The sequence below is a fragment of the Schistocerca piceifrons genome, chromosome 10 (assembly GCF_021461385.2).
Source record: "Schistocerca piceifrons isolate TAMUIC-IGC-003096 chromosome 10, iqSchPice1.1, whole genome shotgun sequence".
In the NCBI taxonomy this organism is placed as follows: Eukaryota; Metazoa; Arthropoda; class Insecta; order Orthoptera; family Acrididae; genus Schistocerca; species Schistocerca piceifrons.
The window spans coordinates 75606339-75894696 of record NC_060147.1 but is presented as its reverse complement, the minus strand read 5'-3'; the positions used below and the strand labels follow the sequence as shown (position 1 = coordinate 75894696).

At 43.6% G+C, this 288358-nt stretch overlaps 1 protein-coding gene, 3 non-coding genes and 2 pseudogenes across 4 annotated transcripts; 3 read left to right on the top strand and 3 right to left on the bottom strand.

Moving 5' to 3' along the window:
- Positions 1-2670: 2670 nt before the first annotated feature.
- On the top strand, positions 2671-2745 carry Trnas-cga. The gene has a single exon. It is a non-coding gene; the product is annotated as a tRNA-Ser (tRNA).
- Positions 2746-69015: 66270 nt separating this feature from the next.
- On the bottom strand, positions 69016-283916 carry LOC124718703 (leucine-rich repeat-containing protein 15-like). The gene is made up of 9 exons (XM_047244324.1): positions 283729-283916; positions 254012-254602; positions 153529-153960; positions 136051-136258; positions 125647-125889; positions 116234-116427; positions 103695-103853; positions 74537-74700; positions 69016-69484 (listed from the first exon to the last, which is right to left on the bottom strand). The coding sequence occupies exons 1-9, from the start codon at positions 283914-283916 to the stop codon at positions 69312-69314; spliced, it is 2352 nt and encodes a 783-aa protein (XP_047100280.1). The 3' UTR covers positions 69016-69311.
- On the bottom strand, positions 112053-112127 carry Trnas-cga. The gene has a single exon. It is a non-coding gene; the product is annotated as a tRNA-Ser (tRNA).
- LOC124719332 lies at positions 123223-123340 on the bottom strand (annotated as a pseudogene).
- Positions 201860-201934, top strand: Trnas-cga. The gene has a single exon. It is a non-coding gene; the product is annotated as a tRNA-Ser (tRNA).
- LOC124719324 lies at positions 236659-236776 on the top strand (annotated as a pseudogene).
- Positions 283917-288358: the final 4442 nt, after the last annotated feature.

Genomic DNA, 288358 nt, shown 5'->3' with positions numbered 1-288358 from the left:
GATGGAATTCATGTCGGGCGATCTGAAATTGTCCAGAATGTTCTTCATACCAATCGAAAACAACAGTGGCCTGTTGACATGGTGCATTTCCATGTATATAAATTCCATCGTTGTTTGGAAATAAGAAGTACATGAATGGCTGCAGATGCCCTCCAGAAAGTCGAACACAACCAATTCCTGTCCATGATCGGTTCAGTTGAACCAGAGGATCCAGTCCAATCCTTACAAACGCAGCCCACACCATTGTGGAGCCACCACCAGGTTTCCCAGACCTTGGCTACATGGTGCATCAGGAAGCCTGTTCAGTCACATTGCCACTAGATAGTAGCCAAGCTGTAAGAAAAAGGAAAGCAGTTACACTTTACCTTGGATCGCAGAGAAGCATAGACAGAGAAACATGTACCTGTCAAAGGGATTTAAAAATATAAAACTGCGCTTTCTCAATATTAATGGTGCAGCCACTCTCGCTGAATACCAAAACATGCATTTCTATGACTGTAAGAACACGACAAGTGCCAGATTTCCCAAAAAACTTCGCTCAGTGGAAGAGAGGTCACAATAATAGAACACTTGTCTCGGCTTATCTGTAGATATTCGACCGTATCTGAGGAAACGACGTCAAAGTTTGAGGGGTACTTTACCAGGTGTACCGGTATGAAATGAGCGTTTTTTTGTGAAAATGAAACACTAATTTTGAATTGAAAAGTAAAAACATTTTACTCAAATTACTGACCATTGCTTTCTATACATTTTGACTACCCTTCTGGTAATTTGTGGACACCACGCCAATAGAAATGTTCGTCTTTTGAAGCAAACCAGACACCCAATTTTCGACTTCTTCGTAGGAATCGAAGTGTTCCTCAGCCAATGCGTGTCCCATTGGTGAAAACAAATGGTAGTCGGAAGGGGCCAAGTCTGGTGAATACGGCGGGTGGGGTAGCAGCTCCCAGCCAAGTGTTTCGATTGTATCCTGAACCAGTTTTGCTTTGTGTGCAGGTGCGTTGTCGTGTAAAAAATTACTTTGTCATGTCTTCTGGCCCATTCTGGTCTTTTTTCGATCAATGCATAGTTCAAATTGATCATTTGTTGTCTGTAGCGATTAGTATTCACAGTTTCACCGGGTTTTAGAAGCTCATGATACACCACACCTTTATGATCCCACCAAACACAGAGCATTGTCTTCTTGCCGAATAGATCTGGTTATGCAGTCGATGTTGATGGTTGTCTCGGATTAACCCATGATTTTTCCCGTTTAGGATTATTAAAATAAATCCATTTTTCATCGTCAGTAACAATTCGATGCAAAATTGATTTTCTTTCATGTCTTTGAAGCAAAATTTGACAAATGGTTTTTCGGTTTTCCATCTGACTTTCATTCAGTTCATGTGGCACCCTTTTTCCACACTTTTGGACCTTTCCCATAGCTTTCAAACGGTAAGAAATTGTTTGTTGTGCAACATTTAGCATTGCTGCCATTTGCTTCTGACTCACAGTATCATCTTCATCCAATATTGTTTGCAATTCGGCGTCTCCGAACTTTTTTGGTGGTCTTCCACGTTCTTCATTTCTTACATCAAAATCATTATTTCTGAACCGTTGAAACCATCTTTTGCACGTTGCTTCTGATAGAGCATAATCACCATATGCCTCGACAAGCATTCGATGCGACTCTGCAGCACTTTTTTTTCAAATGAAAACAAAAAATTAATACTTTCCTCAAATCATCATTGTTAACACAATGAAAACATATGATGTTGTTTGCTCCATGAGTTGATGTATACTAAATATCTTTGACGGATGTCATACCAACCAAACAAAAAAAAAATAAGGCTCGTTCGCAACAAATGTTCCCTATCGACACATTTGTATCTTAACGCTCATTTCATACCAGTACACCTGGTATGTGTATTTTACCGCGCGATGTCGTCAGAAGAAATGGTGGCACAATGGATACCGTCACAGTAGGTCAGCGTATTCCGTCTGAGTAATAAAAAATCTGGGTGAAGTATTCAATGATGAACTTGAGGTGGTTATAATGTGACGTCCGCCCAGATCAAATTACGAGAGCTATGACGAACAAAACGAGAAAAAAGATTTCACCTTCGCGACTTCTTAATTTTTGCGCCCCATGTTCGAAATAAGTTTATTACTTTTATTTTTGTTTTTCGTTTATTTCCCAATGTCTGTAGAAAATTACTGCACGAACGTTTTCCAGTGTAACCTGATATGACGTTGTCCTTATGGTGTCAATAGTCTGCCAGCAGCGCCAAATTTCAGGATTTACCTCTTACCTCAGACAACGCCGTGGCCGTCGGTATTCACTTAACGACCGAGGGCAGCAGCGTTTGGGTAGAGTTGTCAGTGCTATCAGACACGCAACACTGCCTGAAGTAACGGCAGAAATCAGTGTGGGACGTACTAGGAACGTATCCGTAAGGACAGTGCGACGAAATTTGGCGTTAATATGTTATGGCAGCAGTCAACTGATGCGAGTGCCTTTGCTAACAGTACGACATCGCCTGCATCGCATATCTTGGGCTCGCGACCATATCGGTTGGATCCCAGATGATTGGAAAACCGTGACCTGATCACGATGTCAGTCGATAAAGTTTGGAAAGTAGGAGACGAGGTACTGGCAGAAGTAAAGCTGTGAGTACGGGGCGTGAGTCGTGCTTGGGTAGCTCAGTTGGTAGAGCACTTGCCTGCGAAAGGCAAAGGTCCCGAGTTCGAGTCTCGGTCCGGCATACAGTTTTAATCTGCCAGGAAGTTTCATATCAGCGCACACTCCGCTGCAGAGTGAAAATCTCATTCTGGAAACATCCGCCAGGCTGTGGCTAAGCCATGCTTTCAGGAGTGCTAGTTCTGCAAGGTTCGCAGGAGAGCTTCTGTAAAACTTACTGGCAGATTAAAACTGTGGGCCCGACCGAGACTCGAACTCGGGACCTTTACCTTTCGCGGGCAAGTGCTCTACCATCTGAGCTACCGAAGCACGACTCATGCCCGGTACTCACAGCTTTACTTCTGCCAGTACCTCGTCTCCTACCTTCCAAACTTTACAGAAGCTCTCCTGCGAACCTTGCAGAACTAGCACTCCTGAAATAAAGGATATTGCGGAGACATGGCTTAGCCACAGCCTGGGGTATGTTTCCAGAATGAGATTTTCACTCTGCAGCGGAGTGTGCGCTGATATGAAACTTCCTGGCAGATTAAAACTGTGTGCCCAAACGAGACTCGAACTCGGGACCTTTGCCTTTCGCGGGCAAGTGCTCTAGTAGGAGACGAGGTACTGGCAGAAGTAAAGCTGTGAGTACCGGGCGTCAGTCGTGCTTCGGTAGCTCAGCTGGTAGAGGACTTGCCCGCGAAAGGCAAAGGTCCCGAGTTCGAGTCTCGGTCGGGCACACAGATTTAATCTACCAGGAAGTTTCATATCGGCGCACACTCCACTGCAGAGTGAAAATCTCATTCTGGAGCTTCTGTAAAGTTTGGAAAGTAGGAGACGAGGTACTGGCAGAAGTAAAGTTGTGAGGCCAGGGCGTGAGTCGTCCTTGGGTAGCTCAGTTGGAAGTGCACTTGCCCGCGAAAGGCAAAGGTCCCGAGCTCGAGTCTCGTCCGGCATACAGTTTTAATCTGCCAGGAAGTTTCAGGCAATAAAAACTTTGATGTTTGCCGATGACATTGTAATTCAGTCAGAGACAGCAAAGGACTTGGAAGAGCAGTTGAACGGAATGCACAGTGTCTTGAAATGAACATATAAGATGAACATCAATAAAAGCAAAACGAGGATAATCGAATGTAGTCGAATTAAGTAGGGTGATGCTGGGGGAATTAGATTAGGAAATGAGACACTTAAAGTAGTAAAGGATTTTTGCTATTTCGGGAGAAAAATAACTGATGGTGGTCGAAGTAGAGAATAAATAAAATGTAGGTGGGCAATGGCAAGGAAAGCATTTCTGAAGGAGAGAAATTTGTTAACATAGAGTATAGATCTAAATGTAAGGAAGTCGTTTCTGAAAGTATTTGTATGGAGTGTAGCCTTGTATGGAAGTGAAACATGGACGATAAATTGTTTGAACAAGAAGAGAATAGAAGCTTTCGAAATGTGGTGCTACAGAAGAATGCTGGAGATTAGATGGGTAGATAACATAACTAATGAGGAGGTATTGAACAGAATTGGGGAAAAGAGGAGTTTGTGGCACAACTTGACTAGAAGAAGGGATCGGTTGGTAGGACATGTTCTGAGGCATCAAGGGATCACCAATTTCGTATTGGAGGGCAGCGCAGAGGGTAAAAATCGTAGAGGGAGACCAAGAGATGAATACACTAAACAGATTCAGAAGGATGTAGGTAGCAGTAGGTACTGGGAAATGAAGAAGCTTGCACAGGATAGAATAGCATGGACAGCAGCATCAAACCAGTTTCTGGATTGAAGACCACAACAACAACTACAACATGAGCTGATGGCAGGGTTCGAGAGTGGTGCAGAATCTAATAAGCCACGGAACCAAGTAGTCAACAAGGCACTGTGCTAGATGGTGGTGGTTCCATAATGGTCAGGGTAATGGTTACATGGAATCGACTGGGTCCTCGTTGTGTTCAATTACTTGCAGACCACTTTCAGCCATTCTTGGACTTCATGTTCCCAAACAACGATGGCATTTTTATGGTTGATTATGGGCCATGTCAGTGGGCCAAAGGTGTTAGCGATTGGCACGAAGAACATCGTGGACAATTCGAGCGAATGACTTGGCGACGCAGATCACCCGATATGAGTCGCATCGAACATTTATGGGCATAATCGAGAGGTCAGTTCGTGCAACGAAGTTCTGCGCCGGCAACACGTTTGCAATTGTGGACGGATGTTGAGCAGGATGGCTCAGTATTTCTGCAGGGGACTTCCAACGACTTGTTGAGTCCTCGTCACGTCGAGTTGCTGCGTTACGTCGAACAAAAGGAGGTCCGACACGATATTAGGAGGTATGCCATAACTTTTGTCACCTCAGTAAGATGCGGTAGGTCATTCCACAGTCGGGTTCCTGGTATTGAGAAGGACTTCTAAGAAGTGGCTGAGTGATAGAGTGGGACAGAAAAGATTTTGCTTTGTCTGTGGGTGTCTATGCCATGTTGTTCAGATAAGAGCGTTGAGGTCGAAAACAGATGTGAGAGACATAAAAAAACGCTTAGTGTACAGTATCGGCTGACGAGGACATGTAGTCAGTGGACAGAGCGATACACTCTCTTCTTTCGATTGGTGTTGTGAAAACGTACCAACATGTACATTATGGACGCTTTATATTGTGATCAAGAAATGGGAAGGTTGAAGCGACATCGTTCTGGATTATGCTGTGATGATTGCTTGCTTGTGTTGGTTTCGCTAGTGTTGCTCAGTGGAACATCGGATTTATTTACACTAAATACAATATGCCAGCGGCCTTGTCGCAGTGGTAACACCGGTTCCCGTCAGATAGCAGCAGTTAAGCGCTGTCGGGGTGACCATCCGTACTGCCGAGCGCTATTATAAAGCGGGGTGCACTAAGCCCTTGTGAGGCAATTCTGAGGAGCTACTTGATTGAGAAGTAGTGAGAAGTAGCGACTCCGGTCTCGGAAACTGACATACGGCTGGGAGAGCGGTGTGCTAACCACATGCCCCTCCGTAACCGCATCTAGTAACGCCTGTGGGCTGAGGACGATGCGGCAGCCGGTCGGTACCTTTGAGCCTTCATGGCCTGTTTGGGAGGAGTTTAGTTTAGATGTTTTAGTTGTCTTCAACACGGGATGTATCAGTTCTTTGTTCAGGTTTATAGTTTTCTTAGAGAGCAGTCAGTCCTTCAGACCTATACGCTCCATGTCTCATTGCTTTCCCACTCATTAAATAATATATCACAGGCGTTTATATGCATATATGGTGACTTTTCATCTCTTTTGCACATGTATCGTCATGTAAAGTCACATACTACGTGGAAGAGCACTTTATGGTGAAAGATAAGATTTTTTATTCATTTTCTAAACAATATATGTTAATGACTATAGTAATTGCGAACTTATTTTTCACTCCAGTGATTTTTATTCCACTCTTTACGTTCGTTCACCTCAGAAGTACATTCTTGAACACACTGCGTTACGCTTTCACGGTATTTCAAGGACAGAGAGAGAATGAGTTGTGTTCTACAGTGATGGCACTTCCTTGTTTATCATTTCTTTCACAGGCAACCAGGTAAGTTCATGTTCCAGCAGCACTTCAAGGCACGTAGCTGCAGCGGCAGAAACTTTGATGTCTTGCTATTACAGAAGCTCACATCTTTTCAAATTATTATGCATTGTAACATGTAGAGTACAAACACATCAAATTGCACGAATTACATCTGTAAGATGTATTTCGTAGAGACAGAGAGCCCACCCAAAACTTTCGAGAACCTCTGCGAAGAATGCCTACCAAATTTGAAGAACGGAAGTTCTTGCAAAACAGCCTTAATCCGTACGTGTAATACAAAGTCCAGTCTGAGTATCTGTGAGGAAATTAGATGATTTGAGTTAAACGCATCTCGAGCCTTGATTTCTGTTGATCCTTTACACATTTAAAATGGAAAATTCATTACACAGTCAAAAAGAAGATTTAAGATAGGGCTGCATTCAGTTCCTAATAAGCTACACGCATTTCGGATGTCGATTTTGTGTTAGAGTCAGAATAAAGGCAAATACCCAATCTCCATAGACAACGGCATTTTTACGTGTGTTACCAGAGATTCCGCGACAGCAGTGGTACTCTACAACTAAATGTTCCCGAAAACAGTCTGTTATATGTAGTCTTAATTGCGGTTATTATAACCAACATTTGTTTCAAACACATGTGATGGTACGTCAAATTATGCTTCGATTTGGTCAACAGGAATCAGTAAATTCTTCAAATTCAATCGTAAGCTTATCTTGTGAACTACCAACAAGTCCAAAGACGTAAAAGGTTACAGAGAAACTTGGAAAGCTTCCTGTTCGAATGAAGTTCGATTCTCTTGCACCGATATTTTTGAAAATCGAGTTTATCCTTGTGATTTTTCTCCAGTTCATACTATGTTCAGCTTCGATTAGTCGAGGCCGCCTCTTTCAGCAAACTTTTTTTTTTTTTGTCTCCGAAATATGGTGGAGATTTGGAGTGCTGGTTTTGCCTTTAGCCAATAGGAAACATTATCGGAGTCGAGACACAAGCGATATATTTCGATGTTCTGCAGTTAGAGTGCTGTAATTTTGGAGATAGTGGATGGGATTTTTATAAATTTTCGTGGCGGCTAATAGACGACGTCTAAATTAACTTCAGCGTTGCGTTCTTTTTATTCTCTCACTTATCTTACCATAATTCCACGTAAGGAACTTGCGTTGACTTAAAACGTAAAATGTTATCACTGCAAGTGGTGACACAAAGGCTCATAGACTGCCCGTTTTTCATGGGAAAGAAGTGTGTTGTAGATTTCACTAATATCTTTTCAATCCTTTGTGTGTTCTACATTGAAACTTATCATCCTCTCCTGCGTTATAAGTGGATTATTACCTGGATGGAACTCGTATATTGAGACAGTGTAATTTCGTTACCTTTTTTGAGTCTTACTTCATATTATTTTCACTGAGAACCCGCGTGGTCTGCACTGTCTTGAGATCAATACAAAAATTGTTCATATATTTCTGCGAAATATTTTGCTCAACTTAAGTCATTTCTTTTCTCTTGTTGTTGTTGCTGTTGCCGTTATTGTTGCTGATGCTGTCTTCCGTCGGAAGATGCTTGATGCAGCTTCCCAGTCTATTCTATAGTGGGCAAGCCTCGTCATCTCCGAATAACTGCTGCAACCTACATCCTCCTGAATCTGCTTACTTTATTCATCTCTTCAAGTTTTAGACCCCACACTTCCCTCTAGCATTAAACTGCTGATCCCTTAATGTTTTAGAATGTATTCTATCAGCCGATCCCTTATTTCAGTCAGGTTTCCCCACATATTTTCCTTCTCCCTTATCCTATTCAGCACCTTCTCACTAGATACATAATCTATCCATCCAATCCTCAGCGTTCATCTGTAGCACCAAATATCAGAAGCCTCTATTCTCTTCGTGTCTAAACTGCGTATGTCCAAGTTTCACCTCCATACAAGGCTACACTTCTGATAAATAGGTTCCGAAAAGGCTTTCTAACACTTCATATTCATGTAAGTTGGCCCGGGTCGGTTTCCGCTATGGCTCACGAGCGGCTTCGTCTGTACACGATGTCATTATTTACTCGCCGCAGCCGAGATAGCTGTTTTTCTCAGTACCATTGGGAATTCAGCACCGGTCCAGACTAGTATGTCGCTCAGTGATGTCCCGTAATTATATGATTATTGATGAATCTTACAACATCCATTGCACTTGATATTTCCAAGATATGTGCCTTACAGAACGTTCCGAGACCGTATTGGTTTAATGGCTTAATGTAATGCAGTCAAATTGCCCTGAAGATATGGTTCATTACCGCGAAACAGCTTGTACCTTGATGTCACAATAAATGAGGAGGTACAAGCGGACTCTATATTTTTTAGAAGATTTTATCACAGTCTCTTTTAAGTTTTTTTAACTAATGTATATTCCGTGTTAACAAACTTCTCTTCTTCAGAAACGCTCTCCCTGTCCCCATTCTACATTTTATATCCTCTCTACTTGGACATCATCAATTATTTTTCTCTCAAACAGCAAAACCCAGTTAATACCTTTAGTGCCACGCTTCCTAATCTAGTTCCTCACCATCGGCTGATTTGCTTCCACTATATTCCATTACCTTTTCTTTGCTTTTGTTGATTCTTGTCTTACATCCTCCTTTCAAGACACTGTCCATTTTATTCAAGTACTGTGCCAAATTCTTTGCTGCCTCTGACAGAATTGCACTATCGTAGGCAAACCCAAAGTATTAATTTCTTATTCCTGAACTTTAATATCTTCTCCAAATTTTTCTTTGCTTTTCTGTACTGCTTGCTTAGTGTATTTGTTAAATAATATCGTGGATAGACTATAACGGTATCCCACTACCTTCTCAACCACTGCGTCCCTTTTCTGTTATCACAGTGAAACTAGTGCTGGGTTGGTGCTTCATAATCTTGTCCAGACGTGTTGCTACAGCATTCGTCATATCAGTGAACAATCATGTTGTGAATAGTTAAATGATTCAGCCCTAGACTACTACGGCAGTCCATTATAATACTCCGTTCTGTGCATGGGTACGATTACAGGTGGAGAAATATGGGTTACTGGAAGCTGTCCTGCAATAATCATGATTTTTCAATGACTACATATTGTTTTTTCGTAGACGGTGAAATGTTTCATGGAACACATGCTATGAGAAGCTCCTTATTTTCAATCATATACCGACATTCTGTTATGATTTCGGTGAGTTAAATAAGGGGTTGGGTAGTTATTCTTTTCAACCTGAAATTCAGTGATTACAGATACGAAGAAAGCCTCATTGCTTGACTTCGACTGTAAGCTGAGAACATGCACATAATACAACTTTTAGAGAGAGCCTTGATGAGTGATTACCTCCTATTTGACGTTCGGATACACAGCTATGGATATTCATTTCCGTAGCTCCTATAGCAAGTAAAGCTGTGTGTTCTGTGATTGTTATTATTATTTTTTTTTTCATTCGTTGTCAGAACGTTGTTGTAAGTGTGTAAAGGAGCACGCATATGCAAATACCATAACATAACTTAACAGTTAAGTGCAGTACTACACTACTCATGACGTAATGAAAGAACGTGCTGTGACTGAGACATACAACAAAATAGCATACGATGAAATACGAATCTGAACAACAACACGCATATTTGTTTATGAGGGTTTAGTAATGAAAGTTGTAAACAATTTGAGTGTTGCTCTAGACTTTGTATTCAACGTGAAACAAACGCAAATACATTTCACGGCCTGCTCCAGAGGAAAACTATTTTTGACGGAAGCCTGTCTGACATATTATGCTTTTCAAACGCTTCAAACTAAAAGCTGTATACAAAGTAAACGTTGTAGTATTCGGTCATCCACATCGAATAGTTATAAGTAAAGTTGCACATTGTAATATTTCTGGCTTGTTCAGCCATCATATTAGGCTCCAGGAAGCTATTCCCAGGGCAGTGGAGATGCAAGAAGCATAGAGATGACGCAATCTGGGATGAGGTACCGGTGACAGATGTTAGATTCGGTACCATTCCCGTGAGGAAGACCGCCAGCATGGTGCTGCCTGCTCCGTGATTGTCTGCTGTGTTCGGCGGTAGGGCGCCAAAACGTTAGACTTTAGTTGATATTATTAATTAAACCTGTCATCCAAATTACTTCATTTTTTTAAATAAACGTCTCCCAACAGCCAGCTATCAATCAGTCATTTCAAAATTATTAAAATCAAAGTATTACTAAAATAAAAGACTGACGATATTACTGCCGATGCACTTCGGTGGCGTTCGGATCACGCCTAGCTGGCTGACTTGGAGCGCGAAGTGTCTCGGGCAGTCTGGCTCTCCAGTTCTGACCGTTCCAGTAGACAGACATGTTGTTTGTTACAGCAGTATTTGTTTCATGCAATTTTATTTACTACAGTTATGACGGTTCCAGTAGACAGACATGTTGTCTGTGGCACGATGTATTTCATGTTATTTTAGCCAGATACAATGACTGTGGAAAGATATGTTCAATACGTTGTGATCAAGAATAGTTTCTCGTGTCTATATCAATAAAACGCGAGTGCCATCCCAAATGAGTTATAGTTTATTCGTAGCAGCAGTTCCTTGCGAAGTTAATTTCAGCCTCAAGAAAAAGAATCCACGACCTGCCTGCTGTTTTCTGCGCTGGGGACATCATCATCATCATCATCATCAAGACAGCAGGTTAGTGAAGTGTACAAGAACTTATGTATTCCACACAGGGCAGTAGAAACAACTAGGCACCTCACGTGTACTGCATGCACAGTACAAACGTGCTCAGTGACACGTCGTCTGCAGTAATGCAGAGGAGGTAAAGAAGGATGAAAGTATTAACACTATCTCACTTTTATTCCTTTTTTCTTGCCGTAACATCCACCGAAGTAACAGTGCCGAACAAATAATGTCTTCCATGTCACTTTATGCCGTTGTCCGCTTCAAAACGAACCAACACAACCCTTTTTCTTAGCAGCAAGTTGAAGTTAACAGAGTTTTCAGCACCACATAGCTGCACGAGATGGGAATTTTTCTATAAACTTTACGAAGGCTTTGGTTTACATGCCTTGTTTTTGCTTCTTAAGCGTTTTCACTCTACATCTTCTAAGGTACCACACCAAATATTTTTACGAATAAGTGAAAAATAAAATAAAAATGTAGGAAGTACATGCTAATATGGTCACTGCCTCCACAACAGCATCCAGTTTGGTTGTTCTGTATTCCAGACGTACTATCTAGGCATCTTGATGCCCTAGTATCTGAAATAGTACACTGCGATGGTAGCAGTCGGTTTTCAATTGGATTTTTGTATTAGGTCAAATATAACAGAACAGAAACAAATTGAAACACTGTAAGTTAATTAATTCAAAATCGTCACAAGGGCATAGAATGTGGGGTGATAGCTTCGCATAAAAAATTATTGAGATGTTAGTATCATCTGTAGTATTATCCGTGACATATGGAAGACTATGTTCTTGAGGCAAACACATTGGCCACTTTTCCCGACGATTAGCGTGGCCTCTGTTCCCAGTCCCATATCATTTCGGCTTTAGAGCCTCACAGACGAAGCTATCAAACGTCGAGAAACAACAAAGAACTACATTTCTAGGCCAAAAGATGATGTTTAAACATCGATATGTTTAAAAAGGTATTACTATACGAATGAAACAGATAAAATGAGAAACATAAAAACCTCACCTTACACCAGACGATCTAAAATCAGAAAAGTTTTTACTAAAGAAAAACGGAGTAAGCTTTCTCTGTCAAACTCACTGACAACAAAATGTTCAAAGGTGTTTGAATTCCTGTGAGACCAAACTGCTGAAGTCATCGTTCCCTAGACTTACACACTACTTGAACTAACTTACGCTGAAGACAACACACACACCCATCCCCGATGGAAGTCTCGAACCTCCGGCGGGAGTGGCCTCCCGATTCGTGACGTGGCGCCTCTAACCGCGCGGCTACTCCGCGCGGCCCATTGATAACAATAATAGTGTCTATTAGAAATAGCTTTACCGCTTCGAGGGAGACAGCAGCAGTGTTCAGAGCGAAGAAAAGGTAGCGGCTACTTTTCGCACCCTGGCTGTCTTACCTCACCTTCCCTCACATACACTATGTGATCAAAAGTATCCGGACACCTGGCTGAAAATGACTTAGAATTTCGTGGCGCCCTCCATCGGTAATGCTGGAATTCAGTATGGTGTTGGCCCACCATTAGCCTTGATGACAGCTTCCTCTCTCGCAGGCATACGTTCAATCAGGTGCTGGAAGGTTTCTTGGGGAATGGATGACCATTGCTCACGAAGTGCTGTACTGAGCAGAGGTATCGATGTCGGTCGGAGAGGGCTGGCACGAAGTCGGCGTTCCAAAACATGAATCTGGTCAGGACTCTGTGCAGGCCAGCCGTTTAGAGGAATGTTATTGTCGTGTAACCACTCCGCCACAGGCCGTGCATTATGAACAGGGCTCGGTCGTATTAAAAGATGCAATCGCCATTCCCGATTTGCTCTTCAACAGTGGGATGCAAGAAGGTGCTTAAAACATATATGTAGGCCTGAGCTGTTACAGTGCCACGCAAAACAACAAGGGTTGCAAGCCCCCTCCATGAAAACCACGACCACCCGATAACACTACCTCCTCCGAATTTTACTGTTGGTACTAGACACGCTGGCAGATGACGTTCACCGGGCATTCTCCATGCCCAAACCCTGTTATCGGAACGCCACATTGTGTACCGTGATTCGTCACTCCACACAACGTTTTTTCACTGTTCAATCGTCCAGTGTTTCCACTTCACTATCACATCGGAAACAGTGGACCTATGGATGTTTAGGAGTGTGGAAATCTTGCATACAGAAGTATGACACTGGTGAAACCCAATCACCTGACCACGTTCAAAGTCCGTGAGTTCCACGGAGAGTCCCATTCTGCTCTATGCTCTCTGATATGAAGTACACGGCAGTACGTGGCAGCACACTGCACCTATAATGAAATAAACGTATGTTTTTAGGAGTGTCCGTATACGTTTGATCACACAATGTATATATGCCTATACCACTTCTGATACTACTTCTAAATTTAGATCTCATTATCCTTCCGTTCTGGGCTGGCCTTGGTGAAACGTACTGCCCGTAGTACACTGTTTCTTTGGAATGTTCTGTTTTCTAAACTAATCCCAGTGGTCACGTACGACACTGTTGCATTCTAGTCACGCGTTCCAGGTAGACTCCCAGATTCTTACTTTCATGTTATGCCTATAAGCGATAATTACACACTGAAGTGCCAAAGAAACTGGTGTAGGTAGGCGTATTCAAATACGGAGATACTTTAACAGGCAGAATATTGTGCTGCGGTCTGCAACTCTTATACAAGACAACAAGTGTATGATCGGTTACTGCTGCTGCAATGGCAGATAATCAAGATTTAAGTCCGTTTCAACGTGGTGTTACAGTCAGCGCACGAGTGATGGGACACAGCATCTCCGAGGTAGCAATGAAGTGGGGATTTTCCCGTACGACCATTTCATAAGTGTACCGATAATATGAGGAATCGTGTAAAACTTCAAATATCCGACATTGCTTGGGCCGGAAAAAGATCCTGCATGAATGGGACCAACGATGACTGAAGAGAATCATTCAATGTGACAAAACTGCAACCCTTCCCCAAATTACTCAAGATTTCAATGCTGAGCCATCAACAAGTGTCAGCGTGCGAACCATTCAACGAAATATCATCGATATAGGCTTTCGCTGCCGAAGGCCCACGCGTGTATCTTTGATGACTGCACAACACAAAGCTTTACGCATCGCCTTCGCCCGTCAGCACCGAGAGGTTTGGGCAATTCCAGCGGGACAACGCGACACCCGATAGGTCCAAAATAACTACAGAGTGGCTCCAAGAACACTCTTCTGAGCTTAAAGACTTCTGCCACTCACCAAACTCCCCTTACATGAACATAATTGAGCATATCTGGGATGCCTGGCAACGTGCTATTCAGGAGGGATCTCCACCGCCTCGTACTCTTACGGGTTTATGGCCAGCCCTGCAGGATTCTTGGTGTCAGTTCCCTCCTGCATTACTTCAGACGTCAGTCGAGTCCATCCCACGTCGCGTTGCGGAACTTCTTCGTGCTGGCGGGATCCCTTCAGGTTATTAGTCCGGTGTACCAGTTTCTTTGCTTTTCAGTGTACATGGTAAGTATACAGAGCTTATTGCATACCAATTAAGTCTGCCTGCAATAACAGTAATAGCATATCATTTCCATTTATAAACTATAATATCAAATATAAAAGGAGAGTGGAAACAAATGTCAAACTCGTGTGTTCAATATTGGCGTATTAGACACCTATAACCGTGTTTAAAGAGGTATGAAAATGTAGCTGATGCAACCGAGAAGTTCCTGGCGTTTCAGCTCTTTGTCTTCCCTCCTGCTGCCGATCTTACTAGTTGTGTGTCAGACATGTGGTTAGTAATTTTATTTATTGATACCCTGGAACCAAGATTTTTTAGTTAACAGCCAAGATCCACTCTGTAACGGTGTAGTGTTTGTGCAGAATGCGACGATGACACCATATCCCTCAATGGCATAACAATTTTTGTGTAATCTCTTTAAATGATTGTGTAAATGAGAAATTCCTTCAAATGTGGCGTCGTTACGTCCACGTAAGTCACCTACTGGTTGTTTCTGGTCTTTTTCTCTTCCAAACCACTGTCATAAATCGGATCTCTGGTTTGACATATATAAGCAAATATTAATTATTTGATTTAAAATGTGGTAATATGCTTCCACAACGCAGCTATGCAAGAACAATTCGCGGTACGCTATAAAGTTCTACATACTTACTTCTCTGTATGCGACACAAAATATAAATATACCACAAGATACACAGTATCAATACTTGTCCAGTCTCTCTCGGCGGTTACACGTTTCCTCGCATCCATCTCTGACAAAATACTGGAGGTAACCATATCAGATGGAAGCTCCGATTTAGTCGCAGGCTAAAAGGAACGTCTAACGAACCTGTAAGATACGTGCTGCTCAACACCTACAGAACTTCTAATTAAGTGTGACGCGTTGTAAGATTACCCAAAATTCCATTAGTACGAGGTGCAGAAAATCAGTCGCAGTTTGTATTAAGGGAATTACATTTTCGCCGAGTACTGTTACGACCACTACCATTGCATCACAAAGTTGTTGGGCCTGCTGGTGTAGTGGCAGCATGTGTGCCTGAAAAGTGGAAGGTCACGAAATCGAATCCAAGTGCGACCACTAAATTTTCTGTCCACCTTTAAAATCTCAAGAAAGTTTTGACAGGAGCGACACGTGGTTCAGAATCCAAGTTAAACTTCTGCCCATTCCCCAGGTCGACTGGGGACTTACAAGCCTCCAGAACCAAAGACTTCAGATTGCCACCAGGCCATTGAGTATTATCATTACTGTTATTATTACTTATTATTATTACTATTACTAATGTTACCATTAGTGTTATTATTATTATTATGAAAATTTTTGTGACTGACCATTTCAGATTCTTTTTCTCTCTGTTAGGCCAATTAAGTTACTCATTCGTCTGTTAGCTACGTTTTATTCCGGTCTTCTGATCACATCCGACCAGATCATTATTATTGTCATCATTTTCACTTTCCTAACTAGGAAACCTACTATATTTCGTAATCGTTCTCTATACCCTTTTCTGTCCGTTGTTTCTTTAGCTTTAATATTTTTCTTTTCTAAATATGTTTTTACTTTGCTAATCCAGCTTGTTGTTGACTTCTTATCCTACAAATATTCGAAGTATTTTTGGTTAGTCTACCGCCCTGGATTTGATATAGATGTTCAAAAAATACTAGTCTTATTTTACTCATTCCTTTGATTTGTTTTCCGATAAATTTCACCTGTTACTTGGCACAATATCCAGTTTTCATAGTTTCTCGAGAGGCTGATATTTTCCTTATTGACTTCGCCTTTCTAGTACTTCTTATTTATCTAAACTATTTGTTTAATGGTAGAGACTTTGCTCTATACGGACATTTTATCTTCACTACTCTGTTGTAATGTCTTGTTTTTCCTTTTTTTAGAAAGGCCTAAAGAGGCTTTATTTATACCATAAGCCTTTTGTACTGGGTATTTTTTCGGAGGAAGTAGCAATGCGCTACGCTCGCAGGTTCGAATCCTGCCTCGGGCATGGATGTGTGTGATGTCCTTAGGTTAATTAGGTTTAAGTCATTCTAAGTTCTAGGGGACTGATGACCTCAGAAGATAAGCCCCATAGTGCTCAGAGTCATTTGAACCATTTGAAGTAGCAATGACTTGGAGTGCGTTCATCGACGGACACGTGAACGCACCCTAATAGCTTCCACTGCCACATCCTTCGGTCGTTACCGAAGTCGTCAGCTTCTCCGACGAAAACATTCTTGCCTCTCCTTATTGTGCCTGTGCTCCCTGCCGGATGCAGACTTGCGGCTGCGGGACGTCTGCATCAACTTGAAGGTAAGATCTCCCCGTTTACTGAACATACGGTGCTGCCTGTGCTGGCTGTGCTCGCTACTGTATGCTAAATGTATTGAATTACAAAATCACTCCTCACACAATACAATAATCTGTATTTGTGAGTAATGAGCAGTTGCTGGACCCTAGATTCATCTGTTGGTGACAACTCACACGTATTAGTAGGCAGCACATCTGCTGTGAACAGATGGCGGAACCCTTTAATAATAGTGCCGTTAGTTCATGCAACACAACTTAATTATCCATTAAAGCTCATAGAGTAATTTCTGTTGAAACTCCCGAGCTCAGATACCGTCGTCGAAGTGTGAATCTACTTACTCGTGTGTTGCGAGAGGCATCTGAACTCTTTAGCGAGCGCGCTGGGGTATTGAATGCACCATTCATGTGCGTCTACGTCATACTCCGAAAGCAACTTATTTGTGTGTGGTGGAGGGTACTTTTTGTACCACTAACTGAGCCCTCCAACCCTGTTTCACTCGCGAATAGCGCGTTGGAAGAATGATTGTCGGTAAGCCTCTGTATTGACTCTAATTTCCCGGATTTTCTCGTCCTGTTCATTACGCGACACGTATGTAGGGGTAAATACTATGTTGTCCGACTCTTCCTGGAAAGTGCTCTCTCGAAATTTCAGTAATAAATCTGAACGTGCTGTACAACGCCTCTCTTGTAACGTTTGCCAACAGAGTCTGTTGAGCATGCCTGTAACGCTCTCCCGCCGGCGAAACGAGTCCGTGACGAAACGCACCGCTCTTCTTTGGATCTTCTTTATCTCTTCTATTAGTCCTATCTGGTATGGATGCCAGAGATATGAGCAATACTCAAGAATCGTGAGTCAAGAAACACGGCATCAATGCGAGGACCATTGCGGAATTTCGTAGTGGTGTAGCGTAACGCAGACCCTTCCGATGTGGTGGTAGCTCTTAGTATTTTTTCATCTGACTCTTCTTCCAACCCTCCTTTCCTCTACCCTCCCTCTTCGACTCAGAACTTCAGTATTGCATCGTTTCACAAGAAAAAAGTGGTGAAACACTTCGTACCCCGCGCACCTGTTCGCGCTATACTTGTATCTTTCTCCATTTTCAAATTATCTACTAAATCCGTACAGGAAATGAAAGAGGAAGTGAGGAAGAAAGAAGTTCAGAAAACGACATTCCCTTAAAAAAAGACAGAGTTTCAAAACCTGCTTCTAAAACAAAACGCTAGGCAAAAAGGTGTTATAAAAGTTTATCCGGTCTCACAAGCTATTCACGCAATATTTCTAATGAAACTGGTACGTTTTACAAGCTTTCTGAATCTGGTATTATACATGTGTTAGTACCTCATACTAATCAAAATACTATCTTAAAACAAACTACAAATGTAGAAGTGACTGCAAAGTTACAGATAGATGTGAAATTATTGCACTATTCGGCGTTTTATTTTTTATAGGTATTAACAAAGATCAACATGTAAATATAAAAGAACATTGTTAGCTAGATGCTACAGGTGTGAGCATCCTGAGGCCCACAGTGAGGTATGAAAGATTTCTGTCTGCATTGCGTTGTATAAATATAAATATTTAGCAGGTTGCTAAAGAAATTGTAACTCATGCCTACTCACGCAAAAAAATAAATTAAAATAAAAAAATTAAAAAATAAAAATAGGTGCTCCCGCTCGAAGGTTAAGAGATAAAACTGCTAATTGCATCGAAAGCTGAGGGGTGCTAAACTTACAGATGCATCATGGCCGATACAGATGACACCGGCGTTTCTCACCTGATTCCGAGAGCAAAAATATCTCTTCCAAGTGAGACCAACCCTGTTTAATTGTAATCCATCGTTATAATTACACTCTTCATGCCAATTCGGCATCCATATTTTATTTTACTCGCCCGCCTAGACTGTATTGTCTGCACAGACTCTTTTTTGTTTTTAATTAAACGAATTTTTGTGTTGTTCACAAATTACTGCACCTTCTAAACATTTTACGCTAATGAAGGCCCCAGAAGAACGATGTTTCCCGACTGTATTTCTGACAAAAACGCGATTATGGTAGCTGGAATCGGAAGTCTTTATTACTACTGCCTTTTGCGTTCTTGTGGTGATATTTCCATAGAAACTTTCATCCCCTAACAAATATCTCTTTATATCTAAACGACAAGTGAAATACAAACTGTGATAGACTTAGTTTTTTATAACACAACGAAATATTTTCATAAAAATTTTCAACCCCCCGCCCCTTGGCGGTTGAATTTCCGGAAACAGTGAAACACGTTTCTTTTTTTTTCTAACAGAGGAGGTAAACACAAATTTTCGTACATTTAACTTTAAAAATATATAGCTAAATATTTTCATAAAACAGTTCATAACCTATTTCATCCCCTTAGGGGTTAAATTTCCAAGAACACTGAAATATGTATTTCTTATTTGTAATCGAGAATTCAAGTATCAATTCTCATACATGCAACTTTAAAAATGGTTTTGTGTTTCTTTAACAATGATTCATTGCCAAGAACAACTTCCACCCCCACAGGGATAAATTTCCAAAAATGATGAAACATGTACTTTTTTATTTCTGATCAAGAAACCAAACGCCAATTTCCATAGGTCTAGCCTCAAAATTTCCCTAACAGCGACATTTTGTCAAAAAAACCTTTCATCCTATTTCCCATCGATAGGGATGGAATTTTTTTAAAAATCTCTTTCTTAAACAACTCCTATTGTATACCCCCAACAACCTCTGAAAATTTCAAGTTTCTATCCTTAGTGGTTTGAGCTGGGTGATGATGAGACAGTGAGTGAATCCGTCAATCAGGACATTGCGTTGTATGTGCAGAGATTATGCAACTCTCTCTTCCTCTTAGTAACGTTTTCTCAAATTTCTGTGGCCACTCTACACAAAGGAGCATGATAAAGCGTTATGATGGCTAAAAATCTAGAATCATTAAATTTTGTTTCATTCTCTCTCCAGTTTTTAAAGCAACTTCTGCTACGGTTGACTGATCAAATCGGTCGGAGAGACAGTTTTTCTTATAATACGAATGTTAATACTTCTTTTCGTGGTGCCAGCGTGTGCTTAGCCACAATTACACGCTGTTTTATACACATCGCTTTTAGCCGCTCTTGAAACTTTAATTTGTTTCTTTCGTTGCGTTTTAGATCCACATGTCTAACTGCAGAGGATAAAGACTGCGTCTCTCCAAAGCTCTATTTCCGTCTTTTTTGATACTTCATTGTTCAATCACTCAGTAATGGTTAAAATTCACTCTCGCCTTACGTAGGATTATGTTGTAATTCTTAGGGTATTTGTTCCATTTCATCGCAGGTTCACTTGCTGTGTTGCATGACTTACACTTAGCAGTCACTGTTCAGTCCCCACAACGGCTTGGAGAGCGTACCAAGGGGCCCCCACTTCTAACTGCAAACTTGACAGATATTGAAATCGTTATTCCCGATTCTTAAAGTACTTGTTATATATCTACGTTATTTTAATGATAATTGAAGCCTACCCAGCTAGCTTCTGCTTGTAAAAACTTAAACTCAACAGAAAAGTATTTTAGCGACTGCCAGAAATGTCACTGTCCCCCACTGAGTAGATTTTCTACCAAAATGCTGGTCTCACTTCCTGTCAGGGGTAATCGTAACGCACATACACACACAAGCACACACATTACGCAATGGCTCGTGACAGCAGACAGCTATAAGAATTAATTCTGTATGGCTTTCAGTATGTGGCAGTACGAGGTGCATTGAAGTTCTAAGGTCTCCAATTTTTTTTTCTAATTAACTACTCACCCGAAATCGATGAAACTGGCGTTACCTCTCGACGTAATCGCCCTGCAGACGTACACATTTTTCACAACGCTGACGCCATGATACCATGGCAGCGGCGAAGGCTTCTTTAGGAGTCTGTTTTGACCACTGGAAAATCGCTGAGGCAATAGCAGCACGGCTGGTGAATGTGCGGCCACGGAGAGTGTCTTTCATTGTTTGAAAAAGCCAAAAGTCACTAGTAGCCAGGTCAGGTGAGTAGGGAGCATGAGGAATCACTTCAAAGTTGTTATCACGAAGAAACTGTTGCGTAACGTTAGCTCGATGTGCGGGTGCGTTGTCTCGGTGAAACAGCACAAGCCCAGCCCTTCCCGGACGTTTTTGTTGCAGTGCAGGAAGGAATTTGTTCTTCAAAACATTTTCGTAGGATGCAAAAAAAAAAAAAAAAATGATTCAAATGGCTCTGAGCACTATGCGACTTAACTTCTAAGGTCATCAGTCACCTAGAACGTAGAACTAATTAAACTTAACTAACCTAAGGACGTCACACACATCCATGCCCGAGGCAGGATTCGAACCTGCGACCGAAGCGGTCGCTCGGCTCCAGACTGTAGCGCCTAGAACCGCACGGCCACTCCGGCCGACGTAGGATGCACCTTTGGAACGCAATGGGTAAGGATTACGCCCTCGCTGTCCCAGAACATGGACACCTTCATTTTTTCAGCACTGAAGGTTACCCGAAATTTTGTTGGTGGTTGTGAATCTGTGTGCTTCCATTGAGCTGACTGGCGCTTTGTTTCTGGATTGAAAAATGGCATCCACGTCTCATCCATTGTCACAACCGATGAAAAGAAAATCCCATTCATGCTGTTGTTGCGCGTCAACATTGGTCGTCCGTCAGCATTCGTGGCACCCCCCTGGATGACACTTTTCGCATTTTCAGGTCGTCATGCAGGATTGTGTGCACAGAACCCACAGAAATGCCAACTCTGGAGGCGATCTGTACAACAGTCATACGGCGATCCCCCAAAACAATTCTCTCCACTTTCTCGATCATGTCGTCAGACCGGCTTGTGTGAGCCCGAGGTTGTTTCGGTTTGTTGTCACACGATGTTCTGCCTTCATTAAACTGTCGCACCCACGAACGCACTTTCAACACATCCATAACTCCATCACCGCATGTCTCCTTCAATTGTCGATGAATTTCAATTGGTTTCACACCACGCAAATTCAGAAAACGAATGATTGCACGCTGTTCAAGTAAGGAAAACGTCGCCATTTTAAGTATTTAAAACAGTTTTCATTCTCGCCGCTGGGGGTAAAACTCCATCTGCCGTATGGTACTGCCATCTCTGGGACGTATTGACAATGAATGCGGCCTCATTTTCAAACAATGCGCATGTTTGTATTTCATTTCATGTCGGAGAAAAAAAAGTCGGAGGCCTTAGAACTTGAATGCACCTCGTACAGAACTGCTTGCTAAACGTGTATATGTAATACTGAATTATGTGGCAATTATATCCAGTTTCAATGGTTTTCGCTAATGTGGCAGTCAAATACTTCGCTCTCTGTAGGTTGATTGTACGCACTAAGTAACTCTCTACAGTCAAAGAGTTATTTTTATATGTTTAACTGCAAATAAGCTCTCTGCCAAAAGTCATAAAATTTTTACTGTTTTACTAGTTTTAATACTGATTCAACTTTAGTATCCGTAAAGATCGTCCTCTTAAATTAAAGTTGACTTACGAACTTTAAGAATTGCACCACCTTTTCCTGTCACATTGACTTTCGTCAGAGTGGTCATATCGGAGGATGTTCAAAAAAGACATTCCAATCTTTGCCGCATTCGAGCAATGAAAGAATTCACTGGTGACCTACAAAAATGTGTACCGTAGGTGGGATTCGAACCCAGGTCTCCTACTTGATAGGCAGGTGCATTAATCATCTAGGCCATCTTGTCACCTTATCTCTGCTTTTTTCGGTGTTGTTCGTTGCATTAAGTCCATTAAGTCGTGGTGGACGCCACATGACGTGCGTTGAAGTTCATTGTTGATCCCTTCACTCAGTCTCTTTTTTTTCTTTTTTTTTTCTTTTTTAATATTCTGACCAAACTCGCTGAGCTATCGGCATCACCTTGACACAGTGGTAAAACCCCATGCTGCCCGTAATCGCGATGTGATTGACATGCGTAATCACACTTCCATACTTATCAAGAGGTCCGAAACGAATAATACGGTCTGCTGCCATCCTGCTGCGATTACGGGCAGCATGGGGTTCACGCCTGAGCCTCAGGACGTGCGCTAGCAGCGCATGTCGGGTGTTTCAAGCGTCAACTTCGCGTCTCAATATCTCGGGATGCAGTGGGAATATTGCGATGCAATCAATGCCATTGTGTATGTGCAGTGTCACGGTATGGATTGCTGAAGAAAAAATATAGGAGGTCCATTTAAAAAAACATAAGTTTGTGTTAAAAAACACATATGCTTTCGTTTTAGAATGTTTCCAAATATGTACATTCATGTGCCCCAGCCCTACATTGATAACGGTGAAAGTCGTTTTCCAATAGCTGTTATTGTTCCAGAGATATTTTGGGTGGACGAGATAGCTGGGGCACCCTGTATATACATATATTTGCCGGTACCCAGAGGAGCAGACAGAACTCATACCTAAGTAACGCCCGTAAATTCTTTTATGCAAAACACTTAAGGGACGCTACTTTGGTATGAGTGGTGTCTGTTCTTTCGCATACCACTCATGTAGCTACATCTCTCGAGATGAAGTAGCGTCGTTGATGCTGTAATGAAATCTGTAAACGCCGCTACGCCACGAAATAGGGCGCATCTGCAATGTAACCAGTAGATAAAAAGTGGTGTCGTGGAGTATGGGGTCTTGTGCTCGACGTGCACCATTGGGTGGTTTGCGAGATTGTTGAAAGACTCAACAGTCAAAGATGAATGTTAGGATCTTAAAAATGGATAAGACTGTGCTGTCTGTAATAATGTTGTTTTCTTTTCGGTTCTGAACCATCAACAACGGCAGCTGTACAACATACAAAAGTGGACAATGCGACAAAGCAAAACGAAATAAGAAAGAACGTTAAATCGATCAAAATACTCACGAAAATTATCACAGATGTTTCAGACGTTATACATGCTTTACCGTAAGTTACCAGGTCACCATAATTGGTAAAGCAATATAAAATCAAAAACTGTAACAAGATAAAAATATGATGGCACAATGACAGAAGGATAAGAAGTGCTGTACAGCAATACAAGCCAAAGAAGTTCAAAGATAGCCTCGATCGAATCCAAAGAAGTTGCCGTTAAATAATTATGTGATAATCAGATTAAAAAACTTTAATATTAACAGTTCTACACTTGATTTAATGTTTTTTTCTGTATTGTCACATTGCCCATCTTCGTATGTGTTGTACAGCTGCCATAATGATGGTTCAAAAGCGAAACTGGAAGCAAAATAACATAACATTATTATAGACAGCACAGTGTTACGCAGTTTTCAAAATTTGAACATGTTGTTGACCATCACCTAAGCAAGCAGAATGTTAAGGTAGGAGTTTGAGGCCCAATTAAAGCATAACGCGGTTAATACAGTCAACAGTACATGCCCGGCCAATGTTTATTTCATCAGAGCGAGCAAATTTAATTTAGTTCACGTACAGAACACGTAATGCGTCTGAGCTGCCCATACTGTAGGACAGGATCTGTATATTATATCTTTCGCTGATGGCTTAAAATGTTAGTCTCTTCCTCATATGGCGCTGAAGATCAGATCACAGTTCGGTACACCTCATCTAACTAATGCAGGTCACAGCTGTCACTTATTAAACTTCCACCTCCCCTACAGTTCAAATTCACGAGCACGATCTTTAAATAAATCGGGTCTAAAACACAGCGGAAACCTCCATTGTCCTAATACTGCGGGGTAACAAACAGCTACTCTGTGGCAGCCACGTCGTTTTGACATCGCCAAATTTAACCGTAGGGTCCCTGCGGAACCCACTTCGGAAATTACTCATAGACATTAGCAAAATGCCTCACAATGAAATTACAGTATCTACATATCGGATGTTCAACACTCGTATGTGTCCTCCATTTGATCCTACAACTCACATTGTCCTATTTCAACAACAAAATCTCCTCATTCTTGACAACAATTTACAGCGTCGTTGCCTCTAGATCGCGAGGATCCAGTTTCGATTACAGGCAGGGTCGGATACTTTCTTCGATCGAGGACTGAGCGTTTGTGTCGCCTCAATCATGTCATCTTACCATCATCACAAAGACGTGCAAATCGCTGAGGTGGCGTGAAATAGGAAGACTAGCACCAGGTGGCTGAACAGCCCCATACCTGATCTCGTAGGCAATAATACCATACCATCATTTCATTTCATATATAAGGTTACGTCCCTAACAGGGCAATCGCATTACCTTAAATACTTAATAATATTCCCAGATCAAATTACAGTCACAACCTAAGCAATATTTGCACAAGTGAGATACAGGAAAAATTCTACAATTCGTCAATAAACATACATTAACAGCATAAGCGGTATTTCACATAGTACAGTTGGAGAATGAATAAGTGATTACGCATAGAAGTGTACTTGTTACTATAAAAATCGGTAAAGCAGATGCCAGACTGAGATTCATTGGAAGAATCGTAAGGAAATGCGGTCCGAAAACACAGGAAGTAGGTTACAGTACACATGTACGCCCACGGCTTGAATACTGCTCAACGCTGTGGGATCTGTGCCAGACAAGGTTGATAGAAGAGATAGAGAAGATCCAACGGAGAGCAGCGCCCTTCGTTACCGGATCATTTACTAATCGCGAAAGCGTTACGGAGATGATAGATAAACTCCAGTGGAAGACTCTGCAAGAGAGAAGCTCAGTAGCTCGGTACAGGCTTTTTTTGAAGTTTCGAGAACGTACCTTCACCGAGGAGTCAAACGTTATATTGCTCCCTCCTACGTATATCTCGCGAAGAGACCATGAGGATAAAATCAGAGAGATTAGAGCCCACACAGAGGCATACCGACAATCTTTCTTTTCACGAACAATCCGAAACTGGAGTACAAGGGAGAACCGATAGAGGTACTCAAGGTACCCTCCGCCACACACCGTCAGGTGGCTTGTGGAGTATGGATGTAGATGTAGATGTAGAAATCCGTTCCAGGACGATCAAGCATTTTGTGCAAGGATGTTTTTCGATCTGTAGGCTAGTATATCGAATCTCAAAGACAGTGACGACAAGCACTAACTGACGCTTCTACATACATGCTTGCACAATAGGCTTGATCAACCATTCTTGTCAAGCTTCCACATACGCGTGTAGACAACTTTTAGTTGTTTTGACCAGTACTAGTGTTTTTGTTAAGTCTTAAAAGGTGGACATTTATAGGTGGACTGGCCACTTATTTGCGGGTAGTTTCAGAATGCATCGAAGTTTCATGATACAAGAGCGAAGCAGTCGCGCGTGACATCTGTGGAACAGTCGACTTGCGGCAGTGGCAGAAGTATCTCTGAACTTGTGTATCTTTGGCTCAGTTGTAGAGCGGAGAGTAGTCAAGTATTGGACATGGAGTAAGCTGGCAGAACTTTGAGCGTAGTGCATTTTGTAGAAGGACTTTGCTGAAGGAAATTGTTGGGAATTATTAACCTAATGGAAGGACTTCCAGACACAGCATCTATGGAAGAGAGAGAATCGATTTGCATTATGGATATGTTTTTAACGTAATTTTTTTTTTTTTTTGATGGTGTGTATTGACAATGTCAGCGATTTTTTCAACAGAACAGTCCACTCCCCCATCCCAGTTTACGTAATTTCAGTTAAATCCATTTCAATTTACATAATTGTAAAAGCATTGCCTTGTAAGACTTTTGTAAAGAAAGTAAAGGTTTTGGTATCCTGTGAGTTTTATGTTCTTTTGAAAAAAGATTTCGAACACAGCATTGTCATTATAATGAACGGATTACTATTTTCGTTTCAAGTAAGTTTTAGTACGAGTAAATCAACCCAATCTTTCCCCCCAGTGGTTTAGTTATACTTTAGTGTATTTCAGCTGGCGCGATTTCTTCATGCTGTGCTGTTGCTGCCGATTTTGCTGCACTTTTTCAGGTGAGATTTATTTCATACTTTGTTGGTTGTTTCGTTTCTCACCTTACGTTTACGCGTGCAAATTCTAAGCGTTTTCTTTGTAATTCAGATTTTTGATGGGCCAGTGAACAGTATATTTTCACAGTGTTATTATGTAACTTCAGTTTTTCAATTTTTTTGTGCAGTGTACAGTTTGATTTCGAAAGTGGTTTCTGAATAACAGTTTGATTTAATTAGCAGCCCAGTGCATCCCAGTTAGATTTGTCTTTATGTAAATGTGTGCAATGAGACACGCTGTTCGCAATAGTAATTTCACTTCAACCTTTTTATAACAGGGGGCAGTACATCCAGTTTTGAATAAAAAACAGGCACACCTTTTAGCGCTCATGAACGAACGATCGTGTCAGAGCAAATAAATTTCAGTCTTGCCGCCATTATCAAGCCCAACATCCGAAATGGCTCTCTGTTGCCTTTGCTTTGCCTAACGCCAAACTGAACATCTAACAGCTCCCCAATCTTTCCCCATCCCAATACAATAAGTGTATGTTCTGTATTTTTTTTCCATTTCCATAGCTAACTGTTGTTGAACAGTTGATATTTCCACAATTAGTGGGGTTGAAGCTCTTTTTTCCATGTTTGCTTTAACAATACGTATGTTTTTGCATAGGGTCCGCCTTCAGCAAAACACAATTTGGTTTTTTAACCCAAACATGTTTCACTGCGGTGCAGCATCTTCAGTGGGCTTTTATTTTCATCTGTCAAAGATAAACATTGTTCTATACTGTTTGTATAAATGTAACTATTAGATTTTAAATCGTAATTACAGATATTTGAAAAACACATAAATTATTAAATTCACACCTTTTTGCCACATGGTGTGGTTTTTCTGATGTGTTGTATTCCTACAGTGACTGTTTTGCTCCACAGTTTGTCATCTGCAACCGCTAATACCTTAAAGGAGATAAATTGTTTAGACCAAAAATTACTATTTGAAAATTGTTATTTCTATGCCCAAAATTATTTAATTCTATGTGTGTGTGTGTGTGTGTGTGTGTGTGTGTGTGTGTGTGTATGTGTGCGTCTATTTACTTAATGTTTCACTACATTTTCTTTTTCTTCATCACTCTCAAACACTATATATTGAGTTGCCACTGTCACGGTCACTGTTAGTGTTTCACTGTTTACGAGCTGTAAAAACAAACATGGTGGGCAGTGGAACAGTTGAAGGTGCAAAAACACACACACACACACACAAACAGACAAAAAAAGAAATAAAAAGAAAAAAAACTTAAAACCTCCTGTCACTCTCTCTCCTCTTCCTTTTCACACACACACACACACACACACACACACACACACACACACAAACACACTCACTCAGACACACACCAAAAAAAGAAAAAAACATAGACACCTCTGAAAGATTCAGAACAACCGCCAGGAACACCTTCAACTGTTCCACTGTCAGCCATTTTGTTTTTACACTTTCAACTGTTCCACTGCCCACCATGTTTGGTTTTACAGCTGGTTAACAGCGACAATTGTAACTCAATATATAGTGTTGAGAGTGATGAAGATGAAGAAAAAGAAAATGTAAGTGAAACATTATGTAAATAGACACACACACACACACACACACACACACACACACACACACACACACACAGAATTAAATAATTTCAGGTTTTCAAATCGTAATTTTTGGCCTAAACAGTTTATCTACTCTAAGGTAAAAGTGGTTGCAAATGACAAACTGTGAAGCAAAACAGTCTCTGTAGAAACTAAACACATCAGAATAACCACACCATGTGGTAAAAAGGCATGAATTTCATAATTTATGTGTTATTCAAATATCTGTAACTACGATTCAAAAACTAATAGTTACATTTATACAAACAGTATAGAACAATGGCTGTGAGCACTATGGGACTTAACATCTGAGGTCATCAGTCCCCTAGAACTTAGAACTACTTAAACCTAACTAACCTAAGGACATCACACACATCCATGCCCGAGGCAGGATTCGAACCTGCGACCGTAGCTGTCGCGCGGTTCCAAACTGAAGCGCCTAGAACCGCTCGGCCACACCGGCCTGCCAGTATAGAACAATGTTTATCATTAATAGATGAAAAATAAAAAAAGCCCACTGAAGATGCTGTACCGCAGTGAAACATGTTGGGGTTAAAAAACAAAACTGTGTTTTGCTAAAGGCGGACCCTATCCAAAAACATATGTAGTGCTTTGGAAGCTCGCCGTTGAGACTCATTTTCATGGACTGTGCTAAACATTTTCGTGGTCCGTGCCCACAGATGCGGACCCCAGTCACCTTGCTGTGTCTGCTAGCGCTCCCGCTGGTGGCAGCTATCGGGGGCCTAAAGTTGAGGGTTCCAGAGGACGAAAAGTGCCCTTGTAAGCTGGAGGGATCCACGGCCGACTGCACCAACAAGTGAGTCTCGACACTCGCCTGAATCGTAAACTATTGTCACTGAACAATGCCCCTACCTCATAGCAGCAATAAGGAACCTTTCGTCATTGGTAAAGTATCCTACATCTTTCCGTCGGGCTACGAATATATTGGGACTGGTCAGTGAAAGGCATCTGTGGAAGGGGAGGCTACAACATACACTACTGATCATTGATATTGTTACTCCATGAAGAAATGCAGATGATAAACGGGTATTCATTGGACAAACATATTATAATAGAAATTACATGTGGTTACTTTTTCACGCAATTTGGGTGCATAGGTTCTGAGAAATCAGTAGGACTTCCCAGAACAACCACCTCTGGTCGTAATAACGGCCTTGATACGCCTGGGCGTTGAGTCAAACAGAGCCTGGATGGCGTGTACAGGTGCAGTTGCCCATACAGCATCAACACGATACCACAGTTCATCAGGAGTAGTGACTGGCGTATTGTGAATAGCCAGTTGCGAGGCCACCATTGACCAGACGTTTTCAGTTGGTGACGGATCTGGAGAGTGTGCTGCCCAGGGCAGCAGTCGAACATTTTCTGTTTCCAGAAAGACCCGTACAGGACCTGAAACACGCGGTCGTGCATTATCCTGCTGAAATGTAGGGTTTTCCATTGATCGAATGAAATGTAGAGCCACGGGTCGTAACACATCTGAAATGTAACGTCCACTGTTCAAAGTGCCGTCAATGCGAACAAGAGGTGACCGAGACGTATAACCAATGGCAACCCATTGCAGACGTCGTCGAACTGTTCGTGCAGATGGTTGTTGTCTTGCAAACGTCCCCATCTGTTGACTCAGGGATCGAGACGTGGCTGCACGATCCGTTACAGCCAAGTGGATAAGATGCCTGTCATCTAGACTGCTAGTGATTCAAGGCCGTTGGGATCCAGCACGGCGTTCCGTATTACCCTCCTGAACCCACCGATTCTATATTCTGCTAACAGTCATTGGATCTGGAACAATGCGAGCAGCAATGTCGCGATACGATAAACCGCAATCGCGACGGGCTACAATCCGACCTTTATCAAAGTCGGAAACGTAATGGTACGCATTTCTCCTCCTTACACGAGGCATCACAACAACGTTTCACCAGTCAACGCCGGTCAACTGCTGTTTGTGTAAGAGAAATCGGTTGGAAACTTTCCTCATGTCAGCACGTTGTAGGTGTCGCCACCGGCGCCAACCTTGTGTGAATGCTCTGAAAACCTAATCATGCATATCACAGCATCTTCTTCCTATCGGTTAAATTTCGCGTCTGTAGCACGTCATCGTCGTGGTGTAGCAATTTTAATGGCCAGTAGTGTATATTCACTCGCGTAACTTACACGACATATTACACAGCAATATTTTTAAAAAAGAAGGACATTTCCTGAGCCACTTTATTATGGCCAGCAAATATTTTCACAAATATTCAGGAAGATTCTGCACAACGTAACTTATAATCGCTTATGATACGTAAACATTTTCAGTAGCATAGGGTTTGGATTTTACAAATGACCGTAGTCTGTTATTATCTTTTCAATGTACTAAAATCAGTAAGTGAGAAATTATCATTATTGATGTTTTTAACTTAGGTAAGTCTTTTGGTTGTGTGAACCACGATATCGTGCTATCTAATGAGCATTAACGAAGTTCGCTTTCTTTTATCAGAACACGTAAAATCTGACCTTTTGAGAATGATAAGGCTATAGAAATGAAAGCAGCGCCAAATAATTTTAAAAACGCATCCAACGAAGTATATATTTAAGGTAAACGGACTGTCATTACTTTTTCACATTGGCAAATGGAAATCACTACACCGCAGACAACCCAAAGGAGCATGAAATACAAACAAAGGCCTCCTTGTTGTCTTACTGAGGTCTTCACTCAAACGAATGCTTTCATACAGCTCCAGACGCTATTTTATCCCGTGCAAGCCTCTTCATCTCTAGGTAACTACTGCAACTTACGTCCATTTGAACCTGCTTGCTTTATTACCTTGTAACGATTCATGATGAATGTTACTCAACTTAAGTTTCTTCTGCCTTGATGAATGAATGCTAAAGTTTCATGCTTCAAAAAATTTATTCACATGAATTGACATCCGAACCGCACACTCGTAATGTAAACAAAACACGGACACACTTCACTGATCTCTTTGACTTCCAAAAGTAACTTCAAAACTGACTTGTCGCAGCATCGCAGCATCGCTTTATATTGAATTTTAACAATAGCTTCCAAAATAAAGCATTATTAATTTTGTACAATTTTGATGTTACAATTAAAATTTACAAAACATAAAGAAACTGATGATACAGCCGAATAAGGTATAAAATACAATATTGAATGACAATGTTTTATAGTAAAATCTTTAGTTTTCCATAAGAAAATCATTCTGAACTTAAATTACAATAATGTCTCTCGTATTCTTTTAGTTACGTAATTAATTACAGTTGGGATTTGGCCACTAATATTCAGTGGTAGTACTGAGCTCGTGCTTTATCCAATTACATACATAAAATGCAGAAATAAGGCTTCAAATTCTGGAAATTGGAAAATTGTGAGATGTTAACAACTGGAGAGTTAATTACAAACGTAATTACAAAGAATATTATTTACAGAGGAAGACATAAAAAAATAACAGATGAAAATACATCATACTTGGTAATAACTTTAAAGCTGTTACTCAAGATAGTGAGGTCTTCCGTTACTGGATTTATAGATTACCGTTTTGTTAATTAGAAGCATTGATTTTTCATGCTAACATCTCTGCAGTCACTAGTTATTTATTTCTAATGACTTACTACTTCAATTTCTTGATTAGTTACTTAATTTAGTATATGTACATAATTTTATCAATGACCACAATCCACCGATAATTATGACAATGGACGTCCTTCCAGAACATTCCACACGACTTCGCAATGAATATCAAGTTTTTGTTATCAAATAGGACAGAATGATACATGCAAAGACACACATACAAGGCCTTAGGAAGCACTGAATTGTCCGATAACTATCCGGAGGTATATATATATATATATATATATATATATATATATATATATATATATATATATATATATATATATATATATATGGACGTCCTTCCAGAACATTCCACACGACTTCGCAATGAATATCAAGTATTTGTTATCAAATAGGACAGAATGATACATGCAAAGACACACATACAAGGCCTTAGGAAGCACTGAATTGTCCGATAACTATCCGGAGGTATATATATACCTCCGGATAGTTATCGGACAATTCAGTGCTTCCTAAGGCCTTGTATGTGTGTCTTTGCATGTATCATTCTGTCCTATTTGATAACAAAAACTTGATATTCATTGCGAAGTCGTGTGGAATGTTCTGGAAGGACGTCCATTGTCATAATTATCGGACTATCCGGAGGTATATATATATATATATGAAAATTTCGATACCACCCTTATATATATATATATATATATATATATATATATATATATATATATATAAAGGGTGGTATCGAAATTTTCATATGAGTTCTGGGGGTGGCTGCACCATTATAACCTCTTGCTCTCACTGTGCAGTTGTTATCCCTACACTTTCCTCCGTCTGTCTACTACTCAACTGACGAGTCCTTCATGTCACAGAATATGTGCTACTTTGAATCTCATATTTTAATCAAGTTTCTTTTTTCGCAGTTGGATATACAATCGCCTCACTAATTATCCGGTGTACCCATTAATCTTCAGCCTTATTCCGTAGCACCACACTTCAAAGCTTCTATTCTCTTCTAGTCTGAATTGCGTATCCTCCATGTTCACATCCGCACAAGATTACACTCCAGACAGATACGTGTATTTCCGGAAAAGATTTCCTAACACTAAAATTTCTACTAGTTGTCAACAAATTTTTCTTATGCTTTACTTGTTTTCTTGCTATTGCTTATGTTAAATTTACGTTCCCAGTACTTTTACTATCGTCAGCTATTTTGCTGCTCAAATCGCAAAACTTATCTACTGCTTTTACTGTCTCTCATCGTAACCTGTTTCTCTCAGCGTTATGAACCAAAAAAATAACCTGAGATGCCGTTGAAAGCAATTTTGCTGCAAATACTTGTACACTTCGTGGCTACGCAACGGAGGTAGCGTTGTACGAAATCTGATAGAACTGGGGCTCGTTTAATTAACATTAATTCACACCAGGTTATCTATGTATCACTGAACTTCCGTATGGTAAACGAGTAAGTAAAGGATGCGAAACTTTATGAACTGGAGTAGCCACTGATATCTTTAACATCGATTTTATGTAAACGGATAACATTCACTGGTACATCAGCTGAAGAAGACGAGACGGTGCACTGGGTAATCTAATATGAATCACAGCAGTAAACTTCATTTGCTTTTCTGGCACTCGCTACATCGTGGGAACAGTTAGCCTATGCGAAGGGGTCGAGTCTACGCTCTTTATGAATGAAGGACGGTGAGTCAGTGATCACAAAGAATGGACTTTTATTGTGTCTAAACACATAGATTCCCACCCATCTTCACAAAAAGGTAAATAAAAATGGCTTCAGCCAATAAACTCAGCTAACGAGTAAAATGGCACAGACTTAATTACATTGTACCCTGAAATATTTAATAATGCTGTATGGCTATCAGGCCAAAAGTTAAAAATTTCGGAATGAAATTAATTAATACTACAATTTAGAGATAGATATATTAAAGACCTATGGGTGTTCAGTTACTACAATTAAACCGACAGGACTAAAAGCAGAGTGAGTAAGTACGGGTATGTTACAGGTCGGATCCCGAACGGATGAAAATCACCTTAAATTCTATAAATACGAAAAGAGGAGAAATTCGTTAGTCATGTCGGCAGTCAAATGGTTCAAATGGCTCTGAGCACTACGTTACTTAACTTCTGAGGTCATCAGCCCCCTAGAACTTAGAACTACCTAAACCTAACTAACCTAAGGACATCACACCCATCGATGCCAGAGACAGGATTCGAACCTGCGACCGTAGCGGTCGCGCGGTTCCTGACTGTAGCGCCTAGAACCGCTCGGCCACCCCGGCCGGCTGTCGGTAGTCATTGAGATAGTAATTTTACGTACGATAATATGTAGCACAACACTGCGTATGGAATTCAAGATAAAGGACATATGGCAGGTTCTGCCTATGAATACTGTGTTCAGCATCGGATTAAATTCTCTTAACTCAGATCTAAATGTTCTACGAGAGGGGGCCGCGAAATGTCAAAATGCAATCACTCAAAGGCGATGATACACTCATTTAATCACTTCAAGACGACCTTTGGTTGACCAAATTGCCAACGTGTCATGGTTGCCAACAACTGGCCAAGCACCAATGAAAGACTTGAAAAGTTTCATGAACAAACTAGAGTTTGAATTTGGAAATAGACAAAAGAATGTGGCACTAAGCTCACTGATCTTTAAGTACACGTGGGAGCATCTTTCTACTGACGAAGGCTAGCTCACCGAAACCTGAAAACTGTTTAAATGTAACGGGAAAGGTAACTACTGAGTTCTACCATTAAATGAATACCAACCGAAACTTGCTACAAGATGAAATGGCAGAACGATGCTTGAGTCCAAACTGTATTGGTAAACGCAGTGTAGATGCAGTACCATTCTCTCAAGGTGCCAACCATAAGGAAAGTTAGGGTTTTTCTGCAGTCTTCCTTGCGCCCGTCGTCGTTATTACTGCCAGAGATGGTTGTTCTGGCTACTGATTTCTCAGGATCTATGCACCCAAATTGCGTGAAAAAGTAATCACATGTAAGTTCTAGTATAATATATTTGTCCAATGAATACCCGTTTATCTCCAGCATTTCTTCTTGGTGTAGCAATTTTAATGGCCAGTAGTGTACTAAAGCCTTCCTACTTTATTAGATGATGTAGGCCCTAAGCAGGAATGACCCACCTCCCTGGCGAACCTGTGGGACAGCATACTTAAGACATGGATTGTTTCCTTGTCACCTACACATTCTTTTACAACGACCGTCATCCGTCAGATTAATCCCACATTACTAGCTGAAACAAGCTGTCGCCACTGAGGCATATTCGGTCTTCCGTGCTGGGGACAGGTTTGTCTCAATGATCCTAATGGACTCCTAGAGGCTACGTGAATCATTTGTGGATCGTTTCTTACTGTCTAAGTTGAAACAGACTTCGAAAAATGAGGCTAGCAGTTCTGTTGTGTAGGCTTTAGGGCGCCTACATCATTCTATAAATAAAGAATGTTGCCTTACAAATGAGAAAGAGTTTGTGTTTTTATTTTGTGTGTATACACAGTACGATTCTATGTAACAGAGTAAAACAGGACTATTACGCTTGTTCTTGCATCACTCCTAACGCCTATTTTTTTTTTCCTTTTCCGATCTATTTTCATTAGTAACGCATTAACTATGAGTATACAAAATTATCACACCTCTTATTCAAGCAGCACTTCATTAAAATTCGTTACTGATAGTATGGTTTACTGGTAGCTGATGACAACAGTGTAAATAGTTTCTACGAAAACTTCTTTTTTTGAAGAAATATTTATGATTTACAGTACCTGCAAATCAAGTGAAAGTCGAAATTCAAAGAAGCTGAAAATTTATTGTTTCTAGATTCAGATAGCTTATTCGTAAGCCTTCATTCTCCTCTTTCAAATAAGAATCTTACTTTTTCTATAAACCTAATACTTCATAAGTTATTCTTATTTGCAATTTTTGGGTTCTGAAATATTTCAGTCTCAAAATAATTTTATTTCTTAACTTCAGTGCCAAAGTTTTGCAGCCCCGAGTTTTCTGTTTCCACACTCCGACAAATATAGTTTGTTAGCTTGTTAATTATTCAAATTATATGACGTCACTTTCTCGACAATTCTTATCAAACTTGGCGAATCCCTGTGCAAATTAAAATTTCACTTTCTATAGTAGTACCTGTTTTATTCTAATTATGGAGAATTTAGTCCAACAAACTCATTTCAAATCCTTTTCTATGTTTGTGCAATGCACCTGTCTTTTATAGTAATGTCTTGGAATCGATTACAAAGCCACTACCAGACTGGCACTGAACCAGTTCAGATACTACAATATTCGTTTAGTCAGTGCTAGTTATTCAAAACTTATTGAGTTAGTTGTGATTGGGCAGGCTGTGTTGTGGACTTCATACAATAACAATTCATCATAAACAACAGAATATTAAAGCAGAAATTGCATCAGATTTGTGAGGCAAAGGTATATGGACCAGGTCGGTAAGTAACAATTAGGCATCATGCAAGATGACAAGTACCTGATGTGTAATGCAAGATGTAATGAGAAACAGACGACATAGAGGCAGTATGTTGTAATTAGCATAATTTGTTTAGCTCATTCAATGGTTCAGATGGCTTGGGACTTAACTGCTGAGGTCATCAGTTCCCTAGAACTTAGAACTACTTAAACCTAACTAACCTCAGGACATCACACACATCCATGCCCGAGGCAGGATTCGAACCTGAGACTGTAGCAATCGCGCAGTTCCAGACTGTAGCGCCTAGAACCGCTCGGCCACTCCGGCCGGCTTAGCTGATTCTATCCCAACTGGACATATCAAGCACTTACATGATCAGTTGGGAGGTATTGTACATAAGCATTTATATTAGATATAGCTCTAAGTCCCATAGGTGTTTGAATCGTACTGATGTTGATGCAGGTCGCTGGTGTCTGTTCCCCCATGCCTGCTGCCACAGACACCGACCCTGAGGAGCAAGATGGCGTCACCACAGGCAGTCATCACCGACCTCGACCTGTCAGCCAACCAGCTGCGACTGCTGCTTGAGCCATGGCTCACCAGACTGCCCCAGCTGATCCACCTGGACGTGTCCCACAACCGGCTCGTCGCACTGCCATACGATGCATTCCGTGGCACACCCCAGTTGAGATTCTTAGATCTCAGCAACAACAACCTCACCACACTTGGACCTTTCCAGTTTGCACTCGTCCCGACGCTCTCAATGCTGCGAGTGCGCTCCAACCAGCTGGCCGACATCAGTGTCGACTGCTTCAGGTTAGTATGTGAATCCAAAGATGTACTGTATAACCGTCAGCTGCTAAGGAAACTTTATCGTTGCTGTCTTGGATGACGTTAGTTTTAATGGGTTAAAAACCATGTTCTGGAGGTATCTAGCATCTCCTCCTCCACTATTAGAGCAGTGCCCAGTCCAGGTATAGCAGCCGCCATGCACATCATAGACGCTTTTGTAAGGGTGGAATGGGTATAAGTGCCAATATATGTATTGGCGATTGAGGACAGTGTACTGAACTACATTAAATATTTACCTCATTTGCAGACTAATAATTATAGCTACAGCAAGTCAAATGTTTTTAGGTTGATCATGATACCTTATGATACCTTATGATACCTTCAAATACGTGTAGCAAGAGCAAGCCATTAATGCAAATTTCACCCTGAGCAGCAGGTGAGGCATTGAAGTGTGGACACATGGACGCGAAATGGTTAGCATATGCTGACAGTTGGGAATTCATTGCTTGTTATTGGTAGGCAGATACAGATGTGAAGTGGTTAAGATATGGTGCAGCATACAGCCATCCTCCATTGTGCTGGTCAGGTGTTGTTGAGCAGAACCCTGACGATGGAGATGCATGCCCTCAAGTTTCCATGCAGTCCAACACCAGACCACAGTCTCATCCTAATGCCCTATAAATCTTTATATTGCACGATTCGACCACCAAGCCATATGTAGACCTACATCGACGCTTCTCTCTAACTCAGTTGCTAATAACACTACTTCAGTAGAAACGCGGCATCTCTGTGACTAGCCATCATTCAGTATCTGAGACTGTCCACTCCTCTTACGTACCACATCAGGCTAGGTAACAACACAATGACACTAATGCACTCGACTGGCAGTTCTATCTGTCACAGAGAACTGCATCTGCAGTCATTTACATACCTGTCAATGGTTTGCACATGTATGAAGTTACATTGCCATCCAATCATGTCTTCTGGATGGTTTCTATTTCTTTCTCAGACTGTGTAAATACCGGCTGTGACGTCATTGTCAACACTTTTGATTATTATGAGTCATCACCTGACACAAAAATTTTCTAGTCACATTATTGCGTGGGTATGCATGTCACGATCAGTTACAGTCCCCATGAATTCAAAAATGGGTACTTAACATCAGAACTTGCGACATAAAATCTAAATGTTTTTCAGAAATTTCAGTGTTAACAATAATAAAACAATATAAAGCATGAAACTTCGCATTAAGACGCTTACATCTTGAGTGAGTCTTACACATTATAAATATTTGAAGATGGGCGTCAATGCCCGATACTAGTTCAGCAAATCTCGAAATAACTATCGATCTTACGCCGTTTCAGTGTACATCATTAGACCAAAAATGACCTTCATTCAACAAAAACGAGCTGCAAAATATCAGTGTCTTAAAGATATATCCTTTATACTCGTATAAAGACTCTGGTGCGCAGTCGTATTTTCATTTTCTCTACACAAGACGTTTCAGCAGCTGACCTGCCTGGATAAACGAGCACGCCAACATGCCCGCTTCTTGGACACAAGGAGACGAGCCAGTCCTTGCGGATTAACGATGAATGGTGGTGAGCCAACCGCCACATGAGTGGTATTTAGGTGGTTTCCCACAATCAACTAGGTGAATACCATGCTGGTACCTCTGTCCCGTCTCAGATAGACACTACACGACCAGAACACGGCATCAGAATTTCTTCTGATATCTCCATTAGGTGCAGATAGTTGGGGTACACTGATTCCTTCCCTGAGGGAGTGGTGACGTCAGGAAGAGCACCTAACCTCAAACACTGTCAAATATAACAATGCCAAGATCATAAAGTAACGGGAAAATTCAATACGAAAACAAGAAGAAAAATACGATATTTTCAGAATATCCCTAGTTGTCATCATAGGTATGGAGTACACCTTTCATTACTTGTTATTTGGATTCCAACAAACCAATACAGTGCTCCACATCCAAGGACGACAACTCCAGAATTTGTTGAAATATCACGTGCAGAGAAAATTACAACCCTATTGCAAACTCATACCATCTCCTTCGCTGAGAAAACCTTGTGGCTGACATTGCCTCCCAGATCTCTACTGAACAGACAGAATCACTGAAGTGTTCTGTGCATGATCATGTCACTTCACCACATGACAGAACAGCTTGAGTAAGACATGGATTGAACAGTAACACCTGTCAGTAGGGAATGCATGTTGCAGATACAACAGTGCGCTCACGTCGTTGGACCTGGGAGACAACCAGCTGACACATCTTCCAGAGGAGCTGTTCCAGATGACCAAGTCCCTGAGGGAGGTGCGGCTGGACAGCAACAGGTTGCGCTGTCTCGGGCAGCAGGCTTTCCAGCACACTCCAGACCTGGAGATGGTGGATCTCAGTGGAAACCGCATAGGAGAGGTGGCAGCTTCTACCTTCTCCAGCACACCTCTGCTCAAGGACCTCAGCTTGGCTCACAACAGGCTAGGCTTCCTCTACAATGACACCTTCAGGTAAGACTAAGTTACATGACTTCCCAGCCACTATATTTAATGATTTTTTAAAATATATCTGTTGTTCCCCAAAAGGCCCCCATACACAGGCCAACCAGTCAACTGAGCCATCTTGCCAAGTCGCTCCGCGCGAACCTGTTCACCTTTGCATGGAAGACTTTGTAGTGGACAGGTCTGTAGTCTGGGTGTGTTGGTTTGCTGGTGGACCTCTACCTGCTTTTCCTAACCACTACCTGCATCAGTGCAGGTAGGTAGGATGTGTAATTCAGTCAGGTGGGTCAGCGACATGCTCAGTGGGAGGAGGGTGGGGTGGGAGGTCGGCTAATCAGTCAAGGTGTGCGTGGGCAGCTTAAGGTAGAAGTTCCAAAGCCGCCACATACGACACAGGCACTATGGGGCACCCCTCATCTCATTCATGGGCGGACGTAGGTAGTATACGCAACCCCACTGCATTCTGCGTAAGTACTAACAACATGGCCTACCCCATCCAAATGCGCTCAGCTGGTGCAGAGCTGTTATATCAGCTCCGGCCTGTCTGCTTGACTTCTCATGCATCAGCCTTTTGCCTGTCCCTCTACACCTGTGTATGTGGGCGTTTGACTACTCGCTGAAGGGTATGAGGGCTAAAACAGTCTATCCTAGGGGCTCAGACTGGAAATGGCCACATTATCATTGTTCAACCTACAACGAAAACATTTAAAAACAAGATGTTTCAAGTACGACACAAGCGTTGTCTCCCAAATTCAGCCCATAAGTAGGCAACCATGATCAGGATATAATGTACTGGCCTGTTGCTTGGACACTGTGGCAGGTGGAGTATTAACAGCGTATCACGGGGGTTGCTGTATCTCAGTGTTGATTGAGTGTTCTTGAGTACACTATTGGTCAGGAATATGTGATTAACCAATAAGTTCATTACTTTCAACTTGGGTAATGACATTGCCATGTTAACTTCAATAACACGATCTACAAAACTACTATATACAATTTTTGGGAGGTAAGTATAACGAGAAAATAACTTTTTCTTTTAAAAATTGTTATTCTCTGATGAAATCACTTTTCATGCTCTGAAAACTTACGACAGTACTCGGATACTACGCGGAGAAAATACTGCTTCCTCTGATCGCTCGTAGGTGAATTATTTATTGTTGTCTTCTATGAACTTGAGGCATCTAAACTTTAGGTTTGGTAACTAGAGCTGACGAAATTATCATTGTCATGCCACCGCAAAGGATTTTTCAAGGAACTTGTCTCTCCAAACAAATATGGCAAAAATTCCCTAGTTTTAAAAGCAACCAACAGTTCAGTCACACCACTGACAATTTTTGGAATGTCGTCGGTTACTGCCAGAACTGTCATCACTGAATGAACTACTCAGTCGCGTAGTGCAATAATGAACCTCTCGATGGGGCCAGTAATGAGACTGGCAACTTCGCTTAGTTGGGGCAGTTCCAGACACATCCAGGACTGTACGTGTCATTGTTCGTAACAGTAGTGACATCCTGGCAAGTGGAAGAAGTAGAACGTAATAAAGGTTTTTCTTCTCTGACACCCAAGTGTACAGTGCTCCATGCATAAACGAAAAGACATTTACTTATATCCTTTTACTGAATTTGTGTAATGTAGCAACTTACAGCTTCTAGCTCCGGTGACAGTTGCTTCTATCTGTACGATGAAACCTGTAAGGGGAAGGGGCCTAAACTGTCCACATGACATCATTAATAGCACACATGACTAAAATGTAGAACATCTGCATATGTTTACTGACAAGTGTAGTGCCCAGAACAAGTGTTCAAAGATCTTTGAACACAATTACTCGTGCACTCTCTGTCCCAAATCAGAACGTTCTACTCATTGAATGCAAGTTTGGGTTAGCTGGAAAGGAAAGAAGGAAACATGTGCGTTGTGTCTACCAAATGTCTAGAAAAAACTCGTTAAAAATACATGCAAAACGTTCACTGCGGTTAATGTTACGCATGATGTATTTTTAAATTGCTCATGCCACCTAAAAAAGAGGATTCGCTCTAGCATTAAGAGTAATAATAATAAAAAGTTTACTATTTCAAATTACAGGTTGTTTAAATATTCGATAGAACACAAGTATGTAGGTCGCTGTAGTGCATCATTATCACAACTTAACTATCATGATTTTGTCACTCAGAAAGCCTCAGCTACAATGAGTTTCACTTAGAAAAGAACTTTACAAAAAGCCTCTGCCACTTGAATGTGAAATATGTAGAGACGGTATTAAGATTGGCAGGAAGTAAGTGCCATTCTCAGACTTGGAATTTTGTAAGAAGTCGATCTACCACAGAACTATTGTGGAGGCTACATTCACTTCACCAAAAGGAGATTCAGAAAGAACTTATTGACCTATGACAGCTATAAATTTTATTGGGGGATATATATTTTTGTCATTTTCAGACGCCTCATAATATTCAGTAAACTGTACAGTGCAAATAGTTGTTGTTTCTTTAGTTCCTTGTGTATTCATTTGACATCATAGTCGAATAACAAAGTTTTTTGGTGCAAGAGAGAGACAAGTCCCGTTTTTCAGCATTCTATAAATATCATAGCAAGTGTCGATCAGATATATTGGTTGGTTGGTTGGTTGGTTGGTTGTTTTGGGGAGGAGATCAGATAGTGAGGTCATCGGTCTCGTCGGATTAGAGAAGGACAGGGAAGGAAGTCGGCCGTGTCCTTTCAAAGGAATCATCCCGGCATTTGCCTGGAGCGATTTAGGAAAATCACGGAAAACCTAAATCAGGATGGCCGGACGCGGGATTGAACCGTCGTCCTCCCGAATGCGAGATCAGATATATTATATGCTGTTATGGTGTGCTGATAGCTTAAATAGAGATTGGGGAAGGTAATACAGCTTAAAAATGTTTTCGCGTTCGTGGACAGATTTTCGTGTTTTACTCGAATTATGTAAACGTGAGTTTTACAGTTATTGTACCAGAGTCTTCAATGGAGAGCGGTTGCTTTCCACCGCGAAGGCATTGTCCGACTGCAACATAAATCGGTAGATGCAGTGTACATGAACAGACAAATAAATGATTACAATTTCAGAAAGAAATTGATGATTTGTTCGAAAGAAAGTGCGTCAGAAATTGAGCAAGTCAGTAATGCGTTGGTCCACCACTGGCCGTTGTGCAAGCAGCTATTCGGCTTGGCGCTGATGGATAGAGTTTTTGGATGTCCTGAGGGATATCGTGCCTAATTCTGTCCAATTGGCGCCTCAGATCATCTAAATCCGGAGCTCGTTGGAGGGCCTTCCCATAATGCTCTCAAGTGTGGTTATCCGACAACCTTGATAGCTGAGGTAGGGTTTGGAAACCACGAAGACAAGTTGTAGAAACAGGTGTACAGGTGGGCGTTATCTTGCTGAAATGTAAGCCCAGTATGGGTTGCTATGATGAGCAACACAACAGTGCATAGAATATCGTCGACGTATCGGTGTGCGTAAGAGCGATGCTGATGACAATTAAACAGGTGCTGCTACGAAAGAAAATAGCACTCCCGATCAGGACAGCTGGCTGTCGCGGCGTATGATGGAGGGACAGTCACTTTGGTGTCCCACTACTTTTTCCTCGCTTGTCTTCCAGCTTGCGAAACACTACCTTCTCCAGGCTGTCGCGGCGTATGATGGGGGACAATCACGTTGGTGTCCCACTACCTTTTATTCGCTTGTCCTCCAGCTTGCAAAACACTACCTTCTCCAGGCTGTCACGGCGTATGATAGGGGACAGTCACGTTGGTGTCCCACAACTTTTTCTTCGCTTGTCTTCCAGCTTGCGAAACACTACTTTCTCCTGGCTGACGCGGCGTATGATGGAGGACAGTCTCCTTGGTGTCCCACTACTTTTTATTCGCGACCTGTGATGGGGGACAGTCACGTTGGTGTCCCAGTACTTTTTCTTCGCTTGTCTTCGAGCTTGCGAAACACTAATTTCTCCAGGCTGTCACGACCTATGAGGGGGGACAGTCACGTTGGTGTCGCACTACTTTTTCTTCGCTTGTCTTCCAGCTTGCGAAACACTACCATCTTCTGGAAAATCGCCTAATCTCTTCCCAGCATTATGTGCTCCAGCCATCTAGGATTTTACACGATCTAAAGCGCCAGTTGGACAGGATTTGGTACGATATTCCTCAACAGGACAGCAGATAACTCTATCGATCAACGACAACCAGGTAACAGCTTGCATAAGGTAGAGAGATGGGCCATCACGTTACTGACTTCTTCCATCTGTGAAGATCTTTCTCTTGAATAAATCATCCAATTTTTCTAAAACTGTATTCATTTCTTTGTCTGTAAATGTACACCTCATTTATCCAATTCCACCCCATCCGGATAATTTATTCGTGACATGTCGCTTTTTTCTATCTTAAAGTGTATTATCTCCTGCAAACAAAATGAAAACGAAAACATCGAACGTGCTGTGACTGCTACATTCGCCGGAAATTGGGGGATTGATGTGGAGTGGAACCTAATTGTATGTAAATAGGTGGAAGGGGGAGAAAGGAAAGGAAAGGGATTACTGATGTCAGCTGCATTGGGACATTACGCGGAATCAGCGGTGATGAACCGGCCGCTGTGACCGAGCGGTTCTAAGCGCTTCAGTCCGGAACGACGCTGCTGCTATGATCGCAGGTTCAAATCCTGCCTCGGGCATGGATGTGTGTGATGTCCTTAGGTTAGTTAGGTTGAAGTAGTTTTAAGTTCTAGGGGACTGATGACCTCAGATGTTAAGTCCCATAGTGCTTGCAGCCATTTGAACAATTTTTTCAGCGGCGATGAGTGGCCCCGCGTAATGTCCCGATGCGACTTACATCAATAATACCTTCCCCGTTCCTTTCTCCTCCCCTCCACCTTCAATTTACATATAATGCGTCACAGCTGCGAATGCCGTGTGGTGTCTGTTCATTCGGACGTGTCAGAAATAACAAATACCACTCATTCACATAAATTTAACCTGATTTCCTAGACTTTCGGCAGCCGCAATCAGTTTCCATAAATATCTACTAGTTGTACAGGGATGGGCAAATAAGTGACCCAGAGAACAGAGTTCCAGGGTACAAAGACAGCAAAGGAAATATAGTACTAACCCGACTACAGCAGATGTTGAGAGTGACTATTATTCATCTCTTGGCACTTCTGTGTCCTGGTCAGCAAGTTAATAGCTGACAGGAAATGGCGTACCTATATGGTCTGTCTTTAGGTCTTTGACCCACCCATTTCGCTTGACCAACGTGATCAGTGAAATGCGAACGTATTTAGTTAAGGAAAATGAGGTAAACAACTGGCCCATAATAGGTAATAAACGTCTTTATCATGCAGAAACAACATTTTATCAAGTTGATAATTTTATTTTTTTTCAAATTATTCCAACATCGAAGGACCAGAGACAGATCCTCCTCCTTATGTTACTGAGCACAAATTTCGCACATCTCATTTTTGTATCTAATGTAAACAGTGTAGGAGTAGACCAAGAAATAAATTTTAAAAAATGCTTCATGTAAGAACCTCTCTCATGCACTATTACTTGTCAAGGAAGTGCCCAGAGCTCCAGCGCCTCAACCTGGAGGGCAACCTGCTGCGCCAGGTGGGGGCTCCACTGGTGGCGGCCAACCCCAACCTGGAGGTGCTCGCCTTCGCCAACAACGAGCTCTCTAGGGTAGAAGATGGCGCCTTCGTCGCCAACTCCAGGCTCAGGGTCCTCACTCTAGGGTGAGTCTCAGTGATCACGACATCGAATTTTTTCGTTACATCGTTACTAAACTGAAGAATTTCCTTGTGAATCACTCCTAATCAGTTGGGTATAAGTGCAGATATCTTTATATGTGGTATCCCAATGTGTACACATATCGGTGCGTTGGTTGTTTATTGTCTATGTCAAACAGTCTCCCTGCAGATGCTCACAATCTTTACGATCTGATGTTTTCTGCATGGCTGTAATAACAGCACTACTAAGAGAATTCCAATCCCAAAGAAATCAGGTGTTGACAGATGTGAAAATTACTGAACTATCAGTTTAATAAGTCACAGCTGCAAAATACTAAAGCGAATTCTTTACAGACGAATGGAAAAACTGGTAGAAGCCGACCTCGTGGAAGATCAGTTAGGATTCCGTAGAAATATTGGAATACGTGAGGCAATACTGACCTTACGACTTATCTTAGAAGAAAGATTAAGGAAAGGCAAACCTACGTTGCTAGCATTTGTAGACTTAGAGAAATCTTTTGACAATGTTGACTGGAATACTCTCTTTCAAATCCTGAAGATGTCAGGGGTAAAATACAGGGACCGAAAGGCTATTTACAATTTGTACAGAAACCAGATGGCAGTTATAAGAGTCGAGGGGCATGAAAGGGAAGCAGTGGTTGGGAAGGGAGTGAGACAGGGTTGTAGCCTCTTCCCGATGTTATTCAATCTGTATATTGAGCAAGCAGTAAAGGAAACAAAAGAAAAATTCGGAGTAGGTATTAAAATCCATGGAGAAGAAATAAAAACTTTGAGGTTCGCCGATGACATTGTAATTCTGTCAAAGACAGCAAAGGACTTGGAAGAGCAGTTGAACGGGATGGACAGTGTCTTGAAAGCAGGGTATAAGATAAACACCAACAAAAGCAAAACGAGGATAATGGAATGTAGTCGAATTAAGTCGGGTGATGCTGAGGGAATTAGATTAGGAAATGAGACACTTAAAGTAGTAAAGGAGTTTTGCTATTCGGGAAGCAAAATAACTGATGATCGTCGAAGTAGAGAGGATATGAAATGTAGACTGGCAATGGCAAGGAAATTGTTTCTGAAGAAGAGAACTTTGTTAACATCGAGTATAGATTTAAGTGTCAGGAAGTCGTTTCTGAAGGTATTTGTATGGAGTGCAGCCATGTATGGAAGTGAAACGTGGACGATAAATAGTTTGGACAAGAAGAGAATAGAAGCTTTCGAAATGAGGTGTTACAGAAGAATGCTGAAGATTAGATGCGTAGATCATATAACTAATGAGGAGGTATTGAATAGGATTGGGGAGAAGAGAAGTTTGTGGCAGAACTTGACAAGAAGAAGGGACAGGTTGGTAGGACATGTTCTGGGGCATCAAGAGATCACAAATTTAGCATTGGAATGCAGTGTGGAGGGTAAAAATCGTAGAGGGAGACCAAGAGATGAATTCACTAAACAGATTCAGAAGGATGTAGGTTGCAGGAAGTACTGGGAGATGAAGAAGCTTGCAGAGGATAGAGTAGCATGAAGAGCTGCATCAAACCAGTCTCGGGACTGAAGACCACAACAACAACAACAACAAGAGATTTAAGCCTGCCAGTATAATTTTGTGTCCATGTGTCTCCACTTCAACTCCTCTACATCTGCCCAGAAGAAAGTAAGCATTAATGGCTTGCTCTTGTCACATTTACTTGGAGGGACAAACCGACCTAAAAACATACAGCTTATAATAGCTATAATCATTAATCTGCAAATGAAGTAAATACTGAGGTAATATTGTTCAGTTCACCATCCTCAGTCATCAATAGAAATGTCTATGCTTACACCCATTACAACCCAGTTAATACTTCAAAATGTATGGGAAGTTACTATATACATACACCAATCTGTTGTTTTTTTTTTTTTTTCGCTGCATCGGACAAGCTTCCCACAAACACCTCACATACTTCACGAACCGTTGTTTTCTGCATTGTCATACTGTCCCACTAAGTGGACTACACCTATCAGTATAGACTAACTATTTTGCATCCACTTATCCCTCAACAGTTCCACACCTGACATGGTGCCCATGAGGAAAGGAACATTATTTAGTTGCTCTTACCACTGGAGGTATTAACTAATCTAAAATCGTACAGCTTCTAAAAGTTTTAATTATTAGTCTGCAAATAACGTAAATATTTATGTAATGACCTTTGTCATGTTAACTTCATGTACTTGCTCCATAGTTTGGTCCTCCATAGCTAGACGTTTAAGACAGAATAAATCAAATCTTCCTGTTTTTATCACGTGTGAGCTATATCATATTTCGGGAATGAAAAAATACTCAACAGTGTGCAATTTGTTGGAGAGTGAAATATTTATGTTTGGAAATAATCGTCTAGACTGTGGCTAGGTCATCTTCTGTGACATAATTTCTTCCAGAAGTGCTACTCCTGCAAGATATGCGTGAAATCTTCTGTTAAGTTTGGAAGGTAGGAGATGTCTGAAGCAAAGCTGTGAGGTCAGTTCGTGAGTTGTGCTTGGACAGCTGGATGCCGAAAGTCACAATGGAGGTCTCTCCCAAATTATCCAAAATGTGTTTAAATTGAGTCAACATAGCTCCAACTATCATGCATAAAATGGAACAAAATGAAGACCCACTATAATTACATTTCAAGATATTTCATCTTTCAGAAAGTGTTTTATTTTTGAAGAAGGTCTTTAGTTTTCAAGGAGATTGTAATTTCCAAGTGGATTTGTCAGTACCCAAAAGGCACATATTTTCTGTTTTCAGGAGAACTTATTTCTAATTTCCTTATACATATAAGGTGTCATAGTTTTTATGAAGCTTTTTTTTTACCTTCCTTTAGGGTTTATTAGATTGCAAGAGGATTTTTAGCGTCTATAAAAATTTCTGCTTTCCAGAAATATTTGTTTGGAAGAGGAATTTCAGTATGTGAGAGTACATTAACTTTTCAAGAGGATTTTCTATGTCTCAAAACAATTATTATTTATTCATGAGACTTTTTAATTTTTCAGGAGAATATTTCATTATACAACAATTTTTGAAATGGGTTCCACATTTTTAAAGATAACTTTCAATTTTTCAAGATAATTTCTCAGTTTTTATTAAAGTATTTATATCTCCATAGGATATTTAATTTTAAAGTGAATCTTTTATTTATTAAGAGGAATATTAATTGTCAAAGAGAATTGTGAATTTCACGATGAGTTTCGCGTTCCATCAAGAATTCTAAACTTCAAAAATAATTTGGCCTTCATGTCTTCCACTTTATGGGAAGACAGTAAACTTCGCCAGATGCTAACGCCGCCGAAGACCACAGCAATCTAGACTGGAATTAGGGGATGGAACCCTCTCTCCCGCCCCATAAAAAATACTTTAGTGCATAGCAACACTGCCCACGAATGACGACATTCTCGGTTCGAGTCGTAGCATGGCATCCAGTTTCGATCTGCCATGATGTTCGACTTCGTCAGGAAGAATTGCCTAAAATCATGCTGCCAGAGACAGAGTCGATATCTGTGTAGCCAGTTCCACCCGACAGAACGTAAAGCGATTCAAAGCATTGCTCTGCAGTCTTTCAGTTACACGCACTATCAAGATGAAATAGCCCACCAAAAATTTCTATTCCTTTATCTTTTACTAGAACGTGATCAATGTTGGCGGCTCGACCAGTCTGTATACTGCAAGGCGATGCGCACTGATGTATATATAAGCGTGCATTTCTTCAACCACTCAATCTAGAAGAGCTCTCTAGTAAAACGTCGGGACACAGAGTTATATCTCTTTCTGAGCAGGACCACTTGCATTCGGAGCTAAAACAACAGATGCCCGTGTTCCGAAGGAATGGCTGAGTGGACCGAGAAATTAAGTTAGCAGTCAGTATGAAACGTAAATGTGCAGATGTTCAACGATCAGAAGACTATCTGTCTATCCAATTCCTTCCCATCTGTGGAGCTAAATCTACCAAAATTGGTAAGGTCCTAGCCAGTGATTGGATAAGAGAAATTTTCAGACTGCCCATCGAGATCAAAGACAGTACAGCTAAAGGCAGTATTGGCCTCATGGAACCTTTTATTTGCGGCATCCACTATCTGTCTGAAAGTAGCTATATAGATCAGTCAACTAGCACAGTTTCTAAATATCAAACAAACACCAATGACAAATTAAAAAATTGTGATGTAGAAGAATGTATGACAGATGAGCACAGCTTCACAAATGAACGAAACATTATATAATGTGAAACAAAACTCTTGTCCTTTGCTTTCATCTAAAATCCATATGTATTAACAAATGGAAATGTTATGAAACATGTATTGAACTTTAATTATTTAAAGAAGTAATGTACTTAATTTAAATTACCATTTGCATTATAATGCAATGTTTTTCAGTAAATTTGAATTAGTACAAATCATCATATATATATATATATATATATATATATATATATATATATATAAAATTGCCGTTCAGGATGATTATTAATTAAAAATTAAAAGCTATCACTTTTGTTAAAAGAAATATGATTCAATAATTTCAATTAACATTTCTATTTGTTAATAAATGTGAGATTTAAATGAATGCACAAAAAGAGGTGTTACCAGCGAAATTCCCCATGACTAAGAATCTATTATGCTACGCAGTTTTCTTACCTTAGATGTCTGATAAGAATGGCGGAAATCGAAGAGGGTTGTTCCAAATGTCCTCTCGTTAGAATAAACACAGAGGCTACAAGAAGCAAATTAGGAAAGAACAGTAGAAAGAGCTAGAAATGCAATAGCGAAAACGGATGATAAAAGTATTAGGGAGAGAGGAGAAAGAATAGAAAACTAATCTGAAGAATCTGATATAGTTTGTAAGTGTTGACCCAAAAACGTCTGCATGTTCAGCCCAAAGTAGCATAGATGAAGTTGAAGAGGACGATTCCACTAATTCATCAGGGTATGAGAAATCATATTCTGTTGACTGGTAAAGGCTGCTGCGGTTTAAGGTGTGTGAAATGCTCCGTTAATGAAAGCACTGAGTGATACATTTGTTACAAATGCTGAGCTGCCCTCGTAACATCTTAGTAAAATCAAGAGTACGTACCTGACGGCTTTCACTCTTTATTTAAATTACTCCAAAGAAATTGATAAAAACCAACAATATTTTGTGATACTTTTCACTGTGAAATTAAATCTTTATATTGTTCAAGATATCACCAAAAATCCACTAGTACAAAATTTCACACTGTGTTATCCAACAGTCAGGAACCGCTTACCCGTCTTACCTTTTCAGAGAAACAATGTGAAACTCTGTTTGCAGGCACAACAAGCTGGAGTCACTCAACCCGTCCATGTTCGGCAAAGATGCAGCACTGGAGGAGTTCCACGTGGAGGCTAACCAGCTGCCCTCATTGCCAGGGCAGCTGATGGGAAACCTCACAAACCTCACCATCCTAAATGTCAGCAACAACAGGTCTGTACTCAACTACCACACTATTTTCAACAGATTAAACATCAGCTATTTACCTTTGTGAGTCTGGACAATGCCGTCACAATAGGACACACGGTATGCCTACTAATACTGAATCTACCGATACCGTCCCTCTATTGTCACTCGTGATGTCATCTACAAGACAGACGTAAATGGCTCATCGAAATCCATTATAAGTACATACGACAACAACGGTTTTGTTTTCTTGACGTCACTTTCGTTGGCATCGACAACTAATAACCTGTTTAATCAATGGTTTTAGGTACAATTCAAGGCAATCTGTCACCACTACCTAAATTGCAAATTATAACACAGAAGGAAAAAGAAAGTTTGGTTTGATAAGCATGTAAACAACACAAAGAGGCTCATTCACATCCACTGGTAGGTATTGCATGATATATAATCTACATGCCGAAAAGTATGTTCCAAGAAGATTGAAGTAACATACAACTTTCTGCTACATGCGCAGCATTGTAAATTACATCGTTGGCTTGTTAGCCTTCCGTGATTTTTAACAAACTTGTGAATTCCGTGAGTTTACTAATGACTTTTTTCTGATGACTTGACTAACTAAAGACGTATTTTCAAAGAAGGTGTACTTCTGTTGTTAGAAAAAGAAACGACATCCGCCATTGCAGTGATATGTAAGAAAATATTAATTTTTGTCAGTATACGCTCTTGCAATAAGATAAACATATACTGTAATAGTTGAGCACTGAGAAGAAGTTTTTTATGAAGTAATAGTTGTTATCTTGAAAGGCAAAATTTATCTCATTTCTGAAATAAATTTTATGCTCACCTTTACTCTCCTAGTGATTACGATACAAAGTGCAAGCAAGCAGGAGACTCAGTAGTTTGAATGCTAGGTAGTACAGTGCGATCCCTGTTTAACGCCACGTTCTTTTGGAATGAACAGATTCTCTTTTATGAAAAGCGAAAATTTGTGGAACTTGCCCTACCGACACAGGGTATCGTAGTTGTTCAGAATCATATCCGTTTGACTTGTTCTTCAATAACAGCGTCAATAATTTGAAAAGCTTTTTCTTGCACTGGCCGGTAACAAGAACGTTCACCTCGGGTGCGCTCGATTGCACTCCGGAGACGCCACGAATTACTGGAAAATTAATAATTTACTCTTTTTCAGTCAAGAAGACAGTAATTAAGATCCACAACACTAAATATTTTATTTTTGATGAAAAAGTGAATTTCAATTTTCATATTCAAAAGTAACGCCAAAGGACAGATTTATGTAAAACATTTAATACTAAGAAGGAAAGAGGACCTGTTAAGAGTAGGGAACAGTAGTTACAATAAATTTTGCTGCGGAAAGTTTCAAGGCTGCCTGTCTGTTCTTCTTCCTCTTATCAGGAATACTTATTAATTTTTCTAGTGGCCAAGGGAGGGTCATTAGACAAGTTTTGTGCAGAAATAATTATCTTAATGACACTCCTGACTTCTCGAGAGGTTATGTCACAAATTTCTTTTTTCCCGAATTCCATTCAATACCTCCTCATTAGTTACATGCTTTATCCAACTAACATTAAGTGATCTGTAGTGCCAAGTTTCTAAAGCTGCTATTCTCTTCTTATCTTAACTGCCTATCGTCCGTGTTTCACTTCCATACACGGCTACACTCCATACAAATACTTTCAGGAAAGGGTTTCTAACCCTTAAATCTATATTCGATGTTAACAAAGCTCTCTTCTTCAGAAACACCTTTTTTGCCGTTCTATATCTTATCTCCTCTCTACTTCGGCCATCATCACGTGTTTTGCTGTCCAAAGCAGCAGAACTCATTACTACTTAACGTGTTTCGATTACTAATATACATTCCCGCAACATCACCTGATTTTAATCGACTACATTCCGTTATTGTTGTTTTCCTTTTGTTGAGGTTCTTTTGTTGATGTTCATCTTACATCTCCCTTTCAAGACACTGTCCATTCTATTCAAGTGCACCTTCAAGTCCTTTGCTGTCTCTGACAGAATTAAAATGTCATCGGCAAACATAAGATTTTTTTTATTTCTTCTGAACTTCAATTCCTACGCCAAATTATTCGTTGGTGTCCTTTAGTGTTTGCCCATTGCACAGACTGAGTAACATCGAGGGCACAGTATAACCCTCTCTCACTCCATTCTCAACCGTTGCTTCCCTTTCAAGACCCTCGACTCATCTAACTGGCATCTAGTTTCTGTACAAGTTGTAAATAGCCTTCCGCTCCCTGTATTTTACCTCTGCTGCCCTCAGAATCAATACCGTCAAAAGCTTTCTCTAAGTCTACAAATGGTACAAACGTAGGTTTGCCTTTCCTTAACCTATCTCCTAATGTATAGTCAGTATTGATTTGCGTGTTCCTGCATTTCTCTGAAATCCAAACTGATCTTCCCCGACGTTGGCTTCTACCAGTTTTTCCATTCTTCTGTAAAGAATTCGTCTTAGTATTTTGCAGCCATGTCTTATTAAACCGATAGTTGGGTAATTTTCACACAAGTCTACACCTTGGAATTGCAACTATTACTGTCTCGTAAGTTTGAGGGTATTTCAACCATCTCATGCATCATGGACATCAGATGGAATAATTTTCTCACGACTGGTTCTCCCAAGGCTATCAGTATTTCTGACAGAATGTCGCCAACCACCGGGGCCTTATTTCGAACTAGGTCTTTCAGTGCTCTGTCAAATTCTTCACTCAGTATCGTATGATTGCCTTAAAGGAATTAAATATTTTTTTGCAGAACTAAACCACACACTGGTCAGTTTGATACCCCATTTGTCCATTTCCCTCCATCCGTTTAGCTACGAAAATTCGGAAAATTTTTTCCCTCAGATCAGTAATTAAGTTTTTCTTAATTTCAAGGAGATAAATCAAAAAAATGTTCAAATGTGCGTGAAATCTTATGGGACTTAACTGCTAAGGTCATCAGTCCCTAAGCTTACACACTACTTAACCTAAATTATCCTAAGGACAAACACACACACCCATGCCCGAGGGAGGACTCGAACCTCCGCCGGGACCAGCCGCACAGTCCATGACTGCAGCGCCTCAGACCGCTCGGCTAATCCCGCGCGGCCAAGGAGATAATAAATTTTTTTTTTATTTTTTCAGAAATAGACCTTAGGCTGATTCATTTGATGCCTCATTAGTCCACTTCTCACTGTTCCTTCTGACAAAAAGGAATGCAATTTATAGGGAGTCTTTTTTTCGCTCCACTCACACGTTTGACCAAAAGCAGCAGTCTCAGATTTCCTCGGCAGGTCCGTATTTTTCACTAAACACAACCGTTCAGCTTGCTATGAGTCTCCACAGTCCAATTTGAGGTCGCTGCTTGTTGAGTATCTGTACAGTCGCCAACCGGTAACGTCCGCTTCGAAAGCCAGAATGATTCCACACGAAATGCAACGCTGTCGGCCGGAACGCGTTCGTTTCTTTCAGTTTTCTGTTCTGCAGGAAACAAGACGGTTGATCACGAGAGGTCGTCTTTCCCCCATTTTCTGAAATTATGCTATGAAAACACTCTCTCCACACTTTAGGGAACATGGTTTCCACATATCAAAATGCTGCCTTCTGTCTCCCCAGATATGTGAATTTCAACTCACTGCAAGAAATTATTTAAAGTCTAGGCCTACCAACCCGCCCGCATAAGCTTCCCGTCAGGACGCTTCGAATATTCTCCGCAAAGCATTCTGATAAACGCTGGCTGTCAGGCGGAAAACGCTCGACCTTGAGGCAGTGTGTGCATCGACCACTACCAATTTAAGCAATTTAAGAAGCCTAGGGAAAGACTGACAGATTTACAGGATTAAGAAAGCCTTCTTTGACCCGCTCTCCCCCCTCCCCACTCCCTCCTCTCACCTTTCCCCTCCCCCCCCCCCTCCATCCTCACCGCCCCCCACCCCACCCCCAGAACGCACCCTGTAATAGACAACAGCCACAGGAGAAGCACAGATGTGCACAGGAAATAATATGTTACCGTATGTTTCCACGGTTTTTTAACTGAGCATCTCCGATTCAGATTTTTCCTTAGGAATACATTTGTGGTCCCACGTTACAGGATGGAGACGCTACCTGAAGGACTGCTTTCGAAGCTGTCGCGGCTGGAGACCTTGGTGGTCACTGGAAACCAGATCTCGTCCCTGGAGTCCGGTTCATTCCAGGGACTCTCCAGGCTGCGCACCCTCATGCTGGGCAGCAACGCGCTGAGCTTCCTACCTTACGACATCTTCAACAGCTGCCAGATGCTCGAGACGCTACTACTGGAGGGAAACCAGCTGAATAACTTGGATCCTGCTATTTTCGGAAGCACCAGGTATCAAAAGCGCATTTTACCAACGCACTCAGCTGCTGAGGCAACTCTGTGTTCTGTGCCAGCGTTTGCTTTCATTCTACTTGACACTTATGATTACTTGAGGTATACCAGTCTTCTTGGTCGTCTGTAGGCCCTCCTTTTCAGTTTCTGATATGTTGGTCTTAACAAGACCAAGAGCATTGGATCCTTGCAGATCACAGCCGATTAGGTACTGTCAGTTTGCTAGGGTGATTTGGGGGAGGAACCAACAGCGAAGTCATCAGTCCTATCGGATTAGGGAAGGTTTGGGAAGGAAGTTGACCGTACCCTTTCAAAGACACCATACCGGCATTTGCCTGAAGCGATTTAGGTGAATCACCGAAAACCTCTCTGCTCCTGGTAGCTGAGTGGTCAGCGCGACGAAATGTCATACCTAACGGCCCGGGTTCGATTCCCGGCTGGGTCGGAGATTTTCTCCGCTCAGGGGCTGGATGCTGTGTTGTCCTTATCATCATCATTTCAACCCCATCGACACGCAAGTCACCGACGTTGCGTCAACTCGAAAGACTTGCACCAGGCATACGGTCTACCCGACAGGAGACCCTAGCCACACGGCATTTCCATTTACTGAAAACCTAAATCAGGTTGTTATGTATATGTCTTTTATCATTAATCATGTACGGGACAACGCACATATGTGTGTTGTGGGTGGACTATATGAGGGACTTGTAACCTCCACTGCATTTATGTTACTAACTAAGAAAAGTGGTAACTTATATAAACAGTATTAGAGTCTTACAAAACTCTGATAACAGTAACGATGTTTTGAAAATAATTTGGTTTTGTGACTGAAACAGAATCTATTCGTTTAGTTTTTACCCTTCAGAAAATTTCATTTTAACGCTCAGGGGGTAGTTAGCAGCGGGAAACCACTGCTCTAAAGATAGTATAGTTTTGTGTTAGGGCCTTGGGCAAACGAAGGAACTTTGAAAATGAGTAAGAAAATAAAACTTCCTGGCAATTAAAACTGTGTGCCGGTCCGAGACTCGAATTCGGGACCTTTGCCTTTCGCATGCAAATGCTCTACCGTCTGAGCTACCCAAGCAAGACTCAGGCCGCGCCCTCACAGGTTTACTTCTGCCAGTACCTCGTCTCCTACCTTCCTAACTTAACAGAAGCTCTACTCTGAAACTTGCATAACTAGCACTCCTGGAAGAAAGGATATTGCGGAGACATGGCTTAGCCACAGCCTGGGGGATGTTTCCAGAATGAGATCTTCACTCTGCAGCGGAGCGTGCGCTGATATGGAACTGCCTGAATGCCGAACCGAGACTCGAAATCAAGTCACATAAGCGCACACTCCGCTGAAGAGTGAAATTCTCATTCTAGAAAGAAAATAAGTGATTATTACTCTATGTCTTAGTAATTGAAATTTTTCGAACTAGCAAAAAAGTGTCTTTTTGGCTCTTTACTTACGGAAGTAATACGAGAGTGAGTCAAATGAAAACAAATATGTTTTAAAATATTATTTACTAAGCGGAAGTGGAACAAAGCTGTATCACTTTTCAACAGAAGCTCCCCTAGCGCAATGCAAGTCCTCAAGCGCTTACAAAGTGCATAAATTCCTTTAGGAAAAAATTCTTTTTGTAGTCCGCGCAACCACTAATGCACCGCGTGGCGTACCTCTTCATCAGAACGTAACTTCTTTCCTCCTATTGCGTCTTTGAGTGGTCCAAACATGGAAATCACTTGGGGCAAGGTCTGGTGAGTGTGGTGGATGAGGAAGACACTCGAAATGCAGGTCTGTGATTATTGCAACTGTTGTACGGGCAGTGTAGGGCCTTGCATTGTCATGTTGCAAAAGGACACCTGCTGACAGCAATCCACGTCGCTCTGTTTTGATTGCAGGCCGCAGATGATTTTTTAGGAGACCTGTGTACGATGCACTGGTGACAGTGGTCCCTCTAGGCATGTAATGCTCCAAAGTGAAGCATTTTCGTCCCAAAAGAGAGTCAGCATAACCTTCCCTGCTGGTGGTTCTGTCCGAAACTTCTTTGGTTTTGGTGATGAGGAATGGCGCCATTCCTTGCTCGCTCTCTTCGTTTCCGATTGGTGGAAGTGAACGCAGGTTTCGTCCCCAGTAACGATCCTTACATGGAAGCCATTACCTTCTCGTTCAGATCGCCGAAGAAGTTCTTCACAAGCATCAACACGTCGTTCTCTCATTTCAGGAGTCAGCTGCCGTGGCACCCATCTTGCAGACACTTTGTGAAACTGGAGTACATAATGCACATTGTGGTGCTGACCCATGGCTAATCTGTAAACATGCTGCAGCGTCATCCAGTGTCACTCGGCTGTTTTCCTTCACTATGGCTTCAACTGCTGCAATGTTCTGTGGAGTCAAAACTCGTTGTGCCTGACCTGGAAGAGGAGCATCTTCCACGGAAGTCGCACCATTTGCGAATTTCCTGCTCCATTCGTAGACTTGCTGCTGTGACAAACATGCATCAGCGTACTGAAACTTCATTCGTCGATGAATTTCAATAGGTTTCACACCTTCACGACGCAAAAACCGAATAAAACAACGCTGTTCTTCTATATAGAAAGATCCCTTATCATTTAGCTATAATATAGCAGGTCAGCAACTGGAAGCAGTTAATTCCACAAATTATCTGGGAGTAGGCATTAGGAGTGATTTAAAATGGAATGATCATATAAGGTTGATCGTCGGTAAAGCAGATGCCAGAATGAGATTCATTGGAAGAATCCTAAGGAAATGCAATCCGAAAACAAAGGAAGTAGGGTACAGTACGCTTGTTCGCCCACTGCTTGAATACTGCTCAGCAGTGTGGGAAGGTAGAGAAGATCCAACGGAGAGCAGCGCGCTTCGTTACAGGATCATTTACTAATCGCGAAAGCGTCACGGAGATGATAGATAAACTCCAGTGGAAGACTCTGCTGGAGAGACGCTCAGTAGCTCGGTATGGGCTTTTGTTGAAGTTTCGAGAACGTACCTTCACCGAGGAGTCAAGCAGTATATCGCTCCCTCCTACGTATATCACGCGAAGAGACAATGAGGATAAAATCGGAGAGATTAGAGCCCACACAGAGGCATACCGACAATCTTTCTTTCCACGAACAGTGCCGGACTGGAATAGAAATGAGAATCGATAGAGGTACTCAAGGTACCCTCCACCACACGCCGTCAGGTGGCTTGCGGAGTATGGATGCAGATGTAGATGGTGCAAGTCGTAAGTGGGCGGCCATCTTTATACCGATACTGCGACGGTATGTGTGCACCTGCACTATGCTGCCACCTAGAGGCTATTCTGCACGCTGTTTGTAGCACGCTTACCAACTTACAGGATAACGGCGAGAATTTCGATTTGTTATTACAAATTTAATGTTTTCATTTGACTCACCCTCGTAGTAACCAGCTGGAGTGTGAAATCTTCACTTAAAACTTCCGGGCTAATAGGCCGTGGTCGAAGTATAAAACTCTCTCCCTGACGTTTCGTCTCTGACTGTGGGAGACATCCTCGGAGGTAAAGCGGGGAAGAGGCAGTTCACCGCTTTACCTCCGAGGATGTCTCCCGCAGTCGGAGACGAAACGTCAGGAGAGAATTTTATACTTCGACTACGGCCTATCAGCCCGGAAGTCTGAACTGTAACATTTTTCCAAAAATTAACCGTGATGTCTTGAATGATTTCCCTGTTACTCTGACAATCGCACCTGTCTTTAGTGGTGTCTGATTCTCTCCTCTGCTGCAGCCAACTTCGGTACTTGGACCTGTCCCACAACCGCTTCTCCCGGCTGGACCCTCGCGTGTTGGAGAAGCTGTCGAACCTGACGACGGTGGCACTGGACGGAAACCCGTGGCAGTGCGACTGCCTCTTCGCCGACGTGCTGGGCAGGATCCGCGACCGGCAGACCACGGTCGGCCAGCGGCCCCTGCTCTGCCAGGATCCAGAAGACTGGCGGGACAAGGCGGCCCAGGACGTCATCAGCAGGCTCTCCTGCGGCACAGCTAGGTCCAGCTGATGGACGTCTCAGGCGTCGAGTTGCCTTTCACAGACACCTTGCTACAACTCTCAAGAGTGTCGTCCATTTCAAGTTAATAGCCCTAGGAACCCACACATTCTTCCATGTACGGCGTACGTGTCGAAGTCTGCTGCTGGATAAGTATTCAGCAACTCGCCCATGATGATGCTACAGGATGTGGACAAAGTAACTTAGACACCAGCCACATACAACATGGGTTCACTGTAGGCCTCAAGCCAGTCTGACCTAACCTGTAATCTAGGCTACGTAAAATCTTAATGATAGATAGTGGAAAAATGATGGAAGCTGAGGAAATGAATTAAAATTTGTGACATGTCGGACGCTTGTACCAAGGTCTCTTTGTTTACTGGGGAAGTATGCCAGTTTCTTTTTTTTAATTATCGCAGTGACTTCTTACTATCGTGAAACTTCAGTAGATCATCATGTAATACCAGCTGCAAATGCGAGTAATAATTAATTATGATAACAAAAGCCGACAAACCACCACTAAGCTCTCATGATATGTATAAACAATATATATATATATATATATACGCAGTAGATATCCGTTTGACCTATGACAGCGCCATCTAGCGCGCCAACCATAGCGCCATCTGGTTTCCCCCTTCAAGCTAGACGAGTTTCGTTGTTATATATATATATATATATATATATATATATATATATATATAGGGTGGTCCATTGATCGTCACCGGGCCAAATATCTCACGTTATAAGAGTCAAACTACAAACAACGAAACTTGTCTAGCTTGAAGGGGGAAACCAGATGGCACTATGGCTGGCCCGCTAGATGGCGCTGCCATAGGTCAAACGGGTATATATATATATATATATAGGGTGGTCCATTGATCGTCACCGGGCCAAATATCTCACGTTATAAGAGTCAAACTACAAACAACGAAACTTGTCTAGCTTGAAGGGGGAAACCAGATGGCACTATGGCTGGCCCGCTAGATGGCGCTGCCATAGGTCAAACGGATATCAACTGCGTTTTCTAAAATAGGAACCCCCATTTTTATTACATATTCGTGTAGTACGTAAAGAAATATGACTGTTTTAGTTGGACCATTTTTTCGCTTTGTGATAGATGGCACTGTAATAGTCACAAACATATGGCTCACAACTTTAGACGAACAGTTGGTAACAGTTAGGTTTTTTTAAATTAAAATACAGAACGTAGGTAAGTTTGAGCATTGTATTTCGGTTGTTCCAATGTGATACATGTACTTTTGTGAACTTATCATTTCTGAGAACGCATGTTGTAACACCGTCATTACCTGTGAATAAAACATTAATACAATAAATGCTGAAAATGATGTCCGTCAACCTCAATGCATTTGGCAATACGTGTAACGACATTCCTCTCTACAGTTACTAGTTCGCCTTCCGTAATGTTCGGACATGCATTGACAATGCGCTGACGCATGTTGTCAGACGTTGTCGGTGGATCGCGATAGCAAATATCCTTCAACTTTCCCCACAGAAAGAAATCTGGGGACGTCAGATCCGGTGAACGTGAGGGCCATGGTATGGTGTTCCGACGACAAATCCACCTGTCATGAAATATGCTATTCAATACCGCTTCAACCGCACGCTAGCTATGTGCCGGACATCCATCATGTTGGAAGTACATCGCCATTCAGTCATGCAGTGAAACATCTTGTAGTAACATCGGTAGAACATTACGTAGGAAATCAGCATACATTGCACCATTTAGATTGCCATCGATAAAATGGGGGTCAATTATCCTTCCTCCCATAGTACCGCACCATACATTAACCATCCAAGGTCGCTGATGTTCCACTTGTCGCAGCCATCGTGGATTTTCCGTTGCCCATTGGCGCATATTACGCCGGTTTACGTTTACGCTGTTGGTGAATGACGCTTCGTCGCCAAATAGAACGCGTGCAAAAAATCTGTCATCGTCCTGTTATTTCTCTTGTGCCCAGTGGCAGAACTGTACACGACGTTCAGAGTCGTCGTCACGCGGTTCCTGGTGCATAGAAATATGGTACGGGTGCAATCGATGTTCATGTAGCATTCTCCACACCGACGTATTTGAGATCCCGATTCTCGCGCAATTTGTCTGCTGCTGATGTGCGGATTAGCTGCGACAGCACCTAAAACACCTACTGGAGCATCATCATTTGTTGCAGGTTGTGGTTGACGTTTCAAATGTGGCTGAACACTTCCTGTTTCCTTAAATAACGCAATTATCTGGCGAACGGTCCGGACACTTGGATGATGTCGTCCAAGATACCGAGCAGCATACATAGCACACACCCGTTGGGCATTTTGATCACAATAGCCATACATCAACACGATATCGACCTTTTCCGCAATTGGTAAACGGTTCATTTTAACACGGGTAATGCGGAATGTTACGTGATACCACGTACTTATACGTTTGTGACTGTTACAGCGCCATCTATCACAAAGCGAAAAAAGTGGGCCAACTAAAACATTCATATTTCTTTGCGTACTACACGCATATATTATAAAAATGAGGGTTACTATTTTATAAAGCGCAGTTGATATCCGTGTGACCTATGGCAGCGCCATCTAGCGAGCCAACCACAGCGCCATCTGGTTTCCCCCTTCAAGATAGACGAGTTTCGTTCTTTGTAGTATTTTCGTTTGATGCTTATTTCGCGAGATATTTGGCCCGGTCACTGTCAATGGATCACCCTGTATAGGAAAAGTTTCTTGTTTCTTTTTAAGGTACCTTCCCTAACTCTTGACACCCTGTATATTTTATTTTAAATGCCCGAACTTCATACATCAACTTTTTGGGATGAATATATAGATAGCACTTTAATCGGATAGGTGAGCTCAGTTGAAGTCAGTAAATGACAGAAATGCTTTGCTAAATTCATTTTGCCATACCTGCATATGTCTGCCCAGATGGATGTTTCGGGTATATTATATTCGCACCATTACAACTAGCCATGTTGTGGAATCGTTACAGATTTTTAAGTATGAAACAGGTACCTTCTACTGTAAGAACTCTTCTGCCCACATCTTGGGAGGAGGTACTACGGACCAAAGCAAGAAAAAAAGGGCCATAAATACGGTGTGTAAAACGCATACTTTAAGTGCTATGAACACTTGTTCACCTTCGCTAGTGTCAAATATCTCTTCTACTTAAGAACTGCTAATAGCTCTTAACGTGTTCATTTTAGAGTCCGAGATTACTGTATTTTGTCTTGTTTTGTTGCAAGAAACATTTCCCTAAAGCTTCTCTCTCTCTCTCTCTCTCTCTCTCTCTCTCTCTCTCTCTCTTTTTTACTAGACACGTGACGGTTTAGACATTGTGTCACAGTAAGCCAGTCCCTTATTTGTTTGCATCATCACTGACCATAATGATTTAATTGGATCAGAGGAACAAAGAGCTTACGATGTCAAATCTAATTGAAACTATAGCACTAAAAGATCTGGTTTTTTTTTCGTATGCCATACGATATTGTTATATAAATAATTTTTTTGTAATAAAAATACCTCTTCCTTCTATTCAAAGCAATATGCAGTATTTATGTCACATTTTCATACACTAATTCTACACCTGTTCACGGTTGTACATGGCATACTACATTGTCTGCAACAACTTATATTGTGATATGCGAAAGAAAGCCTATATTAAGATATAACAAACAAACTGAGCAATGTGTACTACAAAAGCTTAGCATTCACGAATCAATGATGTATATTAGCAGCTAAATTCATCCAAATCCATTTAAAGGTTGTCTAACAGCTTCCAGTGCCAACAAAAATTTTACTTAGACATTCATTATAATTATTGACCTAATTTAAAAACTTAAGATGCTTTCGTAATCTACTCAGTTGGTGGTATAATCTTTTGTGAAATGTTCAACACAGAAAGCGAACTATTAAGGTTAGAATCTGTATATACATGTCATGAGGCATCGTAATTCATAACGCGCAAATTATCCAGAATATATCTGTCTAGTATTTGAGAATGCGAACACTTAGGGACTCGTAAGGAACTTTACACACCATTACAAACCTTTTAGAAACTTGCTACTCTTTGACATCCTCTACGAAATAATGAATGGAAAAAAAAAGTTTATCGCTTACGACATTTTCGTTGCCCCTGTAGTAAAGTTTTAATAACAGGCTTGGCGTTTCCATTTATTTCTTCTTTTCTACATACTCTTCCACAAATGCGTTTTGCAGACAATATCAACATATACCACTGAATGGACCTGCAAAATTATATGGTTGGGCAATACGAATTTAAGGAGATAGGCCACTACTACCAATCACATGTGTGAAAAATTAACTTTTCTTAAATCGAAGCGGAAATGTTTGATGCTTTTTAGAGTCGGGAGTAGGGCAGGGGGATGGGTTACTGATCAAGATTACTACAGAGTGATTCAAAAAGAAAGAACAGATTTCAATTGTTTATTATAGACAAAGTATGAAAGTGTGTGAAATCTTATGGGACTTAACTGCTAAGGTCATCAGTCCCTAAGCTTACACACTACTTAACCTAAATTATCCTATGGAAAAACACATACACCCATGCCCGAGGGAGGACTCGAACCTCCGCTGGAACCAGCTGCACAGTCCATGACTGCAGCGCTTTAGCAAAGAATGAAAGACAGGATCACACTGCCCATGTTACTGTACAGAGGAACGCTAAAAGTCTTATGTTCGCATAGGCATCATATACGATTCACGCAACATGAGGTCCGTGCGTTGTTCGAGAAACATCGAAACGGTAGGCTGGGTCATTTTGCGCACGAATCAACAGATGCGGGGATTCATTTTTTTTTGTTTTTTGAATCGACAGCTTCAAAAATTCAACTTCTCAGATCTTAAAGAGTAGGTGCCGTATGTGGAGTAAAGACTGTCTTTTATGTACCCCCCCCCCCCTCCTCCACACACACACAGAAAAAAATCTGGAAGTGTGAGGTCTGGTGACATGGGAGACCAAAAGTAATGAACAAGATTTTGTTGTCCACCCCTTACAGTCCAGTGTTGTGGGATGGTGCTGTTAATATAACGCCGCACCTCAAGGTGAAAGTCAGGCTGGGTGCCGTCATGCGTAAAAGTGAAATCATTGGAATCTTCGAGTAGTTGAGAAAACAACCAATTTTGCAGCTTGTTCAGGTAGGACATTCCCGTCGCAGTTTCCTCCGCAAAAAATAAGGGTTCATAAAGTTTGCGAACAGAGAACACATTCAGTTTCCGTGAGCTTCTTTCAAGTCAACGACGACGTCATGATTTTGTGACCCTGATTCATGCATTATGGAGGTTTACTTTACCGGACAGACGAAACGTTGATTCTTCCGCAAAGATGGGCCGTTTGGAAAAAGTGTCCTCTGGTATATCCCGGAGAAATGAAATGCAAAATTTGCATTATTTTTCATGGTCGCCGAGACGCAATTTCTGCAGTAACTGCAAGTTTTAAGGCTGTATGCAGGCCCCGGTCCAGAACACCCTTCGTTGAAGTCTGAGGGAGTTGAAGCTCCTGCCCTGCATGCCTTGTGGACTTCCGAGGGCTCCGTGTGAACGCATCTCGTGTAAGTGCGACATTTCCATCAGAGGAGCGTGGCCCACCAGGGCTCTTTCCACTGTATATGCAACCAACTTCCAATAATTTTGTGTGCCAGTCATAAATCTGTCAATGGCTTTGCCGCAGCGGCAACACCTGTTCCAGTAAGATCATCGCAGTTAAGCGCTGTCGGGCTGGGCTAGCACTTGGATGGGTGACCGTCAGGTCTGCCGAGCTCTGTTAGCAATCGGGATGTACTCAGCCCTTGAGAGGCAAACTGAGGAGCTACTTGATCGAGAAGTAGCGGCTCCGATCTCGTAAACTAACATACGGCCGGGTGAGCGGTGTGTTGACCAGGTGCCCCTCCATATCCGCATCCAATGGCGCCTGTGGGCTGAGGATGACACGGTGGTCGGTCGGTATCAGTGGGCCTCCACGGCCTACTCGGGTGGAGTTTAGCTTTTAGTCATAAATCTACTTGTGCAGAGGCGACATCTTCTTGAATCTACGACGGAATGCACGTTACGCTTGAGCAATGAACTGACTTTACGTAAATTCCAACACACGTAGTGATTTCTCCTGTGACGTAGTCGCCAAGTTTCTACAAACTATAAACAGGACAGCTATGTCGAAACTTTGAACCTTTCTCTTTCCTGTGACCTGGACAGTGTGTTTCTATCTTCTACAGTTTGTCTGTAATGAACAACCGTAAACACCCGGTATAGAAATACCAAATTAAGATCAGCCTGAATATGCCTAAATAAGGTGATACACGTAGTTCATAAATAAAAAAACTAAAATTGTAACCAAGACCGTTTTCAACTAATATCACCCGGTATAGTACAGCCTGTCAAACGGACAGAGTTGACGCACAATACTCCTTTTCTCAACTGCAACACTTTTAAAAAAATTTAATAGAAAAATTGTGTCGAGGTTCATGACCATGGTTCACATTGGAGCAGTTTTCACATTTGGGAACACCCTACTTTTGCAGACCAATTGTAGTAATTTCAGAAAAATACTGCAGCACACATAAAGTGAATGGTGCCAATTCAAAATGGAATAATGAAATACATTAATCTTCTATTACGTGACTGGTTAGAGATAAAACTCTGAAAAGCTTGCCATGTACAGTACTCTCCCGTAAACCCAAAGCACAATATCGGAAGCGTTGTTATCAATGGAATCAACAAGCTATGATCAATTTTATGCTATTTGTAATGAATATATTTTACATATAAGCAAAATATCTAATACACATGGTATAAATTCTGGCTAGTGCCAAAGAATTTCTTGCTAGGTGTCATTAATCAATTTTGCGTCTATAGTCGATTATGAAGTAATGTCACGAACTATATGCACCCTCATCGGCTTTGTGTATTTTCTAGTTTCTTCTACCCGCCTTGTATTAGGTCTTCAATCGTGTCTTTCATTGTAAAGTACCATAATGCGGTACAACGGTTTATTATGAAATGTTCTCGTTTCCTGTATACACAGTATTTTAATCCAGTCGATGATTAATTTTATTGTATTCCACACAAATACCCAGCATCTCTTTTACCATTATGGGACATGATGAACGCTTCACTTATCAAAGGTAAGTCCATTTACTATACTGCGCATTGTATATTGTCTTTGTATTCTATCAAGTAAATGTGCAAGGGTTGTTCCTGTTTGTATTTTAACAATGTAGTATCTCTTAGGTATTTCATTTGAAAGTAGCTACACAGCTGAAATTTAGCATTAATGAGGGAAAACATTTGATCCATTCCATGACAGTGGTCTGAAAACCATGGAATCGATGACATGAGTTGTACGAGATACTATGGTATCAAACGGCACTGGTCGAGTATACAAGAAAGAAAATTTTTGTCAGGATTCGAAGCTTGGCCTCCTATTTTACGAAACCAGTTGCGTTTGGATGAGGTCTAGAAGAGTGTCCACGCAACCAAATGGCTGTGCGTTTGCTCAAGATAAGCACCAGGAACTCCTGATTCGTGTCCTAGTGTGACTCAAATTTTCAGTTTGTCTCCACACATTCAACAGCGGATGAAAGTACTCGTAAATGTGACAACCTCAAAATGTTATGCTCCCATCTCACCTATCTTACTTTAATATAGGTCAAACAGAAACTAGGATACGTTAGAAGTCTCAGATAAATACACACCAAATATATTAGATTTATGTTGCTTTATTTACAAATACATATAAATAAATAACCTTCACATTTTATCTTACAATACACAAGTCAGTCAATAATTACACTCACTGTAACAAAACAATGGGAAATAATTACACGAGCACCGTGTATACAACATGTACGCTGAATACTGTCCAAATCACTGTGTTTCTTTACCTAAAATCTTATTCACCTATGAAACACGGAGAATATGCAGCGGTGTAAAATATTTGGTATGTGGCGCGTAGTAATGAGCTCGAAATGAGGTAATGCAAGGAAAGTAATTGTATACAGGGTATAACAGATTAACGTTTTAAGAAACTGAGAGATTGTAGAGGAGGAAATTTTGAGCCTTTTGATATATAAAGACCCTGAAGGTAGAAATAAATTTTCTACCGCCACCAATGGGCTGCAGAAAGTTCATGCACTACCTGTACGAGAAGTTACCAGGTGAGGTTCTCAGTGAATACTTGGGCTGTGATTCTTGGAGAACGCATTATTGGACTACACATCTTAGTAGATTGTTTTGAATAGTACACCGTATTTGAACTTTCAAAACAATGCCTCGCCTGAACTTCTGGAGGACGTTCCCTTCCAACTGCTCACTACTTTGTGGTTTCAGAATGAAGGTTCTCCACTACACTTTTTATAGTTAGACCATGGCGTAACTCACATAAAACTTCAGACAGAGAGTATTTGTAACCGAATGTTCAGTCCCTTCGTCTGTGAACTACCCTGACATCACCCCTCTTTATTTTCGGGGCTATGTAAAGTCTCTTGTGTACACAACACCAGCAGGAACGGTATCTGAGCTTACTAAGCGCATGTTAACCCATTTGCTGACACAGCCGGCTCACAGTCAATCACATGTTTGAAGTCCCTTATTACTCTACTGACTACAGCTTCTCTCGTTTCTACTTCTCTGTTAATAGATGGCATGGCATGTTATTTATCTCTGGAAAGCTGAGAAACCGTTCTATTTAGTGGTGTATAACATTATTTCTTTCCATATTTTGCGAGTTATACTCAATCCCTGAGGGCATTTTCATTCTGCAGCTGCAACTACAAGAAAATGCGTGTGTTTTTCAAAAGACGCGTTTCGCTTCATTGAGGTAAAGCATCATCAGTGGTGGTGATTTCCGCTTGGTCTCTCGCCCACCAATGACGGTATTTCCAGATGTAGGTGAGAAATCAAGTTGAAACCACCACCACTGATGAAAGCGAAATGCGTCTAGCGGAAAAAAATTCTTGTATTTGCAACAACAGAACAAAAATAACCTCTGTAACTGTAAAGCAACTATGGATAATAGGGCCACACAAACGAAAACTTTATAAACAATCGTTTTCAGATTTTGTTAGTTTTATCGCCCCCCCCCCTCCTCCTCCCCCCCACCAACGATTCCCATCAAAGAAAGGCGCACCAGAAATTGTGCAGTGTGGAAAGCAAGGGAGAAGAGAAGTGGTGCATGGTGTGAGTGTGATAAATGTTGAGTGCCGCTGCACATGCCTATATTTTTTCGGGTGTAGCACGCCTACGAAATATTCTGAAACAATAACATCTTCACTCATCATCACTTCAACAAATGATAAGCATAGATTTATAAAGAATTGTTGTAAAAAAATTATATATATTTGAGGTAAGCGTGTAGGACAAAATATGATGATTTTCGTAAACTTAAATAGTAAATATAGGGTCGGCTATGGTTAAAAATATTGGTAAGTGAATGGGTTGATACCCTCAGACGGGAGTGCAGAATTCTATAGAGAATTAGGGGGAACATGGTTCGTCTTTCCACATTATGTAGGGGGATTGACTGTCATCACATTGAACGTTTAGGCTACGGTAGTGAAGGCATTGATATCATTTACAGTATTTGACTTCATTTCATATCAAGAGGTTTTACACACACAGTATTCTGATGTTTCATTTAGCCTTGGGAGGGGGGAGGGAAGTGCATAGTGCTGCAGAAACTTAACTTCACTTTTCCAGTTAGAGGAACCTCACCTCAAAACGTTCAAAACTTCGTCCTCTCCAATCCCCCAAGTTTCTAAAACAACACAAACATCATAGTTTTACACTATATATATATATATTATATAACAATTATATATATAGTGTAAAACAATTATATATATATATATATATATATATATATATATATATATATGACAGTCATTTCCATGCAGTGAATAGTGTTTTGTGATGCAGAACTGTATGTATAGTATGGTATGTATACTTACATATGATGTAATACAATATACAATGGTACATGCTACATAGAAAAGTTGATTCTGTGCAGTTGGTAGTGTAAGGTGTACTGCTATACCTAGTATAATAATGCGTACTATATGCAACAGTCGCTTGAGTGGAGCTGGTAGTGTGGTGTTGTGTAGTGGAGTGGAGTGGCGTGGAGTGTGGTGTGTTGTGGAGATGAATTACAGGCAGTTCCCTCGCTCTGCGCCCAGCCTGCGTTGTTGGCGCCGGTACCACTTCAGCCGCACTGCAGCTCGCCCACCACCTTGAGGACCTCCTTGCCCTTAAGGTCCAGAGGGCTGGCGCAGATGGCAGGGTCGGCCCTGACCACGATGCCGTGCTTGCGGATCTTGGTGAAGAGCGGCTCCAGCGCGCAGTCGCACGTCCACGGATTGCCCTCCAGAGTCAGCCCTGGAACACAGCGTTCCTCCAGTCACCATGCGGAAAACAGCAACATAGAATGAGATTTTCACTCTGCAGAACTTTCTTTCAGGGGTGCTAATTCTGCAAGGTTCGCAGGAGAGCTTCTGTAAAGTTTGGAAGGTAGGAGACGAGGTACTGGCAGAAGTAAAGCTGTGAGGACGGGGCGTGAGTCGTGCTTGGGTAGCTCAGTTGGTAGAGCACTTGCCCGCGAAAGGCAAAAGTCCCGAGTTCGAGTCTCGGTCCGGCACACAGTTTTAATCTGCCAGGACGTTTCAACAGTTAACATATTTATAGCCAAGCATGTGGGGCCTGGCGTGAAACATCTTCCTACGTAGATCTACTCATTTGTCGGAATTCGACTACCTGCTGTTAATTGCGAAACGGGGTAGTTTGCAGACAACCGGTATTGTGCGACATATGATGAGAGGGAAATCCCTGGTAATCCATCAAGTCCGACTGCAGCCAGACACGGAGGGTACGGAATCCAGTTAATTGTGGTCCGCTGCATAGGATTCTGTTCATTGCACATGAAAACTGATGTGGATGGCAGTTTACGTTCGGAGCCTAAGATGACACTTGTGATGTCGAAACTGGTAGCATGTTTGAAAAAGAAAAAACGACATAAGATTCAAATACATCATCATTCAAGTACAGAGGAAAGTCTTGTCTACAACATTGTTGTTGTTGTTGTGGTCTTCAGTCAGAGACTGGTTTGATGCCGTTCTTCGTGCTACTCTATCCTGTGCAAGGATCTTCATCTTCCAGTACCGACTGCAACCTACATTCTTCGGAATCTGTTTAATGTATTCATCGCTTGGTCTCCCTCTGCGGTTTTTACCTTCCACGCTGCCATCCAGTACTAAATTGGTGATCCCTTGATGCCTCAGAATATGCCCTACGAACCGATCCATTCTTCTAGTCAAGTTGTGCCATAAATTCCTCTTCCCCCCAATTCTGTTCAATTCCTCCTCATTAGCTATGTGATCTACCCATCTAATCTTCAGAATTCTTCTGTAGCACCAAATTTCGAAAGCTTATATTCTCTTTTTGTCTAAGCTATTTATCGTCCATGTTTCACTTCCATACATGGCTACACTCCACAAAAATACTTTCAGAACGACTTCCTGACACTTAAATCTATACTCGATGTTAACAATTTTCTCTTCTTCTCGTCTTCAACAACATTATGAGAATAGAATTACAGCGCTAACATTCTGGTTGGCGTTATTGTGGCACTATACTCACGAAGTCAATACATATTCTTCCAAGGACTGTAATGAAGATGATTACCAATATTATTACACAATCTCTTTCGGAATATATGTCATTCTCAAGCTTGTTCTACAATTAGACATACATATACGAATATTTAAAAATAAATTTCCCGCAATTTCATTCACCCAGAATAATATTAAATTTCATGATATGCCTTGGTACGCTACAAAATCGAATTAGATTAAGATAAAATTTCCAATTGGTGTAATGAATAGTAGATAGCCCTAAATGTGGAAAATTGAAAGTTAATGCGTATGAGTAGGAAGAACAAACCTGTAATGTTCGGACACAATATTGCTAGTGTACTACTTGATACTTAAATCGATTAAACATCTGGGCATAACGTTGCAAAGCGGTGTGAGGTGGAAGGAGCATGTGAGAACTATGCTAGGGAAGGTGAATGGTCGACTTCGGCTTAATGGGAGAGTTTTACGGAAGTGCGGTTCACCTGTAAAGGAGACCGCATATAGGAAGCTGGTGCGACCTACTCTTGAGTACTGCTCGAGTGATTGGGATACGTACCAAGTCGGATTGAAGGAAGACATGGAAGCAATGCAGAGGCGGACTGTTAGATTCGTTACCGGTAGGTCTGAACAACTCTTAAGTGTTACGGAAATGCTACGGGAACTCAAATTGGAATACCTGGAGGGAAGGCTACGTTCTCTTCGAGAGACACTGTTGAGAAAATTTAGAGAACCGGCATTAGAAGCTGACTGCCGAACGATTCTAGTGCCGCCAACATACATTTCACGTAAGGACCACGAAGATAAGGTACGAGAGATACGGCTCATACGGAGGAGGCAGACAGATAGCGGTTTTTGCCTCACCCTACTTGCGGCTGGAACAAGAAAGGAAGTGAGCAGTAATGGTATAGGGTACCCTCCGCAAGGCACCGTAAGGTGGCTCGTGGAGTATCGACGTAGATGCAGAAAATCCAAAGCAAAATTTAATTATTAAATGACGCAATATCACAGAATGAGTCGCCCATCATAGTGGCGCTAATTATAATACTATTCTCTTTTGAATGCATTTCACTTTCTTAGATTCAAATTAGAATGTACAGATATATTTAATTTTGTGAAAGCTCCGTTTTCTTTTTATTATCTGCACGCTCTAACCCAATGTGTAGAACCGGCTCAGATTCAGTCCTTTTAGAACATTCCGCTGTATGCATAAAGGATGTGTATAAAAAAGAAGTGAATAACGTTAAGACGCGAGAACAACGTGTAATCATTACACTTACACGTCACCAAACCAGCGTACAAACAGGGTGGTGAAATTACCATAAACTGGTGAATCTTCGCCTGCAACGTTGTGCGTACTGCCGTTATATCGGGTGATCAAAAAGTCAGTATAAATTTGAAAACTGAATAAATCACGGAATAATGTAAATTGAGAGGTACAAATTGACACACATGCTTGGAATGCCATGGGGTTTTATTAGAACCAAAAAAATGCAAAAGCTCAAAAAACGTCCGACAGATGGCGCTGCATCTGAGCAGAATAGTAATAATTAGCATAAGAAAGTAAGGCAAAGCAAAGATGATGTTCTTTACACGAAATGCTCAATATGTCCACCATCATTCCTCAACAATAGCTGTAATCGAGGAATAATGTTGTGAACAGCACTGCAAAGCATGTCCGGAGTTATGGTGAGGCATTGGCGTCGGATGTTGTCTTTCAGCATTCCTAGAGATGTCGGTCGATCACGATACCATTGCGACTTCAGGTAACCCCAAAGCCAATAATCGCACGGACTGAGGTCTGGGGACCTGGGAGGCCAAGCATGACGAAAGTGGCGGCTGATCACACGATCATCATCAAACGACGCGCGCAAGAGATCTTTCACGCGTCTAGCAATATGGGGTGGAGCGCCATCCTAATAAAACCCCATGTTATTCCAAGCTTGTGTGTCAGTTTTTACCTCTCTATCTACATTATTCCGTGGTTTATTAAGTTTTCAAATTTATACTGACTTTTTGATCACCCCTTAAATCCAACCACCACGTACGTGATAAGTAAGTGGCAAGATGTTCGAGTTGTCATGTATTATTCAACCATCTACGAGATGATACGTGCATCCCTTCGTATGAGGTAAGGAATGGCCAAATTCTTTATTCTGTATCGAGTGCGGAGAAATATATGTAAAAAGATAAAATAACGCAAAAGTACCATGGAAACAGTTACAAAAACTGGGGCAAATACGTATCTTTCCTCGAAGAAGTAATACTACAAGTCGCACGAACCTGTGACCTTTCGTGCTCCTTTTCTTTCTGTATATTTAATATGCCTTGTTATTCCTACATAGTACAGGTCTCACACGCTGAGCAGTATTCTAGAATGGACTGCGTGCTTTATAACAAATCTTCTTTGGAGGCTGGTTATAATGCCTCAGTATTCTACCAACGAACCTGAGTCTGCCAAAAGTTTTAGCTTCGACTGAACCCTTGCGATCGTTACGTCACATACCTCTACAGACTGTTAGAACCAGGTGTTTCCATTAGTTCACTGATCGAAATTGTGAGTCGTTCGTATTTCAGCCGTTCGATATTACATTCTTCTCTCTGTGAAGTAAACAGTTTTACATTTCTGAACATCGGAACTATGTTGGCAAACTCATTAACATTAAGTCTGGCTTAAGAGTGCAGGTCCTTTCCAAGGAACAGTGACGGAGAAAAGAAGGGTTCATAAGTGGGATTAACATTCATGATGAAATTATATCAGAGGTAGTATTCCCTGATACTTTGCTGTCAACAATGAAACTGAGGAAGAATTACAGAACCAGTAGAATGGAACTAATAATATAACAATCTCAGAGTATGGACTGAGAGTGAACATATGAAAGGCGAAAGTAATGAGTAGTAGAGGACAGGAAAGCAGTGATAAACTTATTTGCAAAATTGGGGTTTACAAGTAGACAAAGTGAAAGGAATTCTAATACGTTGGAAGCAAAACAATACTTTACAAGTGACGAAGAGGGGTCATAAGAAACAGACTAAAGTTGACAAAGAGAGTACTCCTGGCCAAAGGAGGTCTATTAGAATCAAATATAGGCCTTAATGGAAGGAAGAAATTTCTAAGAATGTACATGTGGATGTGATAGTGGAAAGGAGGAAAACCATAAAAGAAAAGAATCGAGCAGTATGATACATTGTGTTAGAGAAGGATGATCAAGATTAGGTGCGTTCATACGATGAGGAAAGAGGAGGTTCTACAAAGAATAGGCGATGAAATGAATATGTGAAAAACGCTAAATGAAGGAACAGATTGATAGGATACGTATTAAGAAAGCAGGAAACGAGCTTTAGTGGACAAAAACTGTAGTGAAAGACATAGAATATACATAACAAACATTTGAGGGCATTGGGTCTAAGTGCTTTTCTGAGATGAAGACGGTGACACAAGAGAGGGAGTTATGGTATGCTGTATCAAAACACTCAGGACACAGGATAAATCGCTCTTCAGTTTGTGGAGATGGAGAGTGCATAATACCACATGTATATTGAGAGCTGAATAAACGGATGTATGGGCTGAAGAGGAATTGGAAAGTATAACATATGGATGGTGTCTGTAGGAAACGAATGTTAGAAGAAGATACAAAGTAAAGGAAGGCAAAGAAAGACTGAACGGTAGCAATTATTATTTACAAGATTAGATAGACAAATAAATGTAAGATTAAATGGTTGAAAGCATTGGGAACACAGAACAAAGTGACATTTAGCCCAGTGGCAGCTCGATGTAAGCAAAGTGCGTGAAGGAACTCACCCTTGAGCCAGACAAGCGGCTCTATGACGGAGACGTCCATGGTTTGCAGTAGGTTGTGATCCAGCTCCAGGTACTGGAGGCGGGAGTTGTTGCGGAAGGTGCCGGGCTGAACCAGGGATAGCCGGTTGATACGCAGCCGCACTTCCTGCAGGTTCGGGTTGCGGCTGGAAACACAAATAAAACATCTCGGTCAAAATCATTTGCCCTCAACCTCCGTATTTCTCTTTCTACAACACACAACATATACTCTTCACAAATGTTGTACAAAGTGTACAACTTTGCTTCCGCCGTTTGCCGATAGGTGGCGACAACGGTAAATAACGGTCGAAAGAAACAAATCGCAGACGTCAGGCAGTTAGCTTGGACCTCGGTCAACATAACTTCATTCAAACATTAGTCGATTAGTGTCTGCATCAAAAGTTGTTCTTGATTGCAAATGTCTGTTTACGAGCCTAATTCTCATCGTTTGCGAGAGGAGTTGTTACAGTTTTATTTTAGGCCGGTCGTAGTGGCCGAGCGGTACTAGGCGCTACAGTCTGGAACCGCGCGACCGTTATGGTCGCAGGTTCGAATCCTGCCTCGGACATGGATGTGTGTTGTGGTGTCCTTAGGTTAGTTAGGTTTAAGTAGTAGGGGACTGATGACCTCATAAGTTAAGTCCCATAGTGCTCAGAGCCATTTGAAGCCATTTTATTTCAGTGTGAAGAAAATAGCGGCTGAGTCTCATAGAATGCTCTCAAGTACGTATGGTAAGGACTCTATTAGTGAAAGAACGTGTCGTGAGTGGTTTCAACGCTTCAAGAACGGTGATTTTAACGTCGTAGACCGGCATGCTGGTTGAAGAGAGAATGTTTTTTAAGATGCAGAATTGGAGACATTGGTGAATGAAGACTCGCGTCAACCGCAAGAAGACTTGGCACGATTAGTGGGAGTGACACAGCAAGCCATTTCAAAACGTCTCAAGGCTATGGGCGTGATTCAGAAAGAAGGAACTTGGGTCCCGTGTGAGCTGAAACCAAGAGACGTTGGACGATGTTTATGAAGAGCTGCTTCAGAGGCTAAAACGGAAGAGATTTCTGCATCACATTGTGACCGGGGACGAAAAATTGGTTCATTACGATAAAAGTAAACACAAAAAATAATGGGGATATCCCGGCCATGCTTCCACGTCGAAGACCAAACCGAATATTTACGGTTCCAAGATCACGCTCTGCATTTGGTGGGACCAGCTCGGCGTCGTGTACTATGAGGTGTTAAAACCAAGTGAAACAATCACAGGTGCTCGTTATCGAACGCAATTATTGCGTTTGAGCAGAGCATTAAAAGACAAACGGCCGCAATACAGCGAGTGGCACGATAAAGTGATTTTTCAGCACGACAACGCTCGACCACACGTTGCAAAATAAGTCAAAAAGTACTTGGAAACGTTAAAATGGCAAGTCCTACCCCACCCGCCGTATTCTCCCTCGACATTGCTCACTCTGACTATCGCCTGTTTGGATCAATGGCGCATGGCCTGGCTGACCAACACTTTCGATCTCATGAATAAGCCTCAAATTGGTTCGATTCGAGGATCGCTTCAAAAGATGAACAATTTTTTCGACGCGGGATTAATAGACTGCCCGAAAGATGGGAGAAAGTAGTGGCCAGCGATGGAAAATACTTTGAATGATACATGTGTAAATAATTTGTTTCATTAAAGCCTCAAATGTTGGGGAAAAAAGGGTGGAAGCAAAGTGGTACACCTTATACATTACCCATCTTTCCCTGTACCTTTGTCCACATGTTAAAAATAATGACACTGCCTAAAATACAACAAGAAGAAGTATAAAAGAAAGAAGATGAAGACAGGCTTGTGGTAGCCTATACAGAAAAAAATGCTAATTGCTGTCAAGAAATACTTCAAAGTTTTTAAAGTGGTCCTTGGCGTGAATGTGTCTGTATCACGTTGATAAGTTGTGCAGTTGCTATTACTACGTTATTTCTGGAAACTAACACCTATTTTTATGAAGCTCTAGAACATCTGCCCCCCGTTTTGCATTATCGAACGTTTTTTCTAAGTCGACAATTCCAATGAAGGAAGAGTCTTTCTTGCTTGTATTATGAAGCGCAACGCACCAGAGTTGCCCGGAAAGTAATGCACCGCAACTTTTTTCTCAGCCGCAAACAGTGCTACGAATGCGAAACGTTATGTACAGTACTGGCCATTAAACAGCTACACCACGTATATGACGTGCTGCAGATGCGAAATTTTACCGACACGAAGAAGATGCTGTGATAAGCTAATGATTAGCTTTTTAGAGCATTCACACAATGTTGGCGCCGGTGACGACACCTACAACGTGCTGACATGAGGAAAGTTTCCAAGCGATTTCTCATACGCAAACAGCAGTTGACTGGCGTTGCCTGGTGAAAGGTAGTTGTAATGCCACGTGTAAGAAAATGCGAACCATCACGTTTCCGACTTTGATAATGGTCGGATTGTAGACTATCGCGATTGCGGTTTATCGTAGCGCAACATTGCTGCTCGCGTTGGTCGAGATCCAATGACTGTTAGCAGAATATGGAATCGGTGGGTTCAGAAGGGTAATACGGAACGCCGTGCTGGATCCCAACAGCCTCGTATAACTAGCAGTCGAGATGACAGGCATCTTATCCGCATGGCTGTAACGGATCGTGCAGCCACGTCACGATCCGTGAGACAACAACCATCTGCACGAACAGTTCGACGACGTTTGCAGCAGCGTGGACTATGAGCTCGGAGACCATGTCTGCGGTAACCCTTGACGCTGCATCACAGACAGGAGCGCCTGCGATGATGTACTCAACGACGAACCTATCATTCGATCCCTGCGAAAATCTACATTATAGCAGGATAATGCACGACCGCATGTTGCAGGTCCTGTACGGGCCTTTCCGAATACAGAACATGTTCGACTGCTGCCCTGGCCAGCACATTCTCCAGGTCTCTCACCAATTGAAAACGTCTGGTCAATGGTGGCCGAGCAACTGGCTCGTCACAATACGCCAGTCACTACTCTTGATGAACTGTAGTATCGTGTTGAAGCTGCATGGGGAGCTGTACCTGCACGCGCCATCCAAGCTCTGTTTGACTCAATGCCCAGGCGTATCAAGGCCGGTATTACGGCCAGAGGTGATTGTTCTGGGTACTGGTTTCTCAGAATCTATGCACCTAAATTGCGTGAAAATGTAAACACATGTGTGTTCTAGTATAATATGTTCGTCCAATGAATACCCGTTTATCATCTGCATTTCTTCTTGTTGTGGCAATTTTAATGTCCCGTAATGTATTATTTGAAGCCTCCCGAGTGAGCGCGCCAAGTTTCCGTCACTTCCGACAGATAGCGTAGCTGCAGGACAGTTTGAAAGATGGCGTCTGTAGGTGATGTACGTTACAAGCAATGTGCCGTCATTGAATTTCTCACTGCAGAGAGAGAAACTGTGGGGAATATTCACAAACGCTTGTGGAAAGTCTGTGGAGCATCTGCTGTCGACAGAAGTACAGTTACTAGCTGGGCACGGAGGGTGAGGTCATCAGAAAACGGTTAGGCGGTGCTCCACGATTTGCAGCGGTCGGGGAGACCATCCACGGCTGTCTCACCTGACATATTGCTGCAAGCTTACTCTTGTTTCGGCCATTAAAGGATACCATTCGCGGAAGATATTTTGAAGACGATGAGAAGGTGATTAACACAGTAAAGCTCTGGCTCCGCCATAAGGTCATGGATTGCTACCGACAGGACATACACGCCCTTGTTACGCGCTGGAGGTAGGCCATAGATTTGGGATAGAGATTACGTGGAAAAATAGGGTGTGTAGATAACGTTCTTTCGTGTGCCTAATTCTCATTATGTTCAATAAATAATTATTGAAGAAAAAATATGTGGTGCGTTATTTTCTGGACGGCCTTGCCGCAGTGGATACACCGGTTCCCGTGAGATCACCGATGTTAAGCGCTGTCGTGCGTGGTCGGCACTTGGATGGGTGACCATCCAGGCCGCCATGCGCTGTTGCCATTTTTCGGGGTGCACTCAGCCTCGTGATGCCTACTCAGGACCTACTCGACCGAATAGTTGCGGCTTCGGTCAAGAATACCATCATAACGACCGGGAGAGCGGTGTGCTGACCCCACGCCCCTCCTATCCGCATCCTCCAGTGAGGATGACACGACGGTCGGATGGTCCCGATAGGCCACTCGTGGCCTGAGGACGGAGTTACTTTCTGGGAAACCCTCTTAGGAACTACCTCTCTGGGGGCTTATTGTCGTCTAACAGATCCTCAATTTTGTTTTCCATTTCGCTGTATATTATTCTTATCAGCGGATTAGATGCACGAGATGTTGTGCTGAGTGTGAGATAGTTCTCGCACTTACCTGTTCCTGCTGTCTTCAGAACTGTGTGAACGATTTGCGTACTAAAACCGGATGGTATAATATTTGTACCGAATATTCAGAGTATTGTGCAGTGTGCCGCAAGATATACAGCCCGGGCAGAAGGACGCATGAAGCGGCAATTTGCTGACATGGCATGGCGTCACCCATCTGAGAACAACGTCCAGCTTGTTACTGAAGAAGCAAGGCAGCATGTTTCAGAATTACACCGACAAACTTCAAGAGGATGTAGAAGTTGTCTTGAGAAACAAAATGACGATAGGAACCCATGTCTGTAAACGTCATCCAGCACCACTGCAGAGCGTCGAAGCTACCGGCGGCGGCGCTTGTATATGTTTGGGTACATTGGGTGATTCCGAGATGATTTTACCAACTTTCGAGAATGATGGGGAAGGATAAATGTATCAATTTGAGGTAAGGGTCCCTGGTCCAGAAACAAACGTATCGAAAGCTGTAAGCGAAAACCGTTCTGATACCTCTGACAGTACGAGTATTGGTGTTGCTAAGATAGCATGAGTAGGCAACTTTAGCAGGTGGTGGTATGGAGCAAAACAGAAATAAGGTGTCTAGTAAACATGAGCTTTGAGAAGCACACCTGAAGACCTATGAGGACTCATCTTCTCTACTGTGAAACACATACACTTCATTGAACAAGTGCTCATGTTCCTTAAGGCACGCATTTTACAGTCCATTTTTACTCGACTTCTGTACTGTTTAGATCTATACTGCCACCCCTGAAAGTTGTCTCCCCTACAGTATTAGCAACAACATGTCCAGTACATACACTACTGGCCATTAAAATTGCTACACCAATAAGAAATGCAGATGAAAAACGGGTATTCATTGGACAAATATATTATACTAGAACTGACATGTGATTACATTAGCACCCAATTTGGATGCATAGATCCTGAGAAATCAGTACCCAGAACAACCACCTCTGGTCGTAATAACGGCCTTGATACGCTTGGGCACTACGTCAAACAGAGCTTGGATGGCGTGTACCGGTACAGCTGCCCATGCAGCTTCAACACGATACCACAGTTCATCACGAGTAGTGACTGGCGCATTGTGACGAGCCAGTTGCTCGGCCACCATTGACCAGACGTTTTCAGTTGGTGAGGGATCTGGAGAATGTGCTGGCCAGGGCAGCAGTCGAACATTTTCTGTATCCAGAAAGGCCCGTACAGGACCTGCAACATGCGGTCGTGCATTATCCTCCTTAAATGTAGGGTTTCGTAGGGGTCGAATGAAGGGTAGAGCCACGGGACATAACACGTCTGAAATGTAAGATCCACTGTTCAAAGTGCCGTCAATGCGAACTAGAGGTGACCGAGACGTGTAACCAGTGGCACCCCATACCATCACGCCGGGTGATACGCCAGTATGGCGGTGACGAACACACCCCTCCAAATTGCGTTCACCGCGATGTCGCCAGACACGGCTGCGACCATCATGACGCTGTAAACAGAGCCTGTATTCATCCGAAAAACTGACGTTTTCCCATTCGTGCACCCAGGTTACTTGTTGAGTGCACCATCGCAGGCGCTCCTGTCTGTGATGCAGCGTCAAGGGTAACCGCAGCCATGGTCTCCGAGCCGATAGTCCATGCTGCTGCAAACGTCGTCGAACTGTTCGTGCAGATGTTTGTTGTCCCTGTTGACTCTGGGATCTAGACGCGGCTGCACGATTCGTTACAGCCATGCGGATAAGATGTCTGTCATCTCGACTGCTGGTGATACGAGGCCGTTGGGCTCCGTTCTGAACCCACCGATTCCATATACGATGAACCGCAATCACGATAGGCTACAATTCGACCTTTATCAAAGGCGGAAACGTGATGGTACGCATTTCTCCTCCTTACACGAGACGTCACAACAACGTTTCACCAGGCAACGCAGGTCAACTGCTGTTTGTGTATGAGAAATCGGTTGGAAAGTTTCCCCATGTCAGCACGTTGTAGGTGTCGCCACCGGCGCCAACTTTGTGTGAATGCTCTGAAAAGCTAATCATTTGCATATCACAGCATCTTCTTCCCGTAGGTTAAATTTCGCGTCTGCAGCACGTCATCTTCGTGGTGTAGCAATTTTAATGGCCAGTTGTGTATATACCACTATCAGAGGTATCAGAACGGTTTTCCCTTATACCTATTTATGAACACTTGTTCGTTAGAGGAGTAGTGTTTCAAAGTAGCGAAGACCAGCAAGTGCTCATAGTTGTTTAGGTATGCGTTTCAGAGCGCATGCGTACTGGACATTTTTGTCTTGTTTAGGTCCACACTACCTCTTCACAAAATATGGAAAGCAAAGAGCTTGCAGTAAAAGTGATTTGTTTCACAGTATCGAAGATACTGCTCATAGATCTTAATGTATGAGTTTTACAGCCATGGTTACTTGACTTTTTTGGTTCGAATGATCATTCTTGTCATATCCACGAATATTGACCATCACTTCTGAAACACCCTGTATGTGCTTGCATATCCAGGCGCCGCCGCCTGTAACTTCGGACATTGGATTACGTTTCTGGAGAAAGTTCCTATCCGCATTTTTTGCTGAAGACTTCTTCTACATCCCCTCGAAGTTTCTCGGTGTAATTTTGAAAAACCCTGTATGTATAGTAGCATGGAAATTCCTTTCCTTTGACTGGCTAAAACAGTCGAGGCAGAAACTCGCTTGTATTAGCAGAGGGCAGTTAGCTGGAAGTGGCCAGAGTGTACTGTAGCGGCTACTCAGGTACAGAATAATTTGTTATGCAATACTGATGACCCGTGTGTAGCTCGTGTTCCCGCCATCATGTATTTTACAACCAGTTTTTAACGTACTTCCAACTCAGTACGTTAATTTAAATTACTACTGTCACTGAGTTGCTGCTTTGCCCGACCGTGAGCGGCGCTAGCAGCGCGTATCGATATATCCCCTCTCGTCCTGTCTTTGCACGGCTGCTGTTACTTCCTGGTCGTTGTCTGTCGTAAGCCAGTTCGGGTCGCGAGTTCGGGCTGCCAGTGAGTTGGAACGCGTCGGGAGTGCAGTCCGGACCTGCCAGTCGGGGATTTGCAATGCGGTACTAGTGCAGTCGGGTTGCAGGTGTGACGCATCCGTCGACAAGGCTCTCCCGACCATTGCCGCCACGCATCACTTGAGCCGGGCAGCGGTCTTGGTGGATCGTCGGTCGGTCGTCCTACCGGACGAAGCGGTTTGGCTCGCCGATCGTCCATGAGTCGACTGTGGTGTGTGTGTGTGTGTGTGTGTGTGTGTGTGTGTGTGTGTGTGTGTGTGCGTGCATCGACTCCCGATTTGCCTCCGTGCGTACTTAGCTACTGTTGGGTATCGTTCAGTTCTTCGTGCAAGTGTTTGTCAGGTTGTGTGTGTATTGTTGTTGTTGTTGTGGTCTTCAGTCCTGAGACTGGTTTGATGCAGCTCTCCATGCTACTCTATCCTGTGCAAGCCTCTTCATCTCCCAGTACCTACTGCAACCTACATCCTTCTGAATCTGCTTAGTGTATTCATCTCTTGGTCTCCCTCTACGATTTTTACCCTCCACGCTGCCCTCCAATACTAAATTTGTGATCCCTTGATGCCTCAGAACATGTCCTACCAACCGATCCCTTCTTCTGGTCAAGTTGTGCCACAAACTTCTCTTCCCCACAATCCTATTCAATACTTCCTCATTAGTTATGTGATCTACCCATCTGATCTTCAGCATTCTTCTGTAGCACCACATTTCGAAAGCTTCTATTCTCTTCTTGTCCAAACTATTTATCGTCCATGTTTCACTTCCATACATGGCTACACTCCATACAAATACTTTCAGAAATGACTTCCTGACACTTAAATCTATACTCGATGTTAACAAATTTCTCTTCTTCAGAAACGCTTTCCTTGCCATTGCCAGTCTACATTTTATATCCTATCTACTTCGACCATCATCAGTTATTTTGCTCCCCAAATACTAAAACTCCTTTACTACTTTAAGTGTCTCATTTCCTAATCTAATTCCCTCAGCATCACCCAACTTAATTCGACTACATTCCATTATCCTCGTTTTGCTTTTGTTGATGTTCATCTTATATCCTCCTTTCAAGACACTGTCCATTGCATTCAACTTCTCTTCCAAGTCCTGCGCTGTCTCTGACAGAATTACAATGTCATCGGCGAACCTCAAAGTTTTTATTTCTTCTCCATGGATTTTAGTACCTACTCCGAATTTTTCTTTTGTTTCCTTTACTGCTTGCTCAATATACAGATTGAATAACATCGGGGAGAGGCTACAACCCTGTCTTACTCCCTTCCCAACCACTGCTTCCCTTTCATGTCCCTCGACTCTTATAACTGCCATTTGGTTTCTGTACAAATTGTAAATAGCCTTTCGCTCCCTGTATTTTACCCTTGCCACCTTTAGAATTTGAAAGAGTATTCCAGTCAACATTGTCAAAAGCTTTCTCTAAGTCTACAAAAGCTAGAAACGTAGGTTTTCCTTTCCTTAATCTTTGTTCTAAGATAAGTCGTAAGGTCAGTATTGCCTCACGTGTTTCAGTGTTTCTACGGAATCCAAACTGATCTTCCCCGAGGTCAGCTTCTACTAGTTTTTCCATTCGTCTGTAAAGAATTCGTGTTAGTATTTTACAGCTGTGGCTTATTAAACTGTGTGTGTAGTTGGCGTTATTTCCTCTGACGACCATTTTAGATGTTGTCCGCTTTCTGAGGGTAGTCGGTCGGTTGGTGCGGACCAGGGAGGATATCTCCGCGCGGTGCAGTCGGCTGGGTCCGCTGGCGGTCCCTGCGCAGTGTCTGAGCGTGTGTGGGGCTGACCGATCGTGGCTCACCGACCCAGGACGTCAAAGTTGTGTGGTGTTTTAAGTACCCAAGCCACGTCCGTTCATGTTGTGTCGTTCGTTTCGGTGGTTCGCTGTTGGGGAGCTTTTCTTGTGAGCAACACCGAGTGGTTGTAGTGGTGAAATCGAGCCGCCGTGCGGTGGAGTTAACTATATTGGTTGACTACAACTCAAGTGCACCAGCGGAATTATCTGCGTTGTGGCCGCTTGTGTTCTGGTTACCTGCCTAGGCCACTGATGTAATTTCAGGCAGTGTCCTTTCCTCACCTCTTGTCGCTGTCCAACACGGTGTATAGTTTTGACAGCTTAAGACATTCTTCATTGTGGATAATCACGTCTGTAGCAGTTTGGTCTTTCAGTTTTCACGTTCCGATTGGCGGCTAGCAAGTAGTTTGGTCGGTCGGTCCGAGACTGTCTCTTGGTTGGGTTATCGACGGATCAAGTGTAGTTGGGCCCACCACCTGTCTCACTTAAGTGAACGTTAACGTTTCGAGGGCGCTGGCACGGTAGCTCAGCGTGTTCGGCCAGAGGGCTAGCTGCCCTCTGTAATAAAAAAAAAAAAAAACTGAGTAATGGATCAACAACGAACTGAATCGGGTGTCTTTCGACGTCCGCCCAGAGCAGATACTACAAACGAAAACGAACAAAATTAGATTAAAAAAAAAAAAAGAAAGAGGGCAGCTCCCCCCCTCCCCTGGAGGTGTCTGAGTGCTGTTGTCTATACTGTCCTTTTCATGGGTGTTTAATGGTCTGTTGCTAATCTATTGTAGCCAATGCTTTAAAAAATTTTTTTTGTGTTTTATGTAAATCAAGGGCCTTAAGCCCATATAAGTAAGTTTGAATTCTGGCAAGTGGATATTTTGTCGAAAGTTACTGTTGTAGTACCGTCTTTTCATTTAGTGCGCTTACAGCCACTTAAAACTCAGAGGTTCAAGGTATTTTGAATTTTTGGTAAAATCAATTGTTGGCCTTCATCTGCTTAAAACCATATTCTTAAATTTAGTTACTTTCGTTGCGTTGCTTTTTTATTTAGTATGATTTCGGCCAATTAAAGGTTTAAGGTATTTTTGAATTTCTGGGAAATCAACCGTGGGCCTTCAGCTGCTTAAAGTCTTAAAATTTCCCCTTAAGCAAAAATATTGTTGCCTTCTGCCTTAAAAGATTATGCTAATATATTGTAAAATTTTGAAATTTAATTGTGGCCTTTAGCCGTTTGTATTGCACCTTGTTCATGTTTGTTCTATCCACTTTTGCCTTGATGCTTTCAGCCTAGCTGTGCTGTGATATATATATATATATATATATATATATATATATATATATATATATATATATATATATATACACACACTCCTGGAAATGGAAAAAAGAACACATTGACACCGGTGTGTCAGACCCACCATACTTGCTCCGGACACTCCGAGAGGGCTGTACAAGCAATGATCACACGCACGGCACAGCGGACACACCAGGAACCGCGGTGTTGGCCGTCGAATGGCGCTAGCTGCGCAGCATTTGTGCACCGCCGCCGTCAGTGTCAGCCAGTTTGCCGTGGCATACGGAGCTCCATCGCAGTCTTTAACACTGGTAGCATGCCGCGACAGCGTGGACGTGAACCGTATGTGCAGTTGACGGACTTTGAGCGAGGGCGTATAGTGGGCATGCGGGAGGCCGGGTGGACGTACTGCCGAATTGCTCAACACGTGGGGCGTGAGGTCTCCACAGTACATCGATGTTGTCGCTAGTGGTCGGCGGAAGGTGCACGTGCCCGTCGACCTGGGACCGGACCGCAGCAACGCACGGATGCACGCCAAGACCGTAGGATCCTACGCAGTGCCGTAGGGGACAGCACCGCCACTTCCCAGCAAATTAGGGACACTGTTGCTCCTGGGGTATCGGCGAGGACCATTCGCAACCGTCTCCATGAAGCTGGGCTACGGTCCCGCACACCGTTAGGCCGTCTTCCGCTCACGCCCCAACATCGTGCAGCCCGCCTCCAGTGGTGTCGCGATAGGCGTGAATGGAGGGACGAATGGAGTGTCGTCTTCAGCGATGAGAGTCGCTTCTGCCTTGGTGCCAATGATGGTCGTATGCGTGTTTGGCGCCGTGCAGGTGAGCGCCACAATCAGGACTGCATACGACCGAGGCACACAGGGCCAACACCCGGCATCATGGTGTGGGGAGCGATCTCCTACACTGGCCGTACACCACTGGTGATCGTCGAGGGGACACTGAATAGTGCACGGTACATCCAAACCGTCATCGAACCCATCGTTCTACCATTCCTAGACCGGAAAGGGAACTTGCTGTTCCAACAGGACAATGCACGTCCGCATGTATCCCGTGCCACCCAACGTGCTCTAGAAGGTGTAAGTCAACTACCCTGGCCAGCAAGATCTCCGGATATGTCCTCCATTGAGCAGGTTTGGGACTGGATGAAGCGCCGTCTCACGCGGTCTGCACGTCCAGCACGAACGCTGGTCCAACTGAGGCGCCAGGTGGAAATGGCATGGCAAGCCGTTCCACAGGACTACATCCAGCATCTCTACGATCGTCTCCATGGGAGAATAGCAGCCTGCATTGCTGCGAAAGGTGGATATACACTGTACTAGTGCCGACATTGTGCATGCTATGTTGCCTGTGTCTATGTGCCTGTGGTTCTGTCAGTGTGATCATGTGATGTATCTGACCCCAGGAATGTGTCAATAAAGTTTCCCCTTCCTGGGACAATGAATTCACGGTGTTCTTATTTCTATTTCCAGGAGTATATATATATATATATATATATATATATATATATATATATATATATCACAGCTAGGCTGAAAGCATCAAGGCAAAAGTGGATATATATATATATATATACTCCTGGAAATAGAAATAAGAACACCGTGAATTCATTGTCCCAGGAAGGGGAAAGCATCAAGGCAAAAGTGGATATATATATATATATATATATATATATATATATATATATATATATGGATTTTGATAGCTAGCTGTGCTATATATGGATTTTGAAACTCGTAGTCGTAAAGGGTCAGCTATGTGCCGTTTTGGTTTAAATGTGTTATTAAATTACAATAAATTACAATTTTGAAGTGAAACTGACCGCCACCTTATTTCTCCCTTTCCACAGTCCTAATCAGCTGTTCCGCCCTGCGGGTTTAGCGGGAGTTTCAACTGATAAGAACTTATTGCAAGGACTTAGTTGCGGAATGGTGATTACTACGTTCGTGGAGATGAGGTAGAAGTAATTAAAGATTTTATCTGAGAGTGATTTCAGAATCTCAGGAGCTAACGATGTGCTGTGCAATGCACACAGGAATTAAGAAAAGGTATCTCTTGGAAAAGAAGAACTATGTGCTTCTTATTGCAAAGCTGTTAAGTGTTTACTCCGATTATGACAATTGCAGTGCTACTTATATACGAGGCCATGACTGAGAGTTTCCAGTGAAGGGAAGGGATAGCTTTAAAAGAAACAAGGTTTACAGAGAACAGTCAATAGACGTGACGGACTTTTCCAAATGACAACCCTCATGTGTACTTACCCCCAGTTACCACCCACGTCATGTTAACATAACGGGAGTGTTATGATGCTACACATTCTGCATCGTTTGTCCTTTGGTTATCACTTACTGCAGTGATTTGAGAATTTCCTCTATTTCTTATGAAATACTCTCCGAGTACCTGGTTATGTCGATTTCCTGCTATTGTCGTTTCCATCTGCTCCTCCCCACCCTCTGTCTGTTCATCTATTCCTCCCCCTCCCCCTCACTCCGCTGATATTCTGCTTCTACTCCTATTTCTGTCCATCGCATCCTTCCTGTCTCAAAGTCCTTCTACTTGGAACCTCTTTAAGCTCATCCTCCCATCTCTATTTCCTCCTCGCCCTCAACTTTCACCTCCTCCTCCCACTCCCCTTTCATCTCCTCCTTCCACTGTCTTATCATCTCCCCCTCTCCTTTCATCGCCCCTCCCTCTTTCTTTTCATCTCTCCTTCCCCTCTCTTCTCATCGCCTCCCCCAATCTTTTCATCATTCCTCCCCTTTTCATCTCTTCCTCACTATCACCAAGTTATCACCCCTATTACAATAGCAGGCGGGACAGTCTTACCTCCACAATAATTATTTCCAGATAGTAAGTACTATGTGTACGAAGTTTGGTTGAAATTGTTCCAGGGATTTAAGAGGAGGTTTTTTCCAGCAACTTTGCCGTAGTACGCAGATGTGACGTATATTTCCGCTACATTTAACATGTATCACACATATCTATACATATATTTCATCTGTATCTATTGCGAATACCACCATCCACTTCTCCTTTTCACGAATGTCAATGTTTATGATGTCATATCTTCTGAAGAATATGTTGTAGAATATTACAATTTCGCAGGAGAATTCAATGTCTCATTTTGATACTGTCTGAAGAACTTTTTGCGACTAGAACTGGTACTGAAGACGTAATAAATCAAAACGTCGTGCATGATGCGGCTGTTTTCTACGACCTGAGTGTCTATGACGCTATACCTGATGGAGTATGTATCGTACAACAAAATGATTTTGCCTGGGCATTCAGTGGCATTCTTGAATACTGTATGCAAAATGTACCGTGAATAAATTTAGTAGTAGCACAAAAGCAGAGAATTGGCATTTCATCCCTGATGCGGCAGTTTTACCGCATGACCAGCGAAAATGCAGTTGGCGACAAAGTTTTTTCCTTTCATCATCAATGGGGGCAGTGAGCGCTAAACAGTGTCGGAAAGATGTGAAATTGTCTGTAAAGTTTGTTGCAAGTCACTACGTACTCTTTTTACGTAAAAAGAAGAAAGGTTGACTAAAGTGTGAATATTCGCGCATGGTAACCTACGCTTGTTTTTCGCCTCATCCGAGCCCCTTTGATAGGTTCGTGGTCCTTTCCCCTACGTAAGCTAATTGCTCTATGCGTATAACCTTCGCGCAAGTGGAAGTAGTAAGTAAGCGAAGTCTCATCGCAATGGAATGAACGCTATAGCAGCGCATAAAATACGAACAAACGATGAAAAAACAAACGTTGATTTTTATAAACTGAAGAGCCAAAGAAACTGGTACACCTGCCTAATATCATTTAGCGCCCCCGCGAGCACCCAGTAGTGCCACAACAGGATGTGGCATGGACTCGACTAATGTCTGAAGTAGTTCTGGAGGGAACTTACAGCATGAATCCTGGAGGGCTGTACACAAATCCGTAAGAGTACGAGGGAGTGAAGATCTCTTCTGAACAGCACTTTGCAAGGTATCCCAGAATGCTCAATAATGTTCATGTAGGGGGCTTTTACGGCCAGCGGAAGTGTTCAAACTCAGAAGAGAGTTCCTAGAGCCACTCTTTAGCACTTCAGGTCGTGTGGGGTGTCGCATTGTCCTCCTGGAATTGCCCAAGTCCGTCAGAGTGCACAATGGACATGAACGGATGCAAGTGATCAAACAGGATGCTTACGTAAGTGTCATCTGTTACAGTCGTATCTAGATGTATCAGGCGTCCCATATCACTCCAACTGCACACGCCCGACACCATCACAGAGCCTCCACCAGCTTGAACAGTCCCCAGCTGACAGGTAGGGTTCCATGGATCGGTTGTCTCCATACCTGTGCACGTCAGCCCGCTCGATACCATTTGAAATGAGACTCGTCCGACCAAGCAATATGCTTCCAGTCATCAACAGCGAAATGTCGGTGTTTGACGGGCCCAGGCGAGGCGTAAAACTTTGTGTCGTGCAGCCGTGAAGGCCCATATTGATGTTTCATTCAACGGTTCGCACGCTGACACTTGTTGATGGCCCGGCCCAGTACTGAAATCTGCAGCCATTTTCGGAAGGGTGGCACTTCTGTCACGTTGAACGATTCTCTTCAGTCGTCGCTGGTCCCGTTCCTGTAGGCTCTTTTTCCGGTCGCAGCGAAGTTGGAGATTTGATGTCTAAGCGGATCCCTGATATTCACGAAACACTCGTCAAATGGTCTTACGGGAAAATCCTCACTTCGTCACTATCTCGGAGATGCTGTGGCCCATCGCTCGTGCGCCGACTGTAACACCACGTTCAAACTCACTTATATCTTGATGACCTGCTATTGTAGCAGCACTAACCGATCTGGCAACTGCGCCAGACACTTTGTGTGTTAAGTCCCTTTTACATCATAGATTTTATTGTCTCAATTGATTACTCGAAACAAGTGAGTGTACTGCAGCGCCCCTGGCGCTTTATTCCTGTGCTGAAACTCGATCTGTTTCGAGTGGTCATTTTCGTTTACACACCAGAGCAAAATTTGCGTGTGTTCTGAGAGCTGTCTGCTGTGTAGTTTGGTGGTGAACGTGAGGTTATGAGAGACTAACCTTTCTAGGAAAAAGTAAAAATATAAAACCTAAATATTGAAACAAGAGTAATAATAAAGTTTATCAATGTCCACAGCAGAATTCATAGGGGAAGTTCTCGTCAAGGAATCTACCTGTATACATTTATATCCTCGAGAAAATATATACTTGCAAAGTACAATAGCCGGCTACGGTCTCAGGTTCGAATCCTGCCTCGGGCATGGATGTTTGTGACGTACTTAGGTTAGCTAGGTTTACGTAGTTCTAAGTTCTAGGGGACTGATGACCTCAGAAGCTAAGTCCCATAGTGCTCAGAGCCATTCCAACCAACGTACAATGACTTGAATGCAGTAAATGGCGTCTTTTGGCTTTATCCTTTATATCTCGTTTTCTTGCAAAGTGCCAAATAACATCGAAAATTATGTATCTCGTAGCCGGCCGAAGTGGTCGTGCGGTTAAAGGCGTGCAGTCTTGAACCACAAGACCGCTACGGTCGCAGGTTCGAATCCTGCCTCGGGCATGGATGTTTGTGATGTCCTTAGGTTAGTTAGGTTTAACTAGTTCTAAAGTTCTAGGGGACTAATGACCTCAGCAGTTGAGTCCCATAGTGCTCAGAGCCATTTATGTATCTCGTCAGATAAGTCTGACCTTTCCACGGTTGAAATAATTTTCATTAAAGCACATTATCTACTTACGTCCTTATTTGTGCATAGTGTATGCTTTTTCTCTCTAATATACTTCGTCTATCTTGTACGAGAAGACTAGGAGGAAAAAATCTCAGGACCTTGTGTGACTTTTCAGTGTGCCACGAAAACAAAGCAAACCACCCAATAAGGATTAAGGAGGCACGAAAGCACTCTCATCGTGGTTGCTTTCTGATTTACATGCAGCCACAAAAGGTACACGCACTTTGAGTAGTCGAATTTGACCAGAAAGTCGCTCGTGTAGATCGGGCTTTATAGAGGCGTTGCCGACCGCAGCGGAGTATTCTGCCTGTTTACGTGTCCCTGTATTTGAATACGCATGCCTACACCAGTTTCTTTGGCGCTTCAGCGTACATGGTGGCGCACGAAATGTGTTCCCAATTGTTTCTTTCACAATTTACGACGCACATTGAATATCCCGCTGGGATCTCTACAGCAGTACCAGCAGAGCTTGGAAACTCAAATGAGTTACGAAATGACGTGTGATTCACGATACTGTCGCTAGGAGACTTGTAAACTGCAATGACTAACAATGGAAGACTGACGACACAGCAACGATCGGCAATTGTGTTACTTTTTCATGAAACGAAAAGCCTTATTGTGACTCAGAGGCGTTTTCGACAACAGTTTAACACACGATGGGTCCCTTGCAAGAAGACCATCCACAGGTTGTACGATAAATTTGTACAGGAAGGAACAGTATTGGAAGCGAAGCGACCTCGGCCTAAGCCTGTTTGTTCGCCGGAGAATATTGAAGCGGTACGAGTTGCTGTACAGGGAAGTTCCGGGAAATCGTGTAGAAAGGCAGCAGTGCAACTGGGAATATCCAGACGCTCCGTTCAACGCATTCTTAAAAGTGACCTACATATGTACCCACACAAGATGACCTGTGCACAGAAGCTCACTGAAGAACACAAGCAGCAGAGACTACTGTTTGCTCTGTGGGCGGAGGATAGGGAAGAAACTCTCATCAACGTTTTGGTTTTCAGAAGACGCGCATTTTCATTTAGACGGTGTGGTTAACAAACAAAATGTACGCTTTTGGGCGACTGAAAACCCACAAGTGCTTCATGAACGACAACATTATGCTCCGAGGATTATAGTGTGGGCAGCAATTTCCGGTCACCGACGTATTCGATACTTTTTCTTTGAAAAAACTGTGAACAAAGAGAGTTATTTGAGCATGCTTCGGAATAGCTTCATTCCACAGCTTCTTGCTACTGTCTTGCCCTTCAACACGCAGTGGTTCATGCAAGATGGGGCAAGGCCACATACTGCAAACACTGTGTTGGAGTTTTTACACGAGCATTTCGACATGCGGATCATTTTACTCAGGTTTCCAGGTCGCTTCAATGACGGACAAAACTGCCCCCCCCCCCCCCCTCCCACAATAGTCCATGTGACTTCTTTTCTTTGGAGGTACCTAAAGGAAAAAAAAAATTGCGGAAATGTCCACATGATTTAATGGAGCTCAGAAGATTTATTCTTCAAGCTTGTAGTGAAATTACGGAAGACATGTGCCGTAGGTTAATCACTAACTTCAGTGTTCGTTTGAAGGAAGTTAGGAAACGAAATGGTGGACGTCTTGAGAATGTGTTGAGTTAGAACAAATCTCCATGGACGGCTCTTCATTGTAGTGTATGTTCCTTTCAGATTGTGTTGACAACCTATATTCGTAAACAAAGTGGTAACACATTTCGTGCGCCACCCTGTATATGAGATTTTGTCGAGGTGTATGCAAAAGGCTTGTTAAGCGCCTGGAATGGAGCACCGATCATGCCCGATACGAGAGAGGTGGCGAATGAGCTCAACGGGCAAACAGTGCCGCTGACTCGCGCTCGCCGCGCGGGTGCAGTGCTCTGACCTAGACCCTTTGACTGGGAAGTAATTTCGTTGGTTGACCACAGCGTCAGCGTCTCCGGAGTCCCTCTGGCAGAGGTCACGAGCAGGCAGGGCCCGCGTCCTTGGTTCGCCGCGGCCGCAGGAAGCCGCCGACATTGTGCTGCAGGGGGGCCGTCTCGCCTCGGCTGGTCCGCCGCCTTGCGCAACCTCGGAACGTAATTAGCCGTCTGCTGTGTGCCGAGGATCCCGTGGGCTGCTCCCACACCGGCGACACCCAGAGAGACCCGGCCAAGGAAAAGGTCGCTTCTACAGGCGGCCCATCTCCTGCCTCTAAGCCGAGCGTCAGCACTGCGATGAATGCCATTGTGGATATGCAGCGTGTTCAAACCGGCCGAGCGGTTCTAGGCGCATCAGTCTGGAACCACGCGACCGCTACGGTCGCAGGTTCGAATCCTGCCTCGAGCATGGATGTGTGTGAAGTCCTTAGGGTAGTTAGGTTTAAGTAGTTCCAAGTTCTAGGGGACTGATGACCTCAGATGTTGAGTCCCATAGTGCTCAGAGCCATTTGAATCATTTTTTGTCTCAAACCTTTCGGGTCAAACTGAAACAGTCGATACTGGGTCCACAACCGATAGTACCGAGGCAGGTATGCAATGGTATTGTGGATATACGCAGCGTGCACCGGATATAGCAAGTTATCCAGAATGAGATTTTCACTCTGCAGCGGAGCGTGCGATGATATGAAACTTACTGGCAGATTAAAACTGTGTGCCGGACCGAGACTCGAACTCGGGATCTTTGCCTTTCGCGGGCAAGTGCTCTACCATCTGAGCTACCCCAAAACGACTCACGTCCCGACGGTTCGAAGTTCGAGTCTCGGTCCGGCACACAGTTTTAATCTGCCAGGAAGTTTTATAGCAAGGTAGTTAGTTACAAGTTCCATGGATCAATTTGCACGATACATCATAATAACGTGGAAAGAGTTATTTACATCCATATCATACATTAATTTGTCTATGAGGTTACATTAATAACATTTCTACGTTCTTTATTTTTTGTAAGTATCTTTTTTCGCGTTTTTAAGTATAAAAATAAAAAAAAAACACACAGATGTGAGCTTGTAACTTCCACCACCGTGTTGTTGTTGTGGCCTTCAATCCAGAGACTGGTTTGATGCAGCTCTCCTTGCTACTCTATCCTGTGCAAGCTTCTTCATCTCTTAGTACCTACTGCAACCTACATCCTGTGTATTCATCTCTTGGTCTCCCTCTACGATTTTTACCCGCCGCGCTACCCTCCAATACTAAATTGGTGATCCCTTGATGTCTCAGATTATGTCCTACCAACCGATCCCTTATTCTAGTCAAGTTGCACCACAAATTTCTCTTCTCCCTAATTCTATTCAATACCTCCTCATTAGTTATGTGATCTACCCATCTAATCTTGAGCATTCTTCTGTAATACATCATTTCGAAAGCTTCTATTCTCTTCTTTTTCAAAATTTTTGTCTTCCATGGTTCACTCCCATACATGACTACACTCCAAACAAATTCTTTCAGAAAAGGCTTCCTGACACTTAAATATATACTCGATGTTAATAAATTTCTCTTCTTTAGAAACGATTTCCTTTGCCATTGCCAGTCTACAGTTTGTATGCTCTCTAATTCGACCGTCATCAGTTATTTTGTTCCCCAAATAGGAAAACTCATCTACTGCTCTAAGTGTCTCATTTCATAACCTGATTTTCTCAGCATCACCTGATTTAATTCGACTACATTCCATTATCCTCGCTTTTGTTGCTGTTCATCTTCTATCGTTCTTTCAAGACACTGTCCATTACCTCCAACCGCTCTTCCAGGTCCTTTGCTGTCTCTGATAGAATTACAATGTCAACCACCTTTTGCCGGCCGGTGTGGCCGTGCGGTTAAAGGCGCTTCAGTCTGGAACCGCGTGACCGCTACGGTCGCAGGTTCGAATCCTGCCTCGGGCATGGATGTGTGTGATGTCCTTAGGTTTGTTAGGTTTAATTAATTCTAAGTTCTAGGCGACGGATGACCTCAGAAGTTAAGTCGCATAGTGCTCAGAGCCATTTGAACCATTTTTTCAACCACCTTTTACAGATTATTATAATTGTTCATGTATGGGTCCAATAGATCCACGCGAGGTATAATCCATCAGCGTTACTTTTGACGGTTGGTCCTCCTTTGTGTCCAAATTTATTCCATCCTTTCATAATGAAGGATGGAATAAATATCTTTTGCCTAGACGTTTTTCGATCTGTAACATCCGCCTGAGCTATCTATACCTCCTGCTTCAAGATCTTCTTTAATCGCAGTGATGCATTTAATTGGCTCAGTTTAGAACTTATTTCTGTTTTCGTAGACTCCTACTATTTGTTTTGTCGACCTAGTGGGTGCCATTCTCTTAATCTGCCCACGAAATTTCTCAGCCTATAAGTTTCTTTGTCAGTAATTTTGTGGTTTTATATTTTCCTAATAATCTTTCTTTCTTTCTTTTGAATTTCTTCAATATATGCATGCAAACAGAGTCGTCGCCCCTAAGAGTTCCATTCTTGCTCGTAGGCCTAACACTAGTTTCTCCGAAAGGGTCAACGTCATCCATCGCATAGTCACTACAAATTTTGTGCAATGGTAAGTCCAAATCATCACCCGATGAAGAATCAAAAGAAAGATTCCGTCGACATTTCTTTGTTTCAAATTTTTGAGGTCTTATCTTTGAAGCAAACTTTCTGAACTTGCTTTTTGTCTTAGGCTTTAGCACTTATTTTCTTTCTCTACTTATTAATTTTGCTTTTTTGCTCTCTGCTGCTTTTTGTGAACTAGCTTTGTTAGGAGTCAAAGTAAAAATTGAGGAATGATGTTGTCTGGCAATTTTCTTCAGTTTAAGAGGTCCTGGTAAGGGAGAATTTTCTTTGGATTGTAGCCCAACTTCGGGCCCAACTTCTGAAGCATTTCCTACTATCATCCTCATAAAGTTCTCCACAAAATTAATGTACAAGGCCAATCCTCTCATCTGTCAAATAGCAAAGCTAGCGTCTCCTCTCTTGCTCCTGAGATGCCTTCCCCTCCATCTATCTCTATTAGCCACGCAATCTTCTTTTCCTTTATATTTCCTTAATTATGTTTCATCATGTCTCTCTATTCTTCTCCTCCCTTCACCATGAGTCTCCCTCATATTCCCTGCTGCCAGCACTCCTATCTAAAATCTGTCTCTTCAATAATGTCTAATTATAACAGTACTTATGATCTACGAATATAAACTCTATATGTATGTATTTTTCCAGGTGTACCTTTCTAATTGTTTATTTCACTTTTTGTACTAGATGTAGTTAAACATGCATACTGAAACATATGAATGTAAAATAAGTAGAATGCCTCGTTAGATGTAAGAGAGGGCCTGATGGGCCTAATCTTGCCAGGTTAAATAAATCAGTAAATAAATAAAAATAAATAAATATATCTCTTTTTACTTATAATTAAAATTTCTGCTCCATAAATACATTCAGGTTTGATTACTACTGTATTGCCGAAGTTTATTGAATTTAGATACAGATTTTTTTATTATGACCATGTGTTAATGTGAATGCAGTTGCCATTTTTTTTGACAGCAAACTTTGTTTGCAGCTTTTTCCCGACCATTTTCTTGTGTTATGCCCCCAAATATTTATACTGAGTAACTCTTTTTATTTCACCATGTTATGTGTTCAAAAATTTTGGTGCTTGTTTCTTACATGCCATATGTTCGGTTTTTCCAAATGATATTTGTAGTCCTACTTTTACCGCTACTTATTTAAGGATTTCAATTTGTTTTAAAGTTGTGTTAATACACCTAGTGAAAATTGCCAGATCATCTGTAAAGGCGAGGCAATCTCCTCTAATATTACTTCTGCCTAACTTGATTGTTTGATCTGTATTTTGATTCGACTTTTGCTCTCGCCATCGTGTAATCACCTTTTACAAAACAAAGTTAAACAGAGAGTTCATCTCCCTGTATAATACCAGTCTTTCTGTCAAATTGTTCAGAAATTTCTCCCGCGACTTTAAGTTTAGAGCTAGTGTCAGTTAACGTTTCCTCAGTCGGTGTTACAGTTTTATTATCTAGCCCATGTTCCTTTAAAATTTGGAAAAGCGTTCATTATCAACTGAGTCGTAGGCTCTTTTAAAATCCACAAATGTACATACAATAGTGATACCAGAAATTTTTTCGTGCCTAAGGATTAGCTTTAAATTAAGAATCTGCTCTGGACAGGATCTGTTTGATATAAAGCCTGCTTGGTATTCACCAATTATAAGTTCCAACTGTTCTTGGGTTCTACCAAGTAAACATTGGGAGAAAATTTTGTATGGGGAGAAGGGAGATTCCTCCGTAATTATTGACATCCGTTATGTCCCTTATTTAATACAATGTATAAATTAGGACAGTTTTCAAGTCCTCAGGTATTTTCTTAATTTGCCAAATATGTCTTATTAGTTGACCATCTATTTTATAGCGAACTGATTTTAGTAGTTCTGCAATTACGCCATCCTCTCCGGATACTTTATTGTTTTTATGTATCTTAATTTGCTTCATTATTTCGATAATGTCAGGTTCTCTGGAGGTATGGTTGGTATTATTAGTCTGTTGTGGTTGGAATTTATTCGCTGGTTTTGTACAGTGCAATAGTTTTTCAAAATAATTAGCAAGTACCTTACAGTTTTCCTGGTTATTAAGAGCCCAACAGCCATTTTCATTTTGAAGCAGAGACATTGAGCTTGGTAACCGGTTAGTTTTGTTTTGAATGTTTTATAAAAGTTTTTTTTTTGTTCTTTTGGAAGTAGGTATTCCCGATTTCTGAGAGTTGGGCATTTTCGAAGTTCTTTCAGTCTGTCAGATTAATTTAGGTATTTCTTTTCTTACAGTTAGAAATGTGTTGTGGTATTTTCAGTTTTGTTATTATTCCAATTTTCATCCCTCATGCATAGACTTAACTGCTGTTTCACAGTTCGCATTCCATCAAGCGTGTTTTTGTTTCTTTCGAAGCGGAACTAAATTTTGTGCTGTTGTGATGAACTTTTATTTTAGACTTTGAAAATTGTTGGCTTGTTTTTTGTCAAGTTCGCTTGTTAGATTTGGTGTTATTTTAGGAGTGTCAAATTTTGGGACAACACTTTTTGTTTTGAAGAATTTTTGAGGTTGAAGTTTTACTTTTATTCGCGTTAAGTAATGGTCAAATTCAGTATTCGCCCCTTTCCTACCTTGGACGTTTAAAATTTCTTTGTATTTATGGTATGAAGTTGTTACATGATCTATTTGATATTTCCCAATAAGTATATTGAGTGCCCGCCAAGTTTTTTGTTTAGAAGGTTTTTTTTTTTTTTTGAAATGTGTTGACATGATTTTAAGGTTAAAATTTTTGCGCGTTTCGACAAGTCTCTGACCATTTTGGTTTGTCCATTTGTGCGCAGGAAATCCACTCGCCGTTTTCTTATGGTTTTTTCTCTTTACCTAATTGAGCATTAAAATTACCCACTAAAATTTTAACATGGGTGAGGGAATTTTCGAGATGATGCTTTCTAACGTTTCCCAATTTTCATTAACTTTCTTCAGGAATTTTACAGTTATCCTCATTAACTGGTATATGCCCATTAATTAAAGTGTATGCCTCATTTGCTCATTTAAAACAAATTGTCATTAGTCTATTATTAATGGGTCTTACCTCCATAATTGAATTAAAAATATTTTTGGAGACTGAAAGAGAAACTCCGGGACGTAATGTATTATTAAGTATTCTTTTATCTGGTTTACTTTTAAAAAGACGATAATTGCCGAAATCCATGTTGTTATTGTCTGTCATTCGTGTTTTTGAAGTGGCAAAATTTGAATCTTCTGATCTTTTTTAATGATCTCCCAATTTTTGAAGTTTACCTGGTTGCAAAAGTGTTTGTATGTTAAGTGTTGCAAAAAATGTATTTGTTTTGGTTTTAAGTTGGCCAGAGGACTCAGACTTTCTCTGTTGAATCACGCTGAATTTCAACCTTGCCGCTTCAGGATCCGGAAGACCAGTTGCGGCAGTAATAGTGGAGGTGGATTGATTATCAAAATGCTCCATGATGATTGTACCTGGAATCAGGTGGGGATGAGTAGACTCATTGAGTGATCTCGGAATGAAATTAAAATGAAATGAATATCCCTAGCTGCATACAGGCCTTGATATACGTCAACGCGGACGGTTGAAAATGTGTGCGCCGCCCGGGACTCGAGCCCAGGATCTCCTGCTTAGCAGACACTCTATCCTTCTGAGCCACCGAGGACACAGAGGATAGTACGGCTGCACGGACTTATCTCTGGCACGCCTCCCGTGAGACCCACATTCCAAACTTACTGTTCCGTACTATATTCATAGTGCCCCTGCCCATCGGAACAAAAAGTTTCGCTTCCATACATGGCTACAACCCATACAAATACTTTCAGAAAAGACTTCCTGACACTTAAATCTATACTCGACGTTAACAAATTTCTCTTCTTCAGAAACGCTTTCCTTGCCATTGCCAGTCTACATTTTATCGTCTCTACTTCGACCATCATCAGTTATTTTGCTCCCCAAATAGCAAAACTCATTTACTGCTTTAAGTGTCTCATTTCCTAATCTAATTCCCTCACCATCACCCGATTCAATTTGACTACATTCCTTTATCCTCGTTTTGCTTTTGTTGATGTTCATCTTATATCCATAGAAATTAACAAAATTAATAATATGAATGCAGCGTCTAGTCACAAGGTGGGACGAAGGCACTTTGTCAATAACATAACACATATGCTTGAGATCTCAGAAAAAGTTTTGCTTGCCACACATTGATTAAACATTATCGAAGCAGCACTGAAAAATTTAAATAAACCAAGTTATAACAAACGTGATACGTGATATGATGTCTAATTACGGCAGTAATAGTTTATGGAGATGAAGCTTTCTTATTGAAGGACGTACACATTGTAGAGTAATATTGGACCACTTAATAACAAGGAGTATTATTTACCCAAAACAGAGCAGTGAACAAACTTGCAGTTGTAACATATGCTTTAGTTAAGTATGTATGTATAAATATAGGCTTCCGCGACTATTCTCACAGTCAACAAAATTTTTCTGGGTTCGTGATCGCATTGTCATTATGTAAACCTACCGACGTTTCGGTCACTGTTACAAGTGACCTTCTTCAGCGTGTTTTTGTTTCATATGATGCTGAGCGCGTAGGATCAGACTATTCGTCGCTCTGAATTGGGCAGACATCACTGTTGTTAATTCATACTACGTTACAATTGCATCTCCGTTCACTGCTCTGTGTTGGGTACATAACGCCTGTTGTTATGAAGTAGTGCAACGTTACTGTACAGCGTGAATGACACTATTACAATTTTCAATAAAAAAAGCTTTATCTTCGTATACTTACAGTGGTGTAATGATACACTATGTCGCATTTGCTATTACCTGGTTCATTTTCGTTTCGAGATATTTCTTACGTAATGTTTCATCGATTTCTACCATTATAACTTCTCCAGTTTCCTATTTCGTGCACAGGAATGTGTTATACTTTTTATTAAATTGTAGATATTTGTCTTCATTTACCTCCTTCTAAATTTTCCAGTATATTTTACACTATTTTCCCAATTTTCTGTATTACACTACTGGCCATTAAAATTGCTACACCACGAAGATAACGTGCTACAGACGCGAAATTTATCCGACAGGAAGAAGATGCTGTGATATGCAAATGGTTAGTTTTTCAGAGCATTCACACAAGGTTGGCGCCGTAGGCAACACCTACAACGTGCTGACATGACGAAAGTTTTCAACCGATTTCTCATACACAAACAGCAGTTGACCGGCGTTGCCTGCTGAAACGTTGTTGTGATGCCTCGTGTAAGGAGGAGAAATGCGTACAATCACGTTTCCGACTTTGACAAGGGTCTGATTGTAGCCTATCGCGATTGCGGTTTATTGTATCGCAACATTGCTGCTCGCGTTGGTCGAGATCCAGTGACTGTTAGCAGAATATGGAATCGGTGGATTCATGAGGGTAATACGGAACCCCGTGCTGGATCCCAACGGCCTTGTATCACTAGCAGTCGAGATGACAGGCATCTTATCCGCATGGCTGTAACGGATCGTGCAGCCACGTCTCGATCCCTGAGTCAACAGATGGGGACGTTTGCAAGACAACAACCATCTGGACGAACAGTTCGACGACGTTTGCAGCAGCATGGACTATCAGCTCGGAGATCATAGGTGCGGTTACCCTTGACGCTGCATCTCAGACAGGAGCGCCTGCGATGGTGTACTCAACGACGAACCTGGGTGCACGAATGGCAAAACATCATTCTTTCGGATGACTCCAGGTTCTGTTTACAGCATCATGATGGTCGCATCCGTGTTCGGTGACTTAGCGGTGAACGCACATTGGAGGCGTGTATTTGTCATCACCATACTGGCGTATCAGCCGGCGTGATGGTATGGGGTGCCATTGGTTACACGTCTTGCTCACCTCTTGTTCACGTTGACGGCACTTTGAACAGTGGACGTTACATTTCAGATGTGTTACGACCCGTGGCTCTACTCTTCATCCGATCCCTGCGAAACCCTACATTTCTGTAGGATAATGCACGACCGCATGTTGCAGATCCTGTACGGACCTTTCTGGATACGGAAAATGATCGATTGCTTGCCTGGCCAGCTCATTCTCCAGATCTCTCACTAACTGAAGACGTCTGGTCAATAGTGGCCGAGCAACTGGCTCGTCACAATATGCCAGTCACTACTCTTGATGAACTGTGGTATCGTGTTGAACCTGCATGCGCAGCAGTACCTGTACACGCCATCCAAGCTGTGTTTGACTCAATGCCCAGGCGTACCAAGGCCGTTATTACGGCCAGAGGTGGTTGTTCAGGGTACTGATTTCTCAGGATCTATGCACCCAAATTGCGTGAAAATGTAATCACACGTCAGTTCTTGTATAATATATTTGTCCAATGAATACCTGTTTATCATTTGGTTTTTTTCATTGTGTAGCAATTTTAATGGCCAGTAGTGTATTTCAGATCTGATGGTGGATGATGACTCGGCCGAGATTAGTGGTCAATGATTGGCACTATAGTTAGTGATTGGCTGGTGTGCCATTTATTTTGGTATCAGGGCCCCTTTGGTTGTCACCCAAGTCACGATTACAGCAAAGAAGCACGTCGACGATATTCTACGCCCCCTTTAGTTGCCCTTCACGTAACACCAGCCCAGGCTTACATTAAAGCAAAGTGCCGCCCACCCGAGCACTGAGATTTTCTACCGCTTGTCATCATGGTTGGCAAATCCTACCTTGGCCAGCTAGGTCGCGGGATCTCTCCCCAGCTGAGAACATTTCGAGCATCATAGTCAGGGCCCTACAGTCACCTCGGGATTTCGACGCTCTAGCACGTCACTGGGACAGAATTTCGTACGATGTCCCTGAGGAGGACAAGCATCAACTGTCAAACAATGCCAAGCCCGACAAATGCTTGCATAAGGGTCACAGGGGGACGAACGCTAAACTTGCTACAATTCTGCAGCTCTGTCTCTTGAATAAATCTTCCAATTTTTCTAAAGCCTACGGCCTTATTGCAGTGGTAAAACCGGTTTCCGTCGGATCACCGAAGTTAGGCGCTGTCGGGCTGGGTTAGCACTTGGATGGGTGACCATCCGGTCTGCCGAGCGCTGGTGGCAAGCGGGGTGCTCTCAGACCTTGTGAGGCAAACTGAGGAGCTACTTGATTGAGAAGTAGCGGCTCCAGTCTCGGAAATTGACATACGGCTGGGAGAGGGGTGTGCTGACCACACGCCCCTCCATATCCGCATCCAGTGAAGCCTATAGGCTGAGGATGACACGGCGGCCGGTCGGTACGTCGGTCCTTCAAGGCCTGTTCGGGAGAAGTTTCGTTTAGTTTACTTTAGTAATTTTTCTAAAATGGAAACTATTCGTTTGTCTGGACCTGTGGATGACATCTACCAATTTCCGTCCAATTCGGACAATTCCTTTGTGAGGCCTTGTTTTACTGTCGTAGAACGGACAAAAGCAGTCAACAGTTCAGCATAATGACTAGGGAATTGCGACAACAGTAGATATACTCAAAACGTGAACAGCAATCTGGAGATCAGACTAATTACTGGATACCGGTGACGACAATATTTGAAGAAACAATTAGCATTGTTAACAGTCAAACATTTTGGGAAAGAACGTTCTTGTAAGCTATATAAAATCTATGACAAAACAGTCTAGATCGCGATTTCTTCTTTTTTTTTCGGGTTTCGACGTAGTCTTAGGCCATCTCCAGACAGCACCATCAGCTGAAGTTGACGATGCGTAGAAATTGACCTCAGTAGCTGAAATTGCAAAACCCGTCATCACGATATGGACTGTTTTTGAGCGATTTTATATTGTTAATAGTGGTTGCTTGTTGTTTCCTTCTGTGGAAGAATCGACTTTTATTCTTCGCTATACTCCCATTTACTCCCATTTTACCTCTCCACTAACTTACCTCTGCGTCATTATCTCCCAGGTAAACAATTCCTTGAAGCGACAGAAGAGGCTGCTGCTCTATGGCTGGCGTATGGCTGTTCAGCAGACTCGTAAGACTATGGACCGCGATATCTCGAAAATTTTGAAAATTTCTCGGGTATTCAGCCAGGTAGCGTCGTCCTAAAGGCGCGATATTTCGGCAAGCCGACTGCTTGCCATATTCAGGCGTTCTTGGTGTCTGATTGATCTCTGATGGATGCCGACTTCCACCGGAGATCAGACACCAAGAACACCTGAAGATGGCAAGAAGTCGGCTTGCCGAAACATCGCGCCTTTTGGACGACTCTACCTGGCTGAATACCCGAGAAATTTTCGGGATTTCTGTGCGCCGGAAAAACCTCAGACCACATCTCGAAAATTGCTTGAGAAGCGCATCGTACCAGAGCACCACCTGCTTTCTGAAGACGTTATGCCGGGCAGCAACTCACCTGAAGAGGTCAGCGGGCAGCCGCTCGATGGCGTTTCCGATGATGCTGAGCACGGAGAGCAGCGGGTTGTCCCAGAAGGTGTCGCGGTCGACGCTCGTCACGCGGTTGTCGTTCACGATCAGCGTCGAGAGCCGCGGCAGGCGGGTGAACATGGTCCGGCTGCAGCGGGCAACCAGAACAACCCACAGTCAAATCCGGCCGCACTCCAAACATGGTTGGATACATTAACACTGCCAGGAGGGAAGGGCGTAGTGGAGAAATGAATCAAACACTGACCTCCAGATGCCAGACACTCAGATCGGTATTTGGTGGTAAGTTCCTATGGGACCAAACTGCTGAGGTCATCGGTCCATAGGCTTACACACTACCTAATCTAACTTAAAGTAATCTACGCTAAGGACAACACACAAACACACACACACATACATACACACTCCCATGATCGAGGGAAGACACGACCCTCCGACAGAGGGGCTGATTGGGGGGGGGGGGGGGGGGTGCGAACCGTGGCAAGGCGCCTAAGACCGCGCTGCTACACCGCGCGGCAGACAGATCGGTACCAGACGTTGTATGTAGATACAGTATCACCCAAAACCTCGATTTAGTTCGTGCTGTGTACTGTTATCCAGTAGAACATGCACAAACGGTAATTAAAAGTGACACGAGATTTATGGAGCACAGAAGAGCATAAGTGTGAGTAGCTGACAAGTTTGTATCCCGTGGGAAGACACACACACACACACATGCTCGAGGGAGGACAAGACCCTCCGACACGGGGGGGGGGAGGAAGGGGGGGCGAACCGTGACAAGGTGACCAAGACCGCGAGGCTACCCCGCGCGCGCGTCACTCAGACCGGTACCAGACGTTGTATGTGGATAATCAGCCAAAACTCCGATTTAGTTCGTGCTGTGTACTGTCGTCCAGTAGAACATGCACGAATGGTAATTAAAAGTAGCACGACATTTACAGAGCACAGAAGAGCATAAGTTTGAGTAGTTGACAAGTTTGTATCCTGTGGGAAGTTTCTAGAGCGTTGGATCCTCGCACGGAGGGCCACTGTCTTCCAAACCCAGTGACGACATTATTTCACTGTATTATGCTTGGAAGTGCTATATGCGGAAACATGTTTTTGACATGGAAAAGGGGTGTTTGGAGTTTACAACAATGTTTTCTTGGCAGTCTGCTTTCGCTTCACTTCTTCGAAAGTGCTAAATCTATAGAGCACATCTGCACATCACAGAATTTGCAATCAAAAGAGAACAATAAGGAAGCAATTGCAAAAAATGGTTCAAATGGCTCGGAGCGCTGTAAGACTTAACATCTGAGGTCATCAATCCCCTACGCTTAGAACTACTTAAACGTAACTAACCTAAGGACATCCCACACATCCATGCACGAGGCAGGATTCGAACCTGTACTTTTGCTCATTCCGAAGCCATACTGTTCCTCTAGGCGTCTATTCATTTTACTTGCTGCAAAGCTAGTAAACTCACTAAAGTTTCATTGCGTTAGAAACTCTGTTATTACTAGTACTTAGCACAGAGTACATTATTATTAAGCACAATTTTTCCTGCACTGAAAAAATTCGAAAAAGATAGAAGCGTTACTTTGACGCCGAATTAGGTTGTATGGAGTCATGCATTTTAGAGACTAAATTTAAGGATGTCTAGAGTTTTACTTCCCATCGACTGTCTAGTCATCAGAGAGAGAAAAAGCTCGGTTTGGGGATGGAAAATGGTTGTTTTTCGAATGAAGCACCCCAGCATTTGCTTGAACGATATAGGGAAATCACGGAAGATCTAAATATGGATGGGTTAACACATATTTTAATCACCGTCCACCGGAATATGAGCCCAGTGTCTCACCAGTGACCCACCTGAGATCGTTTCAGGCTAAAATAGTGTAGCAATAATAATCAATAGTGTAGCAATAATAGTCAATAGTGTAGCAATAATAATCAAAATAATAAGATCAATGACACGTACATAACGTTCAGCCAACGAAGCGAAAGGAGAGTGCCAAAAGAATATTGCTCCAAATTCCTAAAAGTTGTTTTACAGGACAGGAAAATATTCTCCCAAGTACAGTCCCACGCGTAAAAAATTAAAAAAATAAATTCAGCTGTTGGTATTGAACTGGGGGACCATTGATTCGACGACCGCACGTTCCAGCATCTCACCCACGCTGGTTTTACGGAAAACATACTGACAGGTACGGTTTTCTTGTGCTTTTTAGTTCTGGGTTAGTTTTAATTACCGTTTATGCATTTCTACTGGACCACTGCACACAGCACGAACTAAATCGGTGTTCTGGTTGATGCTCTATCGACATACGACGTCTAGTACAGATCTGAGTACCTGACATCTGGAGTTTTGTGTGTTCGCGAGTGAAGTATCCAGTGCAGTGAAGCACGTGCTCTTATGATAATTAATGCACAAATTAATGAAGAACTAATGAGAGACCCAGAGATGCTGCAGAGATGAAACTGGTCCCGCATTGTGGGATACGGCAGTTGAAATTCCCATTTGGACATCGTGATTTAGGTTTTCTGTAATTAGCCCAAATCACGTAGAGGAGATTATTAGGATGGTTTCTTTGAAAAGAAATAGTCAGTTTTCTTCTGTATCCTTCCCAAATCCGAGCTCCTACCTCGTTCTAAAGACTACATCGCCGACGGGTCATTAAACCCTGATCTCGACTGCTTACAATTGCTGATGTGTCAGGTCCACCAACATGGCTACTCAGCAGACCACACTTAAGCGCCTCACGAGGAGTTTATCGAACCACTTTCACAACAACTCTCTACTATTCTACTGTGGAACACTACGCGGAAAAAACCAGCACCTATATCGTTCCTTCCGAGCTCTGATTTCCCTTATTTCATTTTAATGATCATTTCTCCCTATGTCGGTCGGCGTCAACAAAGTATTTTCGCATTCGGAAGAGAAAGATGATGATTGAAATTTCTTGTGAAAATCCCGATGCAATGTCAAACGCCTTTGTTTTAATGATGTCCACGATAAATACTGTATAATTTCTGTGACACTCTCTCCCCTATTTCGCGATAATACAAAAGGTTCTGCCCTTCTTTGAAGTCTCTCGATGTACTCCGTTAATCAGATCTCGAAAGGATCCCACACCGTGCACCAGTACTCCAAAAGAGGTCGGATAAGCGTAGTGTAGACTGTCTCTTTAGTATATCTGTTGTATCTCCTAAGTGCTCTGCCAATGAAACGCAGTCTTAGGTTCGCCTTCCTCACAGCATTTGTTACGTGTTCTTTCTGATTTAAGTTGCTCGTGGTTGTAATTCCTAGCTATTTGGTTGAATTTACGACCTTTATATTGTTGTAACGGAAGTTTAACGGACTCCTTTTAGCACTCACGTGGACGACGTCATACTTTTCATTGTTAAGAGTCGATGGCCAATTTTGGCACAATACAGATACCTCTTCTAAATCGTTTTGCAGTTTGTTTTGATCTTTTGATGAGTTAAATAGACTATAGACGACAGCGTCGTCTGCAGACTACCTAAGATGGCTCCTCAGATTGTCTCCTAAACCGTTTATGTAGATGGATAGTAGACGGGCTACAACACTACCTCGGTGTACGCCAAAAATCACTTCCGTTTCACTCGATAACTTTCCGTCAGTTACTGCGAACTGTGGCTTCTCTGACAGGAAATCACGAATCTTGTCACATAACTGAGCAGATATACGGTATGCACGCAATCTGATTACAAGTCGCTTGTGATGTACGGTGTCAAAAGCCTTCTGGAAATCCAGAAATACGGAATCAATCAGAAGTGCCTTCTCAATAGCACTCAACACTTCGTGTGAGTAAAGAGCTAGTTGTACTTCACAAGAACGATGCTTTCTAAATCCGTGGTGACTGTGTGTCAATAGACCGTTCTCTTCAACGTAATTCGTAATGTTCGAACACAATATATGTTCCAAGATTCTTGGGCTTCTAATTTAGAGGATTACTCCTACTGCCTTTCTTGAGTATTGCTGTCGTTGGGTGCGGATCTTTCGTCGAGCGACCGGCAGTATATAATTGTTAAGTATGGAGCTACTGTATCAGCATACTCTGAAAGAAACCTGGTTAGTACACAAACTAGACCGGAAAACTTCCTTTTATTAAGTGATTTAAGTTGCTTCACTACTCCGATGATATCAACTCCTAAGTTAATCATGTTGCCAGCTGTTCTTGACACGAATTCTGGAATATTTATTTCGTCTTCTTTGGTGAAGGGATTTGGGAAGGCTGTGTTTATTCTGCTTTAGGAGCACTGTCGTCGGTAGTATTTCCATTGCTATGGCGCAGAGATGGCATTTATTGTGTCTTGCCGCTAGCATACTTTACATATGACCAGTATCTCTTTGGATTTTCTGCCAGGTTTCGAGATAAAGTTTCGTCGTAGATACTATCATAAACATCTTGCGTTGAAGTCCGCGCTAAATTTCGGGCTTCTGTTACATATAGTGTGGTGTAAAGTGCACAGTATTTCCGTAAGACAGCCGCACCTGAACTTTAGGTGCTTACTGACGCACTGCTATTTTATACTTATATGGATATGGTGTCTGTTCCTTTGGACATGTCCTAAAGAACAGACTCCAGTAATGACCTACAGCCGTCTACAACGAAATTAGAATTATATATCAATACCTTCAGCTACTGACAGGCGTTGATATATATATATATATATATATATATATATATATATATATATATATACGTGAACAGGTGAAAATATGTAACCCGACTGGGACTCGAACCCGGGATCTCCTGCTTACATAGCAGACGCTCTGTCTATAAATATATATATTTTTTTCGTTATTGATCGTTGTGTTTGGTCGTCGCGGACGTCGCAAGACATCCTGTTCAAGTTCGGTGGGTGATCCTTCCACTCAAGTTTTTTATTACAGAGGGCCAACCGATCTATCTGAGCCACGGAGGGACTATGACACGCACGCCTCCAGCGAGACCCACATTCCCACCTTGTATGTCCACACACTACATTCGTAGTGTCACCACCCAACACACTCATTACTCGTTGAAGACATTCTAACCAAGTCCCGTAAGTGTTCGGGTAATACGTGCGCATCCGCACAGAAGAAGAAGGTCATGGCCGTTATTGCCAGAACTATATACTTATATCGATATGGTGTCTGTTCTTTCGGACGCCCGAAAGAACAGACACTATATCTGAGCCTCGGCTGGCTCGTGTTATGCATTGGATTAAACCTTGGTTGCTATTCTGTGATTAGTCTCCCGCGGTTATCGCGGTTATGCTGTTATCCTCTTTCTCTGCATGTCGCAGCAGCAGCGTGTATCGATATTCGCACCCTTGTACTATCTTTGCCCTGGCGCTTATAGTTTCCGGCTGTGCCGTGTGCGGGCAGTTGGTCGGTTGGCGTGGAGCAGCGAGGAAGTCTCCGTGGCGCGTGTCCACGCGCGGTCGGAGTGTGACGTGCTGTTCCCATTGCTACGAGGTCCGTGGCTCACCGATCCCTGACACGAAAGTTGAGTCTTAACTTAATCTACCAGCCAGCCCCAACTGTTCACATAGTGTCGCTTGAACAATGTGTGTTTTCAAGGTTGCGAAATTCTAGCTGCCTTCCTGTGAACTTGATTATTTTTTAATTGAAGTGCAGTAGCGTAATCTTCTGCCTTGTGGCCGTTAACGTTCCGGTTACCTGCCCTGGCCGTTGACGTAAATTCAGGCAGTGTATTTTCCTCGTCGTTTTGTGGCTGTGCAGCACGGCGTGTAGTTTGACAGCTCAATCTGTAATTCGTTGAGGACTCCGATACCTTCTGCGTTGTTCCATTGAACTCCCTGTTGCCTGCTGGTCGGGTGGAGCGGAAGTTAGCCTGTCGCTTGGTCCGTTGACTGTCTGTCGGTTGGGTTGCCGTCGGATTGAGAATTGCTGGGCCGACTGCATGTCTCACCTAAGCAAGCGTTAGTGTTTGAATTTAGGCCGACCCTTGGAAACTTCTGAGCGCCGTTTGATATGCTGCCTTTTCTTTACTGTCCTTGTTGTTTGTTTGTGTATGGCTTCTAGCTGATTTTAAATTAAAGTTGTTTTGCCCTTAAGGCGTGAGATTGTCTGAGACTTCAGCCTGATTTAAAAAAATTTTAAGACAAGGCCTTATGCCTTTTAAAATTCAAATTCTTGTTTTTGAGTCTTATGTGATTGGGCTTCAGCCGGTTTTTAAATTAAAGTTTTTCTGCCCTTGAGGCGTGAGATTGAATGGCGCATTTAGCCGGGAATTAAGTTCTAAAATCCTACATCTACATCCATACTCCGCAAGCCACCTCACAGTGTGTGGCGGAGGGTACCTTGAGTACCTCTATCGGTTCTCCCTTCTATTCCAGTCTCGTATTCTTCGTGCACATAAGGATTGTCGGTATGCCTCTGTGTGGGCTCTAATCTCTCTGATTTTATCCTCATGGTCTCTTCGCGAGATATACGTAGGAGGGAGCAATATACCGCTTGACTCCTCGGTGGGAGTAGGTTCTCGAAACTTCAACGAAAGACCGTACCGAGCTACTGAGCGTCTCTCGTGCAGACTCTTCCACTGGAGTTTATATATCATCTCCGTAACGCTTTCGCGATTAGTAAATAATCCTCTAACGAAGCGCGCTGCTCTCCGTTGGATCTCCTCTATCTCTTCTGTCAACCCTATCTGGTACGGATCCCACACTGCTGAGCAGTATTCAAGCAGTGGGCCAACAAGCGTACTGTAACCTACTTCCTTTGTTTTCGGATTGGATTTCCTTAGGATTCTTCCAATGAATTTGTCTGGCATCTGCTTTACCGACGATCAACTTTATATGGTCATTCCATTTTAAATCATTCCTAATGCTTACTCTCAGATAATTTATCGAATTAACTGCATCCAGTTACTGACCTGCTATTTTGTAGCTAAATGATAATGGATCTTTCTTTCTATGTATTCGCAGCACATTACACTTGTCTACATTGAGATTCAATTGCCATTCCCTGCACCATGCGTCAATTCGCTGCAGATCCTCCTGCATTTCAGTACAATTTTCCATTGTTACAACCTATGGATATACCACAGCATCATCCGCAAAAAGCCTCAGTGAACTTCCGATGTCATCCACAAGGTCATTTATGTATATTGTGAATAGCAAAGGTCCTACGACACTCTCCTGCGGCACACCTGAAATCACTCTTACTTCGGAAGAGTTCTTTCCATTCAGAATGACATGCTGCGTTCTGTTATCTAGGAACTCTTCAATCCAATTACGCAATTGGTCTAATAGTCCATATGCTCTTACTTTGTTCATTAAACGGCTTTGGGGAACTGTATCGAACGCCTTGCGGAAGTCAAGAAACACGGCATCTACCTGGGAACCCGTGTCTGTGGCCCTCTGAGTCTCGTGGAGAATAGCACGAGCTGGGTTTCGCACAATCGTCTTTTTCGAAACCCATGCTGATTCCTACAGAGTAGATTTCTAGTCTCCAGAAAAGTCATTATACTCGAACATAATACGTGTTCCAAAATTCTACAACTGATCGACGTTAGAGATATAGGTCTATAGTTCTGCACATCTGTTCGACGTCCCTTCTTGAAAACGGGGATGACCTGTGCCCTTTACCAATCTTTTGGAACGCTGCGCTCTTATAGAGATCTATGGTACACGTCTGCAAGAAGGGGGGCAAGTTCCTTCGCGTACTCTGTGTAAAATCGAGCTGGTATCCCATCGGGTCCAGTGGCCTTTCCTCTTTTGAGCGATTTTAATTGTTTCTCTATCCCTCTGTCGTCTGATATCTACAATTTTGTCATCTGTGCTACAATCTAGAGAAGGAACTACAGTGCAGTCTTCCTCTGTGAAACAGCTTTGGAAAAAGACATTTAGTATTTAGGCCTTTAGTCTGTCACCCTCTGTTTCAGTACCATTTTGGTCACAGTGTCTGGACATTTTGTTTTGATCCACCTACCGCTTTGACATAAGACCAAAATTTCTTAGGATTTTCTGCCAAGTCAGTACATAGAACTTGGCTTGGTCTGTTTTTAATGTTTTCCTTACTCTTGTGATGTTTGTCAAATGAATGAAGTACTATGTTCGAGTGCAACTGACAGCCGCTCGGCCGGCCGCGGTGGTCTAGTGGTTCTAGGCGCGCAGTCCGGAACCGCGGGACCGCTACGGTCGCAGGTTCGAATCGTGCCTCGGGCATGGATGTGTGTGATGTCCTAGGAGACTGATGACCTCAGATGTTAAGTCCCATAGTGCTCAGAGGCATTTGAACCATTTTTGAACTAGAATGAGATTTTCACTCTGCAGCGGAGTGTGTGCTGATATGAAACTTCCTGGCAGATTAAAACTGTGTGTCCGACCGAGACTCGAACTCGGGACCTTTGCCTTTCGCGGGCAAGTGCTCTACCAACTGAGCTACCGAAGCACGACTCACGCCCGGTACTCACAGCTTTACTTCTGCCAGTACCTCGTCTCCTACCTTCCAAACTTTACAGAAGCTCTCCTGCGAACCTTGCAGAACTAGCACTCCTGAAAGAAAGGATATTGCGGAGACGTGGCTTAGCCACAGCCTGGGGGATGTTTCCAGAATGAGATTTTCACTCTGCTCAGTTGGTAGAGCACTTGCCCGCGAAAGGTAAAGGTCCCGAGTTCGAGTCTCGGTCGGGCACACAGTTTTAATCTGCCAGGAAGTTTCATTTTTGAACTAGTCGGGCACGTCTGCAAGGTGTGATAAATAGGCTGTTTCTTTTCAGTTGAAACTCATTCATTATTTACTGCAAAAATGACCAAAAGCATGCGACTAAATTACATTTCTGTTTTGAACGCCCGCCATGTTCCGAAAATATTTGCTATTACGTGTGCAATACCTTATACATTAAGAAAAGTGTTTTCTGATTTCAGCTACGATTTGCACATTGCATGACTTCCGTCGTGGGCACGTCTCATTTTGGACAGAGCGAGTTTAACTCCTCGGATTGGTAGCTAAATGATGACAGAATTTCTTAAAAGAATCAGAGAAAGATGTACAATTATGAATAAACACTGTGCAAAGAGATCTACTTTGAAGGTTTCATTAGATTTTTCAAGCAACACTTGTAAAAATCGATTATTTTATACGGAGTGTCAAATCAAACACTTTTCAGCCGTCTAGTTTCCAATGTTATTTTATTAGTCTCAGTTTCGGTGATACCTTTACACCATCTTCAGATCCCCTGACCGACACGTAGGTTCCGTTTAGAATCTTCCTACACGCCGGTAAAGGCGCCTGAAGATAGCGTAATGGGAGGGTTGGAACTCTAATAGTGGCAACTATTTATTTACAGCTCGTACAAAATAGATACGTATTTCAAAGTTTTACTGACCTGCAGAGTACTCACCAGCATTGTGTGTAACCCGTTGCCAGCGATGTGGAAGTCGTAGGATACTCTTAGCAGTACCAGTTGTGTTGACAGTGCAAGCGGCCGGGCGGTGTGGCCGAGCGGTTCTAGGCGCTGGCAACGGCAAAGGTTTATACACAATGCTGGTGACTATTTTGGTCAGTAAAACTTTGGAATACGTGTCTATTTGGTACGAGCTGTAAATAAATAGTTGCCACTATTAAAGTTCCAATCCTCGTATATCCTCGGAACTGGTAGGCCAATAAAATAACGGTTTGAAAATTAGACGGTTGAAAGGTGTTTGAGTTGATGTTCTGTATTGATCAGCCGTGTCCGGCAAGCATCTCTGAAAAGATGGACATAAAGAAGCTTATTTATAGGCTGAGTGAGGAGAATTGACCCTTACCAAGTTCAACAAAAACAGGCTGTCTGTGGAAAATGTTTCCCCTGGGTTTGGAGTGATACAGTCTCCAGTTCCAGTGACGTTAGGCACACCCAGAGTAAGTAGGCTGTTTAGGTTTTTATGTTCGTAAAGGCACGTAGCGTTCTGTATTAAAATCGCTGACTGCGCTGTGTGATGTCTGTGGATGGTTGAACACGTTGTTGGAAGTTATTCGCCAATGTAGTGTTGGGCAGTTGGATGTGAACAGCCCGTAGCGTTGAGCAGTTGGAGGTGAGCCGCCAACTGAGGTGGATGTGGGGAGAGAGATGCCAGAGTTTTGAGATGTTAACATGAGCAGACGATCTGGACGAGTGTCCGTCAGAAAAAGGAAATTTGTTGAACTGAATGTCACGAATTTATATATTGATGACTTTTGAACACTATTAAGGTAAATACGTTGTTTGTTCTCTATCAAAATCTTTCATTTGCTAAGTATGCCTATCAGTAGTTAGTGCCTTCAGTAGTTAGAATCCTTTATTTAGCTGGCAGTATTGGCGCTCGTTGTATTGCAGTAGTTCGAGTAACGAAGATTTGTGTGAGGTAAGTGATTCATGAAGTTTATAGATTATTGTTAGTCGGGCTATTCTTTTGCAGGGATTATTAAAAGCCAGACTGCGTTGCACTAAAATATTGTGTGTCAGTTTAGAAATGTTGAGAATAAGTGTTGTGGTTAGCAGGAGAGCCAACACCGTGTTACTAGAGGAGGCCGAAACGCACGTGTTTTAGCTCACGTAGGGTGGCGTGAGGTCTGGAACAGGACAAGGAAATTAGAATTTACAAAAAAACGGACGTAGCTGGTGGAATACTTAACTTCAATCCATTAGTGATGAACGTCGGTCTTGACGGTACATGATTCACAATATCAATAGTAACTGAATATGGCGCCTTGCTAGGTCGTAGCAAATGACGTAGCTGAAGGCTATGCTAAACTATCGTCTCGGCAAATGAGAGCGTATTTCGTCAGTGATCCATCGCTAGCAAAGTCGGTTGTACAACTGGGGCGAGTGCTAGGAAGTCTCTCTAGACCTGCCGTGTGGCGGCGCTCGGTCTGCAATCACTGATAGTGGCGACACGCGGGTCTGACGTATACTACCGGACCGCGGCCGATTTAAAGGCTACCACCTAGCAAGTGTGATGTCTGGCGGTGACACCTCAATAGGGAAAGAGAAAACAGTCTCAGTACGTTCAGTTTGAAAATCAAGTAACGTAGAAGTTTTACCAGCACAGTCATTCTTTACATTCAAAGGGGAAGTAGCCATTACATATGCCATTCCGCATCTGAAGGAATGATTTTTGTCTAGACTGAATTTTGGATGAGGATCAACCTTTATTACAGGCCGTCGCTGGCATGGAGTACCTAGAGCAGGGCTTAACAACTGGCCGGTTTTGAGCACGAGTACTCGCGTCTGCTCAGGCGCGTGCTCGCGAGCAGGTGCAAGGTCGCGGAGTAGGGAGGGAGGGGAGGGAGGGGAAATGCGCGCGCACGTTTGAATGTGATCTCGCGTTCATAGCAGATTTAACTAGCCGTCTGAATGCTTTGAACATTTTACTACAAGGTAAAGATCTGCTACTTACTCATTTCATAGATCGCATACGAGCTTTAAAAAAAAAATGGCTCTGAGCACTATGGGACTTAACATCGATGGTCATCAGTCCCCTAGAACTTAGAACTACTTAAACCTAACTAACCTAAGGACATCACACAACACCCATTCATCACGAGGCAGAGAAAATCCCTGACCTTTTAAAAAGAAATTGACACTTTGGGTGAGTCAGCTGGAAACAGGAAACCTAGCTCATTTCCCTAAATTATCATCCATGCAAGATGTTCACAAAGACTGTGAACGTTATTCACATAGTTTAGTTGATCAGCGCTTTCAAGATCTGACAGCACTAGACAGTGATTTTGACCTGTTCTCTCCATTTTCAGCGAATATTTAAGAGATTCGTCCTGAGCTGCAGCAAGAAATTATTGACCTGCAGTGTGACAGAGAATACAGAGACAAATTTCAGAACAAGAAAAACATTTTGGAATTCTACAGACACTTCCCTCAGGATAGATTTCCTCGTTTGCACAAACTGGCGGCTACAATAATATTAATGTTCGGTTCCACGTATGTTTGTGAACAACTGTTCTCTGCAATGAAATGTAACAAGACGCGCCTGAGAAATGCATTGTCTGATCGAAATTTAAACTGCACGCTGCGCCTAAAATGCACAAGAACAATTACTCCGAACATAGACGCAATGGTAAAGGGCAAAAAGTACAAGATAACCGAGGATCCCACACTTCAGTGACACGTTTTATTGTGTAACAGTTCACAAGTTAATGCGAATGTAGAGGCATACACTAAGCTAATAAAATTATGTGGCATGTGTACATTCTCCATTATTTGTTTCATTTGTCGCAGTAATAATTCGTGAGTGATATCCCTGCAGGTGGCCGCGGATTTACATCGACTGGCGGCAGCTGTTGTGTGCCCCACGTGACTCTCCCGACTCCCCGCTCTGGTCCGGTAGTGGGGGTAGCGTGCTCTGCTCGCGCTGCTCCGTGCTCGCGCCTTGCTGCTCACAGCTTGCTCTGCGAGCACGTGTGTTGTGAAGTCCTGACCCAGAGCATCTGTTTACTATTTTTCGGTCAATGTGACGGTGATGCGACATTTTCCATTTCTGACAGTGTACTGGACACGGAATCAAGCGGTTTGTACCTACCGGAGAGTGGTGAGTCGGTTTCCGCTGAGCACGAGGAAAGCCAGCTCGCCCTGGTGGTCGAACGTGCCCACCTCGATGTCGGTCAGGTGGTTGTTGTCCAGGTAGAGGGACGCCAAGCGCCCGTTGAAGCGGAAGGTGCCCGGGGCGACGCGAGCCAACGAGTTGTTGCGCAGCTGCAGGGACCGTAGGCTCGTCTGCAAGGATAAGCTCAACGTCACTACGAGGCACCTACCTCCCGCAGAGGAGGCTGAGTCAAACATTATGTGTAAGTGCTTGAAAGAAATACGTTTTCCGCGTCATCCCCATTTCATAATGAAGAGCCAAAGAAAATGGTTGTTGTTGCTGTGATCTTCAGTCCTGAGACTGGTTTCATGCAGCTCTCCATGCTAATCTATCCAGTGCAAGCTCCTTCATCTCCTAGTACCTACTGCAGCCTACATCCTTCTGAATCTGCTTAGTGTATTCATCTCTTGGTCTCCCTCTGCGATTTTTACCCTCCACGCTGCCCTCCAATGCTAAATTTGTGATCCCTTGATGCCTCAGGACATGTCCTACCAACCGATCTCTTCTTCTAGTCAAGTCGTGCCACAAACTTCTCTTCTCCCCAATCCTATTTAACACCTCCTAATTAGTTATGTGATCTACCCATCTAATCTTCAAGCATCCTTCTGTAGCACCACATTTCGAAGGCTTCTATTCTCTTCTTGTCCAAACTATTTATCCTCCATGTTTCACTTCCATACATGGCTACACTCCATACAAATACTTTCAGAAACGACTTCCTGACACTTAAATCTATACTCGATGTTAACAAATTTGTCTCCATGAGGTATGCTTTCCTTGCCATTGCCGGTCTACATTTTATACCGTCTCTACTTCGACCATTATCAGTTATTTTGGTCTTCAAATAGCCAACGTCATTAACTACTTTAAGTGTCTCATTTCCTAATCTAATTCCCTCAGCATCACCCGACTTAATTCGACTACATTCCATTATCCTTATTTTGCTTTTGTTGATGTTCATCTTATATCCTCCTTTCAAGACACTGCCCATTCCATTCAACTGCTCTTCCAAGTCCTTTGCTGTCTCTGACAGAATTACAATGTCGTCGGCGAACCTCAAAGTTTTTATTTCTTCTCCCTGGATTGCTGGTACACCTGCCTAATATCGTGTAGGGCCTCCATGAGCATGCAGAAGTGCAGCAACACGATATGGCGTGGACTCGATTATTGTCTGAAGTAGTACTGGAGGCAACTGACACCTTGAATCCTGCAGGGCTATCCATAAATTCGTAAGAGTAAGACGGGGTGGAGATCTCTTCTGAAAAGCACTTTGCAAGGCGTCCCAGATATGCACAATAATGTTCATATCTGGGGAGTCTGATGGCCAGCGGAAGTGTTTAAACTTCAGAACCTGTAACAGGTTTCCACCCAGCATATGCATGAAGTATGAAGGAGAGCAGATAGAAGAGATTGACAGTCTTAAATTCCTGGGATTACAAGTTGATAATAAATTCAGTTGGAAGGAGCACACCACAGAACTGCAGAAAAGCCTTAAGGGGGGGTAGGACGTCAAACGGTCGGACTTGGAGCAGGAGAGGCACCACAGGACATTTCAATTTGCACTGGCTATACTTTTACAAATAAATTCATAAAACTTTGTCAGCATGACCTGTAAGGATTCAGAATTGATACTCTTAGCAGTGGAAGTGGTAAAACATAACGAAATAATTTTTTTACATGTGAAATTTCATCATTTTTTCACTTACTAATGGCCGCATTTGTTGCTATAGGTACACTTTTCTTCATAAGTAGAAGAGATTCTTCGCTGAATTTTGCACAGCATACAAACCATACTTAAAGGTGCATGGAACTCTAGAATTTTCCAAATCTATTAAAAACTGTGGTAAAAATTGAGGTAATTAACTAAAAAACTGGTGTTTCTTCAAAACATGTTGTTTAAAGTACAACAGCTCACTCGTTTTTTCATAAATTAAATAAATTCTAGAGTTTCGTACACCTGTAAGTATGGTATGTATGCTGTGCAAAATTCATCGAAAAATCTCTCTAACTTATGAAGAAAAGTGTACCTATAGCAACGAATGCAGCCAATAGTAAGTGAAAAAATGATGACATTTCACAAGTAAAACAAATTAGTTCGTTACGTTTTCGAACTTCCACTGCTAAGAGTGTGAATCATGAATCCTTCCTGGTCATGCTGACAAAGTTTTATGAATTTATTTTTAAAAGTATAGACAGTGCAAATTAAAATGTCCTGTGATGCCTCTCCTGCTCCAAGTCGGCCCGTTAGACGTCCTACCCCCCTTAACAAATCTGTATTTACAATTCGAGTGTTAGCAGACATAGGCGACATAAAAATGAAAAAGCTTGCATACTTTGCCTACTTTCATTCCATACTGTCATATGCTATAATATTTTGGGGTAACTCTTCAAGTCAAACAAAAGCTTTCAGAGTCCAAAAGCGTGTAATACGTATTATTTCTGGAGTAAATTCACGGACGTCTTGTAGCAACCTCTTCAAAGAACTGGGTATACTAACTACTGCCTTTCAGTATATTTACTCCTTAATGAAATTTGTCCTAAATAATATATCTCTTTTTCCAACAAACTGCTGAGTTCATACATACAATACCAGGAACAAAAATGATCTGCACAAGGCCTTAAAAGCACTTACTTCAAAAAGGGATCCACTACTCAGGAACACTCATCTTCAATGACTTGCCATCAAACATAAAAAATTTAGTTGCTAATAAAGATCAGTTTAAAAGGAGCCAACTCCTTCTACTCCACTGACGAATTTTTTAATAGAAACAAATGATGTGTTGTATATACTCATACTATTAGTATCGTTATTTCAGCTTAAAAAAAGATGTATTGTATATACTCATACTATTAGTATTATTACAGCTTAAAAAAATGATGTATTATATAAACTCATACTATTAGTATTGTCATTTCAGCTTAAAAAAAAGAAAGATTGACATGTTCCACATCCACGAGGATCTACTCAGCACGGATCTATGGAACGAAAAACTAATCTGATCGTCTAATCTAATGTAAACTCGGAAGAGTGCTCCTGGAGCCACACTGTAGCAATTTTGGACATGTGAGGTGTGGCATTGTCCTGTTGGAATTACCCGTCGGAATGAGCAATGGACATGAATGGTTACAGGCGATCAGAGAGGACGCTTACTTATGTGTCAGTTGTCAGAGTCGTATCTAGACGTATCAGGGGTGCCATATCACACCAACTGCACTCCTGCACACAATTGCAGAGCCTCCACCAGCTTGAACAGTCCCCTGCCATGGATTCATGAGGTTGTCTCCATACCCGTACACGTCCGTCCGACCAGGTAACAACTTTCCAGTCATCAACAGTCCAATGTCGGTGTTGACGGGTCCAGGCGAGGCGTAAAGTCTTATGTTCTGCAGCCATCAAGGTTACACGAGTGGGCCTTCGACCCCGAAAGCCCATATCGATGATGTTTCGTTGAATGGTTCCCACGCTGACAGTTGTCAATGGCGCAGCATTGAAATCTGCATAAATCTGCGGAGGGATTGCACTTCTGTCACGTTGAATGATTCTTTTAAGTCGTCGTTGGTCCCGTTCTTGCAGGATCTTTTTCCGGTCGCAGCGATGTCGGGGATTTGATGTCTTACCGGATTCCTGGTATTCACGGAACACTCGTGAAATGGCCGTACGGGAAAATCTCAACTTCGTCGCTACCTCGGAGATGCTGTGTCCCATCGCTCGTGCGCCGACTGTAATACCACGTTCAAATTCGCTTAAGTCATGATAAACTGCCATGGTAGCTGCAGTAACGGATCTGACAACAGCGCCAGACACTTATGGTCTTATATAGGCGTTGACGACCGTAGCACCCTATTCTGGCTGTTTACATATTTTTGTTATTGTATACGCATGCCTATACCAGTTCTTTGGCGCTTCAGTGTACTTTTGTGTAGTATGATGTTTCGGCTATGTAGCCAGTCAAGCATCGACATTCACACAGAATATAACAAATGGTTGTGGTCAACTTTCAGGAAGCATCCCTCTCATATAGAGGAATGAAATGTGTTGTAAGGACATAGGTCCGGAAACACTTTACTGCCATATTATAGCTCATTTTGTGCTTCACATAAAAATCATGTTATCTTGGGCAACACATACCAACAGAACGTATCATTGTTAGAGGGAATATTCGTAATAACCTGTACGTTACATTTGGTGATAAGTATATATATATATATATATATATATATATATATATATATATATAAAGCCATCGAAATATACAAACATGGAGATAATTTTAACAGAAAAGAAGCAGCTAGCTACAGAAACGATGAGAAGTTTTTATCTTTGCCGTAGTACGATCGATAGTTATATTTAATCTTTGACAAGGTTTATCTCTGCTATCACGTGAAATCCAGACCACGCCCACTTTCCACGGTATTTAGGCCGTTCTTCGACGTCCTACTAGTTGGTCGGCAAGACTCAGCACAACTAGGAGCACCTCCGAAGATGTCCAACGTAGCTTTGGACGAAACGTCATGGATAGAAGAGTACCATGGACCACGGCCATACAACCAAGAAGAATTCTCGGCAGACCTTTGTCAGTTCTGGCACGATGTTCACGTCGGGCGCATCTTCCCATAAGGTCCGTGTTGAGTGGTTACTGACCAGCGGGTGTACTAACAAGTCAGATGTAGTACATGACTGACGAAAACGTCTTGGTACAGTGTGTGGTGAACGACATTGTTGAGCAACTAGTCCATGAAATCTGCCAGACTGTCCAGGTTGGGCACATCGTCCCATCAGCTTCATGTTGAGGTCCTTAATGAAAAGCGAAAGCGCTAATTAGTGACAGGCGGCACTTGCTGGACGAACAGGTCATGATGCAGCATAGTGGAGCTACCACCTTTATTTTCAGTCCTCTGTCTACTGTGCCACACCGTCCAGATTGAGCCCAAGTACCAATTAGTTTCCTGCGCTAAGAGCCACTACTTGCCTGTCGAACAGGTGTAACGTGGTGAGGCTGCCACCCTTACGACACCTGGCAGCTCTGACAGGATATGCAGGTTAGACACATCTTCCCATTAGCTTCGTGTCGGGTAGTTATTGACATATTAGCGCACTCACATGTCAATAAGTCGTATTTAGTACCTGCTTGATGAACAACTCGTAAAGCAGCGTGGGGTCGCTCCCCCCATCATTTTGACATCTGTTAAGCAATACAAACTACGTATGTTATACTCGAACGCGAGTGTTTATACACTCCTGGAAATTGAAATAAGAACACCGTGAATTCATTGTCCCAGGAAGGGGAAACTTTATTGACACATTCCTGGGGTCAGATACATCACATGATCACACTGACAGAACCACAGGCACATAGACACAGGCAACAGAACATGCACAATGTCGGCACTAGTACAGTGTATACCCACCTTTCGCAGCAATGCAGGCTGCTATTCTCCCATGGAGACGATCGTAGATGCTGGATGTAGTCCTGTGGAACGGCTTGCCATGCCATTTCCACCTGGCGCCTCAGTTGGACCAGCGTTCGTGCTGGACGTGCAGACCGCGTGAGACGACGCTTCATCCAGTCCCAAACATGCTCAATGGGGGACAGATCCGGAGATCTTGCTGGCCAGGGTAGTTGACTTACACCTTCTAGAGCACGTTGGGTGGCACGGGATACATGCGGACGTGCATTGTCCTGTTGGAACAGCAAGTTCCCTTGCCGGTCTAGGAATGGTACAACGATGGGTTCGATGACGGTTTGGATGTACCGTGCACTATTCAGTGTCCCCTCGACGATCACCAGTGGTGTACGGCCAGTGTAGGAGATCGCTCCCCACACCATGATGCCGGGTGTTGGCCCTTTGTGCCTCGGTCGTATGCAGTCCTGATTGTGGCGCTCACCTGCACGGCGCCAAACACGCATACGACCATCATTGGCACCAAAGCAGAAGCGACTCTCATCGCTGAAGACGACACGTCTCCATTCGTCCCTCCATTCACGCCTGTCGCGACGCCACTGGAGGCGGGCTGCACGATGTTGGGGCGTGAGCGGAAGACGGCCTAACGGTGCGCGGGACCGTAGCCCAGCTTCATGGAGACGGTTGCGTATGGTCCTCGCCGATACCCCAGGAGCAACAGTGTCCCTAATTTGCTGGGAAGTGGCGGTGCGGTCCCCTACGGCACTGCGTAGGATCCTACGGTCTTGGCGTGCATCCGTGCGTCGCTGCGGTCCGGTCCCAGGTCGACGGGCACGTGCACCTTCCGCCGACCACTGGCGACAACGTCGATGTACTGTGGAGACCTCACGCCCCACGTGTTGAGCAATTCGGCGGTACGTCCACCCGGCCTCCCGCATGCCCACTATACGCCCTCGCTCAAAGTCCGTCAACTGCACATACGGTTCACGTCCACGCTGTCGTGGCATGCTACCAGTGTTAAAGACTGCGATGGAGCTCCGTATGCCACGCCAAACTGGCTGACACTGACGGCGGCGGTGCACAAATGCTGCGCAGCTAGCGCCATTCGACGGCCAACACCGCGGTTCCTGGTGTGTCCGCTGTGCCGTGCGTGTGATCATTGCTTGTACAGCCCTCTCGCAGTGTCCGGAGCAAGTATGGTGGGTCTGACACACCGGTGTCAATGTGTTCTTTTTTCCATTTCCAGGACTGTAGGCAAGGGTATAATCAGGAGTGCCTTAGGGGAGTGTGAGAGAGCCGCGATTATAAACGAAGTGGCTGAGAGCACTCCGTCTTCAGGCCACGAGTGGCCTGCCGGGACCATCCGACCGCCGTGTCATCCTCGGTGGAGGATGCGGATAGGAGGGGCGTGGGCTCAGCACACCGCTCTCCAGGCCGTAAGATGGTATTCCTGTCCGAAGCCGCTACTGTCCGGTCGAGTAGCTCCTCAATTGACATCACGAGGCTGAGTGCACCCCGAAAAATGGCAACAGCGCATGGCGGCCTGGATGGTCACCCACCCAAGTGCTGACCACGCCCGACAGCGCTTAACTTCGGTGATCTCACGGGAACCGGTGTATCCACTGCGGCAAGGCCGTTGTCAAGTGGCTGACAGGGTGAGCAGAAATTTTCTGTTGCTAGCTGATGATGCTGAGGTGTACAGGAATATGTAGAAGATGAATGCGTGTAGGAGTGTACCAGATGACTTACACAAAATTACTACTTGGTGTGAGGAATGGCAGCTAGAAATAAAATAAAGTTAATGCGGATGAATAGAAAAAACAAACCAGTAATTTTCGGATAAAGCATTAGTAATATCCTGCTTAACATAATAACGTCTTTTAAATACTGTGTGTGGGTGTAACGTTGAAAAGCGATATGAAATCGGACGAGCATGTGAGCGTTGTAGTAGGGAAGGCGAATGATCGATATCGGTTTATTGGAGCAATTTTGGGAAAATTTTGTTGATCTGTAAATACCGCATATTGGACGCTAGTGCGAACTATGAGTATTGCTCGTGTGTTCAGGATCCATATTAAGTAGGACAGAAGGAAGACTTTGAAGCAATTCTGAGACGGGATGCTAGATTTCTTACTGGTAAGTTCGAACAACACCGAAGTGTTACTGGGATGCTTTGGGAACTAAAATGGGGATACCTGGAGGGAAGGCAAGATTCTTTCCGAAGAATACTATTGAGAATATTTAGAGAACCGGCGTTTGAAGCTGACTGTAGAACGGTTCTGTTGCCTCCAACATAAACTTCACGTAAGGACCATGAAGCTAAGATACAAGAGCTTTGGACTCAAACGGAGGCATACAGAGAGTCGTTTTTCCCTCCCTCTACTTGCGAGTGGAACAGGAAAGGAAATGGTAGTAGTGGTACATGGTACCATACATCAGGCACCGTACAGTGGCTTGCAAATCTTGTATACGGATGTAGATGCACACTATCTGATCAAAAGTATCCGGACACCCCCAAAACATACGTTTTTCATATTGGGTGCATTGTACTGTCACCCACTGCCAGGTACTCAATATCAGTGACCTCAGTAGTCATTACACATCGTGAGAGAGCAGAATGGGGTGCTCCGTGGAACTCACGGAATTCGAATTTGCTCAAGTGATTGGGTGTCACTTGTGTCATACGTCTGTACGCGAGATTTCCACATCCCTAGGTCCACTGTTTCCGATGCGAAAGTGAAGTGGAAACGTGAAGGGACACGAACAGCACAAAATCGTACAGGCCGAACTCGCCTATTGACTGACAGAGACCGCAGACAGTTGAAGAGGGTCGTAGTGTGTAATAGGCAGACATGTATCCAGACCATCACACAGGACTTCCAAACTGCATCAGGATCCACTGCAAGTACTATGTCAGTTAGGTGGGAGGTGAGAAAACTTGGATTTCATGGTCGAGCGACAGCTCATAAGCCACACATCACGCCGGTAACTGCCAGACGACGCCTCGCTTGGTGTAAGGAGCGTAAACACTGGACGCTTGAACAGTAGGAAAACGTTGTGTGGAGTGACGAATCTCGGTACACAATGGGTCTGGGTACGGCGAATGCCCAGAGAACGTCATCTGCCAGCGTGTGTAGTGCCAACAGTAAAATTCGGAGGCGGTGGTGTTATGGTGTGGTCGTGTTTTTCATGAAGGGAACTTACACCCCTTGTTGTTTTGCGCGGCACTATCACAGCACAGGCCTACACACATTTTTTTAAGCACCTTCCTGCTCCCATTGTTGAAGAGCAATTAATGGATGGCGATTGCATCTTTCAACACGATCGAGCACCTGTTCGTAATGCACGGCCTGTGGCGGACTGGTTACACGACAACATCGCTGTAATGGACTTGCCTGCATAGAGTCCTGACCTATAGAAACCCTTGCGATGTTTTGTAATGCAGACTTCGTGCCAGGCCACACCGACCGACATCGATACCTCTCCTCAGTGCAGCACTCCGTGAAGAATGGGCTGCCATTCCCCAAGAAACCTTCCAGCACCTGACTGAATGCCTGCCTGCGAAAGTGGAAGCTGTCCAAGGCTAAGGGTGATATTGAATTCCAACATTACCGGTGGAGGGCGCCACGAACTTGTAAGTCATTTTCAGCAAGGTGTCCGGATACGTTTGATCACATAGAGTGCGTCTGTCAACTGTGCCTGGCAGTCCAGGTTGAGCTCATCTTCCAATTAGCTTCGTGGTGAGGATGTTACTGACCAGTGAGTGCGCTAACAAGTCAGAGCCACTATCTGCTCGACGAAAAGATCGCAGTGACGTATGGTAAGCCACGTTTCTGTCAGACATCAGTCAGCTCTAATATGTAGCCCAGGTTTGGCACACATTTCCTTGGGCATCATGTAGAGATGGTTACTTAAGAGTTGATGTGTAGACAAGTCACAGCCATTACCTGCTTGACGAACATGTCGCGGTGCAGCGTGGTGAGGCCAATCTCGTTGAGCCGGAGCTCCGTCAGCTCTGGCAGGTTGTCCAGGGCACCTGCTGTCAAGCTGGACAGGTTGTTGCGGGACAGAAGCAGCGTCTGGAGCTGCTGCAGTTCCCGGAAGGCACCGCGCTCCCACACGGAGAGGCTGTTGTCCGCCAGGTCCAGGTACTGCAGTGACGGCATCGCTCCTGAGACGTCCGCTGGAACCTGCAACATCGGGGCGAGTGGGGAAGCTGTCCTGGACCACGGTCCACAACTTACAGAAGTGGTTTAATGAAATTAAATTACACTACTGGTCATTAAAATTGCTACACCAAGAAGAAATGCAGATGATAAACGGGTATTCATTGGACAAATATACTAGAACTGACATTTGATTATATTTTCACGCAATTTGGGTGCATAGATCCTGAGAAATCAGTGCCCAGAACAACCACCTCTGGCCGTAATGACGGCCTTGATACACCTGGGCATTGAGTACAACAGAGCTTGGATGGCGTGTACAGGTACAGCTGCCCATGCAGCTTCAACACGATACCACAGTTCATCAAGAGTAGTGACTGGCGTATTGTGGCGAGCCAGTTGCTCGGCCACCATTGACCAAACGTTTTGAATAGGTGAGAGATCTGGAGAATGTGCTGGCCAGGGCATCAGTCGAACATTTTCTGTATCCAGAAAGGCCCGTACAGGACCAGCAAGATGCGGTCGTGCATTATCCTGCTGAAATGTAAGTTTTCGCAGGGATCGAATGAAGGGTAGAGCCACGGGTCGTAACACATCTGAAATGTAACGTCCACTGTTCAAAGTGCAGTCAATGCGAACAAGAGGTGACCGAGACGTGTAACCAATGGCACCCCATACCATCATGCCTGGTGATACGCCAGTATGGCGATGACGAATACACGCTTCCAATGTGCGTTCACCACGATGTCGCCAAACTCGGATGGGACCATAATGATGCTGTAAACAGAACCTGGATTCATCCGAAAAAATGACGTTTTGCCATTCGTATACCCACGTTCGTCGTTGAGTACACCATCGCAAGCGCTCCTGTCTGTGGTTCTGCGTCAAGCGTAACCGCAGCCACGGTCTCCGAGGTGATAGTCAATGCTGCTGCAAACGTCGTCGAACTGTTCGTGCAGATGGTTGTTGTCTTGCAAACGTCCCCATCTGTTGACTCAGGGATCGAGACGTGGCTGCACGATCCGCAACAGCCATGTGGATAAGATGCCTGTCATCTCGACTGCTAGTGATACGAGACCGTTGTGATCCAGCACGGCGTTCCGTATCACCCCCCAGAACCTACCGATTCCATAGTCTGCTAACAGTCATTGGATCTCGACCAACGCGAGCAGCAATGTCTCGATACGATAAACCGCAATCGCGATAGGCTACAATCCGTCTTTTATCAAAGCCGGAAACGTGGAGGTACGCATGTCTCCTCCTTACACGCGGCATCACAACAACGTTTCACCAGGCAACGCCGGTCAATAGCAGTTTGTGTATGAGAAATCGGTTGGAAACTTTCCTCATGTCAGCACGTTGTAGGTGGCCGCGCCGGCGCCAACCTTGCGTGAATGAAAAGCTCCCATTCACGCTATCTGGGTTTAACCCCGATCTTGGTTCAAATGGCTCTGAGCACTATGGGACAATATCTGAGGTCATCAGACCCATGCAGATTTTCGCGGATGATGCTGTAGTATACAGACAAGTTGCAGAATCAGAAAATTGCAGCGAAATGCAGGAAGATCTGCAGCGGATAGGCACTAGGCGCAGGAGGTGGCAACTGACACTTAACATAGACAATTGTAATGTATTGGGAATACATAGAAAGTAGGATCCTTTATTGTATGATTATATGATACCGGAACAAACACTGGTAGCAGTTACTTCTGTAAAATGTCTGGGAGTATGGGTACGGAACGATTTGAAGTGGAATCATCATATAAAATTAATTGTTGGTAAGGCGGGTAGCAGGTTGAGATTCATTGGGAGAGTCCTTAGAAAATGTAGTCCATCAACAAAGGAGATGGCTTACAAAACACTCGTTCGACCTATACTTGAGTATTGCTCATTACTGTGGGATCCGTACGAGGTTGACAGAGGAGATAGAGAAGATCCAAAGAAGAGCGGCGCGCTTCGTCACAGGGTTATTTGGCAAGTGTGATAGCGTTACGGAGATGTTTAACAAACTCAAGTGGCAGACTCTGCAAGAGAGGCGCTCTGCATCGCGGTGTAGCTTGTTGTCCAGGTATCGAGAGGGTGCGTTTCTGCATGAGGTATCGAATATATTGCTTCCCCCTACTTATACCTCCCGAGGAGATCACGAATGGAAATTAGAGAGATTCAGGCGCGCACGGAGAACTTCCGGCAGTCGTTCTTCCCGCGAACCATACGCGACTGGAACAGGGAAGGGAGGTAATGACATTGGCACGTCAAGTGCCCTCCGCCACACACCGTTGGGTGGCTTGCGGAGTATAAATGTAGATGTAGATTGATGTAGAACTTAATCCGAACTAACCTAAGAACATCACAGACACCCATGCCCGATGCAGGATTCGAACCTGCGACCGTAGCGGTTGCGCAGTTCCAGACTGAAGCGCCTAGAATCGCTCGGCCACACCGGCCCACCCGACCTTGGTACAAATTTTCATTCATCACCTCAGCCTGTATATATACACTGTGGAAGAGAGGTGGAGCTGGGTCCAAGATGTACGAATCTTGTCTGTTGGTGTCGTAGATTTCCTGAATGGAATTGAAGTTACACCCTTTTGTCTGTAGAATATTCCTCAAATCATTCCCATTAGTTCAGGAGATAATCAGAATCATCTACAGCAGCCAGTTGACCTTATGGCGTGTGGTGGAGGACTCTTTGTGTGGCACTGTCATTTCCTCACTGTCCCGTTCCGGTCCAGAATGGTTTGCGGAAAGAAGGATTATCGCTAACTGTCTGTGTGAGCTCAAACCTCAATATGTTGCATTCATTGTCTTCCCTCGAGATATACACTCCTGGAAATGGAAAAAAGAACACATTGACACCGGTGTGTCAGACCCACCATACTTGCTCCGTACAAGCAATAATCACACGCACGGCACAGCGGACACACCAGGAACCGCGGTGTTGGCCGTCGAATGGCGCTAGCTGCGCAGCATTTGTGCACCGCTGCCGTCAGTGTCAGCCAGTTTGCCGTGGCATACGGAGCTCCATCGCAGTCTTTAACACTGGTAGCATGCCGCGACAGCGTGGACCTGAACCGTATGTGCAGTTGACGGACTTTGAGCGAGGGCGTATAGTGGGCATGCGGGAGGCCGGGTGGACGTACCGCCGAATTGCTCAACACGTGGGGCGTGGGGTCTCCACAGTACACCGATGTTGTCGCCAGTGGTCGGCGGAAGGTGCACGTGCCCGTCGACCTGGGATCGGACCGCAGCGACGCACGGATGCACGCCAAGACCGTAGGATCCTACGCAGTGCCGTAGGGGACCGCACCGCCACTTCCCAGCAAATTAGGGACACTGTTGCTCCTGGGGTATCGGCGAGGACCATTCGCAACCGTCTCCATGAAGCTGGGCTACGGTCCCGCACACCGTTAGGCCGTCTTCCGCTCACGCCCCAACATCGTGCAGCCCGCGTCCAGTGGTGTCGCGACAGGCGTGAATGGAGGGACGAATGGAGACGTGTCGTCTTCAGCGATGAGAGTCGCTTCTGCCTTGGTGCCAATGATGGTCGTATGCGTGTTTGGCGCCGTGCAGGTGAGCGCCACAATCAGAACTGCATACGACCGAGGCACACAGGGCCAACACCCGGCATCATGGTGTGGGGAGCGATCTCCTACACTGGCCGTACACCACTGGTGATCGTCGAGGGGACACTGAATAGTGCACGGTACATCCAAACCGTCATCGAACCCATCGATCTACCATTCTTAGACCGGCAAGGGAACTTGCTGTTCCAACAGGACAATGCACGTCCGCATGTATCCCGTGCCACCCAACGTGCTCTAGAAGGTGTAAGTCAACTACCCTGGCCAGCAAGATCTCCGGATCTGTCCCCCATTGAGCATGTTTGGGACTGGATGAAGCGTCGTCTCACGCGGTCTGCACGTCCAGCACGAACGCTAGTCCAACTGAGGCGCCAGGTGGAAATGGCATGGCAAGCCGTTCCACAGGACTACATCCAGCATCTCTACGATCGTCTCCATGGGAGAATAGCAGCCTGCATTGCTGCGAAAGGTGGATATACACTGTACTAGTGCCGACATTGTGCATGCTCTGTTGCCTGTGTCTATGTGCCTGTGGTTCTGTCAGTGTGATCATGTGATGTATCTGACCCCAGGAATGTGTCAATAAAGTTTCCCCTTCCTGGGACAATGAATTCACGGTGTTCTTATTTCAATTTCCAGGAGTGTATGTGGCAGAGGGTAATGTATTCTTGAAAACTTTTAGGAATGTACGCTCTCAGAATTTCAAGAGTAAACCGCACTCTGGTACAGAACGCCTCTCTTACAGCTTCTGCCACTAGAGTTGCCTGAACGTGTCCGTGACTCCTTCACACACACCAAATGAACCTTCAACGGAACACGTTGTTCTTCACGGGATCTTCTCGATTTGCTGTATCAAACCTACCAGGTACGGATCCTAGATTGACGAGCAGTACTCAAGTATTGGTTGAAAGAAGGATTTGAGCTGTATGCTTTGTGTGTGCGCATATTTCCTGAGGATTCATCCAATGACACCCAGTCTGACGTCTGCCTTACCTGTAATTATTTTTATGCAGTCGCTCTAATTTAAATCGCTCCGTACTCACATTCTAAATTATGTAAACGACTGCTTCCAGTGACTGTTCGGCAACCGTGTAATCATACAACAACGTAAGTTTCCTTTACTTTACGTCTGTGGTCATAAACTTTTGTTAACAGATTACCGGTTTCGGTCCATAATAACCATCATCAGATCTGTTTCATATAAACGAAGTCCAAATGTACTGCGGCCATAGTGGCATCGTCACACCTGGGCACTTAACATTTGACGATGCCACTATGGCTGCAGTACATTTGGACTTCGTTTATATGAAACAGATCTGATGATGGTTATTATGGACCGAAACCGGTAATCTGTTAACAAAAGTTTGTGACCATAGAGTTAAATTAAAGGAAACTTATTGCATATACGGGTCACTGTTTTACTTGCGACAATGTCGCAGCTTGCGATACAATAAGGTGTCTGTCCTCTCATTTTCTCCACACCTTCCATTTATTTGTGTTCAGGGGCAACAGCCAATCCTTGCACTAAGGGTCGATGCTCTCCGGAACTTTCTGCATTATGGTGCAGTTCTCTAGCATTACGACTTCTCTGTATATAACACCATCATCCACGAAAAGCCTCTTAGAACTTCCGACGTCCTCCAACAGGGCATTTACATTTATCGTTACCGTTGTCACTAATATTCAAAATATTTCTCAAGAAATCACTCACAGTTCCAATTGACCTGTGACACTCTCTTGGGATACGCCCAAAGCTACTTTTATGTTTGAACACTTCTCTTCATTAAGAATGACATGCTGTGTTATGTTTACGAGGAATTCTTCAATCTAACCATATAGTTGGTGTGATATTCTATACAGTCCTATTGTGTGCATTAGGTGTCAATGCGGATCTGTATCTAACACCTGAAGGAAGGACCACGGCCTCTACCTGGGCGTCTGCATCTGCTACTTTGCTTGCCTCATGGACGAACAAAGCGACCTAGGTTCCACACGATCATTGTTTTCGTAAACAACTTTGATTCTGAGGTGTGCTGCTGCTCGCGTTGGTGCTGGTCATAGGTTTCCTGTCCCCTCTGTTGCGGGCCAAACGGTATCGTTTAGTTGGTATGGTTGCGGTTGTTTGTCTTCTTCCAGACCGGCCGGTGTGGCCGAGTGGTTCTAGGCGCTTCAGTCTGGAACCGCGCGACCGCTACGCTCGCAAGTTCGAATCCTGCCTCGGGCATACATGTGTGTGATGTCCTTAGGTTAGTTGGGTTTAAGTAGTTCTAAGTTCTAGGGGACTGATGACCTCAGATGTTACGTCCCATAGTGCTCAGAGTCATTTGAACCATTTTGTCTTCATCTCGTGCTGACTGGCGCCACTCGATTTCGCAAGCGTTGCCCTATCTTTGGGGCGACGTCGTTGTTTTTCCAGGGTCGTGTGAGTGGGCCAGTTCGGTTGGGGACTCAGGAGGAGCCAGGTCTGGGCAGTGTCAGAACACGTTGTGACCGCTTGCGGCACCCATGGACTGCCAGATGGAAGGGCAGTGGTCACGAGAGTGCACGACCTCGTCGTAAACTGGATCCTGCAAGCTTTAAGATGAGTGCATTTCAATCCAAGTAGAGAAACCCCCACCATTGTGATACCTCGCAATTCTCCAGTGACTTCGTGTTGCTGCTCGTAGTGTCGCCGAGGCGAAGAACAGCGAGCTTTCTACTTTGATGATAGTGGTTCCTTTCTCGTTCTGGGCGCTCTAAACACAGTATTCTGGGGACGTAGTGCGGACTCTTGGTTCCGGCTTTGGTGTGTTGTTCTGGCGTTTCATTTGGTTTATCGGAAGTCAGGTGGCTTCAGCAAGATTATCATTGGTCATTCGTTAGACTGCCGCTAGTCTGACTTACCATCTTGTGAAGTGAATGCAACTCTTGGCTGCCTATCTCATCACTCGCGAAAGTGTTTGCTGCCGGACCTTCTCAGGAGTCGATACCTGGAGCATCGTCTGTAGCCCCTTGTGTTACAAAGTTTACCATCATCTTAATTCACCCGATTGGTGATCAGTTGCTTGTTATTTTTAATTAACCTTTGCTATTACATTTCCTGTTTTACAGGAAGTTTTGTGAGCACTCGTGTACGAAGAATGGCATGAGGCTTTGAGGCCTTCTCATTGAGAAAAAGAGGTCAGTTCGCATTTTTGTGGCGACGAACATGCTGAAGTCGTTTCTTCAATATCCTGGGGGTAGCATAACTGTGTACGGATGGCTGGGATGCGGGGGGTCGGACAGGTTTGCGCGACCTTGTTGACGTGATGACAGACGCCACGCCCAACGACTCAACATGCTTTTGTTCACTGACAGGCCTCCGTATACATTCGGCAAGCGAAGCTCTGGTTTTCCGCCAAAAGAAACTTACTGATACTTCCGTTACAGAAGCCACTTTGAAGACTACACACAGCGCCACCACCAACTGCAACTTCATGAAACTACAGAGACTAACGCGGGAATATTCCACGATGTTACACAAAAAATTCCACATTTTTCCAACCGAAACTGACGGATCCAAAAGTGGTCTATTACCTTTTGAACGCCCATCGTGTTATTCCACTGCGGATTGCAAGAGTTTTGGATGGAACTGAACGAAGAGTTTGGAGACACTATATACTATTGCAAAGTATGCTGGTTATGTCAATAAGCAAGCCCGGAACGATTTTTCTATTTAAAACGCGCTTTTGTTGAATGCACGAAGGAAAACAGATTACTAGGTACTCTGCCCCAGCAGGCCTTGGAAGGTTCAACGGTACCGACCGCCCACCGTGTCATCCTCAACCCATGGGCGTCACTGGATGCTGATGTGAAGGGGGATATGGTAAATACACGACTCTCGCAGCCTTTTCCAGTATTCGTGACCGGAGCCACTACTTCTCCATCAAGTAGCTCCTTAATTGGTGTCACAGGGGGGCGAGTGCATCCCCTTTGCCAACCGCACTCTGGAGAGCAAGATGGTCACCAATCTTACTGCTACACATATCCGGTCTTACCATTGCAGCAAAGCCGTTGATGAAGAAAATAGAAGTGCACGAACAAAAATTAGAATATCCAGAAATCATTGCAGACGTCGCTTTTGAAGTGGACTGCACTGCCCATTGTAAAACACTGTAAGGCGACAAACAACTTATTTCTGATATATTCAAAAATCCGCCTCAGTTGCGAAAATTTTCTGGTCTTTGCCAAGGTTTCGGCTAGAATAATGTAGCCTTCTTCAGAAGCATAAAATTACTATAACATGCCAGAGTAAGGCACAGTCAACATTAAAAATTAAAACCTATAGTACCGTGGTACCTTGTCGAATTAAAACATGGTTCCACGGTACTATAGGTTTTAATTTTTAATGTTGACTGTGCCTTACTCTGGCATGTTATAGTAATTTTATGCTTCTGAAGAAGGCTAGACTATTCTAGCCGAAACCTGGGTAAAGACCAGAAAATTTTCGCAACTGAGACGGATTTTTAAATATATTAGTCTATCACAGTTGCTGACGGGTCTGCAATATGCTAAGAATACTTATTTCTGATTTGATGAGGATGCATTTCAGAAGAAAACCGCATTGTAGAAGGGATAAATAAGGACACAGTCCAGTCCAGTAAGCTCACTGGCGTTAAATGAAACGTGTGGTCTGAAGAATTCATTATGTCCTTGAAAGAATTACAAGGAAATTTTGCTAAACGTTTTGAGGACACTGCTAAGCTGATATCCGTTTACGACACTGCTTATAGTTCCAGTTGAAAGCGCCCCTGTGCATTTGCGGATGTAACCAACTGATCTGCAGTTTAATTCCCGTTTTAAAGACAAATCCTTTCACTCTGAAAATCTGTATAGGATATGTATATAGTTTTGCCCAGGAAGAGTTTCTACGCCGGCCGGGGTGGCCGAGCGGTTCTAGGCGCTACAGTCTGGAACCGAGCTACCACTACGGTCGCAGGTTCGAATCCTGCCTCGGGCATGGATGTGTGTGATGTGCTTAGGTTAGTTAGGGTTAAGTAGTTCTAAGTTCTAGGGGACTGATGACCTCAGATGTTAAGTCCCATAGTGCTCAGAGCCATTTGGACCAAGAGTTTCTACATTGCTATAATGACATTATGAAAGCGCTGCAATATTTCGATCAACATGTGTGTGAAATACTTTTTGTCCATTATGGAACGAAATAAGTCATCTTTACCTGAGTGCGAAAATCTGTTAAATTGTCTACGTCTGTCTGTATGCCGACAGCTTATCCCAGATAAAAATCATCTCCTCAGAGTTGCAAAAATAAATAATATTCAAAATTTGTTTTGTTTGTGATCTGTGTTGTTGAGAAATGTGAAATATAAAACCAAATCCTACGCATTGCGACTGAATTGTCATCTAAATTCGGTGCATTCTCAGTTTTCCGCTCTCCCACCACCTCACTTTCAGATAGCTATAATGGTGGTGGGCGAAATGTGCAGCGGAGCTGAGCGCTGTCCCACTCAAGCCAGGTGACAGCTGGCGAGCTGAATTCCCGGCTACGCCTGCTGAGAGAAACGAATTCGTCTGTCATCGAGGCTGGGAGACCAAATAGCTTGTAAATAGATGACGAATTGTTGTAGGAGATTCTCTGAAGCTAAATCCTGAAAAAAGCCCCCAATTTTAGCCATCAAACAAGGGGTCGCTTCTAGATGGGAAGTGTTGGAAAGGAGATGTGATGGATGACTTTTCCCAAAAAAGATGACCTTTGGCATGAAAGATTATTGAAGTTAATTTTAGCGATGTTCGAGTGGAGAATAGGGAACATACTACTAGCATTTGCTGGCATACCAGCAGCTGCTTCCAATGGTGGAGTCCTCGATCCATCGAGGTTACAGTCGCTACGGCAAACCACATTCCTCCATCTAAGCAAACTAGGTGAAAGATGCTTTCTTCAGCCTGGAGTTGATGGGCCCTAATATTTGTAAATGGGAAGAGGTCGGGATCTATTAGTTTTGATTGCAACGGACACCCTGAACCATCATCTAGACACCAAAATCTATTAGAAACCAGACCTGACTTCTCGTACAATTCCATATTCCATATCTTTTACCTTTGCCGTCTCATATCATTCGTAAACGTCACTGGTGTGGCATCGAAGGTTAGGTGGAAAAAAATATCCAATGACACTATAAGAGGCAAAAATTCAGGTTGTTACCACTGGTGTGACAATTTTAATCATAGTTTCAAACTATTTTATGGTTTCCCTTCCCTTTCATCCATCTGTCCAGTCACCTGTTTTCCTTCTCCTCTCTCCCTATTTTACCCAGTTTCCTCTTTCACATTTTCCACTCTCTCTTCCACACCTGTCTCTCTCCCTCCTCTCTTTAGTTTTCCCTCCAGTCTCACTAACTCTCCTCTTTCTCATTCTCTCTCTTTCTCTGTTTCTATTCCTTCCTCCCACCCTCTCTCTCTCTCTCTCTCTCTCTCTCTCTCTCTCTCTCTCTCTCACTCACTCACTCACTGCAGAGTGAAATACTAATTTTCGATACTTATGTGTGAATAATTTCCCCATAAATCATGTAAGAACCGCGTTTACTTTCCTTGGCTAGCTGCTAGACAGTAAATTGATGCAACTCCTCACCTCTGTCAGACTGTTCTTGCCCAGCATCAGGGTCACGAGGTTGGGGTTGCTTCCGAAGGTCTTTGGTGGAAGCAAGGACAGGTGGTTATCTTCGAGGATGACCTCCTTGAGGCTCTTGAGGCCGGTGAACGTCCCAGGCTCCAATGACGTCAAAATGTTGCTGCGTAAGTCCACAGTCTCCAGCAGTGGCGTCGACGCAAAAGTCGAACTGGAAGCATGTAAATGTTCAAAGGATCCTTTATCAACATAGCACTGTATTATAATGGGATAGTATTGTAAGTCTCCATATGCAACCACCGTCAAACGTTTCCTAACTCTGCTCTGAACCTGTAGTTGTTCAGGCGCCATCTGCATCTTGCAGTAAGGCGCCGTGACAGCAAATACTGGATTTATAAATGAACATCCATGCTTCCGAATCTCATTCAAAAAACGCGACTGAGTCTCTATTTTGAGTTACAGTATGAACCATCAGTCAGGTACTGTGTATTAATAGACTAATATGGTATATACGCTACAATATATTACATACTATAGTATACCACATGCTTATTATATGCCACTTTACTTCGTTATCCTGTAACATACTGCGTACTGTACTACAACGAGGGTCGTTTGAAAAGTCCGTGCAAAAGTCTGAGAGATGGCACCACCGGCGCGTATCGAGGTCATGTTTAGTTAGTAGCATCTTTGGAAAGAACGCACACCAAGTTTCAGCCATATTGGTCTATTTCTTTGTGTTTGGCATTCGTGTGAATCAAGGAAATCGAATGATTGTCAAAAAATTGACGAAAAAGAATTTCGTGTGGTGATTAAACATTACTTTATGAAAGGCAAAACGCCTCAGGAGACTGAAGAGAGGCTTGATAAATATTACGGTGACTCTGCACCTTCGATTAGAACAGTTTATACGTGGTTTCAGAATTTTTGGAGTGGCCATATGGGCACAAGTTATGATGAACGTTCTGGACGCCCTGTGGAGGTTACGACTCCAGAAATCATTGATAAAATCCATGATATGGTGATGGATGAAAGAAAAAGGTGCCTGAGTTTGCTAGTTCTGTGGGTATCTCGATTGAACGGGTACATGATATTTTACATATACATTTGGACATGAGAAAGGTACCCGCGAGATGGGTTCCGCGATTGCTCATGCTTGACCAAAAACGGAATCGTGTGAAGTGTTGCAAGGATTGTTTGCAGCTGTTCAGGAAGGATCCGCAGGACTTTAAGCGTCGTTTCGTCACTATGGATGAAACATGGATACATTACTATACTCCTGAGACCAAACAACAACAATAAACAATGGGTTACCAAGCGAGAATCTTCACCAAAAAAGGCGAAGACCATTCCTTCGGCCGGAAAGGTTATGGCGACTGTCTTTTGGGATTCGTAAGGGATAATCCTCATAGACTATCTGTGAAATGGTAAAACTTATGCAGGTGCAGATTATTCATCGTTACTGGACCGTTTGAAAACCGAGCTGCAAGAAAAACGCCGGCGATTGGACCGCAAAAGAGTCCTTTTCCATCACGACAATGCATCAGCACACATCTCAGCAGTTGTGGTCGCAAAATTGATGGAAATAGGAATCCAGCTCGTTTCACATCCCCTCTATTCTCCAGAGTTGGCTCCCTCGGGATACAATTTGTTCCCCAATTTGAAGAAATGAATGGCGGGACAGAGATTTTCAGACTTGGACAATTCCTATTATTCGGAAGGTATCAACATATTAGAACAGCGTTGGATGAACTGTATAAGTCTAAACGGAGACTATGTCGAAAATAAAAAAGTTTTATCCCAAATAAGTAAGTAGGTTTTTTTTCACGGGCTTTTCAAATGCCCCTCGTATGTGCTACGTTCTAATATACTATACTACTATAGGTATTTATCTATACTACTATATAAAGACAAGTGGTCGTTTAAAATTATTACCAAAAATCTTGAAAGGTTCATGACGAAATTCACTTCTCATTTTTACACGTTACCCTAATGAACGGTAGGAGGGACATAGGCGGCATGAAAGTATATACATACATTGACGTGGAAAAGTCATGGGATAGTGATATGCACAGTCGTGTGCCATTCTCACCAATGTGAAGGTTGTGGATACGTTGCCAAACTGATGCACGTTTTCTGCATGTAATGTTCGGCAGACATATGTCCAATACGTTCAGAAAGACACCGTTTGCTGGTAGTAGCACTACGCTACATCATTTTAACAATGAGTTTCTGTTCCTCTACATGTTGTTGAAGTACTCAACGTAGGAAATGAAAATTAGGAACCATACCTCTTTCACGGAATGTGGTGAACTTTCTACGATGAGGTTTTCGACATGTCGGAAAGCTGCCCGCATTCTTCGACACTAACTGGACCACTCCCATCACAGAAACCGTTTACATATACCATATCTACACAATCTTCATTAGTATATATGTGTGTCATTTTAGCCAATTCATGTACAAACTCAGTTAAGTGATGCTGCTATCTGATACACACTCAGTCCTCGCACAACTACCTTCACAAAACATAATGGACAGCTGCTCGTTCAACGGGCCAGTTTACTGTCAGAAAGACGTCTCGAACGAAGACTTCAAAAGCAACGAAGTGTGTTGAGTTAGCATAAAACGTCTAAGAGCTTATGTTGGTAGGGCACATACGTGCGTGCCACTAGGCCAAAAACAAACATTCCCAACTGTCCACAATCTACATATGTAGTGTACCTAATAGATATTTGCCCATCCACTCATTACTCGCGCCCATTAAGGTGACGATTCCCGTAACTATATATACATATGAAGATAGTAACTGTACTCGAAAGAACAGATACCATTGATGACTGTGCAGCTTCTCTAGAATAAATGATAATTGAAACCCTCAGGTGCCCACAGATGAATAGCGCGACTGCTGGGACTTACCCCTTGCACGCTTTCCGTGAGACCCACATTCCCAACTGTCCAAAATCTACATATGTAATGTACCTAATAGATATTTGCCCATCCACTGTGTCCTCGGTGGCTCAGATGGATAGAGCGTCTGCTATGTAAGCAGGAGATCCCGGGTTCGACTCCAGGTCGGGGCACACATTTTCAGCTGTCCCCATCGAGGTATATTAACAACACCTGTCGGCAGCTGAGGGTTTCAATTAACTATCATTTACCCTAAAGAAGCTGCACGGTCATCAGTGGTATCTGTTCTTTCGAGAACAGTTACTATCTTCATATATATATATATATAGTTACGGGAATCGTCACCTTAGTGGGCGCGAGTAATGAGTGGATGGGCAAATATCTATTAGGTATACTACATATGTAGATTGTGGACAGTTGGGAATATGGGTCTCGCAGGAAGCGTGCAAGGGATAAGTCCCTGCAGTCGCGATATTCATCTGTGTCCTCGGTGGCTCAGGTGGATAGACCGTCTGCCAGGTAAGCAGGAGATCACGGGTTCGAGTAGAGGTTGGGGGCACACATTTTCTGCCGTCCCCATAGAGGTATAACAACAACAGCTGTCGGCAGCTAAAGGTTTTAAGTAATTATCACACATTAAATGTGTTTTACGTTGAAAACCATTCTGAATAGGGCATACGTCCATATGAAGAGTTTTGATTCTAATGAGAGTTCCTGTCAGACCCCTCACACTTGGAAACCCTGTATTCGCAAGGGTCGGAAATCGTCTACTGGGTTTCAAAAAGAAAACAGTCATTCGCAGCACGAAAGGTAGGACTGATTAAGCTGGCGTAATTAAGGTACATCAATTTGGCGTAAAGTGTGATTATTTGATGTTCTACATTTATGTGCTATGATAACACACTGGATCCAAATGCCCATGGGCGTGGCATAGCCAGCTGCTAAAAGCCACTTTTCTTACGCATTTTCACGCAAAGTTACTGTTACTCAGGTTCATGTAACTCATTTACATCTACATGTACATACATACACCGTAAACCACCGTAAGGAGAGTGACAGAGAGTACCCTGGTTTCTTTCCTGTTCCACTCGCAGAGCGACGGAAAACGACTGTCTGTCTGCCTCCGGATGAGCTTTAATTTCTCGTATCCTATCTGTCTGGTCCTTACGCGAAACGTATGTTCGCGGCTGCTGGATCGTTCTGCCGTCAGCTTCAAATGCTGGTTCCCTCAATTTCGTCAATAGTGTTCATTGAAAAGAATGTCGTCATCCCTTCAGGGATTCCCATCCGCGTTTCTGAAGCGTTCCGTAACACCAGCGTGTTGTTCGAACATACCGATAACAAATCTAGCAGCCCTCCTCTGAACTGCTTCGCTGTCTTCCTCCTATCCTACCTGGTACGGATCCCAAACACTCCGGCAGCATTCAAGAAGAGGTCGCACCAGTATCCTATACGCGGTCTCCTTTACAGGTGAACCACTCTTTCCCAAATTTCTCCCAACAAACCGAAGTCGACCACTCCTCTTCCCTACCACAATTCTCACATATTCGTTCCATTTCATACCGCTTTGCAGCGTTACGTCTAAATTTAAAAGATGTGACTGTGTCAATCAGGACACTACTAAAGCTGTATCTGGATATTAAACTTTTGTTTTTCCTACTAATCCGCACTAACTGAAATTTTTCTACACTTAAGAGCCAACAGCCATTCATTACATCAAATATAAATTTTGTCTAAGTCATCTTGCATCATCATACATTTACTTCGTATCATTAGTACACAAACACAGATTCCCGCCCACCCTGTCCGCCGAATCTTTTATGTATAAAGAGAATAATAGTGGTGCTATCACACTTCCCTAGGGCACCCTTGTCTCCGATGAACGCTCGCCGTAGAGGACAACATACTGTGTTCTATTACCTAAGAAGTCCTCGAGCCACTCACATATCTGGGATCCTGTTCGGAATGTTCTTGCCATTCGTTAAGGGGGAATGTAACGGAAAATGTAAACATTTATTTAAAAAATTATTACAGCCATATTTATTAATGTACTAATCTAAAATTTTGCATGTGTAAAACGAAAGAGCTGTGTTTTAACTGAAAAATATAGTAAAATATGCAGGATTAATACTTTTCCAGAAATTTGAATTTTTAATTTTTTATTTTCTTTTTTATAAAAAAACCATAACTCATATTCTAATCACGCAATTAATTAGAAAATCGTATTGTAGTGTCCTGAGAAGGTTATAAGACTAATAAACTACAGTCTTCACAATAAAAGGATGACAGCCAAAACCAGTTGCAGGATAAAATTTTTTTATTAAAATTCTTGACCAAGGTTTCGGTACATATAAATATACCTTCATCAGAAGTAAAACTTCTAAAATTACATCATGCTATGGAGAATAATAAAACAATTATGCCAAAGGCGTCGTCAATTGTTTTATTATTCTCCATTGCATGATGTAATTTTAGAAGTTTTACTTCTGATGAAGGTATATTTATATGTGCCGAAACCTTGGTCAAGAATTTTAATAAAAAAATTTTACCCTGCAACTGGTTTTGGCTGTCATCCTTTTATTGTGAAGAATTTTTACAGTTGCTGCTGCAGCCATGTTTAAAATCTTGATTAACTACAGTTATTAACTTATGGTACAGATTATATCATTAACAGAGTTTTTAATTTTGCACATCCAAAATTAATTTTTTTTCTACACACAATCATCAGAATATTAGAACCTAATTGCAGGATCTCGTTTTTTTTTTATTTTTATTAAAAATGAAATTCCTCCAGCTGTAGTTACGATTTTATATTTACTTGGCTACTAGTTTCGACGTTCCGTCAACCCCATCTTCATGCCCTATGGTCTATGTCAAGGAGATACATTAGCAGGCTTATTATTTAACGTAGCACTCGAGAAGGTGATTAGGGAAGCAGGCCTACAGACAAGGGGCACCATCTTCTACAAGTCAGTACAGATTTCAGCATCTGCAGATGACGTAGACATCACAGCACAGACAGTACCAGCACTGAAAGAAGCTTTTACAGCCTTAAGTCAACCAAGTAAGAAGATGGACCTTACGATAAATGAAGATAAAACTAAATACAAGGCATGTGGGAAAGCATATCAACCCAATACGCCGTCATCTTTCAGTGTGAATGGATAAACATTTGAAGCAGTTGGTAACTTCAAATATCTTGGATCAACAGCCACTTGGTTTAATGACATCTCAACTGAAATCAAGATTAGGCTGATATCAGCAAATAATGCAGATTTCGCCTTGAGTGGTTTATCCGAGTCAAGAACCTCAACCGCCCAAAACAATCACTATTTATAAAACCCTTGTTAGACCAGTTCTCACTTATGCTTCAGAAACATGGCCCTTACGGAAACCGACGCAGGGCTGCTCGACGGATTTGAAGGTTTTAAGGAGAATATTAGCCCTGTGTATGAGAGAGACCACTTGCCTCATAACTGCGTAAACACTGGATGACAGTTACTGAACTACATGAAATAAAATCGTCGTAGCTTCTGAAATGTTTGTGTTAGGACGCTCAAGCTGCGTATGATGAGAATTAGTATGCGGTGTATGGTTTGGTTTAGAGCCGAAGTCTACTTTCATTTTGGTGGGTTCGTCAATAAGCAAAACTGGCACATCTGGGGGACTGAGGACCATTATTTCGCGATCGAGAAGTCTCTTCGCTCTCAACGGGTGACTGTGTGGTGTGCGATGTAAAGCCGCGGAATAATCGGTGCGATATTCCTTGATGGCACGCTGACTACCGAAACAGTACGTGGAGATTTTGGAAGATGATTTCATCCCCGTTATGGAAAGTGACCTTGGTTTGAACAAGAAGTGGTTCATGCAATACGGAGCTCGACCCCATCGAAGCACAATTGTGTTCGATGTCCTGGAGGAGCAGTTTGGGGACCGCATTCTGGCTCTGGGATATCCAGAGGCCACTGGCATTGGCCCTCGATTGGCCGCCTATTTTGCGGATCTGAACACATGCGACTCGTTGCTGTGGGGCTACGTTAAAGACAAGGTGTACAGCAATAATTCCCAAACCATTGCTGAACGGAAAACAGCGATTCAGGAGGTCATCTACAGCATCAATGTTCTGACACTTCTGCGGGTGATGCAGAATTTTGCTATTCCTGTACGCCACATGATCGCCAATACTGGCAGTTATATCGAACATCTCATAACCTAAACCCGAATACCAGTAGTGACATATTAAGTTGAATAAAGTGCGTGCATGGCGTAGTTCGTAACTAATTAGCGTTTTTTTCATACAGTTCAATAATTGTCACGCTGTATATTAACAGTTATGACGATTACGCGTTTTTATATGCCAGCCGTTTATACTTAGATTTACAAAATTTCCGGGTGTTGTTGAGCGAGTTTCAAACATGTCACAACAGACGGTTCATCGTAAACCTAGGAGGGAAGCGAAGCCGATGGCGTATACAGAAAAATGGACTACCCCAAGGCAGTGTCCTCGCACCCACTCTTTTCAACATATATGTGAATGATCAACCAGTTGCACCATGGACTAGGATCTTTGCTTACGCGGATGATCTTGCAATAGAAATTAGCCTTACGAATGCCCTCAACGGTCTAACGCCATACTACGAAGCCAACTGCCTACACCCGAACGCAGCAAAAACATTATCCTGCCTATTCCATCTTCGAAACGGAGACGCCAAACATACCCTAAACATCATGTGGAACAACCAACGGATTGCGTTCAGCAGCACTCCTTGTTATTTAGGCGTCACCCTTGATCGCACACTTACTTACAGACATCATGTAGACAAGGTCAGAGGCAAACTATCAACAAGAAACAACCTCCTGAGTAAGCTCATCTCCACAAAATGGGGTGCCGACCCACATACTTGACGTACGTTTGCACTTGCACTCTGCTACTCGGTTGCTGAATACGCTGCCCCAGTTTGGGAAAGATCAGCGCATGCGAAACGAGTGGTCCTCTGCTGAACGATGCCTGTCGCATAATCACGGGATGCCTAAGACCCACCCCGGTTAGCCAACTTTATTTGCTTAGTGGCATAGCTCCACCCAACATCAGACGAGCTATAGGAAGCGAAGCAGGGTGCCTCAAGCAGCTGGCGACCAGCGCCATCCTCTCTTCGGACAAAACCCTCCACACACACGTCTAAAATCCAGACGGAGTTTGCTCACCTCAGTTCAACCGATCAAAACCTCAACACAAAAGGCCAGATTGTCAAAATGGAAAGCAACATTGCCTACGGGAGACCAGGCACCTCTAATCTCACCCAACGAACAACTGGCCTCTGGAAATGAACTAAAATGGCCATTATGGAGAACCCTCAGCCGCCTACGAACTGGGGTGGGCAGATGCAACGTAAACATGTGTAAATGGGGATACCGAGACGGGACGGACACGTGCCAGTGCGGACAGACCCAACAATGGACCACCTCCTGGAATGGAGCAACATGGGGGAAGTGTGCAGGAAAGAAGATCTGGCAAACGCTACGGCAGTGGCAGTTGAATGCGCTGAATTTTGGCGCGACGTGATATGATATATGAGGGCGGTTCAGAAAGTAACCTCCGATTGGTCACAGTGCGGGTTGTGGGGGGAGTAGCGACGCCATCTGTGCGTTCACGCACTCAACAGGTCAGTCGGCATCAAGCCGTGGTCGAGTGAACGTCGTACCTGCGCTAGTTTAGTTTTTGTGGCAGTTTGAAATGTGTGCTGCAATAGAAAACCCCGCCAAATGTGAAGTGCGTGCTGTCATAAGGTTTTTTACAGCCAAAGGATATTCTGCAGCAGCTATTCATCGTGAGCTTTGTGCCGTGTACGGACCAAGAGTTATGAGTGAAGGAGTTGTCCATGAATGGGTACGTTTATTTAAAAGTGGACGAGAAAACGTTCATGATGAAGAGAGGAGTGGTAGACCATCATTGGTGACTGACGAACTCGTTCAGACAGTTGATGCAAAAGTTCGTGAAAATCGACGTTTCTCAATGTCGGAGTTGTCTACTGGTTTTCCACAGATTTCTAAGACTCTCTTGTACGAGATAGTGACAGCAAGATTGGGTTACCGTAAGTTCTGTGCACGATGGGTGCCCAAAATTCTTACCGACCACCACAAAACTCAAAGAACGGCCTCTGCATTAGACTTTCTGTCACGTTATGAGGACGAAGGAGAACCATTGTTAAACAGAATCGTGACCGGTGACGAAACCTGGATTAAGTACGTGAACCCTGAGACAAAAGAACAATCAAAGATGTGGGCACATTCAAATTCGCCTACCAAACCAAGAAAAGCCTCGCAAGATTTTTCTGCCAGAAAACTGATGGCAACGGTGTTTTGGGATGCCAAAGGGGTGTTGTTGGTTGAATTCATGGAACGTGGTACGACCATTAATCAAGACGTGTACTGTGAAACAATAAAAAAGTTACGACGGGCTATACAGAACGAACGCCGTGGTATGCTGACTTCCGGTATCGTTTTTTTGCACGATAACGCCCGTCCTCACTCTGCTCGCAGAACAACGGCCCTTCTTGAGTCCTTCAAGTGGGACGTTATCAACCATCCACCTTACAGCCCAGACCTGGCGCCAAGTGATTATCACCTCTTCATGGATTTGAAGAAATGGCTCGGGTCACAGCGGTTTGATGACGACTAAGAGCTCAAAGATGCGGTCACAGGCTGGCTCCAGGCACAAGCGGGTGATTTTTATGCAGAAGGAATTTCAAAGCTTGTGAAGAGATACGATAAGTGCCTCAATCGCTGTGGAGACTATGTAGAAAAATAATGCAAAGATGTAGTTGTAAGATGTATATATTAAAATATTTTTATTTAATTTGGTGTATTTTTTTAAATCAACCGGAGGTTACTTTCTGAACGGCCCTCGTATATACTATGTTTGTCTTTATATTGTAATGTGACTCCCCATTTTGCGTTTGTTTTACTTATACATATGTGTATTGTATTTGTATTTGTGTGTATATGTAATATGTGGGTTGTCTATGGCTTGGACACGATTAAATAAATAAAAATAAACAAATGTGTGTTTTACGACAGTGTTACTGTGTAACGGAAACGGTATACGACTGGTGTAAGAAGTTGATACCTTTCCGCGACTTCGCTATTGGAAGCACGCCGCAAGTACGCATTGTCTCGTTTCTCGGCATGTGCGTAACCTGCAAGAAAGTGCTTCCTGTGTTTGCACCGGAGAATTTACGCTTCCGTCTTTTCTGTTGGCTTCGCACTACTGCGTACTGAACCGAAGCCTTTCTTCACCGAATGTCTGTGACATTACGATCCTCCATAGCGCTGTTGGCTTCGTGGAATCCTAAGCAAATCTGTGGTTGTGTGTGGTATCAGATAATAAGGTCTGGTGAAGTTGTGGAAAGACGTAATCAAAGTAACTACAGCCATCAACCTGAAAGTTGGTCAGCTTCATCACGGAAGATCTTGATGGCAATTCAAAAAGGTCTTAATTTTAAAAATTATAGCCATGCCTCAGGAATCATAGTCTCAGGAATCATGGTCTCAATAATGAAATGAGAACATTCTCTGTGCCACCACTTCTTTCAATAATGATTACTGGTATCGATCTGACTGACAGATTATTTCAGGTCAGGCACTGCAATGAGCAGTTCGTCCATAGTAGAACAGGGAATCAGCGATCATAAAGCGGTTACAGAATCGATGATTTCAGCCGTAAACAGAAATATTAAAAAAGGTAGGAAGATTTTAGTCTTTAGCAAAAGTGACAAAAAGCAGATTACGGAGTACATGATGGCTCAACACAAAAGTTTTACCTCAAGTACACATAGTGTTGAGGATCAATGGACAAAGTTCAGGTCCACCGTAGAATATGCATTAGATGAATATGTGCAAAGCACGATCGTAAGAGATGGAAAAGAGCCAACGTGGTACACAACAGAGTTAGAAAACTGCTACGGAGGCATAGGGAACTTCGCAGCAGACATAAACATAGCCAAAGCCTCGCAGACAAACAAAAATTATACGAAGCGAAATATAGTGTTAGGAGGGCAATGCGAGAGGCGTTCAACGAATTAGAAAGTAAAGTTCTATGTACTGACTTGGCAGAAAATCCTAAGAAATTTTGGTCTTATGTCAAAGCGGTAGGTGGATCGAAACAAAATGTCCAGACACTCTGTGACCAAAATGGTACTGAAACAGAGGATGACAGACTAAAGGCCGAAATGCTAAACATCTTTTTCCGATGCTGTTTCACAGAGGAAGACTGCACTGTAGTTCCTTCTCTAGATTGTCGCACAGATGACAAAATGGTGGATATCGAAATAGATGACGGGGGATAGAAAAACAAATAATATCGCTCAAAAGAGGAAAGGCCGCTGGACCTGATGGGATACCATTTCGATTTCACACAGGGTATGCGAAGGAACTTGCCCCCCTTCTTGCAGCGGTGTACCGTAGGTCCCTAGAAGAGCGTAGCGTTCCAAAAGATTGGTAAAGGGCACATCGAACGGATGTGCAGAACTATAGACCTATATCTCTAACGTCGATCAGTTGTAGAACTTTGGAACACGTATTATGTTCGAGTATAATGACTTTTCTGGAGACTTGAAATGTACTATGTAGGAATAAGCATGGGTTTCGAAAAAGACGATCGTGTGATACCCAGCTCGCGCTATTCGTCCACGAGACTTAGAGGGCCGTAGACACGGGTTCCCAGGTAGATGCCGTGTTTCTTGACTTCCGCAAGGCGTTTGATAGAGTTCCCCACAGTCGTTTAATAAACAAAGTAAGAGCATATTGACTGTCAGACCACTTGTGTGATTAGACTGAAGAGTTCTTAGATAACAGAACGCAGCATGTCAATGGGTAGAAGTAGAGTGATTTCAGGTGTGCCGCAGGGGAATGTCGTAGGACCGTTGCTATTCACAACATACATAAGTGACCTTGTGGGTGACATCGGCAGTTCACTGAGGCTTTCTGCGGATGATGCTTAGTATATCGAGAGGTTGTATCAATGGAAAACTGTACTGAAATGCAGGAAGATCTGCAACGAATAGACACACGGTGCAGGGAATGGCAATTGAATCTCTATGTAGACAAGTGTAATGTGCTGCGAATTCATAGAAAGGAAGATCCATTAGCATTTAGCAGTTAATTACATAAATTTTCTGGGAGTAGGCATTAGGAGTGATACGGAAAAGATAGAGAAGATCCAAAGAAGAGCAGCGCGTTTCGTTACAGGATCATTTAGTAATCGCGAAAGCGTTACGGAGATGATAGATAAACAGTGGAAGACTCTGCAGGAGAGACGCTCAGTAGTTCGATACGGACTTTTGTTGAAATTTCGAGAACATACCTTCACCGAGAAGTCAAATGGTTCAGATGGCTTTGAGCACTATGGGACTTAACTGCTGTGGTCATCAGTCCTCTATAACTTAAAACTACTTAAACCTAACTAACCTAAGAGCATCACACACATCCATGCCCGAGGCAGGATTCGAACCTGCGACCGTAGCGGTCGTGCGGTTCCAGACTGTAGTGCCTGTAGTACCTAGAACCACTCGGCGACTCCGGCCGGATCACCGAGGAGTCAAACAGTATGTTGCTCTCTCCTACGTATATCTTGCGAAGAGACCATGAGGATAAAATCAGAGAAATTAAAGCTCACACAGAGGCATAGCGACAGTCTTGTTTTCCACGACCAATACGAGACTGGAATAGAAGGGAGAACCTATAGAGGTACTCAAGGTACCCTCCACCACACACCGTCAGGTGGCTTGTGGAGTATGCATGTAATTGTAGCTGAAGGTAATTGATAGCAAGTTTCGGGTAACAGAATTAATACTTCCATTGACTAAGAATGCAAAAGGAAATGTACTGTTAACCTCAGAAGAGAGGGGAAAGTATACGTTGCAGATATCTACGAGAGGAAGCGTTTGTCTGATGACGTAACAGAAGAATATAGGAGATCCAGTATAAGAAATCTGCAGATTTTCGGGAAACATGCCATTAAAAATGGAGAAGGTATAGGTAACATTCCTTCGGAATTTCTGAAGTTATTGGGTGAAGTAGGAAGCAAACGAGTCGGTTTGTTGAGTCTATGAGTCTGGAGAGTTATCGTAAGACTTTCGGAAAATTTTATAATCGTCGTATTTCCGAAGGTGGCAATGGCAATAAGTGTTAGAATTATCGGACAATTGTCTTAAAAGCTTACGCATCCAATCGGCTGGCAAGAATGTTGTAGAGAGGTATCGAACTAGTAAATATACAGAATATTTAGAAATTAGTTACGCAAAAGCAACCTTTATTTGTGAGAAAGGTAAATAACTTACCAAAATGTTTGACACAACACTGAACGTAGTATAAGTGTATCTTGAAGATATATTTACAATAGTACAATGTGGCTACCTCTTGCAACACAACAAATGTCCCGCGTGTAATCAGTTTCCTCTCAAATACTATGAAGCAACTGCTTGTGCTGTTATCTGTCGCCGCATTTCGTCGACGCTTCCCGGGAGCGGGGTAACAAACACACTGTCTTAGTGTAACCGCACTGAGGTTAAATCAGGCGATGCCGGTGGCCAGGATATTGCTACACCACGTCCAATTAAAGTCGGCACATTCCTGCAGAAATGTACGACAACTTCACGTTGACGATATGGTGGAAAATAAATTCTGTGCCCATATCATGTTGTAACAGGGCATTAACTTAAGTTCAGGGGCCGGCCGCTGTGACCGAGCGGTTCTAGGCGCTTCAGTCCAGAACCACGCGGCTGTTACAGTCGCAGGTTCGAATCTCCTGCCTCGGGCATGGATGTGTGTGGTGTCTTTAGTTAGGTTTAAGTACTAAGTCTAGGGGACTGATGACCACAGATGTTAAGTCCCATAGTGTTTAGAGCCATTTGCACCATTTGAAAGTTCAAGCACGTTACAGCTGACTGGGCAAAATAAGAGACTGCTGGCCAACCCTGACCCGGCGTCCTGTGGGACACACAGCCAGTTTCGGTGAAAAGGTCTTACCAATTAATAAGAGCATATCTTTGAGGCGGTGTCTTGTTATATTTACTCCAGAATTGTCTCTGGCCTGTACCAGCAGGTTTGGATTCATGAAACCATAAATAACTATGCGCACGCTTTCCACAGTTATACAACTGTCGAAATAATTCAATGCGCTTGTCCTCTAACAGACATGTCATAATTTAATTGGTTTGGGAACAAGCTTGACTAAAAGACATAGTCTTCATGAAAGCGAAATGTACAGATATTAATTTTGAACTGTCAGTACTTTTATGTCCTGTATCAGAAGGAAAGTCAATTAAATATTGTCTTAAGTTTGTGAGTTGTGTATGTGATTGATTGGTCAAGTCCCCGAAGTGATTTAAATTGAAATAAAAAAAGTATTTATTTATATCTGTGTATTTTTAGTGTGTACTATAGAGTACGTCCATTATCTTTCTAGATTACTTGATTTATCTTGAGAATTTAATTTCGTTTTTGTGTACTTTTCATTCTCTGTTCCAAGAAGTGGAGTAGGCTGTTTGAGATATGGCCCATTTTATATTCTACGTTCATTTCTATCAGTCTGTCGACGAACTGGTAGTGGGGCAGAGGGCTTCCTGTATGGGAGAGAATAAACCATTCCGGCATTTGCATTGCAACCAAGGGAAACCCGCTGAAAATCTTGGTGAGTACCAACGGTTTCGACACGAAACGTAAACTCTGTCCACAAGCTTCGGCGGGTCTATCAGTACCGACCAACCGCCATGTCATCCTTCGCCAATAGCGTTCTTTGATGTGGTATGGAGGGCCACTCTCCCTGCCATTGTAAGTTTTCGTAACCTATACCACTGCAGCTCGGTCGAGTAGCTCATCAATCGGGCTAACAGAGTTTAGTGCACCCCTTAACAGTCCTCCTACCAACGAAAAATCCCAGGCAGTGTCGGGAATCGAATCCAGGTCCAGGGAATGGCAGCCAGCTGTGCAGACCACTGGGTTATGGAGGCGGGATTGGACATATGTTAGTTAATTTCAGGGACAATGTTGTTCTCTGACCAAGACAGAAATGAAAATATTGTTTGCTTTTGTATGTGTGAGGTAGATAGATAATATAAGGGTCACTACAAAAGAAATGTGCACTATTTTTTTTTAAGAACTCCATCTTCTATTCTACATGTCTGAAAGTCTTACAGCGTGTAGATACATCCTTTAGGAACAATATTTTCATTTGTCCACATAATTTTCATCTCTCTCAACTGCCTTACGCCAACTTGGAACCAGCGCCTGTATACCCGCACGGTAAAATTCTGGACCAACCTGCTGGATCCACTGTTTGGCATCGTGCACAAGGGAGTCATCATCTTCAAACCTTGTTCCACGAAGAGAGTCTTTCCCAAAGAGATGAGAGTCACATGGGGCCAGGGCAGGACTGTAAGGCGGGTGTTTCAGTGTTGTCCATCCGAGTTTTGCAACCGCTTCCATGGTTTTTTGACTGATATGTCGCCATTCATTGTCGTGCAACAGCAAAATATCCTGCTTTTGCCGATGTGGTCGAACACGACTCAGTGTAGCTTGAAGTTTCCTCATTGTCGTCACATCTGCATCGGAATTTAATGGTGGTTCCACTTGGCATGATGTCCACAAGCAAGAGTCCTTCGGAATCGAAAAACGCCGTAGCCATAACTTTTCCAGCAGAAGGTGTGTGTTTCTTTTTTTTTTTTTTTCCTTGGGTGAATTTGCATGATGCCACTCCACTGATTGCCTCTTCGTCTCTGGTGAAAAATGATGGAGCCATGTTTCATCACCTATCACAATTTCATCTCCACCATTCTCGTACTGTTCCACAAGCTCGCTGCATACTGTTTTTCTTGTTTCTTCGTGAGCCACTGTCCACATCCTGGAAACTCGCCTGACACAAATCTTTTTTAACGCCAACACTTTCAGTATTCTGCAAACACTTCCTTCCCCTATCCCAACGTAGCGTGACAATTCGTTCACTGTGATGCGTCTGTCAGCAGTCACCAATTCGTTACCTCTCTGCACATTGTCTGGAGTGTTTGCAGTACGAGGCCTGCGGCTGCGAGGACAGGCCATGCCCGCGTTCATCACGTAACCTGCTTGGCCACCAACTAACTGTACTGAGATCGACAGCAGCATCTCCATACACCTTTTTCAACCTCTTGTGGTTATTTCCGACTGTCTCGGTTTCGCAGCACAGGAATCCTAGGACAGCACGTTGCTTCTGACGAACGTCAAGTGTAGCAGCCATCTTGAAGACATGCTGTGACGGTGCCACTCACGGGAACAGGTTGAACTAAGTTTGAAAACAAGCGGGAAGGATGTATCTACACACTGTAAAACTTTCACACATGCAGAATGAAAACTGTATTTTTACAAAAATAGTTTCCATTTCTTTTCGAATGACCCTCGTAGATAGACAGAGAGAGAGAGACACAGAGGGAGAGAGAGACACACAGAGGGAGAGAGAGACACACAGAGGGAGAGAGAGAGACACAGAGGGAGAGAGAGAGAGACAGAGGGAGAGAGAGAGAGACAGGGGGAGAGAGAGAGAGAGACAGGGGGAGAGAGAGAGAGACAGAGGGAGAGAGAGAGAGACAGAGGGAGAGAGAGAGAGACAGAGGGAGAGAGAGAGAGAGAGACAGAGGGAGAGAGAGAGAGAGAGAGACACAGAGGGAGAGAGAGAGAGAGACAGAGGGAGAGAGAGAGAGAGAGAGACAGAGGGGGAGAGAGAGAGAGAGACAGAGGGAGAGACAGAGGGGGAGAGAGAGAGAGACAGAGGGGGAGAGAGAGAGAGACAGAGGGGGGGAGAGAGAGAGACAGAGGGAGAGAGAGAGAGAGAGAGAGACAGAGAGAGAGAGAGACAGAGGGAGAGAGAGAGAGAGGGAGAGAGAAAGAGAGAGAGGGAGAGACAGAGGGAGAGAGGGAGAGACAGAGGGAGGGAGAGAGAGAGAGAGAGAGAGAGAGAGAGAGAGAGAGAGAGAGTGAAATATGGTGGGGTGGGATTATTTACAAATTTCAGTCCCTTCTTGTGAGAGCACAACGGGTCATCGTAGAACGCCATTAGTTTCACCCGTATATCCCAGTGGCGTGAGGAGAATAGTTCCCAGTTCTTAATATATGGTAGTGGATTTCCAGTTCTGTCATTCATTTGACAACCAAACGACACATGTTGAACACTTTAGTTGGAACCAGGGTATTAGGAACATATTCAGTTTATTTTCAGTTTAGTTTCTGGTGAATCTTCTTGGTTGTATGGCCATAGTCCGTTGACCTGTTTAGTTTCTGGCTCCAGAGCTGTGCTGGGTATCTTCAAAGGGCTCCTGGTTCCTCGGAGTGTAACTGATGCAGCAGAACCAGGAGTTCCTCTGAAAATATCTAGCACAGCTCTGAAGATTTTCGTGGACCACGGCCATACAATCCAGAACACTCATCAACAATGGAGACAACCAACCATGAAAGCCTTCATTGTCGTCATTGTGTGACAGAATGGATAATTGTCTCAAGTTTGCAGTTGCAGTGCAATTCCTGGTTAACCAGCGAGTTTCTTACTTGTCTAGCTCAGCGATGAGATTGTTGGCGGCACGCAGCACCCTGAGCTGGGCCAGGTTGTCGAAGAGCCGGGGCGGCAGCGCGGACAGCTGATTCCAGCCGACCTGGAGGACTTCCAGCGCGGGGCTGCCGTCGAGCAGGTCCTCTGGAAGGTCGACTAGCGAGTTCCAGTCCAGCGACAGGACGCGCAGTGCCGTCAAGTTAACCAGCGGGCCTCCAGACACGTCACGGATGGCGTTCCGCTCCAGCCGTAGCTCCGTCACCTTGTCTGCGGGCTGGTCTGAGAGGTCTGGCACGGCCGTCAGGTTGCGCGAGTCGCACTGCATCGTACCCTCCTGCAGCACGCAGGGGAACACCGCCAGCGTCAGTGCCGGCAGGCTGAGCAGCAGGGTGGAGACCACAACCAGCGGTGGCGGTCCCAGGCGGCACCTCCTGCAAAGCGATACAGGCTGTGGATAACGTCTAGTAAGTTTCCCAATGGCATACGGTGAAGGTGAGCCGTGTGTCAGCTCTCAACATCTATCGCGCTGTTAAGATTGTTCCGAGTTCTTCCATTCCATCGTTAACTGATCCTTTCATATTTATCTACATCTACATGATTGCTCTGCAATTCACATTTAAGTGCTTGGCAGAGGGTTCATCGAACCACAATCATACTATCTCTGTACCACTCCACTCCCGAACAGCGCGCGGGAAAAACGAACACCTAAATCTTTCTAATCGAGCTCTGATTTCTCTTATTTTATGTTGGTGATCATTCCTACCTACGTAGGTTGGGCTCAATAAAATATTTTCGCATTCGGAAGAGAAAGTTGGTGACTGAAGTTTCGTAAATAGATCTCACCGCGACGAAAAACGTCTTTGCTTTAATGACTTCCATCCCCGCTCGCGTATCATATCTGCCACAATCTCTCCCCTATTACGTGATAATACAAAACGAGCTGCCCTTTTTTGCACCCTTTCGATGTCCTCCGTCAATCCCACCTGGTAAAGCTGAGTGTCCTGCCAATGAAACGCAACCTTTGGCTCCCCTTCCCCACAATATTATCTGTGTGGTCAGTCCAACTAAAGTTGTTCGTAATTTTAACACCCAGGTACTTAGTTGAACTGCAGCCTTGAGAATTGTACTATTTATCGAGTAATCGAATTCCAACGGATTTCTTTTGGAACTCATGTGGATCACCTCACACTTTTCGTTATTTAGCGTCAACTGCCACCTGCCACACCATACAGCAACCTTTTCTAAATCGCTTTGCAACTGATACTGGTCTTCGGATGACCTTACTAGACGGTAAATTACAGCATCATCTGCGAACAACCTAAGAGAACTGCTCAGATTGTCACCCAGTTCATTTATATAGATCAGGAACAGCAGAGGTCCCAGGACGCTTTCCTGGGGAACACCTGATATCACTTCAGTTTTACTCGATGATTTGCCGTCTATTACTACGAACTGCGACCTTCCTGACAGGAAATCACGAATCCAGTCGCACAACTGAGACGATGCCCCATAGACCCGCAGCTTGACTAGAAGTCGCTTTTGAGGAACGGTGTAAAAGGCTTTCCGGAAATCTAGAAATACGGAATCAACTTGAGATCCCCTGTCGATAGCGGCCATTACTTCGTCCGAATAAAGAGCAAGCTGCGTTGCACAAGAACGATGTTTTCTGAAAACATGCTGATTACGTATCAATAGATCGTTCCCTTCGAGGTGATTCATAATGTTTGAATACAGTATATGCTCCAAAACCCTACTGCAAACCGATGTCAATGATATAGGTCTGTAGTTCGACGAATTACTCCTACTACCCTTCTTAAACATTGGTGCGACCTGCGCAATTTTCCAGTCTGTAGGTACAGATCTTACGGAAATTCAACAGAAGCCTCGGAAACTGGATGGAAAGCATGTATCACGACCCCGGCAAAGGAAACGGATAAAGGATCTAACAGTAGCATCGTGGAATGTGAGGACAATGCTTCAGCCTGGAAAAATGAAAGAAATAGCCAATGAAATTTTAAAATTCAAATATGATATCGTAGGGCTACAGGAAATAAGATGGCAGGGGAATGGGCAGATAGATAAACCTGAGTACTCATTGGTATATAGTGGCCCAGAAGAAAGAACAGGCCAACTTGGAACAGGGTTTATAATAACTAGGGAAGTTAGGAAAAGCCTTCTAGAATTTGAACCTATAAATGAAAGGATGTGCAGACTCAGACTAAAAGGTAAATTTAGGAATATATCAATAGTTAATGCACATGCACCAACAGAGGAAAAAGAGGATATAATTAAAGAACAGTTCTACGAAGACTTGGAAAAAGTATGCTGTGCAGTACCTAAATATGACCTGATGCTAGTAATAGGAGATTTTAATGCAAAAATAGGGAGGAATGAACATCCGTATGGAGTTTCTGGAAAATATTCACTACATGAAGAAAACAATGAGAATGGAGACTTACTATGCCAATTCGCAGCAAGGAATAATATGATTATTAAAAGTACCTGCTTTCCACATAAAAGGATCCATCTGGGTACTTGGAAGTCTGCAGCCAATGGAGTAGTCAATCAGATTGACCATATTTTAGTGATTGCACGCCACTCCACGTCAGTTACGGATGTACGGAGCTGCAGAGGACCAAACTGTGATTCAGACCACTTTTTGATAAAATCAGTCTTGAGAGAGAAACTGTCACTAACAAAGGGCAACAGAATGGGAAAGATAATGAAATGGAATACAGACAAACTGAACAGCCCTGATGAAGTAAAAAAATACCAAGTAACACTAAGCACAAAGTTGAGCAATGAAGAGACCACAGTAGGAGTAGATGAAAGGTGAAACAGGTTTGAAAAAGCCATTAAGGATGCTGCAGAGGAAATAATAGGCATAAGAAGGAACAGAAGAATCCAGGAGTGGTTTGATGAAGATTGCAGGTCAGCAATAGAGGAAAAGAACAGGGCAAGAACAAAAGTGTTACAGAGAGAAACCAGAAATAATGTGGAACAATATAGAGAATTAAGGAGAAGAGCTAACAGACTGTGCAAGAGAAAGAAAAGAGAGTGGAATAAGAAGAAATTTCAAGAACTGGAAGAACTAAAGGAACAGAGTGAAATAAGAAAGTTCTATCATGCCATAGGCAAAATGAAGAATAGATTCCAACCAAAAACAACGGCCTGCTCCAGTAAAGATGGGAAAATGATAAGGGAGGAAGAACAGATAGTGGGAAGATGGGCAGAGTATTTCAAAGATACACTAAGCACCAGCCTAGAAGATGAAGAGACCTCTGCACAGGAGGGAAGAGTGGAGCTGGAAGTAGACAATGAAACCAATGAGGCAAGAAAACCAACACTACAAGAGGTCTCCCAGGCTGTGCACAAGTCAAAAAACAATCGAGCCCCTGGGGAAGACAGCATAATTGCTGAATTAATAAAAACTGGTGGTGGGGCTGTAATAAAGGAACTGCACACACTAATATCAGATATATGGGAAACAGAAACTATGCCAGATAATTGGAAAATTGGAATAATAGTCCCCATTTATAAAAAAGGGGACAGAACAGCATGTGAAAACTATAGAGGTGTAACACTCCTAAGTACAGCTTATAAGATCTTCACAAGTATATTAAACGAAAGGATACAGAAGTGTGCAGAAGGCATACTAGGGGAATATCAGTGTGGCCTTCGACCAGGCAGAGGAACAACTGATCAAATATTTGTGATAAGGCAAATGATGGAAAAGTTCTATGAATATGATATAGATCTGCATTTCTTATTCATCGATTTCAAACAAGCCTTTGACAGCATAAATCGGCAGGAACTATACAGAGTACTGAAAGAAGTTGGAATATGTGCTAAATTAATAAGACTAATCAGAATGACAATGACAGAGACAAGAGCAAAAGTAAAGGTCCTTAGCAGAACAAGTGATAGCTTTGACTTTAATAAAGGTGTGAAGCAAGGGGATAGTCTCTCCACTGTCCTATTCAACATAGCCCTGCATAGTGCAGTAAATAAAATCAACAAAAGAGGCACCATATTTATGAAAACTAGCCAGATATGTGCATACGCTGATGACATTGCTATAGTGGGAAGAAATACCAATACACTCATAGAAACATACCGGGCAATGGAAACAGAAGCCTTAAAAATTGGCCTCATAGTAAATGAAAACAAAACAAAATATATGGTAATGTCACAATCTGAGGCCAGAAGAACCCCTAAAAACCTAAACATCAATGGGAAATGCTTCAATGGAGTGTCCTCTTTTAATTACTTGGGAGCCCTAATAACAAATGATAACAGTATTGGAAAGGCTATAAGAGAAAGAATACAGGCAGGAAACAGAGCTTACTTTGCAAATATGCAGCTTTTCAAAAATAGCCTTGTTACAAGAAAAACTAAACTGCTAATATATAATTCCCTAGTCCGCCCAGTTATCACATACGGCTCAGAGGTATGGACATTGACAGAACACGATAAAAATGCTCTAAGAAGCACTGAGCGGAAAATACTACGCAAAATCTATGGGCCAATAACGGAGGAAGAAGGCTGGAGAATACGCTACAATGCCGAATTACAAGAGTTAATACAAGGCAGGGACATAGTAAAATTTGTGAAATCACAGCGAATACGATGGCTAGGACACTTGGAGAGAATGGCAGAGGATAGAATTCCAAAGAAAATGATGAAAGGTATGATCCATTCAGTTAGGCGAAAAGGGAGACCTAGAAGAAGATGGGTCGATGAGGTAATAATGGATATCACCAATATGGGAGTCCGGGGGTGGAAAAGAGCAGCAAATAACCGAGAAGTGTGGAGGAAGATTGTTGAAGAAGCCAAGGCTCACCAAGGGCTGTAGAGCTACTGAAGAAGAAGAAGAAGAGGTACAGATCTATCGGTGAGCGAGCGTTGTATATGATTGCTAAGTAGGGAGCTATTGTATCAGCGTAATCTGAAAGGAACCTAATCGGTATACAATCTGGACCTGAAGACTTGCCCGTATCAAGCGATTTGAGTTGCTTCGCAACCCTAAGGTATCTACTTCTAAGAAAACTCATGCTAGCAGCTGTTCGTGTTTCAAATTCTGGAATATTCCATTCGTCTTCCCTGGTGAAGGAATTTCGTTATGCTGCATACGATTCTGTTGAGATTCCCCTTCTGGCGGCGTGTCTGGTCTTACCGATCTTAGAGCCGTTGCTTCCTGTTAGCCTTGTGTAAGGGAGTAAGATCTTTGGGGGGATGGCCCGTTGGTTGCGTAGTGGTGACGAGTCGGTCGGTCGGTTTTTAAAATCGGGAATTAGAGAATCGGGAATGAGGCCGCGGCGTGGCGTGGCGGTGGAGAGTTGGCTGTTGTTCCGAGAAGCCGCGTGGTCTATCCTGGCGGTGCGAGACGAGTGGGACTACAGAGCCTGTATACAGAGAGAGTGGACATAGGTGAAGTTGCCAGTGATTGGTTGATTAGCTTTGGCGCCATTTTTCTGCCAAACGTCTCTCGCGCTTCCTATGTTCGCCGTGCTTTTGAGTTGAATTGAAGTTGAGAGGACTTTTGGAAACAAAAGGTATTAGAATTATTGAGAGACTTGTTATGCGTTGTGCATGCATGTTCGATTTAGTTGTGTATCGTTTTTAGTACGTAATTAGCGTTTTGAATTTGGCAAAATTTGTAACTTCTTCTTGCAGTCTGAAATGCCCAGTCAGGAAGGAATGTGTAACTCTTGTAATAAAGTCCAGGTACAACTTCCTTAATGGTATATATTATCCGAAATATTTATTTAGTTACGCCTATAAAAATGTTTGGGTCTTCACTTTGCTCAGAAAACTCTGATTTTAAAGTGTCAGTTTTTTAAAATATTTTTAATCACGCAAAACAGGTAGGCCTGTTACTGCATTTTAAGCTCTTATTTCTTTAACAGTTCGTGCATACTGGCAGCATCACAAGTTTTTCTGAAGCCAATATCTTACAGTCCTTGCTGGAAACGGAAAGTTCCTGTAATTCTTGTGCCATGCTCATTCGACTTTATAGCGTCAAAGTTTATTTCGTTCCGAATCAGAACACTGGGCATTATTTTGGTTTCAGTATTATTGCCTGACTGTTAACGCAGGCGAGTTGTAAGCGCGTTTTCCGCAGTTGTCGTGGTTGCTGAGACATTATTCGTAGTAAATAATTGTAGGTACTCTTGAAGACAGTTTTTAATAGGCCTACTTACTGTGGGGTAGAAGGGATACGGTAGCTTTCTTGTTATATTTCGTCGTTATTACGGTAGCCTACTTTTAACCTTACCTGATTTTTGTAATCTTTTTCGTTTATTATCTACGAGAGGTATTCAGTATATACAGGGTGAGTCACCTAACATTACCGCTGGATATATTTCGCAAACCATATCAAATACCGACGAACCGATTCGACAGACCGAACGTGAGGAGAGGGGCTAGTGTAATTGTTTAATACAAACCATACAAAAATGCACGGAAGTATGTTTTTTAACACAAACCTACTTTTTTTAAATGGAACTACGTTAGTTTTGTTAGCACATCTGAACATATAAACAAATACGTAATCAGTGCCGTTTGTTGCATTGTAAAATGTTAATTACATCTGGAGATATTGTAACCTAAAGTTTAAGTAACTCATCCTGTATAGATATATGAAAGAAAGTCGTAAGCAATTGTTTACTTGTGACATGCAAAAAATTTGAAGACGTGACTAGAAGTACTAATACGTCTCACACTTTTTGCATGTCACAAGTAAACAACTGCTTACGACTTTTATTCATCTGACGTAATACAGGTACTTCAAATCTTTAGCGTTATGCACTTCCGATACAAAACAAATTCTATACACTATATTTTTTTATTTACGTTACTTTCATTGTAATATGACTAATAAACGAACTTTAAAGGAGATAAATGCAAGTAACGAATAATTTTTACAGCCACTGTATCAAATTTTCCTTTGCTGTACGTAGTAGGCTACTAGAGTATATTATAACTGTAAAGGAAGCCATTTAACGAGTGATTTCGCCATATTGTCTTGTGCTTTTGATTCGGTGAGTGTGTACTCCACTCCCGCCCGCAGTTTGGCAGAAAAATGGCCGCCGTATCATACGGTTGGCCACTCTCTCCCTATACAGGCTCTCTATGTGGGTCGAGTTGACGGCACAAGGCTGTAAGCTCTTGCTGTGAACCCCCGGGGGCCACAGCTGTGGTTCCGAGTCACTACATGGTGGGAGCGGCAACGGATGTCTTTAAATTGTCCGTCTGGAGGCGGGAATGATGGGCTAGTAACTCGCCTAACCTGAGGAGTGGTATTTCGCCGCCGTGGGTGCAGAGAAGACGAGGGCTCCGGCGACAGAGCGCGTGGCTGCGCGACTGTGCCCAGTTGGGTACGCTGGCGACGTGGACAGGTCGGGTGTGAGGAACCTTTACATCGGAGTTCACCTGCTACTTCTCTGATAAACTGCAAGTTAAGTATGTTAAAGGTTTAGATGTTAATTGAAGAATTTGGGTTTGTGCAACCTGCGTCTTTTCTGCCTTGTGGGCTCCTGCGTTCGGGTTTCGTGTCCCTGTCGCCGGTGTATTTATAGACAGTGATCTTTCCGCTTCTTATTAGTACTGCCCGATAGGAAGTGTATTTTTGGGCATGGTGTAATGTTGTTGCATTAATGTGATCTGAAAGCGGTGCTGATATTCAAGAGCATAAAAGTGGGTTAAAAGCTGTGAGCTGTCTGGGGAAGTTAACCTTGCATTACTGAGCAACTGTTCCACCAGGTATCCAGTCTAGCTTACCAAATTCCCAACCAGACTAACGTCATACGACAACCGCTGATTATATATATATATATATATATATATATATATATATATATATATATATATATATATATATATATAAGAGAATTTAAATAAAAAGAAATAAATCAGTTTATATTTGGAAATTTATTTTAACATTGATCATTGAAACTTCAGCATATTAAACTTGATCCATAAGTAAACTGGTGCCTTAGTTAGCATTCAGAAAATGTGAGTTTGAAATCTTACGGAACACATCAAATATGGAGCCAAGATTGGGGGACTGCATACAACACTGCATTCATAAAATAACACACGAAGAACGTTGAAACATATGCAAGAGGAAACTAACCACAACCAACCGATTCATTTTCACCCAAAGAAGTTACGTTCGTAGCACAATCCAGTCCGTCATGTAATTACCACACACTGGTATACTAAATTCATATTAACTCTTTGTGAAATCTTCCCGAAAAGAATAGCTGAGGGCTACTTTGATGATTACACCACATGCTTCACGTGGTCAACTTGGTTTACACAAAGAGTGTAAGTCCACAATAATTTTGATAGTTAAAATAAATTAGATCGAAAAGCAATTTACAAAAGAAAAACCTCGAACTGGTTACCATCGTCTTACTATTAACCTGATGGGTCAAACAATTGTATAAGCACGTGGTACTGGTCTCACAAAGTACACCCCACGTGGGTTGAACATAAAGAAAAGTTGCTATATTGAAAAATATTGTCAAGACGGGACGTTATATTCTCACGCACATTCGCATTTAAGATTGATGATCTTAGAGTAACTGATCAACACGAGGTTCCACTTTACTCACAAAGTAGTGACAAAGCAACTACTGGAAGATATTCTGAACTTCACACTCGAATTACACTGCGTTGCAATTTGAGATAACATTAGATATTTTAGAGCTAAACCTGAAATAAAGGTGATTAAATTTTCAGTTAGGCTGAACTTAAGAAATCCATTGTCCTACGGACTTAGCAGACACGCGCTTAGCCGGAGATCTTACCACTTCAGACGATCGCCGCGGACAGACTGACCTGGGCTCCTATCGAGCGTGCTAACAGATACAAGCGGAAGTGACCAGAGAGGCAGCTTCCTATACCAACATGACAAGGGATGGACAGGACCATACTAAGAATAGAAACCTCTCTGCTTTTAGGAAGCGTAGCTACCTGTTCCGACGTTGGTCCTACTGTTCTCTAGCAGACAGGCTTGTCTGCTACCCTCAAGCATGCTACTGGAAATACATTTGTTCATTCATCCTCTCACACAGAAGGGAAGGGGGATGACAGTATCTTATCATATACAGTATATAAGAGAAAGCGGATGTAGGTTCCTTATGAGACTGTGTGACATGAATTACATATAAATTGTGTTTTAAGGTGTAGTAGTGTGACAGCTCGTTCTTGTTTATGTGTAAAAGTAACACGTTCCACTACTCAGTCTCCTTCCAGATAGAAACACCACAGTAAATTTAGACGAGGAATTTATGCCGTAAATGACAACAGACTTATGAAATTAACATGAAAGGAATCCAACATAGACCTTTCAAGGGATTATTGTTTTAGATTACTTTTTTTCTGCCTTGTAGCCTTCTGCGTTCGGATTTCCTGTCCCTGTCGCCGATGTATTTATAGACCATGATCTTTTGGCTTCTTATTAATACTCCCTGGGAGGAAGTGTGTTTTTGGGCAGGGATTATGGTTACTGATTTGATTCCTCCTCTTCCCCTGGCCTCGCGTGAGGTCGATGTAATTGCTGAATGTGAGGCGTTGTGGGTCTGTTAGTCCGCTTCTAGCCTGAGCATCCTTCGGGAGACAATTGTGGCCGCCCTTACACCCGGGCGGTTAATTATTTCTATCCCAGGACATTTTGGTGGCAGGACATGGTATTAAAGTTGTTAGTTATTGTAAAATGTTAAATGGTTATATTTTACTCTGATCGTTTTTGGCCACTGTTTAAAAAAGGCTAACTTTGCTTTTCATTGGTGTTTTTTTAAAATTACATGGCTTTAAAACTGTTAGTTATTGTAAAAGGTGAATGACTGTGTCTTTACTTTGATTGTTTTAATCTACTTGGCATCCTTTGAAAACGCTAGTTATGCCTCCCTGTTAGCGAGCCCTTGTAATTTAATATCTTGTTGTGCCAAAATTTAAAAGAAGTGGCTCCCTACATGTTCGATGGCGAAATTGTATGCAAATTGGTGTTTTGTTTCATTACTTGGAAAGTTTTAATTTTGTTATTAAATGCTTTATCAAAGTCTGTTTTGGGTAAAATGGTTTGGCTATTAACGGTTAAGTTTTTTTTTAATTTCATTACTTGGAAAATTTTGATTTGTTATCAAATGTCTTATCAAACCCGGTTTTAAGTGAAATTGCTTGGCCGTTAACTGTAAAGTAAATTAGTTTGGAAAGGCACTCGTGCCTGATAGCTTTTTTGGATCTGTTCCTGGTAAAGTGGTAAAGAAATGCCTTTTAATGGTTGAAGTAATCAATAAAGAAATTGTAGATTGCAACTCGACAGTAACCAACTAATTTTGGCTCCGCTCCCCAACTGGGGGTTTTCCTTGATTAATCGTAACACCCGTCTCAGAAGGCTCGTTTAGTGAGACTGTAGTCTGGAAATGTAGTGAAGCTCTGTACTAGCCATGCTTTTGTCAAAGAGAGAAGGTGGGAAACCTGCTGCTTTGGCTGCAAGGAGAGTCGCTTGCTGGATTTTGGCTGGATCAAGGCAACCAGATAGACGCTGTATTTCTTGATTTCTGAGAAGCATTTGACTCAGTACCACACCTACACTTATTGTCAAAAGTACGATCATATGGGGTATCGAGGGAAATTTGGGACTGGATTGAGGGCTTTTTGGTAGGGAGGACATAACATGTTACCTTGGACGGAGAGTCATTGTCAGATGCAGAAGTAACTTTGGGTCTGCACGAACGATATATGTTGGCACCTTTCCTGTTCATGTCATGTTATTTCCGTTGCCGACATTATTGATGGTAACCTCAGACTTTTTGCAGATAATGAAGTTATCTGTAGTGAAGTACTCTCTGAAAGAAGCTGCATTGTTGTTCCGTCAGATTTTGATAAGATTTAAAAGTGCTGCAAAGATTGGCAAGTTGCTTTAAACATTCAGAAATGTAAGATTATGCACTTCACAAAACGAAAAACCTAGTATCCTCTGTTTATAATATCAATGAATCACAGCTGGAATGTCCGCCCTGATAGCTGAGTGGTTTGCCGGCACGTTCGTGAGAGGGTGTTCGGTGAGAGGGTTAGTTGCCCTCTGTAATAAAAAACTGAGTTAATCCGTCAACAACGAACTTCAACGGATGTCTTACGACATCCGCCCCGAGCAGATGCAACGAACGAAAGCGAACAAAATAAGATTAAAAAAAAAAAAAAAATGGTCAGCGTGAAGGATTGCCGTCCTAGGGGCCCGGGTTCGATGCCCGGCTGGGTCGGGGATTTTCTCTGCTCAGGGAGTGGGTGTCGTCTTCATCATCATTTCGTACCAATCCGGCGTGCAGATCGCCCAATGTGGCGTCGAATTTAATAAGACCTGCCCAGTAAGAGGCCTCCCAGCCAATGACGCCAAACGCTCATTTCCATTTTTTACAGCTGGCATCGGCCAACTCATACAAATACCTTGCAGTAACACATTGTAAAGATACGAAATGGAATGAACAGAAATGCTCAGTCGATGGTAAAGCAGGTGGTAGACTTAGAAAATGCATCCAGTCTCAAAGATGTTTTGATAATTAAATGGACACCACTATTTGCAACCAGGCGTTGATATACTTCATTGGGGACATGATGAAAATTTGTGCCCCGATCGGGACTCGAACCCGGGACCTTCTGCTTACATGGCAGACGTTCTATCCATCTGAGCCACCGAGGACACAGATGAATATTGCGTCTGCAGGGACTTATCCCTTGCACGCTCCCCCTGAGACGCACATTCCCAACATGTCCACAACACTACATTCGTAGTGCGCCTAATAGATGGTTGCCCATCATACTCATTACCCGTGGCAGATTAATCTACCAAGTCCCCTACGAGTTTGGGCATAGCGTGTGCGTTCCCACAAGAAGGTCAATGGCCGGGAAGTAATAAGTTAGGTCCATTTAGTTTAAGGCCTGATAAATCAGCCGGTGTTCCTTGGAGGAAATATAGTAGACGTAATCGTTTTAAATTTGTTACCTATTGCAAACCAGAGAAAAGTGCTGATATTAGTAAAGTAAAGGGATGGCCTGATTTAGAAAATCTTTGTAAATGTAAGAACAAACTTTTCCAAGGTGTTAATCCTTTTTATATCGGGTTGGAAATAGCTGGTGATGAACCTGCAAAGAATGATGTTGTACAGAGTGAGGTTAAATATGTTACATTTGTAGTTCGCAACAGAGTGTATATGACTTTCTGTAAAAGGAAAGGTACAATTACCTTCTAAATAAAGTTTATTATTTGCAGCTAATGTCTGCGTTGGAATTTTTTTATGGAAACTGGGACCATATCAGGAACTATCCAGACGACCTTCGCCTCGCCTTCCTTGTTCCTACTTCGCAGCAACGAATCGACGATTTGGCATTAACATTTTATGGAAATAAAATTAATTATTCAGCTGCTGTTATTGTGTTGTGCCGGCCTGAGCAATGTGGATGGTTTGGTGTTTTAGCGGATTCCTGATATTCACGGTACACGCGTGAAACGGTCGTACGGGAAAATCTCCACTTCATTGCTACCTCGGACTTGCTGTGTCCCATCGCTCGTGCGCCGACTATATCACCACGTTCAAACTCACTTATATCTAACAAAATTGTTAAGGCTTTAGTGGCCACTTGTTGACAAACTGCCTATTGTCTTCTGTCTAGAGTTCTTCGCCCGACGTTCGTCTGATGATTTTGCTGACGTTTCGCCAGCACGAGTAGCTGGCATTGTCAAAGCTTCACCCTCCACCGACAGTGGAAGGTGAAGCTTTGACAATGCCAGCCACTCGTGATGGCGAAACGTCAGCAAAATCATCAGACGAACGTCAGCCGAAGAACCCGAGACAAAAGCCAATAGGCTCTTTATCACTTAAATGTTGATAACCTGCCATTATAGCTCAAGTAACCGATCTAACAACTGCGTCGACAGCAGCTCCGTATTCTACCTTTTTACATATCTCTGTATTTGAATACGCATAAGTATACCAGTTGCTTTGGCGCTTCAGTGTATATTCCTCTACTACGGCTGGTTCTTGAAACTTTGTATGTAAGTTTTTTCGAGACAGTTTCCGTCTATCTTATAGAGTCTGCCAGTTTTGTTTCTTCAGATCTCTGTGACACTCTCACATGGATCAAACATGTGACCATTGGTGCTACCCTCTTTTGGTTCAAATACCTCTGAGCACTATGGGACTTAACATCTGAGGTCATCAGTTCCCTAAAACTTAAAACTACTTATACCTAACAAACCTAAGGACATCACACAGTTACATGCCCGAGGCAGGATTCGAACCTGCGACCGTAGCAGTCTCGCGGTTCCAGACTGAAGGGCCTAGAACAGCTCGGCCACCACTGCCGGGCGCCCTTTTTTGTATGCGTTCAATCTCCCCTGTTCTGTAGAGGTGCCGCATACTTGAGTTGATTCTGCAACCGGTCGTACGAGTGACTAGTAAGCAAACATCTTTGACTATATATGACGGTAGTATCTGTTCCCGAAAGACAATGCAGCTTTGCTAGAATGAAATGTTAATCAAATGGACACCCTATCTGCAACCAGGCGTTGCTGTACTTCATTGGGGACATGATACTGCCGTCATATAAAATTGTTCAGCTTGACATAAGTGCAACCCTTCGTCAGATTGCTGCACACTTCAGTGCTGGGCCATCAACGTCATCGTGCGAACCATATGAGACCCATGATACTTCTAGATACACCTCTGACAGGTGACACGTACGTAAGCACGCTGTGTGATCACCTGCATCCATTTATGTCCATTGTGCATTCCAACGGATTTGGGCAATTCCAGCAGGACAATGCGACGCCCCACAAATCCAGAATTTCTACAGAGTGGCTCCAGGAACACTCTTCTGAGTTTAAACACTTTCGCTGGCCACCAGACTCCCCAGACATAAAAACATTGTTGAGCGTATCTGGGATACATTTCAGCATGCTGTTCAGTGGAGATCCTTACCCCTCCATAAGAGTTTATGGACAACTTTGCAGGATTCATTGCGTCCATTCCAGCATTACTTGAGACATTAGTCCATGCCACGTCGTGTTGAGGCACTTCTGCGTGCTCGCCGGAGCACTGTATTAGTCAGGTGTAGCAGTTTCTTCGTCTCCTCAATGTAGGAACATACTGCCACCGTCTATGTATCGTTCACATAGGGATCGTAAGGACAAAATTAGAATGATTGCTGCACGCACAAAGTCATTCAAACAGTCATTATTCCCGTGCTCCATACGTGAATGGAACAGGAGGAAACAGTAATGTCTGGTAGAATGCCACGTTGCTCTGGTATCAACTTCATACAACACTGACCATTAAAATTGCTACACCACGAAGATGACGTGCTACAGACGTGAAATTTAACCGACAGGAAGAAGATGCTGTGATATGCAAATGATTAGCTTTTCAGAGCATTCAGACAAGGTTGGCGCCGGCGCCGACACCTACAACGTGCTGACATGAGGAAAGGTTCCAGCCGGTTTCTCATACACAAACAGCAGTTGACCGGCGTTGCCTGGTGAGGCGTTGTTGTGATACCTCGTGTAATGAGGAGAAATGCGTACCATCACGTTTCCAACTTTGATAATGGTCGCATTGTAGCCTATCGCGATTGCGGTTTATCGTATCGCGACGTTGATTGTCGCGTTGGTCGAGATCTAATGACTGTTAGCAGAATATGGAATCGGTGGGTTCAGGAGGGTAATACGGAACGCCGTGCTGGACCCCAGCGGCCTCGTATCACTGGCAGTCGAGATGACAGGTATCTTATCCGCATGGCTGTAACGGATCGTGCAGCCACGTCTCGATCCCTGAGTCAACACATGGGGACGTTTGCAAGACAATAACCATCTGCACGGACAGTTCGACGACGTTTGCAGCAGCATGGACTATCAATTCGGAGACCGTGGCTGCGGTTACCCTTGACGCTGCATCACAGACAGGAGCGCCTGCGATGGTGTACTCAACGACGAGCCTGGATGCACGAATGGCAAAACGTCATTTATTCGGATGAATCCAGGTTCTGTTTACAGCATCGTGATGGTCGCATGCGTGTTTGGCGACATCGCGGTGAACACACATTGGAACAGTGTATTCGTCATCGCCATACTGGCGTATGACCCGGCGTGATGGTATGGGGTGCCATTGGTTACGCGTGTCAGTCACCTGTTGTTCGCATTCAGACGCGTTATGACCCCTGGCCCTACCCTTCATTCGATCTCTGCGAAACCCTACATTTCAGCAGGATAATGCACGACGGCATGTTGCAGATACTGTACGGGCCTTTCTGGATACAGAATATGTTAGACTGCTGCACAGGCCAGCACATTCTCCAGATCTCTCACCAATTGAAAACGTCTGGTCAATGGTGGCCGAGCAACTGGCTCGTCACAATACGCCAGTCAGTACTGTTGATGAACTGTGGTATCGTGTTGAAGGTGGATGGGGAGCTGTACCTGTACACGCCATCCATGCTCTGTTTGACTCAATGCCCAGGCGTATCATGGCCCAGAGGTGGTTGTTCTGGGTACTGATTTCTCAGGATGTATGCACCCAAAATGCGTGAAAATGTAATCACATGTGAGTTCTAGTATAATATATTTGTCCAATGAATACCCGTTTATCATCTGCATTTCTTGTTGGAGTAGCAGTTTTAATAGCCAGTAGTGTAGAATGCATATGGGCTATGAGATCATCAGAGAATCTCGTCGGCGTTCGTGGTGTAACAATATCTATTTCCGGCACCGTGTTGCCTGCACCTGCTGGACGAGTGTTGAGCGACACAGCGAATCGAGGCTTTAAAGCTGGCGACCCGGCTGGCCGGGCTGTTACGGGAGCGACGACCTCACGGGCAGCCGGCGCAGTCGGCGTGCCGACCCGAAGGCCACTCGGTCCCGTGCGCCGGCCGACTCGGCTAGTGGACAAGGCGGCAGAGCCACTGGCGGCCGCTTTCACCGCTGCGGCGGGCCAACCGACCGAAATAGCGTCGTCTGCAGTCGCGGTAGCCGCGCGCCGGAGGAGCGCCGGCGTCAGAAGCCTGGCGCCGCACCGGCGGGGCTTTCTTCCGCGGTGCCGCGCTTTTCCTCGCGCTGCCTCGTCTACGTCATCACACCCGGCGCCAAAAGTCACCGAACACATTTCCGCTACGCGCAGAAGCGAAACTCCCGCCGTGTGTGGTGGCCACATTGAAGCGTCTCATCTCACGATCAGTGACAGATACGCTGTTGAAATGGCATTCGCTACAAACTGCCCTCTACCCCCATCTCAGATTTCACCCAATTGCCAAATTTACTATTTATACAGGGTATTACAAAAAGGTACGGCCAAACTTTCAGGAAACATTCCTCACACAAAAAAATGGTTCAAATGGCTCTGAGCACTATGGGACTCAACTGCTGAGGTCATTAGTCCCCTAGAACTTAGAACTAGTTAAACCTAACCAACCTTAGGACATCACACACATCCATGCCCGAGGCAGAATTCGAACCTCCGACCGTAGCTGTCTCGCGGTTCCAGACTGCAGCGCCTAGAACCGCACGGCCACTTCGGCCGTCATTCCTCACACACAAATAAAGAAAAGACGTTATGTGGACATGTATCCGGAAACGCTTAATTTCCATGTTAGAGCTCATTTTAGTTTCGTCAGTATGTACTGTAATTCCTCGATTCACCGCCATGATTTCGTACGGGATACTCTACCTGTGCTGCTAGAACATGTGCCTTTACAAGTACGACACAACATGTGGTTCATGCACGATGGAGCTCCTGCACATTTCAGTTGAAGTGTTCGTACGCTTCTCAACAACAGATTCGGTGACCGATGGATTGGTAGAGGCGGTCCAATTCCATGGCCTCCACGCTCTCCTGACCTCAACCCTCTTGATTTTCATTTACGGGGGCATTTGAAAGCTCTTGTCTACGCAACCCCGGTACCAAATGTAGAGACTCTTCGTGCTCGTATTGTGGACGGCTGTGATACAATACGCCATTCTGCAGGGCTGCATCAGCGCATCAGGGATTCCATGTGACGGAGGGTGGATGCATGTATCCTCGCTAACGGAGGACATTTTGAACATTTCCTGTAACAAAATGTTTGAAGTCACGCTTGTACGTTCTGTTGCTGTGTGTTTCCATTCCATGATTAATGTGATTTGAGGAGCTCTAACATCGAGAGTAAGCGTTTCCGGACACCTGTCCACAGAACAAATTTTCTTTCTTTGTGTGTGAGGAATGTTTCCTGAAAGTTTGGCCGTATCTTTTTGTAACACCCTGTATATCATCATAGTCTTCTCTTTTTCTCTCTCTCTCTTCGTCCGACTGTTCAAAAACCTTTTTCTCAGTAACGGACAGACGTATCGAGTTGAAATTTAGGTCTACGGTCGCTTGGCGATGTTAAATAGTGAAGCGTCTAAGTGTGAACAAAATATATGTCACATACACTGCTCAGCAAAAGATTCGACTTTTTTTTGGGTCATCAGTCTTCTGACTGGTTTTATGCGGTACGCCACGAATTCCTCTCCTTTGCCCACATCTTCATCAGTCGTGGTCTAGGGAAGCTGGCTCGGTAGCTCAGTGAGTTCGGTCAAAGAACTGGTTGTTCTATGTAATAAAAAAAACTGAGTGAAGGGATCAACAGCGAACTTCGAACTTCAGCGGATGTCATGTGACGTCCGCCACGACCAACTACAAAAAAAAGAAAAAAAATGGTGTAGCGTCTTTGATTCGTAATCAAAAGATCCTCGGCCCTGGGTTCGAAACCCGCCACCACTTAAATTTTGATCAATAATCAACATTGGCGGTCGAAGAATTCCGGCTTGAGGAGTCACCCTCATTTTGGCAAAGGCCTTGTCGAAGAGGGCGGAATAGTGGACAGAGAGGTTCAGCGCAGTATTATCCTCAGTGTAAGAAACTGCCCCTACAGGCGGATGAATCAGCAATGGTCAACGGCATTTGAATGCAGAAGACGATGGAAAGTACTGCATTAAAGAGACACGACGTGTGTCCCAAGACATGTGGCCTGTAATTGAAAGAAAATCTCATGACGATGTCTCCATTAGTAAAAGAGTCCAGAATAGTCCCCATTCGGATCTCTGGGATAGGACTACCAAGGGGGAGGTAAATGTCAATGTCGTGTGACTGGGGCCTCCCGTCGGGTAGACCGTTCTCTGGGTGCAAGTCTTTCGATTTGATGCCTCTTCGGCGACTTGCGCGTCAATGGGGATGAAACGATGATGATTAGGACAACACAACACTCAGTCCCTGAGAGGAGAAAATCTCCGACCCAGCTGGGAATCGAACCCAGTCCCTTAGGATTGACATTCTACCGCGCTGACCACACAGCTATCGAGTGCGGACAAGGTGAAGATCATCACGATGAAGAGACTGAATAGCCAACGAAAGAGATAGAATAACCAACGAGTCGCGGCCTTGAATGTCAGAAGCTTGAACATGGTAGGGAAGGAAAAAAATCTGAAGAGGAAAATGCAGAGGATCAGTCTAGATATAGTAGGGGCCAAGTTTGGAATAATATTGTAAAATGTAGTACGGTGTTTGAGGTCTCATTGACTTAGGCACTTCACACTTTACCCAGTTGGAGCCCATATACTGGATGCTGTTTACTACTGGCACGCTCTCTGGAAGTTTCCCACTCATGTAAACATACTGCTGCCACAGCGAGCAGTCCAGTATCAACAACAGCTTCATTCAGTTTGTGTTCAGCACTGCAGTAACATGTCACGTAGAGGCCCACAACACTTTGAGAGAATAGTACCTTTACTTTCTGCAGGTCATACAGGGCAAGACGTTGCCGATCGGTTACTTGTCACCCAAAGTGGTTCAAATGGCTCTGAGCACTGTGGGACTTAACATCAGAGATCATCAGTCCCCTAGACTTAGAACTACTTAAACCTAAAGACATCACACACATCCATGCCCGAGGCAGGATTCGAACCTGCCACCATAGCAGCAGCGCGGTTCCGGATTGAAGAGCCTAGAACCGCTCGGTCACAGCGGCCGGCCTGTCACTCAAAGTGGTGTGGTCTAAGGTATGGAGAAACGATAGACCTCGCAGTGGTCATCCTCGTACATCAACACCAATGCAGGATAGCTTCCTCCAAATGTCGGCTCACAGTCGCCCAACATCAACTGTTAGAAATGTTGGAAATGACTTCTCCCGGGCAACAGATATTCGTATTTCTTTCTTCCCTTCCTTTGCTTGTGCCGTTTTTCCCGTGATTACGCAGGGTCAGTATGGTTAATCGGATGTGGCAACGTTTGTTGAAGGGGTGGCCTTCCTGACGCTACCCCGTACCCCCAGGGAAGGAATTAGTGTACCCCAACTGTTTGCGACTAGTGTAATCCATGGAATAGTGCGAAAGTGTTGAGATGTCTGCGAGCCGTATAACTGAGGCGGTACGTGGGGATAAGCCCGGTATTCACCTAGGGAGATGTGGAAAACCGCCTAAAAGCCACATCCAGGCTGGCTGGCACACCACCCCTCGGGCGGATTCGATTCGGGGCCAGCGTGCCTACCCGAGTCCAGGACGCAACGCAACAGGTATTTGTATCTCAGACCAAAAACTGCGCAGAAGATTGCATCAGGCTGGTCTTCATTCCAGAACACCAATGTGAAGCTGTACACTGTACCAACGGAACCGGTGCAATCGAAGGACCTGCTCTCTTGCACATCTACATTGGAGCATCACAGAATGGAGTAACGTCAAAATGCTTACACGGCCAGAACTGATTGCGACCTAATACTTGACGTGTTAGGGTTTGGAGAAGAGCTAGACTACAACAGGAATGCCGATACGTTCAGGAAATCCATCTGCTTGCAGGTAGAATTGTAATATTCTGGTTGGTGAATCCTAATTCACATCTACTGCAAATTTACTGGACCTCGATGCATCCAAGAGGTCCTACAAACGATTGTGAGGCTCTACAGACGTGAAGTCCATGATAACTCCGTTCTAGTCGATGACAGTGCAAGATCGGCTCATACTCTAAAAGCGTATCGGTATCTTCAAAGATGCGACATCAACCGAATACACTGGCCAGCACTGTTCCCAGACATGAAGGCAATTGAGCATGTTGAAGGCGGGCTTTGCACAGCGATCTTCAGGACCTCACTGAAGCAGTGATTGAACCTATGATATACTTCATGGTCTCATCCAGAGCATGCATTGCAGCGTGGAAGAACTCGTCCATGTGTGGAAAGTATGTATTCACTACTGAAGACTGATAATCAAAACCTGATCATCATCATCATCATCGTCTCATCATCAGATCACCATCATCATCAGATCACCACCACCACAGCCACCACCACCACCGCCACCATCATCATCACCATCACGAGATAAAGATTTTCATTAGTTTTATTCTCAAGATGTACAATTAGGAGAGAGCCTACTTTGTTTCGCAATGGTATTTTGTAACTAACAAAAATAGTTATTGTTTTCAGAGGGAATTATGTTTATTTTGTTCATAAGGGATTATGCAAACTTAAATTGGTATACTATAAGCAGTCATTGTAGTAAGCTGTGTGATAATCCAAACATTTGTTGAGATGTGTTCAAAAATGGTTCAAATGGCTCTGAGCACTATGGGACTCAACGTCTGAGGTCATTAGTCCCCTAGAACTTAGAACTAGTTAAACCTAACTAACCGAAGGACATCACACACGTCCATGCCCGAGGCAGGATTGGAACCTGCGACCGTGGCGGTGACGCGGTTCCAGACTGTAGCGCCTAGAGCCGCACGGCCACCCCGGCCGGCGTTGAGATGTGTATTCTGACGCTCGCAAACGCACTCATAAAAACTTACAAGGTATTTCCTGTTGGTCTGGAACCATGAAATTTGCCAAGAAACAGGTTTCACAGTACAGCCAAAACAAAATTCCGAAAATGGTTAATCTGTAATAATATCATACTACTTTTATATTTTTTATCGGGCTGTCTGCCCGTTAATCTGTTAAGACCCCTTTATCTCAGAAATGATTAGACCTGTCAATTTAAGATTTATGTCACATACTGACGTCTATGGTTCCTTGTTGTTTGCTTATAGGACAATGCAATCACGTATCGGCCATTTATGCCACATATACTGATACAAATGTCTTTAATCAAAATCTATAGCGTGCTTCCCGGTCTAGAATCATGAAGTCTTGGCAAGAAGAGACGTTTCACAATACAAGTAAAGTGAAAAATCCGAAACTGTCAGTCTGTAACTATACCACACGAAAAAACAAATTTGTGTCATTGGTTATCCGACGGCAAGTCTGTCTATTCGTCTGTTAAGACCCATGTATCTCACGAACGGGTAGACATTTGACGCTGAGATTTATGTTAAATACTGACAAGGGAACATCCCCATCGCAACCCCCTCATATTTAGTTATAAGTTGGCACAGTGGATAGGCCTTGAAAAACTGAACACAGATCAATCGAGAAAACAGGAAGAAGTTGTGTGGAACTATGAAAAAATAAGCAAAATAAACAAACTGGGTCGTCCATGCGTAAGATAGGCAACATTAAGGGCAATATGAGGCGAGGAGCGCCATGGGCCCGTGGTTAGCGTGAACAGCTGCGGAACGAGAGGTCCTTCGTTCAAATCTGCCCTCGACTGAAAATTTTAACTTTTTATTTTCAGTTTATGTGAAAAACTCTTATGTTTTCATCACTTTTTTTGGAGTGATTATTATATCCACAAGAAAACCTAAATCGGGCAAGGTAGAAGAATCTTTTCACCCATTCGCCAAGTGTACTAGTTAGGTGGGTCGACAACATATTCCTGTCATGTGACGCACATCCTGTCACCAGTGTCGTATACAAAATATCAGACGTGTTTTCCTGTGGAGGAATCGGTTGACCTATGACCTTGCGCTCAAATGTTTTCGGTTCCCATTGGAGAGGCACGTCCTTTCGTCAACTAATCACACGGTTTTGCGGTGCGGTCGCAAAACACAGACACTAAACTTATTACAGTGAACAGAGACGTCAACGAACGAACGGACAGATCATAACTTTGCGAAAATAAAGAAAGCAAAATTTTAAGTCGAGGGCAGATTTGAACGAAGGACCTCTCGTTCCGCAGCTGTTCACGCTAACCACGGGAGCACGGCGCTGCTCGCCTCTATCTTGCCTATCTTACGCATGGACGACCCAGTTTGTATATTTTGCTTACTTTTTCATAGTTCCACACAACTTCTTCCTGTTTTCTCGATTGATCTGTGTTCAGTTTTTCAAGACCTATCCACTGTGCCAACTTATAACTCAATCTGAGGGGGGTGCGATGGGGATGTTCCCTTGTGAGGTCTATTGTACTTCGGTACTGTGGAAACGTTATTCTTCTAAGTGATCGTCTCGGAAACGTTGGGACCGATATCTTTTAAGTATTAATATCGATAACAGGCAAAAATCGTCGAGATCATTGATTCCCGGAATTGATGAACTGTCTGTATAGATAATTAAGTTTGCGTGGAACACTCTAGGAGTGAGTCCTACTCGCATCTGGGTTTTTTTTTTTTTTAATAAAAAGCTTCAAGTGAGATGTTGACTAATCTTGAAGTTCATCTGTATACATCTCTTAGTCCGAATTCTTATTTTCCTATAAAAGATTACCACGGTACGACCACCAGGATTCATCGTCAGTCACATTTAGTTTCACAGTGTCTTTCTCTCCTTTATACATTTTCTGATGGGGCCTGCATTATATCCTCTAAAGTTAGAAATGTTGTGAAGCGGATTGACTCATGAGAGGATACAAACAACTTCATGAAACTCTTCCCAACCGAAGCACTGGTTACATCCAGGCCAGCGAGGCTGCAAGTGCTCTCGTACTGCCAACATCTTGTAAATATTGGACTGTATGTTGTAATGAGTGTAACGACAGATTATACCATCTGAACCGTCAAAGTTTCATTGCCGATAGTCATTAGTAAAAGCAGTTGTAATCCAGACAGTGTTTCCTTATTATTTATCAATAACCGAGATCACTGTTTCTAAGATAAGGCGTGAACGGTTCATTACAAACTCTTACGCCGCTTGGAGGTCTCGTTCCACCTACTTTCCTTCCTCTGCTGCTGTTACTTCACTATTCCTTTTCTCCAGTGTCTTTTTCTTCGCGGCTTTTGATTATCCTGCGTATTCAAAACGAGGAGTACTTCTTTTCTGTACAATCAGCAGAATTCTCATCCGTGGCTTTTGACGGTCATTTACAGAGTTTGCTCAAAATTTCTCTTCCTGTATTCACGTTTAGCAACTACAGAAAACTTTGGTTGTTTACTGGTATGCTTGACATTTCAGTCGGTAGGCCATACGATTCTTCCAGACTGGTTGCTCTTATCGGTTTACCGGTAACGAGTTGAACGGCAGTGCATGACTGTTTCATCCTGTGAGTTGCTCTCTCTGTAATGCCAAAATGCCTTACAGCCTAAAAGCCGCACGTTTCAGTTCAGCCACTTTTCTTGATAGTAGTGATAAGAGAAATACAATAGTTCAGGTTAGCAAGAATTGTGCGAATAAACATCTGAAATTGAACCCCGTAAAAAAAAAAGGAAAATCAACTCAATAGAGTTAAAATAAGCAAATAAATTATGTGTTATGTACTCACTGTACGAAGCGCGTATGAGTAAGTTCTCCAGAGACATACACAAAAAGCTAAAATGGTAAGAGAGAATACGGAAGGCATACAAAAAGAAGGGCAAGGAGAATGGCAAGAGGTTTGTTCGCCCCTTGATAGAGTGTCGTGAAAATTCTGAAAAAAACTAAACTTGCAAAGTCCTGAAGATATGTGCCAACTATACCACGGAACACCTACTTACAAAGTTTCGAGAATCAGTGTTTATTGCGGAATCTACGGGATATATTGGCACTATTTTAATGAGCTAACAGAAAAATGTACATTAGAGCTGTTCGTTCTGCTGTTATAAGTGTCACATTCAAGAAATAAATGTTTTAATGTGTTTTAAATGAAAACAAGATGAAACAACATTGGATAGAACTGGCTCGGAGGGACACATGAATAATTATTAACGTTTCCAGAATGAAATTTTCGCTTTGCCGCGAGGAGTGCGCTGACATGAAACTTCCCCGCAGATTAAAATTGTGTGTCGGACCGAGACTCGAAGTCGGGAACTTTGCGTTTCGCAGGGAAATGCTCTACCAACTGAGCTACCCAAACACTACTCACGACTCTGCCACACAGCTTTACTTCCTCGAGTACCTCATTTCCCATCTTCCAAATGTTACAAAAGTTTTCTTGCGAAACTTGGCGGATTCTCACCTCTGGAAGAGAGCATACTTTGGAGACACGGCTTAGCCACAGTCAGAAGGTTCAAATATGAGTGTGCTGTAGTCTTAAAAATGAACAAAGATCATTGGATAAAATATCCTCAGAGGGGCCAAGTGATATTTCGATAACACAATTTTTGAAAAACAAGTGTGATTTATATTTCCAATGTCATTATGGGGTCATACTGACCCCAGTGGTACTGGGAGGGTTTTACAGTCATTGTAATCATACTCCATAAATGGGAAGAAACCCAGAAACAAAATATAACCTGAAGATCCCTTACTGTACACTTCGTAGTGGTTTGCGGAACGCAGACGTACAGTAGCGTGCAGATAAATTGGGGCAAGACGATTGAACCTTAACTGTGTACAAAGTGTCCTTCTTTTGCTTTAATGAGCTTCTGAAGACGTCGTGGAATAGATTCTGCCAGGTTAGAGCAAATGTTTCTTCGTCGTCCTCGAACCACACTTCTGCCACACTTATTACCATGCGTTCTTTTGTTGAACGCCTTTTCCTGGCTACTGAATCGCATTAATGTCGATTTCTTCCATGAAAGTCTTGACTGCTGTAGCTAAGTGATACAGGGTCAGATCATGTTGCAATGTTCCTCCGCCATTTATCAAAGGTCTGTAGGAATGGCACAACGCTGCGCATGAGGGTTTCCGTATATTTTATTGAATTGAACATGCCATCAACTGAAACATTTGCCCCATAGCCACCTGCAGTGAAGGACCCCCCCCGCCCAAAAAAATTTTTTTTTTTGGGGGGGGGGGGGGTATTTTACAGTTTGTTCAAGATCATCAGCTTTCACTGCCTCATGGGTACCTCTCCTAACAACTTTATCTCTGTATCCTTTAACAATAAAACGTTACTCTTCACTGTAAATTAAACTTTCCAGTCATTGGAGCGCCCAAGTTTATACATTTTGGCCACGACAACCGCTTTTTCTTCATGGCAGAAGTTAACGAATGCTTCTTTATTGGCTTTCATGCCCACAATAAGGAAGCCTACGCCTATCGTTGAAGAGTCAGTTTCAACCACAGTAGCTTATAAATCGGTCTGGAGGTCGTTCAGAGGATGAATTCTACAGTTTCTAAGTCCAGTATTGTCAGTTCTCGGGGTGAATTTTTGTTTTCGTCCACATCTGCCTTTCTTTATGGAGACGGTGTGGCAGTATCACTTTACACCCTGATAAGTCTGGAAACACCAGGTAATCCCACACTAACAGCCGAGGCAATGTCTCTTATAGTCGTAATCTTTGTTGATGAAGAACAACTATTTTTGGCCATTTTTTAAATCAAATGTCCATTTTAACTCAATCACATAGTTTTCATGTCCATAACATGAAAATAACACACGCCAATGCTACAAACACTAGATTGACTGCACGGAACGTACAATTGTACTTCATAGACAAGGTAACAAAACCCCTATAACAATCCAACAACTGGGCTGATTAACGAATTTTATCAGCCCAGTTGTTCGACCAACTTCAAATCCCTATGAGCTTGTCTCATTCAATTTGCACACTACTGCAGATGTGATTCGTCAAGCTCTTCCACTCCCTTTAATTTAGCTGCTATTCAATTGACAGATTCACCCACCTCACTACTCCTACAAGGTCCACTACGGGATACAATACTGTCTCCTGACAACGTGCATAGCCTCCCCATGAGATTTTTTGAGGACTGAATTCAAAACGTAGATAAATGTCTAGTACCTGTGAGGTTCTGGCTAACAAGACGGTGTAAGGTACCCTCTATATACAGATATGAGCACATTTTACTTTGTTTCCAGTTTTGGTATTTCACATGTGTCAAGTGAATGTATTATTTCTGTAGTACGTCCGGAGTAAGGAGTGAGTAGTAGTTTCCCCACGCTGGCTAGCAGAGTTGGTTGGCTTTCTGGCTTCAGAGCCAGTGGGGTGAGGTGCCGATGCAGAAATCGCTTGTGACGTCAGCAGAGAAATACGTAAGGCAAGTACATTTATTCTGCGGCGAATCAAGTAATTGTTTCCAGAATGAGATTTTCGCTCTGCAGCGGAGTGTGCGCTAGTATGAAACTTCTTGGCAGATTAAAACTGTGTGCCGGACCGAGACTCGAACTCGGAAACTTTGCCTTTCGCGGGCAAGTGCTCTACCAACTGAGCTACCCAAGCACGACTCACGCCCCGTCCTCACAGCTTTACTTCCGACAGTACCTCGTCTCCTACTTTCCAAACTTCACAGAAGCTCTCCTTGCAGGACTAGCACTCCTGGTTCGCAGGAGAGCTTCTGTGAAGTTTGGAAGGTAGGAGACAATTTACTGGCGGAAGTAAAGCTGTGAGGATGGAACGTGAATCGGCTTGTGTAGCTCAGATGGTAGAGCACTTGCCCGCGAAAGGCAAAGGTCCAGAGTTCGTGTCTCGCTCCGGAACACAGATTTAATCAGCCAGGAAGTTTCAAGTAATTATTATTAATGAATATTTGCTAAGAAAAATTGCCTTTTGACACTCGGGCATTACGAGTCTACAGGTCATAAATACTATCTTTCAGTAATTCTACAATGCCAGGAAATATTGATGTTAATAAGTAAATGAATAACTTTGGCATAACCCAGTATATACGATCTTATACAAATTATATGGAATGTATGCTCAAGTTACATACAGTGCGCCATAGTCTGCAGTCGTCGATAGGATGCCTTTAGATCTATTCGTGCTCTTATAGCCTATAATCAGTGTGAACAAGTTAATTTTACGTCGTTTCTTCAATAAAAGCACTATAATGGCATTCTGTGTTAAAAGTATTTGCACAAAAGAAATACTTCCTGCTTCAATACGTAGATTTTCAGAATCTGGCGGCGCTGCTACGGCTCTGCAAGGGGACATAGAACTACGAGATCATCTCCACATAACAGATAGCAAGAATTCCTATGCGGCGGCTTAGTCAGTTCAAGGCAGGAGTGGCTTAAGTATCGCACAATTCGGGTGGGAAGGTTTGGTCAGTTATACTGCACGCCCCTTATACCAACATCTACAGACTGCCGGCCTGAGTGGCCGAGTGGTTCTAGGCGCTACAGTCCGGAATCGCGCGACCGCTACGGTCGCAAGTTCGAATCCTGCCTCGGGCATGGATGTGTGTGATGTCTTTAAGCTATTCAGGTTTAAGTAGTTCCACGTTCTAGGGGACTCATGATCTCGGAAGTTAAGTCCCATAGTGCTCAGAGCCATTGGAACCAATCTACAGACTCACCGGCTAAACTGAGACATTTCTAGAGGTTTAGTACGAGTGGGCGTTCTTGCAAGGGCCCCATACACGGACTGACGTTCACTGTCAACGGCGCTTACGCAATGGTTAAGGACCGAGTCGGATGCGGTCTGTTACACGGCAATTCTGGTAGGACGCGGGCAAAAACATCTACTTTTGTAACTCACACTCTCATTAAGCGCCTGGGAAGCACCGCCGCTGAAACAACAGCTCGGCCTGTAATCAGTTCCGGGAATTAGCCTGCGGAAAACCAGCCGACAGCCGACCACGGAATACATATTTAGCGGCAATGAGAGGTATCAGAATTCTGAACTGTCGGCCACAGCAATCAAAACTAACACAATAATGAAGGCAAGCACCGGGTACCAGGTGTCATTTAAAATAATACCATGACGCGCTTCGCCACTGGCGAACTAACAAGTAAGTTGCGGGCTCCCACAAGGTTCAATAATGGGACCATTCCTCTGTCTTAACTGAATGAATGACCTTGCGACGCCAACTTTTTTTTTAAGGACTGGACATAAACTAACATTTGCTGACGTTACAAGCTTACTATCAAGACACAAAACAAATCACACCACGCCCTTCCCAGAAAGTTTGGAACAGTTTAAGAACAGTTGATAATAAAGTAGATTTCCAAAAATTGGATTTTATTTTGTTTTTGTGCACCTTCACTAGTGTCAAGAACCACTTCATTCTCCTTCATTATGAGATCTACAAGCAAGGAGCAAGGAGTGGAAGAGTGAATGAATGAATGAATGAATGAATGACTGAATGACACAACCTTTATTGATACACATGTGACATCATGCGCTACCAGTAGGTTCCAAAATGCCGCGCTTAAAACTGGATTTTTCCAGAGTTCGTACCACGGCTTCTGTTGGTACACAAGAGTACGGTGTTTTAAGTATCCCTTGGGCTAGGAACTATCTGTACACCCAACATAACTATCGTCTTACTTTAACCATTCCATAGTACAGCTACAAAATTTGAACACTACACACTTCCTCTGGCTTAGACAAATGTAGGACATCGGTTGGCTCTTTTTGAATTAGATGTGGTCTCGTGTGCACAATGGAGGTACCATTTAGTTCATGGGCGGTTCCTGAGAAAACCTGAAAAAAGCGTTTCCAGCGATTTTTCGCCGTCAGCAGCGTATGTCTAAATAAATAAATAATCAATTCGAGCACTTGTCGAGGGGACTTGTCTTTGAGGCGGCTTGCAAATCTAAATAATTAATAGCAGCAAACTGCTCGAATTTTGACGGTATAATCCCTAGTCATGTATCTTCCCGTTATCAAAACCTTTATCCGTTATCGAGAAACACCCCAGCAACATCAATTTTGGTTACCAAACCCGAGCCACGGATTCCAAGACGGATATGCACAACAAATGAGTGTTTTGTACGATATTTTCTTCAGATCCCGACCTCGAACAACCTTGAAAATGTTCTTGATACCTATATCCGTTTGCGAGATATAGAGGTTTAAAAATAAATTACTTGTACACGTGACATACGCACATTGAGACGAAAAGAAGGAAACCAGGGAAAAATTTCTCCTATCTGAGCACAAAAAGAGCGAATATGCTCCTGTTTCAAAGACTGACTGAAAAGTAGGGTACTAGCTGCCTTTTTCTACTTTGCTTACAACCTTTATTAGTTTCCCCAAATATTCACCTTTTTTCATGCTGAGACATAAGGAGACATTGGCAGTGGGAAAGAGATGGAAAAGTAATAAACACTGGAAGACAGTAGTCAGTGGTTGCGATACAGGAAGAGTGAAGGAGAGAATGGAATTGTGAGAGAAAGGGAGGGACACAGTGCCATTGAAATATACTTGACAGTAATCCTGTCGGGAAAAGAGTGAAGGACACAGTGTCAGTAGGAGAGGGGAAGAGAAGCAGGAAGTGGAAGTGGGTGAGAGCCAGTGATACAGAGTCGATGTCAGTGAGAGATATTGACCGTGAGAAGAGGCAGAAACAGTGGTAATGAATGAATGAGAGATTAGCAGTAAGAGAGGGCAAGAGGGAAACAGTGACAATGAGTGGGGACAGTAATACTCTGACAGAATGAAGAGAGACACAAAGTGATAGTGACAATGAGTTAGACTGAATGATTAAGTGAGAAGCAGCAACTGGGAGTGGATGGGTACGAGCGACTCGCTGTGATGGATTAGTGGGTGTGTACAAATTATACCTAGGGAAGTATGTGGTAGCAGGCAGCGAGTCCCGTGCTGAAAAGAACGCGAACATTTCCGCATGTCAAGATTTTTGGCGAAAATTTGTAGGTGCTGAGGAAGGTGGGATGAGGTAGATGGTACCCCACTTTTCAGTCAGTTTTAAAAAGGAGCAGAGCATATTTACGTCTTTTTTTGCTGTGATAGGAGTATTCTTCTATTGGCATTATGATGTTCAATGTCTGCCCCCGGTAGCTGAGTGGTCAGTGCAACAGAATGTCAATCCTAAGGGCCCGGGTTCGATTCCCGGCTGGCTCTGAGATTTTCTCCGTTCAGGGACTGGGCGTTGCGTTGTCCTAATTATCATGGTTTCATCCCCATCGATGCGCAAGTCGCCGAAGTGGTGTAAAATCAGAAGACTTGCACCCGGCGAACGGTCTACCCGACGGGAGGTCCTAGTAACACGACATTTACATTTATAATGTTCAAAATGTGTCCCGTACAGTGACGTAAGCTGACCAAATGAGCCTACTTCTTATTTCCCTTTATTATGGGGCTAGTATTGGCCGCATATCCACATACGCCTATATTGTCATCTGCATGAAAGCAGACCAAATACTGTTTGGTTCAAATGGCTCTAAGCACTATGGGACTTAACATCTGAGGTCATCAGTCCCCTAGACTTAACTACTTAAACCTAACTAACCTATCACACACATCCATGCCCGAGGCAGGATTCGAACCTGCGACCGTAGCAGCAGCGCGGTTCCGTAGTGAAGTGCGTAGAACCGCACGGCCACAGCGGCCGGCCCAAATACTGTTTGCGGTATGTTTATCTCTACCATACAGTGGTTTGTACGAGACAATGTGACTGCTATTGCTGTATATATTTCGCAAATCATAACATTACCTACCTTATACACACTTGTTTTTAGGACGTGCCGAAGAGTAGTAACGGTAGGTATTTATTTATTTTCCCTTTTATGCCGCACTTTACACGTAACTAACGTACTTTCTAAGACAAGAAGGAAATGACACACCACGAAGGAATCATTCAGATTCGACTGATTCAATACAGATAAATGATTACAATTTCAGAATAATTGGATGAGTATTTCAAGAGAAAGAGCTTAATGCGCTGCTGCAAATTTGATCCTTGTGCAAGCAGTTATTGGGCTTGGTATTGGTCAGTACAGTTGTTGGATGTTCTCCTGAGGGATATAGTGCTAATTATGTCCAACTGGCGCATTAGCTCGTCAAAATCACGAGCTGGTCGTAGGGCCCTACCCATGATGCTCCAAACGTTCAAACTGGGGAGAGATCCCGCGACCTTGGTGGTCAACGTAAGGCTCGGCAAGCACGTAGACAGTCGGTAGAAACACTCGTCGTGTGCGGGCGGGCATTATATTAATGAAATTTAACCCCAGGATGGCTTGCGATGAAGGGCAACAAAACCGACGTGGAGTATCGTCGACGTACAGCTGTGCTGTAAGATTGCCTCGAATGACAACCAAAGGGGTCATCCTATGAAAAGAAATGACACCCCAGGCCATCATTCTTTGTTGGCGAGCGATACCGCGGGTGACAGTGTGGTTGGTATCGCACTGGTATCGCGTTATTACTGGTCACCAGGGCTCGGTTCGCAGTGGGACTCGTCACTGAAGACAATTCTTCTCCAGTCAATAAGATTCCAGGCCCAAGACGCGTCTGGAGACGGCCAGTTGAGCCGTTTGTAGCATTATGGGAAGGGCCGTCTAACCGGCTCGGGATTATGACTATCTAATGCACGTGTTGCACAGAATTTGGGACGATGTCCCTAAGGACATCCAACAATCAATGCGAAGCTGAATAATTGCCCGTATAAGCGCCAGAAGTCGACCAACGTGTTATTGACTTGCTCGATCTGTGAAGTTCTTTCTCTTGAAATAAACATTCAATTTTTTTTCAGAATCTGCAATTATTTGTTTATTTGTACATGTACACATGTACATCGTTACATCATATAAGCCTTCAATAATTCATTTCAATAATTCAATAATTCATTTCAGTAATTCCTTTGGGGTGCGTCTTTTTTTTATCTTAGAGTATACAATACACTTAGCTGTGGCCTACCGTTTTAACTGGTATTTTAAAATAATTTATACCCTGGGTGAAGCTTCACGTTCGAATATCAGCCTGATACGACTTCTTTAAGATGTATGTTGTCTGATACAACAATTTTTTTATATGAGACTGCGATTTTTATAGTGTCTTAGTGTCATCGTTTTCTTTTTCCTATATATGAACAAGTACATGTCCAGTGAGACGTAATTGCACATGGTAGTTGCAAAGTCAGTGTGAAGTATTCTAGTCGTACTTCAATTGGGAGATTTTTTGTCGGATGCCAGAGTGTTACACAACGCCACGTAACTTGCAAGGTTTCTTTGATTAGGACTTGCGCAGTAAATCTGCTAGCCTCCGCCGTAAATCTGTACATTTACCTAGCTTGAAGTTTTCGCAATAAAATGTAAAGCCAATAGATTACATTTATTCGTAATTACATGAAAAAATATTTTGATATTTCGAACAGGTGGTGCGAAGAGGTGATAGATATTCAACAGGTGAGATGATAGACATAGTCAGCCCTCCAGGTTGATTGGTGATTGGCGACCGTCTTGTGGTCCTAACTAAGCAAGGATTCGTTTACCTTTAGCCGGATCATGTATCTCAGTTGGGCACAGCTTTTATTAGGGGAATACCCATTCTCCCTCTCTGTACCCTTTCTCTTTTCTTTTCAATGTGTCGTTATTCTCTGTCTACTTTTACCAGTACATCTGGTATTATGACGGTACCAACTATCCCCATTGATTTATATCAGTGCCCACTTGCAGCCAATACCTGTAATTCCTCTGTGTTTAAAATTACTCCATTTATAACTCATATCATTTTGGTGCCTTCTCACAATGGGCCAAACTGAAATACAAAATATCTGCCACGACAAATATTAAGAGGAAGAAACATTGCTTACGTTACTGCACTAACTATGTTAGGAAACGTCACTGACTTAATCCTCATAGACGAGAGAGACCCCAAAATTCAGTCGCACTTCTGAAAGATCACACATATTCAATGAAAGCCTACATCTACACTCCGCAAGCCACCTCACGGTGTGTGGCGGAGGGCACTTTGTCAATAGCTATCACAGTCCCCTTTTCCTGTTCCAGTCGCGAATGGTTCACGAGAAGAGCGATTACTGGTAAGTCTAAGTCTCTGTAATTCTACCTTTGTGGTCTTTTCGTTAGATATACGTAGGAGGAACCAATGTATTCATTCACTTTTCTAGACACGTACCCTTTCAGAAATTTAACATTACACCATACGGTGATGGGAGCTTGTGGGTTCAAACGTAGCCACGCCCGGGTTCCCGGGTTCGAATCCCGGCGGGGTCAGGGATTTTCTCTGCCTCGTGATGACTGGGTGTTGTGTGCTGTCCTTAGTTAGGTTTAAGTAGTTCTAAGTTCTAGGGGACTGATGACCATAGATGTTAAGTCCCATAGTGCTCTGAGCCATTTTTCAAACGTAGCCCTGTAACTTCCACCTTAATCTCTGTCCCGTTTGCCAGAAACTTGTTGTAAACAGTTTCCTCCACGTTTCATGTGACAGGCTTATAACACTAATTATCAATCTCTTGGCATCACACGGAAACGTTGTTGTTATTGATTTCTCACAGTTCTGCGTGCTATTCTATCCTGTGGAAGGCGCTTCATCTGTGCACAATTACTAACAACCTGCATCCCTTTGACCTTGCTTTCTGTATTAATGTTTACTCTTTTAATGCGATGACTAATGTAAAAGGCGACTTTCACTCGTGCAGTGTGCAGTCTGTGGCTGGTGGGCATTGTTGGAATAGTCGCTTCTGTAGTGTTGGGCAGTTGGCTGTTAACAGCGCGTAGCGTTGCGCTGTTGGAGGTTAGCCGCCAGCAGTGGTGGATGTGGGGAGAAAGATGGCGGAGTTTTGAGAGCGGATGATCTGGACGTGTGTCCATCAGAGACAGTTAATTTGTAACTGGATGTCATGAACTGACATATATATATATATATATATATATATATATATATATATACAGGGTGAGTCACCTAACATTACCGCTGGATATATTTCGTAAACCACATCAAATACTGACGAATCGACTCCACAGACCGAACGTGAGGAGAGGGGCTAGTGTAATTGGTTAATACAAACCATAAAAAATGCACGGAAGTATGTTTTTTAACACAAACCTACGTTTTTTTAAATGAAACACCGTTAATTTTGTTAGCACATCTGAACATATAAACAAATAAGTAATCAGTGCCGTTTGTTGCATTGTAAAATGTTAATTACATCCAGAGATATTGTAACCTAAAGTTGACGCTCGAGTACCACTCCTCCGCTGTTCGATCGTGTGTATCGGAGAGCACCGAATTACGTAGGGATCCAAAGGGAACGGTGATGGACCTTAGGTACAGAAGAGACTGGAACAGCACATTACGTCCACATGCTAACACCTTTTTATTGGTCTTTTTCACTGACGCACATGTACATTACCATGAGGGGTAAGATACACGTACACACGTGGTTTCCGTTTTCAATTACGGAGTGGAATAGAGTGTGTCCCGACATGTCAGGCCAATAGATGTTCAATGTGGTGGCCATCATTTGCTGCGCACAATTGCAATCTCTGGCGTAATGAATGTCGTACACGCCGCAGTACATCTAGTGTAATGTCACCGCAGGCTGCCACAATACGTTGTTTCATATCCTCTGGGGTTGTGGGCACATCACGGTACACATTCTCCTTTAACGTACCCCACAGAAAGAAGTCCAGAGGTGCCAGATCAGGAGAACGGGCTGTCCAATTTATGCGTCCTCCACGTCCTATGGTAATGTACATGTGCGTCATTGAAAAAGACCAATAAAAAGGTGTTAGCATGTGGACATAATGTGCTGTTCCAGTCTCTTCTGTACCTAAGGTCCATCACCGTTCCCTTTGGATGCCTACGTAATTCGGTGCTCTCCGATACACACGATCGAACAGCGGAGTGGTACTCAAGCGTCAACTTTAGGTTACAATATCTCCGGATGAAATTAACATTTTACAATGCAACAAACGGCACTGATTACGTATTTGTTTATATGTTCAGATGTGCTAACAAAACTAACGGGGTTTCATTTAAAAAAACGTAGGTTTGTGTTGAAAAACATACTTCCGTGCATTTTTTTACGGTTTGTATTAACCAATTACACTAGCCCCTCTCCTCACGTTCGGTCTGTGGAACCGGTTCGTCAGTATTTGATGTGGTTTACGAAATATATCCAGCGGTAACGTTAGGTGACTCACCCTGTATATAATGACTTTTTAACTTTTCTAAGAGGACGTTTCACAGGAAATAGCAAGACGGACGTCGTAGCACAATGGAGTTGCGACCGGCCAGTTTTCGTACCCGAACCAGAAGGATAACCGTATAATATTTCCGAACGCTGAAAATCTTGGACGCAGGTGAGAGGAACGAAGAAGCGGCACCTCGGAAACCATGCAAGGTCGGTTATTTAAAAGGATTTTTTCTCAGAAGCGTACCATTGTGCGAGTATAGGATTTTCCTCGCAAACTTTCCGCGCTGGACGACAAAAGACTAAAATATGGTTGGTCGGCGTTCGGAAGAATCTGTAGAGAGGGAGAATATTCCGTGGTTTCGGGAATATGATTCTTTTTCGGAACTACGATGGTGGGGGAGCTGAGCCTTGCTGGGTAGCCAGCAGTGGAGAGACGAGGTCTTCCGTCATGAGCGCCCGTGTGTGACGGTCTCTCGATATCAGCTTAGTTGGTACAGATCGACTTGCTGTCTTTGCTCTCAGGAGATTTTATAGTTAGAACAGTTGGGTACTGTACTGTTGCGAACCTATACGATTCTGGACTTCACGACCGAGTTGGAAGTCGTCGTTGAGTACGCAGCGTCCTTGTGGTTGTTAGTTCGCATTTCTCGTCTGTAGAAGACAAAGAATACAGTATTAGAGTATATTAGTCAAAGGACCTCCTTCTGCCGTCCTAGTGTTTGAAAGAGTTTATCTGTGGCTGGAGTTCTTCGAGTACGAGAACCATCACTTCGACGCACCGGACGCAGTACATACGGTGATATCGCAAATTGCTTTGGCTTATTAGGGCTATAAAAGCTAAACAGCTGTGATCATGTTAGTTTAATTCCACTGAGTTTCCACACCACCGTAGATCATCTTTGAAAGTAGTGTCTTCTAGTTGTGTGGTACGTAGATGATGTCAGTCATTTCGCGTTATTGATGTTACACTGCGCAGTCATAGTAAGGGGCAGAGTTGTGCAATTGATTGGTGTTTTTACTAAGGAAGGGGTATATCTTTTGGTCTCTTCCGTTACTCCTTCATCTCAAGGCGTCAGGAATATCGTCTGCCAATCAGCATTGCTCCTCTAAAACGGGAGAATGACGTTTCGTTTATGACGACCAATCCGGAAATCTGCAGCATTGGCGTTTGGCGTTTGCTGTCTCCCTGTGAAAACGTCTGAAACTGCGTGCTATGTTTGTAAAGAATGCGTAGGCTGGGCGCTCCCACACAATGTGTCGGAATTTTCTTTTAAACAGGACACGGGGTCGTTCTCCCTTTCACTCGGGCAAACACTGTCTGCTCTACGGGCGGTCGCCGGCCAATGTACTCTCCTGGAAATTGTAATAAGAACACCGTGAATTCATTGTCCCAGGAAGGGGAAACTTTATTGACACATTCCTGGGGTCAGATACATCACATGATCACACTGACAGAACCACAGGCACATAGATACAGGCAACAGAGCATGCACAATGTCGGCACTAGTACAGTGTATATCCACCTTTCGCAGCAATGCAGGCTGCTATTCTCCCATGGAGACGATCGTAGAGATGCTGGATGTAGTCCTGTGGAACGGCTTGCCATGCCATTTCCACCTGGCGCCTCAGTTGGACCAGCGTTCGTGCTGGACGTGCAGACCGCGTGAGACGACGCTTCATCCAGTCCCAAACATGCTCAATGGGGGACAGATCCGGAGATCTTGCTGGCCAGGGTAGTTGACTTACACCTTCTAGAGCACGTTGGGTGGCACGGGATACATGCGGACGTGCATTGTCCTGTTGGAACAGCAAGTTCCCTTGCCTGTCTAGGAATGGTAGAACGATGGGTTCGATGACGGTTTGGATGTACCGTGCACTATTCAGTGTCCCCTCGACGATCACCAGTGGTGTACGGCCAGTGTAAGAGATCGCTCCCCACACCACGATGCCGGGTGTTGGCCCTGTGTGCCTCGCTCGTATGCAGTCCTGATTGTGGCGCTCACCTGCACGGCGCCAAACACGCATACGACCATCATTGGCACCAAGGCAGAAGCGACTCTCATCGCTGAAGACGACACGTCTCCATTCGTCCCTCCATTCGCGCCTGTCGCGACACCACTGGAGGCGGGCTGCACGATGTTGGGGCGTGAGCGGAAGACGGCCTAACGGTATGCGGGACCGTAGCCCAGCTTCATGGAGATGGTTGCGAATGGTCCTCGCCGATACCCCAGGAGCAACAGTGTCCCTAATTTGCTGGGAAGTGGCGGTGCGGTCCCCTACGGCACTGCGTAGGATCCTACGGTCTTGGCGTGGATCCGTGCGTCGCTGCGGTCCAACCAGGTCGACGGGCACGTGCACCTTCCGCCGACCACTGGCGACAACATCGATATACTGTGGAGACCTCAGGCCCCACGTGTTGAGCAATTCGGTGGTACGTCCACCCGGCCTCCCGCATGCCCACTATACGCCCTCGCTCAAAGTCCGTCAACTGCACATACGGTTCACGTCCACGCTGTCGCGGCATGCTACCAGTGTTAGACTGCGATGGAGCTCCGCATGCCACGGCAAACTGGCTGACACTGACGGCGGCGGTGCACAAATGCTGCGCAGCTAGCGCCATTCGACGGCCAACAGCGCGGTTCCTGGTGTGTCCGCTGTGCCGTGCGTGTGATCATTGCTTGTACAGCCCTCTCGCAGTGTCCGGAGCAAGTATGGTGGGTCTGACACACCGGTGTCAATGTGTTCTTTTTTCCATTTCCAGGTGTGTAAATAAGTTGACTCGTCCTCTGAAGGGACCAGCCTCCTGGTGTGCGGTTTGCCTCTCCTGAACTAAAAGCTCCTGTGACCGTCGTGTCTTGAATGTGTGTGTCTACGCCAGCCTCGAGTATTTCAATCTGGGTGCGCACTTGCGATTTACTTGTTATTTGCATATCGTTTACATGAATTCATACAACATCGACTTTATCTTATCGAGTTTGGGTTCGAATGAAGCGTCCTGATGAGCGGAATATGATTGTGGCGGCGGAATATGTAAGCAATGAAGGTCAGGAGACCACGACGTCTTACAGTGTAGATTCATTGCATCAAAATCTTTTACCTGCATATCTAATGGAAGATCCATTTTTTTATTAGCTTCTTAGCCTCCTTTAACGTTTCAGAAGACAACGACGTCGACGATTTTTTTCTCTCTTACTTTGTATAAGATGAAGTTGAACTAGTCTTACTAATACTGAATCAGTCGACGTGAAATGGTGAACTATAAATTGAAGTCCATTATCATTAATTAAAACTTCCGGGCTGAATTGCTGTGGTCCATATATAAAACTAATTCTCCTTCCTGACATTACGGGCAACATCTTCTGAGGTGAGTCGGCGACTGGCTGCTTGGCGCTGGAGGTCCCGCTTATATAGAGCTCTTACATGGCGCCACCACTCGTCACGTGCTTTCGACTTTAAAACTATCTCTGTCTATTGCCATCTCTCTCGATTACAGGTAATCGATTGTCACTTCGTTGGTACAAAGTCGAATGCCATATCTTGTCTAATTTTAATCCTTCTTCTTTTTTATTAAAATTATTTCCGTGCTTGTAGATCTCTATAGCTTCTCTATATATGCGAGTATAATAATGTGAGGTCCTAGCTATCAAGTTTGTCTCACTAAATTTTATTTCGTGATCACCGTCTTTGAAAACGTGTTCCGCTACAGCTGATTTCTCAATCTGTCCCAATCTACAGTTCCTTCTGTGTTCCGTTAGGCGGGTATTAACACTCCTTTTAGTTTTTCCAATGTAAACCATGCCACAGATGGTGATCACGAAATAAAATTTTGTGAGACAAACGTGATAGCTAGGACCTCACATTATTATACCCGCATGTATAGAAGTGCTATAGAGATCTACAAGCACGGAAATAATTTTAATAAAAAAGAAGAAGGATTAAAATTAGACAAGATATGGCGTTCGACTTTGTACCAACGAAGTGACAATCGATTACCTGTAATCGAGAGAGATGGCACTAGCCAGAGATAGTTTTAAAGTCGAAGGCACGTGACGAGTGGTGGCGCCATCTAAGAGATGTATATAAGTGGGACCTCCAGCGCCTACCAGCCAGTCGCCGACTCACCTCAGAAGATGTTGCCCGTAGCCGGCAACGAAACGTCAGGAAGGAAAAGTAGTTTTATATATGGACCACGGCAATTCAGCCCGGAAGTTTTAATTAATGAAGATGCCGGCCGTGAAAGCTTACATGCTACGAAGTCCATTAGTTTGTTAAATAAATCCACACGTTCACTATTAAAACCGAAGACAGAAAAGACGAATGTTTTGGAGCAAAGGTATGCTTGCGGGCATTGGCACCATCTAGTTCATAGGATCTTTGCCCGGTGATGCTAATTTCTGAACATCTGCTACCAGATGCCATGTATGGCTGGTTATTAAACTAACACCTAAGCCTAAGTGGTGAGGTAGGCTGTGTACTTTCATACGAGGTGTTGGTGATTCTTTGGGATTATGCTGTAACAGACAGATAGCCGCCAATTACATGGTCAATCCTAGAGCGAAAGTTCAGAAAAACTAACTTGCCTCCTATCGAATCAGCTTAAATCACTTAATAAAGGCAAGGCCTCCGGTACAGATTGTATACCAGTCAGCTTCCTCTCAGAGTATGCTGATAAAATAGCTCCATATCTAGCTATTATATACAACCACTCGCTCACAGAAAGATCCGTACCTAAAGACTGGAAAATTGCTCAAGTCACAGCAATACCCAAGAAGGGAAGTAAGAGTGATCCGCTGAATTACAGGCCTATATTACTAAAGTCGATTTGCCGTAGGGTTTCGGAACATATACTGTATTCGAACATTATGAAGTACCTCGAAGAAAACGATTTATTGGCACATAGCACGGTTTCAGAAAATATCGTTCTTGTGAAACACAACTAGCTCTTTATACTCATGAAGTAATAAGTGCTATCGACAAGGGATGTCAAATGGAATCCATATTTTTAGATTTCCAGAAGGCTTTCGACACCGATCCTCCCAAGCGTCTACTAATCAAACTGCGTGCCTACGGAGTATCGCCTCAGTTGTGAGACTGGATTCGTGATTTCCTGTCAGAAACGTCACAGTTTGTAGTAACAGACGGAAAATCATTGAGTAAAACAGAAGTAATATCCGGCGTTCCCAGAGGAAGTGTTATAGGCCCTCCATTGTTCCTGATGTATATTAACGATATAGGATACAATCTGAGTAGCCGTTTTAGATTGTTTGCAGATGATGCTGTCATCTTGTAAAGTCATCAGATGATAAAAACGACTTGCAAAATGATTTAGATAAGATATCTGTATGGTGCGAAAAGTGGGAATTGACCCTGAAGTATAATATGTGAAGTTATTCACATGAGTATAAAAAGAAATCAGCTAATTATGCGATAAGTCATTCAAATCTGACGGCTGTAAATTCAACTAAATACTTAGGGATTACAATTACAAATAACCTAAATTGGAACGATCACATAGATAATATTGGGGGTAGAGCAAACCAAAGACTGCGATTCATTGGCAGAACACTTAGAAGGTGGAACAGGTCTACTAAAGAGAGACTGCTTACACTACGCTTGTCCGCCCTATTGTTGAGTACTGCTGTGCGGTGCGGGATCCGCATCAGGTGGGACTGAAGGATGACATCGAAAAAGTACAAAGAAGGGAAGCTCGTTTTGTATTATCGCGAAATAGGGCAGACATGATACGTAAATTGGAGTGGCAATCGTTAAAACGAAGGCGTTTTTCGTTGCGACGGGATCTTCTCATGAAATTTCAATCACCAGTTTTCTCCTCCGATTGAGAAAACATTCTGATGGCACCCACCAATGTAGGGAGAAATGATCATCATTACAAAATAAGAGAAATCAGGGCTCGTACAGAAAAATGTAATGGCTCGTTTCTCCCGCGTGCCGTTCGAGAGTGGAACTGTAGAGAGACAGCTTGAAGGTGGTTCATTGAACCCTCTGCCAGGCACTTTATTGTGAATAGAGAGTAATCACGTAGATGCACGTAGATCTCGATAGCTTTGAAGCGGAAGCTAGTAACACAGCACGCCTTACTCTTCCAGCGTAGAAGGTCTCAACTGAAGGTGCAGGGCTGCCACACTACACTCACAAGCAGGAAAAACCCTAGACTCCGATCTTAGCCCCGTCCCCACATTTGACCCCCTCTACCCTGTATGAGTACCCACTAGATAATTTTAATAGTCTAAATCAGCTGGTCGTGGCATAAAAACGATTGTATATGATCCAGTGTGGAAAAAGAAAATGCCGATCCTTGGTCTCCCTCTACAATTTGTATCCCCCATACATCGCTCCATTATTAAACTGTCGGTTCTTTGATGCCTCGGGGTGCTTCCTGAGAACCTCTCTCTTTTTTGAGTCATGTCCTGCCATAAATTTCTTTTCTGTACACTTTGACTGCGTAAGTACATATTAGTTTCCGAACTACCCATATAATCTTCAGCATTCTCCTGTAGCACCATATTGGAAAAGACTCAATTCTCATCTTACCTGAAATGTTTATCGTCCACGTTTCACTATCGTATAGTTTTATCTAGAAATGACACAAAATTATTATAAGATCATGCAGTCACTATCATTAACCAATATAATTGTCCGTGTTGCTCGTTATTTTTCTATTTAATTTTTTTTACTGGCTTTTGTTCGAGAATACTCTCAGACAAATGCCTTCAGCATAGTCTTTCTAAGATTTAAATTTATGTGCGATGTTACCTACAGAGTGGCGCACGAAATGTGTTACGAATTGTTTCTTTCACAATTTACGACGCACATTACATAACCCGCTGAGATCTCTACAGCAGTACCAGCAGAGCTTGGAAAAACAAATGAGTTACGAAATGACGTGTACTTCACGGTACTGCCGCTAGGAGACTAGTAAGCAGGAATGGCTGACAACGGAATAGTGACGACACAGCAACGATCGGCAGTTGTGTTACTTTTTCATGAAACGAAAAGCCTTGTTGTGACTCAGAGGCGTTTTCGACAACAGTTCAACACACGATGGGTCCCTTGCAAGAAGACCATCCACAGGTTGTACGATAAATTTGTACAGGAAGGAACAGTATTGGAAGCGAAGCGACCTCGGCCTAAGCCTGTTTGTTCGCCGGAGAATATTGAAGCGGTACGAGCTGCTGTACAGAGAAGTCCTGAGAAATCGTGTAGAAAGCCAGCAGTGCAACTGGGAATATCCAGACGCTCCGTTCAACGCATTCTTAAAAGTGACCTCCATATGTACCCATACAAGATTACCTGTGCACAGAAGCTCACTGAAGAACACAAGCAGCAGAGACTACTGTTTGCTCAGTGGGTGCACACAGGGAAGAAACTCTCAACAACGTTTGGTTTTCAGACGAGGTGTATTTTCATTTAGACGGTGTGGTTAACTAACAAAATGTATGCTTTTGGGCCACTGAAAACCCACAAGTGCTTCATGAACGACAACATTATCCTCCGAGAATTACAGCGTGGGCAGCAATTTCCAGTCACGGACTTATTTTCTTTGAAGAAACTGTGAACAGCGAGCGTTGTTTGAGCATGCTTCGCAATAGCTTCATTCCACAGCTTCTTGCTACTGCCTTGCCCTTGAACACGCAGTGGTTCATGCAAGATGGAGCAAGTCCACATACTGCAAACACTGTGTTGGAGTTTTTACACGAGCATTTCGACATGCGGATCATTTCACTCAGGTTTCCAGGTCGTTTCAATGACGGACAAAATTGGCCCCCCAATAGCCCAGACCTCAATCCATGTGACTTTTTTCTTTGGGGGTACCTAAAGGAAAACATTTTCCCGAAACGTCCACGTGATGTAATGGAGCTCAGAAGACTTATTCTTCAAGCTTGCAGTGAAAGTACGGAAGACATGTGCCGTAGGGTAATCACTAACTTCAGTGTTCGTTTGAAGGAAGTTAGGAAAAGAAATGGTGGACATATTGAGCATGTGCTGATTTAGAACAAATCTCCATGGACGCCTCTTCATTGTAGTATATGTTCCTTTCAGATTGTATTGACAAAAACGTTTATATTCAAAAACAAAATGGTAACACATTTCGTGCGCCACCCTGTAAATAGGACACGTCCAGCTTCGTGCCCGATCTTTGACCAAAACGAACTTTTAATCTGTGTATAACGACGTAGTTGTCGACGGGTCGCTAAATCCCAATAAATAAGTAAACTAAAACAAATATTGCAATGATATGAACACCCTTAGCTGCTTACAGGCGTTGACATACGTCAACGGGGACAGATGAAAATGTGTGCCCCGCCCGGGGCTCGAACCCGGGATCTCCTGTTTACATGGCAGACGCTCTATCCATCTTTTTTTTATCTCATTATGTTCGTTATTGTTCGTTTCAATTGTTCGTGGCGGATGTCAGCTGACGCCCGTTGAAGTTTGTTATTGATCCATTCACTCAGTTTTTTTTTTTTTTATTACAGAGGGCAGCTAACCCTCTGAACGAACACGCTGAGCTACCGTGCCGGCGTCCATCTGAGCCACCGAGGACACAGAGGATGGCGCGACTGTAGGAATTTATATCTGGCACGCCTACCGCGAGCCCCACATTCTCAACGTGTTGTCCCGCACTACATTCGTAGTGCCCCCGCCCATTATACTCATTACTCGCGGCGCGTCGCCGATCCCCGTAAGAGTTCGGGCACTGTTTGTGCGTTCGCACAGAAGAAGAAGATGGTCAAATGGCCGGTGGGCCTCAACTATATATATATATATATATATATATATATATATATATATATATATATATATATATATATACTAAGATGGTATCTGTTCTTTCGGACATGTCCGAAACAACAGATACCATCTTAGTACATATAAAATAAATATGTATTCAGTGAATCGTGTGGCTCGATCAGCGATATTCCCGCCGCCAGTATTGGTCATCTTTCCGGTGGTGTGCGCAGAGCGCGCCGTGGCGCCACCTACCGGGCCGATCGTGGATCGAGAGGTAAGCTCTAGCAAGTAGCGAGGATTGTTGCCTTCGCACGCCTAGCAATAACATCGTTTGGAAAGTCTGGCGCACAGTGCACGCGCCGTGCGTGGCAGTAGGAAAGATCACGTCTAAAAGGGGCTGTTTACCCGGGTGACGGCGACGTAGCAAATATCGCCGGCGTGGGAGCAGTCACGTTACTGGGAAGCCGTTGGTGTATTTCGCTTCCTGCTTATATCCTGGCACAGGGATGTGCAGCGGCTGCCTTCGTCGAACAAGCAAGAGGGTAAGGACCTTGCTTATGCTGTAAATTGTGACCGGAACCTGCTACTGGGTTCTGTGCTGTTGACTTTATTTTCCTGGCCGGCCGTTGCTACTCCTGCTGAGTCTATCCTTGGATGTGTTAAATTCAACTTGCTTAGTACGCAAGGCTCTAGTGAGAGCTGTATGTGATTGCCTGATGTGCCACTTGGTTCAGTCCTACCACCCCACAGCCTAGTGCGCTGAGCTTGTCACGATGTGTAAAAGTTGGATTCCTTGCTGTGCTGACACATCAATCAGGTTACTTGGTTACTAGCTTTATTAGACTAGTGATCTGCTGTCCGTACCTGAACAAACAGCCGTCCACTTAACGCGCCTGTAATGTGTGTCATCATATTTCCCTGACATACGTCACCGTAACATTACTCAGTCATCAGTTTCACAAATCATGGTTCTAAAAATAGTAATATTAACTGTCTACAGCAGGATGGAACCAGATGATGATGGCCGACCCGGGTGGCCGAGCGGTCGTAGGCGCTACAGTCTGGAACCGCGCGACCGCTACGGTCGCTGGTTCGAATCCTGCCTCGAGCACGGATGTGTGTGATGTCCTTCGGCTACTTAGGTTTAAGTAGTTCTAAGTTCTAGGGGACTGGTGACCTCAGCAGTTAAGTTACACAGTGCTCGGAGCCATTTTTGAACCAGATGATGATGTATGGACAAAAGGATACGCATTTTGTTCAAAAACTCGAGAACTTTTTGCCGTAGCTTATATAATGTTTCTAATAGTATTACCACTGAAGAAAATAAAAATTATTTTTACTAAACAACGCGTAGCATGCCAAGAGTTTAATAATCGTTCAAAACCCGTCTCCTTAAGCTGACACCTCGACATTCCCTTATCATGATTTGTATTCTGAACGAAAAACGAAAATGGGCTGTTGAATCGTGAGGAAAAGGCGACAAAGAGTACAAGAATGAATTGATCGAAGCATAGAAATTATCAGTAAAATGAGAACAAGCATCTTGGGGTTGTAGCTCTTTTCTTCCGTGTTTGCTTTAACAATATGTATGTTTTTGGATAGCGTCCGCCTTTAAACACATTTTTTGTTTTTTAACCTAAACATGTACTTTAACCCAAACATGTTTCACTGCAGTTGCAGGATCTCCAGTGGGCTTTTATTTTCCATCTGTTAAAGTTAAAGAGCGTTCTTTGCTGTTTGTATACATGTAGCTATTGGTTTTTAAATCGTAATTACAGATATTTGAAAAAACACATAAATTTCGAATTCATACTTTTTTACCTCATGGTGTGGTTTCTGTGATTTGTTGCGTTTCTACAGTGACCGTTTTTTTTGTGCCTTAAAATAGACAAATTGCTTAAGCCAAAGTTACCATTTGAAAACTTGTCACTTCTATGTCTAAAATTATTAAATTTGTATGTGTGTGTCTGTTTACATAATGTTTTACTTACATTTTCCTTTTAACCATCTTCATCACTGTCAAACACTAAATATATATAGTTTTCACTGTCACTGTAAATGTTTCACTGCTTTACCAGCTGTAAAAACAAAACATGGCGGGCAGTGGAACAATTGAAGGTGTAAAAACAAGATGGCTGACGGTGGAACTGTTGAAGGTGTTTTTGGCAGTTGTTCTGTATCTTTCAGAGGTGTTTGTGATTTTTTTTCTCGTGTGTGTGTGTGTGTGTGTGTGTGTGTGTGTGTGTGTGAAATTGGAGATTGGAGAGAGAGAGAGAGAGAGAGAGAGAGAGAGAGAGGGGGGGGGGTGACAGTAGGTTTAGGGATTTATTTTATTTTGTGTGGGGGGTGGGGGGGGTGATATGGTGGGAGGGCGAGGGTGAGAGCTCTAGTGGTTGGTCTTGCCTAATAATTCCTTCCTCTGAAATATACAAGCAATTTGCTTCAAACGAAATAAATCAATAGTAGGCAATGAAAACCTCTTAACTCGATCTCTTTGTGAAAACTTTTAATTTGAATAACCAGTGCCTCTATAATCAGAGAGAAATTTGAAAGTGCATGGATTTCTCTAATCTGCCAATAACTAGATGCACATGCAGCAATTGTCTGTACCACTTATTTTTTAAGGAATCATTTTTGCTTCACCTGCAAAATTTAACTAAATGGAGTCGTGGGGCTTCTATTACCAAACATCGAAATTTTTACCAGGTTTCATGTAAATGACAATCCTTTTAAAACAGACCTTTCAATGTGGCAAGAAATGCACTCAATGCTCTACCGTTAGTTCACCAAGCTGTAACTGATCTGGCAGAAAGAAACTGAAATCCCATAGAGGAATACAGTTACATTTTTATAAAAAAAGAACGGAAACTGAAGTACTACATGCTTCAGGTTGTGTAAGTTTTCAGGCAAAATAGTCTTTATCAAAGAACAGCGATTTTCAAAAGAATATTTTTTTCTCATCATATTTTCCTCACAAACGTTGTATGTTGTACAATTGTAGACTGTATTTAATACAGCAACATTAATGATAGAGCGAGGTGGCGCAGTGGTTAGCACACTGGACTCGCATTCGGGAGGATGACGGTTCAATCTCGCGTCCGACCATCCTAATTTAGTTTTTCCGTGATTTCCCTAAATCGCTTGAGGCAAATGCCGGGATGGCTCCTTTCAAAGGTCACGGCCGACTTCCTTCCCCATCCTACCCGAATCCGACGAGACCGATGACCTCGCTGTCTAGTCTCCTCCCCCAAATCAACTCAACCCATTAATGATAGTTTAGAATAATAAACTTACTGCTTGATCAACTACTGCTATGCAACACACTTTTTGAGATAAGAATTGGTGAGATTTTGGGGCCATATTTTCGTGTTTTTCTTCCCAGAATTTGAGGCCTAGAGTCTCCTTCACGCGTGACGCACGTTTTCGTGCGATAGACAAAATTTGAGGGGAAGGCGTTCTTCGTTGCGACAAGGTCTTTTCAAGAAATTTCAATCAGCAACTGTCTCCTCCGATGCGAAAATATTTTGTTGGCGCCACCTGCATACGGAGAAATGATCATCGTAATAAAACAAGAGGTACGGAAAGTTTTACCGAGCGAGGTGGCGCAGTGGTTAGCACACTGGATTCGCATTCGGGAGGACGACGGTTCAATCCCGTCTCCGGCCATCCTGATTTAGGTTTTCCGTGATTTCCCTAAATCGTTTCAGGCAAATGCCGGGACGATTCCTTTGAAAGGGCACGGCCGATTTCCTTCCCCATCCTTCCCTAACCCGACTTTGCGCTCCGTCTCTAATGACCTCGTTGTCGACGGGACGTTAAACACCACTAACCTAACCTAAAGGAAAGTTTTAAATGCTCTAGAGTGTAAGAGTAGAGAAACAGCTTGAAGATGGTTCGATGAACTGTCCTTGCCAGGCACGAATTTGCAGCGTAGTCATGTAGATGTATGTGTAGATCAGGGCTTAGCAACTGGCCGGTTTTGAGCGCGAGTACTCGCGTCTGCTCAGGCACGTGCTCGCGAGCAGGTGCAAGGTCGCGGAGTAGGGAGGGAGGGGAGGAAGGGGAAATGCGCGCGCACGTTTGAATGTGATCTCGCGTTCTTAGCAGATTTAACTAGCCATCTGAATGCTTTGAACATTTTACTACAAGGTAAATATCGAATACGAGCTTTTAACATGAAATTGACACTTTGGGTGAGTCAGTTGGAAACAGGAAACCTAGCTCATTTTCCTAAATTATCATCCATGCAAGATGTTCACAAAGACTGTGAACGTTATACACATATGAAACTTCCTGGCAGATTAAAACTGTGTGCCCGACCGAGACTCGAACCCCCAGGCTGTGGCTAAGCCATGTCTCCGCAATATCCTTTCTTTCAGGAGTGCTAGTTCTGCAAGGTTCGCAGCAGAGCTTCTGTAAAGTTTGGAAGGTAGGAGACGAGGTACTGGCAGAAGTAAAGCTGTGAGTACCGGCCGTGAGTCGTGCTTCGGTAGCTCAGTTGGTAGAGCATTTGCCCGCGAAAGGCAAAGGTCCCGAGTTCGAGTCTCGGTCGGGCACACAGTTTTAATCTGCCAGGAAGTTTCATATCAGCGCACACTCCGCTGCAGAGTGAAAATCTCATTCTGTTATACACATAGTTTAGTTGATCAGCGCTTTCAAGATCTGACAGCACTAGACAGTGATTTTGATCTGTTCTCTCCATATTCAGCGAAAATTTAAGAGATTCGTCCTGAGATGCAGCAAGAAATTATTGACCTGCAGTGTGACAGAGAATACAGAGACAAATTTCAGAACAAGAAAAACATTTTGGAATTCTACAAACACTTCCCTCAGGATAGATTTCCTCGTTTGCACAAACTGGCGGCTACAATAATATGAATGTTCGGTTCCACGTATGTTCGTGAACAACTGTTCTCTGCAATGAAATGTGACAAGACGCGCCTGAGAAACGCATTGTCTGATCGAAATTTAAACTGCACGCTGCGCCTAAAATGCACAAGAACAATTACTCCGAACATAGACGCAATTGCAAAGGGCAAAAAGTACAAGATAACCGAGGATCCCACACTTCAGTGACACCTTTTATTGTGTAACAGTTCACAAGTTAATGCGAATGTAGAGGCATACACTAAGCTAATAAAATTATGTGGCACGTGTACATTCTCCTTTATTTGTTTAATTTGTCGCAGTAATAATTCGTGAGTGATATCCCTGCAGGTGGCCGCGGATTTACATTGACTGGCGGCAGCTGTTGTGTGCCCCACATGATGCTCCCCACTCTCCGCTTTGGTCCGGTAGTGGGGGTAGCGTGCTGGCGTTGCTCCTTGCTCGCGCCTTCCTGCTCACAGCTTGCTCCGCGAGCACGTATGTTGTGAAGCCCTGGTGTAGATGAAGGCAGGAATTGACACAGAAAAAAAGAACTTGAAAAATTAAAGCCACCCTAGCGAAGAGTGCCTCGAACCTTGTGCTTCCGTAACGCCAGTACAGTGTCTGGATACGGCACATAGCTGGGAAGAAAATAGAGTGCTGTTCCCACTAGTCACACGCATTTCGGCGGCCAGATGAGTCGGGCGTCCGGTTATGTACTTGACTCAGTGGAACGGGCACAGTCGTTCATGACTCACTCCAAATATCCTGTGTCGACCTCTCTGTTACTCACATGCTTCGTCACTGACCAAAGGTACTCACATGCTGTTCTTGTTGTGTTCTCCAGTCCGAACACTGGTCTGATGCAGCTCTTCCACGCTACTCTATCCTCTGAAGCCTCTTCAACCCCGAATAAGTATGGCGATTTGTATCTGTCTTAGCTTGTTTACTGTTTTCATACCTTGGTTTCCCTCTACAACTTTTACCACCCGCAATTCTCTTCAATACAGGATCAACAGTTCCTTGATGCATCAGACTGTCCTGTCAACCAATCCTTTTAGTCAAGTTCTGCCAAAAATTTCTTTTCTCCCCACTTCTATTCAGTAGCTCCCCGTTAGTCTTGCAGTCTACCTACCTAATCTTAAGTATCCTTCCCTGGCACCGCATTTCAGAAGCTCCTATTCTCCACATGCCTGAATTGCTGAATCCACATTTCGCTTTGTTGCAAGCTACCTCAGAACCTCTTCAGCAGAGGCAGTTCGCCGCTGTTCCTCCGAGGATGTCTCCCGCAGTCGGAGACGAAACGTCAGGGGAAAGAAATGTGTGTGAAACCTTCTGGGACTTAACTGCTAAGGTCATCAGTCCCTAAGCTTACACACTACTTAACCTAAATTATCCTAAGGACAAACACACACACCCATGCCCGAGGGAGGACTCGAACCTCCGCCGGTACCAGCCGCACAGTCCATGACTGTAGCGCCCCAGACCGCTTGGCTAATCCCGCGTGGGCGAAACGTCAGGGGAGAGTTTTATACTTCGACCACGGCCTATCAGCCCGGAAGTTTTAAGTGAAGACAATACCGGCCGTGAAAGCTAACATTGTATGCTCTTCATAAGAGAGTTCCTATTACTTAATTTTACATTCGATGTTAACAAATTCATAATTTTCAGAAATTCTTTCCTTGTTGTACCCACATAACCTCTGTACTTCTGCCAACATAAGTTATTTATCTGCCCAAATAGCTAAACTCCTCTACTACTTTTAGTATCTCGTTTCCTAATCTCATTTCCTCGGCATCGTGTGATTCAACTCTACTACTTCTATCATCGTGGTTTTGCTTTGCTGAAATTCGCCTTACGTCCTCCTTTCAAGACGCTGTCCATTCTGACCCACTGCTCTTCCAGAACCTTTGCTGTCTCTGACAGAATTACAGTGCCATCGGCAATCTCAAAGTTTTTGTTTCTTCTTCCAGAATCTTCATTCCTTCTCCAAATTTTGCTTTTGTTTTCTTTACTGCTCGCTCAGTGTGCAGAATGAACGGCATAACACTTTGTACATAGGGCATCCAAAGTCTAAATATTCAATGTTGAATATGAAGCATCGCTGCAGCTGTTAAAAATATTTATTCAAAGACACTACCGGTTTCCCTAACTATATTTGCATCATCAGGTGTTTATACACAATCCATAAAAGCGATCCGTTTAAAAGGCGGAAAAAACACGATCCCAAACTTTTTCATCAAGGTATTTAAAATTTCTAACTTTTAAATATGCGACCATCCATGAACAGAAAATGTGTCTAAGGTCATACTGAAATCTTAAATGTAGAGTCTGGATAGTAAGTGCCGCACGGGATTAGCCGAGCGGTCTCAGGCGCTGCAGTCATGGACTGTGCGGCTGGTCCCGGCGGAGGTTGGAGTTCTCCCTCGGGCAAGGGTGTGTGTGTTTGTCCTCAGGATAATTTAGGTTAAGTAGTGTGTAAGCTTAGAGACTGATGACCTTAGCAGTTACGTTCCGTAAAATTTCACACACATTTGAATATTTTTGGTAGTAAGTGGTTACGGTGTCACTCGTGGTATTTTTAATATTACTTTTGACGTGATACACTTGTGTATTGATCCCACGATGCAGTCTGCTGAAATGTAATATCTGTGTGGGTAAAGAAAGTACAATCCAAACAATTAATTTTCTCCGACTGCTGCGTCGTCGTCGCTAATTTCTGCAAGGACTTTCCATAATCAATTGCATTTCTACGTTTCTTTCTTGGAGGCAAGCAACGTAATTCTTGCGAAAACCTTGTTGGAGAAATGAGGAGAACCTTTCCTCGAAGAACACTGTGCGGCCGTTTGTGCTGCCACCATGCTTTAGCTTTCATACGAATCATGAGAATTACGTAAGAGAGATTGACACATTCAGAGGCATCTAGACGCTTGTCTCTCGCTGAGTTATAAGGTGGGACGTTTAAATATAAGAGGCTAACCAACTAAAACAAGAGAGATGGAAAAAGACAAGTAAACGTTACTGTTTCAACAGTAATAGCTCTAACTTTTAATTCGTCTATCCTCCTGGGAAAAAAAGCTTCCCAACGAAACTTCTGCGGCGTAATTGAAACAACTCTGGCAACATGTGGACCGGCATTATTCTGCAACAGAATGATTCCGTCCGTCAACATTCCTGGGCGTTTGAACTTGATGGCGCGCTTCAATCAAGTCTCGCCAAGACGCTTTTACACATCGTTTCCGTAGGCAGCCGCAAACATTATTCCATAAAGGCAATGACATTTTTACAGTGGGACACATGGGTTAATAGTTGCGGTGAATATATTTGAAATAATAAACGATTAACTTTTTTTTTATATGCATCTTTCTCATTTGACCGTCTGTTACATATGTAGATGAGTGCAACGGAATAATACCCCCCGCGAGAAAAATTACATGCTTTGAAGGGTGATAGTATTAGCGATTCTGAACCAAACTTTTCAGATATAGAATACATTTAATATCACTTCTGTACGTTTTTCTGTAGTAACTCTAAAATTGGACCTCTAGAGAAGACGCGATGCAGTGCAAAATTAATGTACTTGAAATTTCCTACAAAAAAGGTCCTATTCCTTGTTTTCTCTAGGACTTACAGTTTGCACGGAGAGGGCGTGAGAAGACTGAAAAATGGTTCTGTGCACTATGGGACTTAACATCTGAGGTCATCAGTCCCCTAGACTTAGAACTTATTAAACCTAACTAACCTAAGGACATCACACACATCCATGCCCGAGGCAGGATTCGAACCTGCTACCGTAGCAGCAGCGCGGTTCCAGACTGAAACACCTAGAACTGCTCGGCTACAGCGGCCGGCCAGAAGACTGAACATTTCGCGCGACGCGCAAGCGCTGCAGCTTATGTAGTTTTTGTGGGCCAGATTGAGGTAGTTTCCCAATTCGACAGACCACAATGTCCTGTATCAAATACTCTGCCTGTTCACTACTGTTGGTACATTGTGAACAATGACAATGTTTGAATGACCAGAAAGTAAATAACAATGTACATTAAATATTTTCTATCTCGAAAAAGGGTATATATCCTTACGACGACTTTTCAGAATCTGTAATACTATCACACCCTCCCCCAAAAAAATGTACGTTCCCTCCTGGCTCACCGTGTATATCTGAGATGAGACACCTGTGAATGAAGTTAGATTAATTATAAACTATTTTGATAACGCTTCAGCTTTATTTCCTCTGCAAACCAAAACAAGTAATACAGCAAATTGGAACGCTGTATTTGGTACCGGAGTATGTTCAGTAAAGTGAAAGGAAAAATCTTAGTGCTATTTGCTTGAAGCCTATTTGACTCAAGTAAAATAATGAAATTTGGCGGAGACACTATACTATGATTAAATACTGTTTTAAATAAACGTTTTCCATGGGATGTTTACTCAGCAGTACACAATGGTTAATAAAGCAACTTTCCCCGTGTGTGTCATAAACAGCAGAAAACTCTAAACAAGGACGTAAATGCAACACGATGACAATTAACATAAAGGTATGAGACAAAGATTTGTAACTTACCAAAAGCTTTCGTAACTGCTTAATCTCGCCTGGCATCTTACAGGCAGCAAATGCTGGCAATAAAATTTACTATGAATCGGTAAACTACGCTGAATACATTACAAAAATACGTTCGCAATGTAGCACAATCCTCAAAGAAAGAAGAAGATAGTAATTTAGTGAAGATGCTAGTTGCGCTGCGGACCAACCTCATTCCCACGTGGCGTCTTATCATCCAGAAGTTCCAGCAAGGTTCACTGGAGTAGAACAGCCACGTCGACACTTTCACCATCCCTCGCAGAATGTCGACCTAAATTGCCTCTGTTGATAACGGTAGCGTTACTCCACACACCAAGTGGAGGGGAGTTTCGACACAGAGATCACACTTCAACTGGTGGCGGGTTAGTCTCTGGCAAGATGTGTCGGAATCAATAGAATGAGGTCAAGTTACTCGCAAGCAATAGCAGACACGATACACAGACAAACTTTACGTGGGATGCCAGAGCGCATTTATAGACTGATAAACAGCTACATGGAGGCCTATCTATATTAGACGATGTGTAAATATAATGGGAAAGAAAATAGAGAATGTTGGTATGGTCTACCCTCAGCCATGCATTGACATTACTGAATACATGTGTACGTGTAGTTGTGTTGGACCTACAAGCCAGCAATGGTGCGTGGCGGAGGGTATGTTGTGCCCTGCTGTCACATGCCCCTTTTCTTGTTCCACTTGCGACTGGTTCTCTGGAAGAACAATTATTAGCATGTCTCCGTACGTGCTCGAATCTGTGAGGTATACGTAGGTGGACTCTTCTAGGGACGTAAGCTCTTGGAAATTAAGCAGTAAGCCACACTGGGATGCAAAATGTCTCTCTTGCACTTCTTAAATGAAGCTGTATCGAAACGCGCTGCTCTTCTTTGGATCTTCTCAGTTTCCTCCATCAATCCTATCTGGGCCACATGTTAGACTGAGAAATGTTATCTCAGTATTGCTCGAACGGTGATTTTGTAAGCAATCTCTGTAGTGAGTGGATTATATTTGCTGAGGATTCTTCGAATTATCATGCAATGAAGGCTTTCACGACCGGATGTCATAATAGCTTATGACTCCTCAGGGCCGTATGGACGCTGTCGAAGAAGCCTTTCTATTCCTGACGTTTCGATCACAGCTGCACTGGACATCTTCTGAGGTGCCCCTGGTGACCCTTAGTATTGCCATCTGACGAATTGGAAGTCGGAGAGTAACATAAGTACTGTGTAAAGTATGCGTGATCGAGTTTACACGTGGTCAGCAGCGATAAATATTGTCAGAGATAAGACTTAACTACCAATTGTCACCTTTCAAGGACAAAAACTTATCTATAGATTCTGCACAGCAGCTGTCCATATATCATTGAGTTTCCTGACGTCTTCTTTTCTGTTAAAATTATCACTATGTTTATGTATTTCGATGGCTTTTCTATATAGTGTGGATAACAGTTTGTCAAAGTACACTACTGCCCATTAAAATTGTTACACCAAGAAGAAATGCAGATGGTAAACAGGTGTTCATTGGACAAATATATTATACTGGAACTGACATGTGATTAGTTTATCAAGCTATTTGGGTGCATAGATCCTGAGAAATCAGTACACAGAACAACCACCTCTGGCCGTAATAACGGCCTTGATACGCTTGGGCACTGAGTCAAACAGAGCTTGGATGGCGTGTACAGGTACAGCTGCCCATGCAGCTTCAACACGATACCACAGTTCATCAAGAGTAGTGACTGGCGTATTGTGACGAGCCAGTTGCTCGGCCACCATTGACCAGATGTTTTCAATTGGTGAGAGATACCTGGAGAATGTGCTGGCCAGGGCAGCAGTCGAACATTTTCTGTATCCAGAAAGGCCCGTACAGGACCTGCAACATGCGGTCGTGCATTATCCTGCTGAAATGTAGGGTTTCGCTGGGATCGAATGAAGGGCAGAGCCACGGGTCGTAACACATCTGAAATGTAACGTCCACTGTTCAAAGTGCCGTCAATGCGAACAAGAGGTGACCGAGACTTGTAACCCATGGCACACCATACCATCATGCCGGGTGATACGCCAGTATGGCGATGACGAATACACACTTCCAATGTGCGTTCACCGCGATTTAGCCAAACACGGATGCGACCATCATGATGCTGTAAACAGAAACTGGATTCATCCGAAGAAATGACGTTTGCCATTCGTGCACCCAGGTTCGTCGTTAAGTACACCATCTCAGGTGCTCCTGTCTGTGATGCAGCGTCAAGGGTAACCGCAGCCATGGTCTCCAAGCTGATAGACCATACTTCTGCAGACGTCGTCGAACTGTTCGTGCAGATGGTTGTTGTCTGGCAAACGTCCCCATCTGTTGACTCAGGGATCGAAACGTGGCTGCACGATCCGTTACAGCCATGCGGATAAGATGCCTATCATCTCTACTGCTAGTGATACGAGGCCGTTGGGATCCAGCACGGCATTCCGTATTACCGTCCTGAACCCACCGATTCCATATTCTGCTAACAGTGATTGGATCTCGACCAACGCTAGCAGGAATGTCGCGATACGATAAACCGCAATCGCGACAGGCTACAATCCGACCCTTATCAAAGTCGGAAACGTGATGGTACGCATTTCTCCTCCTTACGTGAGGCATCACAACAACGTTTCACCAGGAAACACCGGTCAACTGCTGTTTGTGTATGAGAAATCGGTTGGAAACTTTCCTCATGTCAGCACGTTGTACGTGTCGCTACCGCCGGCCGTGGTGGCCGTGCGGTTCTAGGCGCTTCAGTCTGTAACCGCGCGACCGCTCCGGTGGCAGGTTCGAATCCTTCCTCGGGCATGGATGTGTGTGATGTCTTTAGGTTAGCTAGGATTAAGCAGTTCTAAGTTCTAGGGGACTGATGACCTCAGATGTGAAGTTTCATAGTACTCATAGCCATTTTTCGTCACCGGTGCCAGCCTTATGTGAATGCTCTGAAAAGCATATCACAGCATCTTCCTCCTGTCGGTTAAATTTCGCGTCTGTAGCACGTCATCTTCGTGGTGTAGCAATTTTAATGGCAAATAGTGTAGATAAAATTTTGGTTTCGAAAACTTCATGGTGACGAGCATGTTCTGCTACAGCTGATATTTCTGTTTTCCCTTGTCGGCAAAGCCTTTTACGTTCTTTCAGCCTTGTATTCACGCTTCTCTTGGTAGATCCAGTGTAGACCTTTCCACATGTACACGCAATCTTATATGCTCAACTTGCCGGAAGAAGAGGGTTTTTTCCTTCACAGATCGAAGTGCTTGATATTTCTCTTAGTTAGTTTAAAAGCCAGTCTGATGTCATGTTTCCGTAAAATCTTGAATACCTTATCAGTTACTTTTTGATAAAAGACACAAAAGTCCTCCCCTGTCAGAAAGTGGAGTATATGAGATTGTGTGTACTTCTGGAAAGGTGTACGTTGGATCTACCAAGAGATGCGTAAGTTCAAGACTGAAATAACACAAAAGTCATTGGCGACCACGCAAAACAGTAAAATCAGCTGTAGAAAAGCATGCTCTTCAGTCAGAGAATCATTGAATGGAGTTTTCCGAAACCAAAGTCTTATCTACTATGACAGACTATTATCCATGACTACGTAGAGATGGCATCAAAATATATAAGCATACTGATAATTTTAACGGAAAAGTAGGCATGAAACTCAATGAGATATGGACACTGGCCCTGCAGAATTGGCAGATAAATTCTTATTGACATGCGACAATCGCTAGTTAAGTTGTACCTCCGATGTCCGACTCGTCAGTCGGCAATACTGAGCGTCGACGGGAACACCTCTGAAGATGTCCAGCGCAGCTCCGGTCGAAACGTCTGAGACCGAGTAGTTTCTTCGACAACGTCCATACAGCGCGGAAGATTCTTCAAATGAATCTAGGTTTGGTACATGCCTGGCCGCGTACACATAGGCCTAGATAGTTTATGGATGTGACCCCTACCAGTGACCCATTTGCAGTCGTGTAGTGATACAGTAACGGCTTTTTCTTCCAACTTATGCGAAATGTGTTACATTTGTTTAGTTTGAGGATCAGTTGCCAGGTTTTACTGCATTTCGCTACAATTAGTAGCTTAGCGATTTCTCCGTATACAAAGCATCATTAGTAAAAAGCCTAGCAGAAGTCCTGTCGTTAACCGCTATGTGATTTATATACAGTTATATTGTTAAATTTAATGGCGCTGTAACTCTTCTTTGCGATACCCCCGAAGTTACTTTTACGTTTGAAGATGTCTTTCCACTAGAGTGACATTTCCGTTTGCTAGAAACTATTCAGTCCAGTCACACAGGTGGTCTAATGTACGCTCGTATTTTGTTCATTAGACGGCAGTGCGTAACTATATGGAACGGTTTCTTGAAGTCAAGGAATACGGCATCAACAGGGATGCCAGTTCCTGTTGCTTTCTCGGTCTCTGAGTGGAAGAGAGCGGGCTGGGTGTTACACGATCGTCGATTCCGGAACCCATGTTGATACTTTCTGAGGCGATTTTCAACCTCCAGAAATGACAAATTATACGAGCGAAAAACGTTACTTAATTCTGCAACAGGTCAGCGGCATAGACACAGGCATGTAGAGAGGGTGTGGAAAGTTGCTACCCGTCGCAACCTAACTGACAAATAACAACGATGATGATAATAATAATAATAATAATAATAATAATAATAATAATAATAATAATAATAATAATAATAATAATAAATATAATTTTGAAATAACTTTACTGAAGCTGCGGGATTATTTATGACGTTCTTTCCCGATTTGTTTTCCATCTCTGTTGATAAATTTCGTCAGATAACCCTAGACGCTCAAGCATACTTGTTTACATTGTTGTTTCTTACAATGAATGTTTCGAAAGCATTGTCAACAGTCGCATTCGTGGTTTTGTAGCATACATTTTATTTTTAACGTAACTCCAAAAGAAGAAATTCACTGGTCTAAATCGAAAGAACTAGTTCTCTCATTGTCACACAACTTTTGGTCTAAATACCTCATCAGCCTACATTCCCACAGCTGCTGAAAAGTAAAACGAACTGAACACCTAGTAGGTTATCTATAGCCACGGAATAGCATAGGTTTTCAACATTTCCAGGTAATTCCTTCCAGTTACTGCTTCAGCAAAAAGCCAAGGCTCAATTACTTCACGTTGTTAAAACGAAAACTTTTTCCTTCATTAGAGAACGTATTCATAACAGGTAATAACCAACAAGAAAAAGTCAGATGTATGATTTAATAGCAGTATTGATAAGTATCTGGAAAAAATATAGCAGTGCACTCTGGTGTTTATATCTACAGTAATCACAAACAAACAAGATTATCGTAACTTTTTCAGTACGTTACGATGAGTTGTAACTTTGGCTCATACCGTAGGTTTATGTCTCTGTTGATGACCCTTCTTGGAAACAGGACTGGGCTGCGCTTTTTTTCCATTCATTACGAACGCCTAGCTCCTCTAAGCGATCTACGGTACACTGCTGCAAAAAAGAGGAGCAAATTCTTTTTCAGATTCAAGATAGAACCGTACTGGTATCCCATTGTGTCCAGTGGCCTTTTCTAGGCTGAGGGATTTCAGTTGCTTTACTATCTCATTGTCATTTACACTATGCTGACAAGTCATGGGACAGCAATATGTACATATATAAATGGCGGTGGTATCACGTACACAATGGCAGTCCATTGGAGGAGCCGTCTTATGCACCCCGATAACTCATGAGAGAAGGTTCCCGACGTGATTATGACTGAACGACCGGAATTAACTGACTCTGAACGCGGTACGTTCAGTTCCGAAATTGTTAGGCAGGTCAATATTCAGAGATCCACACTGTCAAGAATGTGTCGAGAACACCAAATTTCAGGCGTTACCTCTCACCACTGACAGTGGCCGATGGGCTTCTCTTAACGACCGAGAGCAGCGCCGTTTGCGTACGGTTGTCAGTGCTAACAGACAAGTAACACTGCGTGAAATAACCACGGGAATCAATGTGGAGCGTGCTACGAACGTAACCGTTAGGAGAGCGCGGCGTAATATGGCGTTAATTGGCTGTGGCAGCAGACAACGGACGCGGGTGGTTTTGCTAACAGCATGACATCGCCTGCAGTGCGTCCCCAGGGCTCACGACTATACCGGTTGGACCCTAGACGACTGGAAAACCGTAGCCTGGTCAAATGTCCCGATTTCAGTTGCTAACAGCTAATGGCAGGGTTCGAGTGTTAGGCAGATCCCACCAGCCATGGACCAAGTTGTCAACAAGGCACTGTGCAAGCTGGCGATGGCTCCATAATAGTGTGGGCTGTGTTTACGAAGAATGAACCGATCATTTACTGGAAATAGTCATGCTTGGCTACTTGGAGAAAATTTGCAGCCATTCATAGCGTTCATATTCGCAAAAACAATAAGGCACCATGTCTTCGGGCCACAGTCGTTAGCGATTGGTTTGAAAAACATTATGGACAGTTCAAACTAATGACATGCCCACCCATCGAACTTTTGTGTGGCATAATTGAGAGGTCAGTTCGTGAACAAAATCCTGCACCGGCAACACTTCCTCGATATAAAAGGCTTCAGAGGCAACATGGCAGGGGATTTCCAACGTCTTGTTGAGTCCATGCCACGTAGAGTTGCTACACCAAACCTTGCAAACCTTAATGTCCACCCCCAGTAGCTGAGTGGTCAGCGCGACAGCATGTCAATCCTAAGGGCCCGGGTTCGATGGGCCCGGGTTCGATTCCCACCTGGAATGGAGATTTACTCCGCTCAGGGACTGGTTGTTCCGTTGTCCTAATCATCATCATTTCATCCCCATCGACCCGCAAGTCGCCGAAATGGCGTCAAATTGAAAGACTTGCACACGATGAACGGTCTACCTGACGGGAGGCCCTAGTCACACATTTACATTTTACATGACTTTTGTCACCTTAGGGTATTTCGATGTATGTCACTTTGACGTAAATCTAAATGCAGAAATGCAAAGTGATCTCCCTTAGTGAAAACGTTTGAGGCTTCCCCTCCTCTTAGATATTTTGAAGATGGCTGTAATTCAGCAACGGCTACAGAATCGCAGGTGAATAAGACAGTCACCCAATTGCAATAAACGGTGGTTGTCAATTAACTTTAACCATGGTTTCAACGGATTTAAAGCCATCTTTTTCAGGACAAGAAACCTATTTTTACTAACGGTTGTCCGAGAAGTAAGGACGAATTTGAATTTTGCGGTTGGTAGCCGTGATTTTTTGATGTTTGTTATCTGCTATCCTTCCCATTATTACCCTGACAGCATCTGTGTGGTGAACACTGTTGTCTGATGTTTATTTTAGTCATCGAGCAGATGACAACAGAGTAACATATACAAGTGACAGGAAGTTATTACAAGAAAAACATAGTTCAAATGGCTCTGAGCACTATGGGACTTAACATATGAGGTCATTAGTACCCTAGACTTGGAACTACCTAAACCTAACTAACCTAAGGGCATCACACACATCCATGCCCGAGGCAGGATTCGAACCTGCGACCTAGCAGACGCGCGTTTCCGGACTGAAACGCCTAGTATTACAAGAACCGTCAAAGTTCGTGAATGGCGTGTGACACTCGGATGTAATGCTATTCCAACCCTATCATCAGTTCGGAAGTTGATCCGGGAGCTGTAGACCACGGGCTCTGTTTCAAACGGCGATGGCGTTCTGTTCGAACAGAAGCAAATACTGCTGTCGTGCATAACAACGTGACCGTAAGCCCTAGAAAATCGATTCGACTACAACAACTGAATCCTTTCAAAAGATCTCAAAATGTATGAATACGAGATTCAACATACAGAAGATTTGAAGCCTGCAGATCATGGAAAGAGACATAGATTTCCTCAAACGGTCTTGTCTCAACAAACGGAGAACGAGTACTTCACAGACAGAATAATTTTCTCAGGTGAACCGCGCTTCCACCTCAGTGCGGACGACAGTAAGCACAACTGCAGAATTTCGGGTAACGAAAATCCGCGGGTGACTGTGGAAGATGAGATACATTCACAACGCACAACTGTGTGGTGTGGGGTCTAAGTAGGAGGAGAGATCGGCACGTATTTTTGTGAAAATGAGGGAGCTTCCGTCACTGCGGACGACGCCCGTTACCGAAACGTGCTTCCCTCATACTGATGAAAATGATATTTTGGTTTCAACAAGATGGTGCGACGTGTCACACATTCGGTGAAGCGATTTCTCTGCTTAATGAAAAGTTTCTTCGAAAAAATAATTGCGTCTCTTTGCGTAGCAATCAGGAAAGTCCTGCCAGATCATGCGACCCTACGCCTTGCGATTATTTTTGTGTAGATATGTGAAATCAAAAGTATACGTGAGCAAATGACAAGCGATACACCAATTGAAACATGAAAAATGGTTCAAATGGCTCTGAGCACTATGGGACTCAACTTCTGAGGTCATTAGTCCCCTAGAACTTAGAAATAGTTAACCTAACTAACCTAAGGACATCACACACATCCATGCCCGAGGCAGGATTCGAACCTGCGACCACACCGCTCTCGCGGTTCCAGACTGTAGCGCCTAGAACCGCACGGCCACTTCGGCCGGCGAAACATGAAATTAAGAGGCTTATAACGGCATCCCACCATATGTTTGATAACGTGCCATCGAGAAGCTCAAAGACTGCAATGCTCGTTGCCGCACGGTCTTGGCTGGTTATATTGAGGGTTAATTTTTCAAACATAAATGGGAGAACTCAATGACATTGTAAAAAAAGCATTCATGTTCAATCAATTTTCTATAATCTGCAGCACTTTAATAACCGTCACTACTTGCCGGACACCCTTTATTTTCAATTTTATGTCCATATACAGTGAAGAGCCAAAGAAACTGGTATAGGCGTAAGTGGACTTAACATATGTGAACAGGCAGAATACGGCGCTTCGGTCGGCACCGCCGATATAACACAAGAAGTGTTTGGTGCAATTGTTAGATCGGTTATTGCCGCTACAGTGACAGGTTATCAAGATTTAAATGCCGGCCGCTGTGGCCGAGCGATTCTAGGCGCTTCGGTCTAGAACCCGCGACAGCGACGGTCGCAGGTTCGAATCCTGCCTCGGGCATGGATGTCTGTGATGTCCTTAGGTTAGTTAGGTTTAAGTAGTTCTAAGTTCTAGGTGACTCATGACCTCAGATGTTAAGTCCCATAGTGCTCAGAGCCATTTGAACCATTTGAACGTGGTGTTACAGTCGGCGCACGAGCGATGGGACACAGCGTCTCCGACGAACCGATGAAGTGGAGATTTTCCCGTATGACCATTTCACGAGTGTACCGTGAATACCAGGAATCCCGCAAAACACCAAATTTGCGACATCACCGAGGCCTGAAAAAGATTCTGCAAGAACGAGACTCACGATGGTTGAAGAGAATTGTTCCACGTGACAAAAGTGCAACCCTTCCCCAAATTACTGCAGATTTCAATGGTGGACCAGCAACAAGTGTCAGTGTGCGAATAGTTCAACGAAACATCTTCGATATGGGCTTTTGGAACCGAAGGCCCGCTAGTGTAGCCTTTGCACGACACAAAGATTTACACCTCGCTTGGGCCCGTCAACACCGACATTGGACTATTGATGAGTGGAAACATGTTGCCTGGTAGGACGAGTCTCATTTCGAATTCTATCGAGCCGATGGACGTGTAAGGGTATGGAGACAAATTCATGAATCCGTGGACCCTGCATGTCAGCAGGGGACAGTTCAAGCTGGTGGAGGCTCTGTAGCGGTGTGGAGTGTGTGCAAAATGGTTCAAATGGCTCTGAGCACTATGGGACTTAACATCTGAGGTCATCAGTCCCCTAGAATGTGGAACTTTCTAAACCTAACTAACCTAAGGACATCACACACATCCATACCCGAGGCAGGATTCGAACCTGCGACCGTAGCGGTCGCGCGGTTCCAGACTGAAGCGCCTAGAACCACTCGGCCACTCCGGCCGGCGAGTGTGTGGAGTTGGAGTGAGTTTGGACCCCTGATACGACTCTGACAGGTGACACGTACGTAAGCATCCTGTCTGATAAAATGCATCCACTCATCTCCGTTGTGCATTCCGACGGACTTGGACAGTTCCAGCAGGACAATGTGACGCTCCACACGGCCAGAATTCCAACAGAGTGGCTCCAGGAACACTCTTCTGAGTTTAAACACTTCCACTGGCCATCAAACTCCCCAGACATGAACATTATTGCGCATATGTGGGACGCCTTGCAATGTCCTGTTCAGAAGAGATTCCACCCCCTCGCACTCTTAGCGATTTATGGAAAGCCCTGCAGGATTCATGGTGTCAGTTGCCTCCAGCACTACTTCAGACATTATTCGAGTCCGTGCCACGTCGTGTTGCAGCACTTCTGCATGCTCGCAGGGATCCTACACGATATCGGGCAGGTGTACCAGTTTCTTTAGTTCTTCAGTGTATTTAGAACGTTGCTGCACTGCAGCTGGTTGGCTGTCTTATTCACCTGCCTTCCTTTTAGATGTCGCCGCGCGGGATTAGCCGAGTGGTCTGAGGTGCTGCAGAGATGGACTGTGCTGTTGATCCCGGCGGAGGTTCGAATCCTCCCTCGGGCATGGGTGTGTGTGTGTGTGTGTGTGTGTGTGTGTGTGTGTGTCCTTAGGATAACTTAGATTAAGTAGTGTGTAAGCTTAGGGTCTGATGACATTAGCAGTTGAGTCCCATAAGATTTCACATATATTTGAACTTTTTAGATGCCATTGTGGTCAGTGTGTTTGGTCAGACGGCCTCGACTCGCGTACTTATTTAACGTAGGACCGAGTCTTGTTAGGACATTCTTCCTGCTGGGAAGACATGTGACGGCGACCTTCCCGAGAACGGTGCGGCCGTTTGGGCTGTGGGCGCGGCGCCGGCGGCTCCAGCTTTCACTGTCTGCTGGGCCGCCGCCAGCAGACCGTCTGGAGGCGCTGAACCTTGGACGGGCGCGCTAAGCGCCGCTAACCAGGAGAAACGGGCCACCCTGCGCCGACAGCCGGCTACTGGCTGTCCGGGCGTTTAGCGCGTCCGTGCTCCTCGCGTCCGCTGCAACGGTCCCAGCTGCGGGGCATTCTTGTCTGACACGGTCACCTCGATCCACCACCCGCCACTGCGTAGTCCCGGGTCCGCAGTTTAAAGAACGGCACGAGTGCGCGACAGGTTCCAACTGGGAATGTATTTTACGCCTTGGCCACTAGAAATGGTTGATTGGTTCGTTGATTTTGGGGAAGCGGATCCAACAGCAAAGTCATTGGTCCCATCGGATAGTGGAAGGATGGGAAAGAAAGTCGGACGTGTCCTTTCAGAAGAACCATACCAGCATTTCCCTGAAGCGATTTAGGAAAATCACGGACAACCTAAATCAGGATGGCCGGACAAAACAAATGGTGTATCGAATCTGACACAGTAAGGTGTGCACCGTTACGCAGCATCTAAACACCTTTAGGCCGGTTACTAAATTTGCTAGTAATACACTCACCCCGATTCCTTTGATTCATTGATTGATTGAGAGGGTTTATGGGACTAAACGGCGAGCTCATCAGTCCTGCGATTCCGAAGTTGTAGATGAGAGGGTCCACTAAAATTGGACGGATCCTGTCAAGGGAGTCAAATCATAAAATAGTAAAGTGAAAACACACACAGTAAAAGGCATAAAATGTGAGACCAAGTCTAAAAGTTCTCGAGCACAATGACGTACATCGTTGTGGATTAATGCTTTTAAACGATCTTCATCAAATCCAGGTCTTCCTGAAAGTGGAGAGTCACTAATGTCAAAACCATCCTCCTTAACACGAGAAAATCAGTTTCTTGCTGTGATCTGCCCAAGGGCATTATCCTCACAGACGACGCAAATTTTTCCAGCTGCTTCCAACCCTCTACTGAACTAAAACAGAATAATATGTCGGACGCGTTCCGATTTCTCCATCCGGCACCTTTATCTATCGTCCACAGCTGTACTCATTATCTCCTCATGACAATATGTAAACTCAAACAGCAACAGTAAAGTACAAATAAAAAATTACAGTCAATAAATAAACCCCGTAGCAACCGGAACACCAACATCCAAAACAAAACGCTAAGATATTATGTACCAGCGTAACAGTTATGCAAAATTGTTAAGGCTTTCGTGACCACTTGTTCGCAAACTGCCCACTGGTTTCTGTCTCGCGTTCTTGGGCCGACTTTTGATGATTTTTCTGACGTTTGGCCAGCACGAGTGGGCGGCATTATCAAAGTTTCACCCTCCATTGCCGGTGGTGAACTGGAGCCGAGCTCGTGGCCGTAGACTATATGTACCGAGCGAGGTGGCGCAGTGGTTAGCACACTGGACTCGCATTCTGGAGGACGACGGTTCAATCCCGTCTCCAGCCATCCTGATTTAGGTTTTCCATGATTTCCCTAAATCGTTTCAGGCGAATGCCGGGATGGTTCCTTTGAAAGGGCACGGCCGATTTCCCTCCCCATCCTTCCCTAACCCGAGCTTGCGCTCCATCTCTAATGACCTCGTTGTCGACGGGACATTAAACAACACTAACCTAACCAAGACTATATGTACCTGGCGCGCCAACGTCCGAGGGCTTCGCGGTCGTTTCCGATGCGGTTCTCCTCTTGCTACCCCTGCGACGGTCGTTCGCTGAAGCACCCACGGTATGCTAAGATCCGTTTAACTTGAGGCTTTCTTCTTTCTTGTTGAAGCTATTCTCGTTTTTATGTATTTCTATAGCTTCTCTGAACAAGCAGGTGTGATAGTTCTTCTCTGCAGCCAGAACTTTCGTTTCGGCGAATTTTACTATGTGGTCCGTCTCAAACAGCGCGTGCTCAGCAACAGCCGATTTCTCCACCTTCCCCGACCTGCAATGTTGCTTCTGTGATTCTGGTGTCGATGGATGGTCCAGTCACTCCAACATAAACTTTTCCACACGTGCATGGTATGTGGTACACTCCCGACATTTCCGCAGCGGACGACCATCGCAGGTAGCAAGAGAACCGCACCGGAAACGACCGCGCAGAAGCCCTCGGACGTTGGCGCTTCAGGTACATATAAAGTGCGACCGCCAGCTCGGCTCCAGTCCATCAGCAGTAATACAGGGTGAAACTTTGACAATGCCTGCCATTCGTGCTGGCGAAACGTGAGAAAAATCACTAGACGAACGTCGGCCGAAAACCCCGAGACAGGAGCCAATAGGCAGTTTGTCGTAGTAGTTTGTACAAATTGTGTGAAAATTTTGTGGAAATACTGGATGAATATATCCTTCCATTCACCTTCAGTCCTAGGAATTTAAAATGATCTTCATTAAATGTTTGACCACATTGTGACGATAAAATTTCACTTTTACGAAGGTACCATACCAGACACTGTATGCATAACAATTTGTTGCAGTTCAGCGTTAATATGTTCTCTGAAAGTCCCGTTCTGTCGTTACTGACTGCAATATCAGATTTATCGTTCATATTCCCTTTCACGTCGTTCAGTATGGCAGTTGTGTCATCTGCGAAGAGTGTTCGAATTAGTCCCACTCTCCTCTCCCAGGATTCTTCAGTCAGTTCCCATGGTCCCTCAGTTCTAAAGCAATTCCCCAGGTTGGGAACCTGGGGTAATTATTCCCTGAGGAGTAAAAACTAAACGATTTGATTCTGTTTCAGTTACGAAACTAAATTAATTTCAACAGCTCATTACGATAATCGCAATTTTATAAGACTTTAATATTGATTATATAACTTATCCATAATTACTTTTTCTCAGTTGGAATCATTAATGCAGTCTCGCATAATGCATCCACTAAATACATACGTAGTGCTTTGTCCCGTACATCGCTGATGATAAAAGTGAGATATAATTTGAGTCTTATCTATCTAACAGGGTGTAGTTGCGAAGTACCTGTGCAGTAAGCAGTCAGTCTTCGTCTGACTAGGAATTAATTACATGTTGTGTTACACTGCCAGATGCTAAGTTCGTTTTGTTTGCAGATGATACAAATATTACGATAAGTCGCAAGTCAAGTACAGATTTAGAAATAGCTGATAGTCAAATTCTCACTGATGTTGTAGTGGTCTTCAGTCCAGAGACTGGTTTGATGCAGCTCTCCATGTTAATGTATCCATGCTTCTTCATCTCCCAGTACCTACTGAAACTTACATCCTTCTGAACCTGCTTAGTGTAATCATCTCTTGGTCTCTCTCTACGATTTTTACCCTCGAAGCTGACCTCCAATACTAAATTGGTGATCCCTTGATGCCTCAGAATATGCCCTACCAACCGATTCCTTCTTCTAGTCAAGTTGTGTCACAAATTTCTCTTCTCTCCAATTCTATTCAATACCTCTTCATTACTTAAGTGATCTACCCATCTAATCTTCAGCATTCTTCTGTTAATAAATGGTTTAAAGCTAATTCACTGTCATTAAATTTTGAGAAGACCCACTATATGCAGTTCTGAACCTGTAAGAGATTTCCTTCCAGCAACTGTATAACATACGAAGACATAGAGATCGAAGAGGTTGAAAATCTCTCCACAAAATCACCGAGGAGAGAGACACGGGAAAAATATTTACAAGAAGAAACGATGGGATGATAGGACATTCGTTAAGACATCAAGGAACAGTTTCCTTGATACTTGAGGGAGCTCTGGATTATCGTATCATTTTTCTTTTAATTTCGTTTTGTTCATTATGGCTCGTTGCATCACCTGTTCACTCAGTTTTTTTATTACAGAGCACAGCTAACCCTCTGACCGAACACGATGAGCTATCGCGGCGGAAATCCGTTACACCACACAACGCCACTATGTAATTCGACTTTAACGTTATTCAGTATCCGGCAAAATTCCAACACTTTTATCGTCAGTCACGCGCAAACGAGAGCGCACCAGGGTGAATGGCTACAGTGTGTGATACCTGGGACCCTGACCTACATCACCATCCACGAGGGTTGAAACTTTAATAGTGGCAACTATGTATTTGCCGCTCGTACAAAATGGATACTTGTTTGAAAGTTTTTCTGACCTTCAAAGTAGCCATCAGCATTGTGTATAACCCGTTGCCAGCGATGTGGAAGTCATAGGATACTCTTAGCAGTGCCAGTTGTGTTGACAGTTCGAGCGACGCGGTCTATTGGCCGACGAATTTGTAGCAGTTCTGAAGCGAATGGCGGACTTAGTCATGGGAGTGCAGTAGGTGGTATAGCACTTAGCAGAGCCATCAGTCAGGCAAATCAGTAACAGCTTGCACTGCAAAAACATTGTCAGGTCCTGCAGAAAGTGTCATCACTTATGTCTATAAGCAGGTCGTAGGTTGTGTTCCAAAAATGAACAGGACAGAGACAGAAGTGATGACACTTTCGGCAGGACCTGACAATCACTTTGCAGGACAATGCTTAAGCACGTACAGTGCAACCCGTTACACATTTGTTTCACTGATCGGGCTTCTAAGTGCTATACCAGCAACTGCACTCCCCTGAGTTAGGCCCTCGTGAGTTCAACTCGATTTCTAAAAGGAAGATAACACGGCATTCGCTTCAGAACTGCTGCAAATTCACTCGAACCCTGTCAACACAACTGGCACTGCTAAGAGTATCCTACGACTCCCACATCGCTGGCAACAGGTTATACACAATGCTGGTGACAATTCTGAATGTCAGTGAAACTTTGAACCACGTATCTATTTTGTACGAGATGTAAATAAATAGTTGCCACTATAAGTTCCAACCCTCGTATTTTGTTTCAAAAAGTCGATCCCAACTCTGGGGACCTCTCGTTGTTAGTTAGCAATATTCTATTGTATTTTCCACACTGTACTGTATTTATCCCATTCGTTGCCACAAGTGCAAACTTTGTCAAAGTCTTTCTGTGATTCTCTACGATCTTCCAACCGCGGTACTTTCCTGTAGCTTATGGCACCGCCAGCGAACAGTTGTATAGTGCTGCTGCTCTCTTCAAGTTGAACTCCGGAATGACGAGAAAAGGAAAGAACACGTATCCTACCAAAAAATAATCCAGTGTGTGTGTATGTGTGTGTGTGTGTATGTGTGTGCGTGTGTGTGTGTGTGTGTGTGTGTGTGCGCGCGCGCGGGCGTGAAAATTTATCGGCGAGTGACAAACACCTTCTCTCTTCGAGGAAATAAAACTCCTCAAGTACGACGTAAAAATCGCTAATAACAGGTGGCACTAAAGAAGCTAGCTTTTCCGCGATACTCGGTAACTGCTACCTTATTTTCATGATTTGCGTGCACGTGGCGTTACAACCACGGCAGTGGCCATTGTAATATCCTCAGTTAGTGAGAATTCACATGCGCAGAACAGATTTTGTGTTGTCAACATACATTGCCAGCCTGGTCACGTGTGTTTGTCCGTATAGCGCCCTGTATATTTCGAATGTCAAAAATGTGTTCAAATGTGTCTGAAATCTTATGGGGACTTAACTGCTAAGGTCATCAGTCCCTAAGCTTACACACTACTTAACCTAAATTATCCTAAGGACAAACACACACACCCATGCCCGAGGGAGGACTCGAACCTCCGCCGGGACCAGCCGCACAGTCCATGACTGCAGCGCCTCAGACCGCTCGGCTAATCCCGCGCGGCATTGAATTAAAAAGCGCAGCAAAGAAAACTAAAGCTTTGTTATCGTGTGTTTATGTGCTGTGTTCGTCAACATAGACATACACAAGGCCAATTACGAAACTTAGGAACACAAACAGTCGAGGGCCCCCCTGGAAACGCTGTTATACTATAGCATAGTATCGCAACTGCAGAATAATGAAGCATACTATTCTAAGCAAAGTGGACTTGCTTTTATGCAGGATAATGGGCTTCATAATTGAAATAAACAATGCGCCACCAACGGTGACGTAGCCAACATAATCGGCGTCTGAGGTACGACAGTTTGCTGCCCCCCAACCTCCCCACCCCACCATCCCCGGCCCCCGAATTTACTGTAATAATAATACATTTTCCGAATTATCATGTTCCTCTTGGACACCGTCTGGCGTCCTTCTAGCCTTCACGTGGGGCATGATAGGCCTTCCTCTCTATCCTCACCCCCACCACCACCACCACCAGTCAGCGATTGAAATGAGGATAACAACACCAAACTACTGTTCAGTGTATTACTTTGGTATGCGTACGAAATAATGTAATACTATTGTGCAGCTATTGTGAAGTTTATCGTATACGTAACTAACTGAAACGGTATTTAAATCTTTATTGTCAGAGGAAGAATATTAAGCGGCAGAAACTGACACGTAGACGTTTCTTTAGATATGTTTTTGCTTCAAAACATCAAGGTTTTAGATATGGGATAATATTTTATATGCACATCATAGAAACAAAATCTCGAATTGTTATATCTGCATTCGTGGTGCTATTTCACCCAGAAATCTTTTATCTAATAACATACTCAAGGCAAGCCTCTAACTTTTTCTTGTTATGCTAGTCTCTCCTGATATTAAAGGCATTAAAACGTTCGTCATATAGGGGTGACACATAATTAAATTTACCTTGCTGGATTTTCATATACATCGCTCCTCCACTTAAATACCTCACACAATATAATTATTCTAGAAATATAACTGCACAACAATGCACCTTGCTGTACGAGGAGCGTTCAATAATAAATGCAACATATTTTTTTTATTGGACAGTTTCGATTAAAAATTGCGGAATTTGTTGTGGAACATGGTGCAATATTCCTGCTTCAGGCTCTATAGTTTCATAAAGTTCCGATAGTTGTCGCCGCTATATGTAGAATTCAAAATGGGATCTGGTACGGAGTCGCGTCCCAAGCAGCGAGGTGTCGTTGAGTTTCTTTTGTCAGTAACCTAGAACGTATAGTTATTCATCGGCGCTTGCAGAATGTCTCTGGAAGGCAGTGAACAAAAGCACGGTGGGCCGTTGGGCGAGGCGTCTGTCGTCGTCGCAACAAGGTCCCGTAAATCTCTCCGATCTCCCGTGGGCCAGCAGTGTTGGAACGTGCGGACACTCTCCTTCGAGGTGGAGAAAAGGAAAGAACACGTATCCTACCAAAAAATAATCCAGTGTGTGTGTGTGTGTGTGTGTGTGTGTGTGTGTGTGTGTGTGTGTGTGTGTGCGCGCGCGAAACTTTATCGGCGAGTGACAAACACCTTCTCTCTTCGAGGAAATAAAACTCCTCAAGTACGACGTAAAAATCGCTAATAACAGGTGGCACTAAAGAAGCTAGCTTTTCCGCGATACTCGGTAACTGCTTACCTTATTTTCATGATTTGCGTGCACGTGGCGTTACAACCACGGCAGTGGCCATTGTAATATCCTCAGTTAGTGAGAATTCACATGCGCAGAACAGATTTTGTGTTGTCAACATACATTGCCAGCCTGGTCACGTGTGTTTGTCCGTATAGCGCCCTGTATATTTCGAATGTCAAAAATGTGTTCAAATGTGTCTGAAATCTTATGGGGACTTAACTGCTAAGGTCATCAGTCCCTAAGCTTACACACTACTTAACCTAAATTATCCTAAGGACAAACACACACACCCATGCCCGAGGGAGGACTCGAACCTCCGCCGGGACCAGCCGCACAGTCCATGACTGCAGCGCCTTAGACCGCTCGGCTAATCCCGCGCGGCTTTCGAATGTCACTACATCCCTAGTACAGACAGATTCTTTTCGTGCGTGTCGTTGATTATTTATGTATGTTGCATAGACATTTTAACAGTATCCTTTTGATACCGCGAATAAACCAGCTACGTAACTTTTAAGGGCAAGTGATATTGCATTCTGCTTCTTTGCGATAGGTGTCACAGTTCAGATGCACTCGAATTTTGGTAGTTTTCGGTATGATACGGCACTTTATAGTATTACAGAGTCTGAGCTACATTTTTGCAGTGACAGTCTTGCAAAACGACTTGACAGTACGCTAGTACTTTTACAAGTGTCCGAAAAACACCGAATTTGCCATACATTACCGATTATATTCCTGCTAATTCGTCCATTTCTTCTGCTATTTCTGCGTATTTATTTTCTCGTTTTTGCGACCTAAAGCACAATTTTTCTTACTGATGACACTTTGAAGTGTTTATTTAACCCATTTTACGTACTTGCTCCCAGTTTATTAAATAAACAGTGGACTGAGTAAGAAGGGGGAAAAAACGCGATCGGAGAATAAATGTACTGTGAAGCAAATACAGTTGGTCATGTAACAGTCAACCCATATAACACTACTAAGGGAAGTGGAAAGTGACACAAGTGAAAGAGTTTGGGGACATTTTTACTAATATTTTACGCTTCTTAATCAAATGGTGAAGAAAATAAACTGAAGGCAAAATACATCAAAGAAGATGAATGTGTACTATGATTAGCTACACCATTGTGTTTTTTATTTGATTTGTGCAGAAAATGTATTTAAGCTGAATGCAGAAATTGGTAGTAGGTGCTGTGTAAAATTAAAAATAGTTGGTATAGCATCTACCTTCAGCCACACACGTCCAAATTATTCTCTGTCTAAACATTCCTCTTCAAAGTGTTTTGAAATTACTTTGGAATATTTTGTGGGGACAAAATTACTCCTTATTTTCGGGAGCCACATCTTTACTCGCTGTTCATCCTTAGCGAAACTAAAATATAAATCACACACAATCATTCTCCAAGTCCTCACTTAACATGGTCTCCTACTGTAAATTTATAGTAAACAAAAAGGTTTGGACATACATATTATACGAAGACAATTACAGACTCCGACTCTATTGAATTTGTCTCCCGTCCTTCAAATCTGTATACATAATCAACAAGTCACTGATAAATGCATGGAGGATAGTATTTGCTGAAACAACTAACCATTCCCTTTCCTGAAACTTCCTGGCAGATTAAAACTGTGTGCCCGACCGAGACTCGAACTCGGGACCTTTGCCTTTCGCGGGCAAGTGCTCTACCAACTGAGCTACCGAAGCACGACTCACGTCCGGTACTCACAGCTTTACTTCTACCAGTACCTCGTCTCCTACCTTCCAAACTTTACAGAAGCTCTCCTGCGAGACATGCAGAACTAGCACTCCTGAAAGAAAGGATATTGCGGAGACATGGCTTAGCCACAGCCTGGGGGATGTTTCCAGAATGAGATTTTCACTCTGCAGCGGAGTGTGCGCTGATATGAAACTTCCTGGCAGATTAAAACTGTGTGCCCGACCGAGACTCGAACTCGGGACCTTTGCCTTTCGCGGGCAAGTGCTCTACCAACTGAGCTACCGAAGCACGACTCACGTCCGGTACTCACAGCTTTACTTCTACCAGTACCTCGTCTCCTACCTTCCAAACTTTACAGAAGCTCTCCTGCGAGACATGCAGAACTAGCACTCCTGAAAGAAAGGATATTGCGGAGACATGGCTTAGCCACAGCCTGGGGGATGTTTCCAGAATGAGATTTTCACTCTGCAGCGGAGTGTGCGCTGATATGAAACTTCCTGGCAGATTAAAACTGTGTGCCCGACCGAGACTCGAACTCGGGACCTTTGCCTTTCGCGGGCAAGTGCTCTACCAACTGAGCTACCGAAGCACGACTCACGTTCGGTACTCACAGCTTTACTTCTACCAGTATCTCGTCTCCTACCTTCCAAACTTTACAGAAGCTCTCCTGCGAGACATGCAGAACTAGCACTCCTGAAAGAAAGGATATTGCGGAGACATGGCTTAGCCACAGCCTGGGGGATGTTTCCAGAATGAGATTTTCACTCTGCAGCGGAGTGTGCGCTGATATGAAACTTCCTGGCAGATTAAAACTGTGTGCCCGACCGAGACTCGAACTCGGGACCTTTGCCTTTCGCGGGCAAGTGCTCTACCAACTGAGCTACCGAAGCACGACTCACGTCCGGTACTCACAGCTTTACTTCTACCAGTATCTCGTCTCCTACCTTCCAAACTTTACAGAAGCTCTCCTGCGAGACATGTCCCGCAGGAGAGCTTCTGTAAAGTTTGGAAGGTAGGAGACGAGGTACTGGTAGAAGTAAAGCTGTGAGTACCGGACGTGAGTCGTGCTTCGGTAGCTCAGTTGGTAGAGCACTTGCCCGCGAAAGGCAAAGGTCCCGAGTTCGAGTCTCGGTCGGGCACACAGTTTTAATCTGCCAGGAAGTTTCATATCAGCGCACACTCCGCTGCAGAGTGAAAATCTCATTCTGGATTCCCTTTCCTGTTCCACTACCAAATTTACGAGAGGAAGCGATTGTTTGTAAGCTTTCGTACGAGCCGTAATATCTGTTATACAGTCATAAAATCGTAGAAAAATAGGTCTACAGAATCAAGCATTAATTATAATGCGTCTCGATATTTTTAAACATGGTACCCATGAAAAGTTACTATCCCTCCTTTCACATATTTTTCTTTGCATCCGTAGCAACAACAGTAATTCACTATCGCTATTACACTATCAACAAACGGTGAAAACAGAAACTCTTGGTATTATAAACTTCAAACTCTGCGGAAAGCGCATACGCACAGCGAAGTCCCGAAAACACGTGACAATCCTGGATTAATGTTGACAACATGCGCAGAACGCAATGCTCACTCCAGAGATATTTACTCTATGGCTACTACCATCATCACATGTTTGTGATCGCAGAATCGTCGTCTGGCGCCAAGATTTCTTCTCAGCTCTGAACGATTCAGAAACTGAGAAACACTTGTTGATGAGGTGGCCGGAGCGTCATTACCGAATGACCTTGCGGTCTGAAATCCATTAACCTGTTGTCCTCTGTTTTCGACTCAATTCCCCAGTAATACTTGAACGGACGTAACCTCTTCCGCTTCACTCTCTCGTAAGTCCTTTCTCAGCCCATTGCGTTTTATTTTCAACCGAACTTGATATTCAGTCTCCACTGATCACAAATTTTGCACTCGTTCACAAAAAATGAAATGCCGTGTGGCTAGGGCCTCCCGTCGGGTAGACCGTTCGCCTGGTGCAAGTCTTTGGAGCTGACGCCACTTCGGCGACTTGCGTGTCGATGGGGATGAGATGATGATGATAAGGACAACACAACGCCCAGTCCCTGGCTGGAGAAAATGTCCGAACGAGCCGGGAATCGAACCCGGGCCACTTAGCACGACATTCCGACGCGCTGACATTTTTTTTAAAATCTCATTTTGTTAGTTTTAGTTCGTTGCATCTGCTCGGGGCCAGCCGGCCGGTGTGGCCGAGCGCTTCTAGGCGCTTTAGTCTGGAACCGCGCAACGGCTACGGTCGCAGGCTCGAATCCTGCCTCGGGCACGGATGTGTGTGATGTCCTTAGGATGGTTAGGTTTAAGTAGTTCTAAGTTCTAGGGGACTGATGACCTCAGCTGTTGAGTCCCATAGTGCTCAGATCCATTTTTTGAACCTCTGACCGAACACGCTGAGCTACCGTGCCGGCAACCACTCAGCTACCGGGGCGGATCGTTCACTAAAGTAAAGGTATCGTTGAAATCAACGTAGCGATATGAAGACAAAATGAAAAGCACAGAAGACAGCGCCACGCCTATCGGCCGCCATGTCATACTCTGCCAAAGGCACCATTAAATGCGGCCAGCAGGATCGTTCATGAGAGGTTGGCACAGGAGTGGAATTCGTGGTGGGGCCGCATCAAATCAGGCAGACCACTGATGACTCAAAAAAATGATCCACTCGGTACCGAAGGTAGCAATGGTAGCTAAAGGTCAGAACTATTGCGCAATTAGTGTAACACTTTACACATCCAAGGTGCTGACGAGAGTAGTATTATTTAATCATATGGCTAGGGCGTCCGTCGGGCAGACCGTTAGCCCGGTGCTGGTCTTTCAATTTGATGTCACTTCGGCGACCTACAGTCGATGAGGATGATAGGATGATTGAGGATAGCACAACACCCAGTCCCGAGGCGGAGAAAATTCCCCGACCCAGCCGGAAACCGAACCCGGGCTCAGAGGATTGACAATCCGTCACGCTGACCATTCAGCTACCGGGGGCGGACAAGACAATAGTATTCAGAGGAATCGAAAAGATAAATGACGGTCTATTAGATGACGATCAGTTTTTATTTCGGAAAGTTAAAACATGCAATATGTAGAAAGTCCAGACACAACAGTGCACAAAACATCAGGTCGTAAAGTTCGTGACGTGCTTGCGGAAATACTGTTCAATGTAGTGAAAAAACAGCCAACACACTGATGTGTATATATTCTAAGCTATCACATTCAAACATATCCCGTCGTACTCTAAATACACTACTGGCCATTAAAGTTGCTACACCAAGAAGAGATGCAGATGATAAATGGGTATTCATTGGATAAATATATTACATCTTCACGCAATTGGGGCGCATAGATCCTGAGAAATCAGTATCCAGAACAACCACCTCTAGCCGTAATAACGGTCTTGATACGCCTGGGGATTGAGCCAAACAGAGCTTGGATGGCGTGTACAGGTACAGGTGCCCATGCAGCTTCAACACGATACCATAGCTCATAAAGAGTAGTGACTGGCGTATTGTGACGAGCCAGTTGCTCGGCCACTATTGACCAGACGTTTTCAGTTCGTGACCGATCTGGAGAATGTGCTGGACAGGGCAGCAGTAGAACATTTTCTGAATCCAGAAAAGCCCGTACAGGACCTGCAACATGCGGTCGTGCATTGTTGTTGTTGTGGTCTTCAGTCCTGAGACTGGTTTGATGCAGCCCTCCATGCTACTCTCGCCTGTGCAAGCTTCTTCATCTCCCAGTACCTACTGCAACCTACATCCTTCTGAATCTGCTTAGTGTATTCATCTCTTGGTCTCCCTCTACGATTTTTACCCTCCACACTACCCTCCAATACTAAATTGGTGATCCCTTGGTGCCTCAGAACATGTCCTACCAACCGATCCCTTCTTCTGGTCAAGTTGTGCCACAAACTTCTCTTCTCCCCAATCCTATTCAATACCTCCTCATTAATTATGTGATCTACCCATCTAATCTTCAGCATTCTTCTGTAGCATCACATTTCGAAAGCTTCTATTCTCTTCTTGTCCAAACTAGTTATCGTCCATGTTTCACTTCCATACATGGCTACACTCCATACAAATACTTTCAGAAATGACTTCCTGACACTTAAATCTACACTCGATGTTAACAAATTTCTCTTCCTCAGAAACGCTTCCCTTGCGTATGCCAGTCTACATTTTATATCCTCTCTACTTCGACCATCATCAGTTATTTAGCTCCCCAAACAGCAAATCTCCTTTACTACTTTAAGTGTCTCATTTCCTAATCTAATTCCCTCAGCATCACCCGACTTAATTCGACTACATTCCTTTATCCTCGTTTTGCTTTTGTTGATGTTCATCTTATATCCTCCTTTCAAGACACTATCCATTCCGTTCAACTGCTCTTCCAAGTCCTTTGCTGTCTCTAACAGAATTACGATATCATCGGCGAACCTCAAAGTTTTTATTTCTTCTCCGTGGATTTTAATTCCTACTCCAAATTTTTCTTTTGTTTCCTTTACTGCTTGCTCAATATACAGATTGAATAACATCGGGGAGAGACTACAACCCTGTCTCACTCCCTTCCCAACCACTGCTTCCCTTTCATGTCCCTCGACTCTTATAGCTGCCATCTGGTTTCTGTACAAATTGTAAATAGCCTTTCTCTCCCTGTATTTTACTCTTGCCACCTTCAGAAGTTGAAAGAGAGTATTCCAGTCAACATTGTCAAAAGCTTTCTCTAAGTCTGCAAATGCTAGAAACGTAGGTTTGCCCTTCCTTAATGTAGCTTCTAAGATAAGTCGTAGGGTCAGTATTGCCTCACGTGTTCCAACATTTCTACGGAATCCAAACTGATCTGCCCCGAGGTCGGCTTCTACTAGTTTTTCCATTCGTCTGTAAAGAATTCGCGTTAGTGTTTTGCAGCTGTGACTTATTAAACTGATAGTTCGGTAATTTTCACGACCACAATCTATTGGTTATGAACTGTAGGGTTCCACAAGGATGGAATGAAGGGTGGATCCACGAGTCTTACCACATCTGAAATGTAACGTCCACTGTTCAAAGTGCCGTCAATGCGAACAAGAGATGACAGAGACGTGTAAACAATGGCACCCCATACCATCACGCAGGATGATACGCCAGTACGGCGATGACGAATACACGCTTCCAATGTGCGTTCACCGCGATGTAGCCAAACACGGATGCGACCATCATGATGCTGTAAACAGAACCAGGATTCATCCGAAAAATGACGTCTTGCCATTCGTGCACCCAGCTTCGTCGTTGAGTACACCATCGCAGACGCTCCTGTCTGTGATAGAGCGTCAAGGGTAACCGCAGCCATGGTCACGGAGCTGATAGGCCATGGTGCTGCAAACGTTGTCGAACTGTTCGTGCAGATGGTTGTTGTCTTGCAAACGTCCCCATCTGTTGACTCGGGGATCGAAACGTGGCTGCGCGATCCGTTACAGCCATGCGGATAAGATGCCTGTCATCTCGACTGCTAGTGATACGAGGCCGTTGGGATCCAGCACGGCGTTCCTGAACCCACCGATACCATATTCTGCTAAGAGTCTTTGGACCTCGACCAACGCGAGCAGCAATGTCGCGATACCATAAACCGCAATCGCGATAGGCAACAATCCGACCTTTATCAAAGTCGGAAACGTGATAGTAACGCATTTCTCCTCCTTACACGAGGCATCACAACAACGTTTCACCAGACAACGGTGGTCAACTGCTGTTTGTGTATGAAAAATCGGTTGGAAACTTTCCTCGTGTCAGCACGTTGTAGGTGTCGCCACCGGCGCCAACCTTGTGTGAATGCTCTGTAAAGCTAATCATTTGGATATCACAGCATCTTCTTCCTGTAGGTTAATTCAGAGCATTCACACAAGGTTGGCTCCGGTGATGACACCTACAACGTGCTGAGATGAGGATCGTTTCCAACCGATTTCTCATACACAAACAGCAGTTGACCGGCGTTGTCTGGTGAAACGTTGTGATGCCTCGTATAACGAGGAGAAATGCGTACCATCACGTTTCCTACTTTGATGATAAATGTCGGATTGTAGCCTATAGCGATTGCGGTTTATCGTATCGCGACGTTGCTGCTCGCGTTGGTCGGGGTCCCATGACTGTTAGCAGAATATGGAATCGGTGGGTTCAGGAGGGTAATACGGAACGCCGTGCTGGATCTAGACGGCCAGTGTTCGTCAGAGACAAGGGAAGCGTGGTAAGACCGCTGTTGTGTCCAATGTACAGAAATGATTTGGAGGACTCACGGTGGACAGCAATATGCGGTTGCTTGCTGATGGAGCTGTGGTGTACGGCTAGGTGTCAAACTTGAGTGACTACAGGAAGATACAAGATGACTTGACAAAATTTCTAGTCGGTGTGATGAATGGCAGCTAGCTCTAAATTTGGAAAATTGTTAATGCGGATGAGTAGGAAGAACAAAATTGTAAGGTTATGTAGCAGTATTCCTAGAGTTCTGTTTGACGCAGGAAAACTTTAAATATCTGGCCGTGACGTTGTAGAGCGATATGAAATGGATTGGGCTTGTGGGGACTGTGGTAGGAAAGACGACTGGTCGACTTCGGATTATTGGGTGAATTTTAGGAAATTGTCAGTGGTTCACCTGTAAAAAGGACCGCATGTGGGAAGCTGGTGTAACCTATTCTTGAGAACTGCTCGATTGTTTGGGATCCATACCAAACTGTACTGAAGGAAGAGATCGAATCAGTTCAGAGGTGGGCTGCTAGATTTGTTACCGGTGGGTTGAAACAACAAGTAATTATTACGGAGATGCTTCGAGAACTCAAATGGGATTCTCTGGTAGGAAAATTTAGAGAACCTGCATCTGAAACTGACTGCCGAACGATTCTACTGTTCCCAACATACATTGCGTGTAGGGACGCCGAATACAAGATTCGAGAAATGAGGACTCATACGGAAACATATAGACAGTCGTTTTCCGTAGCTCTATTTGCAGGTAGAACAGGAAAGGAAATGACAGGTAGTGATAGAGGGTACGCTCCACCACGCACCTACGTTGGCTTGCTAGGAATCTGTGTGTATGTAGGTATAGATAATGAATGTGTCATGAGCGAAAAATACATTGTACATTGAGCACTCTGCCGTTATTTTCAGTAACGCACGCCATCTACGTTGTGTATATAAGGAGAGATTACACACTAGGTTTCTCATTCAGAAATCACGTTTGAATGTTTGTTGTCTGTGAGAACATCGTGCCTCCTTCCGCAATGTTGCTGCCAGCGTTTGGGATCCCACGGCTGGTGGGCAATATGGAATAGACGGGTTCGGGACGACCAAACTCAGTGCCGCTACACGAGACTAGAGGCGGAGAGCTAAGGCAATTTTCTCTCAAACGTGAAGTATACGACACGTAACATACTTCGAGCCACAAAATAGTCATTCTTGCAGCAAGACAAGCATCCACAGAGATACTGCGACGATGTGTCGAGCACCTTGCACTCTGAGAACAGTGACTAATGTTGCTATTTCCAAGGACGAGCCCTGACGACAGCAAGTGATACAGGTTTGCCACTATATCTTTTCCTGATATTGCGTAGAGCACCGCACCGAACGTATCCAAGTGTGGAGCCTCTGTGGGGAATGAGCGTTACCACATGGCATTCCTTATTGTCATACGCACCAACCACCTGGCGTGATCATAAGGAGTGCCATTGGCTACACAATTACGATCGCCTTTGGTCCGGCAACGTGGAGGCAGCCATTCCATTTCTGAGCTGTTAAGACCTGTGGCTTTGAGGTCTCCTTGATGTTATCTTTGAAGGTGGTGATCCAAGGTGAACTGTTCCGTGCTGTCCTGAGGTACTTCGATAAAGAGGGTGTTCGTCTGTAGCCCTAGACAGTGTTATCTAGATCTCCAGGTCTGACAATGACTGCCAGGCCACCACAGTCCAGCCACCACAGCTGACGAACTCTGGCATCGCAGAGTAAGAAAAATTTCCTTATTTGGTGTCCATCGTTCTGTTGCAGTTTTAATAGACAGCAATATATATATATATATATATATATACATATATATATATATATATATATATATATATATATATATATATATATATATATATATACTCCTGGAAATTGAAATAAGAACACCGTGAATTCATTGTCCCAGGAAGGGGAAACTATATTGACACATTCCTGGGGTCAGATACATCACATGATCACACTGACAGAACCACAGGCACATAGACACAGGCAACAGAGCATGCACAATGTCGGCACAAGTACAGTGTATATCCACCTTTCGCATCAATGCAGGGTGCTATTCTCCCATGGAGACGATCGTAGAGATGCTGGATGTAGTCCTGTGGAACGGCTTGCCATGCCATTTCCACCTGGCGCCTCAGTTGGACCAGCGTTCGTGCTGGACGTGCAGACCGCGTGAGACGACGCTTCATCCAGTCCCAAACATGCTCAATGGGGGACAGATCCGGAGATCTTGCTGGCCAGGGTAGTTGACTTACACCTTCTAGAGCACGTTGGGTGACACGGGATACATGCGGACGTGCATTGTCCTGTTGGAACACCAAGTTCCCTTGCCGGTCTAGGAATGGTAGAACGATGGGTTCGATGACGGTTTGGATGTACCGTGCACTATTCAGTGTCCCCTCGACGATCACCAGTGGTGTATGGCCAGTGTAGGAGATCGCTCCCCACACCATGATGCCGGGTGTTGGCCCTGTGTGCCTCGGTCGTATGCAGTCCTGATTGTGGCGCTCACCTGCACGGCGCCAAACACGCATACGACCATCATTGGCACCAAGGCATAAGCGACTCTCATCGCTGAAGACGACACGTCTCCATTCGTCCCTCCATTCACGCCTGTCGCGACACCACTGGAGGCGGGCTGCACGATGTTGGGGCGTGAGCGGAAGGCGGCCTAACGGTGTGCGGGACCGTAGCCCAGCTTCATGGAGACGGTTGCGAATGGTCCTCGCCGATACCCCAGGAGCAACAGTGTCCCTAATTTGCTGGGAAGTGGCGGTGCGGTCCCCTACGGCACTGCGTAGGATCCTACGGTCTTGGCGTGCATCCGTGCGTCGCTGCGGTCCGGTCCCAGGTCGACGGGCACGTGCACCTTCCGCCGACCACTGGCGACAACATCGATGTACTGTGGAGACCTCACGCCCCACGTGTTGAGCAATTCGGCGGTACGCCCACCCAGCCTCCCGCATGCCCACTATACGCCCTCGCTCAAAGTCCGTCAACTGCATATACGGTTCACGTCCACGCTTTCGCGGCATGCTACCAGTGTGAAAGACTGCGATGGAGCTCCGTATGCCACGGCAAACTGGCTGACACTGACGGCGGCGGTGCACAAATGCTGCGCAGCTAGCGCCATTCGACGGCCAACACCGCGGTTCCTGGTGTGTCCGCTGTGCCGTGCGTGTGATCATTGCTTGTACAGCCCTCTCGCAGTGTACGGAGCAAGTATGGTGGGTCTGACACACCGATGTCAATGTGTTCTTTTTTCCATTTCCAGGAGTGTATATATATATATATATATATATATATATATACCAGTTGATTGCAAGGGCAGCCACTCACAGAGGTCCAGTGAGGGATATGATACTTGTATGCCACCGAAACTCAGTAGATATACTGATGCATTAATGCGGAACCGACTTATGCAAAAGAAAAAAATTAGTTCATGTTTTTAGCACCAGGTCAAACTCTAGCGCTGAGAATACAAGAAAGACGCATAGAAATGTTACCATATGTAATACATTTGGAATGGGTCAGGAGCGTAAAAGGCCAAACTGTAAAAGGGATAAAATTGATATTATTATTAAGTGCCTCTTACACAGTTTGTTGGGCAACGGCCTTGCCGCAATGGATACACCGGTTCCCATCTGATCACCGAAGTTAAGCGCTGTCGGGCACGGCCGGCACTTGGGTGGGTGACCATCCGGGCCACCATGCACTGTTGCCATTTTTCGGGGTGCACTCAGCCTCGTGATGCCAATTGAGGAGCTACTCGACCGAACAGTAGCTGCTCCGGTCACAGAAAACCATCATAACGACCGGGAGAGCGGTGTGCTGACCACACGCCCCTCCTATTCGCATCCTCAGCTGAGGATTACACGGCGGCCGGATGATCCCTATGGGCCACTTGTGGCCTGTAAAATTTTTAATTATCCCGGTGAATCAACTGTTCAAAAAGATTTCGGGCTTGCAGCCGGTCGTCGTAAACTTCATACACGATATTTCGGCTGGAAAACTGCCAGCCATCTTCAGGTGAGCCGAACGATGACTGACGAAGGCGTTCTCCGCTCTAGCTTATATAGTGCGCGGATAGTACTGCCGCGCATGCGTTGCAATTGCGGAGAAAGAAGGGCCACAGCGCCCAGCGCAGTGCCCTCGCTGGTAGAACTGCAGTACTCACCTGCCGTCGGTATTCTCGCTGGCCGCAGCTATCGAAGTTTTCTGGCGTCTTCGTCTCGAGCAAATTTCGGAGATGACGGGATTCCAAGCGTTATTCAATTGGTAACCACTGCCACGGTTCATTACATTTCCCGCAATGCGTATTTCAACTGATTCTTTGATAATGGAGTCCCAAAAAGCTTTTGCAGTGGCCAAAATCAAAGTTTTGTCGTACTCCATTGAATGTCCGTTAGAAATACAATGTTCCGCAACTGCAGACTTACTGGGTTGCGAGTGCAACGTTGATGTTTCTGTACAACGCTCTTCCACTGTACGCATTGTCTGTCCTATTTAGGCCATACCACATTGACAGGGTATTTTGTAAATTCCCGCCTTCCGCAGTAACAAATCATCCTTCACCGATCCCAGCAAATCCGAAATCTTAGAAGGCGGACGAAAAACCACTTTCACATTAAAATCATTAAGAATCCTTGCTATCTTGAAGGAGACATTTCCGACAAAGGGAAGAAAAGCTAGGGACTTGGCTGGTGCGTCCTCCTCTTTATCCACTTCCCGGTTCCTGGCTCTAGTTGAGAAGGCCCTGTTTATTTGCTGGGTCCGAGTACCCATTGTTTCTGAACACCGTCCTCAAATGTGCCTGTTCCTTATGCAAATTCTCTGCATCCGACACTGTGTGTGCCCCGTGTACAAGAGCTTTAAGTACACTCATGGTCTGAGATGGGTGATGGCAACTTGAGGAATGTAAATATAAATCGGTGTGAGTGGGCTTGCGATAGACAGAATGTCCCACAGTGCCGTCACTCTCCCGTTTAACCAAAACATCTAGGAATGGAACGGAGCCATCTTTCTCTAGTTCCATAGTAAATCGAATATTCTCATGGATGGAGTTAAGATGATGAAAAAACTCCATTAACTTTTCTTCTCCGTGCGGCCACACTATGAAAGTTTCATCGACGTATCTCCAAAAACAGCTGGTTTACAGACCGCTGATTCAAGTGCTCTCTCCTCAAAATCCTCCATAAAGAGGTTAGCCACCAGAGGAGACAAGGGCTGCCCATGGCAACACCGTCAGACTGTTCAAAATATTCCTGGTTGAACATAAAATAAGTTGAGGAAATAGTATGTCGAAACAAAGCAGTAATGTCCGATTCAAACTGTTGACCAATTAGAATCAAGGAATCCGCAAGAGGTACTTTTGTGAAAAGGGAAACTACATCAAAACTCACTAGAAGACCATTTGTTGGCAAATGTTCACACCATATACGGAACTCTGCTCATTTTATTAACAGACTGGGGGCTCTCCACTTAAGTAATTCGGATCTTCTAGTGAGTTTTGATGAGGTTTCCCTACAGATATGGAATCTGCCTTTTGCCCTTCGTCCATAGTTCGCAGTATATCATGTGAGAAAAGCGCAAGCTGAGTTTCGCACGAGCGATGCTTCCTAAAACCGTGCTGATACGTGGACATAAGCTTCGAAGTCTCTGACTCAGAATATAGCTCATTTCCGCTATTCTTTATGTCGGCTCATTTTACTGCGCTGTTTCCATACGACCGACTATGACGTACACATCCCGTTAATGCCATGACGTACATCATCGGCGGAGGTTCGCTTCGGTTGGGAGTGCAAGATGATTGGGAATGACCAGAAAATCATACAACGTACCCTCCGCCATGCTCTGAACAGCAGCTTGCGGAGTGTATTCGTAAGCCGCGCGGAGTGGCAGCGCGGTTTGAGGCGTCATGACACGGACTGCGTGGGCACTCCCGCCGGAGGTTCGAGTCCTCCCTAGGGCATGGGTGTTTAAGTATGTTGTTATTAGCATAAGTTAGTCTAGAGACTGGTGACCAAAGCAGTTTGGTCCCTTATGAATTCACACACATGTGAACAGTGTTTTCGTAGGCCTGTGTCTACATATACAGGATCGTCAGAGATAATCTGAAAAGATTGTACGGGTGTCACAGGGTAGGCTGTGCTGAGAATTAAATGTTAGGAAATAAATTCGATACGTTGTGCCGTTTCCAAATTCATTAGTATTGAAGTTAACCAATCCGAGCTTTGCGCTTGAAAATTCTAGCGGCCCGCCAGAGATGCTATCGCCAAATGTGTTCTCCGTTTTATTTCCTAAAACCGAACAAGAGAGCGATACAAAAATTGGACATGGGGCGGTAGTAAATATCGTGCCCGAGCCAAAGGCTGAGGAGGCTCGTGAGCTGTCGTCTACGCTGTGAGAACAACTGACGCCAAATGCCGACCGCTGTGGCCGAGCGGTTCTAGGCGCTACGGTCACAGGTTCGAACCCTGCCTTGGGGATGGATGTGTGTGATGTCCTTAGGTTTGTTAGGTATAAGTAGTTCTACATTCTAGGGGACTGATGACCTCAGATGTCAAGTCCCATAGTGCTCAGAGCCATTTGAACTATTTTTTAACGTCAGTTGTATCTGGCGGGCAACGGCCTCGTCGGCTAACTTGAATGCTAATTAACTTGGAAATGGCGCAACACACCGAATTTTTTAACAGTTATTTCTCTGAAAAACCTGCCCTGCAACAACCTTACAAGCTTTTGAGACTGTTTCTGACCACTCCTTACTAATCCACGTACGGAACCAAATTCGAGCATGGTACGTAAGAGAATCTTGATATTTTCAGTGAACATCATGAAGAGGACATGTTGCCCGAATGATATGATGGTAAGGCATTCATGGCTGGGAGACCCCACATGGGGAAGTTCGGCCGCTTAGTTGCAAACCTTTTCACTTGACGCTATATTGGCCGACTTACGTGTCGATGATGATGAAATGATAAGGCAACACAGCATCCAATCCCTGAGGGGAGAAAACCTCCGACCCGGTAGGGAATCGAATCCAGGCTCTCTGCATGGTAGTCAGTTGCTCTAAGGGAGCGGACTATGTTGACCAAGTCTATATGGTACACAACATGCTTAGCAAATGGAAGAAAGAAGTCGGAAAGCTTTGGTCAATTAAAATAGGGTTAGAAAATCCATATACACCAGTGTGAGATCGATCCAGCTACTCGAAAATCGCTGAAGGTCGTTGTTGGCTTGACCTCTGTCTTAAGTCCTCAAGCATCATGTTGGTTGGCATGCATTTTTCATTTTTGTCTTCGATAATCCGTTTGAGAGCGGTATCCATGATGCATCTGGTATTCACCATGATCTGGTTGATGGCTCAAATGGCTGTAAGCACTATGGGACTTAACATCTGAGGCCATCAGTCCCCTAGACTTAGAACTGCTTAAACCTAACTAACCTAAGGACATTACACACATCCATGCCCGAGGCAGGATTCGAACCTGCGACCGTAGCAGCAGCGCGGTTCCGCCCTGAAGTGCCTAGAACCTCTCGGCCACAGCGGCCGGCGACCTGGTTGATATATTACAGTCTCTGTCCTCCTCTTGTGTTCTTCCCTTCTCTACCGTCCATTCAGTGATACTTTTAATGAAATTACGTCTCGTCAGATGACCGACCTCTGTCTTCCTCCTGTGTTGAGTAAGCTTCAAGAGGAGACAAGGCTCCTCCTCCCCCCACTCTGTGGAGCACTTCTTCATTTGATACCTTCTTTACCCAGCAAATCTTTATCGTACTGCGGTAGCATCACCTCTCGAACAATGTTATGCTATGTTTTTGTGTTTCTCCTAGTCTCCACGTTTCACTTAACGTGCAGCAGCACACTCCAAACGAACAACTTTATCGAAGGTATGAGCATATGCAATAAGTCCACAGTTATGTGAGTGGCTCGAAGACATCTTAAGTAACAGAATCCAGTACGTTGTCCTCGACGGCGAGTGGTCTTGAGACACTACGGTATCTCCAGGAGTGCCCTAAGGAACTGTGATAGGACGGCTGCTGCTCCCTATGGGCATAAGTGATCTGTTGCACAGCGCGGGCAAAAATCTGCGGTTGTTTGCTGATGATGGTGTAGTCTACGCTAAGGTTTCCAAATTGTGTGACTGTAAGAAGATATAAGACGACTTAGACAAAATTTCCAATGTTAGTATGGTGAGTGGCAGCTAGCTCTAAAAGTAGAAAAAATTAACTTAATGCGGATGAGTAGAAAGATCAAACCTGTAGTTTTCGGATACAGTATTGCTAATACCCTGCTTGAAAGAGTGAAGTAATTTTGAAACTTCCCCTGTGTGTGTAAAGAATAACAGTGCTAGAAAAACTCTTACGTTATTTGATACTGAAGCAGCTGAGTAAAACTGAATGCACTCATTCAGTTTTCTCTCTACTTATTCTGATCATCACTAAACTGACACACGCGATATTTTTAGCGCAATACAATCTGACTTTCAATAATCCCTAGAAAGAATAGCCCTGACTAACAATATCCTATACCTTTCATGAATCACTTACCTCACAAAAATCTTCGTTACACGAACTACTGCAATACAGCGAGCGTCAACACTGCCAGCTAAATAAAATATTCTAACTACTGAAGGCACTAACTTGTGATAGGCATAGTTAGAAAATGAGAGATTTTGATAGATAACAAACAATAGTGCTCAAAAGTCATAATATACAGGGTGACAAATAACTCGAAAAATAAGCTTTACACGGAAAAATGTGTAGAATCCAGAGTTGATTATTTTCGAGAGGGACATCTGCTGGTGCTAAAATTAGCCCGCCACCCCAGCCCCCTGGGGGTGGGGCGGGAGGCAACTTTAAAATTTCAAATGGGAACCCCCATTTTTTATTGCAGCAGCAGATTCCACATAAAGAACTACGTACATCTTGTCTTAAACATTTGTTTTGATTCTCGGTAGTTGCCGCCGTAACTCAAATTCCATGTTCTCATTTTTGCATGGAAAATGGTTACATTTGTAAAACTCTAATTCCTCTCTCTCAAACCCCGCCCTATAGGGAGAGAGAGTTTTAGTTTTAGCGAATCAAGATTTACGAAGCAAATAAGTATTTCTTATGAGTCTGTAACCATTTTCCACGCAAAAATGAGAGCATGGATTTTCTTTAATTATAGCGCGAACTACCAAGAATCAAAACAAATGTTTACGGGAATATTTACGTAGTTCTTTATGTCGAATCTGATTCTGCAATAAAAAATGGGGGTTCCTGTTTGAAATTTAAAAGTTTCCTCCCCCCCCCCCCCCTCCCCCCTTGGGGGCTGGGGTGGCGGGCTAATTTTGGCACTAGCAGATGTCCAACTCGAAAATAATCAACTTTGGATTCTACACATTACAAATTTCCTTTTTCTGGCGGACACACGTCCAGATCTTTCGCTCATAGTAGCCTCTCCCCACATCCACCACTGCTGGCGCCTCACCTCCAACTACCCAACGCTACGTGCTGTTCCCATCCAGCTGCCCAACACTACACAATAGCGAATATTCCAACAATGAGTCCAACCAGCCACAGACTGCACACAGCGCAGTCAGCGATTTTCATACAGAGCACTACGCGGCGTCACCAACATAATAACCTAAACAGCCTACTTACAATTTAAATATCTCTGCGTAACGTTGCAGACCGACTTGGAACGAGCATGTAAGGACTGTGGTAAGGAAGGAGAATGGTCGACTTTGGTTTATTGGGAGAATTTCAGGAAGTGCTGCTCGAGTGTTTGGTATCCGTACCACGTCGGATTGAAGGAAGACACTGAAGGCAATTCAGGGGCGAGTTGCTAGATTTGTTACCCGTAGTAAGATCTCGCGTTGAGCGCACTGCGCGGTTCTCCGGCAACGTTTCAGTAAGTTTCTTATCATCTTCAGGCACTTCGCCTGAAAACCTGCCAGTAAGAAACTGATGACCTTCGAAGTTAAGTCCCATAGTGGCTCAGAGCCATTTGAACCATTATTTCTCCCACCTCGTCACTCTCATTTTGTTTTTCCTGGTTCAACATTTAATCAAGTATGCCCTCATATCCCTACTATCATTTTATTCACCCTCCTCTCCATCCCCTACATATACCAACTTCTAACACGGCTTTCCCCACTTCTCCATCTCGCTTTTGCCCATTGACATTGCCGCTCCCGTCTATTTTTGATTCCGAACCCATCTTTCTCTTACACAATCAGCTCTCATAATTTTCTTAATTTTATAAGTCTTTGCTTAACAATCTATATTCCAGTATCTCGCCCATCCCTCTTCAGCCAGCGTCTATTTACCCTCCCCCGCTCCCCCCCCCCCCCCCCGCGCGTTTTCATTATTACCTTCCGTATTTTACCAGTGGCTCTTATAAGTGACTAAGGCGCTGCGGTCATGGACTGTGCGGCTGGTCCCGGCGGAGGTTCGAGTCCTCCCTCGGGCATGGGTGCGTGTGTTTGTCCTTAGGATAATTTAGGTTAAGTAGTGTGTAAGCTTAGGGACTGATGACCTTAAGTCCCATAAGATTTCACACACATTTGAACATTTGAACTTACACGTGATTCACTGTCTTAGAATTTAATTTCGTTTCGTTCCTTTTGGACTTTAGTTCCTCATCCAGCTTAATGCAGGTTCACTTAAAGTTGTTGGCGATCTGATGTATACATGTTTATTGCAATGATGATGGTGCACAGTGCCACCCCGAAGATAATTACAAACACTCTGAAATATTTAACATTAATAGTCATATCTTTGACACATTGTAAATTTTATATTCAGTTGTTCCATTACTCATACTCTTTGAATTCACTATCATTACGTTTTAAGGATATGGACTCATCTTTTATTTACCAACGTAACCCTGTTTTTACTAAATATGCTCCCCCAATTATTTACTGATCTGTTACAAGATAGTGATTTTCCATCTGAAACTTCGTGGGGAGCCAATATTTTTCTTATTTCATGGCCAACATTGAGCTCGACAACATGTTAGGCTTCCTGCAATATATGTTAAAGACTTAAAATTTAAGTACATATTTCGTAATTATACAACCAATTTACATCAATTATTACACATATTTTACATCTTTTGAAATTTTGCGTGGTTCTTACTGTACGCGTTTACTGTTTTTAGCAAATACTTGATAAAGGCATATAAAAGACCGAAAACTGGGCTGTACTTAAATAAGCCACAAAACAGTCAAAAGGCGTTGTGTTCCATCCCAAAAACATTTCGATTCTGTCGTCTTATTAGCGGGTAATCGTGTACTGCTTCAAATATAAAAATGGTTCAAATGCCTCTGAGCACTGTGGGACTTAACTTCTGAGGTCATCAGTCCCCTAGAACTTAGAACTACTTATACCTAACTAACCTAAGGACATCACACACACCCATGCCCGGGTCTGGATTCGAACCTACGACCGTAGCGGTCACGCGGTTGCAGACTGTAGCGCCTGGAACCGCTCGGCCATCCCGGCCGGCGCTTCAAATACACCAGCTCCGTTCGAAATGCGCCACATGCATTGTTGCACACTCCTATTGGGACTTCAGGTTGTCGACTGACGGGAAATGCCTTTAAATATCTCTAAAGCTATAAATCCAACGGATTTACGGCTGGTGAACGGGAAGTCCGTGTTGGCCACCTCGACTAGTTCATCTCCAAGGAACGTTGCAGAGTGGCACTGCCCCACGATCCGAAGAAAAATGGGGTGGTGTCCCTTAATGCGCAAGCCACGGTCGTAGTCTTTCTGCAAAGGTAACGTGTACCAGTTGGGGTTGGGGTTGTTTTTGGGGAAGGAGACCAGACAGCGAGGTCATCGGTCTCATCGGATTAGGGAAAGATGGGGAAGGAAGTCGGCCGTGCCCTTCGAAAGGAACCATCCCGGCAATTTGCCTGGAGCGATTTAGGGAAATCACGGAAAACCTAAATCAGGATGGCCGGACGCGGGATTGAACCGTCGTCCTCCCGAATGCGAGTCCAGTGTCTAACCACTAACGTGTACCAGTAGCGCAGCTAATGTACCGACCAGAAATCTGTGATACACAGCACCTGTTAATCTCTTTGGCAAGGTGTATGGCACTACGAATCTGTCACCGCCAATAACAATGCCTAAGCACCCACTGGTGCTCAAGAGATACTGCGCTTCAGCTCCGTAATTGCTCGAGGATTCACATCTGCCCAGGAAAGCGTTTACTATGCGATCCTCGAAGAGAACGGCTATTGGACCACAGTCAACACGGATTTAGAAAACGTTCTTGTGAAACAGAACTACTCTTTACTCACACTAAGTGTTGAGTGTATGAAGGTAGCATCTGTTCCCAAAGAATAGATACCATTGATCACCGTGCAGCTTCTCTAGAATGAAATGATAATTAAATCGACAGCCTTGCTGCAAACAGGCGTTGATATACATCAATGGGGACATGTTGAAAATGTGTGCCCAGACCGTGACTCGAACCCGGGATCTCCTGCTTACATGGCAGACGCTCTATCCATCTGAGCCACAGAGGGCACAGAAGACTTGTCCCTTGCACGGCTCCCCGTGAGACCCAAATTCCCTACATGCCCACAACCACTACATTCGTAGTGCGCCTAATTGATGTTTGCCCATCACACTCATTACTCGTGGCAGATTAATCTACCAGGTACCGTACGCGTTGGGGCATAGCGAGTGCGTTCGCACAAGAAGGTCAGTGGCTGGGTAGTCATATTTTAACTATATATGAAGGTAGGTGCACTGTCCTCTGTGCCCTCGGCACTCAGATGGACAGAGCCGTCTGCCATGTAAGCAGGAGATCACGGGTTCGAGTAGCGGTCGGAGCACGCATTTTCAACATGTCCTCAATCATGTATATCAACGCCTGTTTGCAGCTAGGGTGTCGATTTAATTATCATTCCATTCTAGAGAAGCCGCAAGGTCATCAATGGTTATCTGTTCTTTCGGAAACAGATACTACCTTCATATGTAGTTAAAGTATGGCTACCCGGCCATTGACCCTTGTGCGAACGCATACGTTATGCCCCAACTCGTAAGGGACCTGGTAGATTACACCTGCCACGAGTAATGAGTGTGATGGGCAAACATCTATTAGGCGCGCTACGAATGTAGTGATGTGGATATATTGGGAATGTGGGTCTCACGGGGAGCGTGCAAGGGATAAGGCCCTGCAGACGCACTATCCTCTGTGCCCACAGTGGCTCATTTGGATAGAGCGTCTGAGATGTAAGCAGGAGATCCAGGCTTCGAGTCCCGGTCGGGGCACACATTTTCAACATGTCCCCAGTGATGTACATCGACGCCTGTTTGCAGCTAGGGTGTCGATTTAATTATGATTTCATTCCTTATTTTACATTTCCAAAAGGCTTTTAACACTGTCCGTACAAGCGACTTTTTAGTCAAATTGTGGCTGTTGGAATACCGTCTAAGTTATGTGACTAGATTCGTGATTTCTTGTCAGAGGGGTCACATTTCGTAGTAACTGAAGGAAAGTCATCGAGTGAAACATAACTGAATTCTGGCATTCTTCAAGGGTAGTGTTACAGGCGTTCTGCAGTTCCTTACCTAGAATAAACGATGTAGGGGACAATCTGAGCAGCCGTCTTAGGTTGTTTTGCAGATGATGTTGTCGTTTATCGTCCAGGAAAGTCATCAGAAGATCAAAACAAATTGCAAAACGAATTGTATCTTTACGTGCAAAAATTGGAAATTGACCCTAAATAATGAAAGTGTGAGGTCATCCACATGAATGCTAAAGGGAATCCACTAAACTCCGGCTACACGATAAATCAGTCTATTCTAAAGAACGGAAACTCAACTAAATACCTAAGGATTACAATTACGAATAACTCGAATTGGAAAGAACACACAGAAAAATGTTGCTGAGGAAGGCGAGCAAAAGATCGTTTTATTGGCAGAACACTTAGAATATGTAACAGTTCTACTAAAGAAACTGCCTACATTATGTCTGTCCATCCTCTTTGGAGTACTGCTGCGCGGTGTGGGATCCTTACCAGATAAGATTAACGGAGGAGGAGGAGGAGATTAGTGTTTAACGTCCCGTCGTCAACGAGGTCATTAGAGACGGAGCGCAAGCTCGGGTGAGGAAAGGATGGGTAAGGAAATCGGCCGTGCCCTTTCAAAGGAACCATCCCGGCATTTGCCTATTTAGGGAAATCACGGAAAACCTAAATCAGGATGGCCGGAGACGGGATTGAACCGTCGTCCATCCCGAATGCGAGTCCAGTGTGCTAACCACTGCGCCACCTCACTCGATGTGGAGTTACATGGAGAAAGTTCAAAGAAGGGCGGTAAGTTTTGCAGTATCGAGAAATAGGGGAGGGAGTGTCACGGAAATGATACAGGATTTGAGGCGGACGTCTTTAAAACAGACTTTTTCATCACGGCGGAATCTTCTCACGAAATTTCAATACCAACTTTCTCTTCCGAATGTGAAAACATTTTGTTGATGCCGTCCTACATATGGACTAACGACCATAAGGGAAATCAGTGCTCTCGCGGAGAGATACAGGTGTTCGTTTTTCCCGAATTTTACGTGTGATTTGCAGAGTATCCACATAGATGCAGATTGCCTTGTGAATCGTGCCTCATGACTGAAGGCAATGCAGACTATGAACTGCAGATCTTCTGGCCCGTATGTCAACAGGTATTTGTTTCCGGGCATATAATTGTAGGAACTTTACTTTTGATAATACGGCCGCGCGGAATTAGCCGAGCGGTCTTGGGCGCTGCAGTCATGGACTGTGCGGCTGGTCCCGGCGGGAGGTTCGAGTCCTCCCTCGGGCATGGATGTGTGTATTTGTCCTTAGGATAATTTAGGTTAAGTAGTGTGTAAGCTTAGGGACCGATGACCTTAGCAGTTAAGTCCAATAAGATTTCGCACACATTTGAACATATATATATATATATATATATATATATATATATATATATATATATATATACCGTGTCTTGCAGCACTGTGTGAGACTCATAGATAAAATAGGGTTCTTTTTCAGCAGAGACGTAAATATAACTTCGGAATTCGTAACGTATTATGGTGTCACATTCGTTGGCTTTTCAAAACCACAATCAACCACTTTGCAACCTATTGTAGTAAGCGGGATACATCTATGGATGTACGTCACCACAAATGAATTTAAAAAGAAACTTATCACCTTCCAGCTCGGTCAAAACATCGAGTTTTACTGCAGATCACTCCACTGCCACAAATATTTTTTAAAAGAAAGATTAGTTTCATTCCGTACTGGACGACTGGTATAGCAACCGGTTATAAATTTCTTGAGGTGAGACAGTCTCTACAGTTAACCATAACAGTGGTTAACCAAAATTCGTCCATTATAGCCTGCACGTGGTACAATGTAGTTATACTTTGCATTGTATTCTCCGTTCCAGGTTCAACACTTGACATTCGGACGATGGTTCCTTATAAAATTTTATCTTAATGCCATACGTAGGCATCAATGGTCGAATGTTGATTTTCCAACATTAAATTTTACGTAAATTCAATGTTATGGTTAGTTGTAGAGACGTCTCCAAAGCCTGGAACTTTGCCTATTTCGTTTTTTCATATTAACTTCATTTCCCCATTTTGATCTGCAACCCTCCCCCCCCCCCCCCCCCCCCCCCCGCAGTGTCATTTTTCACCACTAGGCCAATCTGATGATGGGGTTATTTTAACAAATATTTTTTTCTTTTAAAATAAAGGTTTTGTCACTCTCGTTTACTGTACCAGCTCACAGTTAAGAAACCACGTTTCAGTTTAATCGTTGACCTACACTATGATGCAGTCTGTCACGGAAACGTCGATATAACAACAACAACAACAATTTTTTGGGGCACATTCGATGGTTTCAGAAAGTCACTATCGCTCTCCAGCCTTAACCTCAGGTGATCATGCAGATCAGTCTGTCAATACAATTTCCATTAATAGAAGGAAAACACTGATGATGACGTCACTGACGACAGCAGAACAACACTAACACGATGTTCATTACATCTCTTAACATCAATTATTTCAGGATTCCTTTGCTGTCACCTGTATACATCTACTGCATCTCTAGAATGCGATTTTTCACTCTGCAGCGAAATGTACGCTGATACGAAACTTTCTGCCAGATTACAGCTCTGTCTGGACCGAGACTCGAAGTCCCAAATAAGTCCTCTGCCACTGAGCTACCCAGCCACGACTCACGACCCCTCCTCACAGCTATACTTTCTGCCAGTACCTCATCTCCTACTTTCCCAACTTCACACAAGCTCTCCTGTGAAGCTTTCAACACTAGCACTTCTGGAAGAAAGGATATAGCGCAGACATGGCTGAAACACAGTCTGGGGGATGTTTCCAGAATGGGACATTCACACAGCAATGGAGTGTGCACTATTATGCAGGAAATGAGGTACTAGTAGAAGTAAAGCTGTGAGGATAGGTCGTGCATAGCGCTAGGGTAGTTCAATGGTACAGCACTTGCCCACAAAAATCAAAGGTCCCGAGGTTCGTGTCTCTGTCCGGCACACAGTTTTAATCTTCCGGGAAGTTACATCTAAGTGTTTTACTTTGGTACAAATGGTTCAAATGGCTCTGAGCATTATGTGACTTAACATCTGAGGTCATCAGTCCCCTAGAGCTTAGAACTACTTAAACCTAACTAACCTAAGGACATCACACACATTCATGCCCGAGGCAGGGTTCGAACCTGCGATCGTAGTGGTCGCGCGGTTCCAGACTGAAGCGCCTAGAACCGCTCGGCCACAACATATTTTGGTACACTTTCGCATTTCTGCAGTACCGTAATAAAATTTTTGTTCATAATCCTCACCAGAGCTCTATTGTCTGAAATTTGTTTGTTAATAGTTTCTGAATTTACTTCGTAGTCCTGGTTGGGTTACGGTAAAGGTCATAATGTTAACAAAGCGTCTATTTCGCAACCACATTCGTTAACTTCCCGAACTATACATGCGCATCTACATCAGCAAAAGAAATGATAGTGTGTGGTGGAGGATACTTCCGGTAACAGTATCACTCTCACCCCTTCCCCATTTCCTACTATACATCGGTAAGGGCGATAGTATGATTAATGCATCGTGAAGCATACTACAAATCTGAAAAAAGAACATCAGACACTCAATGACGGCTCTAATGTGTTTATATAGTGTCTCTGTCTTCAAATGGCACTATGGGACTTAACTTCGAGGTCATCAGTCTCCTAGAACTTAGAACTACGTAAACCTAACTCATCTATGGACATCACACACATCCATGCCCGAGGCAGGATTCGAACCTGCGACCGTAGCGATCGCGCGGTTCTAGACTGTAGCGCCTAGAACCGCTCGGCCACTCCGGCCGGCCGACTCTGTCTTCACATTACAATGTTCTTCAGACAGGCATGCATATCTGAAGGTACAGACACTGTTCTGACGATTACAACCAAGGTAATTACTGCGGCTGCGCGGGGTAGCCGCTCGATCCAGGGCGTCTTGTCACGGCGCGGGCGGCTCCCCCAGTCGGACGTTCGAGTCCTCCCTCGGGCACGGGTGTGTGTGTGTGTGTGTGTGTGTGTGTGTGTGTGTGTGTGTGTGTGTGTCGTCCTTAGCATGAGTTAGTTTAAGTTAGATTAAGTAGTGCGTAAGCGTAGGGACCGATGACGTCAACAGTTTGGTCCCATAAGACCTTTCCATAAATTTCCAATTTCCAATTATTGCGAAATGGATTCGCATTTTGCGAATCTGGATTGACGTCAGCTGTGTGTGACAAATAAAAATTGTTTCCAGGCAGGGACTCGAAACCGGATTTCTAGCTTAGCGCGATCAGGATACATGGGTTCGTGCCCCGGTACAGCACAAAATTCCACAAATTTACATTTGTCGTGACCAGCTGACGTCAATATGGATTCGCCAAATGTGAACATCCGTTTCGTAATATATTAGACATTAGAGGGAGAACTGGTACAAATCCATGAACGGAAGGTGTGGGGGAGGGGGGGGGGGGGGGGGGGGGAGGGCGAGCGAGGCGGGGGAGTGCACGTATCTACGTATGGGAAGCGCAGCAAACTACAAGCATACTAGTGTTATGAAAAATTCCTTAGCTTTCACACGTGGAGATCAAACTAGTATCTTCCAGTTTTAATACAGACGTTGGGCTTCACTACAGCTCAATACGTCATTAGACATAAGTCAAATTGCACAAATATCGTTTTATTAGTAAACACATACACAAGTAAAGTAGGAGGAGTTGGTCACCATTAAGTAGTCCAGGTGCTCAGCTGCTCGTAATGCACTGATGAACTGCTTGTTAGAAGAAACTTGTGTGTGTGTGTGTGTGTGTGTGTGTGTGTGTGTGTGTGTGTGTGTGTGTGTGTGAAGTATTGAGATCATTGTAAATACCTTAGACCTGAAGCAATGCTACAGTTGACTCCGTAACCATATATTTCCTATTCACGTTGGGGCTTCACGAACCCAACACCAAACTGACTTCTCAATTCAAGCTATGCTGCAGACCACAGTAATACTACGCCTTATAAGATTGTCCTACTTTACGAATCCACCACTAGACCGTGTATAATTTCCTTTTTTATTTTTCACGTTACCGGTTTCTGGCTCTGCCCATTCTCCAGTGTGTCTCTACTAACATAAATGGGTAGATCGTTGTCAGTAATTTAAAAATCGCGTGCCATGCATAATTGTGCAAAGCACTGTCGTCAAACGTCCTCATATTGCAACATTTCATAGCACACTTACCGGTTCTGAAGTCGGTAGCGTGAAAAATAAGAAAAAAATAAAAAAGTAAAAGAAAATGCACATTCTGGTGGAAAAGCGTCGTTAGATTACATTAGGATCAGTTTTCGTTCCATAGACCCAAAAATGAGATAATTCTCGTGGGTGCGGAACAAGTCAAAAAAACCTAAACTAAAAACCATAAAAGTCTGAGTATAATACCTACTACCCAGATCATTTATCGCGAGAGTGTCAAAATAGGTGAATACATTAGAGTGAAGTGGAACTGCCAATATTTACAGAATCAATAAGCTGTCAGAATGAAACATAATTATGCACTTTTAATAAATTTATCATAGACAAAAACAATTTTGACTGTTGTGACCAGGTGCTGTCAAAACCGAAATCTAAGAGGTGTTATTATTCAAGCCGCCCTAATAGTCCCAGTTTAGATATTCGCCTATAGAGGAGGAGGAGTTGGCTATCAGAAAATCTTTCAAACGCTGTTTAAACTTTACTGTATCCCAAACCAAGTATTTATTGGTTACCGTTATTTCATGGAAAGTCTGTGTTCCTGAACATTCAGAACTCCTTTTCTGACCAAAGTGATATTATGCCTTAATGTAGATTGTTCTTATTTCTGGCATTGATACTGTGTTTTAAGCTATTGGTTGGAAACAGAGGCGTACTACTTGCAACAGGTTTCACTAAGGGGTTAAAGCACCTACAAGCAGTGGTTAGAAAACAAAGTTCCTTGGACAGATTTATACATGATGTTCTTGAATTTACACCACAAACGCGTCTTATTACACACTTTTGCACGCTAAGAACTTTTGCTCGGCTAAAATATGAATATGCTTTATGTGAAACCAAGTTTTTAATGATTCTTCAAATTTATTGAGGCGCTGGTTCAAATTGCTCTAAGCACTGTGGGACTTAACATCTGAGGTCAGACTTAGAACTACTTAATTCCAACTAACCTAAGGACATCACACACATCCATGCCCGAGGCAGGATTCGAACCTGCGACTGTAGCACCAGCGCGGTTCCTGACTGAAGCGCCTAGAACCGCTCAGCCACAGAGGCCAGCTGAGGCAGCGGGGACAACGCAGAAGAAACTGATGATTCACCACCAGTATGTCACCTTGTAGAATAATCTAAAAGTCAAGTTGTTGTTGATGATGATGATGATGATGATGATGATCGGTTTGTGAGGCGCTCAACTCCGCGGTCATCACCACCTGTACGAAGTCCTACTATTTACACAGTCCTATGTAGCCGATTTCACGAATGGTGATGACAACACAAACATCCAGTACTGAGCAGAGAAAATCCCAGACCGGGCCAGGAATCGAACCCGGGACAACATAATGCAGATGCTGCAATGCTAGCCATTAAACCACGAGCTGATGAATAAAAGTCAAGCTGTGCTACAAACAGTTGGTCGCCAGGATCAAGATTTATGTGGTGATGTAGAATAATCAAAAAGTCAAGTTGATGATGATGATGATGATGATGATGATGATGATGATTGATTTGTGAGGCGCTCAACCTGTACGAAGTTCCACTCTTTACACAGTCCTACGTAGCCAGTTTCACGAATGGTTATAAGGACAGCACAAACACGCAGTACTGGGTAGAGAAAATCCTCAACAGGGCCAAGAATCGAACCTGGGACAAAGTAATCCAGAGGCAGCAACGCTAGCCACTAAACCACGAGCTGCGGACTAAACGTCAAACAGTGTGCTATAAACAGTTTGGTCGCCAGATTTAGGTGGATGAGGAGGAGGAGTGTGGAGGTTGGGAGGGGGCGGGGAGGGCAGGAGGGCAGGAGGGCAGAACCCCAGCCTGTCACAGGACAGGTCTGGTATTGAACCTCAGGTAAAGGACCATCCAGTGTCAAAAGTTGACACAAAAAAATGGAAATGAGCCTATGGCATCGGTGACTGGGAGGCCCCTATTCGGAGAAATTCGTCCGCCAACTGCATGTCTTACTTCATTCGACGCCATATGGGTGAATTGCGCGCCGGTGATGGGGATGAAATGATGATAACACAACACCCAATCCTCGAGCGGAGAAAAATCCCCAACCCGGCCAGGAATCGAACCCGGGCCAGCTTGTATGGGATGCGAGCATGTTACCACCCAGCTAAGCAGGCGGAGAACAGTTGACAGAAGTAGAGTGGAAGTGCAGAACGAGGCTGGTACTCACATGGTTGCGTCGGGTTCCGCGGACGTCGGCCACAGGCAGTACGACACCACAGGCGCGGTCGAGACGGCTCGGCGGGCGACTGACCACTGTGCGGCGAGGCAGTCAGCTGGTGTGAGGCGTGGCGCAGCGTGGGCCGCGGGAGAGACGTCCGTCCCTAGCGGCAGCTCAACAGCTGACTGGCCGCCGTCGCCCGGGGCACTGGCGAGAGATCGGCCGGGAGCGCTCGCCACAGCAAAACACGGAAACCGCGGGTGACCTCCAACCAGGACAGCAGTGGCGGCGGCGGCGGCGGCGGCGGTGGCGGGAAGACCCGGCCCGTTCTCACAGCGACGCCGCTGCACCTGCGGACGTGTCCGAGTTACGAAACGCAGCCGCGCCGCGCGCATAATGCCAGCCCGCTGGGAACCCGGCGGAGAGCTCGCTGCCGGACACGCATGGCTGACGCGGTGGACGGCGAACGCCCGCCCCGGCTCCACTGGGCGTATCGCGAGCGCGCGGCCTCTGCCGCCGCCGCCGCTGCTGCTGCTGCTGCTGATAAGCTTTACGGCGGTCTCGGAGCAGCCGGCGATGTCATTAAAGCCGGCCTGGCCGCTGAAATATACCAGCGCGGTAGCCGGGAAGTGAACACCGCAATCCGCCGCTGCTGTTGACCCAGACCTTCTGGAATGTCTCCATTCAGCAGGCACTGGGTTCAGTCTTATGGGGGGCTAGGGACTGAGTGGGCGGAGGGGGGGAGGGGCGAGACCGTAGTACGATACAGTCGCTCCCCCACTGCAAACATGCCACACATAATAATAACGATGTGATATACAAAAAGTAATTTCTTTTACAATTTCCTACACCACTCAACTGCCTACTGGAATAAACTCTCTCAAATTCTGAAGGTTGTTATAGTCTTCAGTCCAGACACTGGTTTGATGCAGCTCTCCATGCTACTCTATCCTGTACAAGCTTCTTCATCTCCCAGTACCTACTGCAACCTACATCCTTCTGAATCTGCTTAGTGTACTCGTCTCTTGGTCTCCCGCTACAGTTTTTACCCTCCACGCTGCCCTCCAATACTAAATTATTACTTAACAAAGCAATAATTAATTTTATGCCTAAAAAGTGATCATCAAATGATAATATAAGATTTGATTGACTGATTTTTGCAGACTGTTTCCCCATGTTTGTGGAATCTATAGAAGATGCAACAAAGCAGAGACAGTTTCAAAATCAAGCCTATCTTTGAAAAAAACAGTGTATAAGACAGAATTAACAGATGCAACTGAAAACTGAAGAATAAGAAAGGTCACAAAATTCAAATACCTAGATGGAATAATACAACTGAATGCTTTGGATAAAGAAGCTTACTGCAAAGGAAGCGACTTTTCAGTTAACAAATAACTTGTATAACAAGAAATCTATGCGTAAATGCAAAACAGACACTTAGCACTGTTAGTAGCCCCAAATACCTTTATGCTTCAGAACAGACAGCATTAGTGGCAGAACAACTGAGAGAAAATTTGGAATACATTTCACATCAATTTTCTCAGCATGTTATAGTCTTAGGTGGAGATTTCAATTTACGAGATATAGACTGGGACACTCAGATGTTTAGGACGGGTGGTAGGGACAGAGCATCGAGTGACATTATACTGAGTGCACTATCCGAAAATTACCTCGAGCAATTAAACAGAGAACCGACTCGTGGAGATAACATATTGGACCTACTGATAACAAACAGACCCGAACTTTTCGAATCTGTATGTACAGAACAGGGAATCAGTGATCATAAGGCCGTTGCAGCATCCCTGAATATGGAAGTTAATAGGAATATAAAAAAAGGGAGGAAGGTTTATCTGTTTAGCAAGAGTAATAGAAGGCAGATTTCAGACTACCTAACAGATCAAAACGAAAATTTCTGTTCCAACACTGACAATGTTGAGTGTTTATGGAAAAAGTTCAAGGCAATCGTAAAATGCGTTTTAGACAGGTACGTGCCGAGTAAAACTGTGAGGGACGGGAAAAACCCACCGTGGTACAACAACAAAGTTAGGAAACTACTGCGAAAGCAAAGAGAGCTCCACTCCAAGTTTAAACGCAGCCAAAACCTCTCAGACAAACAGAAGCTAAACGATGTCAAAGTTAGCGTAAGGAGGGCTATGCGTGAAGCGTTCATTGAATTCGAAAGTAAAATTCTATGTACCGACTTGACAGAAAATCCTAGGAAGTTCTGGTCTTACGTTAAATCAGTAAGTGGCTCGAAACAGCATATCCAGACACTACGGGATGATGATGGCATTGAAACAGAGGATGACACGCGTAAAGCTGAAATACTAAACACCTTTTTCCAAAGCTGTTTCACAGAGGAAGACCGCACTGCAGTTCCTTCTCTAAATCCTCGCACAAACGAAAAAATGGCTGACATCGAAATAAGTGTCCAAGGAATAGAAAAGCAACTGGAATCACTCAATAGAGGAAAGTCCACTGGACCTGACGGGATACCAATTCGATTCTACACAGAGTACGCGAAAGAACTTGCCCCCCTTCTAACAGCCGTGTACCGCAAGTCTCTAGAGGAACGGAGGGTTCCAAATGATTGGAAAAGAGCACAGATAGTCCCAGTCTTCAAGAAGGGTCGTCGAGCAGATGCGCAAAACTATAGACCTATATCTCTTACGTCGATCTCTTGTAGAATTTTAGAGCATGTTTTTTGCTCGCGTATCATGTCATTTCTGGAAACCCAGAATCTACTATGTAGGAATCAACATGGATTCCGGAAACAGCGATCGTGTGAGACCCAACTCGCCTTATTTGTTCATGAGACCCAGAAAATATTAGATACAGGCTCCCAGGTAGATGCTATTTTTCTTGACTTCCGGAAGGCGTTCGATACAGTTCCGCACTCGCCTGATAAACAAAGTAAGAGCCTACGGAATATCAGACCAGCTGTGTGGCTGGATTGAAGAGTTTTTAGCAAACAGAACACAGCATGTTGTTATCAATGGAGAGACGTCTACAGACGTTAAAGTAACCTCTGGCGTGCCACAGGGGAGTGTTATGGGACCATTGCTTCTCACAATATATGTAAATGACTTAGTAGATAGTGTCGGAAGTTCCATGCGGCTTTTCGCGGATGATGCTGTAGTATACAGAGAAGTTGCTGCATTAGAAAATTGTAGCGAAATACAGGAAGATCTGCAGCGGATAGGCACTTGGTGCAGGGAGTGGCAACTGACCCTTAACATAGACAAATGTAATGTATTGCGAATACATAGAAAGAAGGATCCTTTATTGTATGATTATATGATAGCGGAACAAACACTGGTAGCAGTTACTTCTGTAAAATATCTGGGAGTATGCGTACGGAACGATTTGAAGTGGAATGATCATATAAAACTAATTGTTGGTAAGGCGGGTACCAGGTTGAGATTCATTGGGAGAGTGCTTAGAAAATGTAGTCCATCAACAAAGGAGGTGGCTTACAAAACACTCGTTCGACCTATACTTGAGTATTGCTCATCAGTGTGGGATCCGTACCAGGTCGGGTTGACGGAGGAGATAGAGAAGATCCAAAGAAGAGCGGCGCGTTTCGTCACTGGGTTATTTGGTAACCGTGATAGCGTTACGGAGATGTTTAATAAACTCAAGTGGCAGACTCTGCAAGAGAGGCGCTCTGCATCGCGGTGTAGCTTGCTCGCCAGGTTTCGAGAGGGTGCGTTTCTGGATGAGGTATCGAATATATTGCTTCCCCCTACTTATACTTCCCGAGGAGATCACGAATGTAAAATTAGAGAGATTAGAGCGCGCACGGAGGCTTTCAGACAGTCGTTCTTCCCGCGAACCATACGCGACTGGAACAGGAAAGGGAGGTAATGACAGTGGCACGTAAAGTGCCCTCCGCCACACACCGTTGGGTGGCTTGCGGAGTATCAATGTAGATGTAGATGTAGAACACCTTTCGTTAAGTAGAGCCAAACAATTAGAGGAAATAGAAAAAAAAAGAGAAAGTAAAATTGTCAATAAAACCTTGAGACCAAAATACGACAGTGGGAAATGGAAATAGAGGATATTATTAAATAAGTAGACACAATGAAAAAGAAGAGTTGTAATGTATGGATATCTAAACAGTCTACAGGAGAAAAAATAGCCATAAATAATTTACAAGTTTTTTGGCCAGAAACTTAAAAACGCAAATGACGTAAATCAAACAAGATAGACCAGACTTGATAGAAATGAGAGTAACACAGGAAGAAATAGAAAAAAGACGAATGTTCAGAGTAAAAGTATGAAGCTTCAAGGGGTTACAGGAGAAGAAAACGACAAGCGCCATATGGACAGAAGAAAGAAGGGAACACCATGTGGAAAGAACGAAAAACCACTGTAAATAAAGAAAGGAGTAAATTAACGAGACGTCACTTTCTTCATATGGTCCTCGGAAGGCCAAACTAATAAAGCAACCGTTTGCATCGAATTACAGTTTGATTTTTTTCTTCGATTTTTTTGTATGAATTTAAAAGGGGAAGTGTGGAGTTCGTTGGGTAGAATCCAGTCATTTATTTACGTTTCCCTAAAGTCTAGTCATAGAGCCTCAGCTTCACGCAGCTATCTTGTGCAATTTATATCTCATGAACAAATTGAGTTAGCTGAGTATTAAGAGTCCGTTGTTTCAATAGTCACTTCCTACAGAGGATATCTTAGACCTCCTAAGGGTACTAATACGAGGTCCTAAACGACGTTCCTGAATTGACGGGTCAGCAGAAGTACGTGCTAACCCACAAGAGCAAATTTTACATATGCACACATCAAAAAAAGTTTTGTATCATCCCGTTTCCCTTTGAGTTTTTAGAGATGTCACTAAAATCGCCCAAAGATGTAAACAACCACACATGAGCAGCGCCTATTAGACAGAGGGGTCCGACAGTCTATCAGTTCAAGTCATTCCACCTGGAAGGAGGTACACAGCTCGTGTTGTCTGTAATTCAACCATGCCTAGACGATCAATACCGCGGTTCGATGGCGTCCGCATTGTTACGTTGTGCCAGGAAGGTCTCTCAACGAGGGAAGTGTCCAGGCGTCTCGGAGTGAACCAAAGCGATGTTGTTCGGACATGGAGGAGATACAGAGAGAAAGGAACTGTCGATGACATGTCTCGCTCAAGCCGCCCAACGGCTACTATTGTAGTGGATGACTTCTAGCTACGGATTATGGCTCGGAGGAACCCTGACAGCAATGCCACCATGTTGAATAATGCTTCTCGTGCAGCCACAGGACGTCGTGTTATGACGCAAACTGTGCGCAATAGGCTGCATGATGCGCAACTTCGCTCCCGACGTCCACGGCGAGGTCCATCTTTGCAGCCATGACACCATGCAGCGCAGTACAGATGGGCCAAACAAAATGCCAATAGACCGCTCAGGATCGGCATCACGTTTTCTTCACCGATGAATGTCGCATATGCCTTCAGCCAGACAATCGTCGAAGACGTGTTTGGAGGCAACCCAGTCAGGCTGAACCCCTTAGACACATTGTTCAGCGAGTGCAGCTAGGTGGAGGTTTCCCGTTGTTTTGGGGTGGCACTATGTGGGCCCGACGAACGCCGTTGGTGGTCATGGAAGGCGCCGTAACGACTGTACGATACATGAATGCCATCCTATGGCCGATAGTGCAGCCATATCGGCAGCATATTGGCGAGGCATTCGTCTTCATGGACGACAATTCGCACCCCCATCGTGCACATCTTGTGAATGACTTCCTTGAGGATAACGAGATCGCTCGACTAGAGTGGCCAGACCAGAACCCTGTTTAACATGCCTGGGTTAGATTTAAAATGGCTGTTTATGGACGACGTGACCCACCGACCACTCTACGCCGAATCGCCGTTGAGGAGTGGAACAATCTGGACCAACAGTTCCTTGATGAACTTGTGGATAGTATGCCACGACGAGTACAGGCATGCATCAATGCAAGAGGACGTGCTACTGGGTATGAAAGTTAACAGTGTGTAGAAGTATCTGGACCACCACCTCTGTAGGTGTCGCTGTATGGTGGTACAACATGCAATTTGTGGTTTTCATGAGCAATTTTCTGTACAGGTTCCAAAACTCTCGGAACCGAGATAATGCAAAACTTTTCTTGATGTGTATGCTTGGTTAAACTGGAGGCAAGAACATAAACACACTCCCGAAAAAAAGTGGTACTGTGTTTTACAGTTCACCCACGATTTGTTATTGCAACAATGCGTATAGAGTACATGGAATGAATACATTTACAGATCAATAGTGCAAACGGTTCTTAGATACCAGCTATCGACCCATGCGGGAACACCGATACTAGTATGTGGTGCAGCATCCATGGGTACCAATGCCGGCGCTGGCTCTAGCGTCCAGTCGATCGTACAGGTCGCCAGTACTGTCCTGGGATATGTTATGCCACGCCTGCTCGAATTGTTGCATTTCTGTAAGAGTTGTTGGTTGACGAGTCGCAAGAGTCACTTCTTGTCACATCATATCCCACACTTGTTCGACTGGGGACAAGTCCGGACAAGGCGCTAGCCGGGAAAGTTACTGCACGCCTTGCAGAGCACGTAAAGTTTCGCGGGCAGCGTGTGGGCGAGCGTTATCCTGTTGGAATAACACATACCGTCCTTTTGCAGCAACGGCAGATGAACGGGCCTAACAATATTCTTGCATGTATCCAGTGGTGTTTGGCTTCCCCTCGAGAAGCGCCAAAGAGACCATAGCTCATCGCACCCCAGTCTCTAAGGCCTGGAGTGTCTTGGATGAATGCACGCTACGAGACAGTGCTCAACAGGTCTATGTCATAGACGCAAACGAGCATCATTTGCGTACAGGTGGAATCTGCTATCATCAGCGAAGACCACGAGGCGGCATTCCATCTTCCCAGTGATGTAACCCTCTGATGTGACCCAGTCAGGCCATTCACGTCGATGCTGTGGCGTGAGTGGAAGACGGACTAAAGGTGTGCGTGCCAGAATAAAAATTTGTGTGAAAACTTACGGGACTTAACTGCGAAGGTTATCAGTACCTAAGCTTACACACTACTTAACCTAAATTATCCTAAGGACAAACACACACACCCAAGACCGATGGAGGCCGCGAACCTCCGCCGGGATCAGCCGCACAGTGCGTACCAGTAGTCCCACTGTAAATAACCGGTTAACAACACTTGGTGTTGACATGTCTCGACTCACAAGCCCTCTTACCGGTACTGTGGTAGGAGGACGATCTGCCACTTCTGCCCTTACAATAACACGATCCCGGCGCCCACTTGTGCTGCGTGGACGTTCAGAACCTCGTCTACAGGTGTGAGGACCGAGCGAGGTGGCGCAGTGGTTAGCGCACTGGACTCTCATTCGGGAGGACGACGGTTCAATCCCGCGTCCGGCCATCCTGATTTAGGTTTTCCGTGATGTCCCTAAATGTCCAGGCAAATGCCGGGATGGTTCCTTTGAAAGGGCGCTGCCGACTTCCTTCCCCGTCGTTCCCTGATCCGATGAGACCGATGACCTCGCAGTTTGGTCTCTTCCCCCAAAAAATCCAACCCAACCCAACGGTTGCGAGAACAGAGCCGTGTGCGTCTCGCGTTGGTGTCCTTGGTAGGTTGGCACTGTGTAATAGGGGTAGTGGCGCCTCGTTTTCTTCTTTTAAGCTGGGATTACACTAGCAAGTCGCTTGCAGAAGTTATTGCTGTGTTTACACAGCAGCGCAAGAATTAAGCAAGATTCTTCCGCAAGTTCTTTGGCAAGAAACTTGCGTCAACAACTTGCTGATACTGTTTACATACGCTTTCAGTACCACTACGAGTGTCAGCCGAAGTATAAAATGACAAGTAGGCGGATGCTGCAGCTCTTGTAATTGTAATGAAAAACGTGAAAAAGAAAAAGAGAAGTATTTGGGTTAAAGAGTGGATAATAAGAAGATCGCGTAATGGTGCCTATAATAACCTTTTACAAGAACTTAGTATCGAGAGCATGGATACTTTTGAAAACTTTTGCAGAATGTCGTCAAATGATCTGGAGTATTTGTTGACGTTAATAGCGCCGGTCCTATCGAAACGAGACACAAACTTCCGTACTGCTATTTCAGCAAAGGAACGTTTGCTAGTCACTCTACGATTTATAGCTACAGGTGAGCTACGAATAAAATAGGCATTTCATTTATTTCTGTGAAACATACAACCAAAAAAAGTTTGAATTTTGAAGTCTTTTCCTTGTAGGAGACTCATACAAGTCCCTAATGTACTTGTTTCATATTCCCGTCAGCACGATATGTAGAGCCACTTTTGACGTCTTGAAAAGGGAAAATTATTTGAAGGTGTGTGAAAACACAACAATGAAATGAAATTTTTATTGAAATAAACTGCATTTTGCCCAATGATATGCGTATAAAAATGTTTTTTTTTCTAATGCTCATAAAATGGAAAGTGATAAGCTAATTAAATAGAACAGGTAATAAATAAACATCATCTTTTTCTAGACTCCTAAAACAACCAGCGAGTGGATACAGGTGGCAAAGGGGTTGTGTCTTCAAGTTTTGCTACTTTCTCTGTACTTCTTTCACAGATGTGTCGAATATCGATGAAATTTTATTTAATGCGTTCATCTTCTTCACTCTATTCTTAAAGTCCCGGCTATGCACGTTCCGTATTTCGGGGTAGCTCTACACGCTTTCAATAAAATGTTCTGTATCCTACTTCATCCATTCCCGTTTCTGCTCCATTTCTGAAATTTGTTTGCATATAATACGTAACATATTTGCATAAAATTAAGTCACCACATTAAGTAAAATGTTAAATATGAGTGTTACGCAGACGACATACTTACTATAACTTGCTATTCCTACTTGCAGGAAATAGAAATACATCCTAAAAGCTGCAAGTTACTTGCAGATACTTCTTGCGTGGTGTTCACACTGGTAGTGGAAAATGTGCCGCAAGTCACTTCCGCAATAAATTGCTACGGTCGCAAGTCGACTTGGCGATATGTTTACAGTCGCATATCGCGCGGCAAGTTCCTCCGCGCAAGTAAATTGCTGCAATAAAAAAAAATGGTTCAAATGGCTCTGAGCACTATGGGACTCAACATCTTAGGTCATAAGTCCCCTAGAACTTAGAACTACTTAAACCTAACTAACCTAAGGACATCACACACACCCATGCCTGAGGCAGGATTCGAACCTGCGACCGTAGCAGTCCCGCGGTTCCGGACTGCAGCGCCAGAACCGCTAGACCACCGCGGCCGGCTGCTGCAATAACTTGCTAGTGTAAACCGAGCATTACTGGCGCCACTACGTTTGCTAGCGTTGTCAGTCCGCGAGTGGCAGCAGCAGCCTTTATCGATATCTAGTACCTGTACTATCTTTGGAAGGACGTGAAGTATTTTCCGGGTCGGGTATGTCGGAGTTGAGTTGGGACCAACCAGCAGTGAAGTCCGAAAGCGCCAGTACTCGCCGAGGGAGCTGGCGATATGTACTGCCCGATGGAAGGATGTGGTCACGAGAGTGCACGACCACGCCGCGGTCCGGATTCAGCGAGTTGAATGGATCGTTATATTCGAGTAGTGAACCTTTCACTTATATGTATGTGTCCGTCCGTCGAAGTGACCTCATGCCATCAAGCTGTCAGTTGGCGGTTTTATACTCCTACGTTTCCCTTGACTGGCTTGATTGGCAATGACCGATTGTTGGTCGTTCGGTCGGTCGTCTCAGTGGACGACGTATATCTGGTCTTTCGGCTGCTCCTGTGTTCTTAGCGTTCATGTCTACGTGCAATTCGTCTTGTTGCTGTATAGTGACTCTTTTAGCATTGTTTGCCAGCCGGGGTGGTCGAGCGGTTCTAGGCGCTACAGTCTGGAACAGCGCAGCCGCTACGGTCGAATCCTGCTTCGGGCATGGATGTGTGTGATGTCCTTAGGTTAGTTAGGTTTAAGTAGTTCTAGGTTCTAGGGGACTGATGACCTCAGAAGTTAAGTCCCACAGTGCTCAGAGCCATTTGAACCATTTTTTAGCATTGTTTGAGTTGTTTGTGGAATTGTCCTTTGTAGTTCCATTTGCATCTAGTCAGATTTTGGATAGGGAGTTTGGTCTTAACCCTGTGTGCGTACTAGGGTTTGGTGGAGCCAACTTGTGTAATTAAATGCTTGTCATTTGACGATGTTAACTGTTATTCTATCTTGGTACTTGTTATCGCATCTTAGGTGGATTTTGCGAGTGTGCTGGTCGGCGTTTAAGCTGTCCCTAATTTGAGTGGCCATCATGTTAAGTGAGCATAACTCTTGGCTGCCTATCTCACCGCTTACGCAGCTGTAGGGACTTTTCTCAGGTCCATCCTTGGAGCTCTGTCTGTGGATTTCTTTATTTGGTCTGATTGTCTCAATTGTTTCATAATAATATTTGTTTAAATTACTGCTATTTATTGCTTGTGGCCTTTAGCCGACAAATAATTTTGAATTCTTTCGTAATAAGGTCTTCAGCCGTCAGTGTAGCTTGTGTTAGTCAATTTTTTTAAAATGATTGTTTAAAAAAATTATTTCCTTAAATGAAGTGTACGTGTTTACTGTGCAACCAACGGTAACTGATTAGGCCCCGTCCACACCTTTTCCTGCCTTCCTAGATCCCAGGTATCAAGAACGTTCATGTGACCACTGATAACCATTGATGCCAGTATCGTCACACAACCGACGCAGCACTCCCAACTTCGTTCCAGTTATCCGAAAGGACCCTCATCACTTGGAATGCCGCAACTCGACCCCTTTCAAAGTCGCTCAGTTGGCTGTAGGAAGCATGAGTGCGTCTCAGTAGCACGAGTCTGGCTGTCAGAAAAAATGGCTCTGAGTACTATGCGACTTAACTTCTGTGGTCATCAGTCCCCTAGAACTTAGAACTACTTAAACCTAACGAACCCAAGGACATCACACACATCCATGCCCGAGGCGGGATTCGAACCTGCGACCGTAGCAGTCACGCGGTTCCGGACTGAGCGCCTTAACCGCGAGACCACCGCGGCCGGCCTGGCTGTCAGAATTCTCCATTAAAGAGTAGACACAAATGGTGCTATGGCAGCTTTGCAACTACACTATCTGTTGGTGGACGACGTTGAAACCACTATCAGAACCCCTCCTATCCCCCAGGTGGCATATGGCGTCATTCGCTCAAAATCGACGTCATCTTTCCAGATGTACTCCCACTAATTTTTTTCAGGCAGTGTACACCAATTCCGTAAAACTCATGTGGAATTATTTAGCACCAGTGCGAAAACACGACAGATGAGGCTTGGAAATTAATCCTTACTACACTAAGGTTTATCACTCTCTTCCGCCTTCTCCTTTAGTTCTGCGTTAGACTCACTTGGCTAACAATATTGGCATGCGTTAGTGGTTCATATAGGGCAATGCTGTTGTATATGTGCTATATGCAGCGACTGCCATAAAATTCCCAAATACGAGAGTTGGAACTTAAATAGTGGCAACTATTTATTCACAACCGATACAAAAGAGTTACGTGTTTGCACCTGTGTCTGTCCTTCAAAGTAGTCACCAGCGTTGTGTAGCACCCGTTGCCAGCGATGTGGAAGGCGTAGTATACCGCTAGCACAGCCTGTTCTGTCGATGGTGCGAATGGAGCGGTCTACTGCCTGTCGAATCTCTGGAACTGTTCTAAAGCGAATGCCACAAAGTGGTTCCTTCATCTACGGAAACAAATCAAAATCACAAGGACTTAAGTCCGAGGAGTATGGTGGATGGTACAGTAATTCCCAGTCCCATCGACCGAAGAGCAGCCAAAGCTTGCGCTGTATGCACCCACGCATTGTCGTGCAAAATGATGGGTGGGTTGTGCAGAAAGTTTCGCCGGTTCTTTCGCAAAGCTGGTCGCAAGTGATGCTCCAAAAACGAACAGTAATACTATGCATTGACGGTCTGCCGTGGAGGAACGTAATGCATTAGGATAACCCCACCACAGTCGTACACGAGAATCACTAACTTTAGACTTTAGACCGCTCCATTGGCACCATCAACAGAACAGGCTCTGCTAACGGTATACTACACCTTCCACATCGCTGGCAACGGGTTCTACACAACGCTGGTGACTATGATGCGGCCCGCCACGAATTCCTTTCCTGTGCTAACCTCTTCATCTCAGAGTAGCACTTGCAACCTACATCCTCAATTATTTGCTTGACGTATTCCAATCTCTGTCTTCCTCTACAGTTTTTGCCCTCTACAGCTCCCTCTAGTACCATGGAAGTCATTCCCTCATGTCTTAGCAGATGTCCTATCATCCTGTCCCTTCTCCTTATCAGTGTTTTCCACATATTCCTTTCCTCTCCGATTCTGCGTAGAGCCTCCTCATTCCTTACCTTATCAGTCCACCTAATTTCCAACATTCGTCTATAGCACCACATCTCAAATGCTTCGATTCTCTTCTGCTCCGGTTTTCCCATAGTCCAGGTTTCACTACCATACAATGCTGTACTCCAGACGTACATCCTCAGAAATTTATTCCTCAAATTTGATATTAGTAGACTTCTCTTGGCCAGACATGCCTTTTTTGCCATAGCGAGTCTGCTTTTGATGTCCTTGCTCCGTCCGTCATTGGTTATTTTACTGCCTAGGTAGCAGAATTCCTTAACTTCATTGACTTCGTGACCATCAATCCTGATGTTAAGTTTCTCGCTGTTCTCATTTCTACTACTTCTCATTACCTTCGTCTTTCTCCGATTTACTCTCAAACCATACTGTGTACTCATTAGACTGTTCATTCCGTTCAGCAGATCATTTAATTCTTCTTCACTTTCACTCAGGATAGCAATGTCATCAGCGAATCGTATCATTGATATCCTTTCACCTTGTATTTTAATTCCAATCCTGCACCTATCTTTTATTTCCATCATTGCTTCCTCGATGTACAGATTGAAGAGTAGGGGCGAAAGGCTACAGCCTTATCTTACACCCTTCTTAATACGAGCACTTCGTTCTTGATCGTCTACTCTTATTATTCCCTCTTGGTTGAACATATTGTATATGACCCGTCTCTCCCTTACCCCTGCTTTTTCAGAATCTCGAACAGCTTGCACCATTTTATATTGTGGAACGCTTTTTCCAGGTCGACAAATCCTATGAAAGTGTCTTGATTTTTCTTTAGCCTTGCTTCCATTATTAGCTGTAACGTCAGAATTGCCTCTCTCGTCCCTTTACTTTTCCTAAAGCCAAACTGATCGTCACCTAGCGCAATTCCAAGGACAGTACCAGGTGCAAATATGTAACTCTTCCGTATCGGTTGCAACTGAATAGTTGCCACTGTTTAAGTCCTACCCTCGTACAAAGAATTCCACTGTACTGCGACAGATATATTGTCCGTGAACTTACTATGTCTGTTTTGGAAGACTTGTTCTAACGCCACGATACGTGGCCCATTATGACTCCCAGTCGTGTGTTGTTCACACAGATTTGTACGGGGTGAGGTCGACGACATGTAGACTTCCGGAAGCAGGGGATCCTCTGTGGCGCCTACTCAGATTCCGAGGCACTTTACAGGGAAAACACTTTGTTAATGGCCGATCTTTTCTGTCAACACATCCAAGGTCATTACTGACTTTCGTTGGTCGTAAAGGACAACAAGAGGCAGAGGTTCAAGCAGGATGCAAAAAGTTACACAACGATGTTCGAATAACAAAAATACGGGCGCCATATCATTTTAGTGGGATAAAGGGAAATGGACATTCCACAGGGCTCCGTCGGGGACCCAATATTATTACTGATTTTCCGTTCCATTTAAAACAGGAGAAAGAAGTAAGTCCTTTTCGCAGACGACACAAGCATTGCTATAAAAGCGTAAGAAGTCACGCAATGCTAAAACACTGGACAAGTGAAAATTCCTGGCAGATTAAAACTGTGTGCCGGACCGAGACTCGAACTCGGGACCATTGCCTTTCGCGGGCAAGTGCTCTACCAACTGAGCTACCCAAGCACGACTCACGCCCCGTCCTCACAGATTTTCTGCCAGTATCTCGTCCCGAGTTCGAGTCTCGGTCCGTCACACAGTTTTAATCTGCCAGGAAGTTTTATAGCACACTCCACTGCACAGTGAAAATCTCATACTCGACACGTATTTGGGAGAACGAGGTTCAAATCCCAGACTGAAGAGCCATACTCAGGTTTTCGTGATTTCCCCAAATCGCTTAAGGAAAATGAAGCCTTCGAAAGGGTACTTCCGATTTCCGTCCCCAGATTTTACATTTCACGTTTGAGAAATCGTTCACGCACGCAAATGTAAGAAAATACCGTGGTTTGAAAATCGAACAGACTCTCGTATGGACAACACAGTAATAGGAATCCTTGCCGTAGAGCAACAACTGAATGAGTTGAAAGCAAATTAGTCGGCCACGCCCTGATGGAATCTCAGTTCGGTGCTATAAAGTGTACTTTACAACATTGGCTCCTTACTTATCCTGCATTTATCGCGAATCTCTCCCAGCGTAAAGTCCCAAGCGAATGGAAAAAAGCGCATGTGATTCCCAAGTATAAGAAGAATGAAAGAAAAAGAACGGATCCGAAAAATTACAGACCAATATACTTAACATCGGTTTGCTGTAGAATCCTTAAACCTATTCTGTATTCGAATGTAAGAAATTACCTTATGTCTGAGAATCAGCATGGTTTTAGAAAGCATCATTCGCCCGAAACTCAGCTTGCCCTTTTCTCATGTGACATGCTGCGAATTATAGATGAGGGGCAATGGGGAGATTTCATTAACGATCTGTCCTTCGTGGGGGACCACACATATAGAATTTTTCGAAAGAAATTTCCACCATTTGACTGTTACTTGTTCCTCCTTATAATTTATTTTATTTTATTGCACTATCATGATTTCGGCATTGTAGCCATTCTCAAGTACAATTTGAAATGTTATGATATGTCTGACCTGTCTGATACTTGTCATTTTCGAATAAGCATATTTCTGGTCTGACATCGATCTGTTGTAGAGTTTTAGAACATGTTTTTTGCTCGCGTATCATGTCATTTCTGGAATCCCAGAATCTACTCTGTAGGAATCAACATGGATTCCGGAAACAGCGATCGTGTGAGACCCAACTCGCTTTATTTGTTCATGGGACCCAGAAAATATTAGATATAGGCTCCCAGGTAGATTTCATTTTCCTTGACTTCCGGAAGGCGTTAGATACAGTTCCGCACTGTCGCCTGATAAACAAAGTAAGAGCCTACGGAATATCAGACCAGCTGTGTGGCTGGATTGAAGAGTTTTTAGCAAACAGAACACAGTATGTTGTTCTCAATGGAGAAACGTCTACAGACGTTAAAGTAACCTCTGGCGTGCCACAGGGGAGTGTTATGGGACCATTGCTTTTCACAATATATGTAAATGACCCAGTAGATAGTGTCGGAAGTTCCATGCGGCTTTTCGCAGATGATGCTGTAGTATACAGAGAAGTTGCAGCATTAGAAAATTGCAGCGAGATGCAGGAAGATCTGTAGCGGATGGGCACTTGGTGCAGGGAGTGGCAACTGACCCTTAACATAGGCAAATGTAATGTATTGCAAATACATAGGAAGAAGGATCCTTTATTGTGTGATTATATGATAGCGGAACAAACACTGGTAGCAGTTACATCTGTAAAATATCTGGGAGTATGCTTGTGGAACGATTTGAAGTGGAACGATCATATAAAATTAATTGTTGGTAAGGCGCGTGCCAGATTGAGATTCATTGGGAGAGTCCTTAGAAAATATAGTCCATCAACAAAGGAGGTGGCTTACAAAACACTCGTTCGACCTATACTTGAGTATTGCTCATCAGTGTGTGATCCGTACCAGGCCGGGTTGACAGGGGAGATAGAGAAGATCCAAAGAAGAGCGGCGCGTTTCGTCACAGGGTTGTTTGGTAAGCGTGATAGCGTTATGGCGATGTTTAGCAAACTCAAGTGGCAGACTCTGCAAGAGAGGCGCTCCCCATCGCGGTGTAGCTTGCTGTCCAGGTTTCTGGACGATGTATTGAGTATATTGCTTCCCTCTACTTATACCTCCCAGGAGAACACGAATGTAAAATCAGAGATTTGAGCACGCACGGAGGCTTTCCGGCAGTCGTTCTTCCCGCGAACCATATGCGACTGGAACAGGAAAGGGAGGCAATGAAAGTGGCACGTAAAGTGCCCTCCGCCACACACCGTTGGGTGGCTTTCGGGGTATAAATGTAAATGTAGATGTAGATAACGACAACTGGTCTAGAATATCGGAATGGGAAAGTATGACGGCCGTGCCGTCTCAGTGGCGTCAATCCAGAATTTTACAAGCGGCTTCATGGAATTCATCGAAAACATGAAAGTGGATGACCAGGAGCGGATATGAGCCCCTGTCGACCCCGAATACGAATCCACCTTCTTAAAAATACTCGACCTCGCTCGGAACGGCGATAGAAGACGCGGCCATGAGTGAACAAAACCATGAATTCAAGACGATCAGGCAGCTGACGTCAAAGAAGACGCCATAGCGTCTCTTTCCAGACGTGTGCGGAGATCCACGTGTCCCGTGGCTGTAAATGAACGGCGCTAGCCAGTCGTAAAAGGTCAAGAACAGTTGCAAAATGCGTACGCAGTGAATAGCCATAAAACTTCCCCTTCCAGCAGCATTGAGGTCTCTAATGACATCAACTTGTTTTCATTTACTTCGAGCAGACTGATAGGCCATAATATAAGTAGTTAACGTCAAGTCGTTACGAGGAAATCGCGTTTATGTCGCTTCTTATGTGTGCGCCGAAGTGTAAGAATCACGTAATAAACTGGAAAGGACAACACACAAGTAGAATTGGAGACGAACAGTGATGGCGAGTTTTAAAAATAGTTCATAGACAGGAACAATCGAACCAGTTTCAAAACAAAATCACCACTTTCGACCTTTCTCTGATCATGATGCGACGAAAATCATCCCCCCCCCCCCTTTGTCATTGGTTAATTTTCTATACTTTCAACGTTAATTCACGTGATTACTCATTTTTAATTACTAACGAGAAAATTAAAAACGGAATATTTGAATGCGTGAAGTTATCCTTGTAAAATAATAAGTTAGTTGTACTTTTGCATAATATTAATGTAAATTTTGTGGTTTCTGTAAATGAATTACAATGCCCTTTATAGGGAAAACTAGTTTGACGCCAGCTGTTCCGCTCGCGTATCCTATATGGCTTCCACAGAATTTTTTGTTTTTCTTTAATCGATTTTTTAAGCTCTTCACAAATTGTAACACCTTCTAAACTTTTCGCCGCGCGGGATTAGCCGAGCGGTCTGAGGCACTGCAGTCATGGACTGTGCGGCTGATCCCGGCGGAGGTTCGAGTCCTCCCTCGGGCATGGATGTGTGTGTTTGTCCTTAGGATATTTTCGGTTAAGTAGTGTGTAAGCTTAGGGACTGATGACCTTAGCAGTTAAGTCCCATAAGATTTCACAGACATTTGAACATTTTCTAAATTTTCCACCCTAATTAAGACCATAGAGGAATAGTCTTTTCCAGGGTACCTCTGACCAAAAAAAAATTCAGTTGCTGGAGTGCAAAGCTTTTATTCGTCGTGCCTTTTGCTTTCTTGTGGTGTTATTTCCATAGAAATTTTCATCCCCTAACACATTTCTTTATATCTAAGCGTCAAGTGAAATACAAATTTTCATAGATTTAACTCTATAATCTTTGTAAAATAAATAATAATTTTCATCCCCTCTTTCACCGTCCTAGATGTTGATTTTCCAAAACTAATGAAACACATTTTTTAAAATTTCTAACAGAGGAGCCAAATAAAAATTACAGATATTTACTATCAAACACAGTCTTGATCACAAATTATTTATTCCGGTGACTGGTTTCGACCACAACTGTGGTCATCTTCAGGCCAATGAGCAAGAACCTCCTTCTGGTAGGAAATCACCAGTAAATCACTAGTAAATCGTTAGTAGTGATTTACCACAAGGAGGAGGTTCTTGCTTATTGGTCTGAAGATGACCACACAGTTGTGGCCGAAAAGGTCACCGGAATAAATAATTTGTTATCAAGACTGTTTTTATAGTAAATATTAGTAATAACACTGATCACTGGTTGCTCGCACAATGTATTCAAAAGTAAAAATTTCGGAGATTTGAAAGGGCGTTCATAATAAAATAATAATCGTATTACTTTATATCCCCTACCTCCCCCCCCCCCCCCCCTTAGCGGGTTGACTTCCGAATATTTAGAAAAATTATTTTTTTACTTCTGACTGAGAAGTAAATACCTGTATTCGTAGATTTAAAGTCAAAATTGCCTTAATAGCGAAGTATTTTCAAAAAGCCTTTCATCTCCTGTTTCCTCCTCCCCCCCCCCCCCCCCCCCCCCTTAGGAGCGGAATTTCGCAAAATCTCTTCTTAAACGATGCCTACAGTACAAGACCCACACCCTCTACAAACTTCAATATTCTGTCCTTAACGACTTCGACTGGCTGATGATGACTCAGTGAATCAGTATGGCCCTACTTCATTCCCTTGGGGGTTTAATTTCCAAAAACCATGAAATACGTATTTTTTCGTTTACAACCGAGAAGCCAAACACAAATTTTCGAAGATTTAGCTTTTAAAACGCTTTCACAAAGTAAGTATTTGCACAAAACGTTTCACCACCTATTTAACCCCCTTAGGGATTTAATTACCGAAAGCAGGAAAAGGCGTGTTTTTTGTTTCTAACGGAATAGAAGTCCAATACTAATATTGATAGATTTAGCTTCAAAAATGATTGCTTAACAAAATATTTCCATAAAAACTATACCTATTTTACCCCCTTATGGGTCGTATTTTCAAAAGAAGTAAAATGCATTTTTTACTTCTAGCTGGGAAACCAAATTCAAATTTTCATATATTTAGCTTCAGAATGCTTTCATAATGAAAAAGTTTCATAAAACATTTAATCCCTTATTTTACACCCTTAGGAGTTGAATTTCCCAAAGCACAAAAAGCTTTTCTACCCGAAAAGTCGAATACAAATTGTCTTATACGTAACTTTAAAACTACTTTAGCAGCTCTTTAATAACGATTTGTTTTCAAAAGAAACTTCCATTTACTATTTCACCCCTACCAGAGTTAAATTTCCAGACCCTGAAAAGTATTTCTTTATTTCTGGCCGAGAAACCAAATAAAATTGGCTTAATAGCGACATATTGTCCAAAAACCTGTAACAACCATAGGGACGGAATTTAAAAAAAGAATCATTCTGAAACTATGCCTACAGTATAAGATCAACACCTCCTCCAAATTTCAAGTCTCTGTCCTTAGCGATCTGGGCTGGACGATGATGAGTCATCGAGTCAGTCAGTCAGTCGGGACATTGCCCACCAGGGGACTTCAATAAGTAATGCAACATTTTTTTTCTTTTTTCTAAAAGCGGGCCGACCGCAGTGGCCGAGCGGTTCTAGGCGCTTCAGTCCGGAACCACACGGCTGCTACACTCGCAGGTTCTAATCCTGCCTCGGGCATGGATGTGTGTGATGTCCTTAGGTTAGTTAGGTTCAAGCAGTTCTAAGTTTTAGGCGACTGATGACCTCAGCTGTTAAGACCCATAGTGCTTAGAGCCATTTGGACCATTATTTTTCTGAAAGCGGGTTGCTTTTATTAACGATTCCAATACACCATGTTAGTCCCCAATTTTTTGGCTACAAAAACGTAGTTTTCAACATAATCTCCGTCCTAGGTAACGGTCTTACGCCACCTTATAAAAGACGAAGTAGGAGCACAGGCAATTATTATGCCATCTTACATTAGCACTGGGGCGATCAGAGATTACGTCGAATCCGGATTCTACCACTAGCGGCTGTTGTTAATCTCAGATGAGAAAAGGGCAGACTTACATCTCTGGAACCTTCACATAACAGTAACAAGTAAGCATATGTACGACTTAATATAAAGCAACCTTCAGTATGTCGGCATAATTCGGTAATATGTTAAACTAACCTTCGAAGGTAAATACGTCACTTGTCAACAACACGAATGACGTTGAGTGAACAGCAATAGCATTTCCTCTAGCTGTAACTTGACATACAGCTTCTGTGTGTACAGGATGTCCAGGGGGACTGGTCAGCATTCAGGTATGTGAGAGGCACACTCATATGAATTAATAAACATCATGCGGACATACACATTGTTCCGGACGGTTTCCGACGTAGGACACATTTAATGTACATTGTTATTTGTATGAAAATCAAGACCTCAGATGGAAACCCAGTTCTAGTCAAAGGGAAAGCAGGAAGGTGGAAGGAGTATATAGAGGGTCTATACAAAGGCACTGTACTTGAGGACAATACTACGGACATGTCAGAGGATGTAGATGAAGATGAAATGAGAGATATGATACTGCGTGAAGAGTTTGACAGAGCACTGAAAGACAGTCGAAACAAGGCCCCAGGAGTAGATAACATTCCATTAGAACTACTGATAGCCCTGAGAGAGCCAGTCCTGACAAAACTGTGTCATCTGGTGAACACAATGTATGAGACAGGCGAAATACCCTCAGACTTCAAGAAGAACATAATAATTCCAATCCCAAAGAAAGCAGATGTTGACAGACATGAAAATTACCGAACTATCAGTTTAATGCGTCACGTTTGCAAAATACTAACGCGAATTCTTTACAGACGAATGGAAAAACTGGAAGAAGCCGACCTCGGGGAAGATCAGTTTGGATTCCATAGAAATATTAGAACTCGTGAGGCAATACTGAACCTACGAATTGCCTTAGAAGATATTTCAAGGAAAGGCAAACCTGCGTCTCTAGTATTTGTAGAGAAAGCTTATGACAATGTTGACTGGAATATTCTCTCTCAAATTCTGAAGGTGGCAGGGTAAAAAACAGGGAGCGAAAGGCTATTTACAATTTTTACAGAAACCAGGTGGCAGTTATGAGTCAAGCATGAAAGGGAAGCAGCGGTTGGGAACGGAGTGAGACAGGGTTGTAGCCTATCCCCGATGTTATTCAATCTGTATTTTGAGCAAGCAGTAAAGGAAACAAAAGAAAAATTCGGAGTAGGTATTAAAATCCATGGAAAAGAAATAATAACCTTGCGGTTCGTGGGTGACATTGTACTTCTGTCAGAGACAGCAAAGGACCTGGAAGAGCAGCTGAACGGAATGGACAGTGTCTTGAAAGGATGATGTAATATGAACATCAAAAAAAGCAAAACGAGGATAATGGAATGTAGTCGAATTCAGCCGGGTGATGCTGAGGGTATTAGATTAGGAAATGATACGTTTAAAGTAGTAAATGAGTTTGGCTATTTGGGGAGCAAAATAACTGATGATGGTCGAAGTAGAGAGGATATAAAATGTAGACTGTCAATGGCAAGGAAAGCGTTTGTGGAGTAATTTGTTAACATCGAGTATAGATTTAAGTGTCAGGAAGTCGTTTCAGAAAGTATTTGTATGGAGTGTAGCCTTGTACGGCAGTGAAACATGGAAGATAAACAGTTTGGACAAAAAGAGAATAGAAGCTTTCGAAATGAGGTACTACAAAAGAATGCTGAAGATTAGATGGGTAGATCACATAACTAATGAGGAGGTATTGAATAGAATTGGGGAGAAGAGAAATTTGTGGCACAACTTGACTAGAAGAAGGGATCGGTTCTCAGGACATGTTCTGAGACATCAAGAGAGCACCAATTAAGTATTGGAGGGCAGCGTGGAGGGTAAAAATCGTAGAGGGAGACCAAGAGATGAATACACTAAGCAGATTCAGAAAAATGTAGGTTGCAGTGGATACTGGGAGATGAAGAAGCTTGCACCAGGATAGAGTAGCATGGAGAGCTGCATCAAACCAGTCTCTGGACTGAAGACCACAACAACATCATTTATGGAAATGATGGCTTTACACACACAACTGATTGGAAATTTAGAAAACACACTGCAAAAAGTTGTGCTGAATAATTCAAACAAAGTTAGAAAATAAGAAAATTTTAGTGACTCCGGAGAAATCACAAAGGGGGTCCTATCGCACTCAATTTTGGGTCCACTCCTATTGATATGGCAGGAAGACATCCCGAGGTTGCATGCGACGAGGTAGACTGCGCTAGAATGAAACGTCAAAGAGGTTGGGTGGATAAGACTTATACGTGGCCGACGCTAGCCCATAAACAAATGTACATTAAATATGTTTTATATCGGAAACCATTCGGGTTAGGACAAATACTCGTATGAAATTTTTGCGTCAAACGTGCGTTCCTGCCATACCCCAGAATACTGACGATTCTCCTGGGACACCCTATATCCAACTAGTTACGATAAAGTTGTTTGTAAAACATTTGTAAGATGTAGATGGTTGTTGTCTTGCAAACGTCCCCATCTGTTGACTCGGGGATCGAGACGTGGCTGCACGATCCGTTACAGCAATGTGGATAAGATGCCTGATCTCGACTGCTAGTGATAGAAGCCATTGGGATCCAGCACGGCGTTCCGTATTACCCTCCTGAACCCACCGATTCCGTATTCTGCTAACAGTCATTGGATCTCGACCAACGCGAGGAGCAATGTCGCGATACGATAAACCGCAATCGCGACAGGCTACCAAAGTTGGAAACGTGATGGTACACATTTCTCCTCCTTAAACGAGGCATCACAACAACGTTTCACCATGCAACGCCGGTCAACTGCTGTTTGTGTATGAGAAATCGGTTGAAAACTTTCCTCATGTCAGCACGTTGTAGGTGTCGCCACAATCGCAAGCCTTGTGTGAATGCTCTGAAAAGCTAATCATTTGCATATCGCAGCATGTTCTTCCTGTCGGTTAAATTTCGCGTCTGTAACACGTCATCTTCGTGGTGTAGCAATTTTAATTGCCAGTCTTCCTCTACAGTTTTTACCCTCTACAGCTGCCTCTTGTACCATGGACGTTATACCCTGATGCCTTAACGGATGTCCTGTCATACTGTCTCTTCTTCTTGTCAGTGTTTTTCATATTTTTCTTTCCTCGTCGATTCTGAGTAGAACTTCATCGTCTCTTACCTTACCAGTCCATCTAGTTTTTAACGTCGTCCTGTTGCACCACATCTCAAATGCTTCGATTCTCTTCCGTTTTTGTTTTCCCACAGTCCCTGTCTCACCACCGTACAGTGCTGTGCTCCAAACGTACATTCTCAGAAACATATTACTCATGTTAAGACCAGAGTCTGATACTAGTAGACTTCTCTTGGCCTGGAATACCTGTTTTGCCGCTGCTAGGCTGATTTTTACTTCCTCCTTGCTCCGTGTGCCATAGGTTATTTTGCTGTCTAGGTGGCAGGATTCCTTGATTTTGTCTACTTCGTCATCACCAATTGTAAAGTTAACTTTCTCACTGTTCTCATTGCTGCTACTTCTCATTGCTGCTACTTCTCATTACTTTCTTCGATTTACTCGAAATCCTTATTCTGCACTCATTAAACTGTTCATTGCATTCAACATATCCTCCAACATTTCTTCAATGTCACCAGCGAAGATTGTCTTTTGTACACTTTCACTCTGAATTTTAACCCCACTCTTTGTTTTATTTCCCTCACTGATTCTTCGGTGTATAGATTGACCTGTAGGGGTGCGAGACTATATCCCTGTCTCACACCGTTTTTAATCCGGACACTTCGTTCTTTCTCTTTCAGTCCATAACTATTTTTGTTATAACCTTTGCTCTGTATTTGTATTTTTGTTGCATGGTGTTAGTGGACACGTGAATGTACGAATACGTGTAGTCAACGGAATAGTATGAACCAGTACAGTAAACACAAAAGTTTTGCCTATCAGTACATATTAGTATCAACTGAACAGACAAGAGAAAAACGTAATCGTGATGTTACGAGTGTGTGTGTCTCAGACGACTGCCAAAGACCACTTCGGAGTCGTGTCAGGGAGACATTTTTGAGAGATAGTGGAGAGTTCACAGTTGTTTTTTGTTTATTTGATGCAACAGTGTTATCTGAGAGAGCGTTTGTTTAATGTACCGTTTTAATAAGACGATTGTATGGTTCACAACGACCATTTCGGAAACCAGTTAACGTACAATAGGAGGGTTCTGCACACAGAAACCAGTCCCCTTGTGGCCTATTATCTGGCTGTTCAAGTACTACTGACGCATATGAAACTCTCGCCGTCAATATCATTTATTCGAACTGAAGACACATTTTGTCCACGCTTACATAGTATGGAATGAATGGACCTGTCTCTTTGAAAGGCGCGAAGAGAATTTTTATCTGCTTTTCGGTAACTACACATTTTTGCTCTTATTTGTGGTAGATTTGGATATTGTGGTAGTCAGTTTAGCTACAGAGACATTTTGGTCAATAATTCAAAAATGGTTCAAATGGCTCTGAGCACTATGGGACTTAACATCTGAGGTCATCAGTCCCCTAGAACTTAGAACTACTTAAACCTAACTAACCTAAGGACACCACACACATCCATGCCCGAGGCAGAATTCGAACCTGCGACCGTAGCGGTCACGCGGTTCGAGACTGAAGCGCCTAGAACCGCTCGCGGTCAATAATTCCAGTGTCCATTACGACGCTCATTATTTACTCTGGATTGTTTGTCGCTAAGAGTTCGACTGTGTTATCACAACCGTTTAAACTTCGCGTGGACACCTGACCTACCGAATGAAAGCATTTAATACAATTTTGCAGTTTTATGAGTACCACTAAAATAGACGGTGCTTATAAAACTGCGATTACATGTGTGGGGTGAGCACGAAATCTTTCCCAAATTACAAAAGCATTTTTGTGAGTGACTGTGCTAGGTGAAGGTATGTGATTAGTTGTATTTTGTAGCTTAACTAATGGAGAGTTGTATGGCTACGTTTCCACAAGTCCTAGGTTTGATGGTCGTAAAATGTCTAGGCAACAATTTCTCTCCACATCTTTGCCGACATTCTTTCCGTCGCCGCACCTGCAGCGTCTGTTATTTGTGCAGTATGAGTTTGCACTTAAGGTTCCGGTGAATTCAACTCTTTATCCTTAACGTAACCCCATAAAAATGTCAAAGAGGAATTATATCTAGTTAACGTGAAGGCCACGGATTTGAACTAGCCCTACCGACCCATCTCTCCAAAATTATTTCATTCAAGAAGTGGCAAACGAATAACACCCACTATGACAGTGGACCATCTTGTTGAAACAATACCCGTTGTTGGCATTCCTGTAACTGAGTAACGTAAACCTAAGGACATCACACACATCCGTTCCCGAGGCAGGATTCAAACCTGCGGCCGCAGCGGTCACGCGGTTCGAGGCTGAAGCGCCTAGAACCACTCAGCCACACCGGCCGGCTACGATGTTGGAGTTATCCGACCCGAAGATCCGGATATTGTGCCTGTTTACTTTCCGAGATACGTGAACAGTCGCTTTGTCGGAGAAACAAAGTTACTAAGGTAGTCTCTGCCTGCATCGTCCGTTCCGGCATGGTGTTAACAAACTAAATACGTCTGGGTCTATCATCTGGTTGCAAAACTTACTTGCTGGAGTTGCACTCGTGCGCATGAAAATGCAGCAGTTTGTCTAAGATCTTCACTACAATGCTCTGAGGTGTATCTGTATCTGGAAACACGGCGCGCCGATTTCCGCTGCCTGTGATGGAATGCTGTGCGCTCGGTATAAACAGTGACGATACTCACTCGGAAACTATGCATCTAGGGGACACACGTAGCAACGAACTTTTTAGAATATTTACATTTGGGGAATACATAATTGTATACATGCTCTCCATTTTTGAAACAACCGCTATAAGGTAAGGTTAGGGTTCCGGAAGAGAAGAGAATCGATTAGTTTGAGGTGCGGTGTTACTGAAAAATGTTCAAAACTAGGTGGGTTGATAAGATAAGGAATGAGGAGGTGGTCCGCAGAATCGGCGAAGAAAAGGATTTATGGAAAACACTGACAAGAAGAAAAAAGACAGAGGGATAGGGCCTGTGTTAAGAGATAAGGGAATAACTTCCATGGTACTAGAGAACTATAGAGCGTAAAAACTTCTGAGGTGAGGGGTTCATCTGTTATCTGCGCAACGGATTAATCTGCGATGTACCCTTTACCCTGTGGCTCCTGCAAGATGCAATTTCCGCCGCCACACTACTACAGAAGTCAGACAGACGCTCCTAACGTTCTAAAGAGAAATGCCTGATAAAACTTTCAGCAACAAATATCTCCTGGAATCGTCCGCTGTAAGGAAATGACACGAAAATTGACAAAATTTCTTATGTAACTAGTGGGATACTTGGGTACTGGAGTAGTGCTAGTTAGTGTAAGAAAAACATGAAACTAATGAAAGTTATTTATTTTGCAAAAATTCTGAGAAATCACAATGGCACTTTAAGTTAAGATTTGAACAAGTTATATCCTGGTTCTTTTCGGAATGTGAAGTTACCTCTCAAGGATAGGATTCGCTAATGAAATTTCTATACAGAGTTTAGGATTGTTATTGACTTGGCAGAATGGGTGAGAGGCGCGCCTACTCAGCTTGAATTATTATCCTTTAGAATGTTGCTAGGTACGATCGAGGCTGTCGTGTGTGAAATGCAGTGAAGTGTGCTGCTGTGGAGGAAATATGGGGCTCGCAATAGCTGTAGCGCACAATAACGTAAGCTGTGATGACTGCTGTCTGCGCCGCTCGCTGCTGACAAATAAGATAACTCTCGTTCTATCTGGATTGACTTTCGCCAATCTAACTCTCCCTATGCCTTGATGAAGTCAAGGATTCCTATTCGCCCCTAGTCTAACTATTGGCGTGGTACACCGGTCAGATAACAAATCCACCGTGATGCCACTCAAAATTCGCTTGCAGGCGTTTAACTATAACTCTGTCCGTTCACACCGCACAATAAGTGTGTCGGCCAACACAGTGAACAACGCTTAATTGCAAGGACTCAATATAGAGAGTCGCACTTCGATTCGCTCTCGATAGAGCTGCTCTCCCAGTGAAGTACTGAGGAGAGACTTGTTCCTCACTCCAAGAGCGACAACGGAACGCTGCCTCTCCACACCAGACATGAAGGGGTATATCTTTCAGTCTCTCCATTATTCCTTCAGCTCAAGGCGTCAGAAATATCGTCTGCCAATCAGCATTGCTCTTCTAAAACGGGAGAATGACGTTTCGTTTAAGGCGACCATTCCATAAACCTGTAGCATTGGCGTTTGGCGTTTGCTGTCCCCTGTGAAAATCTCTGAAACTGCGTGCTATGTGTAAAGAATGTGTAGGCTGACCGCTCCCACACAATGTAGCGGAATTTTCTTTTAAGCCGAACATGGGGTTGTTCCCCCCTTTCACTCGGGCGCACGGTGTTTGCTACACGGGCGGTCACCGGCCGACATAGGCTGGGTCGTCCTCTGAAGGGACCGGCGTCCCATTGTGCGGTTTCTCTCCCAAACTAAAAGCTTCTGTGACTGTCGTGTCTGGAATGTATGTGTGTACGCCAGCCTCAAGTATTTCAAACACAGTGTGCTTACTTGTTAATTGCATATTGTTTACATGAATTCATGCAACATTGACTTTATCTTATCGAGTTTGGGTTCGAATGAAGCATCTTGACGTGCTACAAACAGTAGCGAAAAACAATTTGAATACATCCTGAGGACATAAGGTGTATGTGCTGCTGTAATATGCAGAGGTTAGCGCGAGACAGGCATTCGTAGTGGGCCCTAAAACACACTCACACACACACACACGCACACACACACACACACACACACACACACACACACACACACACACACACCTAGCCTCTCCCAAGGAAAGTACTTGGGCTAGAACTAACACATTCACACCACAATCCGGCGAGGGGCGAATTCGACATTTGCCTACCGCTAGTTACGACGTGTGATCAACTTGCTTCCCTTCAGAGTGCTTTTAGGTTCTGTAACCCAGTCAATAAAAACGGAATCCTTATAGGATTAATTTACTGTCTGTCCTTCTGTCTGTCTGTCCGATTGTTAAAAACCCTTCATCTCAGAAATGGGTAGGAGTATCGAGTTGACATTTAGGTCACTTACTAAGCTCTACAGTTCCTTGGCAGTAAAATATTGAAGCTTCTAAATCAATGCAATCAAAAGATACTGCCACTTATGTCACTTATTTTGATACTCCTAAACTCACTCATGAAAACGTGTGTGGTAATTGCCGTTGACTTAGAATCACGAAATCTAGCAAGAAGCAAGATTTCACAGTGCAACTAAAGGAAAAAATTAGAAAATTGTTAATTTATAATTATAATATACGCAGAAAAATGTGTCATTCCTTAGAGACTGCCCATCTGCCCATCCATTTCTTAAGACCCCTTTTCCTCACAAACTGGTAGACATATCAAGTTTAAATTTGTGTCACATAATAAGATCTATGGTCCTTAGGTAGCGAAATAAATGTGTGCTTCCATAGTAAATGTAAACAAATGGTACGGCCATTTATGTCATATATTTCGATTCTTGCCAGTTCACTGATCAAAGCCTCCAAACTGCTTCCCGCTAGTGTAGAATCATGAAATTTGGCAAGAAACAAGGTTTCATTGAAACCAAAGGAAAAAAAAATCTGAAAATTCTTTATTTGTAATTATACCACACGAAGAAGGAAAAATTGTCATTTATTATCAGATTGACTGTCTCTCTGTGCATATGTTACGACGCCTTTTTCTCAGGAGCATGTAGATGTGTGAGGTTATAATTAATGTCCCATACTAAGGCTTACAGTCTCATGGCTGTGTAATAAATGTATACATAAAAAATATACGGCCATTTATGTTGCATATCGTGACACTCGCAAATTCACTCATCAAAACCTATAGCATCGTTGGCCTAGAATCATGATATCCGGAGAGAAGCAAGATTTCAACTACAGGAAAAAAATGCAAGCGTTTTAATCTGTAACTATATCACACGAAAAGAAGTATTTCTTTTGTCATTTGTTACCCAGCTTCAAACTTGACATTAAAACATTATCGAAAGTTAAAATATTAATCAGTATTAATCGCAAGGATTTATAAAAGTAAAAATCACACTTCAGAATGGTTAGTTTTTAATAAATCCTCACGGTCAAGGTGATTCGTATTTCAACAACCTATTGGAACCCTTTTAATTTCAGTAATGTTTTCAAAAGTTCCCAGAATGAGATTTTCACTCTGCAGCGGAGTGTGCGCTGATATGAAACTTCCTGGCAGATTTAAACTGTGTCCCGAGTTCGAGTCTCGGTCCAGCACACAGTTTTAATCTGCCAGGAAGTTTCTTTTCAAAAGTTATGTATCTCTGGGACCGATCTCTTGCGAGTATCACTGTCGACGACAGGCAAAATTTGTCGAGATCGTCTATTTCCGAAATGGACATAATTAACTGTGTACAGAACCCTCACCACTCGCACCTGGCCAATTTCTTCGTAGTCATCCACACTGCTTTGGGAGTTTTATTGAAGTTCCACTTGCATTTGCAGTTAAGGTATTTGCATTGCGTATACGTTCTACAATGACGTCTGAGATGACATCCAGATCACGCTTGCAGAGTCTTGCAGAAAGCCGACAGTCATCAGCACTGTGAGAGGTACGTAATGGTGCTGTAACCAAAATTTCATACGGATATTGAGCCGTGGCGCTCGTTACTGGCGCGCCAGTCTCTTGGATGTCCATTATCGATCCTTCAGTGTTTCTTATCTTTGCCTGTCTTGTTGTTTTCCGCTTTCGCGGGGCGAGTGGCAGTTGACGTTTGCTCGGGCTACCTGCTGAGACGCCGCGAGGTACGAGGTGGGAAGCAACCACGTGTATGTGGAGTTGGTTGTACGCGGTCTGCCGGTTCAGCATGGAGGATATGTGTTGGCTGCCTGCCTGTCTGCTCTCCTGATTTTGCTCGCCGTGCCTTGCGACCGCCTAGCTTGGGTTGCTGCCTGGTGTATCCTACATGAGCCATACCGGACGTCCTGCAGAATTTAAGCAGCCTTGTGTTTCTTTAACGAAAAGGAGCAAATGTATAAGACTTGTTGTAACCAATTTTGGTGGCCTCTTAAGTGTGGCCTTAGCGTTTACACTGCCTTTGGGCAGAGCTAATTCTTTTAAATTTAAATAGTTGGGAGTTCCCTGTCCTTTATAATCTTTTGGGGGTTTTATTTGAATTTTCTCTTTGGGGTTCCTTCCTTGTGCTTGGTTAAATGTTTACTTGTATAGCGGGAAGTGACTCAGGGTTAAAACACGGAGAAGGTGTTTGATGTTACTGCCGCTTCCGGCATTTGTCTTTTCAATTAAGTGTTGTCAGCCCTTCGAGAGACCTGGTGTCACTCCTCGTTAATTAATGTTGGTTTATGTGTACTTAATTTTAAATTGGCCATTTGAATTAATATTTTGGAGCGCAGTATAGCACTAAGGCAACCTCATTGTGTACCACCTCTTGCCCCGGTCTTACTGTGGGTACCAATCTAGCTATTTATTTGTTACCGAAATTGTTGAAGTTTCTGTGTCGTGATTCAATCACTGGCTACGTGTTTGAGTTAAATTGATATGAACCTTACATTCCTCCTTAAAATTTGTTGCCAGCAGTAGTCCTTAAGACAACTAAGTTTTGTCACTGCTTATGTTAATCTTTACTGGGAGCAATATTTCAATGTAGTTAAATTTTGTCTTAAAATGTGTATTTCTCAGATGTAATAAACGAGTGATAAAAGGAAAAAGGAAATGGGCCTGGTCCTTCTCATTGTGTCCGGTTTGTAACACGTAACAGAAATTGTTGTTGTTGTTGTTGTTGTTGTTGTTGTTGTTGTTATGCTCTTCAGTCCTGAGACTGGTTTGATGCAGCTGTCCATGCTATTCTATCCTGTGCAAGGTTCTTCATCTCCCAGTACCTACTGCAGACTGCATCCTTCTGAATCTGCTTAGTGTATTCGTCTCTTGGTCTCCCTCTACAATTTTTACCCTCCACACTGCCCTCCAATACTAAACTGGTGATCCCTTGATGCCTCAGAACATGTCCTATCAACCGATCCCTTCTTCTAGTCAAGTTGTGCCACAAGCTTCTCTTCTCCCCAATCCTATTCAACACTTCCTCATTAGTTATGTGATCTACCCATCTAAACTTCAGCATTCTTCTGTAGCACCACATTTCGAAAGATTCTATTCTCTTCTTGTCCAAAATATATATCGTCCATGTTTCACTTCCATACATGGCTACACTCCATGCAAATACTTTCAGAAACGACTTCCTGACATTTAAATCTATACTCATGTTAACAAATTTCTCTTCTTGAGAAATGCTTTCCTTGCCATTGCCAGTCTACATTTGATATCCTCTCTACTTCGACCATCATCAGTTATTTTGCTCCCCAAATAGCAAAACTCCTTTACTACTTTAAGTGTCTCATTTCCTAATCTAATTCCCTCAGCATCACCCGACATAATTCGACTACATTCCATTATCCTCGTTTTGCTTTTGTTGATGTTCATCTTACATCCTCCTTTCAAGACACTGTCCATTCCGTTCAGCTGCTCTTCCAGGACCTTTGCTGTGTCTGACAGAATTACAATGTCATCGGCGAACCTCAAACTTTTTATTTCTTCTCCATGGATTTTAATACCTGCTCTGAAATTTTCTTTTGTTTCCTTCACTGCTTGCTCAATATAAAGATTGAATAACATCGGGGATAGGCTACAACCCTGTCTCACTCCCTTCCCAACCACTGCTACCCTTTCATGTCCCTGGACTCTTATAACTGCCATCTGGTTCCTGTACAAATTGTAAATAGCTTTTCGCTCCCTGTATTTTACCCCTGCCACCTTCAGAATTTGAAAGAGTATTCCAGTCAACATTGTCAAAAGCTTTCTCTAAGTCTACAAATGCTAGAAACGTCGGTTTGCCTTTCCTTAACCTTGCTTCTAAATTAAGTCGTAGAGTCAGTATTGCGTCACGTGTTGCGATATTTCTAAGGAATCCAAACTGATCTTCCCCGAGGTCGGCCTCTACTAGTTTTTCCATTCGTCTGTAAATAATTCGCTTTAGTATCTTGCAGCCGTGACTTATTAAACTGATAGTTCGGTAATTTTCACATCTGTCAACACCTGCTTTCCTTGGGATTGGAATTATTATATTCGAAGGCAATTACTTCCCTTGTTAGAGAGGTACACTGGCAGTTACTACGCCCTTGCTCCACTTCAGAGTAGCGGAAAACGGAACGGTTAGCCATGGTACAAGGTCCCTTCCGACATGCATTGCTCATAGGAATATGCTGATGGCGATGTGGAAATACCCAGTAGTGCCCTGCCGGCCCACTGGCTAAGACGGCCTGTGAGTCATCTAGCGGCCCCCGGCCCCTAACGGTTGCTATCTTATCTCGGCCCAGTAACGTCTACCGTAAGCGTGACGCTGCCGCCGCTTCCGTACTGAAGTCCCTCCGCCCACCGATCGCTGTGGCCGCTGCAAGCGTCCAGACACAAACACGTCACTGTTCAGCGATTCTGTGACGAACGCTGTACGAATCCGCCTCAAATCTGACTGCACTGTGAACTGATGACATCAACGGCCGGTAACACTGGATTCGTAACTGTGGCTACTGATTTCGTGCTACGATGAAGGCACTGTTTCTCCAAAACGAGTTTTCTACATCTACATCCATACTCCGCAAGCCACCTGACGCTGTGTGGCGGAGGGTTCTTTCACTACTTCTATTCCAGTATTGTTCGTCGAAAGGAAGATTGTCGGTATGTGTGTGGGCTATAATCTCTGATTTTATCCTCATGGTCTCTTCGCGAGATATACGTTGGAGGGAGCAATATAGTGCTTGACTCCTCGGTGAAGGTATGTTCTCGAAACTTCAACAAGAGCCCGTACCGAGCTACTGAGCGTCTCTCCTGCAAAGTCTTCCACTGGAGTTTATCTGTCATCTCCGTAACGCTTTCGCGATTACTAATGATCCTGTAACGAAGCGCTCTGCTCTCCGTTGGATCTTCTCTATCTCTTCTATCAACCCTATCTGGTGCGGATCCCACACTGATGAGCAATATTCAAGCAGTGGGCGAACAAGTGTACTCTAACCTGCTTCCTTTGTTTTCGGATTGCATTTCCTTAGGATTCTTCCGGTGAATCTGTCTGGCATCTGCTTTACCGACGATCAACTTTATATGGTCATTCCATTTTAAATCACTGCTAATGCGTACTCCCAGATAATTTATGGAATTAACTAATTCCTGTAATTGGCCTGTTATATTGTAGCTAAATGATATGGGATCTTTCTTTATATGTATTCGCAGCACATTACACTTGTCTACATTCAGATTCAATTGCCATTCCCTGCACGATGCATAAATTCGTTGCAGATCCTCCTGCATTTCAGTACAATTTTCCATTGTTACAATCTCTCGATATACCACAGCATCATCCGCAAAAAGCCTCAGTGAACTTCCGATGTTATCCACATGGTCATTCACATATATTGTGAATAGCAACGGTTCTATGACACTCCCCTACAGCTCACCTGAAATCACTCTTACTTCGGAAGACTTCTCTCCATTGAGAATGACATGCTGCGTTCTGTTATCTAGGAACTCTTCAATCCAATCTCACAATTGGTCTGATAGTCCGTATGCTCTTACTTTGTTCATTAAACGACTGTGGGGAACTGCATCGAACGCCTTGCGGAAGTCAAGAAGCACGGTATCTACCTGGGAACCTGTGTTATGGCCCTCTGAGTATTGTGGACGAATAGGTTTCACACAATCGTCTTTTTCGAAACCCATGCTGATTCCTACAGAGTAGATTTCTAGTCTCCAGAAAAGTCATTATACTCGAACATAATACGTGTTCCAGCAGTTCCGACAGTAGCAGAAGTATAGAATGCACTGTTTGAGATTTTGAAGGTAGAACGTATAAAACGCAAGCAGTGAAAAGTTATTTACAACAGATCTGATCCATTAGCATTGCTTTGTGAAAGTTCGTGCTTTGTTTATAAACAACTTTTCTACTGCCAGTCACGATTTTCTTTTATTTATACTCCGTGGGACGTGTTTGGGAGATGAAACCCATCTTCAAGTGCGTTCTTATATAAGTACTATGCCACTTTTTCGCACTGTGTTTGATGTGTGAGGTTTTGCACTGTTCTGTAACCTTTAACTTTCTTGTGGTCCATTTGTGTGGAGTCTCACACATATTAAACAGTACACAGAATTTTCTGTGCACAGTATACAAAGATTACTCTTGTCGATGTATTCTGAGCACAGAATACTCTGTGTAATGTTTAATATGTATCAGACTCTGTACAAACGTACTACAAGAAAACTTAAAGGCAGCAGAACAATGGACAACCTCACAGGTCAAAAACATTACTAAAAAATTGGCCAGGTGCAAGTAGAGATTGCGCACTGCGGGTTTCG

What these genes read in the sequence shown, in the direction of transcription:
- LOC124718703 (XM_047244324.1), bottom strand. Translation starts at nt 283,916, where the DNA reads ATGGCTCATGTAGGATACACCAGGCAGCAACCCAAGCTAGGCGGTCGC. An exon ending in CTCATCGCTGAGCTAGACAA is followed by an intron (nt 136,259 to 153,528) that starts GTAAGAAACTCG and finishes ACATGCTTCCAG; the next exon opens with TTCGACTTTTGCGTCGACGC. An exon ending in GCAAGAACAGTCTGACAGAG is followed by an intron (nt 125,890 to 136,050) that starts GTGAGGAGTTGC and finishes CCGATGTTGCAG; the next exon opens with GTTCCAGCGGACGTCTCAGG.